Raw genomic sequence first — 256829 nt, forward strand, 5'->3', positions numbered from 1 at the left:
TGCCATGTGCTCTAGGTGACCCTGCTTGAGCACGGGGATTGGGCTAGATGATCTCTAGAGGTCTTTTCCAACCTCAGCCATTCTGTAATTCTGTGATACTTTCATTGGATGTGCATTTGACAATGAAATACAGGTTCATGGATCATCTTTGAACTTCCTTGTTCCAGCAAGCATGGAGAATGCTGAAGCCATAGCACTCTGGATAGCACTCTGAACGTCTGGATGGACAATGGGAGAGCTGTGAATGTTGTCTACCTTGATTTCAGCAAGGCTTTCCACACAGTCTCCCATAACATCCTCATAGGGAAGCTCAGGAAGTATGGACTGGACGAGTGGACAGTGAGGTGGATTAAGGACTGGCTGGATGGCAGAGCCCAGAGGCTGGTGATAAATAGGGCCAAGTCCGGTTGGAGGCGGGTGGCCAGTAGTGTCCTGCAAAGGTCAATACTGGGCCCAGTGCTCTTCAACTTGTTCATCAGTGACTTGGAGGAGGGCACAGAGTGCAGCTCAGCAAGTTTGCAGATGAAACCAAACTGAGTGGAGTGGCTGACACTCCAGGGAGCTGTGCTGCCATTCAGAGAGACCTAGACAGGATGGAGAGTTGGGCAGAGAGGAACCTTATGAGGTTCAACAAGGACAAATGCAGGGTCCTCCACCTGGGGAGGAATAACCCCAGGCACCAGTACTGATTAGGGGTTGACCTGCTGGAAAGCAGCTCCACGGAGAGGGATTTGGGAGTCCTGGTTGACAAGTTAACCCTGAGTCAGCAATGTGCCCTCGTGGCCAAGAAGGCCAATGGGATCCTGGCCTGCATGAGGAGGAGTGTTGCCAGCAGGTTGAGGAGAGGATCCTGCCCCTCTCCTCAGCTCTGGTGAGGCTGCACCTGGAGTACTGGGTGCAGTTCTGGGCCCCACAGTACAAGAGCAACGTGGAACTTCTAGAGAGGGTCCAGCATAGAGCCACAAGGATGATTAAGGGATTGGAGCATTTGTCGTATGAGGAAAGACTAAGTGAGCTGGGCCTGTTTAGTCTGGAGAAGAGAAGTCTGATAGGAGACTTGATCAACATATTCAAGTACCTGAGAGGTGATGGGGCCAGGCTCTTCTCCGTGGTGGCTGGTGACAGGATGAGGGGTAACGGCTGTAAATTGAAACATAGGAAATTTAATCTCCAGATGAGGAAGAACTTCTTTCCTGTAAGGGTGACAGAGCCCTGAAACAGGTTGCCCAGGGAGGTTGTGGAGTCTCCTTCTCTGGAGATCTTCCAAACCCACCTGGATGCCACCCTGTGCCACGTGCTCTGGGTGTCCCTGCTTATGCAGGGGGGTTGGACTAGATGATCGCTAGAGGTCCCTTCCAACCTTAACCATTCTGTGATTGTGTGATTCTGAAGACTAATGACCTAGGAGTACAGATTCAAAAGGAAAAGTAAAGAAAAAAGAATAGTTTATTTCAACACAAGGCATTCGAACCAATGGCAAGTGCTACACACACACACTCCCACAAAAAAGCCAGCAAATACAAAGAGTCTAAACCATGCACAAAGTCAGATGCTTAGAACAATCTGATGACGCCAGATGAAGAGCCAGGAAGACGTCGATGGCACCTGGAGGCAACATTGTTCAGCTTCAAAAGACCTATGCAGAGCACCAATGCCAGGCAAGCAGCTGTCCCAATAATGAGAAGCATCTTTTGCCATTACAAAGAGGCAGAGTGCACTGTCTCGCATGTGTTCACTGCAGTATCAATCTTGGCATTGTAGACCACATCTAGACCAGTTAAATAAGCTTCAAAAGTAGTGTGGGCCCTAAAGGCGTCCATTTGGTATTGGAGATTTACCAGTGATGACACAGGTCCTTTTCCTTTCTCCCTGTCCCGTTACATTGATGATGTTCTCTGTTACATGGAAAACAGGGAGCACTTTTATTAGATGGTAATTCAGTGAGCCTTTACATAGCCCACAATAGCCAGACTAGCACTTGCTGAATAGTGGTAGTCAGCCTTTTAGCCATAATTTCATCCTGGCTTCAAAACAGAAAGTTGTTGACTTGCACTATTGGTCATATTGATCTTGTTAACATCAGTACACCCAAAGTAATTCTCATGCTTTCATTAAGGGGGGAGGATATGCATCCAGTGCTCATGTGCATCTCTGCTTAAGTTGCTTTGTGTAAAATTTTGTCCTGCTTATTTGGCCCTCAAGCAACCAGTAAATAAAAAAAAAAAAGAGGCAAGGAAACAAACCGAATGCTTCTAATGCACCTTGCATGGGCTTATATACAGAATCTTTCTGTTGTACTAACTTCAATTATTCTCATACCCAGCTGCACGGTTTACAAAGTCCCATTTGTTAGCCCTGTTTTCTCAGCACCCACAGACCACTGAGGCCCAGCTAATTCACACACACTTTTATCTTTGGGCAGACAAGAACACATAGACAATTTCAGGTACACAACTTCACTTGAACTTGTCAACCAATCGGTTCGAGCTGAAATGAAGCTGCAGGGGTGCCCGAGGCTGCTAACTTTTTCTCTGCAGAACACAATTACCCTGCTGATGCCTACAAACTATGCATTTAAACAAATAATCACATTAATATCGTTCAATTCCTAATCTCCCATCACCTAAAATGAAATAATTCAATACCAGAGTGCCTGAGGGAGGAAACGGGAAAAGACTGCCCCCTTCAGTACACAACTGTGTCATTCCCCAAATGCTAGAAAGTAAAATCTTGCTTTCCTTGCACACAATGGAACACTTACCTAATTTGAAAACATTACGGAGGCAGAGCTAGTTAAAGCTATACAAACATCAAGCTGCAAGTTTTCTCTGGTGAAATATATGCCTTTAAATATGGATGATGATGCCTGCTTCTTCACTGGTCGTTCACCTTCCCAACTCTTCTGCGACTGAAGAAGACACACTACTGAGCCTATCCTGGTTGTTTTCTTGATGTGGTTAACTGCCTGCTACCCCTTTGTACACAGGACTATCTCAGAAGTACCCCACTACCTCCCAGGAAACTGCTGAAAACAAGCAGGCATAGCAGGCACATCCTCTTGCTTTACTCCTGCTTTTCCCTATGTTTTATAGAAACCTACTCATTGCCTTGGCATACACCTGCACCTGGGAGGGAACTGAGCTCCCAGTTCACTCTATATCTGACATGAACATACAGCAACAGGAGTACTGACTCGCACAAGCCATCAGAATCATAGAATCATTATGACCGGAAAAGACCGTTAAGATAATCGAGTCCAACCATAAGCCCTTCAACAATATGCTTGCTAAACCATGCCCCCAAGAGCCTCATCTACACATTTCTTGAACACTGCCAGGGATGGTGACTCCACCACTTCCCTGGGCAGCCTGTTCCAATGCTTCACCACTCATTCCATGCAGAAATTCTTCCTGAAGTCTAAGCTGAACCTCCCCTGGCACCACTTGAGGCCATTTCCTCTTTTCCTATCGGCAGTTATTCTGCAGAAGAGATCAATCCCCACCTCACTACAACCTCCTTTCAGGTAGTTGTAGGGAGCAATAAGGTCTCCCCGCGCCTCCTCTTTTCCAGACTAAATAACCCCAGATCCCTCAGATGCTACTTGTAAGGTCTGTGCTCCAGTCCCTTCACCAGCTTTGTTGACCTTCTTTGGACACGCTCCAGCATCTTCAGGTCTTTCTTGTAGTGAGGGGCCCAAAACTGAACACAGGATTCAAAGTGCAGCCTCTCCAGCGCCGAGTACAGGGGGACAATCTCTTCCCTGGTCCTGCTGGCTACACTGTTCCTGATACAGGTCAGGAGGCTGCTGGGCTTCTTGGCCCCCTGGGCACACTGTTGGCTCATGTTCAGCCAGCTGTCAACCAGCACCCCCAGATCCTTTTCTGCCACGCAGCTCTCCAGCCGCTCATCAGGCAAGCACTGCTTTGAAACACAGTTGGGCATTAAGAACACACTAACAGACAATGGTCACCTTCACTTACCATTGTGCCTGCTCTCCAGCCAAACACTAGAGACTATTCCCTCCTCACCACCTTAACTCAGGTGACCTTCACCCCCCCTGGACACTGTAGTGTCCCCCTTGTATGGGGCGCTCTGCACATGTGTGGAATCTCTTGGGTCCTGTAGTGAAGTGGGAGGGGATAGAGCGGTACGCGGGTGGTGGTTGTGTGGCATGACGCCCCGCCCTGCCGGAGCCCATGGGGTCCAGTAAAAACAGCCCCTTCCTTCCCAAAGGGAGCCTTTGGGAATGCTCCCAAGAACTACCTGCAAGCCAAGGCCTTGGGTTGGGCATAGCGGGGGAAAGAAGGGGTGGCAAAAGAGTCATAAATTAGTCCTTACTCTTCAGTGACAGAACTATCAAAGGAAACTGCGTAAGGAAGGAGGGCAGAACATGAAACAACCATGAAACAGGAGCTGGACAGACTTAAAAGGATCAAATAAATTGCTGGGCAACACTATCACTGAGAAGTGTTTTCCAAAGAAGTGTCACTGCCATCATCTCCTAAAGAGTGCTATCCCTTCCCCATGGAAAATAGGCTGGTGCAGGAAATATAGGGATTTAGACTGACAAGCTTACCTGTCTTTTAAAAGTATGACAAAATCAGCATCCGTTGAGAAATGTGTTGATGTCTAGTCTATTTTCCTTTGCTAGTCTATTTTCAGTCTTCAGTGGGGTTTTTTTTAATAACAGAAGTTTATGGCAATAAAAAGCGTGTATGCGCAGCTCTGGTATTTGCATATAGTAGCTTTGATGGCAGTTTTAATTCACGTCTGTCACAGGTGTCCACAAGTTGCCTGGCAGCAAGCTTGTCTTCTTTCTTTGCATCCATTCTTAAGAGTGCTAGCAGATTCCACTCAATACATTCTGCTCAAAGCAGCAGCAGCTCCTACCAAGACAGAGTATGAATACCTGAAATTCTTCTGTTGCACTCTGATGTGGAACATATTGTAGTCTAAAGAACATACATCCTTGAAACACAATGAGGTTACTCTGAACTACTGAAAAATGCAGCATGGTAGAATGATGTCACTGAACTATTTGAAAGTTTGCTTGTTTTTTCCATAAGCACACAGCTAGGATTGTGCAATTTAATTTAGGGCTGATGTATAACAACTGCTTTCTTGCCATTCTCCAATCTGGAGAGCATGTTTCCTTTCTTTCTTATTTCCTGAAACATAATTCCCATATCTAAAATTGTTAAAAAAAAAAAAGACTTCAAATCCAAACAAACAGAGGTCATCATCCACCTGCAAAACACTGCACTTAACTTTTTGTTGTGTTAACAAGCAATTTAATTAGGCTATAGAAAACTATATCACTGCTTTAAAGCTGAAATATTTAAAATAGTGTTTTCTGTCAAAAGAGCTTGAAGCCAAATAAAACAGCAAATTAGTCTTGTTCCTGTATTTTTTTTTCTTTTTTGACAGCTGTGCAGAATGTCAGTGCTGTATATATGAATGATTAATGTATCCCTCTGCACCAAAACCTCTTTAAGTGTAGATGCAAATTGTTGATCAATACATAAGCTTAAGGAAATAATATTCACTGGACAGCCACAATCTTCCAAATGCCTTGTAGACCTTCGTGCCTTCTGTTCAGATGGCAATTTGGCAAAGTGAAACTTAATTACTATAAAGACAGTTGGATAGATACGGCATTCCTCTAGGCACTACTTTACCAAGAGAATGGTAAAGCTGAAGGCTAGCTAGAGCTTACTGCAAGATGGAGAGCAGTTATTCCTGTACGTAGCACTTTATCTGTTGTAATTCTCATCTAAATTTTTATTGCTTTTTTCCAGTAAACTTTTTTATTAAACATGGTGTTTGAGTCACTTCTACTATTTAAGGTTTTTTTTTTTGTATTTTTAAGAAAAAACATTGTAACAGTCAATGCAAAAAAAAAAAAAAAAACTGATCAATCTTTAAACAGCGAAGTTGCTCTGAAGCAATAAAAATGGAGCCAAGGCTTGACCTGGTGCTGTTTCAGAACTAATGCAGATGTTCTTAAATTCAACAACTTTTTTTTCCAGGAGCATATGCCTAGATTTAGGTAGCTGTGCTCTAATAGTGATCTAGTAACTGCTGGCTTATTTTACCAAAGTGTCTTTGAAGCACTTTGCTTCTTTTTCTTGAAATGTGATTACAATACTGATTTTGTGCACTGCATTGCTTTGTATGCCTTTAACACAGCTAAACCATTTTTGGAAGATTTCTCACAAATTATCAACTTCCAGTTGCTGAGTTATCTGCAATCCATAACTGCCTACATCTTGTTGGGAGAATCACAGAAGAGTTGGTTGGAAGGGAAATCTGGAGTTCAGCCTCCTGCTCAGAGCACGCCGCCACCAACACCAAGTCAGGTCAGCCATAGCCTTCTCTAACCAGGTTTTGAAAATCTCTAAGGATGCAGACCCTCTCAGCAGAGCCTGTTCCTCTGCTACATTACTCAATTACTATTTTTTTCCCAATACCCAACCTGAATTTCTCAAGTCATAGCTTCCAGCTGTTGCCTTTGCTTTAACATCTACTGCGAAGGTGAAAAGCTTGCCTGCATCATCTTTGTACCTCTCTTTCAACCAGTTTTTTGCTTTTGTTAGTGGAAAAGTTTTGCTGAGTGCTTGAAAGCCCCTTTCTGTGCCTGGCCAGCCATACCCTCCTTGCCAGCCTGTTTTGTGTACCACTACTAAGCACATTGTGTATTTGGGTGTTTTAGCTTTTAAAACAGCTGGACAATTTCCTATAGCATAAGAGTGAAAAATCCCTTTGGGGAAAAAAAAAAAAAAAGTGGGGAAGGGGCAGTGTATTTATCAGTGAGGAAAGAGAAGACAGTGTGAAAAGCAGGTTGTTTTCGATCATGTTTCTGAGCGCAGCATGCCGCTACCTCCGGAAAGGTACCCGCGGCCTCCCAGCCTGTGGCCACAGAGTGTCTCTTTCTGTGCTCCAGCCCGCTCCCCGTTCCCGGACACCCCTGGGGAAGCCCAGGTGTCCCTCAGCAGGGCACGCGGGAACTGCGGCGCCCAGGCACACGGCTGCCCTCCGCAGCCCAGGCTCCTGGGGGCTGCCTCCTCCGGGGAAGGTGCCTCCCGCTGGATGCGGAGCAGCCCCGGCCGGGGCTGTGCGGCCTGCCCAGCGCTCTCCCGGCGCCCCAGGGCGGCCCCGCCAGCCGCAGCCTCACGGGCATCGCCGCAGGGCTCCGCGCACACGCCCGGGCACAGCCCCCGCACGTGCAGCTCGTCCCTGCGGCTCGCGGCGGCTGCCACCCACTGGGGTCCTCCGGGCACCCCCAAAGGAGCGCGGTGCCAAACGCCCGTGCGTCCCGCCCGCACGGAGCCCTGTCCGGGAGCCCCGCGCGGCTCCGCGGCGCAGCCTCCCGCCCCGCTCCGCGCCGCGCCGCTCCGCTCCGCCCAGGAAGCGCCCTTTGGCCGCGGAGCAGGAAGCTGCCGCCGCGGAGCGGGGCGGGCGCCGGGCAGGTAGGCGCGGGGCGGCGGGGGCGCCCGCAGGCGGCAGCGGCGAGGGCCGAGCCGGGGCGCTGCAGGCACGGAGCGTCCCGGGGACGGGTCTGGGAGGAGGCCGCGGCCGCCGTTGGAGCGCCGGGCTGTGCTGCAGCGCCCGGGGTGCCCGTGCAGAGGGCGCTTCGGCGCCCGCCGCCCCGCAGGAGCGGGCTGGAGGATCCCGAGCAGCAGGGAAATCTGAAAATAGGGGGCTCCACGCTGGGCTAAGGTGCGTAGCCTCTGTGCCTTGGCGCGAGAGGAATGCAGAACTGAGTGGTCCAAATGAGAAGCGAGTAGCTGCTTGTAAACCGCCAAGGTAAAATAAATTGTAGGAGCCAGCTACAAAATCTGTGTATGCCATCGCAGCGCTAATATCAAGGCCGCAGGGAGAACGTGGTGCGTATGGTGCATCCACAGGGGCTACCCGCTTTAGCATTCACAGGTATTTAGAGCAGGCACTCGGGTCACAATTTTTTATGGCTTCTTGCTTTTCCAAAATATATTTTTTTCATCTTCATGGTTCTGCCATTCAAGTTTCCAGCCTCTCACACTCTCTCTCTCCATCAAAATCCTTGCCACCCAAGGTCAAAGAATCCAAGACTGGTGGCCTTTTAATCACTAGGATCTGAGATGCAAACCTGTTTAGGTCATCTGAATTTCCTTGATTCCGACACTGTAAAGGTAATGCCCTGTTCCCTGTTGCCCCGTGTTAAATAGGTGCTGGTGATGGATGAAGTGGTCCAGGACAAGGTAGCCTTCAGTTTGCAGTGTTCACCTGCATCAGAGCCCATCTATCCAGTAAGTTGATTGCAACTGAAGCTGGAGTAGTTATCGAAAGTATAATATTCCCGTGGCTCAGCCATAAATAAACAAAGATTGGTAGCTTGAAGCAGAGGTCCCAGAATATGTTTTTGAAGTGATGCTAACTGGCATTTAGGTAACTAAAGATGAAATTAAAAAAAAATCCACAGTACATTTTTTTAAGCAGTATGCTTTAAAAATATCACCCGGTATGGTCTCAGCTGTAGCTGTGACTCACTTCACACTCCAGGCTTAGATACATCCACTTGCTTTCTTTTCTCTGCCCTCTTTAGTTCTCCCTTAAAAAAGCAAGTGTGACTTTTTTTTCTTCTCATTGTATTTCCACTGTTCTGAATTTTCTCTACAACAACTGCCAGTGCTTGCCCTCGTGATGCTGCCTACTAATGCTTGCTGTTTGGGGCCTTAAAATAGGAAATATTGAGGAGAAAATAATCCTTGTGTTTGATGCTGATGCTAATATTCCTCTGTCCAACAATTGTATTTGTGGTAGTTGTTGGAACTCAGCAGGTATGCGAAGCAGAGACCTGGTAGAGTCCTATCGTAGTAGACAACAAATATTGCCTATCTTATAGGGTTTTTGCTGGTATTTGCCTCAGCAAATACCCTCAGAGAGGGAAAGAGAAAAGGAGAGATGAGGTAGTAGAAAACCTGATTCTGGAGATTAAAAAGATATTTTTCATTTAAAGGAATGATAAATAATTTTAGAAGACTAATTAGCCTTGTGGCTGCCATATTGCAGAAATATCTGCGATTCACCTGTACATACAGATGTGGCTGGGTTTTGATGTTTATTTATATCTATGATTTCTGTCAACCACTGCTGAGTCCTGCACATCTAGCATATGTCTTAATATATATCATTTATATGAAGAGAGGCAACCTAGACTTTCCTCTAAGAAAAAAAAATCTGACATCGGATACCTCATTAGCCCATGGGATATCCATCTCTGTCAGTCATTCATTCTGTTCTTTTATGCAACTACTAGGCTTGTTCTCCATGTTCAGCAGTGGCAGTAGATTTTAAGACATACTGTATGACAAGCTCTTCCCAAATGTTCAGCTAACCAAATTTTTTTTTTTTTTTTGCTTTTGTGAGGAGGGTTCCTGATTGCTTAGCCTAGCCAGGATGGATGAAGAAGAAGAACAAGACCATGAGGTCTTGGAGGAGATGCACACAGGTGAGAAGTTAGATAAGTTCATAAACATGAAGCAAGCAAATGCTATTTGAGCTGTCACAGGGTTATTCAAGCCACTTTCTATCAGTCTTATGTTGTGATCCGCTCTTTGCCCTGTAGGGCAAGCAGGCAGCCTGTCCTTGTCAGTCCACTTTTAATATTCTGTCTTCTCACATATCCTCTAAAGAAGACAAAACACAAAGATTTCCTGGGGGCTAGGAAATGCCTGTACCCTTGTCCTCAGCAGTGCTAAGTGTGACACCTCTGCTCAGCTTTGCATGGTTAGGCTGGGCTCTCATAGCCATACAGCCTCTCTACTGCTGAACTTTTGTCTGTCACCACCCTTCACTTTCCTTTTTTACATGCAGAGAAAAGTGTAGACCAGGCTCCTTGAGAGAGCAGCTTGCCCATTCTGTGCCATGCCACTTTCCAGCATTATTCACAATTAGACTTCTGTATTTTTTTTCAGGTGATGAGGCAGGTCCCTTTCTGGGAGATGATGCAAATGCAGATCAGCCAGACTCGTTGGCAGCAGGGTGCAGGGGAGGAGAGGAGGTCTCGGGGGATAGCTATGCAAGTCAGCACAGTTCCCCAGAGGTGCAGATTGGTGGCAGTGAGAAGGAGGAAGAGGTGACTAAGCCACCTTGCTCTGATGGCAGCCTGGTGAAAAGACAGGAGAAAGGGCAAGCAGCAGCTCCACGACGAGCCCCACGCGCAGAGCGGCCCACCATTTGCTCCGAGTGTGGCAAGGGCTTCAGTCGGAGCATCCACCTCATCCAGCACCAGCGCATGCACACGGGCGAGCGCCCGTTCCTGTGCGGGGAGTGCGGCAAGGGCTTCAGCCAGAGCTCCCACCTCATCCAGCACCGACGGGTCCACACGGGCCAAAAACCCTACACCTGCGCCGAGTGTGGAAAGAGCTTCAGCCAGAGCTCCAACCTCCTCAAGCACCAGCGCATCCACACCGGGCTCAAGCCTTACGTGTGCGGCGAGTGTGGGAAAATCTTCAGTGACAGCTCCACCTGCATCAAACACCAACGCATGCACACAGGGGAGCGGCCCTACAAGTGTCCAGCCTGCGGGAAGAGCTTCAGCCAGCGCTCCCACCTCCTGCAGCACCAGCGGGCGCACGACGGGGTTCGGCCCTACGCGTGTGGGCAGTGCGGCAAACGTTTTGGGCAGAGCTCTGACCTCATCAACCACGCGCGCACCCACACGGGCGAGAAGCCTTACAAATGCAGTCAGTGCGGCCGGGGCTTCAGCGGAAACTCCAACCTCATCAAGCACACCCGCATCCACACCGGTGAGCAGCCGTACCACTGCAGCCAGTGTGGGGAAAGCTTTCGCTTCCAGCCCCAGCTGGTGCGCCACCAGAAGCACCATACAGAGCAGTTGGGGTAGAGGGTAAAGGCTCTGTGGACAGTAGGCAGGTCCCTGGTGCTGAAGCAGCTGCTCCCTGGGGCAGGAACACCCATTGGGGCATGAATGTTGAGGGTGGGAGTCCTCAGAGCCTTCCCCCTTCCCCTCTGGTTAAACCTGGGGGTGAGTGTTGCCCACACGCTCAAGCAGGGAGGGAGGCTGCTGCAGCAGGAACTAGTGCTGTGTGGTGGTAGTTCTGAGCTTCTCTGTAGGGGATGAAGACAAGAAAGGTGCTTATGGTACATTCAAATCCAGAAAGGAGAACATAGAAGTGTTCCAAGGATCAGTGCCTTTACTGTTATTTTCACTGGGAAGTGATTTTTATCCCTGTTAAAAAAAAAAAAAAAAAAGTAGAAAAGCACAGCTAACATCTATTACTGTGTCCTGTACAAGCTGCCTTGGGTTTGCCATTGTGATAAGGCCACAGCTTGGGATGATGGCTCCTGCTTAGAGTCTACATCTCCCGCTCGCCTGTACTGGTTTTAGGTGATGTTAGCATCTATTTATTTTAAAACCTCACAACGATATGTTGGGTGTCTCCACATACCCGTTGTAGACCCACCTGACACTCTGTTGAGGTCATGTCTATGGAACTGTGTTTTGCTGGGTTGTATGTTAGTTCATTTGACAGTTCCACACATCCTGCTGTTATTCGACAACCTAGTCCTCAGCAGCAGTTTTGACAATTAACATCCTAATAGGTATTTCTCTCAAATTCTGGTTAAGATGCTTTTGTGGGTGGCACTTTCTGAATGTTTTTATAAGGCTTTTTAAAGTATTTAGAATGATTTTTTTAATTGTGATCTTATAATTGTCAATTGATGGAGAGAAAGAGGATGTTTGAAAAATAAGCTATGTCAAAATTTGATTTTATATTAAATGTTAAACATTTTTTCTTGTATAAAACTTTTTAACTCAGACAATGTGATTTTGACTTGTTAATGATTACAAGGAGGTGATTATGACATTGATTGGAGATTTTTTTGATTCTTTGAGAGTGGTTTTGAAGTCCTGTTTAACAATGACTTTCTAAGGAATATGGGGGAGGCAGAATTATGAGAAAGTAGAAGGAACTGACCTCTGAAAAGATCTTGCTTTCTTTGAAGAGGAGAATATTACTACTACAGGGAGTCTGTCCTTAAAAGGAATTCTATCTCAGACAACCACTTGGTACGGAGGAGGAGGGAATTGGCAGTTAATAATAAAGATTTTAGTATGTCTAGTGCAGAAAAACTCACTACAATAAATGCAATAGTGTATGCTGGAATGCCTCTTCCACCCACAAAGCCAAACAGGGGAAGAAATCACACTGTGCTGCAGGCAAGAAAATGAAGTGATCAAATCTATTGTGCTGTAGAATTTTAATTTTCATAATTGCATACAGGCCTCACACTTACAATGAGTTTTCACAAAGAGATGAGCACCCTGGTGGGGGAAATGGCTAAGGCCAAAGAGAAGGCCCAGCTTGAACGGCCTAGGATCCTGAGGGAACAAGCAAGCTGTGAACAGAAGCAGTGTGAATGAAAGGGTTGGCTGATTAATCCAGAAATATCCACACCTCCTTTAACTACCCACTCCTAACACAGAGGGCACAGCTTCATACTCTTGGCAGTAGATCCAGTTTAAGTCATTTGGTTTCACTCTACTCATATCTGCCCCCGGAGCCTGAATCAGTGTCACTGTGCTGATTAATTGTTCGTGTGGTTGTGCCCTAAATTAGATCCATAAAATTATGTGCCTTTTTTAAAGGACAGATTTTGGAGGGTTCACCTTAAACTGCATTATTTCTAGACTACAGCCTCACAAGCAGTAGCACGCATATGGCTGAAAGACTTGGTAAATTTTTAACAGAGAAGAATAAATGATGAGGAATAGACAGCCTAAAAAGGAAATAAATACTACAGCCCCTTGGCTGTAGTATTGCTGTTAGTTCCTCAAAAAGATGTTGTTTAAAATGTTAAAATTTTTGAGGCATTCTTAATTATATGAAAGTAGAACTCTGGGTTTTACTCTCTTTACCAGTGAGCAATCATCCCCTTCTGCATGACAAAAAGTTGTCCCTCTTTTGAAGCTTAGTCTACAGATGCATGGGTTTTCTAAGGAGGACTAGATCTTGAAAAGCCTCATACTTTGCCTTTATTGTTTCTACAACTCTCTACCTCCCACCCTGTCAGGAAGATAAATACTTCCATTGCTGCTTTACTGTGGGAAATACACTGCATTTCTATAGTGCTCTCACCACAGAGTGACCAAAATGGTGCCGATTCTGAAAGGGAGCCACCCTTCTCCCCTGTCAGCTAACGGGACTCCGGCCTTTCCGTGGAGTATCAGCCTATCCTGCAGTCATTCAAGGAAGGAGCAAAGCATTGCGATGGACAGCATGGTTACCCATATCCGGACAGTAAGGGAAAGAAGAGTGCCGGGTGTTATCTCTACACAGAGATGCCAAGTGGCAGCCGCCCAGGTGAACTCCCCAGCACTCTCTGGCTCCGCTCCTGTTTCTGATTTATTTTCCACACCAGGCACACAGCCAGCCTACTGAATGGCATTACCCGAAAGTGCTATGCTTGTAGGCAGCTCCCCACACACGCCCCTGTCTCAACTCTTCTCATGCAGGTCTGGCTGCATCGTATCTGGGCACTTCACACTCTCCCTGGTCAGTAGATTTTGGCTGTTTTTTTTTTCTGTGTGTGTGTCTGCGTTGTACATGGGCAGGCAACAACTGCTGAATCATACCTTGCTAATCCATCTTTTGTCTTTGCTTCTCAGGGCCCTCTGTGCTGTTTTGTTTTTGTTTGTTTGTTTTTTTCCTGGTATTTATGCATGTAACATAAGCAACGTTTAAAAAAAAAAAACTTTTCTTTTGATGCTGCAGTTGCACAAGAACTTTGGACACCTTCCACGACAGCACCTTTACCTCTGGTTCATGCTGTTTCTTACTAAATTCCTCATAATTGGTGGGGATGAGCCCCATTTCCAAGTCCACAACATACAATTCAGCTTAACATACAATTCCTTTACCTTTGAAAAGAGGGTGGGGAGTATAAAGAGCAACAACTGAGGACATACTCTGTCCTACATCTTCCACAGTCTCTCCTAATCATGCACATAGGGACAGCAGGAAGGATGAGCAGTGGGCCATTTTGGGAGAACCTTTTTGTCCCAGAAAGACAACCAAGAGTGAGAACATACATGCCTGTATGTCTGCTGCTTGATCTCCTGGAGATCTCGCTTTCATGTTGCAGCTAGATAGGCTATCTAGCTCAACTTGGCCCAGACTAAGTGTTCTTGGTGGACCTGTCTCCAGGTCTCCTAGATATGGAGCTCCTACAGGAGTCTAGTGGACAGCATTGCTCAATTAGTGGTCCTCCAGGAGCAATTATTTACTGCACGTGGACTGTTGCAACTAGTTTTGTTCCAGAATATAGTAGAGCAGGTGACCAGGGAATGAGCGCCGAGGTTCGCTCCTGTGGTTGAATGTGGTTGAATTTTTTACTTACCAGAAGTACTGTTTTCCATTTATTCTCCTCCAGGCTCTTATTACCAGCTGCTTCGCAAGCACCAGGTGTCCTCCCTCATTAGCTTAAACAGTTTGTCCAATATTTTGCCCTTGGTTTCCTTTTTTTTTTTTTTTTTCTTTTCCATTAATTGGAACAAGGTTAATCATGAAATCAGTGTAATTGAGATGTTCAAACAGGAACTCGGCTAAGTTCAGCTACAAAAGCTTAATTGCTTTGCCTGCGAGTAATGTGGAGCTTCTCATGGAAATGCATGGCTATCAGGTCTCCTCAGCAATGCTTGGGGTGCTGCCTGCACTTTTCCTTTCAAAGATGTTTGTAGTAGTGCAAAACTGTGTAAAGACTCTTCAAACATTTTTCAAATGTGTTTTCTGCAGGCTTCATGTTACAGAGTGTCTAGACTTTTAAACTTCCAGTTCAATTGAACTCCTCTAAAACCTTTTGTTGTTAGGAGTTCAGTGCAACTGCAGACTCCTTGATGGGATGAAGGAAGCAGGGGCACTTAAAAATTGTTTCAGCTTTGAAAAGGCATCTTTGCTTAATTACAAAGTTTCTATCGTTGGGATGACAGGCTGTCCATGGAGACCTCTTGATTATAATATTCTGGTGCAATAACTTTTATTTTACAGCTATTTCCAAGACTCAGCCTAAGTTGTCTTACTGAAACTGGGGGTAGGGAATTGAATTTTCTGCTTAGGTATTATGCTGGGCTGACAGCCTAGGATCTCTTTTCAGGAAGTAGAAATAAGACTGACCATACATACACATATACATGCACCCAAATTTCTAGATATAGATATAGACAAACAAGCAAAAAAATTTTTTCACTCCTGTCCTACTTATAGCATACGTTATTTTCACACCTGCTAACCCACATACACTCCGTCACTCTGGTCATTAGGTGAAAGGTCCGTTTGTACATGAGACCAGCTACTGTCCTCCTGGTCTTGACAGCTGGTGTTCGGCAAAGACGCAAAAAAACAAGTTGCATCAGTAGCTTGCGGCTGAAAGGGAACGCACAATGTTGTCTCAGTAAAGAGGCTGCTCTAGGATGCTTGATGACTATGTTTTTGCTAATTTGACTCCCAGGAATTATGCATACTTGATTGTGCTGATGATTTCAGCTCAAGGAGTATGGCTCTGGGTTTAGAAAAAAAAAAAAGCGCACCAGCCCACACATCCTGTCTGCATATGCTTAGCAGTAGAGGCCAAGCATGTGAATAAATATTTGTAAGATCTGCCTTTTAGACATTTATTCCTCAAATTTTAACTGCGCAGGCCTATCTTCCAAGGTCTGAGATTGCCACAGACTTGAAAGAGAAAACCATGAATAGATAAAGTAGTCTTTCTTCTTAGTAACCTCATCCTGTGGCAGAATCCTGCAGGTCTGAAGATGAGACAGGTTTCTATTTCCCTTGTTAGGGAGCAGCAAGAGCAAGGTGCACCCTCAGGAAAGGTGAGCTGGGAGCCAAGGGCAGTCACAAAAGTTCTCTCTGGTCTGACTTACTTCAACCTATCCCTACATCCTCCCATTTGGAATGGATGTCATTTTTGCAGATTACAGGTAGCAGTGTCTTTTCTGTGATTGATTATATATTTAATGATGGCAAATGGATGCAGTAGTCTTTAGGTAAGATAACAGCAATGCATCTGTAAGAAGCAAAGCTGTTGTTAGCATTTTGGGCTAAAGCTCTACCGGAGCACCCACTTTCCTGGGGGCTAACATCCTCAAGAAAAATCGATTTCAATGTGAGCAGGATTAAGGCCTGGAGAAACTGACACAACTTTTATCTTTGCCTGGAAACAGAGAACTTCAGAGAAAAGTTAAATTAAACATTTAGCAGGCTCTTGGGTATTAAATGTATCCAGTTGGAGCTCAACTCCCCCCACTCTGGAGTACCTATTCAGAGATAAGTGTGCTGACTAATCTGTTGCTTACAGAGACGTAATGACTGGGACATGAAGATCACCCGCACCTGCTCTAGAGAGGAGGTAATGTAAACAACTTCGTACATAACCAAAATGTGAAGACTGTCTGAAAGCATCACACCTCCTGTAATAAGTGGTGCTTGGACACTTCAGGCATTTTTCTTTTTTGCAGACTAATTTCTCTGTTTCACAAATGACCTTGAACCACACATTTGTAACCATACAGTCAAGAACTCAGGCCCAAAGTGAGCCCTTAATCTGAATATATACGGCTGTATTTTGTATGAGAGGTAGCCAGGGTCTGCACTGGTTTCTACCTTGCTAGTGTGTGCCTTTCTCCAGCCATCAGTGACCTCCTCAGGAGCAGGGTGAGCTCTTGCCATTTCTGTAGTTTCAGCTGGCTTTGAGGTACAAACACTTGTCCTGCTTATGGGCATGAACATGTCTTTAATTTTGTTGGTCGGTTGATTGGTTGGTTTTATTTGTTTGTTTTCCCTAGCGTAGTAGGAGGTCCAAATAAAGGGGTCCAAAGAAACACTGAACACTTACACAAGCTTAAGAAGGTGTTAACAAGAACCTTTTAATTTGAAAAAGGCAACTTAAGAGCTATGTGCTCATGTAGTCAGCCTTTCACCAAACCTTCTATCCAGCAAAAAGCCTGCTGCTGCAAATGGTAACTGGAGGGCCTTTCCTTCTGACAAGATGGGCAATGAGAAGGGCGCCAGGCGACCCAGAAACGCTGAAGCTACGTGTAACTCCACAGAGCTGGAGCAGAACTGCCTTTTGCCCCCGCTCCGACCAGGCGGTCTCCAGGTGGCGGCAGTTGGCGCACGAATGGCCGTTGGCGCGCGGGCCTGGTGACTCGGCCAGGGGACGCCGTTGGAGGGTTGCTGTCCACCACCCTCGTGTGTGTGTGTGTGTGTGTGTGTGTGTGTGTGAGGCATTTGAAACAAGCGGGAAATGTAGGCGGGAGCAATGGGCTCCTTTGAATAAAGCAGGAGGCGAGTCAAGCTCGCAGTCCAGCAGGGCTGGTTTGGAGGGCTTTGTGATTCGGGCTTCCTTGGATGGTGCCCTGCAGTGATCAGCGCTGACCTGGGGAGCTCCTGCCACATGAGGGCTGCACTGCATGAGATTCCATAGAAAGAGCTGGCTTATATGGTGTTTTAGCCTGGAACCACTGTTGCTAAGAGTATGAACATGAAGACTAGTATCGTAAGATTTGAGCCCTGAATCTGTATTTGTTGAGGGTAAAAGCTGAGATGTTCAGCTCAGGTAGAGCCAGAAAGTTTGGAGTTGAGACGTGACGTACTGCAGCGTTCAGAAGAGATGCTATGGGGGAGTGGGGCTGAAGGCACAGGATTTCACCAGCATTGCCTTAGGAACCAGATGTCTTTGTGTTGTTTCCCATTTTGCAGTGAGGAAGCTAAAGGGTCAAGAATTATGTGCCTTGCATAAGGATAATACAAACCAGAACTGGGAGCTGCATGTGCCCTGTCTGCTCCTGACTGCTGATAATGCCTACCAGGTATGACTCTAACCATGTAAATGCTGCTCTGATTCCATCCACAGTGAGGGAACCCACATCCATTATTTATGATGTGGAGATGGAGGCTGAATAAGGTTGGTTGTTTATGGAAGAGAAAAAAAATCAATCCATAATATTTTGCAGACATAACAACAAAGAGATCAAACAGCCAACGAAAGGTGTACATAGGGAAGAAAGAAAAGAAGAAAGGAAAGAAAGGAAAGAAGGAAAGAAGGAAAGAAAGAAGGAAGGAAAGAAGGAAAGAAGGAAAGAAGGAAAGAGAAAGAAAGAAAGAAAGAAAGAAAGAAAGGAAGAAAGGAAGAAAGGAAGGAAGGAAGGAAGGAAGGAAGGAAGGAAGGAAGGAAGGAAGGAAGGAAGGAAGGAAGGAAGGAAGGAAGGAAGGAAGGAAGGAAGGAAGGAAGGAAGGAAGGAAGGAAGGGAGGAAGGAAGGAAGGAAGGAAGGAAGGAAAGAGAAAGAAAGAAAGAAAGAAAGAAAGAAAGAAAGAAAGAAAGAAAGAAAGAAAGAAAGAAAGAAAGAAAGAAAGAAAGAGAGAGAGAGAGAAAGAAAGAAAGAAAGAAAGAAAGAAAGAAAGAAAGAAAGAAAGAAAGAAAGAAAGAAAGAAAAAGAAAGAAAGAAAGAAAGAGAGAGAGAGAGAGAAAGAAAGAAAGAAAGAAAGAAAGAAAGAAAGAAGAAGAAAGAAAGAAAGAAAGAAAGAAAGAAAGAAAGAAAGAAAAAGAAAGAAAGAAAGAAAGAAAGAAAGAAAGAAAGAAAGAAAGAAAGAAAGAAAGAAAGAAAAGAAAGAAGAAAGAAAGAAAGAAAGAAAGAAAGAAAGAAAGAAAGAAAGAAAGAAAGAAAGAAAGAAGAAAGAAAGAAAGAAGAAAGAAAGAAAGAAAGAAAGAAAGAAAGAAAGAAAGAAAGAAAGAAAGAAAGAAAAAGAAAGAAAGAAAGAAAGAAAGAAAGAAAGAAAGAAAGAAAGAAAGAAAGAAAGAAAGAAAGAAAGAAAGAAAGAAAGAAAGAAAGAAAGAAAGAAAAAGAAAGAAAGAAAGAAAGGAAGGAAGGAAGGAAGGAAGGAGAAAAGAAAGAAAGAACAAAAGACTTTCTTAAGACTTTCTAATAAAGGTTGCATGGAAGAAGCTCCTTGGGCTGAAAAACCAAAAGTTTATCCTTTGTGTGAAGTAATGAAATCCAAAGAGTACATCTATGGATTTATTTTATGCAAGGAGGCAGAGTAAGCTCATAGATGCTATTCAGTGAGCTAGATATTAAATTTTTAAGGGGGTCTGACGCTCCGCTGGAAAATGTTAGTTTTGTTGTCCAGTAATCACCATAAATAAATAAATAAATAAAAATGAGAATAGATTGTATCAGCTGCTCATTTTTTAGCAAAGAGTGGGTAAATTGTTTGTCTGCAGGACAATAAAAACACAGTTCAGTAGCAGCTTTTGCTCTTTCCATTCTCCATGGTGACAACTCAAAAGCAATAATCTGGAAGCTGCAAGCATGGCAAATGAATAATCCTCCGTAATTAGGGATGAGAATATGTCTCTGAAAGCTATGGAAGTACTGCATATTATATAGAGCATTGCTATGTCTTTCCTTTTTCACCCCCATTTATAAAGTAACTTCATTACAGGAGAGAAGGGAAATGTAAGTGGAATAACAAAATCTGTGTACAGCAAAGCAAACCACTCACTGCATAATGAGGAAAAAATCAGCTGGTGTAAGTGAGGAGCAGCAACAGAAAAAGCCCAAGTCACTGAGAAACATCAAGGGGTTTTCAGCAGGGGCTATGAAAGTCAATGACGGCTGGACACCTCTGGCCTGGGCTTCTGATCTGTGTAGCTTGCACAAACAGAACTGGGATATGTGATGTGGGGATACATGACATCAACAGCTGCAGTGTTGGTGCTCCTCAGACTCTATGGGTGTGATGCTGCACAGCCAGCAATGTGCAAGAGACTTGCAAGTTTGATGGGGTTGGTGCTTGGGGCATTCAAGGTACGTGATTCTTAGCGCACAGCTGGCACAGAACTGGAGGCATTTTTTTTTTCTTTCATAAAAAGTGAGCAAGTGTGCTGAAGAGCCACCAAGAGGTATTAGAGGAAAAATCTCTTGCCATTTCCTTGAACTGAGTGTGCTTTTAAAAGAAGCCTGACAACTTTTGGTTCATACTTTTAAACTCAGATACAACTATTAGCACCTTGGGATCCAGTTTGCTTTCTCACTCACTTCCACCACTCATGATGTGCTGCTTCTTTCTGCCACTTCTTTCACAGAGCACAATGGAAACCAAAGGTGTATGCTTCTGTTGTTTGCACTTTAGAGTTCTTAGTGTAGTTGCCCTAATACTGCAAACATTACTTACTTATTTTGAAATTACGTTCAGCTTGAATTTTAAAAATGTTTCAGTAACATCCCTGCTTGGGGTTGAGGGAATATCTGGAGGTCTTGGTGCTTGGTTTTGCTTTCTGCAATTTTTATTTTAAGGGGGCTAAAAAGGTCTTTTTACAAAATGCCACTTTAAGTCCACTTCTAAACTGACTTGGTTCCTTTAGGCACAAAGCTGAAGGTTAACTGAAAATGGTCAAGAAAACAGAGTGCTCAGAGAGGCATTACAAGCGTGACAAAAAATGATAGGCAGAAAGCAACAAAAAGTTAAGTCGCTCCTGGCAAAAGCACCAGTGCAGGTTGGGGTGAATGCCAAAAAGCAATTATAAAGGTCTCAAGGGAATTCATATGGGGATCACATCAGGTACATTTCTTCAGTATTAATTAACCTGATTTTTACAATTGTTGTTTCTGGTAATTCCAGAATGTAAGAGCAAAAAGACAATAGATGTGGAGGAGACATTTCTGGAGATGCCTCTGAATCAAACTATTACTACTATCAAACATTAGCCAACCCATCATATTACTTAAGATACTTCTTTTCTGGTGTCCTGTTTCCTGGGCAATGGGAAAGGGGCCTTAGGAGCTGCAAGGTGAACTGAGGGTGATTTTAACAGCACCAGTGCTGTAAAAAGCACATATGACCCAGCACAACCAGCTGGCGATGATATACTGCAGAGATTTCAGGCAGTCATAGGATGAGCTCTGCAGTGTCCGGCTTATGCCAAAGGTCTCTCTGCTCCCGGGCCATGAAGGAATCAGTTAAAGCCACTTTAGCTTCTGTTTCTGCTTGTCCCAAACTCTGTACTTCTTAGTGGCACAAGGTAAATCTTCACCTACAACTTCTTGTGAAAGATCCAAGCAGGAAAAAAAAAAAAAAAGGGCAGCTCTACAGAGTTTATCAGTAAAATGATCTCCACAACATTAAATTTATTTTCAGAATAGCCCAAGCATAATAAACACTGTGTCCTTATATTACTTTTTAATGCACCAGTAATATTTTTTGTTAATGTTTGACTTCTAAAAGGTTTCATGATTGCTCCTTCTCAAGGATTTGTATTTGTACAGCCTTCGAGCCCTCCTGCATCTCTTCGGAGCCTAAGTTTTGGGAGGGACCTTGGGTCAGAAGAGGCATACTCCTCTCCGAGTATATGGAGACTTAGCTACTTTGCTTAGGACGAACTACAGCTATAGGAACAGTCCAACAGCTTGGCCAAACAAGGGTCCTCTGTGCCATGTCAAATCATTTTGTTACTGGCAGAAGCTAGTCACACCCCAGTGATGGCACCCATGTGTGGTGAACTCTCCTTAAACTCCCGACCAAAAGTTCTCAGAAAATGCTCCCTCCTCCCCTCCCTGCCAAAGGCAAGCATTGCCTGATACTTTATTACTTCCTCCCACAGATTTCTTCTGCCAGCTTTATCTAACTTTGTAGAGGAGATATGCATGAAGAAAGATCAGCTTTCTCTTCAGTGATCACAAAACCAGTTGTCTTATTTTTGTAACATTGTAACAATTGTGTCAAGTATTGCTTACCTAAAGCAGGCTTTTTGGAAGAGGCTGGGAAGGCCCCTGCAGGTATCTGCAGGTAGCAGCTACCCACAGAGATACAAAACACAGTTAAAACCACAGCCTATGGTGCTACTGAAGCACCCACGCGCGAGATGACAAGCTGGGAAGGAAGCCTCAGCACCCACAGCTGTCAGTGCTGGCTACCCAGGAGGTGAGGTGGGCCTGCGGCATGTTCCTTGGGGCCTTCCTTGACTTTTATCATAACAAGTACAAGGTCAAGAATGTTTATTTTACAGTATCAGTTCCCTTCCTCTATTATACGCCAACACAAAGTCTTGGATTCTTTGGGCTCTTTGTCTTGGGTGGTGTATGTTGGAGTTTACCAAAGTTTACGTGTACTCCAAGCACTACATAATTTTCTATTTCAGTGGTCTGAGATCACAGCAAAGACACTGCTTGGAAATTTTACAGTGTACTTCAAAGGAATACAGGGATTATTGAAAAGTCATTAATGTTACTATTTATTTTCCCATTATGTCATTTTTTTCAGCAGCTGAGATCACATTTTTGATAGCGCAACTAGATTTACTGCTGATACTTGATCCCACTATTGCTCTAAGAGCACATATGTTTTTTAGAGGATTCACTCATCGCCTCTTTTGTTTTCTCAGCTAGTCCCTGTTGTGATGCTTTATTTTAAGACTACAAACACATCTGTGCCCTTGATATGACTCAGACATCCATATCCTGTATGAAAAGGATTTTAATTTTATGCCAGCAATAAAAATTGGTCACTGGAAAATTTATAGTTGGAGATGCTGTCACTGTCACATTAAATGCAACAATCAGGCTTGTTATTCACTAGTGCCAGCATTCTGCAAGTGTTCTAAAAGATGGTGCAGATGACGACCTACTGTTACTTCCCATCTGAAACAGGTGAATCTTCAGTCTCTCTATGAACCTCTGTCTCCCTGTGCCTCTCTCTGCTGCTTATCTAAGTCTTGGGTCATCAGGGTGATATAGCTATAAAGGCAGAAGCTCTATCCTAAGTCCCTCATTTTCTGATTTGCTCCACATGGTGCTGCTGCAGAGACATTTCTAATAGGAAAAATAAGGATAACCTGAGGACAGACATCAGTAATCGAAAAACCTTTCAGACTTGTATAGGAAGGTATGGATCTGCTGATAAAATGTGCGGGAAATCTACGATTCTAGACGAAGGACAGGGCAAAGAGATAGGTACTGTCTGCATCCAACTTTAGGGAATTAACGACCTGCTCTTTTCTGGAGGCTGAAATTTTTGTTCATCTGGTAAAATTTGTAGAACCACTAGTCAGTAGGTAATTCTGTCTTCATCAAAAACATTGACACTTTTCCAGGTACTTGGATTCAAGCAATATGTTGGACAATCTTAATGAACAATTAAAATAGGTTTCTTAAAAGAATTAGCTTACAACTACCTTTTTATAAACCAAATAAACAAAATGGCAACTTCCTAAATTTAGTGTCCAAATGCCCTAAAACATCAGCATCAAGCAATCAAAACTGATCCAAATAAATGAGGAGAAGGATTAGATTTTTACAGCTCGTTCCTCAGGGCTTGCTCAAATAAACTCTACAGTGAATGAAATAAGGGATGACACAACTGAGGTAAGAGGCAGGTTTTCAAAGCCCTAGCTTTCAAAATGATTTAAAAGATACAGGTCTCTAGAGACCTTTAAATCACTGTTTTGGCCCTGCTCTGACATAGTCATTGTTGCAGAAGCACTTTCAAATTTCCATGTAAAGTGCTTCCTTGGGTGTGCTGGATGTCTGATGAAAAGGATATGCCAGTTTAAACGCCCTTTAAATTCATGCTCCCAGAGTTTTTCAGACTAACAAAATGCCAAATTTTTTTTTTGTGTGTGTGTGTGCCAATATCCTCATGTCTGGTGTGAAATGTTTAATTTAAAAGAACATGTAAAATAGCTCTGTAGAGTTACCATGGCCTTAGAGACCTCAAATAGAAACCACCCTCTACCCCTTAGTTAACTGTGCTATGATTTCCTGGAAACACACACTGAAGATGAGAAAAGATGAAAATACTTACAGTTTATTATCTCCAGCAATAAAACAGGGCAGACAGACCCAGATACAGTATGCCCTCCAAACTAACCCTTCTCTGGCCAGGGAGACCCCGGACTGGGCTTTACAAAGCTACACTCATCACTAGAGAAGCATGGGGATAGAAGACAGCCTCAGAGCCATTTACTTTCAAGCATGAATACAGTAATGTCATCAATTCCTTGGAGATTTTTCTTCCTCTCCCCCAATCCGCTCATGGTGAACTGATATGGCAAAGCAGTAATACAGAAATGAATCTAATTTTTATGAGAATTGCAGCTATGTTAATAAATCCAGTGTTCCGATCAGTATTGCTAGAGTGAGCACCTAACAAATTTGAGGCCAGTTAGCTCCCAAATTTCCAGAGTAACAAGAGAGATGGCATTTCAGAGGCTGACAGTGTCTGTAACACAACAAGGTGCTAACTTGTTTCTAGGCCTCATGGGACTCAAGACATTGGATATTAAAATGACATTCTGATCATCTTCCTTCACCTAAATTTCATTTTAATTTAGCAGCCAAAAAATAAAGAAATGGCTGTATTATACCCTTGGAAAATCAGAATGTCAGGCTTCCAAATGGTGTGAAGCACTCACTTCTGCATTCAGCTGTTCTTGAGACAACAGCCACTAAAATCAGGTAACAATGGAAGTGAATGAAATGGTTGTAATTGAAAGTAACTTTCAAAGTCTGTGTTCATCCACAGCGTTAATCATATTTCCATTACTCCTCTCTTTCATGTCTTGGAACAATGACCACAAAGGAGTAATCCAATAGCACAGAATGAAGATCTGATGTTTTCTCCTTCTCACCCAAACTTCCTCCATTTTGCTTCTCTAAAACAAAAAGCCCACTATGCAGAGAGGTCTGGTGGCACTGGGAGCAGAACACCAGCAAAGCTAGAGCACTGCTTATGATATGATAGAGTAAAATATTCCAGCTTGAAGCTCTACAGGTCATAGCTCAGCTGCAAGGAAATGCAACTGTACTCAAAACAAATCACAGTTGGGGAAGGGGGGATAAAACACATCATGCTCTCATCACAATAAAAGCTACTTTGATCCACTTTCAAAACAACGCAATCTCACTTGCAACTCTCATCACAGTATGAACAGAACTAAATATATTGAACAAACTAGCCCATACTTGTCTCTTTCTCTCTGTTCAGCCCTTGCCAAAGTAACACCTCATCAGTCCTTTTCTATAGCATCGAAAGGACGTAGATTTTTCTCTCCAGATTTAGGGCCCAATCAACTGGAGGCAGCCTACAGCTGTTAGAATAAGGCCTCCTCACAGTATGGGGATGATACAGAAAAGGCTCTAAGTATGGAGGCAATTTTGATCCAAACAGAGAAGAGACAGTGAGAGTGAGAGGTATGCAGACAGGCCTCTCTCTGTGCATGACACAGGGCAAGAGGCACAAAGACAGCTCAGGGATGTGGGAATAGCATGGACATGGCTGCCTTCCAGCACAGAGTAGCGGGTACTGAGAAGCAGGGTGCCAAAGAGAGCCCTGGCCTCCTTTTCCTGGCAGACTCCCAGAGTCTTTGTGATTGAGTGCTGTTGATAGGAGTCTGTCTCTCACAAAAGCCTCTGCTCCTCTGATGAAACAAACAATTGAAACAAAAGTCTATGGCTGGTGGCTGTGAAGGTTCACAGGGGCCTGTTTTGCTTGTAGATCTGTATCTTTTCCATCGCAGTCACCTCATGGTATGCAGCCCATCAACATATGTCCACAACAACTTCAAACTACAAGGGACATCCTTGTGGGGAAATCGTTCTAAGAAGAAAAGAAGAAAGAAATGTGATCAGAAAAGCTCCTGTGGAACACAGAAAGAGACAGGTGTAGCTTTGACAGAAACCTAACTGAATAGCATCAGCTTTCTCAGCCTTGCATTTCTACTCTCTCTTGTACATGCCACCTAAGCTCAGGACCAGCAACTTAGCTGCTCTAGTGACAGAACAGATTTCAAACAGTTCACCTTTCAGCAACATCAATCCTCAGTACTCCAGGCTCCTGAGGATGTTTTCCATATGCTGAATGAATGCACTCAGCACACACGGTCCACACACATGCATTTGCCCATGGGTATGAACCCATGGGAGTCTGTCATCCCGCTCCATTATGATTCCTCCTGAGCTCTGTCACACAATTCCTTAATACTATGTGTCCTGACTCAGAAGACCTGAACCTCTCAATCCCTCTTAAATAAGGCTCAAAGACTGTTGCAAACCAAAGCAATTCCCTAACTTGTACTTGCTTGTACTTCCCCAGTTCCAGGCACAGGTGAGCTGTTATCCTGGGATGTTAACCTGGTACTGTTATCTCCCCTCCATCATCAAGTCCCATGCAGGAATTATTTCCCCTGCTGGCTTCCTAAATCCACAGTTACTGCCCTCTTCCTAATGCTCTGCTCACATACTCCCCTTATCTGGGGCTCCCCACATTGGGTCTCCAGACTCTACCCTTTGCCTGGAGAGCCACCTTGTTCTTAAACTCTGGTCTATAAGCCCTGCCTGCTGGCTCCCTGCTCAGCCTATTTGGGTCAGGAGAGCCAGACATGGTCTCACTGTTTTCTTGGGGTCCTTCTTCCTCTTCTTGTCGGAGGCATTGAGGTAAGCCTGTTCCCTGGCCCTGTACGAAGGGCCTCGGCTCAGCTCTCTCTCACTGTATGGGGGCAGGGTGTCCTCTTCTTCCTCCTGCTGAGGCGGCGATGCTGACCGCTGCGACTGTTGTTGTGACTGGTCGGATTTGTAGGTAGAGGGTGGTGACCAGGCATAATAGGTTCCCCCTCCTCTCTGGCTGGGTTGCGAGCTCAGCTTTGAGGGGGTTTCACAATGGTCACCGCTCTCATCGTAGCTCCGGGACTTCCTCTCCAAGACACTGCTGAGGTAGGAGTGATCATACTTCTGGCTCCCTCCAGGTGTCCGGCTCACCAGCCTGGGTAGATGCTTTTCCTCATGGGCCCGTCTCCGGGGTGGGCTATATGACCAGCCCCGATCCGAGTCTGTCAATGGCTCTCGGTTCCCTCTGCTACGCTTGGTGTAGTACTCTTCCATGGAGCTGTCCTGGTGGGGCAGCCCTCCGCTCCGGCCGCCGTGTGACTCCGACCGCTCAAAGCGCCGAGTGTCCTGGCTGTCCGCTCGACGGGTCCGCTGGCTGTAGGACTCTGCAAAGGCTGCCAGCTCGTCCATGGAGACGGCAGGCACTCCTACAGAGAAACTCTTACGAGACAACATCTCAGACTTGGATCTCTGCTGGCTGGAGAAGGAAAGAGGTAATGTTAGGCACAGGGCAAGATTAATCTGAGCTCATCCCCCCCGGCCGCCTCCAAAGACAATGAAGGGAAAGAGGCACTCCTGAGGCATGATTCATCTGACCTGTTTTCAACATCTGCTGTAGGAAGAGATGTATAACATCCTAAAAATGCCTGCTTCTTCCCACTGACCGTTAAGGCAGTTTAGTGTGGCTAGGACAGTTCTAGTGTTAGCTGAGATTAATCCCTGTTTGTGCCTCCCTTGTCTCTCCTTGTCCCCAAGCCTGTTTGCATACATCCACCTGGAGAAGCCCAAGAACCTGACTACAGAAGCACACAGTAGGGCAATTCTGAAGCAGGTGTAAAGGGACTTATCTGACACTATAGCCCACCACTGAGGGAAAAAAAAATGTCTGCCATTGCTTTTTGGGAACTGGGCTGCAGGTGTGTAAGGGAAGAAGGAAGTGAAATCTCTGCTCTAGGCAGGGAGTGCAGGTCTTGCTGCAACACAGCACTTGGTTGTGCTTCCTAACAAAGTGTACCAGCACTGAGAGCTGCTGGAAGGAACGGGTACAAATTCTAGGAGTGCACTTTGAAGAGGGTCGTTTGGCTTCCTATTGATCTCACTGCTACATCCCAACTAGACGGGGACTAGCATCTAGCTTGGCCCAACCAGGCAAGCTTCAGCAGACTTGCAGGAATCAGATTGATTCTGTCCTCTCCAGTTTCTATATTGCCATTGTGAACACCTCTATTCTATTAGACAGAACCAGAGCAATAGGAAAGGTGGGAAAACTACAAGTACACTTGACTCGTCTCCTTTCCTTACCTGTGCCGGTAACTGTCCCTCTCATCTCTGTAATCAGGGACAGCCTGTGACCTTGATGTGCTGCCCCCACCAATCACTCCTGCCCAGTATTCAGCATCCCCATCCAGGTCCCCTGAAGGAGGAAGCGGTTTCCTTCGCACTTGACGGTAAGGCTGCCGGAAGTTCAAGTCTTCCTCATGCAAAGAGCTGAGTTCAGAGATGGTGTTGTTATCTGTAGGGGACGTTGCAAGAAAAGAATGAAACATCCTTCACTCAATAGTGTGTGTGAGGGAAAAAGAGAGGACAGGAAGAGCGTGTTGGACTTGGCTGCAGCTTTTTCAGAAAAAAAGCTGAGCAGCCTCCCATTAAAAAGATAAAAATGGAATCCGAAACCCTTCTCCAAACTCTTGCTAAAGACCTCTGGGTCTCAGCTTGGATGTAGAGTTGTCACTGAGCTCACAGGAGACTCCATGCCCTTATGAGCGGGTAGCTGGTGGCCAGGTGATAATATTATACTGGTATATCAAATGGCACCTGGTGCCTCTGCTTAGGCAACTGAGTTCAGTCCTCATGCAGAAGTCCTCAGTGCTGCTTCAGTAACATGTGTGAGCTCTCCTCCCTTGAGAAGTAGGCGCTCTGCTTGGTGGAACTGCACCACAACAGTTGTGCCGCCTCCCCCTTGCTGGTGTGAGACAGGCTGGCTCTGGATTTGGCCTGACTTGCCCAGCTAAAACAAAACCAACCCCCTCAAAAAGAGATTTAAAAAAAAAAAAGAAAGAAAAAGACTGAATGACAGTCAGTCTGTACCCTGTCAAACACACTGACATCTGGAGGCCTGACATACCAATCTGGAGAAGTCTTTTTATAGTAAATCTTGTGGGTGGAGAAGACAGTGTGCTCAGCAATGACTGTTTTAGAAATACATATAATTTGTTAGTTATGCCTAATCTATACAGAGTCTTGATGTAATGCCATTCCCTAAAGCTTCTACCTTCCTAGATTTGCAGCATCTCAGGCGTCTGTTCTCAAAGTGTCTCCACCTGATACGGGTTAGCTCTGCATGAGGCAGATCCTGCCCTGAGGAACTGTGCTGGGCACGTGTCAGCCTCCAGCTTACTGCTGTCACCTGTGTGCACAACAGCTGGAGGACCCAGCCCGTCCCACCGCTGCACCTCCACCTCATTGTGTGGAAAGACCTTCACTTGGATGCAGTAAGTGCACGCTTTGTTTATTGAAAAAAAAAACCTGCAAGACACTGTGGGAACACAGTGAGGAGTTCCACATGGAAGCTCAATTCTGAGTCTGTATTATGCCCCTATCACCACCTTCTTCCCCTTCCCCTGCAGCTGACTGCCAGCCCATGAGTACTGATGCATACACTAGCTCTGATCTTACACTGACCAGTGCTCTAAAACCTCCCAAAAATCCCCTTGGCTCCTCAATGTATCCTGTACTCCTTGCTCCCTTTGCAAGGCAATAGCCAATCCAAACTACCTTTTCCCATCCTTCGAAACCTACTGCAGCCATTGCAGCCTCCAAAAACAAAACAGCTTTAAAAAAAATCACCTCCTCCTATCCCCCTGTTCGGAATTCACCGGCACCACCCTGTAAGACTAGAAGTCATGGGCACAAAATCCCTGTTATTAACACAGCTATTGGCTGGAGAAGGCATGAGTATGAACCTGACTTTTCAGACACTGGTGACCCAAAAGCTACCCAAGTAGCTGATTTTCATGAGCACTTGTCTCCCATACCTTGTTCGTACTAATGAAGGATGACTAGGTAAGCAACAACTCTTCATAATCAGAACATATCCACTGATGCCTAAAATCTAAATTTTATCCATTTCCTCTTGTAAACCCAAGAAGAGGCTTTGAGGCCAAACCAGTGAACTGTCAATTTTAACTATGAGTTTGCAGAGTCTTTCTCAGGTCAAAGAAAAAAAAACTCAAACCGTGCTTGTTCCTCACATCGTTCTCGCATCCTCCTAGCTGGATCAAACTGAGCAAGCTCTTTCTCAACATAGTATAGCACCTTCATGGAGTCCCTTTCCTTGTCAGTCTGGATTCTGTATCCTTTGCGCACTGCTGGGGAGAAAAGAAAAGCATTTTGAAGTGAACACGTCTAAGTCCAACAAGACTTTCAGAAAACATTGCTTCTATAGCTGAGTTCAAGTCTGCAAGTAGGTAGGCTGTACCTTCCAAAACAAAACAAGCCAGCCCTTGCTCCAGAAGACACTTGTCTGTAAAGTGGAATGTAAAGTTGTGAGCAGCTATGTAATTTATAAAGTTTGCAGCAACAGCAAAAAGATGGGTTTGGAAATGCCCAGTCTGGAAGAAAAGATGCACTAAATGGTGCCACTGACACAGTGATTCTCCCTCATTTAGGGGATAGCGAGGAGAAAAGTAGCACTCACGTCCCCTTCCTTAGCACTGCACAGATCTGTCATGGTATGGGAAGTGCAGTCCCAGATCAGGCTTCCTCTGTGCAGAAGGGGCAGCAAGCACCCAGTGTGCAGGCGGAGTGGAGGGCTGAGTATCTGGGCACTGCGGCTCTGCTGCACCACTCCACCCTCCCCGTCCCTGCAAATTATGTTCACACAGGTTGCAGAGCATGTAGTCGGAGAAGCTCCATGGAAATACAGTAGGTCCCATATGGCAAGTCACACCGCTTGGAGATTTACACCAGATCCAGTAATGGGGCCAATCAGGTCACTAGGTGCCTGTGAAACTGCCTGCTCTGGCAGTTTTTATGTGCTGATTACTCCATTTGCACGGGAGGACTGGGCAGCACTTTGGTTTTATCGCCTTCTTCTCGGTGTGCAGAAGAGAGGCCCCTAGAGACTTGGAGCCACAGGAGCTCTGACTCTGGCAGGTTGGCTCCCTGCACACTTGCCCTGTAACCCTGTGAAGAGCCTGGCTACCTCAGGACAGGCAGACATTCAGCGGGCACAGAACTCCAGCCGTCCCAACCTCCGAGAGGCTACAGCTTCCAGAGCAGAAGATTTAACAAAGACCCCAGCCTGGGGCTGTGCGAGCACCAACAGAAACACAGGTCAACCTTCAGAACAGGACTACAAATCTAGCCCTCAAATTCACCCTCACTGGAAAACAGCTACGGAGACTCTCCACTTACCACTATGAAATGAACCCCTGTGCTTTGCACAGGCTTAACATGTTATCTTGTGTGAGTACTGTAGTGTTGCATGAGCACTGCTGTCATGATCCAACCTGTTCCTTGTGCGTTTAGCCTGCATCCTGATACATTAACAACAACGTATGGGTTTGATGGTGCGTGGCACGGTATGCACTGTGTGGGCAGAGCAAGGACTTGGCAGAAGTATTCTTAGGCACCTTCTGTCCTAAACTGCTGTGCCTGTCTCTGTGCACTACTTAATAGCAATGCTCTGCTTCAAGAAATGCCTGTGCTACAGAAATGGGTGGAAGATGCCTGTAATAATCCTGCAGATTCCCTTACTTGTGAAATGGAAAATGCTTTCCTGTGTGTTTTCATTGTGTGTTTGTAAGGTAAATAACCAAATCTTGAAAGGTATCTTGTTAAGATGTTAAGACATAGTATGGGTCTAGCAGGCTTAAGCTTTCGCTGTGTCTCCAGAGGATATCCAGATAGCTCAGCTACCTGCAGTCTGGAGTTTTGCTGCATTTTAATATTACCACCAGTGTGCACAGAATGACTGTAAACGCACACAGTGATTTGCAGAACACAAGAAACTTTGCCGCTGCCTTCTGAAACATAGGACCATCATGCCTGTTTAAGCAAGGTTGCTGGTACAAAGACAGGCTGCCCTGACCGGCCGGAGAAGTGATGACTCCTCCTGTGCTCACAGAGCTGGCACAGCAGCAGCAACAGCCAAGCGAGGTCCACAGTCTGCCTTACCAGAAAGAAAGAGGCCTGTTACTGTTATTTCACCTAACGTGTGTGCTAGGAGTGCAGCTAAATTACCACCTCATTTTTAAACGGGCCAACAGACAACCATCAGCTGGAAATGATTTTGACCTACTAGTAACCTTTGGGGAACCTGAACTGGCAGCTCCCTAGAGGCTGTCTCCCTAGGGCTGCTACTCACTATAGGACTATGCCAGACATTTATTTAGGCAACATCTATAGCTCCTGGAACTGATGGAGAATTAGCTAGGCTTCACGCTAACTTCATGCTCAACTTGCTATTGCAGCAGTGTATCAAAAGGAAAATTAATCTCTTGGTTAGCTCTCTGAGCATTTAGAAATTAACATTGGAATTAAATCTGCAAAAAATGACCAAGCGCAGCTCATAAAAAGTAATTTCCATTATAAATAATGCATATTTTGCATCTAACTTTATCAAATACTTCTTGCAATGATAATGAATGTTCAATGTCTTGATTCTTTTTATTATTCCTTCATCTAAAGAACCCAAATTCTTAGGGCTTCTCCCTTGCACGCTCATCTGTAAAATGCCAAAATATTTCAATAAGGGCTGAATATTTTTAGGCTAATTTTAATTATAAGAAAATGAAGATGAAAAGAGGTTAAGAATCATTCGCTGAAGTCAGTGGAAATGGAACATTCTTCTCCATTAGGCCACATTTTCTCCCCAGGAAGAGCTCATAAATTTCTAGTACTGTATAATTGTGTGTTAATTTGTGTAATGCTAGACACTTAATTCTTCTGTGGGTGGAACCAAGACAGCCAAAACTGCAGATTGTTTCCCTCCCCAGAAAGGTCAGCACTACTATTTTTTTTCAGACAAGTATGGTTAGGAAGTAAGAGAGACCTTAAACACCTTCCACATCAAAGGTCTAGAGTCCAGCTCTCAGATCAAAAGCTTCCCTGTCTGCGTGGTTCAAGGAAACTATGCAATGGTCTCACCTGTAACTACTGCGTTTAAAATATGCAGAGCACACATCTAATTTACATGTTGCCAACACTCCTAAATAAGAAAGACGGAAGGGTCTTTTTTCTTTTTTTTTTTCCCATCTAGTCCTAAGTTTAGGACTCAGTTCCTACACGTCCTTGGGACTTCCTTGCGGTTAAGGGAAGGCAGAGACCTGCTGTTTTGATGGTGACACAGTACTGATTACCAATTACAGTCTAAACTGAGGAAAATCCTTGCCTGGTCACATGGCTTTTACATAACTCTAAGAAAATTTCCAAAATGCCTTTGTTTGCTGACTAGATAACCTCATGGGAGTTGTTTCTAAGCACAGAAGCTATCTAGGGCAGGAGCTGCCATTTTTAGCCTGGAAACCAGGATTACAGAACCTGCAACTTCTATAAGACTCCATTGACCATTTTTAAATAAATTTGGCAGCAGGATTGAGGTCTCAAAGACATCAAGTTTTCACAAGTTTCAGATCAAGCCTACACCGGCTGTGTGGAGGATGCAAAGGCCACAATTAGTGCTCCTTCTGGACAAAAGTGGTCATTATAAGCTAAACCGTTACCTGTTTTACTTAGCTCACTGTCTGGGCAGCTAGCAAGTAAGTAGCTTGGAATAGCCACAGAATGTGTTTTCTCTTCTACAACCTGCAGTTAGGGAATATTCTGGCTTTATGGAGAACCTTAAAAGACAGTGCAGGATATCAATCTTCTTTAGCTCCACAGTTCAAGGAACATCTGTTGTGTACAGTCCCTTAGCCACCAGGAACCTGATCCAGACTGAGGGTTTGTCAGTGTTGCTGCATTAAATACGAATCAGCAAAGGTAAAAAATCTCTATTCTGCTGCCGCAACACTCAAAAGTGTGTAATAATGGTTTTCCTGGAAATATTTAGGACTTCCTGTCAAGTTCTGTGTTGAGGACCCAAGTCCTACCAGTTTGGGCCACACTAAATAATAAATACTTCTGTCTATGTAATAATTATGAGATGTTGTGTGGAAGACACATTCCATTTGTTTTTCAAACATATCCACAGTTTTTTTCATTCTGTACTTGTGCTCTGCTACTAAAGTCAGAAAAGCTGAGTGTTTGGCTGTGATCGGATTCTTAAAACATTTCTAAAGTTCCCAAAGCTAATCCCATGTTCTATATGCAGTCACATTTTACAGAAAGGAAAAAAAAAAAACAAAACACTTCTGACCTTCCTCAATTTCTGACACTGAATATTGCATTGGATATATTCTGTTTTGGGTTAGTGACTGATTGCCTATTTCAAAGGGGTCCATTACAGACCCTGGTTGTCATTTTGGTGGGAAAAAATATATGATTATTGAAGGATTTTTTTTTTTTTGTTAATTCCAAAAAGGTTACTATACTGACTGGGACAGGGGCAGGGGAAAGATGTAGAAAGCTATCCCAAAAGCTTTATTTTTTGAATATGCTACTTCATAGTGCCTTTTTAGGAACGTCTTACCACCACACTGCTATGATCAAAGTTAACACTTGAGAATTAATGAAGTGTCTTGAAATTGTCCATGCAGCTGGATCAATAGCAAACATACTGTGTCAGCAGGACAAGGCCAACACTACGGATGACTCTGTCTTGGTGAGGGTCACTTCTCCCACTGCAGCACATTTGAATTTAGGCAGCACTCTGATCCTGAAGAGTGGCTGGATGTGGTTATATAGCCACATTCCTCTTCTTGGAAGGTGGCTTCCTTTGCAGTTGAGAAGCGACCTTCATCAGGTCATCTGGCTCACCCGGCACATCCGTATTGATCCGTATCTCCCTTCTAGCTGCCAGGCTTGTATTGCCCACACTCTACAAACACAAAGGCTGAACTAGCAAGGCAGCCTACTGGCTGCCATGAGGCTGCAGAGAGGGTCCAGCCCCAACAGCCCTGGGACAGAAGGGCAGAGGAAACATTCCCTGTGTGCCCAAATTGCCACAGGGACAGCAAAACACACTGCAGCAAAAAACACTGCCAGAGGAAGGCAAGCAGTGCCCTACTTGGAGCAGCAAGAGCAGTTTGCGAGGCTCTACAGGGAAAACAGCCACTGCTTCTGCTCCCTCTGCAACCATCTTTATCCTAAAGAAATAAAAGTTTGCTGTAGGGAGGGATCCTACACTTCCAAATCCCATTGGTGTAATTGGGTCCCCTCAAACTGATACTTGTCTGATGACATTGGAAAAGTTGGTCCATGTAGTCCTAAGGGATGGAAATGTTAGTGGCAGCGCAAGGATTAAAATGCAGTTGCTCTAGATTTCTTCTGCTCATACCACTCTTTCAGTGCCATTTGTGCCTCCCCTTCCCAGTCCTGCTCCCAGTCAAGGGTACACACTTCCTAGTGGTGCAAATTACCATTTTGGCTTCCTCCGCTGGTCTCACTCGGGGCCAAGGGAGGGGGGTGCGACTTATCCCTCAGCACAGCAGGAGAGGGTACACCAGCAACAGGAACAGTGGGGATGTAATAGGGACCTGGCATGGAGGAGACCACAGGAGGGTATCCAGCTTTCGCGGCCTTGCCTGCTTCGTACACTAAAAAAGAAAAAAAGCAGCCGTCAGCATCACACCAGTCTCCCCTGATCCCAGGAAAACTGCACACAACCTTAGGGACAACCCAGCAGAAGACAACTCAACAAATCAAAAGACAAAAGGGCCAACCTGAACTTCTCTATATCTCAAAGGGCACAAGGGGGAAGTCTAAAAAATGCTATGGCAGCTTAACTTGTCGGGTGAATGCTCCAAGCTGCCGTGACTGGAAGACATTCGGTGTGTTACAGCCTGCATTACCGCTGTCACAGTTTAGTGGCAGTTCAACTCTAAAAACAACCGATGACTCAAGCTGCAGGGATGAGGCTCATGAAACTTGACAGATCTGCCTGAGTCTAACTGGGAACCTTGACGGGTTGTAAAGATTTTACGCTGGTGTACGGGGCAGCTGCTTTGCAGTGTCAGGAAGACACCTCCCAGGATGTGCTCGGTACTGCCCCCGCAACACTCGCTGACAGGATGGCAACTTTGGTAGGGGATCATGACACTTCTGCAACACGGGCCGGCTGCCGAGGCGGGGAGGGCTTGGCAGATACATTTGTAATTAACTTTGAGCACTCAGCCGTCCAACACCGGGTCAGATGCTTTGCTCCCTGGGAACTCGTTCTGTAGTCAGGCAAAACGCTCAGGGCAAAGGGGGCTGCCTGAGCAGATTGCCTCTCCTGCGCTGGCGGGGAGCAAAGGAGGTGCAGCTGGAGGGCTGCCTCAGGCTCGCGTGGGGTCACTCACGCGCCCGGGGACAGCAGCAGGACTCGGGGCAGCAGGGAAGGCGGACGTAGCAGCAGCAGCTGTGTGGGCAGCACTGGCACCAGCAGATCCCAACCAGGAGGAAGAACAGGAACGCCCCAAGGATCACCAGGCCCACAAAGACCCATTCTGGAAAAGAAAGGGAGAAAAAAGACATACTTGGCAGACTGCACTCCCCTCTAGAAGAGAATGGCAGCATCCTCCTCTCCCCAGACATACAGAGGCAAAGCAGATAAGTGGGGCTTTAAAGGGAGCGGATTCCCTCCTTGCATAGGACTACATCTCATCCTGTGTCAAGGCACAAAGGACACACCACGGTGAGAACCAGTTACTGAAATGTGGTCCTCCCCACTGCCTCTGAGAGGGCAGGAGGGCTGCCCGGGAGGTGAGCGGCACAGAAACCCACGGGCCCCACAGCAGAGCTGTATGAACGCCACAGGACGTGCGCCCCCAACATTTGGCTCCCATCGAAGACACATTCATCCTGGCCATGCTCATGCCTTGATTGTGTGTTTGCTCTCTACCCATATTCTAGTTTTAGTGGGACAAACGACGGTGCAAAGCATGCTATAAATAACTCAGTAAATGAGCCAGGCCTGCCCCTTCACAACTAGGCCCACGCAGGCAATTATTCTTTTGAATGTGCTGAAAGAACATCCTATTCAGGCGTTGCAGCCAGCCAGGAAACCTAACAACCATTTTTTTTCCTTGTGATGATGCCTCAGACAAAATGCTCCAAGCTCCAAAATGGAACGACTGAAAAACGCAAGTGACAACACAGAAGAGCTGGTCCACACAAATCAGGCTGGGGTTTAAATGGGCTCCGTTCACGTTACATGGGAAAGGGAGCCAGAAAATGGTTCAGGCTTTGCTGCCAGGAAATCTGTAGCAGTACCAGTGACGGTGTGAGCGGGTGCTCAACGCAAACCAGGGCAGCTCCCAGTTCTGGGCCACTTCATGCTTTGTAAAGGACTGTGTGCACAGGGGTGCACCTACCACCGCGTGCGATTCCCTGGGTCAAAGGAACAGTCAGTGAACATCTCCTGACCAAGAAACTTCCTGATTTTGTGAGTATAAGAGACCTGAATTGGTTTTAAATCAGAGATGCAGAAACCTATCTAAAATTCATACCCCTGGCAACAAGAAAAATCTGTGGGAAGAGATTGCAGATGCCTAAGGGGGAATAATCGCTCGAAAAGGCACTAAGAAAGAAAATACAGCAGTAGTGGGACTGGTCTGTGGTGTGTTAGGGCAAATACCAAGAGAAAAAAACATGAAAAGAAAGGGAACCAGACCACTCTTCCCAAACTGGAAGGCGTCCTAAGATATTGTTATTTAAGTTGAAGCCTGTTTTACACAAGGATTGCAACGTGGGTACACAATCACAGTGAGAAAATAGTGCACTTTTGAATCTGGTCACTGAGCTGAAAAGACATGGAAAAAATGTTTGTCCTGGAACTACCAAAACAAACATTTTTCTAGTTCTTAATAAAAAGCAAAAATGACAAATTTTCATTTTTGATTCATTATCCATGGCACTTTGCTTGAACAAAGGTAAAATGCTTTGTTTTGTTGGAACTTTCCTTATCTCTTTTACAAATTATTATTTTTTTAATGGCATTTAATTTAAAAGTTACAATTTCCTTAAAAAAAATCAGCAAAAGATCTGGCATTTACAAGTCAAAATATTTCAGAAGTGTGAAGTGAAATGTTTTTATTTTTTGAATATTTATTCCTTTTTTAGCAGAAACAGCTGAATTTCATTTCAACTTGCAACGGATTTTGATCCTTGTGAAATTACTCTTTAAGTTAACTATCTGTTGAGAAAAGAAATCAGCTAATGAATAGAGAAATGCCAGAAGGGACACATTTCTGAAGAGAAAAGTAACAGCTGAAATGAGATTACTAATGCACTCCTCAAGCAATGGTTCTGGGAGCCATCTTATTTAATATTTTCATGAATGACCTTGGAATATATTAATACAACTTGAGTATGAAGGGTTTTAGGAAAACACAGTCAATAAAGATGAGGATTGGACTATCTTATGAAAGGGCCAGCTGTTATTGGGTCTACAATAAGAAGCATGAAATTCAGCAATACTAAATTTCAAGGTCATACATTCAAAGTTTAACAACAACAACTTCCAATTGATAAAACTTGAAACAACTGAAAAAGAGAAGAATGGATAGGGCATACTAGTCCATGTATAATACTATAACTACTTAAATGATAGAGCAACAACAACAAAAAAGCAAATTTAATCCTTTGTGTAGCAGAGGAGGGATTTCTGGTGGCAAGAAGGAAATATTAATGCTATTGTATAAGGTCTCCATGTAACTTCAGAAGAAGTTAACAACGGTATGCAGCTTTGGTCATCTCTATGCAAGAAAAGATGAATGCAAGCTGGAGCAGATGCAGAGCATGGATTTTAGGGTCATCAAGCAACTAGACAGTCTGCCTTGCACAAGGAGGGAAAAAAAATGGCTGCATTAGTCTACTGAAGAGAAAGCAGAGTGTCTACGTAGCTCCTGCCTGTAAATATGCTGTGAGTATGAACAGCAGGAGGAAAAAAGTAGGTATTATAGTTAAAGGTCCCAAATAAATGGGTATTTAACAAACTGTGAATAAGAGCAGATGAAAATTAGAAGAGGCACATCAAAGAAAACCATCCAGTGAGAGAGGGGAAGGCCAAAACCTTACTACTCTTAAACTTGCTAATCTTATGAAAAGGATGAAATTACATGGTGCTTGGGATAGCAAGGAAGATGGTGAGCCAGACTATCCTTTCCAAGCGTGCACCTCCTAATCTCAAGGGAATCTTGAGATTATCACGCTATCCTACCTTGAGCCAGCTAAAGCCCAGTGGCTTTTCCTTTGCCATGTTCTCACTTGTTCTCTTCGACTATCACTTATAAGAGGGGCTGAAATAGTATCGCATGGCACATGTGACCAGCCACAGCTATGCAGTAAAGCTCAGCTGTCAGATCTCTAGAGCTATTGGTGACCTGTTCACCATTACACCATAAAGGATGAAAGCCTGGTGCAGGAACTAAAAACAAAGTCCATTTTAAGGGAATCTGTGGTCTTTCTGTAAGTGTTCCAGGAGCATAAAGATAGGCCCAGGTGTAGTTTGCACATTGTGCATTGCAAGATATTCACTCTGCAGTAGAAGGGGATGTTTGAAACCAGTGTCTCAATCACAGGGATCTATGAATCCGGAAGCATTTTGCTTCATAGAAAGTTAGAGCATTTGCTTCTGTCATGAGATGAAGATTACAGCAAAAGAGCCTGCTGCCTCTTCCTTTAACTACAAAACTGGGAGCGCATGCATTTATGTCTTCAATGCCCTAATCTTTCCTCTTTATGACGACTGTTATCTTCTGTCACATCCTTCCAGATACAAAACTGTGACACTGCGATTCAAAAGATTACTGAGTTGAAATGCTATGGGTCCTCTGGAAGCTACAATTTTGTGCTTGCATGAGTATATCTGATTTTGATTATTCAGGTAAGCAGTAATCTTAACAGATGAAACGTGTTTTGCAATGCCTTTTGCACTTTCTTGTTGTTTATATATATGCAGTGGGGGTACCAGAAAACTACCTCGTCAACATAGCAGAATTTCATATCCATTCAGGAAAAAATGAAAAAAAAAATGGGGGCAACTGAAAATGAATTTCTGTGTAAGCTGAAAAGACCAAAGCTTCTTCTGCCATGCTAAAACTTGCAGGGAGCTTAAGGTGACACTGGAGGTTGGAGGATGTTTGCTTTCTCTCCATTTGCATCTCCGGGACAAATTTACCAAGCTTCACACATTCATGTAGAGTTGCATTTTTACACAAAAGTGTGAAAGAAATGCTCCTTTGGTACTGTCAGGGGATGATCAGATGACTCCAGGGCTAAATGTTCTCACAGCTCTTCCCTTTCAAGGACCATCTGTTGCTGAGCGTCTATTTCCTCTTTAGGTAGGTGTCTAAAATTGGTGGCTGTCCAATTCCTTTGCCTACCTAGGGATTTATCATGAGCAGAGAGCTCATGCCTGGTCCAAAACCACCTGGTCTTACCTAGGTAATGCCCTGGCTGTGCAACACAAGAGCAACTGTGCCTCTGATAGGCTGCTAAGCCCATGCTCTATTCCTAGCACCTCCTGTGCTCCCATCTGTGGTAGCTGTTATAATAGTACCCGCAGCACCAAGTTGGCGGTGGGTGGTGTTAATCACTACCGCACAAGAGCAGTTGACGTCCAAAGCTGCACGGGCACACGAGGCTGCTGAGGTCTTGCAGGTTGGACCGGAGCAACGTTTGCTCTAACAGGGAGAGAGCTCGACGTAAAACCTCCCACAGGCAGTGCTAGCCCTCCTGTCCTCACATTCATCCAGGGACGACTTTAACCATCTCTGTATGTTGTCTCCCGGCATGACCATCCCTCCTCCGCTCCCAGCAGTGTCTCTCAGTTCTCCAGCCAGCACATTTTCCTAATAAGCGAGAGCTTTTTTTTCTTTTCTTCCCCAGATAAGACACATGCAATAGTGAAACACACACCACATAAAAGATGTTGCAGAGGGATAAACAGACAAGATGACAGAGGACTGGATAAAAAGGGGTGAAATGGCTGAATACCTGGCATAATCTCCACAGCAAAACTGGGCAAGAGATCAGCAAGCAGCCCTGTCCTGCCTAGAAAAGATAGAAGGAGGAAAAGAAGGAGAGAGGTTACTGCAGTAAAAACACACTTCCCAGCCCCCTGCCTTAGCCTCCGGGCCCCTTCTCATCAGCCCACTTGCACTCTGTTAAGTGAGCTCCTATCACTTCGAGAGGTCATCCTGCACTTCTGCCATTTCTCTGTCCTTACTTTTGATCTTTATCAGCAGGGCAGGGGAAAGAATTTTTAAGACGTTTTTTTCAATCTAGGCACAAAACGACAAGAGGGAGGTCCCCTCGGCATGGCTGCAAGGCTGTATCTAGAAGAGTTATGCTTTATACATTAAAAAGTCCTGGAAATGCACAGCAGCCCTCAGATATTTGTTTTGCTTTTAAAATGGAATGATGCAGGCAGAGTGAATGTAAAATGCCTTTTACCCATGGCCTTGGTAAGTCAGCCACATGCATTCAATATGGGCAGGTGGTGCTCTCCATGTGGGAGAGGGAGCTTCAGGAGAGGATTCTTGAAGCATGACTAGGGGTATCTGCCACTTACTTCAAGATCCATGCACAGTTTGATGGCATTGTGTGAATGAGGCCAACTTCCAAGTGAAGCAAGCCAACCGCAGAACGATTTGTGTAGAATTTCCTGGGACCACTTTGCAAAAGAATAACAACAACGAAATCCCAAAGCCCTATTTTAATTCTGAATAAAAGAACTGAATACAAACAAAATCTAAGCCCAAAGGCAGTTTGGTTCCTATTTGTTTTGGCTCTGAATGTCTGGGATTCTTCTAACACACAGCAAATACCTATACCGCGTTCAGCTATAATTTACATGCATCTGTGCATCAGCAGAACAGCCAGAACAGCCCTATACGCAGCAGCTGTGCTATGTGCTCTTTCATATAGTATGAGGATCGTGCTAGCTTTTCCAGACATGCATGAAGTATGAGAGCTGCACTATAAAGAGAGGCATATATCATGGATGGACCATAGGAGACAGCCGTGGGTAGGTGAGTGCAAATGTGGGAGCAGGCTACTTTAGCCTCCTCACACGTGCTTCAGGTCCTGCACTAGGCAGTGCACTAGGCAGTGCTCAGACACAATGATGAACTGTATCTCAAGCGCCTTGACCTCTCGTCTGTCCTTGAAAGATATTATAATCAAAGAGATTCTCACTCTCATTTGTCCTCACTGTTTCAGCAGAGCTTCCACAGATCAAAAATCCACGAGGAAGCCTGCTGGAGTCATAATAAAAACACTCTGAATTCAGGCGGTGTTTTGCAACCAGTTGCAACTCATCAAAGCTTTTCTAGTACTCACTGTAACATCATTAGTCATGATATGCATCAGAAGCCTCAGCAAAAGATGTAATGCTGATCCTTCAGACAATTGTTGCTCATTTATTACTTCAAAATAGGGTTTTTGCCACTGTATGGAAACATTTTCATGTACACGTACGCAGATAATTCATGTCATTCTTTGTAGCCCATTTGCTGGAAGAATCAAAGGTGCAAACTGCTTATAGCTGGAATGGTACCTGACAGACTGCTCAGACGACACAGGCAAGATACATGTTCAGGATCAGTCTTAGGTATCACCGGTGGGCTCCAAAGCTTGCACCAAACATAGGCCTCGCATCACAGTATTCTAGATTTATATGTATTCCATATGCATATTAAATACACACCTTGTTTTCACAGCATGCACAACCAAATGCAATCCTTACAGAGGCCATCACGTGCATATAAGGTACATGTGCCCCACATGCCTGGAGAATATAAAGGCAGCAGTGGACACCCAGCTCGCTCCAGCTGTTGTTTTGGTTCTGCACGGGAAGAGCGTGCGCAGTGTGCAGTCCTGGTGGGGCACAGCAGAGGTCGATGGACAAATAGCCAGAGGCAAAGAGCTAATTTAGCACTGCTATTTGTGAGGCCAGAGATAAGGGAGAGACGCTTGTAAAAAGGAAGAATGTTATCTTAAGTGTAAATGGCTGCCTGCTTTGTCTTGAACCTACCTGAAGAGCTTTGATCTCTGCAAGTGCTGGGGCTCACAGCCAGGTGCCCCAGGCCCCCCAGGAGGAACGGGTGCATTCGTGTTAAGTTTAAGGCATAACACCCAAAGAAACATCCTTCAGAAACAACCATGCTGTGAGGCCTTTTTCACTTGTTACAAAGGCGACTAAAGTGGCTCAGCTCTCTCTCACAACCGCTCTCCGCTCTGCTCAGCCTCTGCTTTGGGACAGGAGAGGGAACTTGTTTGCCCTGCCAGTGGGGCACACGCAGCCCAGGAGACCCTCCCAGCGACCTCCCAGCCCTGCACTGCCCCAGGGCCCCTGGCTGGCACAAGGTTCAGCCGCCAAAGGGATGCACAAAGAGCCCAGCGCGGCAAAACTGCACCAGTGGCCACGGCTCATGCCGTGAATAGCCCAGCTGGCTTGCGGCAAACAAAACCCCCGTCTCCGGGCGACCGTGCCCCCAGCAGCTCGCAATGCATGGCGGTCCTTCTCCATGGGCTGGATGAATTCCCTGATAACCCTTCCCCCTACCAAACGCTTTTCCCCCTTTCTCCTCGTTTTTAATGCGAGCTGCTAAGCAGGCTTTAGCGCAAGGCTAGGGTCGACCCGGGCGGGATAGCTCGTCCCCACGTTTCCACAGCAACGGCGGAGGGAGGTGGCACCGCTGCCCGGGTGCCTCCGACCTTCCTCCCACAACTTGTGAGCAACAAGTGAAGCAAAAATGCTGAGAGAGAGCGCGCGAGCAGCGCAGCATGGGGCGGCGGCACCAGGAGGGCTCCCGCCTCGCCTCCCACCTGGCACACACTCCCCTTGCTTTTCTTATTTTTAAGGGAACTTGAAAGGTGGAGGCCCAAGGCTGCAAAGTAATTTAGTAGAAGGTCCTGCTAGGAGCCCATCTGGCTGTGCTGTCCCTCTGTGATGGCTTTGCCCACCGCAGAAAGCGGGCCGAAGGCATTTAGATAAATGGACTGAAACGGCTGTCTCGCTTCAGCATCTCCCCAGAGCTTCCTCCCTGCCTGCAAGCGCTACAAGTCCTTATGCCAGCTCTCACGGCTGAGCTCCAGTCCAAGTGAAAAAGGGAATAGATGGCCCAGTTTACCAGGGTCGTCCTTGCATGGCTTTGTTCAAACTAGAAGTTTGTCCTTGTTCCAGGAAAAATCTGGGACATGTTCCCGCCTCTATTCCCACCACACTGCATGCTGCTTTCTGCACCCATGGCCACCCACAGAGGCCCCTCGCTGGGAGTCCCGCCTGCGCCGGGGCTCTGTGGCAGTGCACTCAACCCGGCCCTTTCACTCCTAACTTTGCTCAAGACCCAACTTCACTTTTTACTCCCCTCATTCACCCCTGCCTGGGCAGTAACCACCAGTGGTGGTTGTGATGGCTGCATCTGGCAAAACTGAAATCTGGGCAGCGAGACAATAGCACAATAGCCAAGGGTTAATTGAGCAACCAAAATACAGCTGGTGAGCAAATATGACTATGAGTCAGTCATCTTACCCCATACAGGGAGAGCAGCCCAAGGGTCTGCTGAGCTCTCCTGCCTGGCAGCGGGCTGCATGCCAGCATCTCCCTTGAGTAGGGAGTCCTCCCAAGGTTACTCCTTGAGGCTGAGGTTACTCCAAGAGGTTGATCCTTCACCCACAACAGATCCTTGGTACGTGACTAATAGCATGCTGAAATGACGTAAACTTTGCTAAGTTGCATCTCTGACTGATTGTGCACATAATTCTGTAGATATAAACCACTGACCAAGTCTGGGACCAAGACTGACTCCAGCCATATCTCTGAGAAAGAGTTTGGAAAGCAAAAGGGTCCACGCTGAACCTTGTGACTCAAAGGAAAGGTCTCTTTGATGATTTTGTCTGACTTTGTCCTCTATGCAGAAAATAACCAAGTGAACCTTGTCATTAAATACTGTTAAGCCACTGTCTTATTTACCACTTATCTCAACAACACATATTGCTGCTTCTGTCTTACAAGTGAAGTGTATCACTGCTCCGTAAGAGGCTCAGCGAGGGTCAGCACTGGCGCAACTGTCATGTCCTGTATCCGCACTGGCAAGGCGCGGTGAGAGGGGGTGGGAGGAGAAATACAAGACGGAAAAGCCGACGGGATGCAGAGCAGAGCTAGAAGGTGCCAACATACAAAAGGAGCAGACTAAGGAGAACTTAATATGCAGGGGAAGGGCAGATGATAAAGCACAGAGAAACTAGAGTCAAGCAGATACTTAGCAGAGATTCTGTAGAGAAAAGACACGAAAATAATTAAGTGCTGCACCTGAAATGAAATGATTGAACACAAGTAAAGTAAGAGAAGCTGCAATCAGGAATGTGGCAATTGGATAAACAGGGAAATACTGGCAATTACACAAATAAGATAAATATTAAGTAAATATGGGGGAAAAAAATGTTGCATATGCTCCCTTGTTGGGGGCTGCTTCCACTGTCCTAGCAGCAGTTGTGAGGAGCATGGGAGGCAGCAGCTACAGAGGAAAGTATTTCTTCCTCAGCAGCAAAAAAATGTGCCAGGTCATGCCATGGCCACAGGCTCCTGGCATCGGACATGGCCCCACAGGGAGGCTGGATAGCACAGAAGAGGAAGTGTGGCCCTTGTAAATCAGGTACTTTTCCAAGGAAGCTGCTGGCGAGATTGATTGAGAGAGCACGTCTCCGCAATGAATTCCTCCGCGCTCTCGGCTAGCAGTAAACTTTATCCTTTCTCCTTATCCTTCTTTCCCCTCTGTCAATGGGAGGGAGGAACAGGAGCAGCCCTTCTTGGGGATCAAAGTTTTAGCAGGCAACAAAGACCTCCAAGGAGGCTGTTTCCATGGCTACCTTAGTAACCGAGGCCTTCTGATCACGCCAGGCTCCTTTGTCAGCAGCGAGCGGCTGTCGCTGGCAGAGGAGGAGGAAAAGCGCGCTAGAAAAGCCTTGGCAACAAGTTGCACTCCTAAATGGCGTGAAATAACGGGCAGCGGCCTGGGCTGGGATGAGCGGGAGAGCAGGGCAGCACCAAGAGTCCCCAAGGAGACCGTGCACTTTGGCGGCATCAGCAGAGGCGGCGTCACGGCTTTGGGGAGTTTTTCAAGTGCAGAGCTCCAACGCCTTCCAGTGCCTCTGGCTGCTGGCACTACCCGCCCTCGGTCACTAACGCACAGCTCAAGGTTGGAGAGCCCTCGTTTTGAAGTCAGTCATGAGCATTGCCCAGGCTAAGCCTTGGCTCTCTAATCAGAGCTGCAGGGCCAACAGCACCGACGTCGCTGCCAACTGCTGTGGCCAAGTACTGGCTCGGACGCTACTGGCGGCTTCTCAGAGAAATAGAGCGGACTCCTAAAACTCTCATCTTTCAAGGAAAATCTTCTGAGGAACTTCTCTACCTCTGAATCTACATAAACTTTTGTCATACCACTTCTCCTGGCACACAAGAGATTCCAAACCTGGCTATTTTTATAGAAGGTATTGAGTCACTTTGCTGAGTAAGAACTGTCTTATTAATATGGAGCAGCATACACACACGTCCCAGTAGAGATTTATCCTCTCCATAAGCCAACGCATGTCTGTGTTAGTGCATTAGTTACTGTGAAATATTCTCTGTGTGTGTGTGTATATACTTTCATTCTACCAATGGCTGTTAGACTTATTAAATTTCATTTTTAGAGCATATGAATATTGACTGGTGAGTTACCAAAGATCTCAGTTAACCAACGTTAAGTGCTTGCTAACTTAAAATCGCAACTGCTAATTGTTACCAATTTAAAACATAATGACAGTAAAAGCTAAAGCTTCTAAAACATTAATTTATAAAACAATACTCCACTGATACATCCTTCACACAGTATTAGCTGCTAAACGGGATGGAGAATTGAAGAAGGTAATAGCTGTCCAACAAAACACATGGATCACTAATCCATCATTCCAGCAACTGCAATTAGTGGATCACCTTCCTGCTCCTTCCAGGAACTTGGCATGTTCTGGGGAATGAAGCAACTCCAGGTATGTCTAAGCTACATCAAATTTTGCAAGGCAAACATTCCCAAGCTTGCATAGGCTTACTGGTTAGGCACTGGTATGGTCAATCATGAGTGTACTACATGTACCAGTATACAGCAGTCTACACTGGTAGATGTAGCAGCTTGGGACAGGAGCAGTAGAGCTGCTTTCATGAGACTGCATCTTACTGGCAAATTCTGGCTCTTGCATGGGCTTACTAGGGAAATATGCAATACCATGCAATTAAGCTAGATGACTTCCTCACGCGAGCTGAGTTGCATGAAGCTCGAGAGGGTATCTGTTGAAATTGCTCTGTACTTCCATTTCAAGGACTGCACCCTGCACCCGCTGCACAGACACACGTGCAGTTTTCCTAAACAAAGGCTGCACTTAACAACTTTACTAAAGCCCACAGACAACCTCATATGAAAAGTAGTGCACAGCGCTATGAATAACAATTTCATTAAGAGCATTGCCTGCGTGTTTAAAGAAGCTAGCCAGCTACTAAAATAGAAATGTGAACCTCCTTAAGTTTAGGAATTCAGCCTTTTTGGTTCAATCATACATTAATTCTAAAACAGTTAAAATATATAAAGTTGCAAATGGGTTCTGTAGCCTAAGCGTAATGTCAGCCAAGAGGTCTAATATTCTACTGAAAAACGTGAGTGCAGAGAACATCACTTGACTCCAGTTGTACAATTGCTAAGCTCTGTGTTATCCTTGATACAGGAGAAGCAGAGTTCATATAGTTTCTAGCAGGTTGGACCTTGTTCAGAGATTTCAAGAACCACCACAGTACAAGTATTTAATAAAAGTATAATAATACTTTTAAATTAGATTCTTCTCATTACTCTGCAGTAGATTCCAGGCAAAGTCTTTCTGAGTAGTAACTGGGGCTACTACTATTCTATTTCACACGCCTGCACTGATTCCCTGAAAGAGGGTTAGTGTTAAGTCCCTGACTAAGCAATACCTAGTTAATGGTCTTTTCAGCAAAGTACCTAAGTACATGCTTAACATCAGGTATGCTTTTTAAATCCTATCAGCTTTGCTGAGCAGAAATGGATGTAAATAAGCGCTTAGACAGTTTTCTGAAACAGGCCTGATACGAAGACAACTCATGGGATTTTCTGATGCTACCTGGAACCATCCAATCTCTTAGTGAGTCAACACAAACATACAGATGACAAATCCCAACATGCAATTCCATCAGGACCTAGGCAGACTCACTACTCAGACTGAACTGGAAAACCTTCAAATAAAGATGGAAATTCCTGTGATTGCTTCTGTAAGAAAACAAAGGAATACCCTAATACTCTCAAGTTTTGGACTTTTCTCAAAGGTGTGCTATACCAGCTTCTGACCAATTTTTAATGTTGCAGTATGCTGGATAAAAGCAGAATTCTGCATTTTTAGCTAAACAAATTTCTATTAATTTACTCATATCATGAGGTATTTAAAATTTGCCTCTCAGATTTTCCAAGATTTCTAAATGAGATTAAGTCGCCCTGTCTAGTATCATCTCTCTCTAAGTGCAATACACCTTAAGTTTTGGTATTAATGTAGAACCACCATAAGGGACATTTTCCTTTTTCCTTTTCTGTACTGACGGGTTTCCTTCCTTAGTCTCATTTTCCCATTTTCTCCTATTCTGAAGATGAAAGAAATTAAAATCTATTCAAAATGTCAATTCATGTATTCAATCTATACGCAATGTAAAATTTGTTTGAAAAAACACTGTCAGTAGGGAGCAAGCAGCAATGTGTTTTGAGAACCACAGCATCTCTCACAGATACCATCTCCCCACTGATCCAGTTGCTCCAACAGGGAAGGAATCTGGGTTCCACCCAAACAGCACCAGCAGTAAACAAAACCCTCTTGCCAAGCAGCCCCTAGGACTGTGGACACTCTCAGATTCACATCAGTAGACACTGTCTTCCTGTAAGTCACTGCAGTATCTAGCAGAGCACTGGGATGGAATAAAAAGTATTCTGTAAGATGCCAGGATGTTAAGAAATGGTATCTTTACTATTTGGTGCCTCCTCCTCCTTCAGACAGTACTAGAGAGACAGAGAGGAGAAGGAAGAAATACAGACAGCGGTGGAAGGAGAAGAGTAAGGTGGGAAGAGGAAAGGAACAAAGTTGGGTAGGTAGCCTAGAATTGCTCTGAAAACTGGAATGCCACCTCAGTACACATTAGCCAGGAGAAGAAAGGAGGCGCTGCACAAGCTCCATCACCAGGCACACAGGCTATACTGAACACAGAAGCAGACATGGTCCAGGTGATGCAGCCTGAGCTACACGTTTCCTCCCAGCGTATCTACAATGAACCGGGGGCACCATCAAGCCAGCCTCAGACAAGGGGATAGTCTATGTTTCTCCCCCACATAATTTTCTGTACACACTGAAAAACAGATTCTTCCTGTTACCATGGCACTGTATCATCACTGGTGTCTGAGCACAGTTATAGACACAGATAGCAGAGATATCAAATCCAGTCAGGAAGGTGAAAAAAGGACAAAATTCAACAGTTCATCATCATGAAGCCACAGACAGCACCTCTGAGAAGGCTGCATAATGGCCACTGCTGCTCCCTGGCAGGGGCAGTAGCGAGCAAAGGGTTACAATGCCTCAGCCAAGCCATTCAGTCTGGGCTTATTTTGTGATGACTACTATAGCTCCAAAATTTAAATGCCAATTAAATTCCAGTCTTAGCCATGAAATCAACGGCTCTCAACAGACCTGTTCTATAATACACCTGCACATATCACCCACACACTACAGACCCATTCTTTTTAGTATTTCCTTCACAGGGTGTGTAAAATCTGTACACCCAAGAACCATAAGCACACTGAATGAGCATTGCTGTCAGGAGATCTTAAAGCTGGAAAAAAATCATTCTGCCCTCCTGAGATACACCTATTCAACAGTTACATCAGTGTAACTAAAGCAGTCTAGGGAAAAAGTATTAGAGTTGCCTTAAGGGAGTCACAACAAAATATCCCTAAAAAGTCTTAGTTCTCCTTAGGCTCAGTTCTACTCTCTCCCAGCTGGGACGGGTGTTTTCTTCACCTGTGCGGTCAGCAGGATTGCAGAAGGTATTGCTGAAAGCGAGCCTTGGGAACAGGAAATAAACTGATCCTGCTGATCACGCTGCACAAGGGGGCTCAACAGAAAGTGATGGGCAAGTAAAGAGTTAACAACCGAAACCACTGAACTGCACAAACTCTGCCAAAGTGGCAGAAACACCATAGGGAAACTTTGAGTACTCTTCCCAACAACAAGACAGAGAAGTGGGAAGTCTTGTGCAGGCAGGGTGGTCTCACCACTAAAATTTGCAAACAATACCAAACTTGCTAAAGAACTGATACACTTGCAAAACACTTGATAAGGGAAACTGGCCTTGTTGACAGTGCAAAGAGCAGATAATCTTATGAAAGGATCACCTAATAAGGATGACCACAGCATAGTCACATACTCCCTCCCCTCAGGGAACAAAGGACAGAGTCCAGCACTGACCGGTTGAATACCTGACTAGCTCCTCCCGCTGCACCCTGAGTATCCCTCCCCTTACCTTCACATTCAGGGTGAAGAAATGCTGTAGCATTTTACTGGGACAATCAGTGTACTCCATTTCGTTGCACTAATTGCTGTTTACTAATTGATACGCCTATCTGTGTAACAATCGCCAGTTAATGGCAGCAGCTAATGGTGCATGTTGTTATCACAAAGATCTCGTGCTGGTGAATAAAATCAAATAAAGCCTGGTGGCTGTTGCCCCTCTGGATTATTTTACTGTCTCCTTCCATGAGCTAGCGCAACAGTAAGAGACAAGAGCGCAGACTCAAGGGAGGATGGCAGCATCAGCTTAAATCTGGGTATGGTGACTGTGAAACTGTACCTCTAAATGTACAACTGTAATTCGCCAAACAGCCCCCCAAAATCTCCCATATTGACATGCCCACACTGTTCAATACAACAGGTCTTGATATCCCAACAGGTTAGAAAGGATGACCAAAGGAATCATAGAATCATAAAGGTTGGAAGGAATGTTAAAAGACTGCAAAAACACATACATTTTAACTGACTTTTAGGAGACTTATTTTTAAAGGATTCATTTTCAGGTGTCCACTTTGTGGTGAGTTTATTGCTTTATGCCTTTAAAGCGGGGATTCTGACTTTCCACAGCCCTGAACTTTCTGTAGTCATTTACACCTGTGAAAGTGTGATCAATGTGGGTGTAAACATTACTATTCTGGTTTGGTAGCATTTGCCACCCACTTTGCCTAGGTGTGAACGAGTGCACAAAGTGCAAGGCAATGGTGAAGGTACTGCAGGGATTCTTTTACATACAGATCTTACACCAGTAGTAAAATGGTGCACAGATATGCAGAGAGACAGAAGGAAAGATACATCAGCTATCTACTGAAGACGGGGCAATCTGCTAACAGAGCTTACCAAGTACAAGTAGTTCCACGGACTCTTCATTCTTGCCCTCCACGTCATCAGGTGTGATAATAAGGCAGTAATAGAGCCCACTGTCTCCCCACATCAGCTTCCCAATCTGAAGGTCTGCATCTGAAAGATAAACAAGAGAAGTCAGTGTTTCCCTGTACCACCACTCAGAGGAGTGAGCAGCTGAAAGCACTGGGTCCAGCTCCCAATCTCAAATCTCTTCAGTTTCCTAACTAGAAGGAAAGGATGAGTTTATTCAGCAGTATGGCACTACTTGAGAAAAAGCTGAACAGGCTCCAGACTCTGGGGCTATAAATGGGAAGCCTGATAATGCCACAAAGGAAGCTCATGCTGCAAATGCAGAGAGCAGGAGGGCTAACTAACATAACCCTCTATCCCCACTGCTGGCTAAGGCCTGGAATCCTGACTGTTCCCAGGCAAGAAAGGCATAGGCTGTGTCTTCTCTGATGCCCTTCAGTCATCTGCCAAAGAGATTACACAGACTGAAGGGAAAACACTGCCCTTGTCCCCACTGAGGGTGAGTGCATGCTCTCCATATCAAACAGCCCAGGACTTGCCTCCTTTTCTGTCTAGGGGGTCTTCTGAATCGAGCGGAGGGCTTATGACAAATTTGAGTGACATGGTTTTGCACAGCCTTCCGTGGCAAACTGCCACCCCTTATCTCCAGCCAATTCAAATGCAACCCACTGAAATCTCTTCCTTTCACACTGCCTAAGGCTGTGTGGCTCTAGGTTTCATGATGGAGTATGCTGTTAAGCTCGGAGTTGAGTGAACGTGAGGCATATGATATTTTTTCAGAAGGAAGGAAACATCAGAGGAGTTTTTAAGGAAGACAGACCTAGCCTGCAGAGACTGAGTTTACAGTTTTCTTCCTGGCACTCCCGTGTTAAGGAAAATCTATATATACAGAACAATATACAGATGCCAAGAATAAAAAGACTTGGAAGCTAGAGCTTCCCCTTTGTCAAAGAAAGAAGACTTCTCTGTTGGGGTTAGAGACCTACATAGTTTGACTGGTTGAATCCTAAATGTCTGACATACAAGAGCTCACTTTCAGCAGACTTTACTAAGGCAAAGAGCCAACTGAAGAACCAGTGCTGGCCCAGAGTACCCCAAATTGGCAATTCCACCCCCCATCAGCATCGCTGGGGCAGGAGTTACCGTGGACAATGCTGACATCTCTTTCCTTGTAGAAGTCCCCTATCGTGACAGCAGATCCTTGTTTGGAAGCCACAACGCGGACTGTCCTCCGGCTGTCCACACAGTCTAGGTATGGATCCCAGTCCAGGTTCCTCTTGCTCATTGTTTGTAAGCCAGAAGTTGCCATACCCAAAGCTTCTCCCACCCTGTCCTGGCAGTAAGATTTAAACCTCCACTGTACCACAGCTGGTTGGGTGGAAGAAGTAGAGAAATGGCAGCGAAGGAGAGCAGGCTGAAACAACATTGCCACCTTCTTCTTCTCAGGCACAGTCACTTGCAATCCCTCCACTTCAGCTGAAAGACAAAATCACGAGCGTCATATGCCTTTGCAGGTCTTGAGGAGGAGGTTAAGTCATTTTATGTGCATAAAATTAAAACGACCATCAGTTTCACATGTTGGAGTACAAAAGTCCTTAGAGTACAGAAGCAGGGACACTGGCAGCAAAAGTTAAGTTTGTGTCTTTTTGATAGAATATAGCCACAATGAAGAATAATGCACCATGGGATTCAAGGCTCATATACGTTCATATTCCTATACTCTGTACAGACCCTACCACAGTGACCTGCGGATTCACAGCTTCTGTGGAAAATTCTTAGGTAAGAAAGAGAGGTTTGAGGACAGCTACCCCCCACCTCTAGAGCAGGTCACACAAGAGGCTAGACCACGAGCTCATACCAGTCAGAACTCCTTCCCCTCCGAATTTCAGTGTCACCCTCCTGCTTAAGGGCAGGGCAGCACGCAGGCCCCGGCCCAGCGCGCTGCTACGCCAGACCCAGGGCGGCAACAAGGGGGGACCCATCGCACAGCTCCTGCCAGCGCTCGCACAAAGCACTGACAGGAGCTGCTCCACGTGGGAGGTGTAGAGAAAAACGGCCTAAACGCTCAAGCTTTTTACATTCCCGGGGAAGAGATGGCTTTCAGCACAGAATGTTTATCCACCAGCTGACAGGAAAGCTGCACCCCAGGCTGACTTACTGTGGCCTCAGAGAAGACACATGGGAATGAACTGCATACAGGACTGCTGCCGCATCCTTGTGCAGTCTCGGGCAAAGCTGAGAGCTGGTGAGTGATGCCAGCCGAGAGCCCTCAGGAGCACAAGGCACTCCATCTATCCACAGGGCAATGCCAAAAGCCTCCCACGCATGCCCCTCATCGCCTCCCTCCCGCACTGCAGGCAGCAGTGACTTAACAAGCACTTACACAGTGCCGGAAACATATGCTGACACCTTCCAAAGCGGTGATGAGCCTGCCCGTGGAGGCACAGGAAGGGCAACAGCGTGCCTAAGGTGGCACGAGGTCTAACCAGGGGCACTGTCTGCAGCCAAGGAGGAGCAGGGCCTGCCCGTGCAGTTCATATGGGAAAAAAGGCAAATCAGTTTGGAAAGTGCTGATGATAGCAGTCCCATACAGGCAGCACACCCCTAAACCCAGAGCAATGCACAGCAGGAAGAAAAGAAGAGGAGGAGACACAAGGAAATACTGAGGAGAAGAAAGCAGGGGGAAATATTCACACCACACAGGGAGAGGAACGGCCGCACTAGTGAGGTTGGAGGAAGCATAGGGAGAAATGAAAGAGTGAGGCAAAAAAGAAAAAAAAAAAAAAAAAAGAGGAGGGTCTTCTGGTGTAGGGAAGCAGTCTGGGAGAAGGACAAACAACCAGAAAGAGAAAAACACAGACAGAGGAAAAAGAAAACTCTGGGGTAGGTATGGGATTCAGAAGGGTAAATGGATGATGACCAGGAAACCGGAAGAGTTATATTTAGCTGGAAGAAGCTAAAGAACGTTTCTCAACCTAGATCAAAATAATTTCAAAGGACTGCAACCAGGTTGCAGGAGATTAGGAAAAGATGTAGTGAAGAGAAGAAAACAAGGCAGCAAAAATAAACCACCTACTCTAAAAACTGGAGATGAAAAGTAGATGGGAACCAGTAAAAGAAACTAAATTGATAGAAGATTCTTCTAGAATTGAGGAAAAGAAAGGTATAGAGACTAGGGCAGATAGCAGGCGAGCAGTGAATGCACCAACAGAAGGGAAACAACAGGCAAGGAGGAACTGGGTCAAGTTAGAGCCAGCTGAAGAGTTGGAAAGCAAAAGTAAGAGAAGAACTCATGATTAGCAGCCAGGACCAAAGGAGAGCGTGGGGCTTGGAGCAACACGAAATATGCATTTTGACAAGTTATCAACATCTACTGTCAATCATGACAAAGCATATAAACACCAGTTAGGGGATAAGAGCACACTTCAGACTAAACACTATTTTACACAAGAGGCAGCCAGTCACTGATACTAACAGTTACTGGTCTGGGCAGGATTTGACTTAGAGACCTACTGAGTGAATGCTTGCAGTGTACAAGGGTGCAGAAATGCGGTACTAGGCATCTAATGAAGGCATGATATTATGCATATAGTTGTTGCTGAGGAGATGTCATTTGCCAGAACCGTCTGTCCCCAAATTCAGATGCTGAAGCACATATATGCTGCAGAATACCACAAAGCACAGCTCAGATTCCTACAGGATACTCCCACAGGAGAGGCCAAGACATGAGACCATCCTGCCACCTTGTTGAGGCTCAGGAAGTGTGGTCACTTGAGCAGTGGCAGCAGGCATGTTTCTGCTGGGCCTGAGAAGAGGGGCAGAAATGTGGAGGGAAGGGCATGCATGGGGAACCATGGGGTGACGGTGTGTTGCTCTCCTCTCTCCAGAGATCCACGCTTCTTGGGTTGCATTTCAGTTCAGAAGACATCACAAACACCTTGAAAAATGAATGGTCCCAGGCCCAACCTGTGTCTGGCAGCTCTGTGCCTGACCCCATGCTGTCCATGGCCAAAGCCAGCATGTGACATGAGCTGATCAAGTGACCCATCACATTACTTCAGCTTCGGGGAAAGAAACAGTGACACAGTGAATATTTAAATCTTTCCCTTGTGAACAAAGTGTGTTGCTTAGTAAACAGAGTGCTTTCAGCTAACCAGGCACTGCAGCCCTCCTTCCCTGTTAATGAGATTAATGAGTTGGGCAACCCAGGGTCTGCTTTAATAAATGATTAACTGAGCTTTAGCAAATTCTCATCTGACTTTCCCTTCCTCACCCCCATGTAAATGTCTATGTTGAGAAAAAGAAACTTGTACGCAACTTCGGGATTTGTTTTTCCTATATCAAAAAATGCTTGGGAGATGTGTATTAAATTATCTGTCATCTTATGTATCCTGTCCTGGGTTCTCTATTATCTTTTTTAATATTCTTTTGAGATCCTTTCCAACAGTAGCATTCAAGAGCAACAAGGTATCCCAGATTGAAAGACCTGAGCAATGGGAGTTCTAGATCTATTAAAGTCAAATTACATATATGTATAATTACATAGAGCTGAACTGGGAAATCATATACCTGTTATTTCCTCTGCCAAAACAAATGAAAAACCAGCCAAGCAAACAAGCAAGTCAGATTCTATGTCACTGCCATTACAGCACCCATTAAGAAGGCTAAAAAGATACCAGGCTGCCTGAGGACGAGATTGTGGCTTTACACCTATCAGTTGTCTGTGTGCACGCAAATTACAGAGGTCTACTTAGGACTTCCTCCTGTCAAAGAGGAAAACAAGCTGCTCAAACATATTCAAAAGATATGAGCCAAGATAGGAAAGGCCTTACGTATATCAGAAGACAAAAATGTTCACTGCTTACATAACAGAGCAAAAAGATATCAAAGATGGAAAGATACCAAAGATGATGAAACTTAGTGACATCAGACTTGGTTTAGTAGCTCTTGCTTTAGTTTAATAAAACCAGGACCGAAACAGAACCGCCCTATGCTCTGCTATGTTTTGACTAACATGGACAGAGTAAGATTGGCCCTCCTTTCAAAACAGTCACAGAAACCTAACCCCCGCACTCCAGAGAGGCAACCTGTTTATTATGAATTTCACGAGGTTGGAACTTTCACAGGAAAAATCGAGTCATATGATTACATGAGAATTTTACCCTCCTTTCTCATTCTCTTAAAGCCCCAGGGAAAGGTCTGCAAATATTAATCAGGTACACCTTAAAAACACAATATCCTTACCCTTAGAAAGCAGAAGAATCCATGTTTGTGTTTGCATTCAAGTGTGTGTTTGTACTCATGCATCTCTGTATACATTCACAAAGAAAGAGCTTAAAAAAGATTGCATTTCAAAAATTACTTTTTTTTGACTGTTTCTTATCAGTAACGTGCATCCCCATCTCCCTTCTCTGATTCTTTCCCTACTAAACTATCCTGAATTATGTATTCAAACTATGTAATCAACATTAGAGACAAGCTATCACTAATACATTTCAGCAGTGATTAAAGAAAATTCCAGGAAGTGATTATAGAAGGGGAGTATTTGTAGCCAGCCTTGTGAGCTTGATCTCTGTTAAGTGCCTCCTATGACTAGAAGGGAGAGGGCAATTCAGAGGTGATAATTTAGGTCCTTGCTTTCAGTTGCCCTCAGAAGGAGCCTGACCGATGGTAGATGGATTCCAGGAAGATTTAGCCTCACTGCATAGCCTTAGGATTGCTTTTATGAACACAGTTGATGCAAAGCACCTATCTCTGTAATGACCCACCAAATACAGTTCCATCTAATAGGTCTCAGGCTGTTTGTACCACTTAAGATAGGAGCTGGGTCCAAGAGAAGGCAGTACATATCTCTCCGTGCTGTGCGAGCCTCACTTCTGTCTTGGCAATCGTTTGCCCCACACCACCATTTGCCTGAGGCAGTGCAGCTGACACTATGAAACTACAAAAAAATGCATTGATTTTAAGCATCTTTATGGACACAAGTGGCAGGGATGCACGTAGGAGAATGAAAGACCTTAGGTCCTGAGCTAAGCAGCTCAGGAGAAACAGTCCAAGACGACACAGAAGGGTTTTGGCTGGAAAGCATACCTCCACTGGTAAGACACTGGGCTCCTAGGATAGTTCACATCACTTCCCAACCAAAACAAACTAGACAGGTGAAATGTTGCACCCGTTTTTGGAGTCTTGGCTAGTACACATGAGTCAGAGGTGTTATTTCTTCCCCTGCTGAACTGAGTCATGCTGTCAACACTTCCAGGTGTGGATTAAGTCTAACTCAGGAAGTGCAAGATCTGGGCTGGAGAGGGGAAAGTCGGAGATGATTAAACAGAGGTGTAAGCAGGTGAATGGAAAGCCAGGGTGATCATTGCGGTGCACAGGTTGCACAGGTGCTTGCCTCTGCAGACAAGGCTGGTCTAAATCCATTCCACGCACTTCACTAGCAAAAGCCATCATCATCTGATTCTTTGAGTGGCTTATAGAAAATTAACTGGGTATCATGGTCTAGCTCTGTCAGACTAGGCTATTAATTTTCTCCAGGGCTATTAATTTTCATTTTTTGCTAGCCACCAAGATAAAAAGGTCTAAAGAGGTCAACCACACCTGAGGCAGACCATAGTATTGATTTATACAGCTCTGGAGGAAAACAGGATTTTGCCCTCAGCTGCTTATGGTGGAAGGGGGCAAAACCAAAGCAGTCAGAGGAAAGCATGGCCTTGCACACACAACTCTCAGGCACAGAGCTTTGCTATGAAAACACTGCCCAAAGGACACGGCCTGGACTCTGCAAAATGACTCTGTGGGACATGTGAGCATTCTTCCCGCTCGCCCATCCTGTGGCGCAGTTGCTGAGATAACCGGTGTTTCTGGCTTCACCAGAGAAGCTAAAGCCCTTGCACAGTCTTTGGCATTATAGAGCTGGGGACAACAGCCCAGACCATATCATGGGCTTTTCTGGGCATCAGTCTCTTACACTAGCTTCCCCGCACTCATTACACTCTCTTGAAACCTGGTATTCTCTATTGCCCATTTTGCACATTCCTCAAAGTCACCCTGGATGTCTTCAGGTGAATTATCAGTTCAGCTTTGGTCACCACATCAAATCCACCTTGTTTTATTACTGTCTGAAGGTGACTACAATTGTCAGGAGGCTCCTGTTTCACAGTCCTGGTTCAACACCACAGAAATCATTCCCAGAGGTATCACTTAGCAGTCAGTCACCAGCAGAAGCCTGAGAACGAACAAAGAAAGTTGGAAGAGTGGGGTTTTTTCACTCCAAGCCATAATGCTTGACCTTGGGGTGGCATTGAGATTTCCACTGGTCCCTTTCCACGGTTTAGTCATAAGAATAAAAAGATGGGGGAAAAAAAGAGTGATTTTCCACCCCCTCAGTTAAAATAAGTTTATGCTGGGTACAGCCAATCAAGACAGTCAGAATAATGTTGTAAGCCAAGGCAGTGAAAAGCAGCCCAGCCATTTCTCAGTCATCCCAGGGAGTCGGCTCAATTGCCCTGGAAAGAGCGAAGCACAACTGTGCTCCAGCAGGTCCCCTCCATCCGCTGCCTGCACTTACAGAGCTCCCAAACGCTGGCTATGAAGGCAGAGGTGGCCAACGTACCCACCCGTGCACCGTTAAACTGCTCCTGCGACTCGTTCTGCACAGAGAGAGTAGGGGGGTACTGGGTATCAAACTATTGATTGTGAAAAGAGACTTAAGGTAGAGAGGACATCATGCCTCCACATGGACAGTCTCCTAGCTGTTGTCTTTCTGGGCCTGGGCTGAATTTTAGGAGAGGGAGAAAAAAAAAAAAAAAAGTCAAACAGAAAAGCTCTGCTCTGCCTGTTCTGTGGGTAAATGTAGAACTCCAGTCTCCAGTGCAGCACTTCTCTCGTGTTTTTCTCTCTTGCACTAGGAATAAAGCACTAAGAATAAGCATGAAGGGAGGCCTTGTTGCAGAACGAAGCAACACTTGGAAGTTTACAAGAACCAGCTGTACAAAAGGGCTCGGAGACACTTGATAAATTGTACCTTCTTTTCCCCGGTACGAGGAGCACACTCCCCCACACATCCCAGTCCACGCCACTTCAGCAGAAGGATAAGGGGCCACTTGCTCCTCACCCTTTTGCAGTTGTTATTAAAAACACTAGCTTTAGGCATGGAGGAGAATAGGGTGGGAAGAAGGGAAGCCTGACCAAGCCCCCTGTACTTCACACAAGATTTTTTTTGCAATTGCAGTGAGAAGTCGCCCTACACAAAAAACAAACAGAAGACAAATGCAAGAGCCAAAAATTAAAGGCAAACAAAGGACAGAGAGGAATTACTGCTGAGAGAAAAGGCACTGTGAGTGCTGATTAGAAATTTCTCAGCCTACCCAAAGGAGGGAGGAGGGGAAAGAAGGGGGGTGAGAAGCTCTCGGCCTTTCTTTCCCCTTTTGTCTCCTTGCTTCCTCCCCATCTTGCACAATCTCTTACCCTGCTCCCTTCACCTTCTGACCCCCACCCTGCCTCTTTTTCAGAGCAGGAGTGTACTGATTGGGCTGGATTAGGGCTCTTTACCTTGATAAGGACCATTCATTCCTTTGCACAGCCACTGGGGAGGAAAAAGCCCCTTGAACGCACGTTTGCACACACACATGCTCGCAGGCACACACACCTTGGCTTCTTCGCCTTCTCGCAGCCGCGAGGAAGGACGGCAGCCCCGGCCCCATCGCAGGCCGGTGGGCAGGAGGGCCGCGTGCCGCCCAGCACGGGCTGCTTCCATCGCCCAGCTCCCCGCTAACCTGTTGCCTGCCGGAAGCCTGTGCCTGCCGGCAACACCGGGGATGGGCAGTCCTGCCTCCAAAGCGCAGGACGAGAGGAGACTGGAAGGTCCTCCTACTGCCGCAGCACCTCTCGCTTTGCACAAACCCTGCACGCTCCGAACCGCAGTCGGGCGCTCTCAGTAACCACGAGCTACCTTGAGCAGGGGGAGAAGGTGTCGACAGCCCGGCCTTTCAGACTGATGGGAAAGTCCTGACCTAGCCAGGCATGCCCACATAATGAAGCTCTTTAGAAGGAGGGAGGAATGTAATGTCAGTTTATGTACACCCTGCCCTCCTCCTCTTCACCAGCCCCTGGAAGCTGCTTATCAGTGTATTGCCACGGCTGGCGGGAGCGCAGCAGCAGGTCTGAGTGCTCGGGCACCCCGGACAGCAGCAGTACTTGCTCAGAGGCAACCAAGCGACAGGCTGGAAGGGAGGGAGGATGAGCTGAAGCTCCAGAGGAGGCCGTGAAACGCTGGAAGGGAGCAGCAGGCAGGCACCAGTGCTGAAGATGACTCAGAGTGAAAAAGCAAAGAAATGGGTGGGTGGGTGGTGGGAGAGAGGTGTTATGGCTAAATGCTGAATTTACTGCCTTTGAATCCTAAACCTGAAAAGGAGGAGAGAAGCGCCCAGTTGTTTTTTTTTTTCTTTTCTTTTCTTTTTTTTTTTTCCCTGGGGGATACACTCGCGGTGGGAAATATTTTCCGCCTAACCCAAGGGCTTCTGTCGCTGCCCTCTGCCTCTTGCCGTCTCCCTGCCCCAGCCCGCCAGCTGCAGCCTCCGCGAGAGCCGCCAGCGCTCGCCCGAGCCCGGCTGCTGCGCGGCTCCCGGGGCAGCCGCTGCCTCTGCCCCGGCCGACTCCTGCCCGCTCTGCTGCTCAGTCCACGGCTGCCGCGACCCTCACCCCGGCTCCGCTTCCAGCGCCCTCCTGCTCTCCGCAGGCAGCGGCCCGAGAGGGGCAGGTGGCAGAGCGGCACCCCCTGCCCCGCACGTGGGGGGCACAGCCCCGCGGCCGCCCCTGCTGCCCCCGCTCTCCTCGCAGCCCTCCGCGCCCCGGGCCCGGCGGGACGGCAGGGCGGGAAGGCGCCGCCCGGGCGGGCAGGGCCGCCGCACCGGGGGCTCCCGCAGCCCGCGCCAGGACCCTGCGCCCCGCGGCTGCCCCCCGCGCCCGCAGCCCCGCTCCGCGCTCCCGCACACGCTACCTGCGAGCCACAGGAGCACCATGCAGCCCAGGACGTGCCCCTCCATGTTGGCCGCGCCGCGGGGCGGGCGCCACCATGCCGCTGGGGCGGCCGAGGGGCGGCGGGGGCCGGCCCGGGCGGCAGCGCCCGCCTCCCCGCGCGCCTCCCCGCGCCACGCGGGAGCGCGCCCGCCCCCTGCCGCGCCGGGACACGCGTGCGGAGGGGTCGCCCTGCGGGGGAGGCACCTCGAGCGCGGGGACGTGCGGGGATCGCTGTGACTCGGGGCGCGGAGAGCGCGTTTGGCGTGAGGAGGAGGGGGCGGCGTTCTGGCTGCTGCCGGTGGAGCCGAGGGGCGTTGGGTGTTCCCGCCAACGGGATGCTGCGAGCAGATGAAAGTCTGTGTGCAGGGGGGGCGGCCAGCTAACTAGAAATGCTGCTGTGGGAGGTCGCGTGCGGCCAGCTGCAGGTTGTAGCTCCGAAATGAAGCCCTGGCCCAAAAGGCTGCACGCAGCGCTCAGAGCTCCTGAACTTTCCCAAGGAGCAAAAGGTGGCCCAAGGCAGCGGGAACCGAACTATCCACGGCTGCGTGACCAGCAGCCTGCTTTGCTGGGCCAGCGCGGAGAGGAGCCCTCGCCATCCGGCACGGTGCTCGTGGCCCGCGCAGCTTCGCTCTCTCCTGGTGTTCATCTGCCCTTGGGGGCCGGGTTGGTGTTTGCGACCAAGGTTTGGGCTCTGCACATGTCCGCGATCCAGCTGGCAGAAGGGAGTAGCCTTCAACTAACTTCTCTCCGGGAATATGCCAAAGAACATAAACAATTCTGATTTTCCCTTACAAAACAGGGCCCCCGAGGGGGACAAGCTCTAGGTGTGTCCGTGTGCGGAAGGCCGGGTGCACACTCATGCCTGCGGCCAGGCTGCAAAAGCGTTTGCATCCAGCAGGCATCTTCCAGCGGCCTCTTGATCCCTCGTAATTCTGCCTTCCAGACTGAACTCCTCTAGAGGCAAGATAAGCCTTTTTTTTTTTTTTTTAAATAGATCAATAATTTCTGAGTGAAAAAGCAAAATGGCATATTCGCTCAGATAAAAGGTGTGTTGAAGCAGTCTTGTTGTCTTTAAATGGCTGTAGTCTCTCTCTTAAGGTAGTTAAAATGGAATTAAGCAAGGAGATGATCCCTAGGCAGCGCCCAGCTGTTTTTCAGTGTTTCACTCAGCACTATTCAATGTTATTTAAAAACACATTTCACGTAGAAGTTTATTTTTATTCAGCGCTGCTTTACAAAATACACACCCACTCCAAACCATCCCCTGATGTTCCTCTGGCCCGGTACATGACTAGTTTAATTGTTTTGCAGCACTAGCTAAAAGGCAGGATTAGGTTTAAGGATTAGGACCCTGCTATGCTAAATAATGCGCACATGTGCTTCCACGCAGCAGCGCGGTGCTGCTCCAGCGCGCACGCAGCCGTCCAACATCCTATTGCCTCTGTGCGTGCGGGCAGAGGAAGGGCCGAGCAGAAACTGCCATTAGGGCCACAGCTCCAGGAAACACATGTTGTTCCAGAAAACTCCCATGGAGATGTGATACTTTGCGTCAGCTGAGAGTCCGCTGCCCGGTGGGTAGGTATCTACAGGATAGGATCCAGCAAGGTTCGCGTGCGCTGAATTAGGGCTCCTCAGAGATGAACACAGGGGTCTCTCTATCCCCCTCCCTTAACTATTTTCCCTAAAACCCTCAAAACCTGGGGTGAAATCCTGATGCCATGCCTTTTGTTAACTTAACTGGATGGGAGCCTGATCGAGAGCCTCCTGGGACTAAGCTGATGTCGATATTATCTCACATTTTAAACAGGGGGTAGTCCAGTCCCCTATGCGTCACTATCATTATTTACTCCTTGTTTTTTTTTTTTTTTTTAAGATCTCCTGCAGCTTTTCCAAATGAGTTTGGCATATACAAGTTTTGCTTAACTTTTGACTCATGACAAAGGAAGGAAAGATTTTCAATACAAGGAAGCACCATTGTTTAACATGTAACCGCAGATTTATACTGGTTTGGAAATTTTCATACACTCATAAACTGACAAGACTTCTCCTTTGCACTTGATGTAAGCAGCTGTTTGTATTCATGGACATACGCATGACGGATGGCTGAATCTTGGATAGCATTCCAGATCCCTGTGGACCTTTGATCTGATGGTCTTAGGACACTGGGGCTGGTTTAACAGTTAATGTTAGGATGTTGTCTTTCATTTTAGCCAGCTCTTGGAAGCAGAGAGCTGCACGACGGCAGTTAGTCCCATTTCAGCTTCCATCGGTAGCTAAATTCCTAAGCAGTCAGGCAGAGCACTCCTAACCACAACCCAGCAGGGATGCTCCGATGCTAAGGAACAAGGTGCCTTAGAGTTCAGCCTCCATTTCCCTCCATCCCTGTGACGACACTGATACTGGATGAGCAAAGTCGCGGTGCCTGTCCTGCCTAATTTGGCCCCAGACTGAATGGGAAGAACACCATGCTGTGAAACTCCCTGTCTGATCCAAGCCATAGGGCAAACTGTCTGGGCCAGTTAAGCAATCAGTTAATGAAAAGAAATCAGTGGAACAATACGGCAACACACAAGCTCACTTTTTACTCATGCTATAGCAACCGATAGCTTTTTCTTTTCTTTCCTCCCTCCCTCCATCCTTTTTGATCATCTAGTACCTTGCATGGTACTAGGTGACCCATCTCAGCAAAATCCCTGGAAAACCTGTTGTGCTGCATTAAAGTCCTTCTCTTCATGAGCACTTTCACATGTTCATTCAGTCCCTACCAAAATTTCCATAGAAACGGTGATTTCAACAGCTTTCTGTTTCTAGATTCAGCCATTAGACGCTGCTCTCTTGATTTAGTACAGGCACCAGCGAGTCACAGAAGGTACCAAGTGATGCACCCTCAGATCACAGTGTTTAGTGAGCCTCTTCAGAGTAGTTACAGAGTAAAACTTCTCCTTATTCATCTTATACTGGAATCTCTTATTAATCATCAATGGTTTCACAGCAAAACATTGGTGAAGTATACATACTCTTTCTGTATATATTGCTGTCTCTGGGCTCCCTGGCTACGTTTGACAGCTGAAAAATACAGAGCTTTTACTTCATATCAATGTCAGGAGTGGGTGACATGGATATACAAGCTGTTTTTGTTCTTAAGCCTGCCTTTTATATCAACAAATATTTATACTTAAATAGTAATTAAAGGAGAAACTTGACTTCTCATTCCAATAGGAGGTCTGTAATATAAAAGAGAGAGAGATAACATCTTTCTACAGTATTTACTTTTCTGTAAAATTTACTATGCTTCTTTTGATTCTTTATGGATGCCAAAAATCTTAGGGTACTTTGCTACAATTTAAGAGGAAACTTGAAAGTGGTGTAAGTGCATATCAGCAGTATTATTTTGTGAAGTTTTTATACAGATATACAACCATAAGAGTACCCACCTCATAATCTGTGTCACTATACTCACAAGAAAACACCCTACAGAAACTCTACTTGCTTATCCACAGATAAGCCAGGAAATCAAGAGGTTAAATCACTTATGATTGCAAGCTGCAGAGGAGCTGTGGGCAGCACAGGTACCTTCAGAGATGGAATTCACAAAGTGGGCTTTCATAATGGTCTAATTCAGCTTTCTTAATAAAACAGGCCACATCACTCTGCCACACATCCTGCTTGAATTACAACTTTTTTTTTTTTCTTTTAGGAAACAATCACTGAATACTTCAGATTTGAAGGGATCTGACTCTGCCTCTGATTTCATCTAATTTCAACTCTGTTTCTGTCACTCTAGAAAGAAGGACCTTCTTAAGTGATTTCTGTATGGAGGAAATGACTATTATCAAAGCACCCTTTAACATTCTCCTTGGGAGTTAGTGGAGTCAGTTATTTTGCTGCATTCTTGAGCTAACAACGGGTCTGGAGAGCATCCCAGTCAGCTCCTAATGGTATAAAATACAGAAGCAGTACGGCATCCCAACTCCTGCTTGATACTCCTTCATTTAGCCTTCGGGGATCATGCTGTTAACCTTTTGACATAGCATCACATGTGCAGCACTTATTTGGTGGATATGCGCACTCCATCACCTTCCATATTAAGTACTCTCGCAATTTCTGTATCATTTGCAAGTATCCCTGATGACTGAATGTTTCCTTCAAAGGTACCAATAAACATTTAGTGGCATGCAGCCAAGAACTGACCTAAGAGGGACCTTGCTGAAAATGATCTCACCAACTATCTAACTATTCGTCACTTAAAATAACATTTTGAGGCACCCAAATGGGTTTTTTTAACCCATTTGCTGGCAAAGAGATTTTATCATTCTGATTTCTTGATTTAGTGTTATGTGGTCAAATCATGTGCAGTGGATGTGTCTGTGTATTGCATTAAGTGCATTAGCTTTAGTAACCACATTTCATATCTTTTTTGATGCAATTACAAGCTAATGTGGCAGAATCTATCTTCTGCCAAACCAGGTTGATTGGCATTAATTACATTGGCTGTCTTCGATTCATTCTTGAAGCAACTCCTGTATGAGTGATTCTGTTCTTCTGCCAGGGAGGGATGCTTGTCAGATTGACAGGTCTCTAATCATCCAGGTCATCCCATTTAGGGCCAGATCCAAAAGAAGACTTAGAGGAGTTTTCAGTACCTAACTCTTGAACTGCAATCTAAAAAAAACTCACTCAGCAGCTGCTTGAGGCTGAAAGCACAAATTTAACCTCAAAGTTCATAACACACTTAACAGTTTTGCTTCTCTCAGTGCCCAGACCGCCCTGGCTGCAGCAGATAGAGGCCTAATGAGGCCTCACGCTAAGACTTACATAAGCCCATGATGTAAGTCTGTGATGCACAGCCAAGTTCTTGTTTTCCACCTGAAAATGTAGCCTTACGAGATTCTAAGGATTTCTATTTTTTTTTTTAACATGATACTGTAACAACGGGGTGGTTTCACCAGAGCCACTGCATTAAAGATATTTGGAATTCACGGACATGGCGGGGATGCAGCTGAACCACACACAGGCACGGTAACAATTTTGATGCTTCCAGGATGCGCGGGGTCAGTAGGGTTGCAGACAGCGCTTGCCCAGCAAGCCCCGTGCAGCCTCCTGCTGTGCAGCAGCTCCCAGCACAGGCGCAAATATTGCTGGAGAGCAGGCAGAAACAGAGCAGCTCGCAGCTGAGGCTCCCCAGAAACCTGGCAGAAGGTGCCTGTATCACCTGTCAGGCTTGAGCCAGTGCCTTCAGATCACATCTAGCTCACTCCGGCAGGCAGAGGGACGGGGAGGAGGCTGATCTTTTATTAAACAGCCTCCTGACTCCCAGGCATTCGAAGCCACATCCTTCATCACAGAGCTGAGGCAGCAGGCACCCTTCATTCACGTTGCAGTTGTGACACCGTCCAGCAAGAAGCACGAGGTTCATTAAGGCAGAAAGAGCGAGACCATGAGAAAGGCGAGCGCTGCAGCTGACAGGCTCAATCACCCACCTGGCAAAGGGGAGGCTGCTGGTTCCAATTCTGGAGGTGCGTATGCGCTATACACCACCTGGTAATTACCAGAATGGAAAGCCAAAGCTCCCTCTCTACGGCAGTCTCCAGGGAAACTGTCTAAACCCTCCCGAGGCTGAGGAGGACACAAGCACCAAATATGCCACTCTGTGGGAAAGTGCTTTAGCCCTGGTGAGGGGCCCCCCCACCAGCTGAGGGGGTGGCAGCAGATCCCTCTCACTGCACCTGAATCCTATTTTAAGATAGATACCTAATAAACTCCATGCACTGATGAGAAAACCTCGGCCTCCAAATCTGGAGCTGGGTTTCCAGGGCCGTGCACCTCAAAGTCAGCTGCTGGCAGATCCCAACTCATGTAACTGTTTTCCACGATTTTTAAAAGTAATACATAAATACTGGCACAACACTAGCATTTATTCAGTCCCCCGGAGTGGCCCTAATGCTGCAGAAGTTATTGGCAAACCAACATAAATGGTTTGGAGAGGCCCTTGTCCAGCTAAGCTGCACAGCAGAGAGAACGGTTAAAGCACGAGCTCGCTCAGAGCGCAGGGCACAGGGCAGGGCTGCTGCTGACACGACAGGGAGCTCTGAGGATGATCTGTTGGCTGCTTTTTGTTCCCCCTTGTGAGACCACGCAGCTCTCTCAGCTGCACAAGAATTGTATTTTCCAGCCACACCTCTGGCCCTAGGAGAGCTATTGCTGGGGCTCTGTCCTTCTTTTTAAACAGTCCAAGCACACATTATCTGAATTTCTTTAGAAGGAGGGGCTGCTAAAAGGGTGGGTCGCAAAGCTGTACACAAAGGGAATGACCATGGTGTGCAGGAAAGTAAAATGCATCTGCATGGATGCAACAACACCTAAAATAACACAACAACAATAATTCTGTGTTTCTGGCTGGAAAAAACAAAAACAAAGATTAAAAAAGACTTCATTTCTATCTCTATATTTAAAACAAAGCAGTTATTTTTTGTGGTCTTGCTTCAGAGACTTAGCATTACTGTGTCAGGAACTAAGCCAGGATATAAGTAACTTTCCACAACAGTGGAACTGATTTTCTAAAATGCTCACCAGTTTTCATTGAGTTTACATCATGATTCTGAAGCATTTTTAAATGCGTTGATTGACTCCCTTTGTAAGTTCAACAGCAAAATCAATGGGATCACAAGCAGCGTAAAAATAGCTGTTTCGTTGGGTTTGAGCAACACAAAATAGTCCCCAGAAGACTCTAAATAATTGCAAGAGCATTTATTAGCCCTGAGAGAAAAAACAAAAACAACAACAACAACAACAACCAAAAAAAAACCACACCAGTTAAATGTAAGAGCAACGTGACTGGACTTTGCCTGCCAGTGGTTCGAATGCTGACAAACTTAATTGCCTGAGCCAGAGATTTAAACCTACATAAAATAGCTACCTTAAACTTAAAAACCTATGCAGAGACCTAAAGAGCTACCTCTTTTGGTGCTAAACAGACTTAGTTAGCCAGTCAAAAGATTTACCCAAAAAAAAAAAAAAAAAAGGACCAGGTGAAGAAGAAGAGTTTTGCTGTGATTTGGAAATGTAAGAGAGCCTTTACCACTGATAATCATCTGCCCATCTACAATTCCAATAAACTCAAGAGGACTTTGGGAAAGGCTACAGCTTCCATTTTATTGAGCTGCTCTGAGTAACTTTGCTGGAATTGGGAGCGGGAAGCCGTGCGTGAGCTCTTGTTCTGTTGCACCACACAGGCTCTGCAGGAACTGCAACCTCATATCCAAGATGATCTCCAAAAGCCAAGGGGAACAGTGAGGAATGTGGGATACGTCACATGTCTAAGGCAAGTGAAACCTGGCCAGAATTTAGTCACTTCGCCTCTGTCACTTCAGTAACCTTGGCTCAGGTCACATATAGTGTCATCTATTGCAGACAACCAGATTATGCAATCCCTCCTGTGAAATGATTTGTTTTTAAAGCAAGTCGTGTTGATTTCCTTTTTTATCGTGACCAGCAAAGAACACTTGACTTTTCAGAGGTATCAGTAGAGAACTTAAGGGGTGAAAAAACTCCTGCTGCCCATCAAAATGATGCAAATGAGATTATTTGCAGTCTTTATTTTAACTGTGGCTTGGTATAAAAGCTTTTGGCGAAGAGAGTGTCAGTTGTGTTGATGAGGTAGCAGAAAGTAGAAAACCCAGTCTGGACAGCACTTTCAATTTTATAAAACAGGAACTCCCAAATCATTTTTAATAAGTGAGTTCACCTTTCCATCCGTATGTGTGCTATTTCACCTTCCCCGCTCTTCTCAACACATCTCAAAACCAAATCCAGCCTCTTATTTGAAGCCTGTCTTCACCTCTCCCACAGCATACCACTCCCTTCTGTATCTCTTAGGCCCTTCTACCTTTATCTGTCATTGCATCACCCTGTATTTTCATCTAAAACCTCAGCTCCTGGGGCCTCCTTGAGCATGGCTAAATGCGTCAGACGAAGCCTATCACCATGATCTTGTTGCGCCACAAAGACCCGCTCTGAGTGAGCTCAGATCCTATGGGAAATTACATCACGAGTTCTTGATCTCTCCAGAAACAGAATTATCTCTGGTAAGCAATGATGGGTGATACTACATCTTGCTTAAAGGCAACAGCTACTGCTCCCCAGTTGCTTAGGGGTTCATGCTGGTGCAACAGGAGCAACAGGTTACACCAAGCTCTCTCAGACATTCAAAACATACGCTCCCTACAGGTGGCAATACACTGATTTTTCAAAATAAAAGAGTCACGCTCCTGTATATCCTCCCACTGTGAGTAGTGATTATAAACAAAATTGGGTGAATGCCTTACAGAGAGCTGCTACATTATGGTTTTTTTGCATGTTCATAGGTTCATAGATCTGAACAGGAAAGGCTGAGAAGGAACCATCTGGAAGCTTGGACGTGCAGCCCATTTCCAAAGGCAGTTGCTGGGCCTCTGGGGCAGGCTGGGGAGCACAGGGGGCCGGCAGTGAGTCCCACCAATTCAGGCCCACAGCACCTGCAAGTTCAATGACTAATTTTATGTACCCTTCCTGGCTCTGTGGCATCCCCCGCTACAGCGATAAGCACCTCTCTCTCCAATTGCCCCTTGCCTGCAATGTCAAGAAGAGCCCACGGCTTTATAGGGGGCCCACGTCCAGCCGAGGACCTCACATTAAGAGCACAGACATGTATTTATAATGTATTTCCGTCTTCACAGATGGCTGGAGACCTATTGAACCTGATGTTTGCCAGGGGCGCGCGCTACCGCGCAGTAGCCTGGATCCTGAACTGCACAGCACTTTGTGAGGTGCGAGCCCAGCCAGGCACTGGGGACAGTGCCCCTGGCGATGAACCGGAGGCGCAAGGGAAAGACGCCTGCACCACCGTCCCGCTCTTCCCACAAAACACCTTCACAGTTAGCTAAGAGCGCAAGCGGGTCCCGCCTGGCGCTCGCACGGCCCCTTTCACCCCCCTGCCCGCCCCGCGGCGCGCCGCGACATGGCGGCGCGCCCGCCCCCAAGGGGCACTACAAGACCCAGCGTGCCCCGCGCGGGCCGGCCGCCGCCACTAGCACCGCCCGGGCGAGGCGCCGCACGGCGCACGCGCAGCTGCGGGGGCGCGAGGCGTGAGGCGAGGCGCGAAGCGCGGCGGCTGGGGCAGCGGCTGGGGCGGCGAGGGCGGCCATGGCGCCGGGCGGGCGCAGCGCCTATTACTTCTTCGTGCGCGAGCGGCTGCCCGAGCTGCAGCGACGGGGGCTGCCGTTGACACGCGTGGCGGACGCCATCCCCTACTGCTCGGAGGAGTGGGCGGTGAGGCACCCGCGCGAGCCCCGGGCGGCGGGGGCCACGTGGCGGGGCGCGGGTCAAAATGGTTCCTCGTGGAGAGGGGCTCCCGCCGCTGCCTGCCGCGGTGAGCGGCGGTGCGGCTGCTTGCCAGCCCCTTGGGGGCAGAGCTTGGAGCTTTGTCGGAGCGAGAGCTACCAAAAATGTGCAAGGTTACGTGTCAGGCGGCGCCAAGCGGCGCTTCTTGGCCAGCGGTGGTAGCTTCTGGTGAACGTGTGCGGTTAATTTCTTGTAATTCCGCAAATCAACATATTCTACACATTTGCCACACGTGCTAGGGGGAAATAATGAAAACTTAAACTAATGATTCGCTTTTCTTCAAGTTGCTGGCAGATGAAGAAAAGATGAAATATGCAGAGATGGCTCGTAAGTGGAAGGAAAATAAATCTCCTCAGAAGTCAATGAGAGAGGTAAATGCTCGGAAAGAAACAGACTTCAGAGTATCTAAGGAAGGAAGGAAACAAGTGTTGTTTGAATTTGCTCAGAAATTGGGCTAAAGAGGAGCGCCCTCGCTAGTGATTTTTTTTTTTTTTTTTAAAGCTGTGAGTAGTTCAGGTGTGCTGTCCTCACTTAAATTTATTTGTTGAACCAGTGTAGACCCATTAAGCCTTTTCAAGCAGTGTAAACTTCCAGGTTTTATTTTATTTTATTTTATTTCAGCCAAACTTACATTGAGAAGTATTTCTTTATGTGCTCTGTTACATTTTTGCCTTTTTATTTTTTTTCCCTGGCAGATCTTGTTTGCTACAGCCTTTGAGATAAAGCTGCCCTCTAATACCAAAATGTTAAACTGTTGTTTTGGTATTGAACTCTGAAAATTATGACTGCTCCTTTATCTCTCTGTGTAGATACTGAAGTTAAACAGAAAATTGTTCCAGTGTGATTGAAGCTGAGAATATTCCATACCATTTTAAATCAGCGCACCTTATTCTCTTGCACTGTATATTATCAAGAAAAACTTATTTCTTTCACTTTCGGCAGCTTAGTTTTAAAGGGGCTCATTTTTTAAATGTACATACATTATTAAAATATGCAATGTATGTACAGTATTAAAAATGTTTTTTAAAAAAACACTTTTAATACGGTAAATTGATGAGACTTCTGGTCACAGTTTCATATTACTTTTGCTTTGTGAATGACCTCAGCTGCAGTTGTTCTTTTCTGATTTCCTGAAACCACACCTTGTAAGCAGCCAATTTGGGATTCTTGAATGGACATATCCTGTAATAGGTCACTGAAATGTTGTGACCTACAAATATGTGAATATACACTCTGCTGTTATTTTTAGGCTGATATGATTGTGGAGAGAATAATAGTGTTATGGCAGAGGATGACATCTCTTAACACAGAAAAAAAGAAGCTATATTAAAGTAAATGTTGCTGAGGTCAGAAATAATGTTAAACAGATCCTTTCCATTATTTGCTGTTATGAAAAATGTTTTTTTCCCCTCTACCAGCACTGCCCTGAAGTGTAGTTTGCTTTGGGATTTGAATTATGTAAAGTGTCAGAAAGCTTATTTTATTATGGTCTTGGTTGTCAGTGTAAAAATCTGTGTGTCAAAACAGGTGCCCGATTCAGTAAATGAACAATACTGCACTTTTTTTTTTTTAATCTGTATTTTTGGATTCTAACTTCCAAATAGTTGGTGAGGATATGTTTTAGGACAGTAAAGGACTTAATTGACACTAGCAAAAATAGTAGAAAGATTCCAGTGTGGAGTAATTAGTTAATCTGTATTAGGTAGTTTGGTCCATCTCAATTAGTAGGGAGCTGTTAGGGCAATATTGCCTCATCTGGGAGAGGCCTGTGAAAGGCTCCAGGAGGAGCTCTTGTATCATCGTTACACTATTTAGCAAGCGATATGTAATATATGAACATTACATGTCACTAGTATGCAGCTACTTGAGAAGACAACTAAATACTACATGGACACTTCTGTATTTCCTTCCTCTAGAGGTGGTATTTTAGAAAGTCGTATTGAGGAAGAGAAATAATTGCTTTTCCAAACTAAAAAACATATTTTTCGTCATCTGTTACTGAGATTGGGGAGTGTATAAGATAATGTATGATTTCAATTCGTTAATCATGCCCTGTACATGGACCAACACAGTTATTTTTGTAGTGAAAGGTCTTCGTCGTCTTTTGCAGATGGAGCTTACTTGCATGGGCTTAATTCCCCGTTTTACAGTAAATAATTAAAAGTAACTGTGATCAGACCTCTTCTAGCCAAGGAGGTCATCCACAGTTAGCACATCTAGGATGCTATTGATCATACAGGCCTTGCATGGTTGAATTCTGCAGGCCTTCAAGGTTTCTAGGTGAATGGCCCAAGTCGTCCTATCCTCTTCAAAGCTTATTGTTCGCACGTAGGTTTACAGTGTTTTGCTTAATGGGCATAGGAGCCCCTTCAACTTGCTTTGCACCAGAGCCACCTGATGTCCATCTTGAATCTCTATCAACTTTCATTAATGCCATTCCTGGTCAAAGACAAATAATTCATAGCATAATTCATATGCCAGTTTTGTTGAATCAAACAAAATCCCATTTGTGTGTGTGTATATACATAAATATATATATAAATATATTTATATATATTTTTATATATATACACACACACATATATATATGTTTACACTTCAGAAATTTAGCTGTTTTTCTTCCCAACTGTACTGATACTGACCTAGATACTAAGAAGTCTCATTTCTTTTTATTAGAAGAGGAAACTTACCTTTCCAATCTGCACATACGTAGGCATTTGTTCATAAACTTGTAATGAATAAAGCTATAACTAGTAATAGAGGTCATATAATTTATCTTAAAGCCTTCTTTAAGATGGGCCTGACTGGGGCTTAGTAGACTGTTTTGATTTTTAACTTTTTCATCTTTTCCAGGTGCCTAATCTAACTCAGCCAGTTCCTGCCGGTTTGACCACAACGACCCCCAGAAGTACTTCTCTTCCAGATGCCTCTGCTCTATGTTGGAAAAATGACCAGGGTACAGTAACCTTAAAGCATTTATTCTGATAGATACAATCTTGTCTTTTATAGGTAGCCTCAATGGTATCTGTACCAAGATGGTGGTTCTACTCTTCAGTGGTTTACAAGGCGTGATCCAAGTTCTGGGTAAAAGAATGCTTGTAGCAAATTTAAAGAATGAGGAGTTGTTAGATGTCAAGCCTCACCCTTGAGAAGTGTAGCTGTTAGACAAAACAATGATGTGGCTGCTTTGGAGAATGAGAGAGGGGTATTTGTTTGGTCAGTGCTTTTGTAATGTACTGCCTAGCTTGCTTATTCAAAGGGCTCCTGAAAACTAATCCTTTCCTATCTCTTCACTGCTTTCAAATGGATGTTTAGACTAGAATGGAGTAATAAACACATCTGTAATTGTTTCTCCAATGAATGTTATTTTATTCTGAGAAGTGAAAACTTTTCAGCACTGAAAGTGTTGGAGTAGTGCTTACAAGCTAAGTCATAGCAGCCTGTTAATGCAGAGCCCAGATATAGTTTGTATTTGGTTAAGTCTGAGTGAGAGGGCTAATGCTTAGGTGGAGCTGAGGTAGGTTTTGTGATGTTGCTCATTTGTATTTCTCAGCAAAGTTCCTATAGGGTTCCCCATGACTTTATCTGTTTTTCGTAAGTATTTAGAGCTTGTGTAGGAAGAATTTCTCTGCTATGGCCTTGAAACCTGTAGAGTTTTCAAGATTTGTATAAGAGCACCAGAATTCAAACTAGGGACGACAGGTAGGGAATGACATAGTCTGGTCTTTGGCATCATTTCTGTGTAGAAATAGATACGCATCTCTGCATCTGCAGTAGGTCCAAGATTTTTCTGATGAGGGGCAGAATTTAAGGGATTAAATAATTTAAACTTCAGTGAGATAATTATGTTATACTTGTGAATAGAAGCATTAGATGTGTTTGAGAGTCAATGTTTTTCAGTATTTCAGTAGCTTAAAATTTATATAAATGTAAAAGTTCTCTTAATGCCTTTGGGTTGCCTTGGGTGTTCCCGCCTTCCTTTTCAGAAGCTCATTTAGCAGAGGTGAAGTGATCCCTTAAAGTACTAGATGACTTCTCATCTCTTCTTACAGCATAAGATTACCAGCTCATTTTATTTCTGTAAGTTATTGAATTGAGCTTGTGAGGCTGCTTTGCAGTTACTGATGTCTTTTCTAGCTTTATTTTCCCAACAGGCAGAGAATACTATTCTAAAAAAGAACAGTAGCTCTTGATGACTTACAGGCCTCTTGTGTGATGTGTGTTTACCTGTTTGTTGGTTTCTTTCGTATCTGCACACGATGCCATCTGGACTTAGCTAAGTGGAAGGAAGCTTGGCATTGGGATCTCCTGTGTGGCTGACCCTTGCACAAGTTTTGGCTGCTCACATGCCTCCCTCCATCTGTGCAGTTGCTCATTGCTCTCCTCTACTAACTTACATGGTTGAGCACACTGAAGCTATTGCTGGGTGAAATGAAGCAGGGTGCCTGACTGTAACCTCTAGCAGCTCTTCTGAACAAAACAAACCTTCTTCTTTCAGCTGTGGTTGCAAGCACCATCTACTTCCTGAACATTTACAGCCATGGCGAGCTGCAGGCTCACTGCGAGCAGCGCTTTCTCCCATGCGAGATTGGCTGTGTCAAGTACTCCCTAAAGGAAGGCATCATGGATGATTTCCATCGCTTCATAGATCCTGGTGAGCTCCAAGAAAGGGAAGAAAAGAAATAATTCAACTTGCTCTGGGGTGAGAGGGAGGCTTTCTAGTATCACTTACTGCTGCCCAGTTCAGACTTCTGGTAGTAAAATAATTTTGTTACTATGCCATAAGTGGTTTGGCTTCTCCTTAAAACATCTCAGTAATGCTTTTTTCTCTTAGTTTTTGAGGAAATGGGCTGAAGTATCAGAACTGTGTGAAAACTTTGAAGAGGGTAGAATAAACCTGGAAAGGACTGTGGCAGCAGTATCAAACACAAACATCTAACATTCATACAAAAATTATACAGGATGCTTTGTTTTTGCAAATCCATATATAACTGAAAATAACTTTTTTGAAGAGTTGTGGCACTTGAGCAAGGCCATAAGTGTAGATACATCTGCTGCTTTCAGCACATTAGACAATAGTGTGCAATATACAGTGTTAAGAATCAACCATTACATATTGTGAGGTTTTACTTATTTTCCCTTGCTCTTCTGCAGAAGTTCCGCCACGTGGTTTTCGGTACCACTGCCAGATTGCAAGTGAGTATCAAGGGGGGAAAAAGAACAGAATGTAAGGGGGGTAAGATTTCTTGGACTGAGCTTTACTCATCTGTATACAAATGTTTTGCAAGTATGTATAGTTTCTCCTCTGGAAACTTCACCTCAAGTTTTGAAGACAAAGCAGTGACAGAGCAACTTGCCAGAGTTGCTTTGAATATTTCCTAAACCTATAAATGTCAGAGGGCTTCACCCAGATTTTTTTTTTGTAAATGACAGAGTTGTTTGTACTCTGCCTTCCTGTTTTAATTTGTAGGTAACTGCAGCATTTTCTTTTTGGATAAGACAAAAATCTTGACTTCAGATGCTTTCAAGCCTAGCTGAACGGAGTGCCTTTTTATTGATGACCAGTCCGTGTGTTTGTGTATTTATAGAGAGAGTACAAAGGTTCTAAAACATAATAGAATAACTGAATAGAATAACTCAAAGACACTAGTTTGTATTTGAAAGTTTGAATCTTGTGCAGCTTTACAGATGACAACAAAGTCGAAGTATTTATATTGCTATTGTGTCTGACTTGGCGTGCCTTTTTCCCATTGTGACTCTTACATGGCATTTATAGATACCAGTTCATTTCTATTAGTAGACTTCCTGCCCTTCTGTTCAGAAGGACTGTACAGAAAGCCCACACTTTCTTCTGTCTCATGTTTTGAGAGTGTCCCTTTAAGAGGAGGCTATGCACGTGTTCAGCCTAGACCCACTAGTGTTTGCTGGTGGAAGCAAGACTCTCATAGCTTAGTCACAAATATTGCCCATAGAGAACAAGAGGGAGACTTCTGTGTGTGTATGTGAATAAGAGAAGATATAATGGAAATGGAATTGTATCTTTTAAGGAAACGGGACTGTTTGTAACTTTTTCTCCCTCTTCTTCCATTAGGTGACAACACTCATAAGATTCCTATATCTGGGTTTGAGCTGTCACGTGCTTGCTACCCAGTTGTCTTACGTGAACTTCTTGCCTTTGTCCAGTCAGATGGAGGTGCTTGGCCGCGTTTCTACTGCAGGGTATGATCAAGGTCAAAGTAAGGAGACTGCTGTAAAGCCTTTTGTTTAAATGAGTGGAAAATAAACATCCTTTTCCAAATTTTCTTTTTTCATAGTTTCAATGCAGAAAGGGAGGAAGGGCCCTATCAGAGTGTATATAAACTTCTTGAAAGTAACTGAAACTTTCTTTTTCTTTAGTGTGATGACAGATACCGAATCAACTGGTGCTTCAGACGAATGGCTAGCATGTCAGGTGATAAATTCATCATTTTTTTTGCATTTCTTTTCCCAAGAAAGAAGTGTTGTGAATTTTGGATAGCTATATGTGTCAGAAAGATTTAGAGGGTTTTGTGATTTTAAAGATTTGTGCAAGCTTCATAAAAGCTGGCAGTGGTGGCTTGAACTGTTTTGTGTGGCTCTCTCTTCCCTTTACCTTTCCTCTTCCTCCAGTAAAAGAATAAATAAATTGGTGACAATACTACTACAGAGCTGAATGTTCAGTAAGCTAATCAGGTAGTGAGTGCATTTACATCTATAGTTTAAGTAGCACACACTGTTTTTTGTTCAGCCAGTTAAAGCAGCATTGGAGGCAGTGAGATTACTGTGAAGTTATGGTAACATAGGGGAAAACTAAAGGCTTCTGATGCAAAATTTGATGCAAGATTTGATGCAAAATTACTGTGGTGGAGAGAATTATGAAGCAATCTCCTAGGAAGACAAGTGTTATGTAGTATTACTGATAGAACAAGGTTTACTGAGGTTTACAAGAGCTTTGAGGCTCCAGTAAGAGGCTGAGCAGTGACTCTACAGTGGCTGAGAAGGAGACATTCTGTTCAGGTGACATTTAGTTCTTCTCCTGACCTTGACTTCCTCCAAAATGTAGGCTTTGAAAGCCATCTGGAGCTTCTTAATGTGGAAGACCTGATAGTGGAACTGTACTGGAAGAAATATCAAAAGGAGCCATCCAAGACTTGGGTGTGTAAAGAACTAGATGTCTTCCTGTGGGATTACTCCAGTAATACCAGGTACATTGGGGTTTTTTTTTTGGTAAAAATGAGCATTAGCCTGGCATCTCTTGGTGTACTACATCAATACAGCTTGTTCCCTGGTAGACAGCTTTCATCAGCAAACCTTCTAAACAGAAATACTTCCTATCAACATGAGAACTGGCAATGCAAAGCACTGTCTTTATCAAAAAGGAATATGAAGATAGATGGCTTTTAATGCTGAGTCTGGAGCCTAATTTAAAGGAGGGGAAGGGGAAAAAAGAATAAAGTACAGGATGGTATTTGACTGGAAAAAATAGAAGGAGATTCAGACTAGAGGGAGACCTTAGCAAGAATGGGAAAATGTGTGTTTAAAAAATTTGCAGAGGAGAATGGCAATGCTTATGGTAAGTAGAGCTACTTAACAAGTTTAAGTCTCACACTAACAATGTAAGCTCCTTTCTCACATAAGATTCTCTTCCCTTTTTGGCCACTGCAGCGTTGTGTTTCTTAGGCAGAGCTCTTATCTCTTCCTGAGTCACCTAGATCCGAGTTATTTGAACACCAGTGAATCTGTGAAATTTTAAAGACATATTACGTGGTCACTGAGCCATGATACCTTTAATGCTTGCTCCTATTTGTTTTTGCTAGTTCAGCTATTCTTGCTGTTTAAAGATGTAGGTGCTTCTGTGATAAACCTGAACTTAATTCCATGTAGGTGCAAGTGGCATGAAGAGAATGATATACTTTTCTGTGCTCTGGCGTCCTGTAAGAAAATTGCGTGAGTATTGCAAGTGAGCTCTCACTGGTACCATGACTTCTTTGCTTTATTTATTTTTTCATTTTTGACTGTGTCTTTGACTTAATTGAGTCATGTAGTTCTGCATCCTGAGTTTTATTTATTCCTTCTACCTCCAGGACTTCATTCGGTTTGTAGCTTTGTAATTTTTGTTTAGCTTAACAGCATGCTGTAAGCAGCAGCAACTAATGTAACGTCGTAATGGTAGTAATGTCCATCTTGGTTTGTAGTCATCCTTTCACAAATTTCACTTGAACCTGGAATGTTGAGGAAAAAAAAATGCTCTTTATGGAAGAATTTCACTGTTTCCTTCAGCAGCTTAGCACACGTGTATGTGGTGGCAAAATCTGTGTATATTCTAACCCATCTTTATTTTGGAAACTTTTATACAGTTTCACATACAGTGTAGATGCATATACTTTTTGTAACCTTTTGGATGGGAGAGAGGGAGGGGAAAATAGTAGTCTTCAGATGGGGAAATGCTATTTAAGATTTGACTCAATTATAATAACACTACTTGAGAGAAATAATAATGAGCACTACTTGAGAGAAATAATAATGAGCAATCTTTCATTCAAAAAGTTCTGCTATACCTTGCTGTTGCTTTCCACACATTTAACTGGTTGCATTTCATAGTTTGGGGAAGCAATGAGCGGATTGCTGCTTTTAGAAGTATGCTGTGAAACTGTCTAGTTGTTAGGATAATGTCCTTCTGCCCTGTCTGCTCCAAGCATTTCAGTCTGCAATTCGTTGTTGTTGTCTGTTGAAGAGCTATCTGCCTCTGTAGATGGTCCATAAAGTATAGTCCTCTTAATAAAACATTTTTCTTGCCTTTTTTCCTTCCTACCCTACTTTGAAGATATTGCATCAGTAAATCTTTGGCTAGTGTGTACGGAGTTTCACTGACAGCAGCTCACCTACCTCTCGAAGACTATGTTTCCCATGACAGCACAAATGCCAAGATAGTAGTGCTGGATGCTGGACGTTTCCAGGTCAGATTCTTTGAAACAGTATACTGGTATTTCTAGCTAACCTAAGCATTTCAAAACAGCTTTTTTTTTTTTTTTTTTAATTTGCAAATTTCAAGTTAGCCATTTTCTCTTTGGATGTTTATTTTCTGAGGTGTGCTAGGTAGATTGGTTATTTTACGCTTGCTTCAGGTCTTGATTCCAGGCTCTTCTGTAACTGTAGAGTCTTGCCTTAGTACTGTCTTTAAAATAAGCAGCGAGGACTAGTTCATATCTAATGCCTTTACAAGAAGTCGGTCAACATTAAATGTGGTTATCTTTGAGTGCAACTCATAGTTATCTTGAGTAGTCTGCTTTGGAAGACCCATCTGTTATTTTTGGTGTTTATTGTTTCGTACAGAAGACGAAGGGTAGGAGCTCTGGACATGACAGCCGCTTCATTTCTCCAAGTCAGGATCAAGGATTCATCCCTTCCGCTTGTGAGTCTGAGACTTTAACATTTAAGAAGGGAAAGAGGATATTTAAACTTTATCCAGTTATTGTATTGATACTTGATATTGATTGTATTGAGATGAAAAGTTTGCTGGATGAATAACTAGAAAAATTCAGAGTTTGCCACTTATTTCCTGCATGAAAATACATGTCACCTGAAACTGTTGCAACTATAAGTCGTGGCATTTTAAATTAATTTGATGTTTATGGAGGTCAAAATTCCTGCCTCTGCTCCATAACTCTAGTATTAGACCTATTGAACAGATTGAGCCTCAAAGCATATGGAAGAGGATTCTATTAATTTATATAGGCTTTAAAGGCTGATTTGATTGCAAAAGGTGTTTAATTTAATAGGTGGTTCTTCCTGTGGTGTGAAGACTTCCCCTTATGGAACAAGTACCACTCGAGGAAGAGGAATTACTCGATTGCTGAAAAGTACATCTCATCTAACCAACTCTTTCGGTAATTGAAGGTCCGCTTTCAATCCAGGAGAGCTGTATGTTCTGTTTTTCCTTCTCTTCAGGATAACCAGTAGTTTCTCCAGATTGTGTTTTTTTTTCATCTTATATGCAACCCTTAACAGTTCAAACCTTTGTTAGAATGATAAAATTATTAATTGGATTTAAATAGGATAAAAATCTTGGTTTCTGCTTACAAGAAGACTTATTCTGAAGGGACCTGACAATTGCGTCCTCTCTCTAAAAAGTAAATACTGTGTTAGTTCACTTTCCTCCTGTGCGGAGCGGAAATGTAAAATCAGATTGTACTAGTGAATTAGAAGAATTGTTTGAAGACACATGAACCACGAAAGAGGTTTATTTCATCTTTAATAATCTTCATTCCATCTTCTGTATTTGGAAGGTAGAATTTCAGTACAAAAGTCCCTCCCTCAAAAATGAATGGGAAGGGGCAGTGGAACTTTAAAAGGCTATGTTAGGAGGATTATAAATCTAGTAGTCTCATAGAATTGCTGATAATATCTTTTCTGCTCATTAAGAACTTGTGTACTCGTTCAAAGCAGAAAAAAGCAGACATAAATAAGATGTCTTGGGAAAATGTGATGGTGGTTTTATCCATCTGTTAATGTTCTTTTGGAGACTATATATCAGGAACAAGCACAGCATGGCTATTTTTTTTCTTTGCATCATTTCTGCAGTTAAATTATGTATATATTAGTATAAAATTAAACTCTTGAGAATCTGATTTTCTTGTTTGTTTGCTTATTTGGTTATCAATCAAATAGAAATAGTAGTCTTCAGGCATGATTTCCACAAGTTTATTAGCATTGAGGTAGATACTAGTTATAATTATTTGTGGGAACATAGAAACTAGGAGACTGTCCGACATATTACTGGAAAGTTAGGTTTTTCATCTTATGGAGATACAAATTCTGGACTGGCTTTCCAGAAAGTTTTCTCCTCATTTTTTTGAGCTGTTTCCTATGTTTTATTCCAGCTGAAGTCCAGTTGTGAGATACTATTTCCAAACTAACTGTGAGGTGAAATTGATTTTCTTTCTGATAAGAAGTAGAACTGCAAATAAAGTGTTATTTTGGATAACAAAAAAAAATCAAAAGGAAAGTCGGTTGTTCATTTGGTTTGAAATCTGTTCATATTTCTGTAAGGACATTTTGAGGTCCTTTTTCCAGTTCAGTGGGGTCACTGAACCATTTTGATGCTACAGTTTCCTTATTTGATAGAATTTTCTTACACGTTTCCATTTTTGGTCCACTCAGGCCATTGTTCTACCTGTTAGGCTTCACTAGATAAGAGACTAAGATTTTGGGACTGAGGTCTCAAATGACGCACATGGAAACATGTTAACAGGGTTAGAGTCACTTAGTGGTGATAAAAGCTTCTCTACGAGTTGAAGAATTTTGCTCTAGTTTTCAGTGTCTTAACTGACAACATTTCACAATGTACAGAATTGTAATCATTGAATTATTTTCAGAAGTCAATGTTGTAATAAATGCTTCATGCTTCAGTTCTTATGTAGAAGAAAATACATTATTCCCTGAATGTTTATTTGATCTCAAAGTACTCCAACCTAAGCATATCTGTTTCTGTGCTTAGATCATGAAATAACTTCAAGAATGAAATTAAATGTGACCAAAAATGGAGAAATAAAGTTCCATGGCGTATCTCTACCTTGTCACCTGGACCTTAAATTAATATGTATGTTTTTCTAAGACCTTGCTAGATGCTGCAAGTAGGTCAGTAACTATCTTGCTGTAATAGCCAACATCCTGAGGTGTTACTGTAATGAAAACTGAAATGAGAACGCTAGTAATATATACATTGGCTAGATGTACATTATATTTAATATTTTATACTATGTACCTTAAGGGGAGCCTTACTAGCTATTGGAGGATGATAGATAGTGATCTCATTTTGGGCCTTTATTTTCCTTGCTGTTGTGGAGTTTGACACTTCAATATAATTTCTTGAAAAGGAAAGAGTTTTGGTAACCGCGGTTCACTGATGCTTCTCATTTAACGCAAAAATAGAAAGGAAGGAAAGCTCTTCCTTGCAGCCTGAGCACACTTTAAGTGCAAGGACTGCTCCTTGTAAGGCACAGACTGTAGGTCAAAATCGGAACAAAGTAATAGATCCCTGGGAATTCTCTCCACTTGCATGACAAAATTCTCGAGAGGAAATAAACGATGCAAGCTAGCTTGGGGGCAGAGTGTGAGTGTTGCAGCCTGGATGCTTTAAGCATATGCTTTGCCATGGTGAAAGTAACAGTAATGCACTGCTTTCTGCATATGGGTGTATAGATGTGGTACCAACTGAACTATCTCCAGAAGAGATTTTTGTAAAGAAGGCATTTGACAGATTCAGGCAGACCTGACTCACTGCCCTCATATTGTGGGGGTTGCACAGCCCAGTGATATTAATGAGTAAAAGTCATCCTGGTTTTGCACACATATTACCAAGTTACAACTTTCTTGTTATACAAGCAACCACACAGATGATTCAGTTGTGTTGCTGCTTTCTAGGATGAACACCTTGGCCAAGCGAACAGTTTTTCAAGGGTTATGAAAACACAATGCAATGTGACAACAGAACTTTGTTTATCTATTCTATGACACTAGTATGATTACCTTTTAATCACATGTGTCTTTTGGATTCTTTTTACAGAGTATATAACATACTGGTGGGGGGTAAGCTGAATTTAATGCCCCTATTTAGGAAAAAAATAAGAATCTGGGTATTATTCAGATGCATTTCTGACTTATTGCAAAAGTATGAAATGGTTTAGTTTGGAAAGGACTTCTGGAGAGGTCCAAGCCCCTGCTCAAGCAAGGTAGAATACAGCACATGTGGGTAGGTTTTGAATATTTCCATGGAAGGAGACTCCACATTCTCTCTGGACAACCTGTGCTAGTGGTTTGTCTCCCCCCGCTTTTAGAAGTTTTTCCTTATATACAAATGGAGACTCCTGTGTTTCAGTTTGTGTCCATGCCTTTTGTCCTGAGTGGACCCATCTTCTTGACATGGTCCCTTAAAATATTTGTACACGCTGATCAGATCACTCTCCAGGTTAGAGAGGCCCAGATTGCTCAACCTGTCTCATAAGACACATGCTTCAGTCACCTAATAGTCTTTTTAAACCTAAGGTAGACTGTATCTAGCTGCTGCATGTCTCTCTTGCCACCTACCCCTTTCAATAAGCTATAGAAATGAGGTATGCAGAAATAGGTCTTAGCCACTTTCTTCCAGCTAAGAAAACTTATCCATACCTTGCATTCTGACTTAACAGAAATTTTCTTTTATCTGTTCTTAATCCAAAACAGTAATATCTGGGTTTGATCTCATGAGTTTGATTAAAAATTTTGGAACACTTGGAAGATACTGAGAAAATTTTAGTGGGAATACTTGTACCAAAAACAAACAAGCAAACAAACAAACAAAAAAAAAAAACAAAAAAACCCACTTTGGAATGTGGAAGTGTGTTAAAGTTTCTGTAGCTGACCAGATGGCTAGCTCATGGTAAACTTCTGCTAGGGCTCCCAGATCCTTTTCCAGAAGATCTTTTTCCAGAACCTGCTCGAGGTAGTTTCTAGCAGGCCTGTGCCCAGCCTGTACCTGGTGCCTGGGGTGATTCCTCCCAGGTACAGCACCCTGCACTTGCCTTTGTTGAACCTAAAGAGCTCCTCACAACCCATTTCTCCAGCCCGCCGGGGTCCCTGTGAACGGAGGCCCAGTATCAGAAGGAGGCAATGTATCAGCCAAATTCTCCCAGTTCTGCTTCAGCAAATGCGCCAGGGGCTGTGCTTGGCCTCATCATGCGGCTCCTTGAGTAAGTTGAACGTGACTGGACCCAATATCAACCTGTGGATGTGCTGCTGGTGCCTGGTCCCCAGCTGTACTTTGTGCTGCTGATCAGATCAGATCACACCCTTCCAAGCTCTGCCATCGAGGTAGCTCTCAGTCCATTTCACTGTCTGCTCATCCAGCCCGTCTCATCAGCTTGCATATAGGATGTTATAGGAGACAGTGTCAAAAGACTTGCTGAAATCAAGGTAGACAGCATGCACTGCCTGTCCCTCATTCACGGAGGCAGCTGACTCAGTACAGAGGGCTATCAGTTTGGTTAAACATGATTTCCCTTTCACAAATCCATGCTGACTACTCCCCATCATCCTCTTGTTCGTATGTTTGGAAATGGTTTCCAGATAAGTTGATCCATCACCTCCCCAGGCATTTATGGAAGGCTGATAGGCCTTCAGTTCCCTGGATCCTCCTCCTGGAAGGGACATGTGCTTTCATCCAGTTCTCTGGTACCTCCCTGATTGCAGTGAATCTAGAGTTTGACCTTCTCATAGTTATTGCAGCTGAGGTTGCCTTCATATCCCTAACTAATTCTTCCTTGTTTTTAAGTATGAGGCCTAGCAGATGATCTTACCTGGTCAGCCCCACAGTGGTTTCTTTCAGGAATTGTCATCAGCGTACTCCAGAAACTCCCTAGATTGCTTGTGCTCTGCTGTGGTGTCCCTCTGTCAGATCATTGAGGGGTTTGAAGTCCTCTGTGAGGACCAAGGTCTGTGAACATGAGGCTTCTAGTTGTCCGAGACACGGCAGCCTCATCTGGTTCGTCCTCACCAGGCAGTCTGCAGCAGACACCCACAAGAGTCTCCCATAGTGCTCTGCCTGCTAATCCCAACCCTTAAAGTCTCATTGTCCATTCCAAGGCAGGGCTCTGTGCATGCTGCTGCTCTCCCCCACTAAGGACGACTCTTCATCCTCACCTTCCAAGTGTCAGAATACAATTGGACAAGGTGATGGCGTGGGAAAGGAGACCTAATGTCTTTATTCTTGCGACCTGTAGCTTCAGGACTTGTGCCGGTTTCAGGACCTGCATTACCTGAAGGGAGAGAGAGCTATGGCTAAGGTATGATTAATCAGTACATTACATCCTTAGCAATATGTCAGTTCTTCAAATCTTACAGGGTAGAAGGAACTCGGGTGGGGGATTTGGGTGGAAAGGCATGTTAAATACTTATTGCTGGATTTTGTTGCTACCCTTGTTCGAGTGGCACCCCACTTGGTATTGGTAGTTGATATTGATAGTATCAACCCCAGTTGATATTCATGAGATCCGTACTGACTCACACTCAAATGGGAGCTTACTTGCATTTCAGGGACTCTAGGCCTTAAGCCATCACTGGATATGGAGCTCTGCTGAAGGTCCTTCTTCTGAAGAGAAATTTTTATGTATATAAATACACTGTATTCAAGAAAGACCTGACTGATTTTCCTTGCAAGATGCCTGTAATTCTCTGCTCCTGGTACCTTTAAACAATGCTCATAATTCCTATTCCACATATTCCTGTGTTTTTTCCCTGCTAGTTGAGTAAGTGCTAATCCTTTCTGCTATAAAAAATTGTAAACATTAACAAAAAGTTAAGTGGCTTGAGTGTGTATGTGAAATAAAGTTATTAATTTCTGATTGATAGAAGTGTATGTAGCTGACTCTAAAGGCTTTAGCCTGTAAAGGCTTTCTGTGTGGCAGGGTAAGTGTGCCATTGCAAGGTAGGGAAATAACAAGTTTATTAGCTAGTTTTTGCCCTCTTGGTGTCTTCTGCAGGATTATCAGACCCTTACCGCTAGAATGTACTGCCGATTATTTATTTTGTTGTTGTTGTTGCAGTGAGTCTGTAAAATGAAGGAATTGTCCAATGCCAGCCTTGTATTATCTCTGTTCCCTCACTTTTCTTTGGTTCTGTCTTAGAAGTTCCCACAAGCTTCTGTAAATACCATTTTCAAATAATCCCCCCCCGACACACACACATACACTAAACAGGTGACAGGCAGGAGAGAGGTTTTTAATTCCCTTGTGTAGGGCTATAATGAAATTACTACTAGTCCCAATGCACACAGAATTAATCTTGACAGTTTACTCATCATACTGTGATCTTCCTTAGATAGAAGACTGTGTCAGTGAATTTCCTGAAGCGGATGGTACAAATGAATAGAAAAGTAGTGCTGTTACTCTAGCAACGCGAATTTTGAAATAATTAACTCTTGTGTATCTGATTGGTTCTGAATCATACTCCACCATGGTTTTAGCGGTCAGCAATGGCAGCCGCCTTTGTCTTGTTTTTCACTAGCAAGTCTCCCAGGCTTCTGTGCTTAAGGGGAGGCTTAAAGGCAGGTCTGTCTATCTGGTAGACTGATGAAGGGGACTTTGCTTCCCTTGTACACTTAGTTGTAGGTGAAATGGTCGCTGAGGTAAGGTCAGAGGGTAAAACGCAATGTTTAAAATTCCTGCTAGTATGCTTGCCAGAAGAAGTCTTGCCTTGTAATGAAGGACAAAGTCTTGCTGTGGCTGCTCTTCGCACTTGAGGCGGCAGATCTTGGCAGCCCAGCAGACGGGAAAATGGCTTGGTGTCAGCTTGAATTTTGATTATTATCTTCTGGTTCTTTGTGTTCATGCACAGATAAAGCATATAGGAACATATTCTTCCATGGAAATTCAAACATAACTAAACAGTAATTTACTAAAAGCTATGAAGCGCACCACGTAGGAAAATAGGTTTTTTGGCCCAGTCAGTACTTTCTGTCTACTTTCATTTCTATGTTGGAATGAGCATTGAAGTTGGGTATAGATGAAGAATTCTGTCTAGTGCGTTAATTAAATATTCATAGCTTTCTTGTCCTTTTCCTTCGCCTTCCTCCCAAACATGTTACTGCTTCTTTAGTTGAGGCTCTTGGAGCTATCCTTACTTGGGTGATCAAAAGACTTTCAAGTCATTAAGAATGGGAGTGTTCAGTCCAGAACAAGCTTGGAGAAAGCTAGGAATTTGAATATGTGTATTTCTAGGTGGCTGAATTTAACAGATTTGTAGTCTGATAAATGCACAACTTCCAAAATGTTAGTATTAGGTATTTTTGTTATGAGATTCAACGAAATACCTAGCCCCTCTGTGTACTATAACTTAGTTGATTTCCCAGTGGAGAGTGTAGCAGATTCTAAGCAGTTCTCCTTTGATATTTGACTCCTAGATTTTTCTTTTCCTGCTAGATTTGTAGGGCATAGCAAATTGAATTTATATTGTTGACTCTTCTTATAATCTCTTCTTGAGAGCTGTATTTTGTGGCTACTCTGTCCAAATAACTTAATGCAGATTAACACATTTTTCTTTTATGTTTAAAATGACCAAAGTGCAAATGTTAGATGAAGATTCAACAAATCCTAAGAGTGTAGAGTGTGGGATAGTTAATGAAGTGTTAAAATGTTTGAGAGGCCAGACCCAATTTATGGCCACAGATGCCATGGATAATCGTCATGTGCTTTTGCTCATCTTTCCAGCTAAGATCTTTGATGAGAGTACATGCTATTATCCCTCAGGAGAAGAGCCCTCCTCAGCTTAAGGAGGTAGATGTTTGTTAGGGAACAGGGAGTGCTGACTAATGTCTGTAACATTTATAAAAAGAAGTAGCTTTTTTTTTTCCACAGTTCAAACCTGTTAGAATACTCATTAGATGATTCATAATCTACTTTCGTGTTGCTAATGAAAATGAAGTACATATCAATGTATTCTATTTATTCCTCTATTTCTGGGGTATGTACCTCCTGCTTTTAATCCATCTATGTAATGAAGGCTGTCATGTATCTGAACAAAGTATAGGAAGAAGTACTCAGAATGTCTCGCTGAGTTGCAAGTTCTTCATTGCCAGGGAGATTTGGTTTTGTGTGTATTTTGGAGAGAACTAGAGTTGGTGTTTACAGGTTTTTTTTTTTTCATAGAATCATAGAGTCATAGAATGCTTAAGGTTATAAAGGACTCTAGAGGTCATCTAGTCCAAGCCCCCGGCACATGCAGGGTCACCTAGAGCATGTGGCACAGGACTGCGTCCAAGAGGTAAAACAAAGCTGAGCCGAAAGTTGTTATTCTGGTAGCCTGTTCTGCACAGTTCAAAATCTAGAAAATGCTGCTCATGTATAGGAGGATTGATGGTTCTTCTGTAAATTGGTTACAGATTAAAAGTAACTACTTAGGGGTAAAAGGTATGTGGGAAGTACTGCAGTAAGATTCCAAAAGCCTCCTGGAAGTCATAGATGCAAAAAAAGTTTTGCAAGAATGAATATTTTAGTGTAAGTCACTTATTAGTCATGTCTTTTAAAAACATCTTTTAATTAATGTAAATAATAATATTAAGAATAATAACATTAACTTTAATAATTGACAGCCTTTTGGACAATCCATTCTCTGGGAAAGATAAGACATTAGTGAGGTAGGTTCCTTTCTGTTTAGCACCTACCCTGTTACAGCATTTATTTTCTAATTAAATACATGAAATTCCTTCATTTCCCCTTTCTTTCCATTGCCTTATAGGAAGTAGCTTCTTGGGGGGGGCGGGGGGGGAACTTTTATTAAAGATGTACCTGTCATGTGCATGTTGCCACACTGTCCTTTTTCAGAAGAAAAATGGACAATTTATGACTTGTCCATACAGCATCGGGAAAGGAATAACATAATGAAAATTAGCGCTAGGAGGTCTCCGAGATGGAATTCAGGAGTTCAACAATCTGACATTTGCAAGCTAATTGAACGTTTCTAGATCTTTCTAGCTCCCCATTATGGGTCAGTCTAACTTCTTGACTCAATGTTTAACTCTGTTACGTTATCCATTCCATTCATACACGTAGTTATTCCAAGCATGAGGCTTTCATTGGTCAGCTGTGATTTTTTTCCAAATTTTTATTTACAAGTACACGTATAATATATACAAAGAACATGTTTAATAAAAATCCTTAAAAAACAGATTGCTTCAGACTTGCATAAAATCATCTTTATATTGGAAGTGTCACTGTGGTAGAACTTAAAGCTGTGATATTACCTAATGCCATAACCACTGTCATCCTTTCTCAATGACATGCAGTTAGTGATCTTGGAACCTATGGATGTAAACTTTGTTCTCCAGATTTTGTTCTCCAAATGATCATGACTAGCATCTTTTACAGAAAGTGGAAAGTCTGGAAGACTGGTTATTGTGGGGTAAATTGGATAATTGGATGAAGCAGTGCTTCCTATGCCTTTTTTTTTTTTTTTTTGGCTTGAGGTTTTATGTTAGTGCCTATTGCGTATTAAGCACTTTTTTTTTTCCCCCCCCAGGGAAAAAAGACATTCTCTCCTGGGAACTTAAAGTCAGAGCTATGAGCTTTGACTTGTTTATTCTAGGGGGAAAAAAAACCCAACAAAACAAACAATCAAAAAAAAACCAACAAAAAACCACCTTCTTCTTGCATCGAGAGCGCTGGATTTGATTCCTTTTCTACCATGATGTCTATGCTTCAGCAGGTTCTGAGGATGGTGTTAGCCTCCTGCTTCTTTCTTCATCTTCAAAATCATCGTCTGCTCTCTGACTCCTTGAAGGTTGTTCCTGGGTGGGTTCATTTCTATCTTCTCTCTCCCTAAAACATTGTTCCGGGATAGAGATGTTAATTAAAACCAGTTAGAAATATTCCTGAAGAGATTTTGCATTAGAATGGATTCAGATTGCTGTGGGTCCTGAACTCCATAAACTGAGTCTTTTTAGTGGTGCAAGGGGTGTGCGCTACTTATTTCTGTAGTGTATGTGTAGGGAAAGGATGACTGGGGTATCTTTGCCCATCCTGTTCTTCCCCCTTCACTGCCTTTGGCTTACAGGTTCAGTTCCAAGGCTTGAAGGCATCTGGGCATATTGTGTGACAAAAGGTGGAAGCCTCTATGGTAGAAACTAAAGGAGAAAGCAGTGCACACGTTCCTTGGTGGTTTTTCTTTCACCTGAGCTTTCCATTTCTTATGCTGATGCCAAAGGGAGAAAGGACACCCTTCATATGTTCCATTCACCATTAGCAAAGGTACTTACGTCATCTCGTAGTCCTTCGGCTTGTCTTCCCGACAGCAGCAGCAGTAGGATAAAACACCAATAACTACAATTGCAGCAAGAACACCTCCAATGATGCCAGCATAAAGGGCAATGTTCATGGATGCTATACAGGAATAAAAAAAGACCTCTTTAGCAGCACTTAAAATCCCAGTACCAGTTGTCAGATCCTACTACCAGATCTAGCCTGAGTGGGAACCACATTTATTGGACTGCAGCAATTGCAATTAACTCTGTACTGGGTTGCTGATATGTCTATAGGAGAATTGCTTAAATAGAGACAGAGAAGAGCCCCTGGCTCTGAACAGCTCTTGTTACTCAAGCTGATATTCAGACTTCAGGTGCTTAGGCCTGTCTCTTGTTACATGCATCTTTTGTCTATGAATTAACTCCATGAAAACTCTATGAGCACCTGAGGCAGAGAATTTGTTTTAATGATGAAAGACTTATTTTTATCCACTTATTTTGACAAAAGAAAAGAAAAGCAGAATTTTATACTTCAGTCTGCCTTGTCTCTGTTCATGCCTTCGCGCTTAAACAGGATGCATCCTCCGGTACTACTCTTCCGTAAGCAACCTGGTCCCTTACGTGGCATAACGCTGAGTGTAATGTTGCAGGATTCCTGTCCTACTCTGTTGCTTGAAGTGCAGATGTAGAAACCAGAGGTATCTGCTGAGACGTTCTTCAGAGTTAGCTGTTCTCCTGTTGCTAAACGCAAACCCAGTGAGGAAAAGAGAAGAATTAGAGCAGGGAAAGAAATGGGGACAGAGGCTCAATTCTAGCCCAGGCTAGTGGGAGTGAAGAGGAGTTATTAAAACTAATGCATTGTTCTGCCCTGCTTGAAAGCTAGGGCAGCTAGCTGCCTGTGGTAGTCTCCAGGTATTACTATGACTTGTGGAAGGATAAACGGAAGTGCACGGTTTTGATTACAGGGAATACAGGGCATTCCTTTCAGAAAGAAAATTGTAGCTTGGGGGGGTAAAGAAGTATGCAACCTTAGTAAAAGTTTGTTTGTAGTGGGTAAATGGCAGTAAAGAGAGCACCTTTCTTTACTGAGAAATGGTAGCTGGCTTTGGGAAGTGACTATTTAATGAACTAACTTGCAATATGGCAAAAAGTTCCTCGGTCCTCTGACTATTAGTATTTAAGATCTTAATTATTTAGTAGTGGGGGAAGTCATCTTCTAGCCTGAGAGAGGCCATTGAAGCTGTGAAAAAGACCAAGGAAAAGAAATGCAGTGACTGGGGAATACTGTGGCATGAGACATTTTCTACCCAACTTGACAGAGCTCAGAGCTTAGCTCTCTGGAAGTCAAAACGAAACACTGAGGTTTTGTTCGCTGCATCTCCTGTTAATATTTATATGTGTAGTCCATGTGTTTTCTTCTGACCTACTGATAAAGGTCCAGATTCCCAGTCTAAGTGCACAAGGTTCTGAATATTTCCAATGGCTTCTAGATTTTATTTTCCCTGTGTGATTTCATTTCTTTCCAGCTTGCTCATGGGACTAGGATTCTGTTCAGTTCTTTGCTGCCGCCTAGTGCCAGACAGCAAAAGAGCATGCAAACCAAATAACAACAGACCCTACATTCTTGTTTATTTTTAAAAATTCTCTCCCTCCATACTCCCCTTCTTCTTCTTTTTTTTTTTTCTTTCCTCCCTCCAATGTGATGTTTACAGTTCTCAGAACTGCAATCCATTACTGGACTGCGAAACCTTGTAAATTAAATCAAAACCAATTGACTGGTGAGTCAAACTGGAAGAATGTGGGTCAGACATCATCAATATTGGAATGGATCTGAATGGAATTCATTACACTCTGTCGCACTGAGACTTGCTTAGCACAAATACCGAGAAACGGCTTGTTCATAGTGACAGTAGAGCCTCCAGCCACTGGGGAGGGGGGAAAAGAGGGAGGCAGTCTCCACACTTACTGGACAACTGCCCCAATGAAAATGAGACTGAATGGAAATGGATCAGAACAAACTTCTGCCCCAGGGAAGAACAGACTGAAGGCAAAAGCTTCTATTGCTTTAGGAAGACAAATCAGTGTGGTCAGGGCTGTGTCTGATGCATTGGCACCACTTAGTGGCCAGTCAAGTGAATAAGGTTTGTGTTTCAACTTGCACTTCTTTTACATAGTTTATGCAAGAGTTATCCAGAGAGCTGAATATCCTACAGAGTAAATTCAAATACATCCCCGTCATGCAGGAATTGAGCAAACCAGGAAGAAATAGCATTGTTTAAAGCAGTAAATATGTCATGTGTCACTACTACACTTCAGAGACTATTACATCCTCATTTCTGTGTGTATACTGCTACAAGAGGTCTTGTCATGGAAATCCAGTTTGTTTTGTCCAGACTCTCAGTTAAAATAAAAGTAGATGAGATACTAGGGCCATATGGTTATGTTGTGGTCCTGAAGAACTGAAGCCCTCTTCATTTTCAAAGCAAGGAAGGAGGTGTTTCTCATACTACCTTCCTCTAGATACGTTGTCATGTTTAGAAGGCAAGTGGCTTCCAGAACTAACTTCTTTGCTTGCCTTCACTGCAGAAATGATCTAGGCATTGTTAACTGAGCTGGGCTATAAGGACAAACCTGTTAGAATCCCACCCTTATCCATGCAATTGTGTAAAAGGAACACCTTTCTAAAATCCTGGTCAGAGTACTTCCTAGAAAAAAAAAAGTGTCTCTTTTTGAACTTGGAATTAAAAGGTGTTTTTTTTTTTTTTTTTTAATACTGATCTATAGAGAGCTCCATGGCTTAGTGATTTTGCACTTCTCATACCTGGTGTTTGCAGTGGACGGAGCTGATTTTGTACATCGTAGCTTTGCCAGGCATACGTGGGTGCTGGGGACCCCTCATGAGAAATGCAGGTCAGATTGATTGTCTGCCCATATTCTGCTGTCCCCACAATCTTACATTCTGGCTTGGATGGTGCAACTGAAGGAAGAAAAATAGAAGAGAAATGTATTAACCAGGTGCAGTTTTTTCTTTCAACCCGTCTTCTACATCTGTGTTGTTTTTTCCTGTGCTAAACAGAAGCTAGCCTTGCACATACCACTTTCTTGTTAAAAGAACCACAATGAACTTCTGTATCTACTGCTGATTTGTTTCTCTCTTCTTGATGCTTGTTAGTCAAAAAATAATCATAAGGTACTTTATGGGATATCTCTGATGGTATTGGGTAACTGATCCCGTGATATATCGAGTATGAGAAGCCACAGAGGGAATGAGGAAGGCCCAAAAATGGGCCTGGAGTTATTAGGAAACTGAACTTTACAACTCTAATGGATGATCTTTCCTCAAGGCAGGTATCTAAGGGAGTTGGGTGCTCTGAGCATATGTCTGTACTTGTAGAGCAGTAGAAAAGATAGAAAATGGAAGTTTGTCTGACTGGCAACAGTTTTTTGTTTTGTTTTTGTTCTTAATAGAAAATCTGTCATCTAAAACCATAAGGACATTACATGATGCACAGTGGGTTATCTAAGGGATCTGGGGCTATCTCCATCATGCTTACCAAGGACTAAAAGATCCATCAGTGCAGTCTGCCTGGGTGGATCGTTCCGGAGACGAACATTGCATGAAAAGGTACCATTGTCTTCCATGATGGCTTCATAGAGGATGATGCTGATGTCTCCTTTCTTTGCATCACCAGAAAACTGTATACGATTCTCATAGCCCTTGCCATACTGTATAAGGCCATCAAAATACCTAGTGACAGCATCATCCTACCAGAGAAGGAGAGAATCTAATCAGTCTTAATTACTGTGTGTGACTCTACAGCCAACTCCATGGATTAGCCCACACTTAAGAACAATCTGGAAAAGAGGACCTCAAACCTGCCCCAGTTTGCCAAAGAGCCCAGAAAATCATAAAAGCTCAGAAGTTTCTCTCTGAATGTCTATCTAGAATCCCCTTACCCTGTATCCCAAATCAGTGAGTTACTCATTTATTTTGATGAGACTTCTTCACTTCTCCTCTCCAAGACAGAAAACAGTAAGATTTGTCTGAGGTCACATCCCCCTATGTCAGTCACATTCCCCTATGACCATACATATTCTCTTGCTTTCCTCCAGTGAAGGTCTTCAGAGAAGACACCCTTGGCAATTATTGAAAGATATCCAAAGGGTGCTTCACTTCTCACTAAATCCCAAGAAGTCAGAGAGAACTTCAGAGGTCTCTTTCATCTTCAAATACACCTTGTGAAGGTGGAAGCCTTCAAGAATCTCTCCCTGTACTACTTTCATCAATTTAAAATGTTTTATATAGTATCTTAAGCAATATATATGTAGTTTTTTATAGCATATCTGCATATTTCACTTATGGTTATAGAGGTAAACCCACAGTACATATAGTAATGTATTCTCAATAGTCAGCTGGAAGACTGAGAGGAAAGAAAAGGTTGGGGGGCTTGCTTACAATTGTGCAATGAAACTGTGATAACTCGAATCTAGAATCAGAATTTCTACTTGCTTAGTTCTGAGTTTAAATAGTCTTTCAGGAATCCTGTCTTCCAACACACATTCACATAGTCCTGCTTCCATCTCTTCTCCCATCCCAGTCTTCGATGACCTATCATATGATTCTTTATGCATCTTGATTTACCACACTGTTGATTTTCCTCCAGACAACAAAGTCTCCATCATTGATCTCAGCCGCAGAGTTAAAAGTACATGAGAGAGAAGCATTTTTTCCTCGTGCCACCTCTACTTTCTTGACAGGTGTTTCCACAGTGAGGGCATGAACTGTTACCAGAACTGGAAGAGAATAAATACTTCTGTCAGCAGAACTAGTGAAATCTGTTTTTCTACGTATTTACATGTTTGGTCCCTTTGGCTTTCTCACACACCACAGCAATTCCACATGCCCTCTGTTCTCCATGGCATTCCCCACTGAACAGGAGGCAATGCGTGCTGTGGCTGATTGGCTATGGGCAGTTGTTGCACAAGGTGGCTAATATCTAAACTGTCCTTTCCTTTTCACACTCAATCCCCTCTTCTTTACCTGGACATAAATTCTCATCGAATTTTTGAGGATGTAATTTTTGAACCTTCCTTCAGTGCAGCTGACATTGTCTGGCAGGTTCAAAGTGTATAGAGGGAAGCAGATGAGCAGGTAATACAAGTGTACCAGCAGTCTTAAGGATGCAGGCTAAACTAAGAAAGGGGTATTTTCAGATTTCTGGGATGAAGGAAATTCTCCATCAGCTAACTTGCATCAAATCAAATCCACAAAGAATTGACATTTTGTGCTCAGGAACCGAAATATGTTCATGTGATACTTTGGACAGGGAAAAACCTAGAAAAGCAGAGAATTTTAGAGAAATAAAGGAACCAATAGCCCTTAGCTTTAAGAAATAAATCAGGCAATAGTCACCTTTCTTTGGGCATTGGAGCTGCTGTCTGTGGAACACAGGAGTAGTTGCGAGCTGCAGAAAACACCAGGGCGCGCATTTCCTGTGTGGCGCTTACCTCAGCGCGCTGAGCTTTACTCCACAGCAATGCTCTGCATGTTTGCAGTGGCAAGCGCTCACTGCTGGAGCTTTAGCTGTGCCCAGCCCTAGATGACCTTTGTGCCTGTGGTAGCCTGTGTTTAAAAGCACGCGATTTTCCCTTACGGTTAGTGCATTTTTTCTATGGAATCGGGCTGAGTCATTCAAGAAACGTAAGCCTGGAACCAGCCCTGCAGAGTGCTGCACACTCCTGTCATTGTATGGGGCACTCCCCTCACAGAGGCTCTCCTGCCATGAGGTGTGGTAAGGAGGGTTGAGGAGGAGGGCAGAGCTGGGCTCCCCTCCCGATGTGGGGGAGGGCAGGCAGTGCTAGCGAGGGCGTCCCTGAAAAATAATACAAATGTCAGAACCAAAAAGGTCTTGTTGTCAGTGCCATACGAATCACATCTCTGTCTTGTGCAAACCTCAAATGTTCCTCATAGCAAATGGCCCTTCAAGCCTTTCCTTAGAAATAGCCTGTGCATTAGAACTGCTGCATATTCCCTCTCCTGATAGGAGTTTGGGCGGAAACATTGATAGCAGGCAAACCTTTCTGTCTTCTCTACACTTCTTGTTGCCTGACAGCCGTGCCTTTCCTCCACGGCTGTCCTTAGAGCCAGCCTGAGACATGCTTAGAGCAAGTGAAGGCAAGCAAAGTGAGGGAAGCCAGTGGGGCAAAGTACTCCTAGCAGTGTTTTATTGCAGCCGCTCCCAGGCCTTCCTCTGCTCCGGAGCACCTAGTGCAAGGGCCATGTTTGCCAGCTCCTGGCTCCATTTTAATGATTCCCTTTGTATGAGAGACACCTGTAAAATCCTTCCAGTTGCTTATTGCAATTGGATAGACAAACTCTTCTGCAATACGGGGAAAACCACTGCGGTCTATAATAAGAGATGAAACAAAACCCGTATCGTGATGCTTTTGTCACTAAGAAACTCGTTCCACTAGGCCAGCATTCCTTGACCGGAGTTACTCACTCAGCCCGGAGGCAGAGAAGAAACTGCTCAACCCTAGACCTCCCCTTTACATATAATTTTCCGTCTTCCAAATGGACAACTAAAATCCTAAAATAAATGAGATTTGGGGTATTACTTTTTTCCCAAACATGTCTTCAGTGCAGTGTTACAAAACTGTTAAACCAAATAGCATCTGCTACAGGAACAGTCCAGAAGCAATGTTGCTAATTCATCTCTTACTCCCATCCTAAAGCCAGTCATCTGATGCTCTCCCACCACTTCCGATTTTCCCCCCACTACTTCTCCTTCTGGCTGTCATGAAAGCTGTGTGGTTCAATTCTGGGAAACCACCTACTGGTCCTGAAATCAGTCCTGATTTCGTTCCTTCTCTCTTCTCAACACTTTTCACAAAGATAGTTACTATTTCAAAGGTGATAGTCAATTCAGTAGCATTTTGTTTTTTTACTATCATCGGTCATTACCTATCTTGCTTTATCAAGTAGAACATTCAGCTACTTATAGGTAGCATACCTACAAATTGAGGTTTGTTTTTCAGTTTGTTTTTTTTTTTTAATGACAAAATATTATTTTATCATCTAAAATGACAAAATTATCTGACAAAAGCTGAAGGGACAGAATTTCAAAGGAGCAGAGAAGTTGAATAGCATGTTTATTAGCAGAGGAATGGCAACATCTAGACTTAAGCCTTAAAATTACCATTTTTATTAGTATTTAGTATTTCTATAGCATTTTAAAGGAAAATTTGAAAAATGTTTTCTCTGTCTTTGCTCACCTTAAACCTTTGTCCTAGTACAAAGGAAGAAGAAAATAAAAATGACTTTACTTTCACATTGCCTATTGAATAGCCACTAATAAATGGTATCAAAACACAGTGAAAAAACTAGAGAGAAATATTTGCTTCCTGAAAAACATAATAAGAGATTCTGATCAAGCAAAACTATTAACATTGTTTTGTCTAAGTTGTTTTGGGAAGTTAAAAGTTAAGTTGTTAAGGGAAAGTTGAAATGAGTTGTTTTGAAAGGAACTTCTAAAAGGAAATGCTTTGATTTTGATTTCTCAATATTTCAGAAAATATCAGTAGCTCCATTCAGGAGTGGGAGAGGGAAAACCTCTTAAATGAGAAATTATTTAGCATTAAAATAAAATATTTAATTCAAAATGGCTGTTCAGGGCTTTTCGTTCATCGAGAAGGCCAAAGTATCAGTCATTCGCACTACTGCAGTGAAGAGCTGTTCAGCCTGTGCAGAGATCTTGACACAATCTGTTCAACATAGCCCAGCATCCCAACACTGCACTGCAATGTGTGGTGCAGCTTCTCCATTCTGATGCAGTGCAGAAACCTCCTGTACCTTCCATTTTTTTTCACAGGCCAGTGGATTATTATCACTCAAGCCCTCCCACACAGTAAAGAAGAGCTTCACAAAACAGATAGATGCATGCTCCGAAGAGTCTACATAGCACTAAATGTGGGAATAATGAAAAAGTAGAATAAATATCAATTCTTTGGTTAAAAAAAAAATAAAAGAGCAATTTCTATATGACTAGCTTAGAACGTATAGGAACATTTTTGTGTGAGAAGACAACAGACAGGTCAAAAAGCAGTGGAATTTTACACCCTGCAAGGCAGGATGAGAAGGGCAGATCAGAGAGAGGATTCAGTGATGAAGGCCAAGGATAAGCTGTCCGATTTATATGTTTTGGTAGGGATTAGTGTGCATCCACTTGCCATGCATAATATAGAGAGATCACAAGTCACATAGGAGTACATATAAAGAATAGGTATAAACTTGGGAAGATATATGCTACATGCAGACTTATGTATAAAGTAGTAAACTCCAGACTTCTCCACTTCCAATTGTAGAAGTTTCTTCTTCAGACACAAAGATTGTGTTTAACAGACACCATTAAAACTATATTCTTAAAAACATTTTACAGCATCATGAAAAATAACATTCTTTCCCTGTTCCGGAAATTGTCTTGTGGCTTTAGGAGATGCCTGTGTGTCTGGACATTGAGTATGGAAATGATAAACACATCTATCTGATCATAAACATGCAGGAACTGTTACTAAACAAAAAAAGAAGCACACAAATTCCACTGGGATATTCTCACTTGCTAGGGCTTTTTTCTTCTACCCAACGCTGGAGGACATAACCATATTAGTACTCACCTACACTGAAAATGAACAACTGAAGTCCTTTCATTTTCTTCCTCCTCATCTCTCCTCAGTTTAACCAGGAAACACTATGATTTTGAGGTAGTTGGTTAGATAAGCAAACGGCTCTAGCTGAAAGCCTGCTTGACAGCTGCACCTCAGGGCCACGTCCTCAGTCTGCTTTAAGAGCTTCTTCACCCATCCGCCACTCCCCCTCTGGCCAGAATGACAAGCCAGATCACCAGTAGACTTCGAAATCGCTTGCTGTTCTCCGCCTAAGGGGAGAGACAATACTTACAAACTCACCCTTCCTCTCCACTTAAACTACATTTCCCAGTTTCTCCCAGCACGCAGGTGTGTAAAGCAAGAAAAAAGGTAAACCAAAGGGCGAAGTGACTGGGTGTGTACACCAGAATGACTGAAATCGTGCATGTGATGACATATAACTAAGGGAAATAAATCTTATTCATCTCAAATATTTGTTAAGGGAGCCTAAGGCTAGACTTACAAAGATACTCAGATGTTTCACAATGCAGAGAGCTGCCTAGGTCCATGCTTTAACGAACTGAGGTGCCTAATTCCACCTATGTTAGATACCTGCCAATAGACAGCAAGAGGTGTCTCCACTGGGGTAGTCACCTATGCTCTATTGCAAGTTATTTGTGAGTTGGAGGCACTTTTACGGCATGAGTGATAATTGTAGGCATCTTAGAAAAGGGGGAAGCAGATTTTTCAGATAAAATATATTATACTCACAATGCATTCATAATATTGATTATTTCTGTATTGATTTTAAATGAAGACTACCTCAAAAGTATATGTCTACAGTGTGGATGTTCCCATTTTATATTTTGCCTTTATCCGAAGAACATAGGAAGTGACAGAAATGGCATCAACGTCTGGTAATTGTCTGGTAATTCTCAGCTCTCTACATAAAACCTTTGAACACTCACTGAAATATGCTGGTTATAATCTCTAACGGATATCATACAATTATCCTCTTTGCAGAAATGCGATTTCTGCTGTCATTTGTATAGCTTCTGTATTCTCCCCAGGAATTCAAAAGCCACTTGCTTGATTTCAGCTGAACTTGGTAGATGGTTAGCAATCTTGAAGATGTGAAGTCTCTTTCAGTCTCATAAAAATCAGCAGCTGGAAGAAGAGAGAAATCTAAATTAATGGTACCTCCTCTTAGGCATTAATCATTCCATCCCAAGAATTTGTGCCTCAGCAGCTAGTGCATACTAACCATGGTCTGTCTCACCTTTTGTTATATGGCATAGAGAAAAGTCACAGGGGCAAAAGCTGATGGCCATGTGAGGAACATTTATTGGACTGAAGGGCCTGGACTTCTGGACATGCATCCACTGGAAAACAGGCTTGCTAATACCACTGCTCATGTAATACTTTGGGTAATTTGGGTTTTCTTAACATTAGCAAATGGCTAATTAGAAAACACAGTAGAAATAAGTTGCAGAATATAGCAGAAAACAATGCCTGTAACAATGCTCTGAGTTTAATAATCCTAATGTCTAAAAGATGGTACGTGTTTGTTGTTAACCCTGAAACAAAAGCATTATTCTCACATAAATTTGTCATTTAAATTGTCGAAGTAATAAGGTGTGTCATCTCCAACCGTATTGGAGTGTATCTTGTTCCATTATGCTGGCAAGGAGGGAGAAAGATTGGCTGTTGTCTAATGGTCTATAACTGGGAAAGGCTGCCTTAATTGGTATCAGTGCTAGCTTCACTGTGGGACCAGTTTTACCCTGCTTCTATCAGCCATTCGGTTGCATTATAAATAAATAAGTTGGTGCTGAGATTGCTAATGCCCCACTGTTTTGGAAATTCAGCTAAATGCAACTGTTTTTTCCAGCATATGCTTCACAAGCCTGATGATTACATAAATCTGACTTTAAGCCAGTTGTTTAGATGAACTTTGTTTATTACTTCTGTTTGTTAGTTATTTAGGCACGGAGTAGAAAGGATGTTTAAGCACTTAAATCCTATCACTCCTTTCTAACAGTACTTTGCTCTGAGCCACAGGAGTTTTTGATAAATGCGAGAGGCAAATGTACAGTTTATCCCTTGGAAGTTTGTAGAACAGCCCTGTCATTGATGATGGCCAGACAGAAAGACTAATCCACTGATGATTTTAAGAGATTTTAATTTCAAGTATGCTTTTGTATTGACTTTCTTTCCTGTTTAGTATGAGCAGCAAAACTCATACCAGAAGTTTACTACACTCATGGACATACACATCACTGGCACTGTTACAAGCTAGGATGCCTTCATTGTCCTGCCAAAAATACATAAACTGGTAAGTTTCACATATGAGGATATGAGGATTAATGCATATGTAGCATATAATTAACACTAGAAAAGACAGTAACTCTTTTTAAAGAAGAGAGAGGAAGAACTTTCTATGAAGATCCCATCTCACTCACCAAGACAATAGCACCTGGCTCTGTTTGGTTGGATGAATCTGTGAACAGGTATATTGATCATCAATGACAGATATCAAAACAATTAAATCATGCTGTTTTGTTTTATGTCTGTATGTTCTATATGCTCTTTAACAAAGATTTCTAGTGTCCTTGCCTTTGTCTTGAATGGTCATCTTGGGCCTATAAAGCAACAACTTGTACGAAGCAGTGAGGATGAGCCACCAGCCTACCCACTGGCTGTGTGTTCAAGTCCCTCCGTCATCTGCTGCTGCAGTTGTATCCTGAAAGACGCAAGAACAAGATTTTCAGAAGCAGCTGAGTGACTTATAAGCTGGATGCCAATGGTGTGTATTCTTGTGCAACATTCAGATGCTTTGAAGTCTCTGTTCTGCTATTGTAATGAGATAGGCAAACTTCCTGGATAGGAGCTGATAGGCAAACTCCTGAAATCACTTCCTGCCTCAAGTAGTAGCAAGTAATAAGCACACATGCTGCATGGCATTGCAGAAGTAACATAGAGCTAATTGCATTGCTCAAAATTTTGACTAAAAATTGCATTGCCCAGCGGAGACACCAGTAGGATCAATAAAAGCCATCCTCCTTTAGTACTTGAAAACATTAGGATGCATCCAAACCTGTAATCTCTAATCTATTGCTTCCTTTGCTGTGACACTCAAGATACAATATACCACTTTCTCCTCTTTCTGCTTGTCCTCCTATCTCAACAACATTCTAAAGACAAGTCTGGGCTATATGTGCTCAGAGACATGAGTGGCTGTTTCTTCCCTGTCCTGATGTGGCATTCCTGCAAATGTGTCCCCATCCCCATGTGGGGATGCAGCATTCAAGTAAGAGGCAAGGAGCAATGCACCCCTCCCCTTAGCACTATGCAGCAGCAAATGTGACTGGGTAATGAGATAGGTCAGTCCTCTTTTCCACTTTCTTTCTTGTTGGTTTGTGTGTTTGTAAAAGAAATCAACAGGTGGATGTCGCTGTGTGGTCAGAACAGGAGCCAGGGGGATAGGGAAATAGAATTTAGGCTTTTGTCTGATTCTGCTGTGGACTAGCTTGGTCTGAGCTTTGCTGGGGAGTCAGCCAATTGGAAGTGAAGGTTTCTTGTTTGAAAACACGTAAGGGCAAGATGCAGTGTCCCTTGGTCTTAACCCAGCTAAAAATGAGAATCAGCTATGGTCGCTTGCTTCCAGGGAGTTTGGAGTGGCTTGTCTCGTACTGTATTTCACAAGCACCTTTGAGGTTGTACTAGCATTTCAGATTTGCTTAGTGGGGTGCCAGTTGCCTGGGGGCTGCCTGCAGGCCGAGGTTCAGTCTCTGTGTTTCTGAACAGTTCTCTGAGTGCCTCCTACAATGAAAATGTCAGAGGATCCAGCACAGTAGGGAAAGAGTTAAATGCTTGGCCAACTGCAGTCTGTGAGGCACGGAATTCTTTCCCCATGCAATCCAGCAGTCAGTGTCAGGACAACACTATATTTAGAAAGCTGATAAAGGTTTGGTGCTGACAGTTGTCCTGCCCCTTGATGGCGAAGCCACAGAAAAAGAGAGAGGGTAGCTGACTTCTCTCTCCCTAGTACTATTTCCTGCCAAATTTCTTGCCCTCTTTACTGGACACCGCCACTGTGCCTTAGACAGGAATCTACCAGTTTTCCAGGGGATACTGACGGTAAGTGCTGTTTCTTTCCTTGCTTCCCTGCTTGCAGGTTGCTGTAAGCAGCAACCGCCGCTCAGCCCCCTTTGGAACATGGCTGCGCTCCTCGTGTGAGAGCAGCTGCTGGGGCACCTCAGAGCCCTGTGGGCTGTCGGGGCACAGCAAGTCAGGACCCTCTGTCTCTGAGGGCAAGTAACTGCTACTACTTGTTCATGTTCCTAACGGAGTAGCAGCCCCCTTCACTGTCCTGTGTGCAGTTTGGTGCACACAGTGGGTATGGTAAGCTCAAAGAGAGGCATTCCAGGGGCTTAAAGCTGGCCGAAGCCAAGGGTTTGGGCTTTACCTTTAGGAGTTTTTCACTTTGTGGAGGTGAGGTCTCATGTTTCTTACCCCTGACGCTCTACCCCAGTGTGCCTTTTCAATCCCCTTCTGGCTGGATATAGGTCCTTCTAGAGAGTACTCATGGGCCGAGCTAGTCAGGGTGGGATAGAGTTTCTCCCCTGCCACCCCTTCCTTCCAGGGCTTGCTGCCTGCTTACTCATGGGCAAGAAGGGCACTGGCACGTCCTGGGAACCGGCCAGGGAGCTGCAGGAGGCCATGGCGCCCTGGCAGACAAGTCAGTATGATTAACTTACTTATAGCAAAGGCTTCGTCCTCTGCCACCACTCACAGCCCCTTCGGTTGTACCAGCCTCCAGCACAAATCTTCCCTGTTACTGCAGAAGCAGAGCCCGGCAGTAGTGACCTGTGTTGTGCCTGTGCTGCTGGGGGATGTTGGACAGCTTTGTGTCCCCTGTATGGACTCCTGTAACGGTCTTCCGCTGTGCTCTGCCCCTGTTTAGGAAATCCTCTCACAGCTGCCATGGCAAGCAGCAGGGATTCGGACGACGAGCAAGTAGTGCCGGATGAAGAGGAAGAGAGATCGGAGGTGAAGGCGGTGCAGGCCCACTACCTCCGCAGCCCTTCCCCCAGCCGGTGAGTACCTTTGCTGCAGCGGCTGCCATCATCTCCCGGCAGCACGTAATAAATTGCTGGGCTTTTCTTCCTATCCACTTGCATTAAATATATACATATATATATATACACACATATATATATGTAGTGTAGGGCTTCCCTTCTCTCCCAGAGTGTGGGGGCTCACGTGCAGCATAGTCCTTGTGGCAGGGAGACACACTTCAGAGACAGGACTCTTACACGGTTTACTCCATGCAGCTGAGACTGCATGTGCACACAGGGATGTCTGCTTATCTTCTCTTCCCCATCACATCCTCTTATGTTGGCTCCCACGTTAAAATTTCAGATCCAGATTTCAACTCTTCTCAACGTCAGCCTGTATTTCAGTCTGTAAGGAGGACCTGTGAAAATTTATGCCAGTATTAGTTCTTAGGTGCCTCAGAAAGGCTGCAGTAGGAATCAAGTTTGACAAGAACCTACCCTGTTGGACCTCAAGAAGTAGGAGGCTGTAAAATGGTTCCCATTAAGACCCTTCTCTGTGGGACACTGCAGCAAAATGAAGATAAAGTGTTGTTTCATTTAAGCAATTTGTTTTAAAAATGTCTGGGAAGTTCAGGGGCTCACATAAATTAGAATTCTGTATTGATCTTCTCTCTCTCCTTGTGATGATCACTCATTCAAAATAAGCAGGTACCCCCCTGCCTTGTGCTGCCTTGCCACCCCCTCCCTTCTCTTCCGTTCCTTCTCCTCCTTTCCTCCTTTTTCTTTCTTCTTTGGCTGTTCACACCACACACAACCATGAAAACTGTAAAGTCCCTACTGTCAAAGTGAGGCTTTGGAAGCATTCAGGCTTGAAAACAGCAGCTCTGCATCTGTGTTCCATGGGTGCCAGGGACAGCTACTGGCAGAATGTGTTGAGGCTGTGGCAGCACCTTATTGCCAACTTCTCTAGCTTTGTTGAGATGTGAGGCAGTACCTGCAGTAGGGGGAACTGAAGGCTGCAAATTTGCTTCAACTTCTGCAAAAACAGCTGAACCTTCCCACACCTCCCTCTTGTTCATCCCATAAACTCCCTGGACAGCTAGAAAAAGATTATTTTTAGTCACTGTTGACAAGTGCTGGAACCCAACCAACTAACCTAGGCAGTCCTGCTGAGCAGACTACAGGTGGCTGTCTTCCATTTTGTGTTTGCAGAATGAAAGCACTTTAGCTAGACAGACATTTTCTGTGCACTGTGACTGCACATAAATCACCCTCCCTCTTCTATTTCAGTTAAACAAAAACAAACAGTGCATTGCAAGTACAGCAGGCCTGCATCTCCAGACAGCTTCTGTGACGGTGAAAAACTTCTACTGATGATATGTATGATCTCTTTGGAGGGAAATGTAGGCAAATTCTCTGTAAAATATTTTGTGAAGATGTGTCTAAATAAGAACAGAAGACTCACTTGGGCTGTACAGGTGGTCTCAGATGGGAATATATTTGTTTTCAGGATTGTGGCCCCTGTTTTTTGCTCAACAGAAACTTCTGTAAATCTCTCTGTGAGCCAAAGAACTATCTGGAAAGCTGTTTGTGGTTTTCATAGTTGTTTCTGACCTCCAGCTGTGTGACACAGCACTATGTGACAGGAGTGACTGATCACAGATTTGTGCTATGAAGTAAATAGTGTTGCAAGTACTTACGGAGAAATTTACAGCCTTTAATACATATATTTGTACTGCAGCCCCTGATAACTCAAAGGATATTTGCAGACAGCTAACAGAAAAAGGGTGCCAATTTTCCAGCATAATTCATTTTGAATTGTTGAAAAACTCTAGTTAGGACCATGTTTATGTCTGTCTTTCTATGTGAAAGCCACTTGCAAGATTATTCCCTATGATCCATCCACCTCCCGGTATCAAACCAGCCACTTTCTTCTCTACCCAAAACCTCCTCCACAAGTCATTTCTCTTGCACTTCTATCCCACTGTCTGCAATTCCTCTTCCATGGGACCTGTCTTGACATCCTGCAAACACACAAGTGTATTTGAAGGTCATTGCACCACCATCCTGGAGATTGCTGTGGGAGGAGCAGGAAGGAGAACTGGGGTTTTCTATCTGTTCATCAGAGGATCCTCTCTGCTCCAATTTCCTCCTGCAGTCTTCTGGAATGGGTGAAGAGGGCTATAGTTCTGGAAGTGGAGGGCATTTGCCTAATACAAATTTTGGTTGGCTGGCAGATTTTCGATGATATCAGACACTGATACAGAGAGCATCTTCATGGAACCAATCCATCTGTCATCTGCTGTGGCTGCCAAACAAATAATCAATGAAGGTAAGAGGAGGAAAGATAACAGAAATATGTAAGTAACAGGGACTTCATTTGTACTTGCCTTTTTCATCTAGAGACCCTAAAATGCCAGATAAGCCTTTACAAGTAAACCACACATGAGCTAGATATGAAAAAAATACAAATAAATGACAACGTACAGATAAGTTTGGTGTCTTTTATTGAAGTTGTGAAGTAAATCTCTTCCAGAGTTATGTACTACTGTGGTGGCTACAGTTTGATTACTAGTTGCTAGTTTTACCAAGCTATCTTCTACTGTTCCTGTGGGCTTAGAACCAATGTGCACTTAGCTCCAAGGTCTTTGGCCAACGTGGGTCTATGAAGTGAGAGGAAAGTGTAATATGCTGTTCCCATTACCAACTACCTTAAGGCTACCTGATAAGTGTGCCCACATTTCAGTTAGAATGGTGTGATGCTGCTGGAGAAATGAATGCCACAAGAGTTGTCCCAGGGACAAAGAAAGCCAGGTCATGTATTTCCTTTGTTTATACATGCTTTTAGTTACAATGTCAGTTTATTCCAGAACTGAAAACAAAGGATGTCAAAGTAGATTCAGTGTGTCCCAGGATGTTAGAGTCTGCGCAACAGTTGATGGTGGAAGACCTTTACAACCGAGTTAAGGAAAAGATTGATGACACCAGCCTGTTCAACACACCATGTGTGATGGACTTGCAGAGGGCACTTGTGAAGGACAGGCTCGAAACCCCCAGGGATGCTGTGGACGAAGTCTGGCCTAACATCTTCATAGCAGAAAAGTAAGTGTCAACTTTTGTCATCGAGTTTCACAAGATTCCTAGTGAAGGGTCAGATGAAACCATGAAAGGCATAACACATATTACATATATCTAATACCTTTCATCCCTAGAGAGCCCAAAGGTGTTTTTCAGAATATGCTCACAAAAATTGCTGTGTGCCGAGAAGCAAGCACTACTGGAATAGGATTCAGCAGCTTTTCTATGCTATTTTAGTGCTTCAGACAATTTAGGAATGAAAAATGGAAGTGAGCTCCAAACAAAACTCTTCTGATTGGAATTTTGCCCTGAAAAAAAAATGGGACTAAAGTCCTTATTATATAAAAGACTGAAAAATAAGTAACAGCAAATATGGAATGGAAGTGGCTAGATATTCTGAACCATGGCTCAGCTGTCTGAGACACTTGTTCATGTGACCAGGAAAGAATTAGGAGAGAATATAATATAAAACAGCAATTATGGGCTGATAAAAAACAGAGAAATAAGTAAATGACCTGAACCTAAGAAGGCAGGATGAGTTTTAAATCAAGCTAACGTGAAACTGAGCATGTAGCTATGCTGGTGAGAGCAAGTTTCTCATTTTCTTTTGTGAATGAATATTGGAGAGAAATATCTATAGAATTCTCGAAGGACCTTAAAGCTGAGAGGAGCAGCATGTTGGATAAGTAACTCAGAATGTGAATTCTGTAGCACTTGCAGCAAACAGCTTTTTTCCTACCCAAAAATAGGAAGACCAATATCTAACATCTCATTTTCTTTCTTGAAGAAGTGTTGCAGTGAACAAAAGCCGTCTGAAGAGGTTGGGGATCACTCATGTCTTGAATGCAGCTCATGGTACAGGTGTATACACAGGACCAGGTTTTTACAATGGTCTGAATATCCAATACCTGGGCATTGAAGTAGATGATTTTCCAGATATAGATATTTCCAAACACTTCCGTCCAGCTGCTGAGTTTGTGGACGAAGCACTGCTAACTTACAGAGGTAAGAGGAAAAGACTATACTGGCTCTAGAATGCTTGGGAATTAATATCTTGAAGTGTCACTGTAATAAACGGTACCACATTTGTAGTTGGGCAGAAGGCATGGTGTTTTGATCTTTACATGCAGGTATGGTGAGCACTTTATGGTGAGACTAACAGAGCCTTGCTTACGTCTGCTTCATACTTACAAGTTTTTCTTTGTAATTGTAATTTCCTGTTACTTTAAAAAAAATCCTTCATGCCAAAGCTTAGTTTTGCCACAAATGCAGTTTCTGTGTAACCATGAAATACTTTGATTCTAGCTCTTGCAGGCAGTGTTTACGGAACTGTGGGTCCCAGTAGCTTGGAGCAGAGAGATTATCAGAGTCAAAATCAGATCTATTCTGCTAGTTGCTTGCTCCTCCTGGTCCTGAGACAATATGACACAATACGACTCTTGCCTCCAGCCAGTCTGCATGTAACTGTTTCAATGACCCTTGCAAAACAGCAAATCTTTGATTTGGCAAAAAATATAATTATATTAATATAAAATTGTGTTTAAGTCCTTTAACATGCCTTATAAAAATTACTTACTTATCAACCCAATACATTCCTGGAGGCTAGTATTAATATCTTTCTCATGTATTGATATCTTTCTCATGTATGGGGAAACCGATTCAGGAGAAGTTTTAATGTGTTACTCTAGGCCACCCAGCAAGAATTCTGTATTTCTTACCTTTCTAATTCCTGCTAATAATCTTTGCGATTATTTGGGGAAGTGACAATATAGGTAAAAATATGAATATTTTGTTGTCTACAGCTCTTGAAACTAACATGCTTTCTATTCATATCTATCCAGATTTTTATTAAGACAAAACAAAACTAGCAAGAATTCTTTAGTATTGGTTTCAGTTACTGAACCATGTAATCTGATTTTTAACAGTATTCAGAAAAAGCTCTTCTGCCACATATCAGAGCAATCTCTCTATGTTATTGGAAATAGCTAATTACTTTTATATTCAACATCTGCAGGCAAAATCCTTGTGAGCAGTGAAATGGGAATCAGTCGCTCAGCTGTGCTGGTGGCTGCTTACTTGATGATCTACCACCATATGACCATCCTGCAAGCTCTCATGACTTTGAGAAAGAAGCGTGCCATTTATCCCAATGATGGCTTTCTGAAACAGTTAAGAGAGCTCAATGAGCAATTACTGGAGGAACGAGAGCTGGAGAATACTGGAGATGATGAACTTACTCCCAGTCAAAGTCCTGTTGTCCATGCAGGGACTTCTTCCCAGCTGTCTGGATTTGGGGACTCAGAAAGCATCATGGGGGCCAAAGCCCACTCTATCCTGGTAGAAGAAGAGGACACCAGCAGCCTGCTGGGTAGTCTTATGAGCTCTCCATCAGTGGGAAAAGCTAGTTGTGTTTCCAAACATTCCACCCTCATCAGTGAGGAGGAAGAGGAACAGCTCTATGAGGAATGGAGGAAGAAACAAGGCCTGCCTGCAAAGGAACCAGCAAGTAACCACGGAAGGAGAACATCTCCAAAGCTTCTGGCTCAGGAAGGGGAACAATCTGAGGAGGATGTGGAACAGATAATCCATGACTGGCAGCGCAGAAATGAGAAATACCAAATGGAGGATGGAGACTTCAGCATGGGAGGAAGACATTATGCATCAGGTGAATTCAGTGATGTTGAGAGTGTGAGTAGTCTTGAGATCCGTGCTCTCAAAGAACAGCTGGAAGCCAGCAGTTGTAATAGGATGAGGAGGAGCCGCACAGGCTCTATTTCTTCTGAGAGCACTTGGGACATGTGGAACCAGAGACTTATGGAGATTGAGAAGGAAGCCACACAGAGGTATCATTCTAAGAATAAAAGTGGTGGGGAGAGCTGGTCCTCCAAAACAGGAAGAAAGGAAAGGGATGTGGATGAGGAGAGCATGTTTTCAGACTGTAGCTCCTTTTACAACTTCTGCCAAAAGAACAAAGACAAGCTTACTCCTCTGGAAAGGTGGAAGGTCAAAAGGATCCAGTTTGGCTTTCACAAGAAGGATTTGGAATCATCGTCATCTTCTGCTCCATCTCCAGCTGAAGATGGCAGCCAGACTGGTGGAGAGGTGACAGAAGGGAAGAGCTTGTCAGATATTAACCTGTCTGCTTACCAGGCTTGGAAAATGAAGCGTCAGAAAAAGCTGGGCCATGAAAGCAAGGATGAATTTGTAGAGCTTGCCAAAAGTGAGGATTCTGCTTCAGCCAAAAAGAAGCAGAGGCGAGCAGAGCTCCTCGAACGTTCAAAGAAAATCTTAGAAGAAAGCCAGTCCATGTGCAGCTGGGAGACAGACAGTACAATGAGTGGGAGTATCCCCCTGTCAGCTTTCTGGCCCTCTGCACCTTCTGCGAGTGGTACTGAAGATGCATCTTCTGCCTTGAGCATGCAGACAAATCACTCATCTGTATCCCAGGCCAGGAGTGCTGCCGGGGCAGTGCGACCTCAGACACCAAGTATACCCCTCCCTAACCTCCCAGTTGGCCCAGGTGACACAATATCCATGGCAAGCATTCAGAACTGGATTGCTAATGTGGTCAGTGAAACCATTGCTCAAAAGCAAAATGAGATCATGATGCTGTCCCGTCCTTCTTCTGCAATGGCCTCCAGCGTAATGTCGGGAGACCTTGGCAGGCATGTAGATGATGATAAAGTTTCCCTTCTCAGTGCTCGGAGTGGCTCGTCCCTTGCTACCTCTCAGTGCCGCCAGCAGGAGATGCAGAGGGCTGAGTCTCAGTCTGTCCTGTCTTGCAATACCTCAGTGAGTGCAAGAACAGAAGGGACTAGTTCAAACCTGAAGGTAACACAGACAAGCAAACCGCTGTATAGCCTCTTTGCCGATGATGTTGACCTGAAGAAACTCAGGAGGAAGGAGAAGGAGATGCAAATGGAAATGAGAGAGAAAATGTCAGATTATCAGATTGAAAAGGTGGTCAGTGACAACAAACGCAGTACTTTATTTAAAAAAAGGGTGGCCAAAGGAGAGGAAAGCGATAATGAAGATGACACAGAGAGCACATCAGGCAGCCATAAACACACCTTCCAAGCAGATCTTGACAGAACTGATAGAGGATTTGCTCTTTCCAGTCAATTTGCAAATGCGAGTGCACTGAAGTCAGAGGTAGAGACTGACATTACCAAGTGGCTGAGTGGTCTGAAAGAAAGAGAACCATCATATAATGATCAAAGTGAGAAGGCTAGAGAGAAATATAGCAGATCATCCAGAGTTAGAGAGATGGATTCTGAAACATCCAGTTACAGATTCTGCAGATCCCAAAGAGAAGAGCTAAACAGCTCATCTTCCTATGAGTCAAAAGGAGATTCACTGAGAACCATGTCAAGATTTTCTTCTGCTTCTGAAAGAGAGGACAAAAAGATGTATAAGTTCACGAGGTCTCGGGTCAGTGAAACAAGTTCAGGAGAAAAGAGCCCGGATCTGTATGATTTCAGACGAACACCTGAACCATCCTTTGCCTCTGAATCCCCTGAACCGTCTACACAGAGTCGAGCTAGATGTCATCATGTGGAGGAGTGTGAAGAGGAGGCCAGGTCAGACATGTCAGAATTTGGAGCTAAAAGAAAGTTCACCCAAAGCTTTTCAAAGTCTGAAGAGGATGGAAAGAAAGAGGCAAAAGTAGAACAAAGTGAAGAGAGATTTGCATCAAGAGAGTTCTCTCAGTACAGGAGACGCATGCGTAAAGAAGAGGAAGAAGAAGAGATGGATGATGATGCTATTATTGCTGCTTGGAGAAGCAGACTAGAAGAAACTACTGCAAAGCTACGTCGGAGAAAGGAAGAGTGACCAAAGATCAGATTATAGGAACACAAACAGAGTCACAGTCCCAGAATCACTCATCATTATATTTCTAACAGTCCTTTGTGGTTTGTAGGACATTTCCTGCAGATATTTCTCTTTTCTTAATCAAAAGCTGTAAAGGGAGGAGGTCAAGTTTTGGAAGTGTTTGTGGTTTGTGAGAAAGATGATGCTACTATTAAATGATCAATGTAGGTAGGATTGCAAAGGTAGAAGCCATTAGGAGCCAGAGGACATTTCAGCAGCAAGAGCAAGTAATGGTGGCACACCTCAATTCAAAAGACCAATCACATCCCATTTTTGGTTATTTCAATTTCCTAGCCTTGTTAAAGACTGGACATATTTTTTTCCTAGGATCCTTTTGATCATAAATGGGAGAAGCCAACAACGTTTTCTAGGAACTCGAAGAATGTTCCTTCCTTAATCAGTTTTACTTTATTCCACTGAGAAGATATTGCCAGGTAGGCTTCATTTTCTATACCAGCTTAGAAATGTCTACAGAACTAAGACAGTTCAGGTAAATACATGCACATGAAACACATGAAATAAGAAAATGCCTCCTTTTTATTACAAGCTCGAAGCAGTAATTTATGTATTCATGTGGTACTATTGTTCTGTATTAGATGGAGTCACCTTCACTTCAGTCTGATTGGTTCATGCTGATAACTTTGCATCAGCAATAGGAAAGGTCCTGTACTACTAACAGACATCTAAAATTATGTTCTAATCACTCTAAAGACACAGAGTTTGCGTTAGGATTACCACTAGGTTAGGGTGGATTTCTGAAGCACTGATTTCAACTTGTTGTATGAATGCAGCTAAGCCTGGGCTTTTATGTCTATGGTCATATTGTCATGCAGTGTTTTCAAGATTCTTGCCTTAACAGAGTAATAAGCAAACTGACTTCTTATAATAAAATGATGTATAGTTAAAGTTTTGGTAGAAGGCACCAGGTAAAGACTTATCTATGTGTCTCAGGATGTCTGATGAATGCAGTACTTTGAAGCTAAATGGGAAATGGTCAGGAAATGGTCAGGTTAGGAAATGGTCAGTTTAATTTGCCTGATAAAGTTAACATGCCCTTTGTCATGTGAGCTCAGAGCCCACTTTTGAGAGTGAGCGAAGGGAACAGTCTGAGGCCTGCACAGGCCCGTGAGCTCTGGCGTGACACAACAGCTCTGTCTCACCATCACTGTGTGGCTGCTGTGGTCTGTGCCTTTAATGCGTCAAAGCACTCAACTCTCTACCACCAGGCAACATCCTCCAGCCCTCTCTTTAACCAGCTAGGCCAGTTTTGCCTAACTGGAATTATCTGTTCCCTCTCCTGTATGGACTGTATTTTGCAACCCTCTGGCACAGCCGACTGTGAAACAAAGAGCAGTGGAGAGACGATGCCTCAGAGCATCATTGCTCTCCCTCAGAAGTTTTGCCTTGCCATTGTGTCGCCGTCTCCTCTGCCTCTCCCTGTGATGTTCAGAGCTCACTATTATTATTATATTAGTACCTCTCGCCATTTTAATTTTGTAATATAGGCTACTGCAGCTCCACAGGGAAAGGACCTGCTCTTTATCCATATCGGTATGGTGTCATGCACATCAGTAGTGCTATCTAAATAATGGTGACTGATAACAAAATGCAGCTGCCAATTTTCCTAAACTTGGAATCATTTCTCTCAACTATAAGTCACTGATTAGACATTATCCCTGCTTCTCTGAAGATAAAGATACCTCTTTCTGACAGCCAGGACTAGCGTAAATGAGAGCTACTTATTGCCAGGTGAATGAAAGGGAGTCTGAAAATCAGATGATTGAACAATAACAGAGGTATAAAAATAAGAAAAAAAAAAGAGAACATATTTTACTTGTGTGGGGATTTTTTTGAGTAAACTCAGAATACATTTTTCAAGTACATAAGGAACATAGTCTTATTAATGTTCCAAGACATGGTGCAAAGCTTATAATGTACTTTTACTGCAATATAATATATAATATAATGTATGCCTTCTGCATATTTCTGTGAGGTTTTTCTGAAAAGCAATGGCATTTCAGGCTTTTATTAACATTATGAGATTTTTATATTGAATTTCTGCAATGTGTCCTAGGACAGGCATTTTCCTCTTTTCTTTATTCTGGTAAAGGTGCTGTGTGCAGAACAATTTTATGCATATGTATAACTGGAGCTTTCTTTATCAAGGTGCTAGATTCAGCCAAGAAATAGTCTTAAGTATAAGCACGTGAATAGTCTTCCCTCTTCAATGGCTCATAACATTAAGCAGTTACTTAAGTCTTGATGGATCAAAGTGTCTACAATACCTTCTGAGATTGAATTTGCTTTTCTTATCAAAGGCTGGTTTCCTCTGAAAATCTCTATTCCGATGCCTGGCTGCTGTTCTCAACAAAGATGTTTGTCCTCTGCAGGTACTGTAGGGGGCATCTTACACTGTAAAAGATGAACATCATATGGTGGTGTAATTGGTTTCATTTTGCACTGTACAGCACAGCCTTTGTTTGGGCAGCATTTTGATTTAAACGGTATTCCAGGTCTGCCGCACAAATAAATTATTCAAGACTGAGGGGCAGCGTACGGTTCTGTAACGAGACTGAGGCAAACCACCCTGATAGCAAGTTTTGACCCTTCTGGGAAAGGGTTAAGTGGGTTCTGCTGACTCACTGAGGTAGGTGGCTTATTAGTTCACTCGTGTAAAAGGGAGATAAAAAGGGCTTGCTGGGGAGAAACCATCTAAGATGCTGGCTGAGCAGTCATAAGGGAAAAGCCTTAGAAACAGCAGAACTTTATTTTCTTATTGCTTATATCTTGGTTAATAAAGCCAAACCCCCAAAGCAAGAAGGGGATGGGGGGGATATTGGACTCCATTCAGTATATGGCCTGCGTTTGAAAGTGCATTGGGAAAGGCTCCAGCTCACAGGTATAAATTACATGAAACAGTGACATAAAGACCTTGCATGGTGAAAATATTAAAGCATTCAGTCATAAGCCCAATAACCAGGAGAGACAGAAATGAAGAGGTTGAAGGCAGGTTTGAAAGTCAGGTTTTAAGATGCGAGTTTAGGAGACAGGGAATCAGTAAGGGGAGATTCTGCACAGATTGTTTCAGGTGACCAGGGCTGCAGAGAGGATGCTCTGTCAGCAACCCAACTAGTCTGACTCTAGATTAAAAGACTAGGTTAGTATCCAAATTTATCTGGGGAGAATTCTTCAACAGAGATGCACTGGGATTTGTATTTTTGCTCAACCTCAGTTATCTGCTGCAGACAGGAGGGTTTTTTTTTTTTTTTTTGGTATTGTGCAGTGGAAAGGTGAAAGTGCAAGGAGCATCCATATAGCCAGTTAAAAATATAAAAACGGGAACATCAGAAAGGTTCTTTGGGGTCAGACCAAAGGTCCCTCTAGCTCAATATCCTGTCTCTGACAGAGACCAACGGCAGATACCTAGGGAAGAATATAAGAGCAGTGATAAAAGTTGTATTTTCCTAGCATGATCTCCCAGCCTCCATTTGCAACCGTAGGCCTTCCTGAGCTAAATGTGATTTTTTGTATTAATAGCCCTTGATAGATTTTCCTTCCATGGAGGTGCCTAGTCATTTTGGAGTTATAGCTCCAAATAATCTTTTACCCATTAGCCTTCATGATCTCCTATGGCAAGAAATTCTACATTGCTACTTGCTACACATTGAATGCTAAAACATTTTCTTTTTGTCTGCCTGAACTTGCCACCTACCAGCCTCCTCTGATGCCACGAGCCAATCTCCATTTAGTATCCATGTGCCCAACAAAATTCTACCAGCCTCTATCATAATGCCCCACTGTTAGCTGTCTGTTTTTCAGCCTGAGTTATTCATACTTCACATGTGAGCTGTTCATATGTGAGCGGTTCCATGTCTTGTTCATTCCTCTGTGAACCCCTTCTACTTTATCTTGAGATGCAGCACCAGATCCTCACACAGCACTAAGCATACAGGTGCAGCATGGATTTATTCAGTAGCATAAGGACCTTCTTTATTCTGTTCTTTTGTTCCTTCCCTATTAATTCATAAGAGTTTACATGCTTTTTTGGGATGTTGCTGAGCACCAAGCTGACATTTTCATGGAACTATTTATTATATCCACAAAATCTTGTTGCTGGATGGCAATGATCAGCTCTGATATTATTTCATATGTTAAGTTTTCTTATGTGTGTTGTTCTACATTTATTAACCTTGAATTTCAACTGCCATTTTATTCCTCAATCTCTCAGTCTCATTAAGTTCTTCTGCAGTTCTTCACAGTGGACCTGTAATTTCTTCTACTGTTTTCTTAATTCCCCTTGAAAGGTGTAGGAACTGAGGGTATGTGGGAAGTAGAGAAGTTAAGGAGGGATACGTGAGAGAGAAAGGTAATTGACGTTGGTCTGAGGGAAGTAAGAAAGTGTATGAAAGCTGGCTAGCTAAAAGTTATGAATTGTTCAAAAAGAACTGAAGACAATAGATTAAGGAGAAGATTTTGAATCTCCAAGTGAATGGGGAAAGTAAAACGTGCATGGAAGCCAAAGAGGCTAATATTCATTTGATACAGGAAATGTTTGTTTGTTTAGAGCTATATAAACTGTGGGCAAAGAGTATGGGGCAACCTCTTTTTGAGCAAAGGAGATAGTGGCATTTAAATAAATCAGAGGTTTGTGAGAAATGCAAAGGGGACTGTGAGAAATGGGAAGGGTGACAGATATTAATGAGTGAGAAAGTGATATCTGTGGTAGACTGTGAATTCAACAATGCAGCATGGCGAGAGGAGCTGAAATGTTGCCAGAAACAATTATTCCCTTTGTAGCAGCTGCGTTCTGCCTGGTAGCATTGATAGGTATAGGCCCATAGCTTTTTTTTTTTTTTTTTTTTTTTTCTCCTTCCTCCTATCTAGAATTTTCAGGACAATTTGCTCCTAGCAATTGCTATTGCATGTCACACTAGCTTAGACTGGATAATTATTAGAGAGGGACTTTTAGCACCATTTCCTTCTTTTACAGCTCCCGGAGAAATGTTTACCCATTAGTTGTAGTGGAGAACTACATGAATTATGAGACAAGCTTTGGCTGAGGACGGTTATGTTGCATTGCCTGTCCTTCCTTAAAGGGTTTACCTAGAATACACTGGGTCTATAAGTTATAACATGAGAAAATAGTATCCATGAACTTCCTAAATTTATGGACATCCAATAGAGATGCAGGAAACACTGGACTAATGTGGTCTAGGGACTAGAAAAATGCTCATATACTCCAGCTCATGCACTCCAGGCTCATACACTCTAGCAAAAATCTCTTTGAGAGCTACTTACCTAATCTCTGGAATTTCACTTGTCATTTAGGGAAAAAAAAAAAATGTTAATGCTGACTGGTTTAGTTGGTAAGGAAACTACTACGAAAATGTGAACAGTGCTCTGGAGAGATGGGAGCATAGCTCTAAATGGTGTATGAACTGCCCCAATCATGTTCGTGAGGTGTTAACATATTTGCCCAAGAGTGCTAATTTAGATGCCAACAAGATTTGTTATTTTGTTCTTCAAGTAAAAAGAGGGGAGAGGTTCATAATAGTTGTGCTTAGGCTACTTTCTCTGCCGATATCAGCATAATCTACTGAAATGAACCATGGCTACCCCTGTGAGCAGAGATTTTTTTAGGACAGGGAAAAATCTTTTTTTTTTTTTTTTCTTGTTCTAAATTGCCTTTTGTTCTTTGGTATATACTCAGGAGTTGATTTCATGTAACTTGCCTTTATGCCTCTGTTGCAAGCATGTAGTAGCCTCTGAGCTCACTGTTTTTTCTGCAACTGCTGTTCCCTTAACCAGAGGGCACATGTGCACATACTCGCTCCCACACATATCAAGAGAAATCTTTCTTTATTTAAAGCCTAGAAAAGGCAGGCAACGATATGGTCTCAATTGCTGCAAGAACCAACATATTAAAGGAAATGTTGGAGCTCTTATGCCAAGCTATATGGTGTAGTGATGAACAATGAGCAAAAACAGGGCAGGAGAAAGGACAGTTTGTATGTGCTTTGAGCCTTCCTCTCTCAGTTGCATTTCAGGGACTTTTATTTGCATCTATCTTTAAAAGACAAATTTAATCCCAACACAAGAATGTAACCACTTACACAGATGATTCATGCCTGGGAAGTTTCAGTTAGATTGGTTTACTTTTAGTTAAGGGATATCCTGGAAGACACAAATGAGTGTAATGGGAAACTAGCTTCACTGTTAACTCTGGAGAGAACAATGTCTCTACATAATCAATCAATCAATCAATCAATCACTTAGTTTTTTTCCAGTGCACCCTTCACGCCAACATGCCTGAATGCTTTACGGTCATTAAATTAAATCAAAGAACACACTACAAAATGGACAAGGCCAGATCAATAAATCTTAAAACCTGATTCAAAATTACCAAGGCCTCTGAACAAGTAACCATGAAGGGAAGAATGAATGTCCCCATTCCTAAGGGCATGCATGGGCACATAAAACTGAACCAAGATGTAGATGCTAGTTAGAAAACTGAAGCATTTAAAGGAACGGATCTTTTTTATAGCACCAACAAACTACCAACAGCATCTACTTGGATCTCTGCAGTTGATTGTTGCAAAGAAAGATGCAGCGCACACCAGCTGGTGTTAAACATGCAGTAACTAATCCATCTTCATGGGCCATCCCAGCAATTTGCACTTTGCAATGACTTTGTATTGAACCTAGAATCCAGTCCAAAGCCTTCGATGAGTTTGGCAAAAGTTTTCCTCTCCTCGTTTGAGAGGAAAGCTTTATGAAACTACAATAGCTTTTATAAAGCCACCAGTTAATGGGGAGCATTGTGCATTCAGATGATAGAAATTTGCCGGAGCTGGCCCAACCTCCAAAGTTCCATTCACAGACGAGGTAAAATGACCACAGTCCTAACTATATGCAAAACCCAGTTCTTCAACTTACGTTTCGCTCAGTAGTTTTGTAAGGCATGTTCTCCTTATTCTGTGAGTTGGATCAAAAGTATTGCCCAGAGGCAAAGGGTTAGAGATTCCACATATGAGAAACAGGAAGCTCTCAAAAGAGTGCGACCTCAGCTGCTGAAGAGACACCACAGACAGGATGGGTAAAAGCTCACGTGAGACTTGGGTCTGTGAGCAAGCAGAAGCTGACAGTTGCCCCTTAGGAATACAGTGTAAGGCTTTCAGTTCTCCAGGAGATGTGATCTGAAAGTCTGCTTCCCATGAGAAGTCAGACCTGAACTGCTGCATGGCGCTGCGATTGCATAATTTAATAGTTGTCATGGTTCATCCCAAAGTGAATGTAGTTGGTGACAGTGTACATGTAAAATTTGTAACTCATTAGGGATAAAAGGGTTTATGCAAGCAAAGGTCAGACATTATCTTCATGACTGGCAGGAGAGGTCCACATTAAAACAAAGGTGTTTGATTTTCTTTTGAACATGGGCAGATGATTCAGACCCACCTGCCCTTCATATGCTCTCAGCCTCTCTCTTTCCCATCTATTCTCTTTTGAAACATTTTTAAGTCCATCTACTTTTATATTTTCAAACAAAACTCATAAAAGGGCTATAAATATCATGACTTGCTAAAATGAAAGCTGTTTTCTTCTCCTCCCAAGAGACTCCTGCCTGAGAGAGAGACAGAAAGAGTTCACTTCTTTGAAGATTTCCTTCTCTGTTGAAGTAAAGCTGGTATCTAAGAGCAGTCTTCAGGGCTTTGTTCTTGTCATCATCCTGACCTGGCTTTGTCAGGCTCCTCTCTGTATTGCTTATGGAAGTGTGAAGGACAGGGCTAGGGGAAGGAATTTTGGCTATCACTGGCAGAGCAGGGAGTCATGATGCTTGGAAAGGGATTGTACTGTGGATTGGGGGAAAAAATATATATATATATGAACTCAGTGTGCCAGGAAAGAATAAAAAATCCCTACTGGATCAGGTCAGTGGACTACCTCTTCTGTCTCTGATGTTGGCCAGAACCAGATGCTTCTTAGAAGGTACAAAGAAAGTTTAAGTGGGCAATTATGGAATAACCTGCCCTGAGTGGTAGACAGAATTTTCTCCCTGCCTGGCCCAAAGCCCCCCTCCATCTCCTTATCTCCTTTCACTGGTTAGATTTCAGGTTTATACCCTGAAGCACAACAGCTTCTCTCTCTTCCAGACTGCTTTCCAACCTGGCTTATCTAATGTAGCTGCCTATGACAGTGTTGTGATGGGATGTACAGGTCGTGTCCATTTAAGAGTCTATGATAGATCGTAGCTGTATTGGAAAGAGAGGCAGAGAGGTGAAGAGAAAGCAAGGGAGAGGAGCATAAACTCAGATGAAACATCTGTCAGGAAGATGGAAAGCAGAACGAGTGGCCGTGTAACTAATTGTTGCCTGCAGACCTGGGCTGAGGAGAGAGCTTGCAAGTGAGCATTTTTGCCTTTCAGAGGTTTCAGTGTGGAGCACACTAGGAAATTCGCCTCTTGGTTGAAACTAGTGTTCACCAATACTTCCCCCGAAATATATTTTAAATGCTGTGGAAGTGTTAGAACAGTCCTGGGCAAACTATTCTTGTGATATTCTTTGCTCCCCTGGCTACTGGAGGCGCTGGAAGTGCAGGGTTTTAGAGCTGACTTGTTCCTATACCAGATATTCTCTTGTGAGCAGATCCTTCAAATAAGGTTTTGCTTGAGCAATCTAACAGGCAATCTGTAACGTGACAGCGCTGTTACCCTTTTAAGCTGCCATTTACAAGCTCAAACAACTAAGTAATTTCTTCTAATCCTACAACACACTGCCACACTTCCTGGTATGAATGGGATGGTAAGAATATTATTGCACTGGACTGATCTCAAACATGTGTCCACAGCTTGGTATGACAGCAGGTACTGTAAAATAATCCCTCTCCTCATCCATAAGATCTCTCCTCTGTCCGCTATTAAGTCCTCTTTGAAACTCTGTTTTTGCCATGTTGACAACAATATTGCTAAGTAAAGCATACCAAAATTGTAAATAACTTGCCTATTAGTGTTCCTAGTCACTTCTCCCCTTGTATCTCCTTCAGCTATTGGAGGAGAGATCATGCTTCTTAGTGCTAGGAAATTCCTTAGCTCTTAAGGGGAGTTACAGTAAACAAAAAATTATTATAGACTCTATTTTCACTTCAGAAAGGACCCACATTGCCACCTGATTTGGTGTGATTATATTGTAAATAGGCTCTAAACAGTCTAAGGGAAAATAACCCACCACTGTATTCGCACCATTGATAGACTGTGTATTAGTAATCGCTTTTCTTCCCTGATGTTCAAAACATTTTCCAGGTGTTCCTGAAATGGCATTGACAGCAGAATGTGGCCCAATTCAAGGACTTTAATGCTACTGCTAAGTGGAAATGATTTTCTCGTAGAATTTCCCAGTGAAATAGTTTCCATTTTATCAAAAAAAAAAAAAAAAAGAAAAAAGCAGTTCCACTACAGAAACATGAGCAAATAAGAGACCTTCAACAATGGTTCTGGCAAATCAGTGTTTTCAAAAAGTTTGTGCAATTCAGTAAGAAGTGCAAGTGTGGAATTTTAATTTTTTTCTATCTGAAGGTATCAAAGAATTTTTCAGAATTGATTATTGAAATTAGCAGGGAACATAACCTCCATTTTATAGGTGGGGAAACTTAAGGCAAAATTACTTTGTCTTATGTAATTCCTTCTTTTCTAAGAACTGTTACATTTTCTTTGCCACACAGAGGACGGGTGTTTTAGCTTCCCCTTAAAACCACACATCACCAAAATCTTGGCCATCTCTGACTCTAGTAATACAATATAAGGCTAGGCCCAACAACCATTTGCTAAACTTGATATGCAAAGACAGTGGACTTTCCCTGTCCTTTTTGGAGAGGGTCATCCTTTTGGCTGTTAGCCGTGCTCAACACTTACAAAATCTTTCCCCATCATGACCTCCTTTTATTTCTCAACATCTTTTTGGACTTTTTAATATAAAAGACTAATAGGTAAGACTCAGTAGTTATGTAGTGGTAATCCATTAGCATCCAGAGATCTTAACTAGCACCAGGACACTGCACGACCCATGCACTAAAATGAAATAATCACTGGTCTGAAGACAGCACGAGCGTGATTCTCAACTAGTGATTAAGGTGTTTGCCTGAGAGGGAGGGACATATGTTCCAGGCTCTTTTTGTTCCAGATAATATGCAATATAAAAAGAGTTGAGCATTCATTAGCACAGGCATTTCCACTTCTAAACAAGTGCTCCTGATTGCTAGCCTAGAAGTTGTGCCTAGTCTTTCTGGTCCAAAGAATACTTAAATAATCATTTTGAAATGAAATCCTTGATGTGAGTTTCCATAGCAGCGCCCACTTTCACTCAAAATAACCAACAGCATGGGAAGAGAGCCTTCCACTTCCACAGATACAGAATCGGACTCTCTAAGGGAATTAAATCACTGTCTCCCATCTTCTGAGATGCCTGAATACTTAGCTACTGAGTTGGAAAAGGCCACTCTGCTTTTTGCTCCCTGTTGCTCACAAGCTATGTCTTGTCTGTGGATAAGGGCTAATAAAAATTCGGGGCTGTGAACCAAGACTGGAAATAGCTGTCTCAACTCAATTTCATTTTTATGATTAATACAGCATAATTGCCAACTGCTATCACAAGTGGTGGTCCTACCTGCCTTACCTTGCCATAGCCAGCCTCCAGGCAGCCCACTGACACCACATTTCTTGTATCAGGTCTAGCAATGCTGTTGGAATTAGGCATGTCAGATCAAGCTCTTGGTTTGACAGAAAGCTAATGGTTTGTTTGCTTGTTTTTCTTAGAGGAGGAGGCAGGGTGTTAGTGGCAACCCTGGGACCTTTGAAATCTCCAAGTCAGTGGAGTCCACAGGAGTCCTCAGTGGCAGTCTTCGAATGAACCAGCGCAAATGATGTGGAGCCTCATCTGAAGTCTGGAGCTGAGATGATGACCCAGGCATTTTTATTTATTATCTTAAGAGATCCCCCAACTTGAGTTCAGGTGTTTACTGCACTGTGTAAGGAGCCCAGCTACCTTGCAGAGAACCACAGATTCAGTGTGCAGGCAAGTCCCCACACATTAGATTGCAATGAGCTCTACCTTGCACTGTCACAGCGCGGGGAGTTGCAAATATACATGCAGGCCATCCCATGGACTATGAGTACATTCCTAGCAAAACTGGCAGCTTTATATATGTGGGTTTTTTTTTTCCTGTTTGAGAAATGTTCATGAACAATCACATTGGTTCTGGCCCTGGGTGGCAGATTGCACTTGAGCATACAGCCACCTTGTAGCAGAAAGCTGGGCTAAATCACCCACCAAAAGCATAAGTCTGCTTCACCATTTAACACTTCCTCAGCTTTTAACACTGAAACTCAGAAAGAATCCAGCTTTTATTTTTGCTTTGTCCTATTCACTCTCCCAAGGCTCAAAAGACTGCTAACTCCTCTAGAATATCAAAGCTCCAAATCCAATGCAAACAGGCTTTTTCTTTTTTTTTTCCCCTTAGCAGTGAACATGGCAGTCACAGAGATGGGAGGAACACTTCCTGTCTAGTTCATTTAAAAACAGAATGTAGTATTAGTTTCGTCACCTTTTTTAATCTGATGCTTAGTGTGGAATGTAGTAGGCTGACAGCACGGGATCATCAGGCTCTGCTGAACTTATGCATGGTACAAGATCATCCTCTAATGTCACAGGGCTGTCTAGAATGGGAGGATCCTCATGATTTTAGGTGAGATTAACCAACTGGCAGAAAAACGTGCTCTGAGGGAAATGTTTTGCCAAGATTTATCTAGGCAGTGACTAGATAGGTTAGAGAAGGCCAGCATGCAGCACATCACAGCGGGCACAGAGGAAGCCTTCCTGTTCCGTTATTCTACTACTTGAGTTACACACTCCAAAAACAAACAAAACAAACAAACAAAAACCCTGTTATTTTGAAAAAAGAAGAGTAAGATACCATTTGGCTTAAACCTAGCCCTGCTTGTGAGTATAAATTAAATCTGGGTTTTTTTTGTTATTATTTGTTTTTCCATAACATGTTTTTGTTTGCCTTTTTTTTTCATATTTCTTTTCGTTCTGTTTCCCTAATCGCTGTGAAAATTTCCTATGGTGACTTTTCAGTCATTGATGGCCCTCCCTTACAGGTATGTATCATAAACTCTTCTAATGTCACAAGATCTCAGAACATGTCGTTGGTCTCTTGGTAACCTCGTTGGGGGCAACATGGAGTTACCCCATAGAGAAGACAGCAATAAAACACAGAGTTTTTCTTGTCCTCTTCTGTGTAAACATGTGGGGCCATCTCTTAATCTAGGCCAGAGGAACAATATTCATAAAATCCCACTATTTGAGCCTCTCAGTCAGGCTCTTGCCTTGCAGTGGAAACTGACATACTGTCAAAGTTGACAGCACTATGCCATTTTATTTCAGCTGAAAACCCATCCTTTTCTTTGCTCCCATCTCCTGAGCTCATCTGCTCCCATTATATGAACCCTGGCTCACTACTGCCCTTAATAAAATCTCCCGGCACCATATGCTCCCTTAGCTTGTCTTTGATTAGCGCTCCCAGAGTCTTCCTCGTGGCTGACGTCAGGTGCATGCACAGCTCTGCAATTTCCCGACAGCCCTTTTCAAATAGTGGCTTTTAATTAGGCTCTCTGTGTTTTACCAGCACTTCCTTCTTTCACTGACTGCCTTTGAAGCGATGTGACTGTTACGGGTGGTCCTTCTCCACTGACCTTTTCTTGTCATTTCCATATGGGATTCTAGGGCAGAATTTCTTAGCTTTTCAGATGCTCTGATTTTTTTTTCCCCCTGTGTTGTGATCCTAATTTCCTTCAGGATTTCTTCTTCCTCTCCAGGGAAATTTGTCTTGATTTCTGGCATCCTTCCTTCCTAACCCTTCCCACTTCTTTTTTTTTTTTTTTCCCCTTCCAAAGACAAGGGAAAAGAATCCATTTAATATTTTTCTGTAGTAACGTGTATCTCATCTGTCAATAAATTAGCCTTTGCCATCTCTGAGAGACCCCTTTGTCTCCCTTCACTGACCTTATTCTGTACCTTGCCTGATTTTTTTTGAGGGAGGATGCAATATCCCTGGGCTGTCATTCCATGAAGAACAGCTGTCATTCCTCCCATAGCGTATGAGTGTGTGTTTGTGGAGGGAGGGGAAAGAGATGGGGGAATTAGGAGAAGCCAGGGAGCTGCCATTGGAAAAGCTGATGGTCCTATTCACACTGGTGACTGCTTTTTCATTCAGGGTCCTCAGCTAGCAAAATCTCTTTCTTCTAGCGGTTTCAGACTATAATTTTTTGATTAACAGTATTCTGATGTCATGTATCTGAAATAAAGCTACAGAGTACTAGAGCTACTAGGTAAAAGAAAATGTGTGGGTTTTTTTTAAAGCATTATGTATATACTTTATACATTCATAATTTCTTCCTAGTCTCTGCAACTGTGAATGTTATCTCACTGTCAGAATTGCAGTCTGATACTACAGAGTAGAATCCAGGAATCAAATCTATATGGCTAAGAAAATATATGACTTTTCTGTATAGATTCAGCGTTAGGAGCTCAGATAGAGCTAAAGAGCTTGGTCTACTGCTGCAAACAACTAGCCAGCTCTGCAGACCAGCATGGGGAAGAGAGACCTGCGACACCAGCAATGCCAACGCTTTCCTCATTCCTTTTTGCAGTGTTGGAATCATCAGGTAGCGTTCCTGTGTATTTTGTGATCCAGGGACTGCCTTATGTTGGCCACACATAGCCACACAGGGGTTACAGTCAACATCTTTCCCTTCTGTCCTTGCTCCCCTGCACAATCTGAACATAAATCAGTACAGTTTGGAAAAGCAAATTCTGGGTTCGATCAGATTTTACCAGTATCTTAAATTAAAAAATGACAGAAATCTACTTAAGATGCCCTCCCTTCTGCAGTGTCTAGTGGTTGCATTTCTCGATGCATTTATTTTCACAATATGCATGTGAAATAAGGAAATACTGTTGCTGTCATTATGCAGATGTGCAGTAGAGACCCAGAAGATGTGCAGTAGAGACCCAGAAGCTGTGTCCAAAGTGCCGTGGAGATGCAAAACAGCACATGGTGGGGTCTCCATCCTTCAATTCTGTGAATCAGAAGCCTGCTAGAGCGCACGATGACTTGTGTTGATCCTCCCTTGTGCTTTCCTTTCCTTGGAAAGCAGGGCCCAGGCACTCCTTGCGTTTCATAGGAATACAGAGGTCAGGACACGGCCTGGCTACCTGTCCAGGTCAGCAAGCTCAAAAGTGTTCCCAAACCCCACATTAGCCAAAGCGAGAGTGAGACTAAAGAACTCATGCTAAACCAGAAGAGATCTAGGCGCGGTGCACCTATCAAACGTGTCATATCCTTGTCCTGTGCTAGTAGCATCAGCAGAATATCTTTTCTCTTGAAAGCACTACACTACCTGTTTTGCAATGGCTTTTTAACTGCTGTGTGCTCTGGCACTTTCTTTCTCATCTTTGGGCTCTGACTCACAGTCTCTGTTGGATTTAGCTGCTGTAACTGAAAAGGGAACCCGTCTCCACAGCTAGAGGCAATAAATTCTTTAACCATCCCAGCTAAATACGTCGATATGATCTTGAATTAAATCGCTCATTTCTGCAGTTCTCAGTCCGGGATATCAGTGTAAATTGGAACCAGTAGTGATTTACATTTGCACATCGGTCAGGGAACTGAAATAGTTCAGCAGTGGACACACCATTCACTCATGGAGGTTTGTCACCTCCAGCACCTTAGTAATGCAGACATCCCAAGACAGTAATGTCTTGAATTTCTCCAGGATGAACCAGGAGGGCTTGCAAACCAGAACCTGCAATTCCGCCGGATGGAAAATCAAGATGCTGGAAACAGCCTCATGCCTTCAGGAACTCAACAGGGGCTAAGGCTCTGCCTGCACACAGAGAGGTTTCCAAATGTTTGCTTCTACTGGTAACACAGGCAGCTGCTCCAGCAGCGCTGAGAGCCTGACAGAGGACAGCACCTGGCTACTGGCATCAGGAATATTCCCTGTAATTATGCAGGTCTCTTGTTTTTTTAAAAAAAAAAAAAACCACCTGTGGCAACTGGCAAAGTGTCTGCACTAACATTCCCAGCCCTCCGGCGGAGAAAATTTTAAATAGCCTTAGTAATATAACACAACATTAAAATCTTGATGATGAGGGAGCGTGGGTGGAATAATTGTCTGTTCAGAAAGAGATGGCTTTTTCTCACTTCTGTTCCTGTAGTTGGATTCTTATCTCTTGAATAAATAAAAACAACATTGGCCCCAGTTGTTATTGTTCTTGTTCACCTTTTGACTCTTGATTAGATTTACCGCAGACACAGCCCCTTGGCACTGGAAGCGGAGCCAACGCAGTGCTGTGTGGTGGCACCGCCTCAGACGGAGCAGAGCGGCTCTGGCTGCTCCTAACTCAGCTCGTCCAGCTCGTCCAGCTCGCGGCTGCGACCTGCCCTGTCCGAGGGAACCCTCGCTGCGGCCACCACGTTCTGCATCCCGCCACCGAGTCTTTATCTGGTTTTTAATCCTCGTTGTTTGGAACAAAGTTGGTTATCTCTCTTAAGAAAGAAACTCATGGTGACTCACTTGGGCTGCTTTTCCTTCTATAATTTCCAGTGTTTTCCCTGATGGGGCCCCAAGGATTATTGCAAACTAGTCCCAAGAAGAAATGCTGCTCAATTAGGCGAAAAGAAACTCGGAGGGAAAAAGGGAGTACAGGCAGCAAATTGCTTGAGATAACAATCTCCCCCCACCCGTGTGTCTCTGTAACTAAGAGGATTAGCTGAACTTTCTGTGTCACACCAAAACTGACAATAAGCAACAGTGACTTCCCCCTGCTGGCACTTGTACCTTCGCATGTTTCATTTTCTTGCCCACACTACGGCCTTGCCCCTTGCTGATTGTATGACAAACTTGGGAGTGAACATGATGGCTCTTTCCTTTCCGTTAAGGTTTATGACTCAAAGCCAAACAAAAAACGGCGCTAGTTATGACATGCTCTGTTGCTTCCTCCCAATAGTTTCTACTTCTAAGAGCGTAAGCTAACCAAGGAAACAGGCAAATAAGGTCTACCTGGACTCACTGGATCTAGCAGCCGTATGCCAGAGATACAAACAGTAGCCTCAGCTCTGCTACCAAAGAAAGGGCAGAAGGACTTCCCTGGGGAGCAGGAGCAGCTCTGCAGGATGTGTAAAGCAGAAGTCCCCTCAAAAGTCAAAGTGACAGAGGCCCTGTGTGGATGCAGCACTACTTTTTGACTTGGGCTGCCCCAAACAATGGATTTCTTTTGGCTAAACTGACTATACATGTACTTTTCAGAAAGGTGAGCAACTTTTCTTCATGCTGCAGAACCTGTGTGGAGAACTTGTTTGAGAAGAAGGATCAAGGGGAGTATTCCCCCACCAAGGGCACCACTGCCATCAAAGCACGTCACCCCGAGTTGCTACAAAAGGCCACAGGAGAAGGTGGTGGGAATCTGAAAAGTGAGCCTTTCAGAGAGCTGAGGGCAGCATGCAGGCGCGCAGAGGGAGCATGCAGCTGCGGCACACTAAGGAAGGCGGTGGAAAGCAAGGGGAGACAGGAGAAACTGCAGTGAGCTGGAACAGCAGAGAGACTTTCACACTGGTGTAAAGTAGACGCCAACACTTAAGACAGCTGAGATGTGGGACTCGACTGGCAATGGGTAGGGCTTGAGGGAAACTGCTGGCAGAGCAAAATCTGCAGGACGTCATCAGATGCATGGCATTTGCTGGTTTCTGGGAAGTGTTTTTTATTGAACTCCTCTACTGCTCACCCGCCCATTGCTCTGCAACTCCTTGAATGTAAATTAAATCACTGTGGCATTTCTGCCACTTTAAATGGTGCAAGTAGGTACTGTCAGGCCACATAAATTCAGCGGAGTATTAATATGAGGGCCCCTGTACGCTTTAGCTGAGATCAAAGGGCATGTGTTGGGGGGGAGAAATACCTACAGACATATTTAGACTTTTACTTCAAAAACCTGTTTGGACTGAGGCGTTGTGCAAAATGCCCAATGTATTGCCAAGGGGGAAAACGGCCTTGTCACTCTATAGCAAACGCTGTCTCGCCTATATGAAGCGGCAGTTTAAGTTCAAAGGGACCCAGGCCCATTCTCTTTCTCCATATACATGAAATGGGACTAGAGTGGAGCGTGGCAGCCTTTTAACAGTGCCCCACAGCACTGCAAGAGTTCAGACTAGAGAGTGAAGGACACCGTGTCCAATTGAAATTACAGAGGAATTTGGGCTAGGCAGAATGTAATTACACAATTGGAATTTAAACTGTGAAATTAAAAGGAAATATTCAAGGATGAAGGGACAGAGAGAATCCCTAATCTCCACCCAGGCTAGGCTGAGTGCCAGAAAAGTCTCTTTCTGAAGAGGGAATAAGCAAAGAGCCTGTCCTGGAAGAAAGGGAGGTAGAGAATAAAGACAGTGTTTTCAAAAGCACCCTAACTCCAGCTGCGTGTTTGTTTCATGGGCTGTGTCTATTCTGCAGAAAACCTTGTGGCTGCTAAAAGGTGTCAAATGTGCGTCCCTCTTGGCCCCTCTTTGCTCAGGTCAAAAACAATTTGGTTCCTCATGTAGGCAGCCCCAGCGCATTCCCAAGGTCTGCAGCGGAAAGTGGGCTAGGTGGCTGATGGGAGCACGGAGCCCAGCGCTGCTTTTCATACAAGTGCAAGACACAGTTTCTAATATGGGGTCTGCCTGGCTGCAGATCTCCTCACTACAACATCTGTAAATGCTAATTAATGACCCTCTGGAACAAAAATACTGTGTACTTCTAAGTGTTCCCGTAAGAGGAGGCAAACACTGGGAACAGTTTGAACGGCAACCTGAATCAGGCAGGTGGAAAACCCACTCTTCAAGGGGTCTGAATCAAGTTGTGGCACGTGGTGGAGACAGGTAGAGATGGAGTCAAACAGGGTCTTCCAGCTTCTTCTCGGGCTGCCCAGCCACACAGATAACTGCAGATAGGTTACCTAACTTCTCTGCCTCGCTTTACCAGAGATGAAAAAGTGCAGTGATACTTCCTGAGCCTTGTGATTTGTAAGACAGAATTGATTAAAATTGGAAGGTGCTCAGATGCCACACTGATGACAACCAGGTACATGTATATAAAAAGAAGAGCTAGAAAAAGTGAGTGAAGTGAAAGGAGCAAAGAGCAAGAAGTAGATTGAAAAACCCTCCTGAAAAGGTAAGTGTCCTCTTAGTGATTACCTGTCCCTCCCCTGAGGATGTGTGAAGGTTCTGAATTACAGAATTACAGTGGATTTTTGTTGTTGTTATTTTAATGTGAAAATGAAAACCATGTTTCTTTTTCTCTATGCTCCATTTCTTTTCTCTGAAAAAACAGTTAGCTAGCTTCTGGGAGGGGTAGTGTTATGAGATGGTTCATGCTTCAACTTTTCTGCTGTAATTTCATTAGCTGGGAGATTCAAGGGATCAAGCCACAACTCCCAGAAATAAGAGATTCTGGGTCATCCTTTCTCCAGTCCCGGAGACAACAAAAGAAGGGCAGGCAGAGCTAGAAAGCAATTTGGCCGAAGAAAGCCAGAGGACGGTGCAGGGAAAAATAGCAACATATGTCTGCAACGGACAGCCCTCGCTGCTGCTCGCAGGCAGCAGCCCCAGCACTCATCGCAGGGAGCTGTGACGAGGGCAGACAGTTTCATATTGGAACGAGGTTCCAAGCTCGGCGTGGGAACGGCCTGTCTTACCGGGCTCGGGAACAGGAGGGGAAAATGAACAACAAAGGAGGGAAGAAGGATCGCGCTGCAGCTGAAGCACTGAGCCGCGCCGCACCAGCACACCTACGCGTGGCCGTAGCTGCACTCGTGTCTCTGCTGTGACCCTGGAAGAACTGAGCGTGATCTTCATCTTGCTTTTCTTCACTTCCCCTTCTTGATCAGGGAGCGCCTCATCCTATCTTCTCCTCATTCTTTGTCTGCCGTCCCTCGAAATTGCAGGCTTTTTTTGAGGCATGTACTGTCCTTTGCTATTTGTGTCGGCAGCATCTAAAAAAATGAGACTGTAACCTCAGTTACAGTCTCTCTGTAAGGGTGCATATTACATGTGAAAAATGGTAAACAGAGAGAAAAAGAAAAAAATAACTGAAGGTGAGACAATCCGAGCAGCCTGGAAGTGAAAGGAAGAGCAAGTTTTTGGGGCACTGGGTAGAGGCAGTAGAGGCATTGCATGAAAAAAAACACCACCACAGTGTCAAGGATGCAAATGTAAGTGGCACAGTGGAACTGGAGCGGAGCACGGAGTTGGTTCTTAATACCTCTGTGCACTACAGCTGTGTGGTGAAAAGGCTAATTTCCTTCCCAATCTGCTGTCTGAAAAATAACATGATTTGTATTTCCTTTGTCCTCTGCCTCCCCACCTTAAAAATATCCTTGTCTCTAACACGCTACTGAATTAATTCTAGCAGGAGATAAAATTCAAGAGGCAATAAAACCAACACACAAAACGTAGGGTTAGAGGCACAAAAAAACGTAGAGCAGACCAAGAGATCTCTGCCGGGTCTAGGAGTTAGGAGATACCTGTATTTAAAACAAACAAACAAAAATCAGACACAGACACATTGCAGAACTTCAAAATATAATTGTACCCTTTACAGGTGTGTTATTTTTTAATATTGTTTTTCAGTGCCAGAAAATGTTCTTAAAGCAAAATCTCTGAGAGAAATGATTCCACGAGGCAGGCAAGTCCAGCCAGAGAACAGAAACACGCCATGTCCTGCAAGGTGCTCTCTGCTTTGGCTGTTTCGGCAAGGCACACAAGCAGGTTCTTAACAGCAAATATGAGAGCAGCCTCGTCGAGTGCAGGTGAACGACTCCTCAAAGCTATGCCCCCAAGTATTTTTGTGAAATGCCCCCAAATATTTTTGTGAAATGAGACTCGAGTGCTCAGCTTCTCTTAGGTTAGGCTTTCCATCATCTTAGTGTCCAATTGGCTCAAATTTCAAATATTCCAAACAAGCTCCTCATGAATAAGACACCAGTCAGGCACTATGTGGCAAGTAACATCAAATCAGAAGTTTGTAGAAATCACAAGCTGTTTGCAGACAATTCAGAACTGAAATAGAGGTAAAATTTATCTGATAAATTATTCATAGCAGATGATTTGCCTGGCTTTCCTGGATATACAGCCACAGGGATGTATGGCACCTTAGGGAAGGCATCAGATAGACACATTCAAACCAAACTAGAGAAGAGGATGCAGATGTAGATCTATGAGGATTTAAAGAGGGAGAGCAGATACGTGCCCAAATAGAATGGCCTTCTCCTCTTTTAGAAAACAGAGTGTAGTTTAGTAACTACTAGTTAGCAGAAAAACTGGTAACTCACAAGTTTTCAGCCGGCTGTTTTGGGGCAGCAGTGGGGTCTAGCTAACCAGGCAGGAGCTGAACGAGAGCAAAGACTAAATCAGGTGCAGAAGTGGGAGCAAATTCTCCCTGCAGAGAACAGGCTACTATCAGCAAGGAGGTTACCAGGAGGAAGTAGCCTGCGGGAGTGAGCAGAGTCTAAGGGCGAGATGGGAAGATACAGAAGAGAATATTCAGCGTAGGCAGGATTAGAGCTGTGCTGAGTCTTAATCTAGCTAGCCCTTTCTCTGTACCTTTATCTGTCATGGTGCAGCCACTGCGTGCAGCAGGGCTGGTATAACCTGGCCATAAAACTGGATTAACTGGCCCGTGAGGATCACGGCTGAACAGAAGAGCAGCAGGACAATATGCCGTCCGTTACCTTTTCACTTCTGTGACTTTAAAAATAGATCTTCTGAAAGACAAAGTGCTTAATTGCTGGCATGAAGTATCATCAAATGAATGCGTGAGTATAAAATTACAGTGTTTAACAAAGGTCTCTGCTGTTTTTTAGCACAGTCCATTTCCAAGAGTGTTTTCTGCATTATCAGGAGGCTATTTTGTGATATGAAAGAATTATGACAGAATTCCTCATTATCAGAGGATTTTTTTTTTAAATAAAAATGTGCAAATCATGCTTCTGATTCAACCCGCACAGAGAAACCCTGACGTCTCCCTCTCTCAGCCTTTCCTTTTTGGCCCTTCTTTACCCATGCAAAACTGTTGCGATTGCCTCTGATACAAGACAGAATTTTCTTCAGCAAAGCAAACAAGGGTGGATTCTTGCCAGTTGCTCTCAATCCACAAGGTTTTGAGCCCCAAAAGAAAATCTGACCCATCAGAGTTAATGAGCCTCGGAAAACACCAGACTGAATCCTTAATGAAGACTATCATACATCTCCTGTTTCTAATATATAAATGTACCACAGATCAAGCATAATATACATTCATGCAAGATAAACCTTACAATTACTAGCATTTTTATTATCTCTCCCTTATTTGTTGAGTATAATATCTTGTTAGTTAGCCTACCTATTTTATTGCTTGTGTTGATTTAAAAGTTTTGAATCTAAAGCTAATTGTATTGATGAGACCCTCCACTCTTAGTATTTGCGCTACTGCCTTTTAATAGGGAAGGCATGAAGCTTGACTCTTTCAGTTTAGTATAATTTGCTGCAGAAGAGGATAAAATACATGTTTGAAACAGACATCCCAGGAGCTTTGTGCTGCCCAGAACTAGCAATGTGTTGGGTTATGAAGGGTTTCTTAAGAGGAGAATCATCTCCTCGTAATTGCTCTTTTTTTTTTTCCTCCTAAGGAGTAGCAGACCACTGCTCGCATGCCCTCCTCCACACAGAACTGAAGACTCTGTTACTTCATTTCTTTGTATTCAATTCCCTTTTATTCATAGGGGATTAATTTCGCCCTGAGCTCGGGGACTACCTGTCTCGCAGCCGCGGCTACGACGGGTTATTTCCACAGAGCGGCTCACAGGCTGCAGCCCTTTTTGAAGGGCCGCCTCAGCCTGACGCTTACACCGGCACACGCTCTCGCCCGCTCGCCCCCTCTTTTACTGCCGCGATTAACTATTTGTGCTACTCCCCCCACGCCCGCGGGCTGCAGCAGTTGATCTATAAGAAGCTACGTGCGGCGAGGGCCCCCCCCCCCGCCCGCGCTGCGCCATTTGCCGCCCGCGCGGCCCCCGGCAGCCCCAGTGCGCAGGCGCCCCCCCCGCGCACAACGGCTGGCGCGGAGGGGGCACTGGCGCGCGCGGCCGTTTACACGTTAACGAGCCCCGGGCCAAAGGTGACGGGAAGGCAGCCGGCGCATGCGCGGTGGCGCGCGGAGCCGCGCCGGGCAGCAAGCGCGGAGCCTGGCGCGGGGCGGGGGGGGGGCACGCGCACGGAGCGGGCGCGCTGCGCGCATGCGCGGCGGCGCGCTTCACACCCGGCGGGAGAGCGGCCGGGGAGGGCGAGCGAGGGCGAGCGGAGCGCGCGCAGGCGCAGTGCGCAGCAGCGCCGCGGCGAGCCGGCGGCTGCGCAGTGGCGGCGCGGGGGGGAGGGGGCGGCCGGGCGGCGCGGCGCGGGGGGGGAGGGAGGGAGGGGGAGGGCGCGGGGGAGGGTTTATCGGGCGGCCGATTTTGGTTAAAATATTCAAAATGGCGGACGGAGGAGCAGCGAGTCAAGATGAGAGTTCGGCGGCGGCGGTGGCGGCAGCGGCAGGTAATCATTACTGCATTTTACATATTCATATTCATACTCGCGCGCGCGGCCCCCCCGCCGCCCGCCCGCCCCGCTTAGCATAATTTATTAGTACTCAGGATTATTATAATTAACGGCACAGGAGGGAGCGGGGGGGGAGCGGGGAGGCAGCCGCCCCGCGCGGGGAGCCTCACGCGCGCACACCCGCGCGCTCACGCGCGCACACCCGCACTCGCAGCCGCGCACACACGAGCGCTGCCTCCCTCCCTCCCCGCACCGGGCACCGGGCCGGGCACCGGCACCGGGGCGGCGGCAACGGCGGCGCCGAGGCGGGCGGGGGGGGCGGGCGGGGTGACGGCGCCGGCAGAGGGAGAGCGGGCGCTCGGGCTCGGGGGGGGCAGCGGGCGCCGCCGCGAGCGGGCGCGGGTGGCCGGCGCGGGGCCCGGCCGCGCGGGGGGAGCGCGGCCGCCGAGCGCGAGCCGCTTTACATGTTCGCGGCGGGGGGGCCGCCCCCCGGCGTGCCCGGGGCTGCGGGCGAGGGGCTCCGCTTCGCAGGCGCCCCCGGCCCCGCGCCCGGGTTATTTCCCCGGGGCCTGAGGCCTGCGGGCAGGGGCTGGGTGCGGATGGCCCTCGAGGAGGGGGGGAGGGCGAGAGCGGGGCTCGCTGTTTATTTGAGCCTCCCCGCCGTAAAGGGCACATGAGGGCGCGGGTGTTTTGGGGGGGGCTTGCGGAGACCCTGCGTGCCCCCCTCGGGCGGGAGAGGCGGCCGCCGGCTGCCGGTGCCCCCGACCCCCCCGGCCCGGGCTGTGTGGCCCGGGCGGGCGCCGGGTGCGGGTCCCGCTGCCCTTTCTCTGCCTCCCTCGCTCGCTCGCTCCGTCTCGTCCTCATTTGAATAATGTCTAATTCGGGGAGGTTTATATTATTGAAATGGCCGCCTGGCTTTCCCCGCCTCTCATGTTTAGTAATTCAGACCTTTAATAACAGCCACTCAGAGCCCAACGCCGTGTTTATATTTTACATTCGCCCCATGTGCTTTTGTGGTTCAATATGATTCTTCTTTCTCGCTCTCTTGCTCTCTCTTTTTTTTTTTTCTTTTTTTTCTAAGTTTTCTTGGCAACCCACAGGGCCCTGAGATCAAACCCAGGCTGTGTGAGGAGAGGAGGGGGGAGAGCCAGGCCCTGGCTCCTCTGGCAGGCGCCTAGGCCTCGCTCTCTGCCGCTTGATTTATTTACTAATAACCAAAATGACCCCCCTCATCCCCACTCCACCCCTGCCAGCAAAAACAAAACCCTCCTGGGGCTTGAGCAGCATCAGATCTGCTCATAGATTCTCAAACACTCATGTCTTTTAAATAAGAAGCTTATTTTTAATTTATAGCAACTCAAGACTGTAAAGCTGTGCCTTTCATATCTGTTCTTCAGAGGCTTGGGCATTTTTGGTCCCTTTGTCCTTGATTCTTTTCCTTAAAGGAGAGTTGTTTCTCATTTACGTTTCCTGGTGCTGAGAGCTGTAGAAGACACCCTCAAAATCTAAACAGCTTTTCTCCTGCCTCAGAACACCAGCAGCCTTGAATACATTGAAGATAATCTTATTCACCTTCTTTTTTCTTAGTGTGGATGCAGCCTAACAGTGCTGTGTGTCAGATGCTTTTGTCAGTGCTTGTATCTTTGACCATTCTGAGGGGTTTCTTTTTTCCATTTAGATTTGACTTTCAAGACAGAGGATGCTACATAGGCAGTGCAGGGTCTAGAAAGCGCGATAAGTTTGTGTTTTTTTTTTTTTTTTTTTTTTTTTTTCTTTCCCTTCATGTTTGCATCACAAGTTCACCAGGTGAAAATTGAAATTAATCCCTTTAAATTGTCTCAAGTGATTCTGTTTTAAACCAGATATGGCTACTTAGAAAGAAGATAAATGGACTACTCTGTTAGATAGAGGCGGTATTTTTCTTTAAATCATTTATGCAGGCATGGCTTTCAGATAAAACTGTACATTTTCATTAATGACCATTGTTTTTACCCTGTGGAGAAAAAGGACCTCACAGCAGGGTACTTTTAAAGTAGCTGTGCCAGATTAGCATGTAAACATCTTTGAAGCGTGGCTAGGAAGAGAGTTCGTATACACATGCAGCCAGCATATTTTGTAGCTTGGTTCTAAATTTAATTTGTCGCAAAATACTAGACTGCAGCTGCTGAAAAGCTTTTTGATTTCAGAAATAACAACTTGGATTATTTATCCTTTTTCTTCACCCTTGGTGAAGACAGGCCTTGAATACTGTAAGGAAAGATCTGTAGAAGCGGTAATGAGACTGTTCAGGTGACTGACTGTTTCACAGACCGGCAGCACAAGGCTGGCTGGACAAAAAGCAGTAATATGATTTCATGCCTTAAATAGCATATGTTTTTGCACTCGCTTCACAAGATGTGGTCAAGCCGATGATGTCATTGGCCAGAGGACAAGGTGCAGTTAATTTGATTTATTGACCTGGGGTGAGGTGTAGCACTGAAACCTTCTCATAGGGAAACCATTTATCTGAGGACAATTTCCTTTATAGCAGCAATTTAACCACTGCTGAGACTGTAGATATTTTATCCAGCATGATAAAAATGTACATTGCATCTTGCAAACAAAATTTCACTCTCACTGAACGTTTTAGTAATTTTATAGAATGGATTAGTGGGCAGTGACCTTCTGCAATCATATGGCTGAATTGGGGTTTGCGACCCTGAGTTCAGTTATTTACATGACAAAATAAAAATGTATGTCCCTCCAACAGATATTTGTGTGCCTGTGTTGTAGCTTAAAATTTTCCTGGGGTATCCCACTTGATCCAGATAGAAGAAATGTGTTTTCACCAATGAAGTCCATTGGTGATGTGAGAGAGGCTTCTTTTCGCAAATCCCAGCCTCATTTTCTGGCTAGTACTAGTGCCAGGGTGTTACTCTGCAGTCTTGAGTAAGGACTTCTGTGTCAGTTTCTCACTGGTGGGTGTTTGGTGAATTTTAATCTGTTCTTGGGCCTTCCCTATCAATGTTGGGAGAATAAAATAAATATTTTTGACTCCTGTGGACTTCCTGACTGTGATGAAGAGGGAGGCTCTGTGCTACTGTTCCCCTAGTGCTGTTTAATCGTTACAAGGGGAATATGGTCTGCTATTTTGACTGTTCTTTTGAGTTTTTTCTTTTTATTAGCAAAAAGCAAAAAGCCTTGTCCTCCATATGAAATAGTTCCCCTGCCTGACTGCCTCTGCTGAGTTATCAAGGTGGCTCTGCTGTCTGCTTCCCTCAACTCACTAAAACCTATTTTCCAACCAACAGTTAAATTAATAGGTTAAACTGTCAGTGGTCAGGCTGCTGCATGTAGAGCAGAATGGACATGGTGTGCATCATCGTGGTATCTTCATCACTACAGGAGCTGGAGCCAATTCCGCACTCCCCTGAAGGAAAGAGAAAAGATTTCAGCTTCCCACTCTGTCATTTTAAGAAGAAAAATCTCAGTTTTGCTGTCACGAACATTTTCTTTAAGATTAGACGGCAGTAGTAATTCAAACAAATAAGTGTTATAGTGACTTTCCAATATAGAACATACATAGCTTCCAAATGTTTGATTTACCAATAGTTATGCTGTCTAGAGTTGCCTCAGTTGAGGGAATCAGTGGGGTAAGCTTCAGTTCAGTCTGTCATTAAACCTCTGTAGCACGCATGTATTCCGTGTTAGGAGTCTTTCTGCTGTCTGAAGAGCAGCGTCGTTTCAGCTTCTGCTCTGTCTCTTAATAATGTAAAACTTATGTTCCCTGGAAAATGAGGTTTTGAACAGCATTGTTACTTAAGACATTTTAGGCAAATTCAAGTAGACAATCTTGAATTTAAAGTAGCACATCTTTGCTGATTTTGTTATGTTCCAATTTGCAAGGATGCAAAGAAGCTGGGGGTAAATGTTTTGGCAGTTTTGTCCAGAATGCTTTTTTGGTTGATCTGTCAGCCAATTTTTTTTTTCTGTTAAATAGTGTTAATCTCTTCCGTAGACATGTTGGTTTTCTTGCCTGATTTTCTAGGCAATTTACAACAGTTACTAATTGTCTGTAGCATGCAGTAAGTTTTCATTTGCTTTCCTCAAATTTTGGCTCCTGCTGTGTTAAAGACTTCAAAAATGATTACAGTAGTTCAATATGCACATTTAGCCTGTTAATTCTTGTACTTTTTTGTTTCTCCCTAGCAGTATTTTCTACTCCCCTCAAATTGTTGTGTCCCACAAAACGATCATCTTGCTATTTTATACACTGGCAATTAGGCATCTCAGTTACTTGCACTTGTGGTTTTATTATTTTTATCTTGAGAGAATCAGTGACAGCTCTGGTAAATGACTGTCTTTTATCACATACATATTTTCAATCTCTCTAATAAAGGTGTTGTCAAAAGAGGGGTTTGAACACAATTAAGTATTACATTAATGCCCCAAATTTGATATGGTTGATTTGAGTGCTTAGTATCATGTGCATGAGAGACTGTCTCATGTTGCTGGATAGACTTACAGTGCTGACTGTTTACTACTGCAGAGATTCGCTTCTGCGCTGACAAATTTTCCCTCCCATTTTCCTATTGTGCTGCATTGCAATACAGGACAAGCTAAGTAGGATTTGTTGGGCTATATGACAGACGTGAAGGGAGAACTGGTACATTTAAGGAAAAATGCTGATCTTGGTTAGTGTATATTAAGTAATTACTTGCATTTCACTTGAATCTACATCAAACAATTACCAACCAAGAAAACCATGTTCATATTTTTTTTACTATGCTCCTTTGCTTTAAACTCTTTCAAGTGGGTGAATAAATCCTTATGCTGCTTTGTGCATGCTTATTTTTATTCCTAGAAACAAAACCGATTACTTAAGGTCTCAGTATTATTCCTTTCCCAAGGTTCTGATTTCACAACTGGCTAGCAAATATTTACAACTGTTAATGTTATAATGCTATAATGTTACAGTTATACTACTGAGGTATTATAAATTCTGTACCTCTATAGTGCATTACAAAGCCTCTGCAAAAGGAGTTTCTATAGACTTCTAGCGGCTAATTGAATTAGTTTAAGGTTAATAGACTGCGCAGTTGAGTGATGAAGTGTTACTTTGGTTTGGAGGATTTGCAGGGTTCTAGGCCTGGGTTTGTCACCACTTCTGCCCACGTTGCTGTCTTGGGCTCCATCCATGCAATGGGAACGATAGGGTACGTTTTCTCAGGGGTGCTGCCAGGGTATCATTAGTTCCTATTCCACAGCATTTTGCAAAACGAAAATATTGTGATTCTCCTGCTTTTGCCTATAGTTTTACAAGCTTGTGTTTAGACTTTGCTTAGGATGTTTCGCCGCTGATACTGTTTGTGCTCCCTCGTCAGTGATGGGGGGCCTCATGTTGTAAGGGCTCAGGTTACTGTCAGTTCTAACTACAGTGTGATGTAGGTCTGCTGTAGGGTATGCAGTTCAGTGACAGTTTAAATCAGCCTGAGTCTGCCCTCCTCTCCCTGTGTGTTCCTGCCTCCTGCCCTGGTGCAGATGCTTCCCTGATTCTTTGCTGAACTAGTTCAGGGAATTAAATTGGCAGAAAACAAGCCTCGTCAAAAATAATGAATAGTTTTTGTTGGTGATTTAGCCCTCTATAGTGGCTCACAATGAGATTAGACAAACAGCAGTACCAATCAAGGAAGGTGGCAAGAAGCACACCTGTTGACTCAAGTCTCCTCATAGTTTCCTTCTATCTTGATGGCTTTCCTGTTGCCAGAAACAGAGTCATGCTCTCAGCCATGTGATCCTACCACTTAACTTGGCACCAGGCCTGGCACTCATTGATTTCCTGTATGCTCTAGTTTAACTCACTAATCTGGTGGAAAACTAGTCCTAGATCTTTTTAGATCGTCTGCTTGTGAGTTGAAATTGCCTTGACAGAGGCTTTGACAAGTAGTGCAGCCAACCCTAGAGAGGGGGGAACTGTGTGAGTGAAAGTGGAGGAAGAAGAAAGGAGGAAGAGGATTGAAGCTTCCTCTTCTCAGAAGCAGCAGCAACTATTTTGGTTAGCTTAGTAGTATCATTTCGCTTCGCTTCTGGATGAGCACAAACCACCGCAAAACCACAGTCGGTTGAGCTCGGGGACTCGAGCTGATCAAAAATGGTTCTGGCACAAGGAAAGTGATGGGAATGTGTAGCCATAGGCAAGATGCAGGCCTCCCATCCTAGTAGCAGCTTGGGCAGAGACCACTGACGCTAGTGCCGAAACTGCACTTTGACGGAAGAGCAGTTTACAAACCAACAGGCACTAAAAGTGTGCCTTGGTTTCTGCTGCCACAGGTGTGATTGCATTGATGGCAACCATGGCAGAAATTCTTAACTGCAATTTGTATGTGGACCTTTATTTGGCTCCAGTATTTTGGTTATGTATTGGCCAAAGTACTTAGGAGAGGTTACAGATACTGTTACCTCAGCTAAATTTCTCGGTGATACCTCTGCAAAGCAAACTTCAAAAATAGCGTAAGTGTAGTTGCTACATACCTATAACCATTTAACACGATCAGTCTGAGGGAGATTTACTTTTTCTATAAATTGTGACAGCGTGGCGGAAACCTTTTGCTCATCATTCCCTTTTCCACTTAGAAATCAGATTTCGCTAGTTAAGAGATGAAGTAGCATATAGATACCTTCTTAAGAGGACCATATTTGACACCACAGTGTAGGGTATCATAGAATCATAAAATGCTTAAGGTTGGAAGGGACCTCTAGAGATCATCTAGTCCAACCCCCCTGCCCATGCAGGGTCACCTAGAGCACGTGGCACAGGACTGCGTCCAAGCGGGTTTGGAAGATCTCCAGAGAAGGAGACTCCACAACCTCTCTGGGCAGCCTGTTCCAGGGCTCTGTCACCCTCACTGTTTAAAAAAAAAAAAAAAAAAAAAATCCCAAAGTTCCACAGGAACTTTTGGTGCTTCAGTTTGTGGCCATTACCTCTAGTTCTGAAGGTATGAAGTTTTAGAAAAGAAGATAGCAGCTGAGATACTAAAATAGCAAATACAATCAAAGACTTAACATAAAGGTACAAAAACTTGTTTAATAAAGCTGGAGGATGTTTTCTTTTTTCTTTCTCTCTCTTTTTTTTTTTTTTTTCCCCCCTCTTCAAGACTTCAAGGTGGTTAAGAGGCCATATTTCTTTTTTTCCTTCTTCAGTGAGCTCCTTCCCTATGTGGTCTCTGTCTTTCTGATGATTCAATTTTGTTTGAAAATACCATGAGACTTAGTAATTTGTGCCTGGCCATGCCAGTGTAAAGGAGCAGCTTTATACTACTTGAATATAGCCAAGGGGGTGGAGTATACAGTGAATGAAGGTAAAAATGACTCAGACATTTGATGTCTGTATTTTCTGTATTGCTAGTCATTTCTGTATTGCTAGTTAATATGGTCTATTGAATGAGAAATGTGATATAAATGTCTTCCAGGAATCCCATTGCAAAGATGTCTTTCTGATTGCATTTATTCATAATTCTTTTTTCTTACCTGATGAGCTTTCGTACCTGCAGAGAGATCAGTTACAGTTGAATTTTCAAATGTAGGCTTAAATAGTTGGTTGCATTTCATTATTTTTAAGGCTGCAGAGGTAAGGAATTGCTGGGCGATGCTCCCTCCCTTTTTCTCTGCTTTCCGAGCCCTTGCAGGGATGTTTCCTCCATTGCACCCTCCAGACTGTTCATCTGCACCCATGTACTTTGGGAAGAGGAGCAGGAAGCTCAATCTGGGACAGCATCTCCTGGCTCTGGCTATGCAAGTCAAAGGCCTTTTGCTTCTGACTGTCGTTATGCTTCTGTTAGTTTCCCGTTCCCTGTCTATTTGTACCCATGTGGGCAGACCTACTATCTCATTTCAGTTAAAATTAGCTGGGTACGCAAAGACTGACCTAAACTGCCTGGACTAGCCCAGATAATTTTGACTGAAACGTATGAGTGAGGGTTTGTCTGAGTTGCTTTGTCATCATACCTGAGGGTACGGTTCATGTTACACATAATCCAATTTAAGGGTGGGCTGCTGCCAAAAAGGAGTGGGAACATGTGCAGGAAGAGCATTAGGCTGTCACTTTCTGTGCTTTGTCTGTTTGAATGGAGCCTATGTAAAACTGTGCTAGCTACTGGAAATGATGTGGGATCTGCTGGAAAAAAGGGAGACAGGAGAGGAAGCAGTAACCTTTTATTTGTAACTGTTTCTGAATCAAGGTGTATGGTCTCAGTGTCAGAAGTAGGTGGCTTTCTCCTGATGTGTCTTGTTTGTTTATTGATCTGTGTTGATCTTGCAGTGCACGATGCAAATGACAGTATTTCCAATATCTAAAGTGAAACATGGGATTTACTGATCATTTCTCTTAACCAGACCCAGACCATCATAAGATTATCTTGCTGTGCTGTTTCAGTTGGAATATAGTTACTTTAGACAGCACGTGGCAAGAGAGCTAGCTAAACTTAGGAGCTTGGAAGTGTTTTTCAAGACAGTTGAGAGCTTGCGCTTCTGTGCACCCTCTCCAAGCTCTAGTAGCTTCTGCCTCAGAATCAGTCCCGCTGTCTCACAGGGGAGCTGATCCGAATTGGCTGTTATTCAACTCGTCACTGCAGGTGCAGCATCTCTTGGCTCAGAGCGAGGGTGCCAACGTAAGGAAGATTCCTTTAGCTGCTGGCCTGCACCGCTGGCTTATCGAATTCAGCCAGGCTCTGCTCTAAAAGGCAGCGCTAGGGGAAGCAGCAGTTGTAGGGCTGGTCGGTTTTCATTCAGAGCTCTCAGAAGAGGCATCAAAGGGACAAGTGTAAATTAGAAATTTAAATAGTTTTCAAAGTTGATTGTTGATTTTTTTGCTCAGTTTCACAAAAAGTGTAGATATGTTTCATATATCTGTTTTTAAACTAACCTCTGCTGCTTATATTCTCCACGCTTATACTGTGAATGAAAGACGAAACAGTCTGTTGCGTGTTGTTCTGTACCTCTGGTTCTGGAGTGCACCAAGATGCAGATTTTTGGTATTTGGAAATATAATCAAAGGAACTATAACTGTACTGGCCCTAATTTTACAGTCTTTCCTAGGTGTTTGCTCTTGACTGCTGTTGGAGGGTGGTCAGGTAGATCTTTGCTATGAGCCAGTATGGAGAATTTTTTATTTTCTTCCATCTTTCAGGCAAAAACAAAAACCCATTCTCAGTTATTTCTCAGTCTGTATTGATTTTTACTAGGTCTTGTAGGTCTTTTCCTATTTTCTATCCTTTGGTGCTTATGAGCCCTGTAAAAGTGTTCAAGAAGGATTTTTTTTGTATGCTTTGCCCATTTTCAGCTCTGTGGAAGAATCTGGGGATGTTTGTACCCTTTCCAACTAATTGCTTGTACCCTAAAAGGCAGCTAGAGATATGGAAGCTGCTTTTGCAGCCTTGCCTTGTGAAGGTGAGGGATAGATGAGTGGGTAGTAGTGGGTCAGCCTCTTTTACCCCTTCATGGAAGGGATCTGCAGTTCACTTCCCCAACTCTGTAAAGGTCGCAGAGACTTTCTTACATGCTATAAAACTTTCTATTCTTAGCAGCCATGGAAGTCTGCATAAGCCCGGGGTTTATTTACTATCAAAGCTATTCCTTTTTGTTTTACAATGGGAGCCAATGACATTGTGAAGAATGTAACCTCTTAAGTTATGAGAAGTAAAAATGCCCCATTTCATGGTGATGTGATTTAATTTGTTGTGGCACTTGGTTGCGACATGGTTGTGCCTTATATGGCTCAGTTCTGTGGTGCAGAAAGGACTTGTTCCAAATGTACTAAGGTCTGGCGAAAGCCCAGTGCTGTGAAACTCCCTGTGAATGTGATTTAGGCGTGCCTGGCTTGAGAAACCACTTTGTGATTATTGTTCTGAGTGTGGTAGTTAAAATTAAAGATGGATCCGGGCATGTCTGGTAGCACATTTTAATAGTATCTATAGTAAATGTAACAATTTGTAAACCAGTGATGAAGTTTAAAGGAAACAGCATTGTATTTAAGTACTTATGAACTTGAGTTTTCTGTAATTGTGGATGATGCTCTCTGCAACAGTAGATAGAATTTGGTGTGCATTATGTAAGGTAAGCATAGAGAGCTGGAATAGTTGTGCTGAGTCTTTCATCACCCGGCCTTGGTTTGCTGGGGCAAAGAGGAGGAGTAACAGCTACAGTTTCCCCAGGTTGTGGTGCCTCTAGTCAGATTTGCCACTGTTGTGGGTACTTGGAAATTTTGTACTGGAATCTGCAGATATGCAATGGTTGTTTCTGTTGTAATATTGTAAATGAATTCAAAAGAAAATAGTATGCACAAAAATGTGCCAGCAGTTCTGTCTTTTCATTCCTCATATCTGCAGTTAACATAAACAGAGGTTAGATTTAACAGAAGGACTGTTGGGAAAAACCTATTCCAACAAGTTCATTTTAAACTTGAATAAAGAGCTCACCAAACTGTGGAGACAATCTGTAATTTTCTGTGTGTGTTGGGAGAAGACACATTAGTTTTTAGTTGCTTAAGGCATTGGTTAATCTGTCAGTCTTTCAAAAACAAAATTAACTGCTGGCATAGTTGTATCTTTTCATTATTTATCGAAGGGATGATTTCATATTGTGTGGGCTTGAGCCAAAAGTGCTGTTCTTCCTAATGAGAAAGGGACTGTCATTGACATTTCTGTTGTATGCTTACATTGCACATAGATCTATAAATTGCATAATAGATACCCTTTTAGAAATTTATACACAAATGTAGAGAAATTGAGAAATCTGGGTGCATTTCTGATACATAGCTTGAGTGATTTTTTTTATCATGGAGTGCCTAATATTCTGAGCTTTTATCAACTTGTTTCAGTTTTCTCAGTTTATGATAATTGCTAAATTTGCTATATTTAAATATATATTTGCGTATGCAAGTTATTATCACAACGTGCATCATCTGTTCCCAAGGCGTGTTCATTTGGAAGACACATTCATCTCTACCTTTTAGTGGTGAGAAATTTTTTATCATACTCAACAGCTTTCTTAGAATATGTAGTAAATCATAGTATATTATTTCCTGAGTACGCCTCATGTTATGGAGAGTTAGTTAAAGTAGGGATTTTCATAACACCATCATCCAAGTAGGGGCTATCCTTCTGGGTTATATGAAGTAGTGTTAGGAGAACATTGAAGAGAAGCATACGGGATACAGCTGTCTGGCTGTTATCTCTATCTGAAACTCCTTGTTTTATCATTTGTTTATACTCTATAAGATTTTCTCAACAAGTTAGTGTTAGACAAAGCGAGTGGGGACTCAAGGGGTGGATTAATACTTATGCCCTTTGGTTTTGGGATAATCGGCGCACTTGGTGGCAATTGAGAAAGCCCCAAACAAAGGCATGGGGCCAATGCAGGTCCGTGGTGTTGCCGTTGAATTGGTAGCTAGAACAGTTTCCTTCCTTGGAAGCCTGAAGGAAGCCTCAGGACATCCTGCAAGGGTTTAGGCAGAGAGGCCGATTGCCTGTGGGTGCATGTAAGTCATCATTAGTCCAGCAGTGGTTTATGGATTGTTCTATATGGAACACTGCGGTATCAAATAAATATACTTTACTGTGCCCTGTTTGATAAAATTTGCTCTAGAATAGCTGTTTACATCTGTCTTTTAAGAACGAACATATCTTATGTTCAACATGAAACACCATAGTTGGTATTACTTTTTTTTTATTCAGCAAGTTAGTATGAAGAAGCTAATTTGGGGATGTTACTACTTTTGTGTGTCAATATTAAGTGATTTAGGTTAATAAATAGTTAAGATGGCAACATCAAATGTAGCCTTTGTGCATTTAATGCTTGACCATTAGTCAGGAGCCTAATTTTGAGCTAATAAATGTGTTGTAGTCACTTGCTTAGCTTTTCCTGAGATTTTATTTTTCTCTCATCTGGGGTACAGGCTTGGTAGGTGTTCCTCATGTAAAAGAGGGCCTTCAGAAGAAAAGGGATGAAGCTTTTATTTACAAGGAGACTACTCGTACGCTGTTAGAGCCCTGCAGATTTGATGCATTACACTTAGAGCATGAAAAACAAATGACTGGTGTGTGAAGGCCTTGCTGGGGGAAATCCTTAAACAAAAGGAGTTACAGGCACTAAATGGGGGATATGTTCTGTATCAATTAGTTCTGCTGTGTGAAAGGGCCAGTTTGATACGCATTTTGCTAGCTTATTGAAACAGGAACTGGAAGATGGGGTTTTTTTGTTGGGTTTTTTTGGGGGGGAGTTTTTGCCCTACGTTTCATCGCTAAAGAGGTTGGTTGTATATGACTGCAGTCATACGCGTAGGAGAGGGAGGCATAAATATAAGAATTATTCTGTACTGGAAAAAAAGATGAACACTGCAGAAGAAAAATACCAGTTTTTCAATTAGACCCTTTTTTTATCACATGTCTGTGCTTTGTCAAGCCTCTTTTTATGTGTCTGTGCGTTAAAAAGTCTCACACTGGGGAGAACAAAATGAGAGGTATTGAAAAGGCAATTTACCTAGAGTAATATCTTATTTCCTGTGTGGTTGAAGAGATTTGTGTCTGAATAAGAACATTTCTTTTGTGGCAGCCCAGGTGCTCCCTGATTCTGCAACCGAGGCAGGATTCTGTGCCGAGGCAGACCCGCTCGTCGCCCTGGCAACAGTGATGATGTCATGAAGTCAGGACAGTGACTTCACTGCAGTGGTTTTATTTTTATTTTTATTCTCAGTTGTCCTCAGAGCTTGCTAGCAGGCCAGTGAGCATCTAGGTATGCTCTGCGGACTCTCTTAGTAAATGTAAGAACTGGTTAGTGCTGTTCTCGCTCTGAAATTGCGCCAAATTGCTGCTGACCTTTAAATCCGTGCCTCAAATCTGGGAAACAAATCTTGCGTTTTATCTTGACTGGTGTCATCCATATTCACCTCCAAAGTTTGCTCATCTGTTAGGAGTGAAATGCTTTTTCTCATAAATCTTCTGCTGGTGAAAATCCATGTACTTTAAAACTGATAATGTGAGAGTAGCAGTGGCCTGCAATGCCTTTTCTCCCAGAAGAATTTCTCCAGTTCTCACTTGTCTTTTTCTGACTGCTCCTTTCCTCAAGTAGGTGAAATGTTAGTTCTTAGTCTCACTCCAAAGGTTTGTTGACCTGAAAATTTTACAGGAAGCCTCCTGCTGATCAGGCTGTGGAAATGGTCTGCTCTTTCTTGTTCTCTGAACACTTCCATTTATTACTGAGCAGTGTTCCTCCATTTCACAGGTAGTGGAGCTGGCTGTGTTCAGCTCATACTGCACTGTCCTCTCTTCCCAGCTTCTAAAAGTCAAATGGAAAGCATTTTTTTTTTCCCCAACTTTTTTTTTTTTTTTTTTAAACACATACATCCCCAATAAAAATGTTACTAAAAAAAATCTAGTTCAGCTGTTGTGCATTTCTTTTTCTGACATAATTCACAATTGTGTATCTGTTTAGAGTGGTCTTACTGGCTTAACTTGAAGGTTACCTGAGACTTCTAGATCATCTGACTTTTCACATCATTGGTGACTAATGCTAACTGTGGTAATGTGGTATGCCAGGTATTTTTGTAAGGCCTCAGCAAGGAGAAGGTTGTCTACCCTTGGCTTAGTTTGACAAAAGGTAGTTTCTGTGTACAGATAAGGCCTCATAAATATGCTGAAAGCCTCTACAATAAAAGTAGAAAATGTAGGCTGTGGTGCTTCAGTGTCTTATAGTTCAGTGATCATTTGCATTAAATGATACCAGGCAAACATATATCCACATAGGTGAGATTAGAATTGAACAACCTCTTCACACTTCTCCCTTTCTGAAGGAAGATGGGAATTTTAGAAGTACTTGCTAGCAAAAGGAAGAATGTCATGGAAACCCTGCAAGGAAGATAAAAACATAAAAGAAAAATTAAAGTGGCAGCTCTCCTTCTGCAGAGAAGGAAAAATATGCTTCGTATCCTGTCTTCAGTAGTAAGTATACCATGAAAAATCGAGTTTTGGCATGCTGGAACTGGAATTAAAAATACACAATTGAGACATTTTTGCAATGAACTACCCATGGGGAACAAACTGCAAAACACTCTTGCAAGCACTGTTGCTGACTTATGCTAGCAAAGGCAGTGCTTAGGATTACTATTTTATCTTTAAACAGTGTAAATATGCTATTGCTAGGGTAGCTTATATTAGGGCCTCTAAATGCTCCCTCAACTAACACCCTCCAAGCGCATGGGTGTTGCAAGCTTTTCTGTTTTGCTGTATTACCATTTCGACAGTACCAGCATGATGTGATTGCTGAAGCTTTCAATGTGTAGACTAGGTTTATACGATCCTTGGAATAGCCTTCTGTAAGGCAGGCATTTTCTTTGTTTTGCTTTTCTTTTCCAAACATTAAGCTAGTGGAAGGAATATGTGAAAAAAGTGTTAACTCCGACTCTTAACTTTTCAGTCCCATGCAGATTATATCGTGAGGTTTCCCAGCAGTGTTTGTGTGAATTAGTGTTGAATTCAGAAGTCGTGTTATGGCAGTTGATATCAAGCTGAATGTATATGGAATTGAAAGCTCTGGACTGCAGGTGTCTTGGCAATGAAAGCCTTCTGAAGAATTGAAAGGGAAGTTTTTCAGGATGCTTGGGAAAAATCATTACCACTACAAAATCTCAGTGTGTTTTAAAAAAAAAAAAAAACGCGGGGGGGGGAAACATGGAGGAAAAAAAAACTCACAGAAAGACAGAATATTGAGTTTTAACGTATGAGTCTCTTTTTCTGTCTTTTATTAATAGATGAGCTCTATGGCCTACCTGTAGTATAGATCAGAAAAGAATATGCTGTTTCTTCAAACATATTGGAAAGAATGGGATGAGAGGAACCATAAGCAAAAAAAAAAAGGGGGGGGGGCACAAAAAAGCTATTCTTTTAGAATTATTTCATGAAACAACTCAGTGCTCTTCTAATTCCACTGCTGATGCTCTTAACGAGGATTGATTATGTTCTTGCTCACCAGGACCAAGAAAATAAGCTAATCAGAATTGCAGAATTTTCATTCAACACTGTTGCTTCTACTTCAAAACACAGAAAAAACTAGTACACCAGAAGTCTCTAGTGCCAGTTCAGCACTACACATTTTCCTGATGGACTACAGCTTACCTGGTAAGTTACTACCAGTGCTGCTCTTGCATGAAGAGTGGCTGTCCTAGTGGAATTGTGGTGAAGGAATTTACTCGTGTTTCATTATGTGATGGTAAATAGAGGCCTGAGGTGGTTTGCTAGGAAGACTCATGGTGTTTTGGTACTTGGGCTGCAGCTTTGAAGACTTTTTCTGCAGGTCTTCAGACCTGAAAGGATTTGGGTGAAAAGAGCTAAAACAGTTAAGGAGGTCGCTTTGCAGTGCCGGCTTCACAGCTCAGGGACAAATTTGGTTGCTGTTCAAGACAATTCAGTGTATTTTCTCCAAGATCTGATTGACCCATGTGTATTACTTCTTGGTTGTCCTTCTAGTAATAAATGTAGGATAAGTAACTGGAACAGGTCTTAGGGAGATGCAGTTGCAATGTTTTTTAGCTATCAGAATGTGTGAAAGATGACTTAAGTGAAGAAAGAGAAGACTTGAAGAGCTGCCTGCTACTTAGGAAGGGTTGGAAGCTGGGAGCCTCAAGAAGTTTCAGAGACAGTGCTTGGCAAAAAGCTGAGCTTCTAGCTTTTAAACTTCAACTTGCTCTGATCTGTTGATCTATCGACAGGTTCATCTGTCAAAATTGTGAATATCAAGTGACCTAATGCATCAATTCTTTGCCACTTCTAGTCTGCCTGGAACAGCATCACAGGTAGAGAGACAGGTTTTTATTTGCTTCCTCAACTCCTGTGTATCCTACAATGACCAAAAAAGTAATTTCTCCACATAGTGTGCAAAAGTAACATGGATTTAAAATTTAATATCTTGATATGAGGATTTTTGGAGAATATTCTTTGGCATTAAAAGGCCAAGCTTCCTAAGCATATATTTAAATCCTTGTAGGTGAGTTTTGGAGGACAGATACTGCATTCAAGTCATGAGCAAAACTCCAGGCCCAGGTGCGAATGCCGACGGGCCTGCCTGCCCCGTGCCACGGTGTCAGCCTGGAGCACTACGGGGTGCCAGGCTGAGGTGGCTGCCTCGGCCGGCTGCTGCGCCGCGATTCACATTACCCAGCAGTCTCTCCGCTTGGCTCCCGATTAAATCGGACCCAACTCACGGAAAAAATGCGCTCCTTGAATCTCCATGTGGCTCTCGTAGCCAACTCGATCTATACAATAGGAAATAGGAAAGCCTTCTTTATCTGATTAAACAGCTGACTTCGGCATGAAATCTCCTTTTTTCATATCCACTTGCTGAAAGTGGTGTGACAATAAAAATGATTTTTTTGTTGTTGGGAAAGTAAAAATAAATGGGAAGTTCCTCATTTAATGCATTGCAGCTAAAGTAATCTCTGATGACTAAACTCAAGGAATGTCGATGTGATGCTCCTGATTGTACTTTAGCATGCAGATTTTCAACTCTAATTGCCAGTTTTCATGCTACCTGAGGGCACTTTCATGGTGATCTCAACTATTTTTTTCAGATTGTATTGTTAAATGAATTGAAGATAGTGAAACATGTTTCAGTAGTAATCATAAAACACAGACTTAGAATGATCAGCTTAGAAAATTGCTGTCTATGCTTTAACAATGAAACATTCCTGTTTCTCGCTTTGTGTAAATTTCTGTATATTTTTTTTGAGAGATTGGGGATTCTTTTCCCCCAGTGCCCTGATACTGAGCTTTTCTGCTCTTCTGTTGGCACCCAATTGCTGTTCTATCAAAACAGAAACGCACCATTTGCAAATGAAATGTTGTGTTATGATGCCTATTACTGTGCTGCAGAGCACAATACTTTGTATTGTGCTTAGCACACAAGCTTGCAGGAGCAAAGCTATCCAAATAGCTTGAAGAGAAAGAGAAGGTGAAGGCCTGCTGTAACCCTTAGCCCTTTTGGGATTTTGAAGGCCATTGTGTAAATGGGCTATGAATTAAACTTCTCTTTAAAAACCATCATGCATCTTAAATGCTTTTGCTATTGATATACATGAATGAAATTATATGACTCAAATACATGTATGGCTATCAAGGAAAGAGTTATGATAACACTGAATAGATATGAAAAAAGGATGCCTTTAGCTTGCTTGTGTTTATTTTTTTTGAGTTTTAGGAATGTATTCCTGACTAATTTGAACCTACTGAGATTCTCTGTGTAGTCAGTGTAAGTGACGACTCTTTCATAAGGTCAAATTTGACTCTACCCTGAATAGTGGGTCAGAAGCGCAGCGTTCCTTATGGACTCAGATTCCCATACGTCGTAAGCAGAGGATGCTTAACACTCAAAGTCAACCTATGATTTATATTATTGTAAATGAAAATCAATGGTGATAGCCTTGCATAAGATAGCCCCGTTTAGTCAGGAGAGACGATCCAAATTTTTAAAACAGAGAAACTTCCTGTCTCTGACTGTAGCATTTTAGACAGACACTTTCCTGCTTGTAATTGCAAAGAATAGTTGGAGTGACCACTTATTTAGAGAAAAGCCACGAGCAGGCAAAGAGAAATCATGAGATAAGTGAATGACAAAGCAGTAAGTCCATTTATCTATTAATGCCTCTAAGTAGAAAAGAGCAATTTAAAAAGTACATTGTTCAGGTAGTGTAACCTCTAGATTTTAGGCAGAGATTGTTGTTTCATTTCGCTTCGCAAGTTTGTGATGCTAGTGTTGGCTTCTGCTCCTCAGATGGTATTGATTGAGTAAAAATGAATAGAAAAAGCAAGTTTACAATCATAGACTATACGTATGTAAACTGCAACAATAAGAGGGTGGAGGTAATAAAAGGTAGTGCTGATATGTAGTCAGACTGAAGAGTATCCTTGAAATATTGTCAAAGTAGTTGTCAATAGCCCTTATGTCAGAGATAACATACTTTAGGAAAATGTTTCTGGGCTCTGAGTTGTGGCTTTCACTGAAACCATTTGTAGGGATGGTTTCAGTTCTGAGAGTGTGCAGAGCATCATACTTGTGACAGATGTCTCTATCAAAGAGAAAGGAATTCCCTTTCTTTTCATGTTTTACTAAATGCACAGATGTTGCAATAGTTCTGTTCCTTAATCTAGAGGGGAATTAAAATCTAGAGAGTATTCAACTCAGCTGATGTTTCCATATTTTAATTTGTGTAGTATCCAAAACAGGGAGGCAAGATATTTTAGGAAGAATACGGATTTCTGAAACTTTCAGTTTGGAAGTGCTTGAGAAGCCACGTAAGATTTGCTTTCCTCTTGCATATAAGGAAGAAATCCTGAACACCTCACTGCTTAGTATGTTGTGCCACTAAAGATGCATTTTTCTTTCCTATTGCTTTTATTGAATAGGATGCGCATTTTCTTCTCTATAAATGAACTCAGCAGCGCAATTGAAGAATTGTCATCCTCTTTTCTATTGGCCGTGATGCTGGCAAGCAGTTCCGTACATCTAGCTATCAGTGCTTTTACCTAATCGTAATAGTGATCAGAATTTTCTAATGAAGGGCATCACTTAAGTGATTTGAATTCAATTTTCAAGTTTGAAAAGAAGAAGAAACCAAATGCATCTTCAAATTAATAGCTGGAATAGTTTTTTTCATGTTTGGAATTAAGAACTTGAAAAGATTCACACAGTGTTAGATCAGATAGCCTAGGTAAACTGGTTGCTTGCAATGCCTTGTTTAAAAAGCAGGAAAGGCATCTTCCAGCTATAGGGTTCTTACAGCTGCATCACTTTGGAATTATTCTTTTTTTGTAGGTTTTAATGAGGTCTGCTTGGACAAAACTGGTATATAGGGCTTTTAGACTGCTCTCATTGTTACGTAGTGAGTCACTGAGTGCTTAAGGTAGATGATGATATATATCTTTCCCTCCAGATTGGCATTTTTTGACTTGAGCAGCAGCGCTGGTGTGTGTTCTACTTACAACTCAATAGAAAAAGTAGAAAGACTTTTGACATGGGAATTGGGACAGGAAGCTGTGTGATGCCTTCGGGCAGTCGCTACTAGAAATGCAAAAGATTTGGGGACACAAGTTGAGGTAAGGGGTGGGGGTACATGGTGCTGCTGCGGAGGCTCAAAGACAGAAGAAAAACCTGCTGACTAAACCACTTGTGGCATTGATACTTGCAGTGAGCAGCAACAAGTGTATAGTGTGTTTTGACTGTTTGACTTGAAAAGGTAGTTTAAATTTATGGTATGAAAAAGCTTATTTTCTATTTACAGTGTTCTGGGAACAAAATTTTAGAAGTTGCCCTTCCAAAATCTGTATGCATAGAAGGTCTGTAAGTAGGGACTGTGAACTGGTTGCCCAGTACAAAGCTGCAGTTGAGTGTCAAAACTTAAATTTATAGTAGAAACAGATTCTCATGTACTTTGGCTGTGAAACGGGGGCATTCTGAAATCCAGAATAATAGTTTGGAAAGCCCTTTCCCTGGATTTGCAGATGAAGGCACTGTTATGTTCTGATTGAATAACACTCAAACAGCCGAGGCTGTCCTCATTGATAATGTTCATGTGCAAAGGAGGGAAAATGAGTCTATTTTTTTCTGAGCTCTTTTTCATTTGGATGGAGTGTCAGCTGTTTGGAAAGACTGATTGACCTTATATGATAAATATAGTATTTAATGTGCTGTTTAACAGCAGTGAGGGGAAATCGCATCACAAGGTGAAGAACTGTGCTCTTAGAAAGTTGACATAGTTCCAATAACTTTGTTTCTTTTTAGAATGGGGAGCCTGTCAACATAAACCTTAAGGGCTGCCTGAGCTTCCTTCGGTACCCTGAAATACAAGTCTAATCCAGCAATGCTCAAGAATGAGGTTGCTTTTCATGCGAAAGAAGGAGAATGCGTTTGTAGCTGTCATCTTTCAGGTTAATTTAGTGACATCATGGAAGCAGTGGAGAATCTAGGAATGCTGTTTCAGTTCATTCTTAGCTAAAACTTAGGTCTGTGTGTAGATCTTCGAGAGCAGCGTGTTAATTCATGAGGATTTTGATGAATTTTGAAGATATGTGCGTATGGAAGCTGCTGCTCAGGTGAGTAGGGAGAGTATGGAGGTTCCTTGTAGCACTGTGAAAAAGTAGCCGCTGTGAGAAGAGGCTAGATATTATCTTTTCCAATTTCGAAGTTGGCTATGCTTGTAAAAAATTGCTGAGAGCTAAAGATTCAGCCTTTCAAAGAGGCAGAATAAACCAGCAGCCTTGGCGTTGTCTTTCTGCTGCGTAAGTGAGAGGCTTCCAGGTCTCTGAGCTTTGATCTTGGAGCCAGTAACTGGGAGCCACTGCCTCTTGCAGGAGCACTGCAACCCTTGGCACCCAGCCAGCATCGCCAAATTTTAATTTTATTGTTGTTGAGAAATACTTTTGTCTCAACTGAAATTCCTGGAGGGGGTTTGTTTCATAAGTGCTAGCAAGATTTTTCCCCTTTTCCCTTGAACAAAATTACACCCTGAGGTGTTCCTATTTCTTGGCCGCATTAAGGTTGTGTGCGTTTACTTAGTCTGCACATATTCAGCGAAGAGTGTTTCATATACATAACAGTTACTATGTAGTGCTTTGAATATTGTAGGTTAAGAGCTAGGGAAAGAGAAAGCTAGTTCCTAATGGTAAATACTAGGCTGTTAAAGGGGAACAAAGAAATGAGATACTGAATATGTATTAAATTAAATTGTTTGCAGTGTTGATTTGGCAACAAATTTGTGTTTTGACAAGTACTTTCAGCACGGGAAACTTGGAGGTAGTAGGTTCCATTACAAAGCAAAATGTGAAATTAATTAAAACCCTCAATAGAAAAGTTGGTTACAAAATAAAGCATTAATATTCTGCTTTTGACTGTGATAGTATGAATGTATTCAGAGAACTGGGATTAGGGCATCAGAGATTTTCATCAGTTTACACTGCCTCCAAATGGTACCTTAAGCAACTTTCCTAGTTAACGTGTTCCTCAGTTTCTCAAGCTGTAGAGTTTTGTTATTTTGTTTGATAGTAGTTTCAAGTAAAAAACAACCAATGAAGAAAGTCAATCAAACAAAATGCCTTTCCTGTACTGTAGGATGTTTGGGATTTTAATGTTTGGCATGTATTTTAAATCATTAGATAAAATATGCTAAATAAGCTTGCCCTGATAGAAAGGTAATTCAATTCTTCCCTTCTCCTAATGTTTCAAATAACTTCAAATACTGCTTGACTAATACTTAATGTTGTTCAGCTGATGAGAGATATTTCTAACTGGATATGGTATGGTGTATAAAGCTGAGCTGCGGTACTTTTCCTGTCCAAGATAAAGCATGTGTCTTGAATGCAATTTTTAGATTCTGATTATTTTTTTCAAACTCTTCTCTCTGCTTTGTATAATATTCAGTGTTTTACTTTTAACAGTGAGTTATGCAAACTACAGTAGCCCTTTGCAGCACTTGCTTTTATTGCACTGACTGGACTTCAGTGTACAGATTGCTTTTATTGCACTGACTGGACTTCAGTGTACAGATTGCTGTGCATCACATCTCTGCATCGTGCGTGATGTTTGGTTACCTTCGAGTAATTCTTTAGGATATGTGGGATATCACTAGTGCTTGAAGATCACAGATATTCTAACCTGGCACTCATGACAGGATCTTTTGTTTCCAATTCTCCAAAATAAGGATGATAACGGAGGAACAGCGTAGCCACGAGGAAGGCACCAACTCTGTATTGCATAAGCTTTCTGTTTGCACATCCTTCCTTTTTCAGGAGAAGCTACTGTACCAGTGTGCTTTTTGACTGAATTAATGGTGAGTGTGGGGAGTCACTAACAGTGCGTTGCAAAAGGTAATCAGTTGTCAAAAGGACTGAAGCAGAGCTCTTCCTAGGTGGCATTTGTTGACTGCTGGTATGAACTGCTCCTTTTGTGAAGCAATATTCATGTATGTATGACATCTTAATCAGTTACCATTGAACTGAAGGTTCAAAATGTTCAAAATTGCTCTTTCAAGATTCTAAAATAACATTGAATAGATTGAGAGGAAATGAGACAGTCTTTGTTTAAACAACCACTAGTGAATGATGCCTAAAACCGTGTCTTGAGGGAGGTTTTTCGCTCTACTCTAGATTCTTTCGTGTCTCCTGCCTTCTCTAAAATAAGCACAAAGGCCTTTTTTTTTTTTTTTTTTTTTAATTGCCATGAAATTGTCATGTCAAGAAAAAAAGGAGACTCTTCTTGTAGAGTAATTTTAGATGAGGTATTGCAGGGGGAAGAGAGTTCTCGGTACAAAAAAATAGTGTATTTTGTTATCCACATATGCTGAAGCGATAAATAGTTTTCACAGTACCATTTAACTGGAGCTTCTGGATTACACTGAAGTCATAGGTCTCAAGGCTACTGTTTTTGTAAGCCTGCGTGGACTTGTGTTTATGTTGAAGGGCATCATTCTCTGTTTTTTATGCTTTATCAGACTGGGGAAGCTTAAGTCCTGAGCAGAGTATGAGGCTACTTGACAAGCTGTTCTCTATGAACCAGGCCAAGCAAGTACTATCTAATCTTGCGTTTGCATAAGCGGTAGCAGGCCCATCTCTGTCACTCACTTTTCCTGCAGCAGCAGCAGCTGCCATGAGAAGAGAAGGGTGAGGCTGAAAAAAAAGGAGGACTCCAGCCCACGGGCCTGAAGGGGGTGGCCCTGTTGGCATAGGGACAGCCAACATAGTGACTGCCCCATACGTTTCTACTCCTTCCTCAGTGTCAGCGGGAAAGCTGTGTCTGTACAAGGTTGTGGTTTGTGATGTGCCGAGCTGCCTGGGCGGTTTTCTGCTCTAACAGCCATTCCTGCCTTCTGGAAAAGGTCCCAGGCTGGGAATGGCTTGTGGGCTCGATCCTGCTGTTGGGCGCTTGTTGGACCACGCTGTTCTTTGACTTTTGAACGGACAAGTCTTAGAAGAAATAAAGACGGCTTAATTCTGCTGCAGGATCTTTTGATCATTTAGGGCTTACTGATCAATGAAATGCCACCAAATGGGAAGCAGGTAGAGCAAAAAACAAATGCAAAAATCCTTACAAATGTCTTCATGTTAATAAACCATAAAAATACTCTTCTAAAAACAAGAACAGATTATATTCCCAAAATCTGCCTCCATGGGTACACTATTCTATAAAAGCCTAGTGACAATGGGGAAAAGACATGCATATATGCTATAAAAGCTCATTTAGACATATGCCTATATATATATGTATAAATGACTGAGGTAGAATCTAGAAGAAAACTAGGGATATTAATAGTATAGCAAAGATAACTTTTTTTTTTTCTTTTTATAAGGGCTTGATTCCAAGCAAACCGAGCATTTTGTATTTTGGAAAGTAAAGACAATGATGCTTCATTTTTCATCTTTTGTTTTTTGGGGACGTGTATATGAATGGATGTTGTGAATTTTACAGCTTGTCTGCTCTCTGGCCACTTTTGAAGTGGGTCTGCTTGCCTTTGGCCATTAATTCTTACTCTCCCTGAGTGTTTTGCTTTGCAACTGAGCAATCAAAACACAGCTGGTTTAATTGACTGGTGGAACCAAAAGGTGTTCTTCCTTTTCAGGGTTGGCTTTCCTCAGCTTCAGCTGGCAAAACCAATTTTCCTGAGGTCACACAGTCACCCTCTGACTTTACAGCAGTGTGGGAGCACATGCTCTGTGGGGAAACCTTGTCCCTTCTTGTGGCCTTCTGATTGAGCAAACTTGCAGCCTGGCTCAGCAGTCCTGGTTCGCTGGAGTCACAGCGCCACTTTGAGGCCCTTTAGTTCTGTAAATCTTCAACTGGAACAGGTGTGGGCCACTGCTGACTAGGGAGGATCCCATATTCCCATGCCTTTCCAGCATTACTCTAACGTGTTTTGCAGTATTGACACTTGTTTTTGTCCTGCCCTTCTCCTCTACAAGCTTCTACTGGATTGAGGCTGCCATTTGCTAGGCAGGTGCAATGGTTGCTCGAAAGCAGAGGAAGGAACAGACAACAGGAGAGGAGGGACCCGCAAGAACTTTAGATAACCTGCTGGAATTTACTTTTGTTCATAAGGGTGCCATTTTGATCTGTTTAATGTTCCTTTTTAAGAGACTATCTGGCATAGTAAGGTATCTTTCAAGTATCTTTGGAGTAAAGAAACATTTTGCCTGGCTGCTTCCTATTTTGGTTTGATTTTTGTAGTTACACTTTTTTGTGGGCAACAATTGGAAGCCTGGGATTTGTTCTTGCTCATTGGTTTGGGGGGCTGTGCTTTGATTGGGAAAGAATCTCGGGAAAGTAAAAAGATGATAAAAATGTGGAGGCCTTTCTAGTTTATTTACTCTGCTTTTGAAATGTAAAAACAACATTGCACTTTTCTGTTCCCTCTAAGTCTAGTACAGCCCTAAAATCCGATTTAACTTTAAAAAAAAAAAAAAAAAAAAAAAAAACCTATTTTTGGTAGCATAGCAACATTTATAGAGATACCCTCCAAAGTGTTCCCGGTGCACAATTAAGTGAAGTAAGGAGTTTGAGATAGAGCAGGTAATCTACATAGTGAATAAAAGCCTCCAAGTAGAAAGGTGGTTGCTGTGCGCATCACAGGAGGAGGAGGACTATGTATGAAAGCTATTTATACAATATATGTATTCCCTGTCTGAATGAAAGCTAAGTAAGCATATGCCTGGAAGCAGCTCTAACAAAATAAATAAATGAGATTTCTTTTTAACTTCAAAATAATACAACTGGTGCCTGCAGTCAGTGTCATGATGAATGACTTTATGATCTGTATGCTAGGAATGACTTTATGATCTGTGTGCTAGATTAATGCAATATATTTTGTTTGGGTTTCTTTATAAACCATTTCTTGATGGCTGGAGCAGATGCGGTGTTGCCCTAAACATTAAGTTGATGACTGCACTTTCAAAATGCCTTTTCTGCAGCTGCTATGGTTAACAACTTCGCTTTTGACTGTGCACATGTTAATGCTGTAGGACCTGTGGTTTTGGATTTGTGTTTGACTGTTGTGTCACTCAATGTTGTTGTGATAGGAGTTGTCTAACATCCAGTGTTTTCTATCTGTGTGTTTGAGATGTTCTTTTTTGTAAAGCTACTGTCGCCACCCAAGCCCGAAGAAATGTTTTATACAAAGCGAATCTTGTACTGCATGAAAGAATTAACTTTTACCTTAGCTCCTTAAGTACCGTTGTGTCTTTGTTTCCAGCCACTTCATTGACTTTCTGATCTTTTGGTTAATTTTGATCAAATCTGACAGAAAGGCAGATGTATTTAGGAAATTTTCTGCAAGTTCCATGCTAGTGAGTAAGAGGAGGTGGAGAGGGATCCTAGAAATACTCTGAGAGGAAGGCAATAATATTGACTAATATTACAGGCATTTGAGAGTTAGAATAAATAAAGCTGTGCTTAAAAATGCTCTGAACATTAGAAGAGCTTCAGTCAACAATAAGATATGAAAGCTTGGGACACAAGCCTTAACCATGTCACAGAACAGCATGTTTAAGGTTGTCAAGACTTTGGGTTTGGGCAGAATAAAAAGGACGTCTGTGTGTTTACATGTTGCTTTTTAAGACACTTAAAGATCTTCAGAAGCAAACAGAAATCTGTGTTCATTAATGTATTTGCTTTGCCCACTGTAGGAGCTTGAATGCTGTCCAGCATCGTCAGATGCTTGTGACTATATTTCTGTTCTTCAGAGCTGTGTGAGATTTTTGGGTGGCAAAAGTGAACTTGCTTTTGCAAAGAAACAAGTCACCCCAACTCTGGGTAGTTTAACTTCGTAGTATGTTTGTATTGAGGAAAAGAAGAGAGAAAGAAGACTGTATATGGTTTGGTTAGTCTTAACGAGCAGTTCAGTTGGTTGTTTTCTGCATGTGGAAATTAAAAGTAGCTGTAGTAAAATGTTGCTTTCTAGATAATATTCTTCTGAGGTTGTGGTGGTAGGGCAAACCAGTTCTAATAAGGGCAGCTGAATATTTGGATTTAACTCCTCTCTTTTTACCAAAGATCGTTTAGCAGTGTTCCTGAATATCTTTGCATTTCTATGATTAGTATACCCCATAAGTATTCTAGTGCTGTCTACTTCATATAACTGCCAGTATTCAAAGTGTTCTATATATGTAATTAATGCTCCAGACACTCAAAGTGCTCAAAACAGACTTTTTTTTTTTTAAACCTTAAGTTGCTTGAATTGCTCTAAATTCTCCACTTCTATCTTTTTTACTTCCACTTAGTTCAAAATATGTTCAGTTATGCTTGTAAAGTTGACATAACAGAGAGGGGTTCTGTAATTCTCTGGTGGAAGTCCCCAAGATACATTTTTTTGGAGAAAGCAGAATGATTTCAGAAAATGTCTGGTTGTCAGTCATAGATACTAAGTCTGTGATAAAGAAACATTTCTACCAGTTTTTATTGCTCGATGTTTTTCCAGGTTATCAAATACCTGCAACTTCAGTTATCTTTATATATGGAATAGGGACAAATCAAAGGGTATGGAATAGGGGCAAATGCTAATTTAAAAAAACAATAGGGACATTGGAGTAATGTGCCTAAGTTTGGCATTAATAGTGACTTAATTCTCAGTTTTGACCTGAAGACTCTTTGTCTTTCCTGCTGTACATAAACCATTTTGGAGATGGATGCCTGAAGTCGTGAGGAATTAGCACAGGTACTCTTTCCTGCATTTTAAAAATAAGCACTGTAGTCTTTTGAGAAGAAAAGCTCTCCCTGCAGCAGGATGGCAACCAAACCCCATGGTATCAAGGGCTGTGCTGGCAGTCTTGAGGCTGGAATCTTTATTTGCTTCTCAATTAGCATATAAGTTTGCATGTTTGTGTAATTTGCATAGTCTAATTGTGCCTTGGGGTTTTTAAATAAAATTAACCTTCTGCAGGCTCATTAAGGCACGTATCTTTAAAAAATGGTGTGCTTTATAGTCCTATCTAAAAAAGAGAGGGACCTTGTAAGTTATATGGGGAATTTAAAAATCTTTAGTGTCTTTTTGTGAAGCTATAGATAAGATCTGCCCTCATACTGGACTAGTAATGAAATGATCACTAGACAGCCAGTAGGAAAGTTGAATTATGGATTTGTTGTTTCTTGCTGTACCCAGGAAATAGTGTAGTGCAGGTAGACATTGTTCTGTCAGAATATGTAAATCAGAAGGAGATGGGATAATTGTCAGTAAGCGACGACGTGAGATCTTTGCGCATTAAAAATCTCATATAGAATTAGCTTAGAACATGATCCGCTATCAATAATTTATTACCGTATTGGCGCATAAATCTACATGCCAGGTCTCGCAGTCCCGTTTTTATATGCAAATGCTATTAGCGACCACTTTGGCTGCCCCCATCGCGCTGAAGAAGCCCCACAAAGGAGCACATACATTTAACACACAAGTGGTTGGCGCACGCTGTTGAGGGAGGGGGTGGGTGGCGAACAAACAAGATGCTTGAGAAAAGTGCAGTCTGCAGATATGAATTATTTCATATAAATGTTGCCTAGGGCATGGATATTTAAAGAGGGCGAAAAGCCGAATACATTACGGGAGCTCATATTAGCTGCCGTCCGTGAACTCCCGTGGCGCATGCCGCGAATCCAGCGGGGCCGCCACCAAACTTGGGAGCCCCTTCCCGCACCCGGCCGTCGCCTCTTGTCCCCTCGCCCGCCAACCTGGAGCCCCTTCGCCCTCCGCAGAGCCAATGGGCGTCCGTTCGCGCCGTAAGTAGCGCCGCGAGCCGCTCCCGGGCGCCGCGGCTGGGCCGGGCCGGGCCGCGCCGGGCCGCGCCGGAGGGCGGCGTTCGCGGGCGCCCCGCAGGGGGCGCTGCGGGCGCGGGGCCGCGCGGGGGTCCCGCCCGGGCGGCGGGAGCTGCGGCCGCTCCCGGGCCCTGCGGGATGGCGGTTTAAGGCCCAAATAAATAAATGTGTTGAAAACAAAATAGCAAAAGCCAGCAGAAGAATTCTATTGTGGCTGTATATCTCTTAGTTCAAATAGTTTGGTATCTTTTTTTCTTGTTCTGTCCCTTCTACCTGCCTTAATAAGGGGCTTGGACAATTTATCCCCACCGTGAAATTATCCGAAATGTTTTCTGACCTTTTTTGAATCCCAAACCTTCAGCAATGCATACAGCACAGCCGAATTTTTCAAAGGGAAACTCTTTGAAGTCCTTTTTTCTTTTTTCTTTCTTTGTGTCTCTGTCTCCCCCTTTTTCCATCTCTCCCCCCTCCCTCTCTGTCTGTCAAGTTCAAGAGCAGCTCAGATGCCATGAATTAAGTGAAGCACAAAAGGGGAAAAGGAGACCCTTTTGAAGAACAAAGGCCTCCCATTAGGCTGCCGTGTTCTTTCTCTGACCAAAATTGCTCCCTACATGGTTTTTATTGCTGTCCACATGCATGGCACATAAGGTAAATACAGTAGGACCCTCGTTACCTCACACTCTCTCTTCCTCTTCCCTCTTCAATAAATGTTTTGTGTCTTTGATGTCCGTAGTAATTCTTATCCTGATTGTTCCCACCCTCATAAAAGCCCCAGGGGTAGTCATGGTGGTGGATAGCATTAGATACTGTGTAAATGCTTCCAGAAAAGAAGACAAACTGCAGCCAAAGAATGTATTTCAGGTGGAAGAGAATGGGAAGGAAATACAGATGTTTCCTTTTCTTATGTCTTGTCTCTCTGTCCCTGCTACCCTTGTCTGTCTTGGTGAAGTTGATAATTTCTTCCTGTTTATTTTAAAAAGAAACAAGCAATTAAGAATTAGAGCTGTGAGGAAATACATGCCACAAGATTTTAAAAGCTTTAGAAGTCTGCTTCTGTCTCTTGTTTTTCCTTTATGCTTTGCACATCTCCTTGTTTCAGAGCTTTGGTGAAAATTACTAGCTAAGGTTCAGACCTAGATAGCTTTCAAATGTGAACTTTGACATAGCACCTTTTAAAAAAAGATGTCAGGCCCTTCTTATTGAAGCGACACTTGAAAATAGTATTGAAATGTATACATGCATATATAAAAACTTTAAAGCAGTGTAAAAAATCTGTATCTAAAACCTAATATTACAGCTAAACTTCTTGCAGCTTGTTTGGCAGAGGTCATTAGTAATTTAAAAAGCTTCTTTGGGGAAGCTATTTTATGCCTTAGTTTTGGAAGACAAAAATAATTTACATGGGATAATATGGGAATCCATCCCTGACTCGTATTGTTTCTTGCAATATGTCCTCCAAGCTTCTACTTGTTAAAGGGGTAATTTTCAAAGATGTCTGTTTGGTTTGCTTTCATCTCTTAATTCTGCTGTTTTACTGACATATACAATGTTTTTGTTAGCTTATAAAATACACCTGAACAAACACACACTTGAACGTATAAGCAATTAAAACAAAATTTCTCAGCATTTCGATTGGGGTTGGGAAGGGCAGTGCTACCACTTTAATGCATGGAGTATATCCTTTTAGGAGCATATGCTGTTATGGCTGTGGTAATCCCAGAGAAAATGTTCATAGGGCTCCATAAAGAAGTTATGAAAAGTGTATAGAATCATAGAATTACAGAATCATTATGCTTGGAAAAGACCTTCAAGATCATTTATACCTGTAAAGTCATCACCACCATGCCTGTTAAACCATATCCCTAAGTGTCTCATCTACATGTTTCTTGATGAACGCTGCCAAGGATGGTGATTCCACTCCTTCCCTGGGCAGTCTGTTCCAATGCTTCACCACTCCTTCCATGTAGAAATTCTTCCTGAAGTCTAAGCTGAACCTTCCCTGGTGCAACTTGAGGCCATTTCCTCTTGTCCTCTTGGTAGTTATTCTGTACAAGAGATCAACCCCTACCTCACTGCAACCTCCTTTCAGGTAGTTGTAGAGAGCAATGAGGTCTCTATCCTGAACCTCTTCTTCTCCAGACTAATTAATCCTACATCCCTTAGCCACTCCTCATAAGGTCTGTGTTCCAGACCCTTCACCACCTTTGCTGACCTTCTTTGGACATGCTCCAGCACCTCCAGGTCTTTCTTGTAGTGAGGGGCCCAAAACTGAACCCAGTTTTTGAGATGTGGCCTCACCAGGGCCAAGCACAGGGATATGATCTCTTCCCTGGTCCTGCTGGCTACACTGTTCCCGATACAGGCCAGGAGGCTGCTGGCCTTCTCAGCCCCCTGGGCACACTGCTGGCTCATGTTCAGCTGGCTGTCGACCAGCACCCCCAGATCCTTTTCTGTTGCACAGTTCTCCAGCCCCTCTGCCCCAAGCCTCTAGCACTGCGTGGGGTTATTGTGACTGAAGTGCAGGACGCGGCACTTGGCCCTGTTGAACTTCATGTGGTTGGTCTCAGCCCATTGATCCAGCCTGTCCAGATCCCTCTGCAGAGCCTTCCTACCCTCATGCAGATCAACTCTTCCTCCTATCTTGATGTTGCCTGCAAATTTGCTGCGAGTGCACTCAGTCTCCTCATCCAGATCGTGGATAAAGATAATAAAGAGGAGCAGCCCCAACACTGACCCCTGGGGAACAACTGCTCATGACCAGGCACCAGCTGGGTTTTGCTCCATTCACCACCACCCTCGGGGCCCAGCCACCCAGGCAGTTTTTCATGCAGCAAAGAGTTCATCTGCCTAAGCAATGAGTTGCTGGCTTCCGCAGGAGAAGCTAGCGGGAGACTGTGTCAAAGGCCTTACTGAAGTCTAAGTAGACCATGTCCACAGACTCTCCCTCATCTTCTAGGCGGATCATAGAAGGAGATCAGGTTGGTCAGGCAGGACCTGCCTTTCATGAATCCATGTTTGCTGGGTCTGATCCCCTGGTTGTCCATGACATGCTATGTGATCGCACTCAAGATGATCTGCTCCATAACTTTCTTGATATGGAGGTCAGGCTGACAGGCACATAGTTCCCCAGGCCCTCGTTCCGACCCTTCTTGTAGATGGGTGTCACATCGGCCAGTCTCCAGGTGTCTGTGGCCTCCCCTGTTGACCAGGACCACTGATAGATGATGGAGAGCAGCTTGGCAAGCACTTCTCCCAGCTCCCTCACAACCCTCTGGTGGATCCCCTCTGGTTCTGTAGACTTGTGGGTGGCCATGTGGAGGAGCAGGTCACTGACTATTTCCTCCTGAATTATGGGGCGTTTATTCTGCTCTCCAGATGTCCTCTAGCTCAGGGGGCCAAATGCCTTGAGGATAACTGATCTGGGTCTTAAAGACTGAGGCAAAGAACGCATTAACTACTTCAGCCTTATGCACATCCTTGGTGACCATAAAGGTTGTATCCAGTAAAGGATGCGGATTCTCCTTGGCCCTCCTTTTCTTGTTAATGTATTTGTAGAAACATTTTTTGTTGTCTTTTACAGTGGGGGTCAGAATGAGTTCCATCTGAGCTTTCACCTTTCTAATTTCCTCCCTATAAAAGCTAGCGACTTCCTTGTACTCCTGCCCCTTCTTCCAAAGGTGGTAAACTCTTTTTTTTTTTTTTTTTTCCCCTGAGTCTCAGTCTATTCTGTAGGTTACGAGGAAAATATTTTGAAATCTGTCTTTTCGTGATAAGTTTGTCCTTTTATTTTTTTTCCTGTTGATCATGTTGCATAGGAAATTTTGCTATAAATTATATTGACTTCAATCAGCAAAGTTTTTTGACTTTCTGCATTCTGCTCAGGAGCAAGGTTTTCCTTTCCTACTTCTTTCTTGCAAAGGAATTAAATTCACTCCCCCCATCCACTTGTACCTGGCCTAGTTAGCTTTCTCTAGCACGTAGGGGAGCTAGTGCTGGCATTTAATGAACTTTCACTATGTAACCGGCTTATTTTGATCCATATTTTATTCAAGAATGGATTGTCTAAAACGGATTCTGTAGCTTCCAGCACTCTTGCAAAGGCTGCGTAGGTAGTGGCACGTTGGTTGTGCAGTAGATGCGCCTGCTGTGATGACTGGAGTTGGCTAAAGCCGCCCATGTGTCCCACGCAAACCTGTGTTCCCTCCTCCTGGTGTGCTGCTTCTCACCCAGCCTCCCTTGTTGTTGCTTAAGCTCTGTCCCCTGCTCCGTGGCGGAGCTGCACCTGCAGCCACCTTCCTCAGCCTCACAAGCGTGAGGCAGACCTGGCCTCGCTGCCTGCTTCCTGGGTTCTTGTGTGTCCTGCCTTGGGCTGCCACCAGAAGCTGGTTTTCCCCTCGCTCTCACACACGAACTACAGGTCCTGGGAGGGAAGGGATCTTTGCAGTGGGGCTGGGAGTAGAGCAGTGGGCAAGAAGATGCTCCCGCCACACGCAGCGTTTAGCTTCGGCAGCTGTTGATCAGTGTTGACTACCAGTTGGTGGAGCACAGAGATGCTCTGCTGGGAGTTGTCACTGCGCACTGGGTGTGATTTGGGTACCATGACTGACAACACATGAGCTAGTAACCTACAGGCCTTCAGGTTGGCTAGAATAAGATCAGAAAGGTTTTAGATAGGTAGAAGTGTGCGATTTAGTTAATGTGATTTAAAGTCCCTTATGAAGGTTGGAAAGCGACTTGCATATCAGTGTATTTTACCAGCACAATTAATCTTGAATGCTTGGTGTCTTCTGGCTGTTGTTCCTTCTTGCACTAAGGTAAGAATGAGTTTCCCAGTAACATTTTGTAGATAATCTGGGTTTTAAACTTCCATTGTTAAGATTGATTATTACTCACTTTTTTTTTTTTTTCCCCTTTCTGAGCACATAATATACATGCTACAAGGTAACCAAACTGTTTTGACAGAACTCAGCTTCTGTACATTCAGCACCTGAACTTTAGGAGAGACCACTGTAGATGTTTGATTGTGTCCGCAGAAAGCGAGGTTGTGACCTGAATTTCAAGTTTTTTTTGATAATTTTCATATAAGGCCAAGTGACACACAATTGTAGAGACTTCATTTCCATTGACAAATTCTTGAAGTAAATGATGAAGAATATATTGGTAAAAGGCTAAGTTACTCAAAACCTTATTGCTTATTTGCAGTTGAACAGTGCAAACTTTCAGCCATATTATCTAGGGTCTTGTAGTAGAGTCCCCATGGGAAAGATTTCTAATGCCAGTCTTCAAACTGGATATTGTTATGAAGTGGTGGTATCTTCAGAATGATTTTGCACTGCCACGTTGTCACAGATAGATACCCTTGAAATCCATGCCATAGCTCCAAAAACCACAGAATATGATAGATAGGAGGTTTGAATCTTCAGATCAGTAGAACTACAACTATGTCTGCTATTGTGAGAGGGGTATGGGCAGAACTGGTGGAAGTGCAGTTCTTTAGATGGAAAAAAAAATAGGATGCTGTCACCCAAGACTATGCTGCAGGAGGGACCCTGCTCTTCTCTGCGTCAATTACATACGTCCCACAGATGACCAGCATCACAGTTGGCAGCTGATATGACTGAAACCTAATTGTGCAAGAAAAGAAGAATCCTATCCAGTTAGAGGGGCAAGATGATCTTGCTGTCCTCATGACAGCAGCCTAAAATGGACAGGGAAATGTCAGGATGGAGGAGGGAAAGGGTTGGCCTCAGGTCCTGAGCCCGTGCCGAGACCATCAGCAGGAAGCTATCGTATCATCAGACGCCTCCCTATCCATAAGTGTTGTTTCTTTTTTAAACTTAAACTGCTGTAACTCCTTAGGAAGAGATTCCTTTAAGAGTGGGATTTTTTTGTTTGTTCATTTTTTTGAGGGTTGTTTAATTTGCACATGGTTCTTGTAAACACTGCTGCTTTGCCACTACACTCAAGATCTCAGGTTTCTGGTATGTCCCTGGCATCCTGAATACGGTTAGTACTAGTGCCCAGCTGCTATATGTGACTGCTCTCCAGATTAAATCATTGATACTGAGCTTAAAAGGCTTTCCTATACCTACACCTTTGTCTATAGTGTAATAACTGGGTTTTTTTTTTTTCCTTTCACACTGATGCTGCCAGAAGCTTCTCTACTTTTCTTTGTTCTGACTTCCAGTTATTTGGAAAGGGCTCACCTGGCCAAATGCGACGCTGATGGTTCTAGTCACTGCACCTCTCCCTGGGTCAGTCCAGGATAAATGGTGCATTACATCATCATCTTCCCAAAGGGCTAATATTGCTTATTAGATTCTTAGTAGAGCTTTGAAACCCTGTAACTGCTCTCTTCTTCATCACACAAAATGTAAAATTTATTGAGTTAAAACAAATAGAATTTCCTGCTTTTTATTTGCAATTTGCAGATGACAGTAAGCAAGACCGCATGTGCTCTATGCACTGTAAGAAGCTTTCTGAATTCTCTGCCACTTTAATGGACTGGATTTTTACTAGTCTCCTTTAAGTTATAATATGGAGATTATTCTTTTCATATTCGACTTTTGTTTCTTATATTTAGTGTGTGTTGCCTTCACCCCTTCTGTAGCAGTAACAGAAAACAGAAGCTTTTAAGAAAAGTTGCATGGTTGCACTGAGTAAAACTTGCCAAGTTTATTACCATTCTCCTGTGTGACATAGCCTTTAAATCAATCTCTTATTAGGCTTGTAAAGAGAAGGTTGTGCCTACTCACACTTGATGTTTTCCTTGCTAAGGGCAAAACAAAATGTTAAATTAATTAGGAATAGATTTAGTGACACCCGTTCAGCCATATTCAGTAAAGAGTTCCTTTTGGTGCGAGATTTTTTCAGGCTGTAAGGGCTTAGCGAAGGACTGCCTGTCAGTTTTGCCACCGCAGTCTGGCTTTCCTGAGCGGGTCTGAACGTTGCATGTAAAGAACTTACCTTGCAGTAGCCACTTATTCTGAATGACCTGTAGTAAGTGTCCATGTATTTAGTCCACCCCTTAGTGGCCATAATCTTCTGTTATTGAGGGCAAAGCAAATTTGAATTTGCAGTAAGCACATGGTTATTTAGCATAGATGATTGGCGTGCAAAACTTTTGGCACTGGAGACTTGATTCCTTGTGCTTGCCATGCTCTCAACTCAGAGCAAAGGAATCAGTGTGTCTTGCGTTCCCTTGTGTTTCTGGACACGTTAGGGGTTGCCCTGACTGTTAATGGGAGCACTGGGTTCTTTCCCAAGCTCTGCTTTTTTCCTCTGTGACCCTGGTCAAGCTATTTCACTATTGTGTTGTCTTTCCTTTCCATTCAGTGTTCATATTTTTATTATTTGAGCTAGACACAGTGACATCCAGTTCTGGAGCTTTTGCCTCTCACTATTATAGTTAGAGCAATTTCAACTTACCGGTTTTGGTTCTTCTCTCTCCAGTCACTTGTCTTTCAGATCTTGGTGATACTTAGTCATGTTTTTCAGATTTAAGGAGTCTCTGAAATTATAGCAATGTACCATTAGCCCTGCTAATTCAGACTGCTGATGTTGAATGCAGTGAGTTATTCTGAAGAATTGCATACTTTGTTTATGAAATTTACATTTACATTACGAAATGTATTATCACTTTCTTTAGAAAAAAATCATCTTTATTTTCCATATCAATTCTCATTGACAGAGTCCAGTTAATTATTAAGACCAATTTGATTTCCTTATTGAATCACTGTCCTTTCAGTGTGGTGTTTTGTTTATTTATTTTTTGGTGCTGCATATGTGAATGTAGACATTTGTCAAGGTGTATCTTACATTCAAAGCTATTTCTAGCTGACCTCAGGTCTGGGATTGGAATTGAGCCAGGTATTTGTATTTGAGCTCCCTGTCACGGCAGTATTTGGGAGCCTTATGTTCTTTCCTCACAATACCCTGTGAACAGGAAGGATTACAAATGTCTATTGTACAGATAATAAACTGAGGCACTAAGGGCAAGGCCACTAAGATATTTAGATCCAGTACTTCTCTCTTGTGCTGGAATTGCTGTGTTGAAGGTACCGTTAAGGTGGAATTGGTGCATGACTATTGCCTGTAGATTTGCTCCTGACTCGTTCATGTTAGAAATGGGAAGGTCTTCAACCAGGTTTCCTGTGTCCAAAGTTAATATATAGAATGCTTCTAATAGTTCAAGTTAGAAGCAACAGTGGTAGTAAAGAAGGCCATGAAATGCTCACATTCTGGTCAGATTCTGCTCCTTTTTCCCGCTTTTTCTGTTGTAAAAGTCTTACCAGGGAAGGTGGGACAGCTGCCATGTTCTGAATTCCTCTGTGTTGGATCCTTCCTGCTTCTGCCCATGTGCGTGTCTGCCTGCCTGAAGTGCCTCTGAGTAGCAGAAAAGTCTATTGCATTGATTTTCTGGGTACTTATGAAGTGTTAGAAATCAGGAACATCTGTTTCCAATTGACGTTTTTCGATGTAAAGATGTTAAAATTTAATCGTCAGCTATTAACTAGAGAAAAGATGCAAGCTGTCTGCATTTACCTGTTCTCTATGAGTTACATTGAGGGAACACTTTTTTTCTTCTGCCTCTTCTTTTCCTTCCTTCCATGGAATTTCTTCCAGTTTATTAACATACTTGTAAGGGGATAGGTTGTCAGCTTACAGAAATGGCCGCATTGAGCCTTCCAGCGTTCTTGGTGAGGCCGCAAACGCGACTTGTGCTCGTGCCGCCGGCTGCGCTTCGGCGCTTACCTCCTGCAGGGGCTCCGGGGCACAGCGCTCCGCAGGAAGGCGCTGCTCCTGCGCTCCGCTGCTTCGCTCTGGATTCTTGCAGAGATCTTGGATGACCGTAGTTGGAGAGATTAATTAACAGACCTAACTACTGCCCCGCAGAGGTCCAGGTTTCCTGACGTGCTTCAACGCCCAGCCTAAAAAAGTGAGAGGGAGATGGAGCTGTCATGTTTGTGGCTGCTTATCAGCTGTTGTGTCTGCAAGCTCAGCTCTCCAAGGGAGTTATGGGCATGGCCCGAGCACTTCTTTTTCCCAGAAGGCATAATTTTCTCTGCTGAGAGAACACAGGTTTCCTAAACTGAGAATCGCTGCTGACAATCCACTTGCAAAAATTACAGTTAGTGAGTAAAACCCCTGCCTTTCACCTTGAAAGCACTGAGCACTTCGGTGATGCGAGGCTACGGAGCTCATAGCATGCAGTTGTGCTTGCTGTTAGGTGGAGCACGGATGCTTTCTTCACGTAACCCTCTCCAAGGGGGCATTCAGCTTTTGCTTTTGCTAGTCTCGGAGCTGTGGCGCCTCTCGCTTTGTCTCCGTTTGGGAAATTGCTGCCGCTGTCGGCTCTGCGGGCTTGTTGTGGGAGTGCGGGCTCCAAGTCTCGGGAGGAGAGCGGGGCTCGCGGGGCTCATCTCTCTGCGCCGCGCCGCTGGTGAGGCGGCGGGCTGTTCTGCTGGGCTCGTTCCTCCGGGTGGCATCTGTCTGCAGGAGAAGCCTCCTCGCAGCAGAGTGCAGCCCGCTAGCTGCGGCGCTCTCACCATCACTGGCTCTGCCTGCTAGGCTGCAGAAATTGTGGCAGCGGGTGGGTGTCCGAAACGTCTGCGGCCGTCGGAGATGGAAGGGCTGCTCTTAAAAAACAAACAAAAAGCTATAGAGGAGGGGAAAGAAATTCATTTAACTCCCTCCTGAATAATGAGATGTTCATTTTTGTATTTCAAATATACATATATTTATATATACATATTATATATATATATAAATATTTTTGTGCCACTTGGTATGTATTTTGTATCTGCTAATGTCTTCTGTGGTTGTCAACAATAGAAGTGTTTCAAGTGCCTATGCAGCATTTCACCCGAGCCTTTAAAGCTTTGCCTCACCTGGACTTGCAGGTTCTGTATTTTTGTTTAATATTAATCAACTGTTCCATTGTCGAGCAAAATAATCTAAGTCTGTATAACTGATCAGGTATTGCTTGACGGGCTTGGATTAAAATTTCCAATTTAAAGGCCCGAAAGCCAGGGTTGTTTAAAAGTTAAAATTACTTGATGTACAAAATAAAAATATGTGGAGAATGTGGATATGCACAGCAAGATGTTGCAAGATCATCATGAGCTTGCCAGGGCCCATAAGCGATCCTGTTGCTGCTAGACAAAGCTTTGGACAAATAGATGGGAATTGCAGTGTTCCCTGAAGGCAAAGAGAAATCAGTTGGAGAGCAATTTCTCTGGAGAAGTTTGCTAAGCAGAGAGCACCTTTCTAGCAGCTCCTGGGACTTTAAACCATAAAAAGTCTTCGGTGCAAACTGCAGTTTGCGCAGGACAAGGAGGAGCAAAAGTGGATGCAGTGAAGGCAATGTGTTGAGCAGGGGTGTTGGTGAGAGGAGCTGTGTGTGGAGGGGCTGTGTTCTGGGCTAGCTGAGCTGGAGCCCTCGCTGGGGTTGTAAGGGAAGAGCTTGACTTGTTTGCTCACCGAGTTTCATTTTTAAGAATGGAGGTTTTTCTGGGCAGGAAGACTGACCTATGCCTTTCACACATGTAAATTTTAAGTTTTTCTTAATAATACAAAAAAAAAAAACCCACATAATTACAAATGCAATCTTCCAAGTACAATGCAGTGTCACAAGTCTGTGTTGCATAGTGTGTGTATGGCCTAGCCTGCAGGAAGCTACGCAAGTGCCTCTGCTGCTGCTGAGCAGCTTTACCAGGGAGTGCAGGGTGATGTTACTATGGCTTGCAGGTAGTCAGAAACTTTAGGGATATTAAACAAAAAAGGATAATAATTTTTGCGCTCCCTTTTTTTTTTTTTTTTTTTTTCCCCCCCTCGCAGGAAGCCACCACTAAGCACACTACATGCAAGCGAGTTAAAGGCTGTTCAAATAAAGGAAGCATTTCTCATTATTTTCTGGTGTGCAAAATATGTGGGGTGATATGTCATCTGCGTTTGCTTAATAGGTAACAGCGATATTTTTTCAGGTGGAGAGAACTTAATACAAGTAAACTCATGCAGCAAATACTTAAAGCGTTACTGGGGAAACTTTGCCTTTTCTCCTCCTGCTAAATTTATTTATGCAAACTATACTGAAATCTAGATTTTGGAAATGGACGTGCTGAAGCTTCAGATGTTTCTTCACAGGTGTTTTGACCTTGTCTGATATGCTTAGAAATTCCAAGTGCCAGTGCTGCTTTAAGAGTAAGATGATATATATTTTTTTTCTTTTCAGCATGTGTTATTTAAAAAGGTGTTTTGCTCCAAACAGCAAATGGGAAGTGGAGCCCTCTTGTTCCATTTGAGAGAATCCAATTTCTTGAGGACTAGGAGGAACCTGGATAAAAGTTAATGGCAAAAATTTCCTCCTCTTTATGGTTCATGGGCAAGTTGGAGAGGCAGGGAGAGGGATGCCCTATGGAAGCTAACATGGAAATCGGGTATTTCCCCATAACTAATGAAATTGCTCGTTGGGCCACCAGGGCTGCAGAGCTGGCCACTGTGTGCAGTGCATTTTGGACAAAACTTTCTTTTCAGCTTTGTCCGTAGCCGGATCTCGGAGGTGCTCTCCCAGAGCACACCGCTTCAGGCCTTATTTCGACCACTTCCGTTCTCTGTTCCGTTCTCTACTTGGAGCTCCAGGAGTTTTTTCCTTGTACCTTGACCTTGCTTTACTGTACATCTGTGAAGCTAACAAGGTAGTTTAAGAGACTCTGGCCTGTCCTTGAATTTGAGGGTGAGAAGCTGTGAAATACATGCCCAGTATATTAGGGAATGAGAAAGAAAAGATGGATTTGAGAGGAGGGTAGTTATACCTTTAAATAGTTCCCAAACAGCTAGGAAAGAGAAGACAAAATGTTGACAAATGGTGGTTATTTCAGTTTGGGGAGAATGAATTTTATTTGTTTGTTAATGTGTTTACAGACACAAAATTAGGTAGTGTAATAAAACTGAGATTTCTAAACCTCAAAGGTTGGTAAGCTTTTTTTTTGGGGGGCGGGGCAGGAAGATGTTTAAGCCTGTTTTTTTTTTTTAAAAAAAGAAAATTAAGGTTATTTGATCATGCTGTCTGTTAATCCCATCCCTTATAATACTGTCCTTTCATTCTCCAGTTTGCCATGTTTGTCGGGGACACAGCAGCTTCAAGGACACTAGGTTCTTGTGCATGAGATAGTTTCTTCTAGTGATTCTCCTATACTACCACTTCCACAAAAGGAAAAGAATTCAGTGAGAATTTAAATCTTACAAATTACCCAAAAATTAATGACAGAAAGAGACCTTTAAGAACACGCTTATTATAGGGAAAGTCAATAGATCACCTTAATATATAGCATATATAATGTACCCTTCATATATAGACTCTTTTTGTGCATGAGCTGTGCATTTTTCACGTGGATTGATCATCTCAGTCCAGTTCCTGAGAGACTGTACAATGGAGGGGAACTATTGCAGGTGTGACAACAAATGCAGGCATAGGAATTTGTTTCAAAAAGTCTGATTTGTGTCCCCTCCCATGGCTTCCCTGCTGCACAGATTCTTGCAGTGTCCCATACTTCATGCTGTAGTGTGGCCACTGCAGTGGCCCGCATTTTAAGCTTCTCTGGAAATTAGAACGGCAGCACATTTTTTTGTTTGTTTTTGTTTGTTTGTTTGTTCTGTAGGTGGACTCTGATGTATTACAAGGAGCAAAGTTTTACTTATACTGCATGTTAATTATAAAGCAACTGGAAGATACCAATACTTTGAGAAAGAAACTTTGTTGCTTTGGCTGACTGTGTGTTAAATAATACTTCCATCTTTCTCTTTTAATTTGACATAGAAATCTTGGATAATTCTTTTTCCAAAGTATGGGAAATGGCATTTGACCACTTATTCTTTCTTGAAAGCTCTCTTTCTGATAAAGTGCATAGTATGTAAACACATGCAGAGACTAAGGAGAACTTTTCAGCCTGGAGAAGAGAAGGCTGAGAGGAGATCTAATCAGTGTATATAAATACCTCAAGGGAGGGAGTGCAGAGGATGGTGCTGGTCTCTTTTCAGTGGTGGCCACTGACAGAACTAGAGGTAATGGCCACAAACTGAAGCACCAAAAGTTCCACAGGAACTTAAGGAAAAATTTCTTAACAGTGAGGGTGACAGAGCACTGGAACAGGCTGCCCAGAGAGGTTGTGGAGTCTCCTTCTCTGGAGATCTTCAAAAGCCGCTTGGATGCCACCCTGTGCCACGTGCTCTAGGTGACCCTGCGTGTGCAGGGGGGTTGGACTAGATGATCTCTAGAGGTCCCTTCCAACCTTAAGCGTTCTATGATTCTATGATTCTATGATACCTGCTTTATTCTGTCAATGCCATCCATTAGAGTATTGTGCCTAGTGAATATGACATTCATGTGCTAACAGTTGGTGAACTCTGCCTTCTTGTTCTGTACTGTCGTGGTAGAAAGTATAACCATCCCAAAGAAAATAAGAAGTTCATGGATCTCTTCTCCCTCTCCATTGGTAGAAAGACTATTGGTAAACTCAACCACCTCTTCCTTTTGGCAATCAGAATAATGTATCGACTGTTTTTCTTTTTTAATGTGTTTGTTTTCAGCTGTTAGTCAATAAAATAAGTAGTAATTATAAGAGATAAGCATTGCTTTAACTCTCTGGACTTTGTTGTTGACTTTGGCGATATCTGCTCCGATTTCCTTTTGACATGGCTTGATGCATTGGATTTTGCACATCGTCTCACATCTGTAGGAAGCTGAGAAGACGAGCACAAGTGCCTCTTGCAGCGTGAGGCTTCTGGGGGGGCACAGGCCATGGCTTCACTTCCAAGGAAAGCCAGCTTTGTCGTGGGCGTTCTTTGCTGAGACTCTGTTTCTGGGCTAGCAGCGAAGGCGGCGGTAACAGGCTGCCAGCAGCAGGTGCTCTGAGCCCTGTACGTGGCAGTGAATGCAGGGACCTCGCGCATGTGTTTGTCTGATTGTTGGCCTCATGTGTTAGGCACTTCAACAGCAGAGCAACGCAGGGTTTTGCAGAAAGAAGAATGCTTAACTTGTGGTTGCACGTAGCTAGCATAACAGCTCTGTGAGGCTGGAAAGAGGGATCATGCCCCCTTCATCATTGCTTCTAGCCTCCACATAATGCCCTTCCTCCTCTGCCCAGGAGAAGACTTCTGCCATTCCCCTGAGTTAAAAATGCTCTGGAAGGGCCTGGATACTGAAAAGGCCAGCACAGCATGGCCTGTGAGCAGGAAATGCTAGCAGCGAGAGGGACTGCGTTTCTCAATGGGAAGCCATCATGGCAGTGGTGCCTTGTCCCTTCACTGTCACACAGGAGCTGAAACATAAGCCGTTCTAGGATTGATATCACAGAGAGGACAGACCACTCCTTTTCTTTTCCCATTCCTTCATGGTTCCATCTCTGGCCTGGGGTCTGTTTTCAGGGTTTGGCTTCCACACTTTTAACATAAGTGCTGACAGAAATTTGGTTTTCTTTCATCAAGTTGATCTTTCGCGCTAGCGAGCTGCATCAGCTCTCCATCTGGTCAGCTGGGCGCCAGGGTGAGGGAAGAGACAGAGCCAAGTGGTTATGACTGAGGGAAGGAAAGTTGGTGAAGACTTACTTTATGTCAGTGATAGACAGTGTTAGGTAGCATTAGTTATAAAATCTGAATATCCCTAACTGGAAGGTGTGATAGTGCAGTAGTTTGAACTGGGCTGATGCTGAATGGAGCACCTGCTCCATTGCTCTCGCCCGATTTCATAGCAATGCAGGTTATGGAGCCGAGCAGGCAGAAACTGTTTCTCAGAAGGATTTTTTACTGTTATCCAACTCTCTGAACTGGGTGACTGCAGAGTCAGTTGAGACCTGGTGTGACCCAAAGGGAGAGAATTGGAAAGGGTGGCTGGGAAAAGGAAGGGAACGTGCATGAGACTACAAATTATGCAGACTGTCACACTAACAAAACGTGTCAACTACTACAGCTGTAGAGATTACATAGATGTGCTAATCAATGAACATCAAGATATTGAGGAATTTGGGGTGTTTCTTTTTTTTTCTTCAATAATTGGGACTTTGTGGAAAATATATATCAAAACAGAGCAGGTTTTAATGGGTAGAAGGTGCCTAAATGGAGCTTCTGGGAGTCAATATGAAATGTTGTTCTTGGTATTTTCCTGGCAATCATGTTCCCATGGTGACAGGAAAGCACTTGGTATCTGCCTCTTGTGCTGGGCTTGTATTGGGCAGATGGAGATCAAAATACAGATCTTATACTTCGTGCATAAATAACATTTGCATCTCACTGCTGTGAGATGTTACTGAGGCCAAAAGATTAACAGGATCAGGAGAAAAAAGGATTATTCATTTACAGTACATTATGTTGGGTTAAATGAGACCTTTGTAAAGCCTTTGCAAAGAATTGAAAAACCCTTATACAACAGGGAACAAATAAAGTGCTAACTAAAGGGATTAGGAGGAAACTTCTCTGATAAGTAGGTTATTCCACGAGTGTCCACTGCGAGGTTCCTTGTAGCTAGTGCTAATCCGTCAAGCAAGTTTTAGGTCAGGTGAATCATTTCTTCACAGCAGTTGTTATGACTGCGAAATCATCCGTTATCTGTTGATTTGAATATGGATGTGTGGACGGAAATATTCCTTAGAGAAGGAGAATCTTAAATTTAGTTACATACAAAATTTTTTTCCAGAAGAGAGGGTCTCTGGAAGGAGATGGTTTCTACTGTGATCAAAGTAGCACCCCAGACCTAGCAAAGAAATAGCAAGGATGATTATTTGCTGTAAGAGTGTACAGGGGAGATTAATATGTGAGGAGGAACATCTGGAAGACAAAATCCATGTTAGGGAGCTCAGTGGTGTTAATAGCTACAGCAACACTGGAGGATGCATGATATAGAATGGAATGTATCTGTGATTTCTAAGTGTGGTATCCTCATTAAAGACTTCTAACAAAAATATGCATAGTAGTATGAAGAACTTAAAAACAAACAAGATGAACCAACCAGAAAGGAAAGAGGCTCTTTACATGGCATATGTTTCCGTCATTAGGTAGGATAACAAACTAGGAAATTTTAGTAGTCAAAGTGTTTGTTTATTGTACAGGGTAGGGTAGGGGTAGGACAGGTTAACTATAGACAGAAGCCATGCTCTTAGATTCCAGCTTGAACAGTGAGGTAAAATTTGAGTTGTAGAGGAATTGTGAAGGACGCTCTTTGTAGGGATTTTCAAACTGCGAAGTCCAGTTGTTGACTACTGCAGCCTAATAACCTCCAAGAGGTCCCCATTTCACACTGCAGTATACAAATGCTGATGCCTCATTTTGTTAAGAAAATAAAATTGAGGGAAATTGAAGAATAAATTTGATGATGATGGCTCATTTGGGTTGTACCTCTTCTACCTAGTATCTATTCTTCAATCAACAAAAACTGGTTGATGGTCAAATAGCTGCCCTTAGTGATGCTAATGGAAATGATGCTACAGATGTTTAAAACTAGACCTAGTAAACTCTTTGCATCAATTGCTCTTGGATGAGGCCGAGGGGAGCCCCACTGGGGGTCTTGTCTTGAGTGTCTATTGCCAGCTTGGGAGACGAGGAGTCCTGGCTAGCTCGTGGTCAGGGTGTTTACGCTGTACTGAACCAACAACATGGGGCTGGAAGTTGCTCCTCAATGCGCAGTTTTGGATGACTCGGACTTATGATGACTGTTCCTCAGCCCTCCTCATGGCTTGCTGTCCTCTCCTCCTGAGAGTCTGTTCCTCACCAAGGGAAGAACAACAGAGACAGGCAGTAGTAAGATTTGGGAAGCATCATTTGATACTCTGAAGTGGAATTGCAGCATTTATCTTTCTCAGGCTGTTGGACTGCAAATAGGCAAGGAATCATTTGGAATAATGCTTTATCTAATTTTCCTTCTTGTATTTAGCAAGCTGGTAAAGCTCAAAGCAAGCTGGTTAGTACCTCTGCTGTAAAATGTATGTGCAACTGCCTGTCAGGTGCCACTGATAAAGCGAGAGCATTTCTGCAGGTATGATTTCATGAGGCGAAATGAACCATCACAGCAGCTTACTGTGGAAAGAAGCACCACCTCCACCTCTGGCATCATCTCAGGCAAGTCTAGGAGGAAATAAAGCAGATTTGTGTGCACCTCCCTGTGTTTGGTGGCAGTGAGCTACGAGGTTGCCCAAGTGCAAAGTGGACCGGCAGGTTCTTCTGAAACACGCAAGGGAGAACCCGCATTATAACATAGATAGCTAACACATTTTCAGAATTTTTAATCTGTTGTAAACAGCTATTGGTGTTTCTTTCCTCTTGTTAAAGCTTACTGAGTTGAGGTGGCATGACTGAAGATCACCTTTTTGCCCACCAGAGCAAAGGAGTAATAGGAGTTTTTAATTCTTTAATATCCAGACACGAGTGAGAATGCCTCTTTGAAACCAGTTGGATACTCACCTGCCTTTGAGTGGCCTTAGGTGTTTCCCCCCAAACAGATAAAACACTGCTGTTCCCCCAGTAAACTGCTCTCTGGTACCTCCTCAGAGAGGGAGAGGTACCCCTGAGATCATATATTAGCTGGATTTATAAAATCTGCAGGACCAGATAATCCTCATTCAGCAATTGAAAGGCATCTCTCAGTTGTTGGGAGGCTTCAGTATATCTACAGTGGCTAAGGAAGCTGCAGAGAAGTGGACAGGGAAATGACTGAAAAAATGAGCAGGTTTATCTCAAAAGCTACAGGCTGACTGTGCTTTCTTGAGTGACTAGATAACTGTAGGCACTGATGGACAACTTGTTTAATAAAAATAATTAAATGTTGATTTGCATGTTCTTTATGGGTAGGGCAGAAGGTCTCCAGATGAATTTGATGTAAGCTCTTTTATTTCTTGTTAAGACTGAAGGTATTGTTGTAATGTTATTGAAATACTCTTTTTTAATAAGGTATTTGCCTTAGAATGGTGTGCTTCATTGATTGACAAATTAAAGTTGTACAAAATAAATAACAATCAATACTAAAGGGGCTAAGGGAAAAAAAGAGAAAGAAGAGAGGAAATATTGGGATTTTTTTCCCCCACTCCTGTGTGGTTGTTAACGGAGAGTCAAAATCTGCTGGGCATGTTTTTTTCCTGGACAATTTTGTGTCTGCCAGTGGTCGGGAAGAGCTATGAAAATTTTGTTGAGAATATTTGCAGAGAATGCAAAAAAAAAAGTTTGAGTTGTAAGTACCAAGATAGGGATCTAAGATTCATCATTTTTTTCTGGGAAAGGAAACAGGGTTAGCCAAACACAACGTCTGCTCAACATCTAGCAAAGGAGATTTTGAGCCCGCTTTGAGGAGAGCTTGTGTTCTAAAAAGGACTTGAGTAACAGTAAATTACAATCTTAAAATTATTCTTAGAGTGGGGCTGTACCTATGTCAGTCCTTGGTCCAGTCCCATTCAGTGACCTGGATGAAGGCACAGAGTGCTCCCTCAGCAACTTTGCTGATTATACGAATCTGGGAGGAGCAGCTGATACCCCAGAGGGCTGCGCTGCCATCCAGAGGGACCTGGACAGACTGGACAACTGGGCGGTGAAAAACCTCATGCAATTCAACAAGGCCAAGTGCAAGGTCCTGCACCTGGGGAGGAATAACCCCAGACACCAGTACAGGCTGGGGACTGACCTTCTGCAGAGCAGCTCTGCAGAGAAAGACCTGGGTGTCATGGTGGACGACAAGTTGACCATGAGGCAGCAGTGTGCCCTCGTGGCCAAGAAGGCCAATGGGATCCTGGGGTGCATTAAGAAGAGCATCTCCAGCAGGTCGAGGGAGGTGATCCTGCCCCTCTACTCAGCCCTGGTGAGGCCCCATCTGGACTATTGTGTCCAGTTCTGGGCTCCACAGTACAAGAGGGATGTGGAGCTGCTGGAGAGAGTCCAGCGCAGGGCTACAAGGATGATCAGGGGCCTGAAACATCTGCCCTATGAGGAGAGGCTGAGGGAGCTGGGCCTGTTGAGCCTGGAGAAGAGAAGGCTGAGAGGGGACCTGATCAGGGTATATAAATACCTCAAGGGAGGCAGTGAGGAGGATGCTGCTGGCCTCTTTTCAGTGGTGGCCACCAACAGAACTAGAGGAAAGAGCCACAAACTGAAGCACCAAAAGTTCCACAGGAACTTAGGGAAAAATTTCTTAACAGTGAGGGTGACAGAGCCCTGGAACAGGCTGCCCAGAGAGGTTGTGGAGTCTCCTTCTCTGGAGATCTTCAAAACCGGCTTGGACGCAGTCCTGTGCCACATGCTCTAGGTGACCCTGCGTGTGCAGGGGGGTTGGACTGGATGATCTCTAGAGGTCCCTTCCAACCTTATGCATTCTATGGTAACTATTATAATACTTGAATTTTGGATACAACTGAACCTGCTCATAATACTAAGGCATTTGTAACATCAGAAAAGTTACTAGGAAAAATAAAGATGTTTCTAAGAAGAGTCATGATGGATTTGGGATTTGAGAAGTCTGTAGGGCTGAGTCTGAAATTCAGGCTTTTTGATGAACCAAGTTAGTCACAAGGCATAAGGGCACTTGTGTTCTAGGTGAATTCATTTTAAAACTTGTCTTTTATTTTTAAAACAGGACTTTACCATTTTGTTAATTTGAGGAGTTAGGTATGCATCCCTCACAGTGGTTTAATAAGGATGCCATATTTTTCATAAGCTCTATCAACTAGAAGTCGAGGCGTGAGTTACATGGGCGAACTTAATGGTCCCCTTGTTCCCCAGAAATATGGAGGGGAAAAAGATTCCTAAGTAATATACTGATGATTTCAATAGAAATACCCACACATTGTTCTTATCTCTAAGTCTCTTCAGAAATCAAAGTTTTCCCACCTTTGTGTCACCTTTTTCTCTCTGTTCCCCCTCCACAACTGTTTATAAGCAAATACCACGTGTAGGCTCAGTGCTGGCGTGACCGAATGGCCTTCAAATTACATATGGGCAATTTCGCTGCAAGTTTCTTCTTAGCATTCATCAGGCATCATAAATGGAAACCACAGTAGAAAGAATAGCTGTAGGGGACAGAATCAATATTTAGTTAAGCCTTCTGTATTAAGATTTCCAAAAGTTGCCTAGTTGTTGATATAGAAAATACATATGAGCGAGGTGGCATGTGCACACGTATATTTGCAACATCATTCAGAGTGTCCCCTCCTTAACACCTGACACTTAAATATTTAGTCATTATATCAGTATTTGCTGGTACTGTACTCGAAATTCTTTCAAAAAGACACATTTGCTTTGGGTGCAAAGTCTCTTGATTTATTTTTCAGCGTTTCAGCAATTTTTTTTCAGAGACTCCAGGCTCCGCTGTACGTGTCCACCGCAGCTCTTTGTGTAAGCTGGGTGCATCTGTGGTCTGCTGTGGAAGTCGCTGCAGACCAAGAGACTCGAATTTTTAATTCCTTGGCTTTCACCAGTTCAAGATGAACTGTTTATGGTATGGCTCTAAAATTATGCCAGGTGTTTAGGGGGTAGCCATCTGTTTTTTTTTTTTTTTTTTTTTTTTTCTAGAGGATTGTGCGATTTTTTTTCCCAGTGGAGTGTGTTTACCGTCATCATTTCTAACAATAAATGACATGTTTGACTTTCCACAGGCTGTACCCTGTTAAAGCTGTGTGCGTTTTCCTGGTCATTTTAATGTCACCAGCTCAGCTGTTTCTTTGAAGTGCTGCTGATTAGCCCAAAAAGAAATTTGGAAGGGTATGCAGAAAGGGTAGAGAAGGAAATGAAACCTAAAACTACTTAAGCAAATGAGCAGCTTTCAAGTTGGTGATAGATTAAAGATAGTTTTCACAGGTGGAGTAATAGATAAAACTCACTGGTTTGCCATGTCTTACATATCTTGATGAGTGGATAAAATTTGTAGCTAACTTCTAGTGTATGCATTGGCCTGCTCCAGCTTGCTTACATTTCCTGTCTTTATAAATGTCCCTTCTCATATGAGAGTGCTGCCATAGGGGTGGCCTCCTTCGTGGCCTTGCAGTCTTCACGAGCGTGCCTGGGCCGCCCGCCCTGTGCTCCTTGCAAACCAAGGTTCGGCAGGCAGGTGAACCATGCACAAGGACAGGCAGTTTGGAAAGTCAGCATGAAGGCAACTGAGTGTAGAAAAAAGGCATCAGGGATCATATAAAGTGAAGGGGAAGCAGAACAGATCCAGAGGAGGGAAAAATCCACTGGGAACTATTTAATATATTTTTAAAATCCTCTCCCATGGGAAGTCGTGGAGTTGTTATTTGTAGGAGGAAGGGGAATTGAGGCAGTATTTTATGTACCTGCTGTGCTATTTCCTCCTTCCCCAGGCAACAACTTTTGGTCGCTGCTTTCTGACTAGCCCCAGGTATTGGGTAGGGCACGTGGGCCCTTTTGTCTAAGCCCGTAGGGCTGCGCTCTCTCGAACGCGCGGTCTTGAGTGCACGTCCTGTTTGTCCTCCTGATAAAGGAGAAGAAGGAAAGGTGCAGTCTGACGTTGCCTACCTGGTTGGATGGCCCACAAGTGTGTACGTGTGGCCAGTCCATGCACCTGCGCTTCTGCATGAGCCCTGGTGCCTTCCACCTGCCCCTCAGCCCGCGGATAGGGAAGGGGTGCGGGAAGAGCCTGGGATGGGATGGGAGCTTGGATGAGGGTGAAAGCAGAGAGTCGCATGGACAGGATGCCGGAGTGGACACAAATGGAAGGTGGGTTGTGTGTTTGAAGGTCAGGAACACAGAGTAGGACTCATAAGTAATGAACTGTCTCCCATTTGGCCACGCACTGGGTAAGTGTATTTTTAGAATGAGATTTAGAAAGCTGATACAGAAAGAAGGTAATTAAATGAAGAAATACTGAAAGCACTTGCAAGAGGTGCTGCCTGGTGGAAGTCTTACAGCTTGGCCAGAAGGATTTATATTTTGACTTTTTTCCTGCTGTGTATTCTTGGTTACAGTTTACAGATTGCCAGGCATTTCCTAAATGGTATAGTGTTTTTAAACTTCAGTATCTTACAATAGAAGTGAAAAGCTATTTCCTTAGCAGCCATTGCCTCCTGTTCTGTAAATAACATATCCATTTTACGCACTGTGCAACTGCTGAACTAGCAGTATATCCTGAGTTTTATTTTGCCCTATTAGTCAAGGGAAAATGGATGTGCTTTTTAGTAGATATTTCTTTTAAAAGATGCCATAATTGGTGTTTTACTCACCAGTGTTTAAACTCTGTAGCCAATATGAAGCAGATACAACCTCTTTCTCGGGGCCAGCTGTGCAAGTTGCTATGGGAACTCGGTGGGGACTATCTGCAGATTATGGCTCTGGGGACCACACCTGGCTTATTTGCATTCAATTTAAGTTGGGGAAAATTCAAAAGAGAAGAGGAGCGTAGACTAGCCAGTAGGCAGTCAAAAAGGGCTTGTCGTTCTGAGACTGTCACGTTGGACAGAAAAGCTGCTCCTATTCAAGGTTCTTGCAGGCTCTTACAGGGTTCTGAATGTTGTAGCCTTCTCCATGCGTTTTGCTGGTGTTGTGAGGCTGGCTGGGCCTGCCATGTGACAGTTTCTGTCGCATTATTGCCTCTCCTCTAGTAATCCCAGCAAAGTTGCTAACTTTCTTTGCTTTTTTAATAGGCTAATTCTCAGTGGTGGTGAGGGATTGGCGAGGCAGCCAGGAATACAGATCATTATTTTAAAAAGGCATGTTTGTGCAACTCGGTGCAATATTAAAATGCCCATTTTACGTTGCTGGAGAGCTTAGGCTGCGTTTTTCTAACTCCTGAATCTCTCCTCTTTGAGCGATGACCGTGGTGGCTGCTCCCGCGGCGGCCGTGGGGCGGGTTGCATCGGGCAGGCAGCCGCGGCTGCAGGCAGCGCTCGGGCTCTCGGGGCGGCCGCGGTGCTGGCGGCTCCGGCGTCCCCACACCTGAGCGCTTTGCTTCCTTCCTGCCCCTTCGTTCTTGCTCGTCAGTTTGCCTGTGACTAAGGCTGGGCCACGCTGAGCGAGAGCCCTGCCTGCTGTTTTGTCCCTGGTGCTATTTTCTCCTCTGGTTTCACTTTTCACCTGCTGCTTTCATACCACAGAGCTGACGAACCTCCTTGCTACCTTTCTGCAGGAGTGTTTTCCTGGAAGTTTTAAAATATTTTCTGAATAATCGGCTAAGAGGTTTGAGAAATCCGAGATAACTGCAGTATTTTTAAAACTCAACTGGTTGATGGGTGACTATGTAGCTGTAACCCTTCTGTGCTGCTCTGGTGTTGCCAGCTCTAAGAGGGTTTCCTTCTCCTACAGACTTTTCAGCTTTAGAGCCTTGGGGGAACAACATGAGGAGGTCTTTTGTGCATGTGTCAGACATTTAGAAGGTGCATTTTTTCTGATTAATTTCTATAGTTTAATCTGCTAAATTACTGTAGAGTTATTAGTACTTATCTTGACCTCCTGCTCTAAAGAATTCCTTGAATTTTGGGGATAGTACTCTGTAAAACAGGACCTGGTGCTACAATACAGCTGTTGCTCTATTTCTTTGCCTAATAGTTTATTTTCTATACTCCTCATTTTCTGTTTTCAAAAACTTTTGGTTCTTATCTCCTTTTCAATGCAGCTGACGAAAAATAAGTGGTTTAACAGTTAAGTCTTGCAGTGTAGGAATTAAGTTTTCCATTTTCAAGCATGGACTTGGTATATGGGAAGGAACTAGGAATCAAAAAGAGTACACGCAGAAGTGGAACTGGAGGGCTGTGTGCAAGCATAATAGCTGATAAGAGTTGTCAGCATTTGGACAGAGAGTCAGCGTCCCAAACAACAAACAGTAGCTGTCAGATTTTGAAGTTTTTCCAGTTGAAAAAAAGAAAAAAGAAAGCGATTTGCTTAAATTTTGTTTTGTGTTAAGAGAGTTTTGTGTTAAAAGAATTTATAAACTGGAGAGTTTCTAATTTAAAGGGAATATTTACTTTCCAGATTTGGAATATGTGCCCCTCGTCACCTAAATCGCGTGCCAGAGGGTGCGAGGCGGCCGCATGGCATGGGCAGGAGTGAGCTTGGCTGCCGGTCAGCAGAAGGGCTAAAATGCTGCGGGGCAGTCTCGTCTGGCCCCCATTGCACGTTCTTGCCTGCCTGCTCCAACAGCACCAGCGATTCTTCCCGTGGATTAAGGAACTGATTGGGATTAAGATTTTCCTCTTCCATTGACTGGTTTTAACCCGATTGATTCTGCTGCGTGGTTCTCTCGGTGGAGGCCGAGAGCAGGAGTTGGGGCGATGAGGCCGGGCAGGGCTGCAGCAGCCTGAGCCGCTGGGTTTTGCTGGCTGAGCGTTTGTGACCTGTGGTCATTCCCGTGGGGATAAATGTCTTGCTCCGACTTGCCATTTGCCCTGTGGAAACATGATATGCATGCATGCAGCTTGGGTCTCACTGCAGGCATTGTTGACTAAGAATTAAAATATTTGTGGACAGTTTTTTTTTTCCTTCCTTTTTTCTATTTTAACTTTTTGATAGCCTTTCTGACTTAATATTTTCAGCTAGTTTCTCCTCCCTGCCCCTGCAATGTGGGCCTAGCTCGTGACTTTATTTGGAGACAATTCTGTACCTGTCACAGCAGCGCTCCGGTCAAGCTAGGCCCAGGAAGGAGGGCAGCGCGGAGTTTCCCTCGCTCTGGCTCGTTTGGGAAGCCCGCGTGGCGCGGCTCTCTGCAGAGGCGTACGTCTGCGCGCGCGGAAGGGAGGCGTGCGCGCAACGTCCCCGCGGGCCCGCGGCAAAAGCGGCCGCAGGTGGTGGCGCCGCTGCCCGCCCCGGGCCGCGCAGCGAGGAGGATCGGAGGATCGCCCGTGCGGGTAGTTCCTGGGAGGAGCAGATCCCCCCTTACCTGCTCTGGCGGCGGCAGGGCCGCTCAGATGGGCAATCTGTGTGGCCAGCATTTCCTGGAAAAGCTACTGTGGATGACACCCTATATGTGTAGGCACGCTGAGGTTTTCAGCCTGATGCTTGTTACGTTTTCTAAATTAAAGACCCAAGTGCCCAGCATTTCTTTTTTTCTTTTTTAAGCTGACTGATAGCAATGCAATCTTATGTTAGCTGTGGCCATCCAAAATGATAGATATTTGGATAGTTTTCTTGATGGGTAGAATCAGTGTCTGCAGTGTGAATAACTCGGTTTCTTTCTTCAGATCTTGCATCTAGCAATTTTTTGTTCAATTTATAACATACAAAGCAGCTTGTCTAGAATTTGGCCTTTTTCCTTTTTTGAGATCAAATAATTTAAGCTTCAGAAAGCAGCATTCTCATGACAGATCTTGTAGTTCCTACAGGTGTTAATAGTGTCTGGATCAGTGTGCTGAGGGCATTAAAGCAATATCCTCCTTCAGTTGTGAGATAGCTATTAAGGAAGAGAGAGGAAAAGCAGTTTCTGCAAACAATGACTTTAACAGCAAGGCAACTCTGCAGTTCACACCCTAATCTATAGTTTTGCATGTGTGTTTTTTCATTAATTTGTTTGTTAAGCGCTTGGTATTTAGCTCTAGTTGTCATTCTGTCTCTGCTGCAGTTCTTGAGGGCTTCTGCAGAAAGCATAATAAACTTGCACTGGTGACTTTGATTTATGTATTTTGAGAGTGAACTGTAGTATGTTTAATGGCAAGTAGTGTGGAGACTCTGGGATTTGAATTGAGTCGAATTGCACGGTTGTTAAGTCATATACTGAAATAGTCCACTCTTTGTAGAGACCCTATTCATCAAGCTAGGCTGGTAATTACCACTTTATCAAAGTAGAGGGAGGGGGAACGGCATGTTTATATAATGTATTATATTTTCATTTACAGGTAAGCTTAAAAATAATGTTTTTAAGTTCTGGGAAGTTGTCCTCATTATAAGACTGGACACAGGGCGGGAAGATGACTGCTTTCTGGAACGCCCCTACAGGGATGTTTCATAAACGCAGTAGATCATACAGATGCTAAGACAAGTGCTGCAGTTACTGAGCTGGGCATCAGTAATGCTCCTCTGTGCTCAGGTGACTGTATGTCCCTTACTTGACTCCAGAGCAGTCCTTGGTATTTTTAATGTGTTTTGCAATACCAACCCAAAATGGACACTGTTTATGCCATCTTTCATGTTTGGGGCGTGCAGGCAGAATAGTGAAGGATGCCCTGGGCTCGACGCCACAAATTGTACCTAGTTTCCAAAATTCACATGCGAGCCTCACGCTCCCAGCAGCCACCTCGTGTGTGAAAGGAGCGTTCCCAGAAATGTGGCCACAGCAAGAGGCAACCGCTCCGGCATGCGGGCAAGGGAGCTGGTGGGGTCCGAGAGCAGGGCCCGGCTTCGCCCGCACCAAGGACTTGGGCTTTGGCCCCTGCCCGCTCTCCTGAGGCGGCTGGTGCCCCAGAGCTCTCCGGCTCCTCCACGGCAGCCCCTTTGCGTGTTCCTGGAGCCCCGGCAGCGCCCTTGCACTGCCTGTGAGTCCTCGAAGGCTCTTGAGCCGTTTCCTTTTTTCCTGTCAAATCTTCAGAGTGGTGCAGACGCAGTTCCTCAGCCCTCCCCTGCTTTTTGTTGGTGTAATTTCACATCAATCTTCATTTCACAGTCCTTCTCCACTACCTTGTCTCCTGCAACACTTCCCTGAGAAGCAGCGTGCTGCTTACAAGTCTTGTAAAAGTAATCAAATATTAAAGCGTGTGTTGGCTAAGCCACACGCATGTGTTCCAGATGTTTAATATTTGTTAGTGTAAAATATTTCAGCTTTGACAAATGAATAGCTTGAAAGTGAGACCCAAATAAATGTGTGTGATTAAAAGCTCAAAAGCTTTTGTTTTTCCCTTCAAATTTTTACATTTAAAAAATAGTTTTTGTGATTTAGAAAGTTTGGTGCACAACCTTGTGACACTTTTTATATGCAAGTTTACTAGGAGGTGAATATGTGTTCTAACGAATCCGCGCCTCGAATGTAGTGGAATCAAAGCATGACTTGCTCCACTTTTATATTAACTTCCAGTTAAACTAAAAGTAGGTGAGTGTCTTCTTGCATCTATGGAAAAATATTGCTTTATGGTAGATGCAGTGTGCTAGTTAAATAACCCCAATCTGCTGTTCTCAAATACTATGATTTTTTGATTTTTTTTTCCCCCCTGAATCAAGTTCCTGGAGTCAGTCCTTATGACACACTTGGCATTTAGTGTAAAAAATAAAAGCATCTCAAGCCATTATGTGGTAGTGATGAAAACCCTGAAAATATAATGAGTGAAACCTGAGCTCTTAAATCAGAAGATGTAAAGAGCCAATGTTTGTTACTCTTCAAAAATATTCCATGATTTCTAAGCAAATGTTATGACTGTTTCATGGATCAAAGTTGTGTTTTTGAACACAAAGGGTTTGCTGTGTGGTAAGCTTATTAAACTTGCACTGAATTCGTCTCCTTTGCTTCTGAAAATACACTATTCAACAAAATGGAAAAAAAAAACCACCAAAAACTTTTATGTGGATCTAAGTCTGATACTTTCTTACATGCTCTAACTTGTAGGCAGTGAGGGGACAGCCAGGCTGTCGAGCTGATGGGCCAGGATGACAGCGTTAGGTGTTTTAAATAAGGCCCAGTTTGTGACACTGTAACTTTGGTTAAAATTGTTGCTGTCTTTTCTTTTCCTTTCGTTCCCCTCCCTGGCACTCATAGTCTTTCTTTCCCCCTCTCCCTATGGTTGCACTCTGCTGTAATTTTGACATGATCACAGTTTTCTTACTACCATGGTGATTTTATTAGACTGTAGTTGCTGTGCTCTGTAGATGAAAAATAACTGTCAGATTTAAACGAACGAAGAAACACTGCAACAAAACTCTGTGCTGGTCCATGAGCTACTTGAGCGTGTCTGTTGTCCTCTTCTGATGAGATATTTAGTGCTCCTGTTTAGTCATCCCCATGCTTGATTCTGTTCAACTAAAGAATGAAAGAATTTTGAAGATGATTTATGTAATGGAAAGTTTGAAAGAACAGTCATGTTTTGAGTTTGTGAGAGAAGTAAAATTAGATATAGACCAAAATTTCAATTCGTAGTAATTCTGTGGTGACCTGTAATTCTAAACCAGGCCAATTTTATTTGACTTTTCCAGAAAACTGCCCTTTGGGTTTCAACACAAACTTAGCAATTTCCAGATAAAATCAATTTTGTTAGACAAGACAAAAGCTGTAGTTAAATTAGAGCTTAGCTGCAGTTTTAACTGCTGTTTGTCCATAATTACTCTAAGAAGATTGTGCCACCTTCAGTAAGTTTACTTTATTGAAGTATGTGGTGTTTTCTATAACTCATTGGAGTTCTGTTTGATGAATTTTTTATTAGGTTTCATTTACCTTGTGTGATGAGACTTGGAAATGTCTTGAGTTAAAATGTAGGCGCTCTGTGTCGTGTAAGTTAGGGCTAGGGCCTGTCTGCTGTTCTTGGCCGACGTGCCGTAGGGAAAGCCGTCTTGCCCTGGGTATTTCCAGGGGTCATTGACACAGTGCCAGGCCGTGCGCTATCTCAGAGCTTCCATCACCCATCTTTTCCAGGGGTTCTTCAGGACAAAGTGAAGCAAAGGCAGGATGGTGATACGGCGAATAGCACTTGTCGTTTCCTTGCATCAGTCCAACCGTACCTCTTGGAAGTAAAGCGTTGCATTGGGGGCGCGTTGGGCAGTCTTGCCGCGAGTGTGAGAACGTTTGTAAAGGTCACGCTTGTCAAGCACAGCTACCTAGCGGCAGAAATGGCCGAGCTGTCATCGAGGGCATGAAGTAAATGACACTTTTCTTATAATATGGAAGCATACCTCTATAAGGATGAAGGCTTTTTCCCCTATAAAGGTGTTTGAGTGGAAGAATGTTGGTAATAATTTCGTCTTTAATTCTGCCTTATTTGTAATTGCAAAGAAACAGGTGGATACCATCAAAGACAAGGTTTTAAAATTTTTTCCCCATAGTTGGTAATAATGGCTGCTATTTATATCATTTACTTTTATATAAATATATATATGTGTGTGTGTGTGCATAAGTATGTGTGACAATGGATAATAATTTTGCTTTGAGGACATCATACAGATTATTTTCTAACCAATTTGCAGTCTGTGACTTGGGCATAATAAATGGCAGGGAAAAAAAATAGAGGAGAAAACAGAGAAGCCGCAAAAGCAGGTCTAGCCAAGGACTGTGTAACCTGAAGGGGGAACCAAAATGTAAGAAACTTTATCAAGTGTAGACATTAGAACCGAATAAATAGTGGCACATTGGTGGGAGAAACAGCAAGGCAAAAATGTTCATTTGAAGTGAGAATATATGGAGGATAACGTAACTTAGGTATTTAGTGAAAAACTTTGCACTTAGACAATAGGGAAGATAAAGTTGTCAAGACTGCCCTGTTCATGGAAGAAAAGTTTTTTTTTTTTTTTTTTTTTTTTTTTTTTTTTGCCAAGTTTAGTTTTGGTAGTCAGTGTATAAGGATTTATTTTGATAAGCATAGGTTAATATGAGGTTGCATTTCAAATGTATCTTTGTGTGGGAGTTGGTATTTGTACGAAAAAAAGCCGATTGACGCAATCGGGACTAGTAAGTAAACGTCTCTTTCCTTGTTAGCTGTCAAGCTGGTGTTATGGATGACGACCAGCACCGTGGTGCCATCAGAACATTTGCTAATGCTGCTTCAGGGACATCCTTCCCTGGCCTTTATTTACTGTTTGCTTATTCTGGTATTTGGTAAAGTCATCCGTCACTACACGTGCCTGCTTATAACGGTCACTTCCTGCGTTCATCTGCTTCTGACACTGCACCTGTGTTCAGCCGGCTCGACACGGACCCTCGGTTGTGCAGGACCCCAACGATGACACTGCTGTCATCCTGCCCTGCTGCTGGCTGCCCAGAGCTCAGCCGATCATGACACCAGCGCTGGCTTGGGAAGCGCTTGCCTTACCGTGCCGCGTGTGTCCACACTCTGCTGGTGGAGCAAATGGCTCAGCTCACAGCGCAGAGGCACGTGCAGAAGAGTGCAGCTGCCTGAAGGGCTCTGCGCCATGGCCGTGGACCTCAGGGGTCTTTAATAGGACACCCAGACGATTAGAAAACCAAGGGGAAAACACGGTGTTAGGGCAGCCTCTTCAGCATATAGCTGCGTTCCTGCAGTTAGCAACACCTTGCCTTCTTATCATCTTTTTCAAGTGTAGATCATTCATGTTAAATATATAGTGGGGAACATCTTGTGTTAAGCAGAGATATGAACCTGAACAGAGGAAGAGGTCAAGCATGGAAATAAATTTCAGTCAGTACCAGGTGACGGAGAAGTCCCTTCTGTCTTGCTCCCTCTCTTGTTTGGAGAGATGGTGCCTGAATTCACTTCAGGAGGAGAGAGGTACAGCTATCTTAAATGCTATTTTGTTAAATTCCCATTAAAATCTGCAAGTGGGTGGCCCAAAGCCTGTAGTCCTCAGCATTAATAATCACATTTTCTGTCCATGATAATGTTAAACGTTGTGGTGTGCGTCTTACAGTTAATCATGTATCAATGCCCCTGCTGCTTTGGGAGCTGGAATTTGAATGGTAAACAAAGCATTTAAAATGATTTATTCTAGGGCTGTAGTTCTTCAGTATGTTTAATTCTATGCACTGCTTTAAGAAAGGGGCATTAATGCTGCCCTAGGCGAAAACCAAAGCCTCTTTCTTGTCCTCCAGTTTGTTGCATGGTCCAGTAGCAAGTGTGCTGGTTCTCAGAGGTGGTTCAAGGATGCAACCTGGGTATAAAAATGTCGCTTTAAAAATTCCCAGCTCCATAGTAAGCCTCATTCATCTGTTTTGTGTGCAATTGTGGAAGGGGCTGAGAGTGGGCAAGGTTTTGTGTATGTGGTGCTTTCCACCTGGGAAGTTTAAAACTAAATCCATCCTGATCAGTGAGTGTCAAATGCTACACAGTACTTGACATAGGCACTGCTACTAACTTGGCCACTGCAAAGGGATTAGCAGGTGATGAACGGCCAGGCTCTTTTGCCATTCAAGGAGACTTGTGCCCTTTCCTTGCCCGAACGTTACCCTTCTCACTGACCAGCACCATCCTGTGACAGTTCATGTTCAGATGTGGAAAAGTCCACCCAGATGTGCGAGCACCGGTCTGACAGCTCCCCATTCAGCATCTACCTTGCTAATTGTTTTCTTGGACTTATTTGGATTGTGTAGAAAGCTTTTTTTTTCTTTTTTCTTCCAAATCCCCTTTATTACTGAAGTTATTGTTGCCAGCAGGAATAAGATTAAAGGTGCTTAAGTCTGTAGAGTTGTTTCTAATTTGTACGTGTCATTTTGGTGGCATTTGAACAGAACTCTGTCTCCTTCCCCTCGCTGCTCCCCTGTGGTACTGTGCTCGAGTTAGGGCTGGGAAGCCAAGCTATTGGAAGAAATTTCATTTTGTTCCCTAATTATTATGCTGGCACTTGGGAGATAATTTTTCCCTTCATGCACTGCCAATTAATATGCAAATGAGCTGATAAATATTTATACCACAATTTAAATTATGCAGGGAGCGCTTTCAGTGTACTCTGCAAATGAATTGTTCATGGACTTCAAAGTGCTGGCTGCTGTGCTAACGAGGGGAGATTTGCATAAGGCCCTAATCAGGCGCATACTGATTAAGCTTCATTATGGAAACTGCCAGCTGCAATCTTTGTTTCTATTTTATTACAAAAAGGGGAACTTTTCACGCTTCAGTCGCCTTGACAATGTCAGACACAGCTAGTAGGAGAGACTAAAACTCCACCGAGCAACTGAAGTTTCCCTCTTCAGTTGAAGATTGCTATGGTGTAACTGAAGTTGTGTTTCTTTCCCCACCTCCCCACTCCCTGGCTCGTTTGCTTGAGAGTGGTAGTGTAGGTTTGATAGGGATTGCCATCTTCCCTTTCCTTGGACTACCTGAACCTGTAGAGGATCCCACAGCAATGCTGGACTGCAGCGACTACGTTCTAGGTGGGTACCAGCTCAGCTCTTTCTTGTAAGCGTTTAATATGGAAATAGAGGGTGTGAGGCTGACTATGCATCGACGCGTAATCACATATGCAGAGGCTGGAGAGGGCACGGGGAAGGCTCAAGCTCACCGCCGAATCGGCAGCAATACCCCCCATGCGGATATAGCTAATAAGGGAAATGCATGTGTTCTCCCTTCATTTCCGAGCCAGGAGAATTCTTGTCCTTTGCACAGGAAAAGATATTTGCTCTTAGGCTCGGGTGGTGTTAATACAGACCTCTCACGTTTAGGATTTTAATCAGAGAAGCTTTAGCCTTGTAACAAACACTGAGACTGAGGACTTGCCTCACATGTCCATGCCTTCTGAATATTAAAACATAAAAAAAAAAAAGAGAGCGAGTCCCAGTCTCAAAGAATTTACTAGCTGTATTGAGCCATTCCCCAACAGAACGGACATTATGTCGTTGTATTTTTAAGGTAATAGCAAGGTTCTTCATGCGTAATAGAAAATCAGGTGGAGTCCACAGTGGTTGCCATTGATACTGTTGCAAGCTATGCCTAAGGTTACTGGGATAAGGTGTTTGCAGGGCTGCGATGCCATTAGGACTGCAGGACAGACGAGCTTTAATTTCTTCTTTGTGTAATTTTTATTTATAATAATTGATTGTCCCAATTTGGCAGAAGTGGTTATTTTCAAAGCTCTTTCCCCAAAGCTCACCATAAAGAACTCTTTTCTTTCTTCTGATTCCATTATAAAAGGTCACAGATGATTGAAGACAGTGCGCTTTAGAGCAGACATCCAAAATTATTTTCTAAACTTGAAGTGGTTCTCTGAAAATGAATTCCTACTGTAAACTTCCAAGTGATTTACTGAGTGTTTAGTATCTTTTCACTCATGCTGAATTTTTGCTCATCCAAGTGGAATCCACTGGTTCTGATGGAAATAAGGCAATTTCACAGTAATGGGTGAAAGGAAACAGTTAATGAAATTCTGCATTTAGATTTTGCTGTGTTTTACTAGATAGGCGCAATTTCTAATAGTAAAGGTTCATCCAGGATCTGCTTTTTATTTCTTCTGAATGCCTTTTGAGCCGTTACTGGGGGACTGTGAAAGCCTGGCACAGGGCTGCCTCGTGTCATGCCGCTCCGCTAGCAGAGTAGCGGCACTGAATGTATTTGCTCCCGAGAGTTTGATTTCAATCATGCACCTGCTGCTTTCGATCCTTCCTTCTGTGAAGTTTGTTTTTAGATAATGTTGGCAGAAACTTGTAGCCCAGGGCCTTTATTTAAAAACCCAGAAAGGTCTAAAAGGGGGGAGGGGGTGGTGGAAAGAGGTGAGGGCATTAAGACTTTCTTTAGCCCACTTCATTTGTTTTTTCTTTTAATGTATTCATTATTCAGGTTATTCTTTTATTCTAATCAGAAAGCTTAGGAGCTTTGTGGCCATGAGCTTTAAACCAAATCATCTTTGTTTTATTAGCTGTACAATGAAATCTGTGGGTCCTACATCCTGCAGGTATGTGTGCATTTTGCCAGTAGCAGTTTTGTGCTTCAGATGTATGTCATAGTATTTGCCGGGGAAGTAGCAGCATTGGTCTTGATGCTTTCCATGCAGAAATCCCACAGACTGAACAAGAAATAGTGAGCTGGGGAAGTAATGGATGCCTGCCTTAGTTTGGACCTCAGCAGTGCTAGAATGATGCTTCTGCATCAGACTTGCTGCTTTTTTTCTAGTTTTGTCTGCGTCAAGGATGAATCCTTGTAATAAAACATGATTTAGCCATGCTTCTTCTATTTGAGTAAATTTTGTGTGTGTATCTTATACTAGCAAACACTGAAAACCTTGTAAAAAGGGTTTGCTTTGCAATATAGCTTGAGAGAAAACCATCTCTGGGTCGCATTATGGAAAGGAGTCTGCGCAACCGTAACTTTGTCCCGAGCGAACTTGCTGTTCATGCAAAAGGTCCCTTCTAACCACTCACCCTGTGAGCCCCCTGGTGCGTAGGGAAGATTCGCTGCATGTCCTGGAGCGCTGAGCATGGGACACTCATGTCCCCTGCAGGGCTGCCTGCTGCAGCTACGACCAGCAGTGTCCTACACGGTGGCTCCAGGGCTTCGGTTTCCGCCACAAGCGAGCACAGGAGGCCCAGCCTCGTTTTTCCTTTGCGAGAGCTTCCAAAGGTTGGTCAGCGAGTGGCTCCTGATGGGTGATGCTGGGAACCGGTGCTCTCCCCTCGTGTCGTCAGCCCTGTCAGGAGCTCTCCTTGTTGGGCTATAGGGCAGAGGATGTATTTGAGAGCAAAAGTTAGCTGTTTTCCACCAAATACATACATATATTTATGTATGGTTTCTTTTATATATATATATATATATATATATATATATATATATATATATATATGAAGTTACTTTTAGGCTCTTCTTGCTCTTTTTTGCTGGATGAACACTGTTCATTTAGGGCCCAAAGAGGAGTCTGCCCATTAACTTTTCTCTGAACCCAACCTAATTTCAGTAGCCAGCTGTGCGTCAAGGAACAAATTAATGCTGTCTGTCAAATGAATGTTGCCTACAATCAATTTAAATAAATGTGCTGTGCCCTTACCACAACAATGAGGAATGCACAACTGCTACATAAAAATATAGTTTAAATTTGTTTTACATACAGATGCAACAGCAAGGAGTAGCTGTGTGTTGTGTAGCCAGTATCCCCATATTCTCTCCTTTTAGAGCTTTTATCATACAAACCAAACATGAAAAAATGATAATAATAAGGAGAATAGCGGGTTAGGAGGCTGCAGTCCTAAGAGAGCTGCCCGACGAGGCAGTGAACACTCACCTGGAATCCACTAAGCAGATCTCCCAAGGAACAGGGCAAAACTGCCGGCCCTCTGCTGAATGTGGGTCAGGAGCACTGCTTGTCTCCTCCTGTTCCCTGCTTGAAAAAGCAGTGTAGCACATCTGCCTTTGTGGAGAGAGCAACACTGCTGGAGACGTGTTGCAAGCTCATTCAGATATCTTTTAGATGTGGCTGACATTCAGAAGTTTGCTCAGAGAAACTTCTTGAGACTTGTAGAGACTCTGAAGAAGCCAATTAAGTTCTTAGGGAAAGGTTCTCATTTGTCCTCTGGATTTTCCAGGTCTCTATTTGGTTCAGCTCAGTATTTGTTTAAAAATATTGGTACATCTTAAATTGATTTTCCTTAGAGCATGATGAAGTTCTTCTGAATTTAATGTACTTTATATTTTTTTCTACTTCTTGCTCCCAGACGAAGTTCAATGTGACTCGCTTGTCATTTGGGCATTAACTGCTTCATTCCTTGCATTTTGTTCATGCCTGTGTTACCTTTCCCTGGTTCTGATGTCCTGTGCATGGCACCAGTTTCCACTGGGCAAGAGCAGTGCTAAATGCAGCTATGGACCACCTGCTCTTTTTTAGCTCTTCTGTACTCTGCCAAGCAGTGAAGGATCTGGGAATCCTTGGAAGTACTTGGGGAAAAGATACAGCAATTAACACTATTACTGTATTCTTTTTCCACCCTCTGGGATTTTGGGCATTACTGCCTTGCTGGAAGCAGGTGATGTCAGTGACATTAAATATACCTGGCAAGAGAATATCCTGCACTGAAAGGTTTGCTCTTAGGCCATTGAGCTTCCCTTTAACTAGTTATGGGAATGGAAGAATGGCTGCAGGGATTTGCTTATACCTCATTTTATCAACTGGTCTGTCTTCAGATTCTTCTTCTAGTTGTGGTTTGTGATAATGTGCTATACTGCGGTTGGTATAAAAGAAAGAGGAGGTAATAAGCTGGAGAGCTGACGCTGTGCAGGGAACAGCTGTATAGATTCCTGTGTAAGGAAACCATATTCTCTGTCTGCCATCTGGAGAGGCCCTCTGCACTGCACTGTATTCAGCTGACAAGCTTTGAAACTGAGGGCAGACTTTTCAATAGATTCCTTCAGAGGGAGTAGGAAGAGAAAACGTGCAAAACCTTAGATTTTAAAAATAGGTAGGAAATACCGAATGACTTAACATCAGTGACATTCTTGTAAAATAAAAATTTAGAATTAGATAATGGCATCTTAAATTAAAACAACTGGATTTCCTTTTCTTGTGGAAAAATAATGTAGGCCATGGTGGTCTGATGTACTGTTTTGGAATCTTTATCGTTTCTTTTCTTCTATGACTGTTTAACTGTGCTGAAAATTAGTAAATTCTACTTATCTTTGCCCTGCACCATTCTGACTTTTAATGCCTTAGCACCATGTTTTCACATATGTGGACAATAGCATACATATTTGGTAACAGCATTTAACTGGAAAATTCAGCGTTTCATTCTGCTTCTGGGACATACTTTTTCTTGTGCAGTAAGATGAGTTAGGGTAAAGTAGGTATCAGATTTTTGGTGTCAGATTTTGCTCTGTTCTTTCTGAACAAGAAGATATCAATAGGTGTGGGGTTTTTTTCGCATGTTTTGTTTTCTCTGTTACTTTATATCTTTCACTTCTGTTTTAATGCAGACTCAAGAATGAACAATCCGTCAGAAACCAGTAAACCATCAATGGAGAGTGGGGATGGGAACACAGGTAAGAAATGATGTCCTGGAGCGCGGATATTTCCTAGTGAAATTGAATGGGTGTGAAAAGCAAAATTTCTTCACAGTTTGCAGGGTTTTGTTTTGCTTGTTTGATTACTACTCTTTAAGACTTGAATTCCGCTTGTCACAATATGCTGAAAACAAGTCATTAACCCTAGTGTATGCAGAACACTCCTCACGCATCATCATCACTATGTACATGCCAGTCCCCATCCGTCCGTCCTCTCTCTGAAATGTTTCTGACAGTGTGGAAAGCCGGGTGGGCACAGCTCTCCATAAAGCTGTCTCGTCCTTTCCTTGCAGAACCCACCTTCAGCTGCCTCTAACGTCGGCACTTTCTTTTGGGGGTGAAATTTTCCATGGTGGATGTGGGCCATTGGCTGATCTTGTTTCCATTTTAGACTTCATTCAAGCTGTCGCAACAGTTCTCAAGAACCGAGGCAAAGGGGGAAAGCACCATTTCTCAACGCTAAAAAATGTTAGTGACCTTTTCTGTAACGTCTTCATGTGTTAGAACAGAACCTTGAAATTTGGCAGAGGAACTTAGTGTTGCACCTTTTGGCTCATCCTTAAGATGTGGCTAAGCTTTATAAACCCTTGAGAAGCTTTCAAAGCCAGCGTCATCACGGTGGGTCAACCACATGACTTCATTCATTTCTGGAGGTCGTTTAAGGTTCATTTTGAAAACAAGAGAAATGACAACTCCAAAAAGCCAGCAGAATCTCCTCAGAGCTCAGGATACTCTTTGGGCAGAGGAACTTGTTCTTGTTGCTTTGAGAGAGTCCTAGCTTCCTTCCATGAGAAAATTATTTTTGTCTCCTCTTGCTCAATAATAAGAGTTTTCTGTTATTTTTCACTCGGGAAAGTATGATGAAATTAACAATTTATTGCATTTTGTGCTGTTACCTCCTCATTCTGTTTGCAAGGCTCTGCAGCTAACAGTAACTGACTGTTTCCAATACTGGTCCAAGAGGCTGAATGTTTTTGCCAATAGAAGGGGTCGGTCAAAAGGAATTCAGCTCACTTATCAATATGCTTTTTATTATTGGCATCCCAGTTTTTCTAATTTCAGTTGTGTTGGTAATATGGGGCCATCACTCCTTTCTTGTACAAAATATTTTCTAATGAATTTAATGCTCTTTTAGGATGATACAAAACTGTTATTTTCAAAAATCTGCATGCTATAAATATTTCATAGTAGTAGATAGCATCAAGAGACCAATGGCTTTAAATTTCCCTTTTCTATAAAGTCATTGTGACTGGAGGCATGCTATGAGGAAAAAATGTAGTTCCTACTTAGTTTGAGTTCCCTGCATATGCTTTCTCAGAGGAGTGCATCCCCAATGGATGTCCTCAAATGCAACTTTAGCTAGCAGTTTTGCCTAAATTAAACTCCTAACGAGAAAGACTTAGTTTATTTTTAGGTAGCTCATTATTACATAAGTATTCCCTCTGCTTTCGTAGCTGTGCTGTCCTGAGGCATATAGATCACCAGCATAAAGACAGTGGTAACAGTATAAAGAAATTGTGGGATTATAAAGCTGCACATAGGTGCTTTTGTCACAACAGGGGACACGGTGTCTGCGGTTTTTATATTCTAATATTAAGGCTGCTTTATTACATGCATTTGATTACTCTCTTAATGGCATTTGTTTGGAGCTTTTGCAAGTGTTGCTCCTGTAATTTAATTGTTCTCAGTCATTCATTTGAGACTTTATTGAATTTTTACATGATACAGGCTAAAAGAATCTAGAATGTTTAAGGTCTCTTGGTTCTGCAGTCTTTATTTTGCTTTTACACCTAGCGCTCATAAATTGTTGCAGGTAGTGATTAATATTACTTTTGATGTTCTTTGGAAGCTCAAACATCGATTACCTGAGTAAACTGGTAGATTTTTAAACCCTGAAAGGAATATTCATAAAGTGTAATTTTACTTTTTAGGTGACCAGGGTACCTAAATTAGGGTTCTAGGCTCTGTGTATACTTAGTAAAAAGAACTGTGCTTTGCTTAAATGCTCTGGGAGAAAGTGCTATTGATTGATTAGGAGGTTAAATGCATGCAGATAAATTTGGTAACTCTGAGTTCCTATTTTCATAACTTTTGATAACCTCACCAATTTCCCAGTGATGTTTGTATCAAGTCATTTGAGTCTCATGTTTAAGTACTGCTAGTCTATCTATTAATCCTCAGTGGATGTTTGTTTGAGTCATTGCTGTTTCAAACCTCTAGTGAGCTGATGAAACTTGACAATTTCAGGAGAAATTACTATCGTGCATGAAATTTGCATCTGGCAGAGCTAGTGTCTTCAGGAAAAATCTGATTGCTACTGGTAAAGATGACTTAAATCAAAAGTTCTGTGAGTTAATAGCTGATTTTCATGGAAATTAGCAAATCAGGTTTATATGCTTCTAACACTGCCTATTTAGAGAACATGAATAGATTAGTTGCAATGAAATGCCTGAAACAAATTTTTACCTTTTTTTTTTTTTTTGCTAATTTTATTCTCCTTTAGGCATCAGAAAAAGTAACCTGTGTTTCAGATTTAAAAAAGAAAAAAAAAGCCTTATTCTGGCTAACCATTTCAATAAGAACATAGTTTGAGGGACCAGTATCTCAGAACTGCATAAATCTTTTCAATCTTTGGTTTTGTTTAGTCAGTCTACCTAGTACCTACTGCAAAAGGGAAGGAAAAGCAAGACCGAGTGTCCTACTCAGTAGTAAACTGATAGCCTTTCTTTTTTCTTACTGAGCTTAGAGCATTTTCAAAACTTGTTCAACCTTTTGTTCTTTTCTGTTTAATGACTATTACTTCTTTGATGACGTTCAGATGCGCTACTCTAAAGTATCTGACTTTGTACTGTCGGCTGCTTGTCCTCGGGCCCTGAGCTAAATAAGTTAATTCATCCGACTTATCTGGCAAAGTCCTAACTTGCCCCAGACCAAGAGGGAGCAGTAGTCCTCTCTTCAGTTAGCAAGCTGATTTAGCTTACTGCAGGATCTATAAAGTATCAGAGGAGGAGGAACAGGGGCAACACACCTGGGAGCAAGAAGAGAGGAAAGATGAGAGCCCACTCTCACTTCTTTTGGGTGCTGATGAGCTGTTAGATCTGCTCTAGCAGTTCTGTGGGAGCTGGAATTACAATGGAAAAAATATAAATACCTGTGACTGTTAAGGAGGCACTTGCCTTAGCTTTAATCTTCATGTCTGTGTATTTAACTCTTAACCTGAGCAGAAATGGCACCGTCCTCATTTTGTCCCTGAGTGTGCTGACCTGCTTCTGGGAGCTCCCTCCTCCGTGGCCTTCTCTAAGATGTTGGCCTCCACGGAAGGAGTGCCATGTCCTTCCGAGTTTTCCCCACTCTTCTTCAAGAGATAGATGTAGGTATAGACACAAGGACGTGTGGTAGAGTTCTTTCTAAAACTAAGGCTGCGTGTGAAGGAGAGGGACACACTGCTTTCGGATACCAAAAAACTTAAGATGCAAAACAGAGAGTGAACAGGAGGTGTGGAGGGCTTTTTGCTTTGCTTGAGGGTATTCTAAAGCGATGGTTGGGGAGAGAGTGTTGATGCTTCAAGAATCAATTTGAAGGGCATGTTACTTTCTCTCAGCACTTGTCCAGGCTGGTCTTTGTGCCTGTGGAGATGTTAGCTAAGTCTTGGAACTCAGATTGTTCGAAACTGTTAGCCCCAACAGACTTGTCACGTTTGCGCCTGAAGAGTCAAGTGAAGTGCCAACCGGGCTATTCCTGTATGTGGGCACAGCAATGCTCTTCTCATATGGTGTCGCGATTTGGTGCTGTTTGGAAGACAGCTAGCTAGACTGGCTCCACCTAGTTACTTAAGGTTATGTTTCCAGCTAGTTTTCCCAGAAAAGAAAAATTTGGCTTACTAGCTTCAGTAGGGAGGTGGAGCGAAAAAGCTCCTACAAAGCATTCGCATAAATGAGCAGGGGTAGATTGTTTTCTTTTTAATTACAGTAGCTATTTCTCACGAATTACTTTTATATCCTTAGCCAACCATCTTCTCTTTGTACTTCTGCATGGTCAGGGTTCTGGACTTTGCTGGAAAAAAAATGGAAGTAGGTGAGACCTTCCAGCTCTTTCCAGCAGACCTTCTCTCTTGCTTATTTTTGAGAAATGCATTCAGATTGCATTTTTATTATTCAGGCCAGTGATAGTCATTCCATTCAATTTGGAGAAGGTGGTGAAAAATTGAAGAATGATTCCCCACCACCACCGCTATCCAAAACAAAGGACGGTCAAATACATCAAAGGATTATCTTCAATACATCTCATGTAGGTGCTGGAAAGCTTGACTGTATCTGCATCTAATTGAATGGTGACACCATCTTTGAAATATGGTATCTCTGTAAGCTGTAGATAAACCAACTGTGTAAAATATTGGTGGATCCTATATCTTACTAGTAAAGTTTTATGCCTTCTTGGTTTTGCAGAGGTTTTTAAGGAAGTGGATAACCTAGATAACCTTTTGTGGAAGTGATAACCTTTTGGCTCAGAAAAATGTAGATGATGTAGTGAATGTTGAAGTAGGACCTAGTTGAACGTTCGTCCGTAGGCATTGAACAAAAATCTGATTGTCATTAGGGAATAAACATGCAAGCATAAACCTACCTTTACTTCTTATTTTAATCACCCCTTTTTAAGATGGCCTAATTTGTTCTAGGAATTCCACGTTGCTTTATAAATTGGAAATCTCCCATGCTATTGTTAGCCTCTATAGGTAGTAATAATACCCAACTTACAAGACAGTTGTCACTAATATTGATTTTTATTATCTCCACACGGAGTGATTCTTAAAAGCTTATGGTTATAGCTTCCCGTGGCAGAAGAGAATTCTGTGATAGTTTCTTGTGAAAAAATATTCCAATCTTTTTTCATAACCAGACGATTTGGGGTAGTTTGGGTGCTTTCATGTCTGTCGAGCCCTTTAGGGCTTCCTATAGGAGGAAGAAAAAAAAATGTAATAAAATAATCTCTTTGTAGTTATTTCAAAGTGGATGAGAACAAAAGCAAGAACAGTCACTTATTTTATATAATAAGAGCTCTGCACAAATGTTCATGAAAATGCTGAGGTGGCTTATCAAGATAGCAGAATTTTGGCCTGTAACCGTTACATACATACGGTACTTTGTCTTGCTCGAGTATTCTTTTCCCTGTCCTTAAAAGTAGTCCTGTTGACTACTTTTGAACTTAATTTTTTCAATTTCTGAGCTTCAAAATGGTCTTCAGCTCTTGGATAGAGAGTGCACAAAACAGATAGTGCATGCAGCATTTAAGTGTAATTTAAGCAACAGGCAGTCATTCTGTTCTCAAACCATGGCAGAGCATGATATGTAATGGTGTGCATAGGGTTAGTAGGATAATAGAAATGAAGGAGACTGAGGTTGACACTGTTCAGCTGACAAATGCTGTATTATCAAAGTCTGAAAGTGACAGGACTTCCTTTCAATAAAACCACCTCTAATTCTTGTGCCTCTTGGTGGGCTTTTCTACCCTATTCTAGTGGGCAAAGAGCAGGAGACTTAGGAATATTAAATCTCGTTCTGTTTATGTAAAAGGTGTAACTAATAGTTCATGTTGTCTCTGTTTTTTCCAGGCACGCAAACAAATGGCCTGGACTTTCAAAAGCAGCCTGTGCCTGTCGGAGGAGCAATCTCTACAGCTCAGGCCCAGGCCTTCCTTGGGCACCTTCATCAGGTAAGAGAAAGACCCATTTCAAAATGGGAGAGATTCAGGCAGGTAGAAACATACCTTTTTTTTTTTTTTTTGTATGTTCTTTCTTTATATGAATAATGGGGAGGCATGTCAAAGCACGTATGTTTAGGCCACATGCCTAACTGCCTTAGGTGGGAAAAGGTCTTGTTTGTGGGAGGCAGTATTCATTAGGCTATGACCGTGTGCCAAGTTGCGTGAGACCTATCTTGGGCAAATAGCCCCCTTTTGGGGACTTTTGAATAAAAAGATTTTTTTTGAAGGACGTTTGCCGTATGATATTCAGGTTTCTACCTACTACCTTTCCTCCATTCTGCTGCTGCTCTAGGGAATCAGAGCTGATATTTAGATACAGGCTGATGGGAAGCAGGGCGTCCATAGGCAGAGAAGTGTAAGAAGTATTTTAGGGCTTTTTTTTTTCTGTAGTTTCTTTTGGTAGTTTTCTGCCTGATCACTCTTGATGTATGAAAACAAATGTCCTGCTTTCTTTCCCTTCCTTGGCACCAAGTTTAAATAAAATACTGCAGCTAATTGGATGACCTTGAATGCTTGAGGTCTGGGGTTGCACAGTTATTGTGTTATAATTGAGATATTGAAGCTTTTATACCCTCTTTAAGAGCTCGGAATTGCCATTTCACTGTGTGGAACATTCAATACTTTTTGTCACATAATTGTAATTTTCGCAGAGGATGCAGCTATGTAGGATGTAGGGGGTGCCAGTGTTTGAATTTGCTAAATCTATAGTCTGTTGTAGGGATGCCTTTATGCGGAGAGAAGCTGACTAGTTTTCATGGGTTGTTGGTATGTGTTTAACATGGAGACAGATGCAGATATTCTGAAGAGTTTTGTGTGTTTGGTAGTTTGCTTTAGTTTTTGTTTTTGTTTTATAGGTGGATCCAGGATGCTAATTGTATTTGGCAAAGTATTTTATCTTGCTTTGACAATGTATTTATTTAAACAGCTGTCAGGTTCTTTATAACTTCATGTTTGACACAGCTTTGCTCTTTTTTTGAACGCTGGTTGAAAGAAAAATCTCAACTTCTTTATGCACCTGGGGGGGAATCTATGGTAAAACTGGCTGTCCTCTTCTAGGATGGCTGCTGTTAATGGGATGTGATTCAGTCTTAACATGCAGAGCTTTCCTGCAGGCTAATACAAAACATTGCCTACTAGGCAGCGTTCAGGCCCGGTTTAGTTTAGTGTTCTGATTAGAAAATGTTTGTGTGGTAGAAAAGGGATTCAGATTGCATTCAAAGGGACTTTCAGGCATATCCTGAGTGTACCTAGGAGAGGCATGTTTAGTCTTTTTGTTTGTTTGTTCTTTAATACTGTAACTGATAAAACATTATTTTTGACTATTTTTCTGCTTTTAGTGGGAGGCAACTGATTTACTTATTGTTTAGCCTGTGCTCTGTTCTGATTAGTCTCTGCTCAGATTGTATCAACTCTGGCAAACAAGACTTGGATTGTGGTGAGGGGGAGCTCTTCTGGGAGAGTTTTCTAGATAGAGCATATACTTAGCAAGTCTGATAGAACTTCTTCAGAAAGGGTGGGAAGTATTTCTAAAGTGACCCTTAGGGGTTGCCTATATAAATATTCAGCTGTTAATTTCATAGTGAATTTGAATTAAAACTCACCCTTCTATGCTTGTAGATATGTTGCTGCTGTTTTTAATGATGAGTATTATGTGAGGAGGGCTTTTTGTAGAGCACACAATGCCACCTTTTGATTTGGTTTTCTTATCCTTGTGTTGCCTGGCTTTTAATCCTGGTTAGAGAAGGAATTCACTACAGCTTGTAATTTAGACCTTTGAAAGTTATTACATAACATTGCTTTGTTATAGTAGAAGTGTTGGTGGAAAAAAAACAAAACAGGAGAACTTGATTAAAGTGATCTTCAGTGAGTGAACATTTATAACTTAAGTTTACAGCCGTTATTAGTGATAAAATAATACTGAATAAAAATCTCACTTACTGATTAAAAATCTCACTTTCTGAAGCATCAGTTTCTTTTCACTGTTGGCCCTCAAGAACTTCTTGGTCTTTTAATCACAAACACCGAGTTTAAGTTTTGAGCATACCTGTATCAGTACAGCCTTTGCTGAGTGTCTCCAGTTCTCAGTATCAAGATCATCTCCTCAGTGCCTGAGGACAGCAGATCCTTGGACGGGTCAATTTAGGGAAGAGTTTCTGTGCTGTGGGCTACAGCACAGGCTACGTAGTTGGTTGCTCCTTTGTCTTGTAAGGAAGCGGGTGAAGGCGATGTGCGTTTGGGGGGTAAAAGCATCAGAAGAGTCTTTTAACACACTCCTCCTGCCTCCCAAAACTTAGATATTTATATAGGAATAGTCAACATGTCCGCCTCCAAACGCTCCATTGCCACTCATTTTTGCCCTGAAGTCTAGGTCCCTAGGAAGGAAGAAATACCTCATCAAGAAGTAGACAGATGACACTGTGCTAGGTTCATGCTCATTTTCTCAATGCTGAGAATAACTCCTGTTTCAGTCATTCAGGTGTTACAGGGGTGTATGTGTGCAGTTGTGGGGGGAGTTATCTGTTGGTTGGGAAAGAGAGGGTTGTTCTTTTTACCTCTTTAAAGCTTTTCGTGGCTCCTATGTTATTTCCTTCCTGCATTTGCACTATGCTGTAGGTCCAGCTTGCTGGAACAAGTTTACAGGCTGCTGCTCAGTCCTTAAATGTACAGGTAAGGACTGTTTCCTTCTGCTGCTGCTCCTTTCCTCATTTTCCTTCCCAAACAGGTTGTTCGTCCTGTTAGAGAGAGTTTTTAACCTGTGATATGTCACTTTGTATTTTCATTTTTATTGGGCTTTCAGGAGGTAGGCTTGGAAGGATAATGCTGCATACATACTATATATACTGCATATATACAGTATATGTGCAGGTTTAAAGGAGGTTCAGAAACCGGAGGTGCTTAAAACAACCAAAGAACATAATTTTATGCTGAATTTTAGTCAACTGCTGTAATATAACATGTAAGTTAACTATAAACCTCCTGAAATATTTCATGCTCTTCCATTTTCCCCCTTATTTTGATCATTGCAAGGATTACTTTGCCAGAATTACTTCACAAATTGTCCTTACTTCTGGTAGCCGAGCACAGGACTCTTATCCCACGTTAAGTACGTAATGTGGCTAGCGTGGATTGCTTGTGTGAATAAAACACAATAATTTCAATCTATGGCAGAGTACTTGCTGCTTATAATGTACAAGAGACAACAAAGCCTTCAAACTTTTTATATGGTCCCAGATGCTTCACAGTGTATCAGTTAACATGCCGTTTCCTCTCGATAACTACACTGAGGAGCAAGGGATGCAGTTTTATTGAAATCTGGTTGCAGTATTGCTTGTTATTTAAGAACGCGTGTAGCACATTACATAGAACGCACTAGAATGTGGACCCACTTATCCATAATACCAATTTGGAAAGAGGAGGAGGTGTAGTGACCTTCCTTCCTAAGAGGAAGGAGGCAGAAAATTGCCTTGGTTGCCATGGTAAACTTCCATCCCTGAGAGAGATGTTGGCAAACAGGCTGTATCTCCAGTGCAGAATGTTTACAGTCCTGCGCTGTAATTATCGCTCAATGACTGGCAGAATTAATCAGAGCCTTTATGTTAATTAGCCTGCTCTGCAGTCCCCAAAACAGGTGGTGGAAAATATGCAAATCTATGCAGAATTTTAATGTTCTGCATAACCAGTTTTAATTATCATAAAACTCTCTCCCTCTCTTCATGCACTTGCAATTCCTCCCTCATGTCTTCCCAATTTTTTCTTCTGAAAAAATAAAGAGCCTTTAAAGTGAAGCAGCATTCAATTACATAAATGCTAAACTTTGATTATTTAAAAGCACTATATTTATTGTGTGCTTTGCTGTAGGTAGATAAACGTATGAGGATTTCTCTAACCAGTTCCCTGTAAATCCATGACACAGTGACTTAGAAGTGCACGATGTGGATACAGAAAATGGAAACACAATCTCCTTTCCCCTGTTCCATTGTTCAGGATTTTAGGCAGTGAATAATTTTAACAACCTTTTCTTTCTTTATGGTAAAAGGTAGTGTCCGCTTCAGTTGCATTGCGTAAAATGAAATAGGATCTGAAAACAATGTCAAAGACTTACAAAAGACCTGAGAGTCTTTTTGTTTTGTTCAAGCTGCATTTCCTACAGACATGTTAGAGCATCCATAGCTGAGATGGTGGGCACATAGAGCCATTGCTTAAACCCACTCTTAAAATAAACCCAAGGGCTTTTTGTATGTAGATGAAAAAGATTTTTGTTGTACAGTGTTGAGATAGCAGTGTATGCATTAACATCTGTTTTACACTATAAAGACTTGTATATCTTTTTCCCTAGTCTAAATCTAATGAAGAATCTGGGGACTCTAAGCAGCCAAGCCAGCCTTCCCAGCAGCCGTCAGTGCAGGCGGCCATTCCCCAGACCCAGCTCATGCTGGCCGGAGGACAGATCACCGGGGTAAGGCTCTCCCACGAGCGCTGCGGCGAGCCCCTCGCTGCGCAGCCACGGCCCTTTGCTGGCCCCTGCGAGTCCACAGGGAAGGGGATGGTCGTTCCTTTCAGTATAGGGAGAAACTGGAGCGAAAGAGAGATCAGAAAATACTTTCTTATAAAAAAGCAGCTTTTCAGTACTTTTTATTTCCTGATTTTAATTGCGAAGCTTCAGGGGGAAAAAAAGAGGTATTTCTGTTCTCAGTAGCCTCCTTGACTCTGCAATGAAATGAAGACCTGGTGTGCACAAATAAGGAAGTCACTGGTATAAAGTCTTTTTTTCTTTTTTAAAGAATTTTTATTTCTTTGCAAGATTAAAATGAGACGTGAGCATGAGTCTAAATCTTATCAGATACCTGAGCTGTGATGAAAAACAAAAATGAGGGAAACTGCTGCCACTAATTCTTTCTCTTTTCAAACACATTTCCCTAAGTAACTAGCTTGCTAGTCCGTGCCTCAGCCTATCTTAATTCAACTCTTCCACTTTAACCTGTCAGTGTTGAGGGCCTTTTTTTAACCACAGAGTTTTAGGAGGGATTATGGGATATAGCTGTTGTTTAAGAGTTATTGGGGTTTCTAAATTGTAAATGCCTTCAGTTATTTAAAGAAAAAGCAGGTTTTGTGAATAGGCTGTTTTCGTGTAATCAGCCTTGCAGTTTTAAGACTTTGCAAGTTAAATAAGGATTTTTATGGCTATCTGTTCCAACAACATATTTACAATTCGAAGTGTGAAGTTAGATCTTCTCTGCACTTGTATGAAGTGATAAACTAATGTCATGGTCTATTCTTAAGCTTTATATAGTAAGTTACTTTCTAAATAGACATCCATATTTGATTAATTGTACTTTAAATATTTAGAAGTGAGACTTTTTAAATAATAAGACATGTTGGGTTTTAGTAGCTTGTTTTCTCATTTTCAAAAAGTATTAATTTGCTCTATGAAGGTCTGCAGTAGTACAGCATTCAAGACTTCAGGTCTGTGCAGACATTGACTGTAGTAAATATGGGCATCAAGACTCATTTACATGTAAAGGAGAGACTGCTGCCACCTGTTTCATAGAGATAATGCATGCTTGGGAAAGGGAAGGGATGTAAAGTTGCCAACTCTATTCTATTTTAAAAATATATTTAAAAAAAGCAGATGGGGAGACTTGGAGAGAAACAAATGGAGCTCATGTTCTTTACTTATGTCTTAGGGCATAATGGAAATGATGGAATATGGCAGGGATTCATGCTAATGTGAAGCAGCTGGGGTGTTATCAGTTTGTTCAGTAGCCATAGCCAGCATTCCTGCTTCTCATTCATCTGGCTAATCACTTGCTGTTCTGTTGGGTGTAAATTTCCTTTCAAATCCTGGCAGTTCTGGTTCTTTTCTTTTGCTTGCTACTTAATTACCTTTTTTCCTGAAGCCCCTAGTCGAGCCGTGGAGAAAACTTTAAGGCATAAATGTCAGTTCTGTAGGTTCCAGTGTAAGTACAAATGGGTCTGCTCGTACCATTTGGTTTGCATCAGTTTTGTGACAGGTTGATTCCTTTGCCGTACCGAGTGGTCAGCTGTGCTTATTTAAGGCCAAAATCACCGGCTAGTTAATGGCTGAACTGTCATAATAGTTTTAGGAATGTCTGGTTAATATAACTAGGAATGGGCTAGTTAATGACTTTGCAGCTAAATGGCTCTTCCCTTTATTAATGGCTGTGTTTTCTAATTATTTATAGCTCACGTTGACGCCAGCCCAGCAACAGTTATTACTACAGCAGGCGCAGGCACAGTTGCTGGCGGCTGCCGTGCAGCATTCGGCCAGTCAGCAGCACAGCGCTGCAGGTGCCACCATCTCGGCCTCTGCTGCAACGCCGATGACGCAGATCCCTCTATCTCAGCCAATACAGATTGCACAGGTGAGCCTTGAGGCTTGAGAGGGCGGAAAATGAAGGTGTTTGACTAACTGCATCATTCCAGTAAAGTTTTTCTTCCATGCTCAGTAAGTTTCTAGAATCCTTGAGCACTGTCAGTGTTTCCCCGCTGGTCCTGAGCAGCAGGTTGGTCACTGGGTGCTCATCAGTTCCACTGGGCTTCTGAATTTGTTCCAGAATCTAACCAGAAGCTGCTTTCTCAGAATTTCCCTCCCTATAGTTAGCTTAAGAAAGGAGAAAACAGAGTATAGAAGGATGCCTATAGAAATAATGACACTTGCTGAGACCTGTAGGAAAGGCAGACATGTTTTGACTCAGCACTTCATGCTCAGAGTTCAGTGACAAAGAACGAGCACTCTTGTGTGTCTAGACAGGATCTTTCCAGAATGAGGCTAGTTTATGAGCTTGTTCAGGTTTTGGTTCACTGCTCAATACCTGTTAATTCCAAAGACCTATTTGCCAAGGAAATAGGCAATTTAAGAGCAGTAAAAAATCCCCGTGAATCTTTCAGGGTTAGCTTAAATCAGTGTGGAGAATGTGGCACCACTGACTATGGTTAGCATATGCTGTTCAGAGACTTTATGAACTTCTGAAGATGGGTAGCCGAACCTATAGCACAGGCTTTTTGAGTGCTATATATAGGCGTCTGTGTCACCAACCCTGAACTCCATATCTCCACAGTTTAAGGTTCTCGGTACATAGTATTTCAGTTAGTCCAGCCACAAAGTATTTTGAGTCCTGAAATCTCCAAGGTTGCTGCTTCTAACAGGGAACAACTTCCTTAAGATTGTCTGACACTCTATTCAGCCTGTTTTTGCTGGCGTTCAACTGAGATGAAGTGTCAAAGAAGTGAAATGGGGACTGATTAAGTAAAAGAATGGAAATGTTACAAATGTCTGTGAAGCCCACTGCAAGGTGCGCTGTTCCTTCATGGTGCTAGTTCATTTGCAGAAAAACAGCTTGATTATGCTGTCAGTTATTTTGTCCCCCTGAAGTGGCCAAGCTTGGTCTGAAAGTTCTGACCTGTCTGCCTGCCACACCAAAAAATACATTGAAAGGATGGTATTGATGTTGCCTATGCAGCCCTGGCTGTCTCTTACGCCTGGTGACATTTGTGAGTCATGTGGCTAGGTACTTCCTCTTCTTCTAGCAAGGGATCCCAATTCACTGTCATGATCTAGCGATGACTCAATTATATTCTATTGAAGGAAACTCTTAGTTCTTAAGGCTTGCTCTTCTGTTTGTTTGTTTGTTTGTTTGTTTTGTTTCATTTTAACCTTAGCCTATACCCAGTAGGACTGGTAGATTTCAAAAAAAGAGCGGGAAATGTTCTGGCCACGGGCATTGATAGCATCTAAAATTTCTCCATGTGTCTGTTGCAGAGGTGCCATTTGCTAGCATGCAATTAACTTCATCTGAGCTTAAGGGGTCCACTGTTGTGTGCCTCTTGTCTTCTAGGTGCCCAGCTTATAAGACAGCAATGCCTGTTTTACGCATGTTTTGCTCAGTGTTAATATTTTATATTAATAGGAGCTGTACCTACCCAGACCTTTGTCAAATACAGTACGAGAATTAGCGGATGCTTTTTTATATGTTGTTGTGCAGCTGTGAGATTTTAGTAATCCAAGTGTTTTACTCCAGTGGGGTGCTATGAAAATTTGTGAAGTATTTACAATTATTGATTTACAATTGGATTTGTCTGTGTTACTTACAAAATCTTCAGAGGAGGAGTGTGTAGCATTGAAGATAAAAGGGGATATGCCATCAAATAGGAGCTTCTGGAGTGAGCATTGTCTGCTTGTGTGTTTCAATGAGCTAAATGCTTCTATGGAAGAATAGCGTGTCATCAGGTCATTGCCAGCATGCAGTATGTCCTTGTAGGGCAAGGGGAACAAGCTAAGGTTTCACTTCTTTCTGGGTTTCCTAACTTTTTGATTTTATTATTATTAAAAAATAATTTCTACTAGTATAGGCTATTTGATATGTATGTATAGCTTGGTTGAGTTCTGTTAACCTCATCTGATGAGGAAAGCACAGGATATAATTAATCTGGATGTTTGACATAATTTGAGGTGTGTTAAGGAAAACCTCTATTATCTAGTTTTGTACATGGCTAGCACCATGCATTTTCATCCATCTTGACACTGATTTATAAACAGGGCTCAGCTTTGCTTGTTTGTGTGCTATTGTAAACATGTAGCTGATTACACAAATAGCTGAATGTTTGTTTTAATTGATGATTCCTGAATAATTGATTAACTGGCAGGTCTCTGCAGCAGGGGGATTACCATATTTATTTCAATTAACTAATTGCGCAAGCATGACTTCTTTAATGTGTTCTCTACTTAATGTAGGGTATCTTCTGCAGAAATCTGGTAAAATGTTAGTGCTGCTGCTGGGTTGATGCTAAATTGTTGCTAACAAGTTTTGGAGTTCTGTGCAACCTTCTCTTGCTTGTTTTCAGGGTCTATCATCAATGATGTGATACAAATCTCCGAAAGGCAGAGATGCTTTTAAATTTTTAAATTTGTGCTGAAGTTGTAACTACAGATAATGATATGGAATTTAGAACTTCCCATGATTTCTCAAAAAAAAAAAATCCTCCTAGAAATATGCTCCAAATATTGTGATGAGATAGAAGTTGGGTTGCTTTCATCTTTCTAAACTGATAGGAAGCACCACAAAAGATTATTCTGGGCCATTCTTTCCATTTCTTCCTGCGTGCTAGTATTCCGATTTTTACTACAGAGGAAGAACAAGTTCAGCATAGAAAAAACTGAGTCAGAAGCTGTTTGCATGTTTCCTATTCAGGGATTTATTGTAGCGCTACAATTAACTAAATAACAAAGCTTTCCCAAGGTAGAGATAAAGTTGGATTTCAGATGAATCTGAGGGGCTAATAGGAGTCTTTAAAGAGTAATATGCCTTGGAGGTATCATTTCCATTTTGCAGTAGAGTTATATTTCTGTATTTAAACAGGACTCGGCCAAGATAGCTTTTGCCAAGACCGATGCAGAGCATTAGACTGCTGGTACCAGTTACACCGAGGCCATGATTCAAAACCAGTTTTATCATATTGAAGTGCAAGGATTGCAGCAACAAGAGCTGCTGTGTCCTAGCTGGATACCTTGCCTTTTGAACGTTAGTGTCTTGAACCATCCTCAAAAACCATTGTCTGCTCTATCGCATGTCTTTATACTCTTTGTACATTACTCAATCTGCTGCAGTTCTTCCCAAGTCATTCATGGTGGAGGGGTTCTCATTTGTTAGCTGTTGGTGAGGGAGGCCTTTTTCTTTCTTCAGAAATGTCTTCCTAACTCTACTTTTGGGATTCTGCTTTATCTCTTATCCATCCATATTTTCATAAGTCAGCCTTTCTCCCTTTCTTTTTTTTCTTCTCAGTATTCTCAGCCCTAGCTGCCTTCCCCTAATCTTCTTCTATTGCGTCTAATCCAATCACATCCTAATCACATCCAATTCATTATGAGCCTCTCTGTGATAGAGGTCCGCTCAGTCTGTGATGATAGTGTTCGCAAGCCAATAAGTGAGTTGGAGGTCCCTGTCTCACTGAGGGGTTCAAGAAATAAGACTAGCTTTTACTATTAGTTTTGGCCATTCTAACTTTTTTACGTGAAGTCAGAAAAAAAATATCTACTGCCTGGAGGCCTGTGGCCAGTGGTGTCCCACAGGGGTCAGTACTGGGCCCTGTACTGTTCAGCTTGTTCATCAATGACTTGGAGGCGGGCACAGAGTGCATCCTCAGCAAGTTTGCAAATTGGGAGCAGTGGCCAACACTCCTAAGGGCTGTGCTTCCATTCAGAGAGACTTAGACAGGTTGGAGAGTTGGGCAGAGAAGAACCTCATGAGGTTCAGCAAGGGTAAGTGCAGGGTCCTGCACCTGGGGAGGAATAACCCCAGGCACCAGTACAGATTAGGGGTTGACCTGCTGGAAAGCAGCTCCATCGAGAGGGATTTGGGGGTCCTGGCTGACAAGTTAACCATGAGTCAGCACCGTGCCCTTGTGGCCAAGAAGGCCAATGGGATCATGCCCTGCATCAGGAGGAGCGTTGCCAGCAGATCAAGGGAGGGGATCCTGCCCCTCTACTCAGCTCTGGTGAGGCCACACCTGGACTATTGGGTGCAGTTCTGGGCTCCCCAGTACAAGAGGGGCATGGAGCTTCTAGAGAGGTCCAGCGCAGAGCCATGAAGATGATTAAAGGACTGGAGCATCTATCGTATGAGGAAAGACTAAGTGAGCGGGGCCTGTTTAGCCTGGAAAAGAGAAGATTGAGAGGGATCTGTTCAATATGTGTCAATAGCTGAGTGGAGAATGTAAAGAAGTAGAGGCCACACTCTTCTCAGTGATGGACAGTGACAGGACAAGAGGTAATGGATATAAATTAAAACACAGGAAGTTCCACCTCCATGTGAGGAAGAACTTCTTTACTGTGAGAGTGACAGAGCCCTGGAACAGGCTGTCCAGAGAAGTTGTGGAGCCTCCTTCGCAGGAGATCTTCCAAACCCACCTGGATGCCACCCTGTGCCACGTGCTCTAGGTGTCCCTGCTGGAGCAGGGGGGTTGGACTAGATCATCTCTGGAGGTCCCTTCCAACCTCAACCATTCTGGGATTCTGTGAAAAAAGCATGGAACTCCCTGAAATAACTGGAACAAGAATATCTCTTGTTTTGGGAGGAAAATTGGCCTAAATTTTGTAGGAATGGCTGCAGTGCTTCTGCATGATGATAATATCAATTTTTAAAGTACTCTTTTGTATTAGGGAGTATTTTGGAGCTATTTTACCATTGTTTCATAAAAATGAAAGTTTCCATTTCTAAAAGGGCATTGCTTGGTCAATGCCATCTGGTGTCTGTCTACCGTTTTATTACACTGTGTGCTTTTGAAGTAACATGACCAAGTTGACTAAGTGATTGATGGCCAGTGCCTTTGTAATGCAGGTTAAGTATTCATTTTCTTATAATGTATCTTTATGGTTTCATAAATCAAAGAACTCATGTATTTCCCCTTCATTGTTCTCCCTCTGGCACCCGCTGCTCCTCCCAGAAAAATAGTGTTGATGCAACTGTTAGTCCGTACTTTTAACAATTTTCAAGTAATGTAAGAGTATAGGCAGATTTATTTGGAGAATGGCTGTACTGCTTAAATAAAATGCTATCCCTGTCAGTCTGTCTTGACTATTCATCACCATCTCCATTGCTGGCAGTTAATGGCCTTTCACATCTGCTGGTCGAGCAGCTTGTGTGAGTGCTCGGTACCCCGCATCAGTCAAAATGAGCAGGGGTTAGTTTACTGGCCTGAAGTAGCAAGTCTTTGTTAATCTGCCTCTCTTGAATTGAAATATGTTCGGAAGCAGGCTACCGAGAGCAGCTGCTTTCAAGCAGGCCGCCTGAGGCCTGGCGCAGGAGCGGCCTGGCGCTGTCAGCGGCGCCTTCTGACACGGTCGAACCCGAAAGAGAATATCTGTCTGCAAACAGTCCTTCGTGTTTCAGGCAGGGATTAAAGTTTTCTGGGGTTGGCGGTTGGTTTGTTTCTGTTTAATAGGAGGTTGTAGCTGTGGGAAATGCTAGGAGTTTTATCCACCTGCTTAAGGGCAGGTATTTTGCAGTGCTGTCTTCTCCAGAAGATGCTGCATGTGCATGTGCGTAAACACAGCTTTCACAGATTACCACTGGTAAATGGTCTGAGCTTTACCCTGAGCTTCAGTTTTCAAATTTCATTTCCTCTTGTTATTGTCCTGTTGGGATAAGAGAGGAAAAAAGAAAGGCAAGGTTTGGGGGAGTTTCCTAAGTCAGCTCTTTGTGTTTTCATTCTCCAACTAAGCAGCAAGTTAAATCATTTTTCATGGTGATTCGGTTCCTGAAAGATTAGCATTTATGTAGAGACCAATCATTTTATTATAGGAAATTAGTAGTTCTGAATGGTTTAAATAGGTAAAAGTAGGGCACTATAATAGCTCAGTGTTGGATGTTTTTTTTCTTTTAATCTTAATTAGAACCACACTTATTATGCTTATTGCAATTTATTTCAAAAGTATTCAAATATATTTGTTTACCTTTTGAGGTAACTGCTTCCAAAATTTGACCTGAACAGCTGGAGTGCAAAATCCTAGGAATACACTTGATTTATGAACAATGAATTCTTGTAGCACAGTTACATCCTCAGATAATAATTTAGTGAAATGAAAGTGCTGATAAGTCTAAAGCATTTGACAATTTCAGGGTAGAGTTATTGGGAAGGTTCAGGGTTGTAGGTATTTTTGCTGTGTTTTTTGAGGGAGGAGGTGTGTGTTAGTAGTTAAAGGACCGTTTATTTTTAGAAGAAATACTTTGCTGGGATACTTATTAAGGAATGCATATTTGGTTTTATGAAGAAAAGTGAAATTCATATTACCAGCATATATTCACTAGCAGAAGTGCTGTATTTGAGATCCGCTTCTGTCTCTCAATATGCCTCTCAATGCTAGAATGCAGCTGGTGGATCAAAAATCTAGTTATGCTAGGAATGAACCATGGCTGAGTTAAATGTCTAACACACACACTTTCTTTTTTTTTATTCTTTTCTCCATTTAAGGATTTGCAGCACTTGCAGCAGCTTCAGCAGCAGAATCTCAACCTGCAACAGTTTGTGTTGGTGCATCCAACAACCAACTTGCAGCCAGCACAGTTCATCATCTCACAAACACCGCAGGGGCAGCAGGGTAAGTGTACTTTGCCAGAGGAAAAAAAAAAGTCAGATGTAGCGGGGTAGAGGAAATGGAGTTGAGCTGGTTTTTGTGCCTTCTCTAACTGTTCATCTTCCATAGGATAAGCAGCACTATTGCAATTAGGGAACTCTTAACAGGTGAGGCTGGCTCATTCTGGCTGTTAGGCCTCAGCCTTGTCAAAGCATAAGTGTAGCTCACTCCTCCAGAGACTGCAGCAGCCATATTTCTGAACAGGGGCTCTCTGGGTGTAAGCCTACCAGAAAGAGGGCTTGGAGAAGACAGCTCTCCAGAACTCGCAGGCAGAGGCCCATGATGGGGAGGCTTGGAGGGAGTATAGGCATTCTGGTTTAGGTCTGTGCTAAAAGGGCTATAAAATTATAGCACTGGAAGGATTACAAAACCAGAGCCCCTGTGAGAGATAAGAAAAGTCTTTAAGTCTAAAGAGCATACAGTGAATGTTGTTATGCACTGAAGTTGTAAGTGCATCTTGGGAGAAGGGTTAGATTTTGTACGCTACCACTTGGAAAGATTATTTTTGCTGTATACTAAGTAAGGCAAATCAAGGCAGTATTAGGGCATAGTGCTAGATCAGTTAAAATTATGTACAGGAGCTTTGCTTTAAGAACTAATGCATTCAGGTTGCTGTATATCACACTACTGGTTGCACCCCATTTTTTTGATGCCCTGGCCATCTGCGTTTGGCTATGGGCTCTTATGCCAATACACTCCAGTGGCATGATTTTCCCTTCTCTTCTCCGTGAGCTCTCCTGCATCGTTCAGGTCTGGTAGTCTAAAAGTGGTTGCTGAAGAGGTGCCTCCTGTTGTGCTTGAGGAAACTTCCAGAGCCTGGCTGCCCTATAAAGCAGCTCTTTGCACCTCATTTTCTTTTCTAACTTTTAGCTTTGTCTTACACTATTTCTTCTCATATGCTAGTGTGGCTGGAACTGACTTTCCAGTGGCCTGCAGCACTCTCACTATCTGATGGACTGTTCTCTTTAATTACTTTTAATTGCTGTGTGTCTCTTGAAGAAAAGCAGAATTTATAAGTTTTACTTCTCCCTTTTGCTTTCCCTTTCACTCTTTTTCTCTCTCCCTCTCTCTCCTTCCATCTCTCCCTCTCTCACCAATATTTTTGAGGAAATGGCAAGCACAAAATCATTGTTTTAGAAAATTCTCACCATTTGAGATTCATGTCTGCCTACCATATTCAGAGAACTTTTGCTGTTTTTCTAAAACATCTCTACAGTTGTTTCACAGAAGAAGGAAACTACCTAAAACTGATTTTATTCACCCCTCAAAATGAGTTGTTTGCTATATAAAAAGGAATAAAATTGGAAAGGAAGGGTTTATTTTAAAATCTTCCCAAGTAGAATAGCTATCAGAAGATATTTTCCTAGTACCTTTTTCAGGAGCCTGCTCTGAAAATGATTTCTTGACTGCAGTTTAATCTTGGCCACATATTGCTGTCATCAGTGACACAGTGTATGTGGAAACACCATGTTTTACTGGCAGTGTGCAGCCTGGACAATTAAATAGTTCAAAAATGCAGAAAGATTTATATTCTGTATTCTGACAATCAGCCATTAGTGTGTGACAGCCTTCCAAACTGAAATGCTTGAATGGATCTAATTTTCTTCATGAGCACTCAATGATAAAGCAACATGTATGTCATAATACTCCTTATCTCACTTTCTAGTGTGGCTTTCTGCAGTATTTCATGGTTATTATTAGAAGATCTTGAACAGTATGTTATCAGTTACGAGAGAGAAAGCTTGAGAGTGAGTGCGTTTTTTCTTTGTCATTGCTCTTCGGCTGAATTTTCCCCATTGTTCTTGTGCTGTTGCTCCACTAGTCAACTTCATAAAAGAAAAAATGTTCTGAAGAAACTGACAATGAGCTTTCTTTAAAGCTAAAGACATTGACCTGCTGGATGCCTCATCAGTACTCATATAGCTTTATATATGCACCCAATTAGTAATTAAACTGAAATATCAGATTTACATATATGCTTTTTATTCTTAAAGAAATCTATTGCTTTAGAGACCATGCTACATATTTTGTACATATCATGTGGTCACATACACGAAGAACTCTTGTGTCAAAAAAAAAATTTTAAAGGAAATGAGAGCAAGGAATGATTTCTCTAAGCGAGGTCATCAGCAACCACATTTAGATTTATGGAAGGGATTGAACCTCTTGGCTTAAGTCTTTTTAAAATCCAACATTTGAAAAAATGTTACAAAAAATTAATACCTAAAATACATGATTGATTAAAAAAAATCCATTATTTTTTCCTAATATCTTTGTTCAATATATACCGATCACAGCAGATGTGAAATTCTCTCCATAGATTCACTGCCATATGTCTAATGGTAACCAGAAATCACGTGGAAAAGATGACTACAAGTCACATAAGCATGAAATAAATACATAAATCATGAAATTTCTGTTTTTCATGGCTCGTAATAGGTAGCATCGTAACTGAAGTGATTGTTTCAAGTCTCAGCAGACAAATAGAAGAGTGAATGGAAATAGAAATCTTGAATACTTTCCCATCCATAGCAGTTGTTTTCCCTATATAATACTAAGTCACCAAGCAAGAAGGTGGCAACTTACACTTTGTATGTCTTGTATGTGCTCTGTGAAGTAATATGTGTGTCTCTGGAATCATCAGTGCAACATCCTTTACTGTAACCATAGGTATTTTATAAAAAATATTACACTCATCTAATGACCTTTAGTCTTTTTATTTAGAAGGTACTGCCGATTAAAAAAATGTTGATAAAAGGCTGAGTGGGGAAGAGAAATGATGCTGTATTTCATTTAAATTACTTGTGTAAGCGGAAGTTGTTGTTGCAAGCGGAAAGGAGGAAAAAAACTGCATCACAGTAAAGAAAGCAAGCTATGTTTGTAAAGCATGACCTATGTATTCAGAAAGACAAATGTGGAAGCCAGGCTACTGATTAGCTTTAAACCTTGTGTCTGGGCCTATTCTCAAAGTATTGATGTTTATTATTAACGGTCTTGTTTGTGACTTCCTTTTCTCATGTAAAAGGCCCAGTTGAGTCCAGTTCTCTTCTTAGAACGTTTCTAGTTGTATTACAGACTTTAAGACTTGTGTCATTTGAACAACAACAAGCAAAATTTAAAAACAAATACTTTGAGACATTGTTGCCAGTACTTATGGCTTCACACAGTGTGAGGATGAAGGAAGGTGCTTGAAGTTGCCTCAATTTCTTCCCAGATGCATTAAATTTATAATGGACAACTGCGTGGCAGCAGGTTAGTATCTCAGTGGAGCAGATTTGCAGGAATGCATCTGATTTGTACTTTCTTTCCTTTGGCTCCCAATCTAATTTCAGCTCTCAATCTTTGTTTTGGAATTAGAGAAAAAAAGGTACTCTGAAATGCTCGGTGGTTTCTTTGCATCAACAGCAATCAAAAAGGTCAATCAAATGACATTATATGTAGTAGGTGACATACTCTATATAGTATGTAGTATGCTCTGTACTGTACTCGGCATGTGGTACTCTTCCTGCTTCTTTCTCCTTATTTTCCAGTTAATCAAATTGCAACACTGTAATGGTTTTGCCTTGGAAGCTAGCTTCCAGGATATGACTGTGAGAAGATGAACATCTTTGGCAGAGAAAGCAGTCAAGTTCTTTTTAGATGAAAAATGTCACTCTTTTGGGAGATCAGTTAGGGATGAATTATGTATTGTGCTTCTGGGCCAACTTTTGAAAAGTTATGCTGAAAAAATCTACACTTGAATGTTTGTTTTATCCTTTGTTTAATTTTAGACAGTAACAACTGAATCCCCAGATCATTCACTGGGGACTCTTGGCTGGTAGGAAGAGTTTTTGCCTTGGGCCATTAATTCATACGAGGTTTAGATATCGCAGGAAAACTGCTGGGCTGTGGTAATTCATTTACTTTAACTATTAAAAATAATATTTAATACCTCTAAAACATCACTTTTTTTGCATAGATCGTTATCTACCTCAGCAGTGGTAGTATCATTCTTCTGGAGCTTTGTACATATGCTCTGTTTGCTGTTATTACTATTGAAGCAGTGATACCATAGGGCTCCTAGTACCCAAAGCAGCAGGTCAGAAGTACTACCTTTATAAATTTAAGTATGCAAGTACAATATTAATTTTTATAGAGTGAAAGAATCATGTAGGGTAGAATAGAGTTCTAGAGGTTATAACAATCTTCCTCAAAGCAAGTTCAGTAACAGCAGTGTGCTGTGTGTTTGGAGCATCTCCAAGGATGTAGGCTCTGCAGCCTCTCTGGGTACCTGCTCCAATTTTTACCCCCCTGGTAACAAATTGGTTTCTCTATAACTACTTGGAGTTTTCTAATCTAATTGTTGCACACACTCAAGAAGAGTCCATATATGTCTTTTTTCAGTCTCTTACCAGGTAGTTGAAGGCAGCGCTAAGATCTCTGCTTACCCTACTCTCTTAAGGCTGAACAAACCCAGCCCTGTTACCCTTTTCTTTTATGTGTGTGCCAGCCCACCACCCATCTTGAGGTCTTTCACTGTACTTATTCAAGGATGTCAGTGCGTGTCTTGTGCTCTGAAGCCCAACGCTTGTCTCACAAGCGCTAAATAGCGAGGAGGGATCGTTTCTGCCAACCTGCTGCCTGCATTCTTGCTTACACAGCCCGAGATGTGCTCGTCCTTCTTCAGTGTAAGGTCACGCTGCTGACTGATGTTCAGCTTGTCCTCTAGAACTCCAATGTCCTTTTCTGCAGAGCTCTTTTGCAGCTGCCCAGGGCCCAGCTGCTTCAGCTGCCCAGGGGCCAGACTGTTTTCCCCTGACTTTTGTGTCCGGGCCCTGACCTCCAGCCTGTTGACCACTGCCCGCTGTTTAGTAGTGAGCGTAGACTTGCTGAGAGGGCATTCTGTCCCATCACCCGTAACGCAAAAATAGCCTAGACAGTATTGGCATCAAAACCAATCCCTGAGGGCACAGGAAAGTTTGGATCACTCATAACAGTTCCCTAAAGGTCTGGGTTTGGATTTTCATTGTGTTTAAAAGGTTGCACTACCCACCCTATAATTTGATTCATTGAAGTTATCCCAGACTGAAATAGGAAGCTGTTGTCTGACCTTGGAAGAACAAAGCTGAAGTTAATGCTAGTACGAGTCGTCTCTGAAAAAGGCAAAACTGCAGCTGCCCATCCAAGGAATTCACAAGATCTACATACTGTATGTCTGAAAAGCATCTGAAGAGACTCTTAAAGGACATGTGCTTTGCCAGACAGTTCAATTGCTTTCCCCATTGCCTGATTATTATTTCCATCATTCTCAGGTTGAACTTCAACTAACTTTTCTTTCTCCAGTTTCTGCCTGAGAGACCTTGTAACAGCATTTCAGAGGTAGGATAAAATGATTAAAAAACTGAGTATATGAAGCATGTTCAGAATATTTCATGTTGTCCTTCTGTACTAATTACTTCAGAATGTACACGTAAGAACAAAATGAGGAAGAATGTAGTCATCTCATGCACTTCAGCGGAAATGTTATTGCCAGAAAATCATCCTCTGGGATTTCTCTGAGGACAAGAAGTCACAAAAAGACAGCCCTAATTACTCTGGTTATAGTCATAAGATGAGGCAGTAGCTTGTGATCAATGCTGTTACAGGTGGATTAGAGGTCACCGTAAGCTACCTGTTTCTTGTTTCATTACTGGGCAGCCACTCTATAGCACTATGACATTTAGACCTTTCTATTTCAGGCTGTCAGAATTCGCTGCCACTAAATAAAGGTCAAAAGCTGTTCACTTAGAGGTGGCTATTCATTAATTAACAGATGAATTAGGGCACCTGAAGTCATCTTTCTAGTGAACAAACATATGCCCTGCACTATGCAACTGGTAGTATGTAGCTGTCTGAGAAGCTCCTTCAGCCGATCCATTCTCTCGCTGTGACTTTTCAGAAACACTGAACTGAACTGTGTTGATTATGTAGTACAAAGCCAATTTACATAGCTGCTGTTTGTGCTATACTATTGTTTTGTATAAGCAGCTGTCTTTATTCTGTAGGTCTTAAGTATTTTGTTAGCAATATATTATATTCTGAAATACATATTCAACATGTATTTGAAAAAGAAAGAAAAATGTAACAGAAATATTAGTAAAGTCTATTCTTTTCTGGTTGCGTATCTCTCATCAAGGATATGAGTTTGTCCTCCCTACCCTATGGTAATTCCAGTTTTTATGTCACCTTAACCTCATTAAATATTCTTTAATATTCAAAAAAAATTCAAAAGTTTCTCTTTTGATAGTCAGGTCCCAAACTCTTGGGTCTCCTGACTGTGTTGTGGTAAGGAGGTAGTTCTGATCATAAGTAGCTTGCACTGACTGATCTTGTTGATGGGCCAGAACAGAGTTTTCCTTATGTGGATGTTCAGGTGTGTTCTGTCTGCTGAATGGACGTAGTTTTCTCGGAAGGTTGTAGGATCTTGTGATCTGGAAGACACCTTTTAAATGTAATTTTAATTAGTGTCTTAAATTAGTATCACAGAAGTTGATAGGCTTAGTCAAAATTGGCATAAAGAATAACAGTAACGCTATGTACAGTCAAATTCAGGGAGGTGATAGCTGTAAGTTTATTTTTGTCAAGGTTCTTATCCCTTAAAAGTACATTTTTTATTATTAAACATGCAAAAAAACTATTCAGAGAAATAAATATACCTGCATGTTTCTCAGTGTCTTGAGCAATTTAATAAACCATATGAGTGGTAGACTGTTAGAAAAAATATTTTTAGAATGACAACATATTGTGTATATGCATGGAGTCTGACTGATAGACGCAATAGGTTCCTTATTTAATGTTTTTAATTTGGAATCTGTATTGGTTGCACTACCCACAGTTGTTCTCTAATGCTGTCGTTCTTTTCCTGATAGTGGGTTTTTCATGTATTCGTTGTAACGCTCATCTTCTTTGTGTAATTTTAGCAGTGTTTGGCACTTACGTAAAATTTAAGATCTAATTACGCTTCCATAAGGCTCCTGCCTTACTTCAGCCAGGAGGAGGTTATCTGGGCTTCCTTTGTCTTCTGGTTTACTAGAGAAAGTTGTCTTCAACAGGAGAACAAATGTGCAGTAACGAGTTGTAAGGCAGCTGGCCTGGGGTGCTGCAGAGAGGCACAAGAGTGCACAAGGAGCCCAATCTGAAGGTTTGGTTGGTGTTCAGTTGTCACAGACCCGATCACTTTTGTATGGCTCCCTAATTCTTGGCCAGCCGTCGATTACTGAAAGAAGCATCCCCCAAGTCTATGAGCAGAAAAGAGCAATAAATGATTCCTGTGCACAAAATGAGCATAGTCATTGCAAACTCTATCTACAGACTAGTGCAGGCTTTTCTCTTTCCCCTTTCTGTTCTCCTCCATGCTTTATGAAAATGCAGAGGAATTTTGGACTGAAAAGTCCAAAGTCTGGCAGTATCTATGCAGGGATAAAATAAAAGCTTGCCTCTCAAATGTCTTGTAATTCTCTTATTTGGCAAGAGCCTTCTTTCACCTCATTTCATGTTCTAGTGTTTTTAAATGACAAACCGAACGCCCTCTCTTCTCTTTCCAGGTCTCCTGCAAGCGCAGAATCTCTTAACGCAACTACCTCAGCAAAGCCAAGCCAACCTCCTGCAGTCTCAGCCAAGCATCACCCTTGCCTCGCAGGTCAGGCTTATTCCTACAGTTTATTTGCTTTTTTGGGGGGATTTGAGTTATTAGAAGCGAAGGGGCCTTTTGTGTTAGTCACAGAAATAGATTTAACGTGTATGTTAGTGAGTTTGTCTTTTTAGATTCAGTGTAAAACTGAACCAATCGGAACTTTTTAATTTAAGTTTCCATTCTCAAGTGCTTTTTTTGCACTTAACTTCCTAAACTTTATTCTTAGCTGGAAATTTTCATGTGATTTCGTGAGTTAGTGGGACTAGAGGAGCATTTGCTTTCTTGTAAGGTTTTCTTATACAATCTATAAACTTGTGATTTTCAGAGGAGCAAAAAGTTCAAAAGACAATTGTTGAACAGTTGTTTTTGCTGTTTGACAGGGAGGGTTAGAGTGCAGTGGCAATCAGTCTGTATTTTAGCCTGGTGATTTTAATGTTTTGCTAAGTCATTGCCAGTCTTATTAGTTATTTCTTTGTGAATGAGAAGATTATTAGAAATGCATTAAAATATTCTGTTAGGGAACTGTTAAAATACTAAAGCTCTATTATTAAGCTTTCACACTGTAAGAAAAGCAATTTTAAGGTTGCACCTGTAAAATTCATTTTGCTTTGCTGTATGTTTTATTGTATGGTTTAGCTACATGACTGCATGCTGTTTCTCAAATACCATGTAGTATTTTCCTGCCAAATTGGTTACATATAAGCAATTTTTAATCTGTGATAAGAAGCTTTAGTCTATAGCCTTAGAAAACTGCATTTTCTGTTTTACTTGCATTTTCTGTTTTACCACATATAGTATTTTTCCTGTACCATGTGGAAAATGGAATTTGTCTCAGTTGTATAGTTCATACCTCAGTTAGCAGCCGAGCTCCCTACTAAAGGTTATGTTTGGATTTAAAATGTATCAAAGCAACCAAAAGAAAATAAATTATATAAAAGGGGTGAAGTCCGTAAAGACATATGGTAGTAATCGTCCACTCTTTTTAATGTAAATTTTAAAATATTAAAAACCTTTATAGTGTGACATACATATTTGCAATCCTAGAAAGATCATATATGATTGCATTATTTCTCAAATAATGGAGTTATAGATCCTGACCTGCCTTTACCATCTGCTGTGCACTGCAAAATACTGCTGTGCTAAGCCAGGAGAAAACCAACTTAAGGAGCTACATAAAAACTCAGCTACGTATAAGGCATTTGTTTTAGAACAGCTATTTGTGTAGCGTTGCAAGCTACTGCAGTGTTGTGTAGACTTGAGGCTGTTCTTTCTTATTTTCTTATTTTGCGCTGAAGGAGTATATAGTTTCAGAATTGGGCATGGTACATAAAACTATGAAGTTACCTTTGCTTTAGCCCCTCAGCTGAACTGAAGAAAATTTAGCTAGAGAGAAAGATTTGTCTCTGCATCTCAATTCATGTGTTGTGCCTAATTCCAAACATGCTTCCAGTATTCCCATTGTGCATAAAACCTGGACTGGTTAATGCCAGATCTTAGTGTATTTTGTTTGTCTATGGGTATTTTTCATGATGTTCAGATTTTCTCAGAATTTAATTGTTGCTGCCGCACAATGTTCAGGGAGAATAAGCTTTGTGCTGAGTTCCTTGAAAATCAACTGTTCATGATGGGGGGAAGACCTGAAGGGAATAAACTTTCTGCAGGTTGCCTTTGCTTAATTTTTCATCTCATGATTACAGTCACCCTTTCTGCTGTACGTATCAGCAGAGTTAGAGTGTGATCTATATTTCTCTCCGGAAGAGTGGAGTCAGTCACAAGAGGTAGCATTAGGGGAAACCTGTCGTGCTTGATGTTTCTGTATGTGCTTACTGTGCCAAGATTAAATAGAGAACTTGAGTTTTTTAAGCTGATGACAATCTGCCACCTCACGCAAGCAGTAAATTCCATTTTAAAATGATTAAAAGGGAATGAAGGCCAAACTATCTATATAAATGATAGAATTATACCAAGTAGGAATGCTCAGCCTTTTCTTGAGCAGCTTCTGCATCAAGTGCAAGTCATTGGCAACCTGCTGCACAGAACATCTCTTGCTTTTCTTTAATTGGTTCTGACAGTCTTTAAAGGGCTGTCATACTAATACAGTCCCCTGGATTGTGATAGCTCATTCTTGAGAGGAATGTAAATAAATCAGAGAAATGTTTAGATTGCTGCAAGTGTTGAATTCATTGATCTTTCTCACACAAGCCTGACATATCAGTTCTAAGTTTTATCTCTGCTGATTATTATTCTTTTAAGCCTGATTTTCATCTTCTCCTTGGTCTTTATCTCAATAGCCAGCAACCCCAACACGCACAATAGCAGCGACCCCCATTCAGCCACTTCCACAGAGCCAGTCAACACCAAAGCGAATCGACACTCCCAGCTTGGAGGAGCCCAGTGACCTTGAGGAGCTTGAGCAGTTTGCCAAGACTTTCAAACAAAGACGGATCAAACTTGGATTCACTCAGGTGAGACTGAGTACCCGAGTGCCTGCCAGTGTGGAACTGGAGGCTTCATCTTTCAAGTCTGGAGGGAGACTCCAATTCTGTCTTTTCCTGGGAGTACCTTCTTAAATAGGGTTATGCTCTGGCCTTTATGTAGGGGATTTCTGAGACATGACAGAAAAGGCTGTACATCCGATATCTTACTTCCCTGTTGGTTTTAAAAGGATAGCCATTTTCCCAGCAGGTACATGCATTTACCAGCTCAAAATGTCATTGCATGTGCACTGTCATTCTATAGGATTTAAAATGAATGGGACTAAACATTTGAAAACTGCTTTCAGGAGTGCCATGTTCCAAAAACCACACAGCACAATTAACTGTTTAAAAATTATGTCACAACTGGGCAGTTGTTTTGGATGTCGAAGGAATTTTCTCACTCAAGTGTATTTTCCTATTAAAAATCGATGATTTCTGTGTTTAATGATTTTGCTAAGAATACTGAACAAAAGCTGAAAGAACTGTCACCTTGAAGTTTGCTCCTGGCAAAAATGGTTGAATGAGAAATGCAATTAGAAGTACAAATTAGTTGTATGTTCTGTGATTCTGTTGAAAGCAGCTCCTGTTGGATCCAAGAGCCCTTTCTTATTAATATCAAAATAAAATGCTTTTTTCCCCCATCAAAATTAAAAAAAATCTGTCCAGATAAAGAATTAATTTTGGCAACAGCCTGTGTTAAGCATAAATGTGTTTTGGTGGAAGAAATAGCAAGCAGAAATCAAAGCAGATACTTAAAAGTCTGAGCTCAGAGCAGTCAATCCAACATATGTGATTTTTTTTTTTTTTTTCCTCCTTGGAATAAGTAAACCTACTGTAGCTGAAAGTATGTGCTGAAGTCGGATTTATTTTTCTGGCAAGGTTCTACGTGCTTGAAAAATCAGGATTCATAATGAAAGTTCCTGGCAGCATCTTAATTATAACTCAAGAACAGAACGTTCTTAGTAAAATGAAGTGCCTTTTGCTGGCTTGTGTGCCTCCTTCCCTCCCTCCTTTCCACTAGATGGAGGTACACAAATGCAACAGTGATGGACATGCACAAAAGCTAGAATAGAGCAGAACAGAACAAAGCAAAATACAATAGCTTCCCTATAGCCTGACTGAGGAAGTTCATAGAGCGCTTTAGTTATTAGGTTTGATCTGCCCTACTGTGAGACGATTATAATAGAGCAAATAGACTTTTTAAGCTTTGTGTTAAACCTCCTTTATTGACCCTGTTGTGAATTTTTATGGTCAAGAAAAATAAATAGAGTTGCTCAGGCTTTCATTTCAGCATTTGATTTTTTTTTGAGTTTAAAAAAGGGGAATTTTGAGAAAGTGCTCAAATGGCATTTGATCAGTGCTTCCTTATTCTGAGCACATACGTGTATAATTAGGCAGTTCCAGTAACTTTTACCTTGTTGCATAATTGTGGCAACTAAAGATCCCTCTACTTAGGTTTCCTATAGTTGCGTAACTTGAGTGCCTTTTAGAGGATAACAAAAATTTATTGTTAGTGGTACCGTAAGCTTTTTCAGATCCACCAGATTTATCTTACCCTACCCCTGCCTTTCAAGAATGATTGTGAGATCTAGTTTCTATTGCAAACAAATCACTTAGCTGCATTCCCTCTTGTATGGGATATAACAGACAAGTTTTGAATCTCAGCTGCTCTGTCTTCTACCCCAAAAAGTCTCCAGAGGAGACAGACTTTAGGCCTTTTTTCTTTTAAAATATCACAATGCTCAACATGCAGAAACACATGAACATGCTGCATCATAATGATAGTGCTGATATGTGACTAGTTGTATAATAGAAATTCAGGTTATGTGAAGAAACATTTTAGGCTGTTATTTTTACTCAGTATAAAAACTGTATCTCCTAGTCCTTCTGAATTCCTGACAGACCTATACAAAAACTGTGATGTACCTTAAACCCAGCTACGTTCATTTCCATGTTCAGTGGCCATTGCATTACCTTTCTTATCCCAATATATAAATTGCTTTGCCTGTGACTTAAGTGCTGCCACCTTTTGGCATAGTTAACTATTGGCTGTTGACAAAGAAGTGGTCTGCTATTCATCGTAAATCACATGGCAAATGTTAGTGAGAACAAGATAAATATCACAATTAGATTTAGTTAGGGGATTGGAGTAAATGTCATAATTCTGTCCTGCCAAAGCATAAATCACCTTAACTCTATAATGGTTTGAATAGTTGGGTTTTCATGGTCATAAACCCACTAGACCATCCCTGTTATTTCTCTTAGTATCGTTTGTGAGTTTTGAAATACGCAGAATCCAGAGATGTGGGTAGAGATATAAATGTGAGCTCCCCTCTGGTTCCTCTTCTGAATGAGCGGCTTAGAAAGATGTCGCTCTGGCCCTTGCCTAGCAAGGAGGATGTTTTCTTCATTTAAGCTGCACAAATTGCTAAACTTAAAGAAGTTTTTCTTCTTACTTGCTTGGATGCCACTCTGCATGCTGTTAAGTTACCTGTATCAAATTGTGGTTGTGGGTGTGACCTGAAAGGAAAGCAAGCGAGCTTTATGCACAGTCCCGCTAACCCGTTTGCGATTAAACTCAACTAACTTTGCTCAAGCTCCTCAGTCTGTTCTTCTGGACTTTTCATCTTTTTTTGTGTGTGTGTGTGTGTTAAAGAATAAAATCTAAATTAAAATACGTGAGAGAAAATAGTATGCTTGAAAGATTGTTCATTTTTTTCCAAGGAAGGATCTTTGGGTGTTAATTCAAAACCAGAAAACATCATCATGTATTTAACAACTGATTTTTTTTTCCCCTTCTCCAAATGAGATTTAACTGTGGTACTTCCTTAGGTATATGGAGGTATATGTATAAATATTAGGATAAACAGAATGTCTGATAACTAGCTAAAATTTAGAAAAACAGCAAGAGATATTAAAAAAAAAAACCTGTAAACTGGCAGATGGGTAATTACAATAAAGACAACAGTTAATCATTATTTGAAATGATTCCATTTGTTGTCTCCTTTGAAATGGATGTCTCTGTTAAGGAAGAAGTTTTATTTGAACTCCAGAAGGTACTAAAAGTTCAAATAAGAATACCTTTGGATTTATTTAAATGTGATATGTGTTTGCAGAGAAACATAATTCATGTTTTCAAGAGTGGTTTTCTACTGATATGAGGGCATGAATACACTTCATTTGTTACTTATTTGAACTTTTCTTCTTTGATATGTGTAAATACTTAAATCTGCTCCTAAAATGAGCTCGGCCCATACTTATTTTAAAGAACTAAGAAAAAAAAATACTAGCTGTAATATTCAGTGGAGTGTCATGCTTAGTGATAATGCTAGGAAGACAAAGCATCAGGGATTTCCTGGAAAGAGTTATTTGGTTAAACTGCCTGAGACTTGAAAAGATGACATTTCTGTGTGATTATTTGCGTTAGCATGAATCCTCTTAGCACTGAGCAAATTTTTGCAAAACTGAGAAGCTATTAACACCAATAGAGTCACTAAGAGAGCACATGAATGTGACAAGATTCCTTGCTTTGGAAGTACCTATGTTAGTGAATCCCTTTTTTTCTCTTTCTTTGTCCAGGGTGATGTTGGGCTCGCTATGGGCAAACTCTATGGAAATGACTTCAGCCAAACTACCATCTCTCGCTTTGAAGCCTTGAACCTCAGCTTTAAGAACATGTGCAAGTTAAAGCCACTTCTGGAAAAGTGGCTCAATGATGCAGGTGAACAAGTCTGTGTATTTCTTCACCAGCCTACCAAAATCTGTAGAATTCTGAAAAACTCTTAAGCGCTTCATATGTGCCCTTATGGTTTTATGAAGCCACTGATCTCTGCAACTGTCCATGAGACAAGTAAAGGTGTAGGTGCTTCCCTGTTCAGTTGTCCCTGTTCGTCTGAGATAGTTTCAATGCAAACTTTTAAAACTGTGTTCTGCAGTCGGCTGAATCACTGCATGGGGTGAGGGACAATGTATGTCAACGTTTTCCTCCTTCATATATGTTAATGCATATAACTTCTAATCCTCTTCCAGCTTACTTTTTCAGATGTGTAGCTGAGGAAGGGTTGCATGGTTGTTTCAGTAAGCAGAGCTTATTGCATTCATCTCCTCCCACATCCCCTGTGTGTGTGCTTTTCATCTTTCTCCAAGAATGCTTGTAAACACTCTTTCTCCCCATAGCAAGAGTTCAGTTTGTGGTGGATTTTTTTATTTTTTCCAAAATTATGTTTTTTCTTCTGTGAGATAAGTCATTCATGATGCCAGTGTTTTAGTGTTTTGTTTTGTTTTTTGTTTTGCATCAGCAAAAGGAGCTTGGATGGTGGTACTGAGTATCAGGATAGAAAGTATTTAATGAGTGTTTGGACAGTTTTTTTCTTATCTTTCCTTTTTTATTATTATTTATTTATTTATTTTCTCCTAAATGTACAATTCTGCATAGTATAAACCTGATGAATCTGCTAAACAGATGGCAGGGACAGTGCATGAATTTCTGTTTTTACCTAAAATGAATAGAGCTCTACACTGACTGCCTACAGTATTCCCTGAAATTTTGAAAGTAATTGAACATAGTGTTGAAAGTAGGAAGTGCCATTCTGTTCTGCTGACAGGGTAATCTTAGGTAATCTGGACCTGCGATAGCAAATGTCAATATCTTCTCACTGAGTGATCTAATCCGTGGGAAAGAGGTCCTCAAACCTTACAGCAGCACTAGGCCAGTACAGTGCTGCAAGGGGCCGTGATTTGCTTTTCCAGCTATCTTGATGAAGTATTTGTATCTGGAAAGTGATGATGAGGACCACAGGCAGCATCATGGTTCCTCCCAGTTTGGGGGTTAAGAACTGTTGTGTTCAAGTCTGATTCACTGTCCTGAAAGTCTTTGGAAGAAAGATTCATGATGTCGTAATTTCCATTCAACAACTTCTAGGTAAAAGCAGGCAGGAAAGACAGACCAGTGACCCCTTTCATTACACTACACTGTAGTGTTGCAGTCCTGTTTGCTGTTATGGAACACAACTTGTGTGCAGGGTTTTGGGGACAGAGAAGAGATCCAGCAAGATCATGGGTGCCATTGTTGAAAGAATATGTAATCTAGAAGACAAAGTTGAATATTTGCTTGAGTGAGCCTGTGAGAATGGTCCTGAGCACTGTCAGCTGTGACACCTGAGAATTACCCCAGAATCCCCATGCTCTGAAGGGTCTGCAGTGTTCTGCACCCATAATTAATCATTTTGTTTTCTAAAAGTTTATTAAAATTAGTCCTCTCTTTGCTCTTCTGTGAAGCCAGGAAAGATAGAATTAGGGGGTCATTCTATCCTGCAACTAAGGAGGAGCTGCAAGCTGTACAGGTGGTTCAGCAGAAATGACTAGAACTGAGTATTCACCAGGAATTCTGGAGCAGAGGGGTCGAATATTGTGAGGCTGGCCATAAGCTACCTCTTCTGCCAGGGCAAGTAAAAGAAATTTCAGGCTGCTCAGACTTTTTATAATTGCCTATGGCTTGTAGCTGTGCCTTGTGGATATCAGGCACTACTTTATTATTATTTAAACTATGTTTTCTAATAAATGAAGGTGAGGTGGCATGAGGTAAGAAGGAAAGAAATTTTATTATAAGTTTTATAGAAGTGATACTGTGGCAGAATTCAGAAGCAGAGAGTGCCCTCTGGGCTTCCTTAGAGCCTTTAAGTGTGAAGTTTCAGTTACAACACGGATTAATACCTGTGGGCTTCATAATTTTGTATCTATCTGGAAGAGATAAGAGAGTGTGTTTTAACATCCCTTGCAGAGGTGAACACTTGCATTACGCTTCACTGCATTCAAATAAAGTCTTCTGATGGGTGCTATTTTACTCTTTCAGAAAACCTCTCATCTGATTCAACTCTCTCCAGCCCAAGTGCCCTGAATTCTCCAGGGCAAGGGATTGAAGGCTTGAACCGTAGGAGGAAGAAACGCACCAGCATAGAGACCAACATACGTGTGGCCTTAGAGAAGAGTTTCCTGGAGGTCAGTGATCCTCTTGCTCTGCTCAACTGTAAAGAAACAAAGCTTTGTTTAACATCATATCTCCTAGAATAAAACTGTTGCTATGCTATTTAGGAAAATGCTTGTAGTAAAGGTGAATACAAAGACCGTGCTAAGCAGCATACAATCAGTCTGTTCATTTTAATAAAAACAACACCTTCCCTCCCCTCCTCTTCCCCTTTGCCCCAAACCACCCATTGGTTCTTGCAATTCATTGTCTCTGTGGTTTTGTGTTCCAAGTTACTGAGTAATAGGTCAAAGTTTGACGTTATGGACATCAAAAAGAAGAAAAACAGTACCCTTTCTGAGGATGGATAAACAGGGTGGCAGTTGAAACATACAAAATGTGAGGTTCATAGCTGGCCTTCTGTTGCTCTTATCAGGCACTTTTTGCTGCTGTATGTGCAGGTAGCCTCTCTAAGTAGCCCCCTCAACCTACCTGTCCTGTAAACTTGAAGTTTATTTGGCTGCTAGTATTGTTAATGTCTTTTCCTTCTGCTTTTAACAAGACACTAAAAGAAAGATATCCTTGTCAAGGTCTAGAATTACCTGAGGGATTAACTCAAAAGTCAGATCCCTTCTCTCAAAAACAACCATGTGAGCTCAGTCTTCATCACGTGTCTACAGTGAAAGCAGCTCGTTTTTGGTAGTAATGTTCTTGTAACTAGGAAAAGAGAGCAAAATTGTCTGTTATGATTTATCTCTGGCATAACACTGACCAGATTCTAGGTATAAATTCCCCATCAAGATTTCTGCCTAGGGCGGTAGACCCTTTGCTGGCCTGAAGATATAACCCGCACTTCAGTCTACATACAGAGTAGAGCTTACATTAATGACAAGTCTTAGAAATTACTGAAATTTCTAGTATCTCAAATTTACATGAGCTGGTCGAAGTTCATCTAAAGAACATGGTCATCTTAACTGGCTTTGACACCTGGCTCACCAAATGAATCGGAGCTTCAGTACAGAAAGGTTATTTCCCTAGGAAACCCTGGGGAAGCCATCCATATTCAGTAGCACTTATGTTGGGAAAGTCTAAGGCAAATCGCAAGAAGGTATTGGAAAGAAAAGGCTTATTTCCTGTTAAGTGAAAGAGTTTGGAGAAGAGACTTAATTGGGAAAGATTGTAAGTTTTTCAGTTTAATAATCTTAAATTTTCAACAAAATTGACAAAAATGTGCCTTGTCTGTGAGCTGCCAGACATCTTGAAACCTGGAACTTCACCCAGGAAGGGGAGAGTTTATCTGCAATGAAGGAATTGTTTGAATGGCTTTTGAAATCCCTAAGGCATCAAGCGCACCAAATCCTGCTTATCTTTGCAGTCCATCTTCTTTGATAAAGGCTCTTTGCAACCATGTGCTATAAAATAAATCTTCAGAAGGTAATTTCACAACTTTCAAGTACCGTCTCTTTCTCTCAGAACCAAAAGCCTACCTCGGAGGAGATCACCATGATAGCTGACCAGCTAAACATGGAGAAGGAGGTGATCCGCGTTTGGTTCTGTAACCGGCGCCAGAAGGAGAAAAGGATCAACCCACCCAGCAGTGGTGGAACCAGCAGCTCGCCCATCAAAGCAATTTTCCCTTGCCCAACCTCACTGGTAGAATCAAGACTCTGGTTGCCCAGCTCACTGGAAAAGGTAGTTGCACTTTGCTCTTTGCAGAAGTTGTACATGCGACTTTGTTGTACAGCAGACTTGTACTCACAAGTTTTCTTTCTATTGCATTGGTATTTAAATATCCTGCTTGGGTACTATAAAAGAGATATTGCTTACCAATTGGGCACTGATTTGGCTTTCAGTTGAGATGCCTTATTTAGCCATCTCTTGAGTAAATATTCTGGCTTGCAAAATTGTAGTTGGGGTTACTATTTGGAAATATACCATAAGAGCTTAACTCCTCTTTATGTCTGGATTGCCTCTTCACCCAAACTTTTCTTCATAAAATAACAATAATAATAATAAAAAGCTCAACTGCTCTACCCCTCCCACCTTGCTCTTAGCCAACATTGATAATCTCTTATCAGCAGTAAAAAATATAATTTGGAGTTTAAGTCACATAAATCCAGTAATACTGTTGCCATCACTTTTAGCCAGCCACTTTCAAAAAGGAAAGGAACAAAGGAACAATTTAGCTAATACTCATGTCATTAATTTCCCAAACTTGTATTTGCCTCAGGTAAACACAAGCTTAATGAAAATAAGAGTAACAAAACACATGCATCAAGGTTTCTTCAGTTCCTTTGCTACCAATGTCCATGGAGGTCTGTTTTCATAAATAGAAACAGTAGCTATTAGATTTCATGGTAGCTATGCTAATAGGAGCGTGGCAGAATTTATGTAGCCTGTAGCTGTCCTTTTGTAGTATTTATTTCACTCTCATCACTCGAGTAGCTAAAGCCTTCAAGTCCTTCGTTAAATCATTAATTTTGGTGACATGTCCTTCTTTTGCTTCATCCTTGTCTCAGGAAGTATGCATGCAAGTTTTTGTTTCAGGGTTTAGGGATGTCTTAAAAGTACCTAGGCTTTCTTAATTAGAAAGCAAGGTTGCATGCCTTGCTACCAAAGCAGAGCATAGTGAGATATGCAATAGCTTTACTTACTGTGCAAGTTTACTCAGATTGCAACTTAAGAAAACTTCTCCTGCCTAAAAGGACTTTTTTATTATGAACTACCATTGTGTGTGAAGAAATGAGGATGTTAACTACAAGCATGCGTTCTTTCAATGATGTTTCACTAAAACATTTTCACTGTTAGCTTCTCTAAGTTGACGCTACCAGCGGAACAGGTGTTCCAGCCCCTTCCCCATGTTCACTGGCAACGTGCATCTCTGATTCCTTGTGGCAGCTTGGGAGATGGTGTGTCCCTCGGATAACGGGGCTTTAGTTTACTCATGTGACTGAAACTTAAGCAGCCAGCAAACACTAATTACTTGTCCCCTGGCTGCACAAACACTAGAGCCCTAGGAGCTCTGTTAGCGTGGGAGGCTTCTTAGGTGGCAGCCCGCTGCTGGCTTGGCTTGAGTGAGTCATCGGAACCACACGGTTAGCTGTAGCGATCCCAGGTTGTTCCCTGCTCTGGAGTATGGGCTGTGCCGTTGGCCTGAACTCTTGTATGGACAGATGACAGATGTGATGTGTTTGCAGTAGGCTGCATTAGTGGAAGATGTGCTAAGTGTCTAGCTCTTCTTTATTTCATAGACTGTTTGAGATGGACAGAAAGCTTTTAGATCTATCCCAGTTGCCTCAGCCTTGTTAAAATGTGTGAGGCGGTCCTCTTCCTGTAAGAGAATAAGCAGCATGAGAGAGATTGCTGTGATAATAAACTTAAGGTAAGAGAGGGGAATGGGAGGAAGGTTTTAGCCTATAGTTTTAGATATGTTCTCTTGGGCAATCCTAAAGACTTCTTTTCTCTCATTGATGTATAATGGCCTTCAAATATTCTGGTTGGACACCATTTCTGGTCCAGGGGAAAAAAAAAAATCTCTGCTCGTATTTGTTTTTCTTTCATAACCCTGTTCCTCCAGCCTTAAGGCAGTACAAGGCTGTCCAAAAATAAAATTAACTAATGGCATATGAATATTTTTAACCTCAGAGATCTTTCCTCTGACACAAGGAAACTTGTCAAATCGAACATCATAGTTCAGTTGAGTAAAAGTGAAATAATATAAAATACCCTGAATACATTTGGATAGACTGTGGTAGAAAGAGATCTAGAGCTAGAAAGATGCTTGCACAAGAGAAAAGCCTACGGAAATAATACATATTATAACTTTTTTCTATAAGGGTAGTCGTTAAGAGGCTGATTTTGGCAGGAGGGAAAGCAGGGGGCAGCTTGCAGTTATGACACGGTGTGGCTGCGATAGATGTGCTTCCCTTCAAGTGCTGAATATCAAAAAGAGAGTTGTTGCTCATAATTAGAGAAGGTACTGTGCTTGGTCCAATAACCTAATGGAGTTATTAAATAAAAAATGCAGTATTTTCCCCAACATCATCTTCAGTTGAGAATGGGAAGGAAGAAATTGAAGTCTAGTAGCTAACTCTTTTTCTGTTTGACAGTTATATTCTGTTTTGGCCTCCAGGTGGCAACCACACCAAGCCTTGTGACTAGCAGTGCAGCTACTACCTTGACTGTCAACCCTGTGCTCCCTCTGACCAGTGCTGCTGTAACTAGTCTATCAGTCACAGGTAAGATACAAGCCATGAAAGTGGCTTCAGGTTCTTTACAATTCACTTTTCCTTAGTTTGCGAGTAAATTGCTACATCAAACAAGTAACAAAAAAATTATGGCAATCAAGATTTTGTTGGATTTCTGTTGGTCTTTGTCACAAGTTATTATTAAAGATAAATCTAGGATTCTTTGGGTTTTACTGCATAAATAAAGTGGGCATTTCATTTTGCTATATGCTGTGTATGATGAGATGTGAAGATACTTTTAGACAGGTGTCTGTAATCTGCATGGCTGAAGATGGAAAATAGGGAAGAAAAGTGTTTTAACAATCACCAAGGAATCCTTGAGTTTTTGTGACTGTTGCTTTTGTATATAAGTTCCAAGCATTTTCTTCTCTCAACTATTGCAAAGATTCTGGGCTGTTTTTTTTTTTTTTTCTCCTCACCCCATGTTAATCTCTCCTATTTCACCTTTTAGAGGTCTAAAACAGGAATTGAGTAATAGTCACACTAATGTCCCAGTACATCTTTCTTATTGTTCCTTGTTACTTCGCCATGGAACTTCAATCTTTGTGATAATTCACCTGAATTTTCTGGGGATAATATCGCAGGTGGTGCTGAAGTGAAGATGCCCCCTTCCACTGCTCACTTCTAAAGCTGCTCAGTCATTTAATTGTAGCCTGAGAGCCAAACTCAGCGTTCCTTCTTATTTAAGCTCATGATGCTTCTTGGTCCCACAGACATGCATGTTTGTCTTCCTTTCTGTTGGATGTGCAGTTCAGTTTAGGTGGGTAGTGGTTTCTGTTCAGTCATGTCTGTGTTTTGTACTGGTCTAACCAGAATCGATCTTGTAGGCACAACAGAAACCACCTCCAACAACACAGCAACAGTGATTTCAACAGCACCTCCAGCTTCTTCAGCAGTGACATCACCTTCCCCGAGTCCTTCCCCTTCTGCCTCAGCCTCTGCTTCAGAGGCCTCCAGTGCCAGTGAGACCAGCACAACACAGACAACCTCCACTCCCTTGTCCTCCCCTCTTGGGACCAGCCAGGTGATGGTAACGGCATCAGGGTTGCAAACAGCGGCAGCAGCCGCGTTACAAGGAGCTGCACAGTTGCCTGCAAATGCAAGTCTTGCTGCCATGGCTGCTGCAGCAGGACTGAACCCAAGCTTGATGGCATCCTCGCAGTTTGCAGCTGGGTAAGGATGAATTTTTCATATCCTTGCAGGTTCAGTGATAGTGAAGAAGGGAAGACAGGTCTAGGGTAAATTAGCATGGGCTTTTCCTTACCACGCTTTCCTGTTAGCTCACTTGGCAATCCTAGCATCTTTCATCTCCTATTCTGAGGGTTTACTTGTGGGTGGCCAGCTTTTCCATTCCTGTCAAAGGAAACAAATAATATTTTCATTTTACAGATGAGAAGGCTGTGCTGCAGCAGTGTTGTGATTTGATAAGTCATCCATCCCATTACAGAGCTTGACTTAAGAGCTACAACTTGCCAGTGAACCATAGAATCAATTGTTCTACTAATAAAAATTGATAGCTAGCATAGACTAACTTCCCAGCTTGTATTTATTTCACCGTTGATCTCTCCATCATGATCCAGAAGCTGTAAAAGATGCATGACTATGTATTATTGGGATTTTAGTTTTAAAAATGTTGCTCTTAAAGATGACTTATTGCTTGTTTAGTTCCTCTTGATTTACTTCTTTCTTTTCGGAATTCAGGTAGCTCTAATAAGTGGCAGTTTCTCCAAAATGCATTGCTAGAATATTTTACAGCAACAATCAATACAATTCCTGCAGTTTGAGTGCCTGTACTTCAGGCATCTTGCTAGCCCCAGCTGGAAGACAGCTGTGAAAGGGTCTGCTCAAGATGTCATGCAGAAAAGAGTAGAATAAACTAAAATAGGTATCAGGTCCTACTCTCTGATTATTTATCTGTTTGTTTATTTATTTATATGACTGTATACTTCTGAATAGTGACCACCTAAAAAAGTAACCCACTTCCATGTCTTTGCTTCTTCTCCCACTGTCTTGCCACTGCAGAGGTGCCTTACTTAGTCTCAATCCAGGAACATTAGGTGGTGCTCTCAGCCCGGCCCTGATGAGCAACAGTACGCTGGCAACTATACAAGGTCAGTAGTGTTCCTTTTAATGCATCTCCGTCGTATAACTGCAATTTGTGCGTTTCATCTTTCTGTACCAAAAAAGAACACTGACTTCTCAGTGCTGGACATAAGTGTTTTAAGAGTAAAGGTTTTACAAAATGTAAATACACAAATATGTTTTATGTATCAGAGTTGAGAGCATGTACAAATTTAGAAAGATGATTAGAACTGTGTGTGATGTCACAGAAATGTACAGGAGGCCTATAAGATATGTAATGTGATCTGGCATTAGTTTTGTTGTTCTCCTTCCATAGGTATAGAGACACATATACCTCCAACAGATCAGAGATCTGCTTTTTACAGCTCTTGCAGCATAAACTTGAGCAGAGTTGCATAGTTTCAAGGCCTGTAACAGAAAAGTTCAGAGTAAGACTTGATCCTGGATCTTTCTATTAATGTGTCTTAAAAATAAAAAAATGCACTCTTAAAGACCTTATATAGAACTTTTATATCCGTAAATCCTTACACAGAGGTCTGAAGATCTACTTTGGAAGCGCCATGCACCCAGAAGTTTCCCCTGACTTTAGCAGGTTTTGTTTTGAGTTCGTAGTTTGGCACCTTTGCAAACTAGATAGGAAACATCTAGCTAGCCTTATGTGTTCAAACATAGTCACAAATAGCTTAACAGATCTTGTTTCCAGGATATAAGGAGGAGGCATTTTGGAAAGTGTCACAGAAAAACTCAGGAGATGATAACCCATGGCAGACTGAACCCTGTACACTTGTGAGAGAAAATTGTAACAACGATCACATGCCAACAGGCAAAATGTTTGCTCAAGGTTACGTGACCTTCTGCATCCTTTGACAGTGATCAGTTCGTGTGAACGCTCCCGCTGTCCCTCTCCAGCGCAGGTTACCTGAGCGTGCAGGTTTTGTGGCAGAAAACACAGGCCTTTGTTACTCTTAAGGTGTTGAAGAAAACCATGTTGAACTTGCTTCAGAAACAGACCACAGAGATGTTTTAGTATCTGCAGTGTCTTGTCCGCTTGTAGAAAGAATTGTTGCTTAAAAAATATTTATTATATAGATATGCAGCATCCTATTATGGAGTGGCAGATAAGTGGAGGACATTTTAAAAAGAAAGTTTAGATGCAAGTCTGTATGCTTTCATCCATGGTGATGGGAAAAGGCTCATTATGGGTTTTAAGCTTTGAAAACATCCAACACTTGTACTTGTAATTCAATTCTTGACTAGAATCATTAGAATTTTCTTAACTTCACAGAGTTGGTGCCCTGACTGTGCTTCACTATATATGGTGATCTTTTGCCAGCTGCTTGTTTTGGATAGTAGATAGTATCACATCATGGGCCTGAGTTCCCGAATAGTCAAGTTAATGCTCTGCCCTCGTGGTGCCCTTACTGAGTTGTGTCCTTGGTCGACAGCACGTAGTTACTGTAGAGCTGTGTTTTTCAAGATGCCATGGCAGTCTCTTTGCCACTGCATAAAAGAGAGTCAGGGTTCTGCATAAAACAGTCATTCCTGTCTGTGATTGCCTAGAATTCATTAAAATATTATTTCACAATCTCTAGATAGACACCATCTTTCTTATGAAACTGCAGGGACTTTATGAGTATGGAAGTTTGCTGGAGAGAGGTAAAATTGCACTGCAGAAAAAACTTTCCTAGTTGTTGAGATACAAAAGGGTACCTTCGCTATGGGCAGCAGCTCTGATGAGCGAAAGACAGCAAGTTAAGCTGCTTTTTAATCTTTTTACCCATGCTTGAAGTAAGAGGAATTATCAATAGTGGTGTAGAAAGTGCTTCCACGAGAGGAGGAAACCTCAGAGACCTGTTGCATTTAGGCGCATTTTTGCATTGTTGCTTACTGCTAATGTTATCTCCGTCCTACTTAATTTTCCCTTTTTTTAGCTCTTGCATCTGGTGGCTCTCTTCCAATAACATCACTGGATGCAACTGGGAACTTGGTGTTTGCCAATGCTGGAGGTACTCCTAACATCGTAACCGCCCCCCTGTTCCTGAACCCTCAGAACCTTTCTCTGCTCACCAGCAACCCAGTTAGCTTGGTCTCTGCAGCTGCAGCCTCCGCAGGGGCCTCCGGACCAGTCGCCAGCCTTCACGCCACCTCCACCTCAGCCGAGTCCATGCAGAACTCTCTCCTCACGGTGGCCTCCGCGAGCGGGGCCGCATCCACCACCACTACTGCCTCCAAGGCACAGTGAGCCGGGCCGGGCTGGGCTGCCAGGGCCTGCTTCACTGTGCGCTGGGATTGGCTGCCAGCGGCGTTGAGAAACTGAAAAATGGCATTGGCATCCTCTTGCCGTGTTGCTGGGGACAAAGGAGAGAAGGAAAAACATACAAAACAAGAGCAAAACAGGAAGGATTTAAAGCTGGGACAGACATTTGCCTAATTTTATAATAAACACTGTCTTTTCAGGATCGCTTCATGGATCGGAGAACTTTCTAACCAAAAATGTAAAAAAAAAAAAACAAAAAAAAACAAAAAAAAAACACAAAAAAACACAAAAAAGTGAAAGGACTACTTATCATTTCCAGCAGTCACAATGACAAGTTAAGGTGGGTTATCAACTCAAACAGAGGAAGGGGATTTCCTGTTTCTTTTTGGTCTAAATATCTTTCTTTTTTAATTATCATTTTATAGGTCTGTTGTACAGGCCACTATGTCATACAAGGTGTTTATAATCGTATCAATTGTGTTGGGGGTTCCTTTCTTAACTGGTACAATTTAGGCAGGCCTGTATTACTGGTGTATCTCTATTATTATTATGATTATTATTATTATTATTTTTATATATATAGTTTGGACGCGTTTGTCTTTTGCTCCTGGATTATTTTCAGCGAGCTCCCATGCCATGGGGGGAGGGTGGGAGGGTGGAGAGGAAGAATGGAGCACAAATAGACTTTCTGTCCTCATCTTCTGGGAATGTTCTGAACAGTTTCCTCATCCTTGAATTTGTCCGATGGTTACGCAGGGGGCTCAGAAGAACCCTTGGCCATCACTTGGCGCAGGAAGCTCAGCACAGCAGTAGAGATCACGGTGTGCAAACTTCCAGGATGACTTAGGCTTTCTAAGCAGAAGTAGGAATCCTTGCTGAACTGCAGTTCTTCTCCACCCAGTTACTTAGGTTCACTGGCCAAATTCTGCTCTTAGCTTGGTGTGCATAGGTCCTTCGTTCTTCGGAGAGTGGGATTTGGCCTCCTGAGTCTAGATTGTGCAACATACTGATGCGCCTTTTGTTCTGCTGATTTGGCTTTTGCAGTTAAAAATGTACACAAATGTTTAGAAAACGTTAGGTCACCCAAGCTGATCGGCAGTAGATAAAACAGCATTTACAGTCCTTTATTGCTGTCTGGTGAATTAGTACAGGATTTCCAAATGTAAGACCCTCCCAAACCACAGAAATATTCAGTTGTTTCTGGTGTGTCCAACACTGTGTTTGGAATAACTTCCCCCTAAAAAAGTGCTTCTGCTAGCAAAACGCAGAAACCCAAACTTTCAGAACAGAGGCTGCCATCCTTTATGCTGCCACGATCTAGTTGACTCTGGGGCTTTGCACATACCTGAGTGATCTCGTGTGGCTGTGATGTTGCTAGCTATGTAAAAATGGCAATAAGCGCCTCTGACTTAAAGATTCGGGGCTCGCCTGCCGCTGTAACTATCTTTCCAAGGTTGATTCTGATCCATGTAGCAAAGAATATTTATGTGAATGAGGAAGAATAATGGACTGTACAGAAGTTAGATCTGTATATTCTTAAATATACAATCTAGTGTCTGAACCAAAAAAAGATTTTTTAAAAAAGAGAAGACTGGATCACTGCAATGCAGTTCACTTTGAGCTTTCCATTCCTGATGGATTTAAAGGTTTCTGCCATGTGTATAAAACTAAACTACTTTTAGTTAGCAAGGGTATTAGAAGAGTCCCTTCTCCCCACCTTTTTGTCACCAGAGTGCTCTCAAATAATGAGCTAATGCAGCTATGTTCGTTTTGTGAATGATTCAGGGGGATCTTGGGTTTCTCATCCAAGATCCAGAAGGCAGCAACTTTAAACTCTGCATATGCTTTGGTTTGTGATCAGAGCATGTGGGATTTACGTTTGCACTCAAGTGGCAGAATCTCTTACCTCTTTTTTTTCCCCCTTTCCCATGTTTTTGCTCTGTTCATCTCTAACTCTCCACCTTCCTGTTTTACTGAATACTTAAACCAGTTATCCCTAAAACTTCAAAACTAGTGAACTGCAAGCAGGGAAACTAACAAATGTCCGTCCACCGTTTCTAATGTGTTTTTGATTTTTTTATGTTTTATTTTTTTAAAACTAAGCTTGAACCAAAGTCAATTTCTAGCAAGCTGCTGTACTAATGGACTAGTTTGTGTAAGTGCAGTTCAGATGCAGAGAGGCGATAGATGCTACTGACAATTTCTTTTTCATTTGTCTTTTGTTTTTATTAATTTTATATAAAAGTTGCTGCTTGTTTTTAACCTTTTTTTTTTTGGTTGGTTGGTAATTTGTATTATCCTTGGGGCAGACTCTTAACTTGATTTTAATTTGTTTTCTTTTGTTTGATGTGTAAATAGAATGGCAATGTCAGGGGATTAGTAATCCAACAGGTCCCGCCCTCATCCCACCAGTATGGATAAATCTAGATATTTTTTGGTGTGCCTGATGTCTGTATGACCTCAGGCTGCCAAAAAGATCTTTAGGGCTATGAATAGTACTGCACACATGTAAATTACCTACAGTAACAGCTTCAGAGCAGTAAAAGATATAGCTGGGTGAGCTTCAGGGAGGTAGGGAAGAAGTGAAAGAGGAAATGCTGGCACCCACTATGTTCATCTGGAGACCATCACATGGTCTGCAGTTTCTACCAAAGGGATGCAAGCCCCATGGGACTTGCATTCAGTGAAGTAAGAGAATGGGGAAAATTGCAGCTATAACGTTTGTTCTTGAGTCCAAATTTCCTACTTACTTTCACACTTGTGCAAAAATACAATTTATCAGGAAGCTTTTTGATAAACAGGGAATACTGCTGGTCTTTTCTCCAGTGTATCCTCTAATCCCTAATGGATTTGTGGTAGGGTGGGGGGGAAAGAGGGCTTGACCCTTGCATATCTAGGAAACACAAAGAAAAAGGTGGGCCTTAAGTCAGCATAAAATCCTCTGTCCAGAGTTCATAGAGACTGTGCCATTAGCTGTCTGAAAGAGTTTTCATGTCCCATTCTTGCTGGTTTGTGGTTGGGAGAGGGTCTTGTTGAGTACATATCTGGAACACTAATGCAGCTTGGATGGTTTATTTATTATAAAAATCTGCTTTTTTTCCTGACTACCTTTGCATTGGTCACATGGCTTTGGTGTGAGCACCTTATACCCCCTTTCCCTCCTCCTCTCTACCCTGTCACCCTCTCTGGGGCCCAGATTCCAGAGAATTTCTTAGCATACCTTTCCCGGAGAGAAACTGGAAACTCAGAATAGCCACATATCTGGAAAGGGCTTGATTTTGTCTTGCAAAACCCAAACAGCACACATCCCATGGCTTCAGTCACCAGCGTGCTTTGTTGCAACCCCAGTGTGCTCTCCTTTGGTGTCCTGAAACATCCCAATGATCAGCCACAGCTTCTGGGGCCTACTGGTATCTGCATCCATGATGCAGATGGCAGCCCCCAGAGCTGAGGCAGAAGGCAGAAATGAGGCTGGCAGCAGGCACACTTCTGCATAGCTACAGCGCCTACATTATTGCCCAGCGTGAAAGGAGTACACGATCACAGACTAGAATTTAGCAGAGATTTCTGTTTTAAATCATAGTTGTGCTGACTGCGGAAATCGAAGCATCTGAAAGAGACAATGGCAAATATGGAGCTAGTCAGTACAGACCTTTACCGTTGCTCCTGAGCATTTAAGACCAGAGAGTTGCTATCCCAGTAGAGGTCACAAACTTGCTGACAGACCCGGTGCATTATTTTGTCAGCACATTTTCCTTGTTTCTTCCCAAGAGACTAAGTTACCTCTCTGACTCCAGTCTTAGAGGGTTTATATATTTGAATGAAGGTGATCTTCTATTACACACTCAAAGTCCTCATTTGTAATATTCTTTTTAGGGGAAGGTTTTCTCTGAGGAGATTAATTTCCAGACAGACTTCTAGGTGTGCACTGATACATTCACTCCTGTATCGATCATGCTTTGTCAGCCAGGACCAAAAGAAATTTCCTAGCGCATTAGTGAAGGATAATAGAATCTCTTTTCAGAGCACCAACTCTCATTATTTACAGATGCGTGGGTTACATTTCATAGTTGCAAACATGCCAAGGGGCATATGCAGAAAAAGAGAAAGACAGAAACTCTCATTGTTGCTAAGAACAATTAAAATTTATATATATATATAAAAGACCCAAATAAATATATCCCCTAACAGTCTAGAGAAACAATTTAGAAAATGCCTTCAGGTTGAGACATTGTAGACTGGTCATGAAATTTTTTGTGGTAGTAGAAACATTTATTCCTATTTAGTTTTAGGACAGCTGAACCCCAGAGAGTTCACTTTGTAGTCACAGGATTCATGAGCTGATCGTAAAAGGTACACACAGATATGGCTGCTTCCAAGAGTTGCATTTGTCTATGTAAATCTCCTTTGGAAATTTCTGAAATATTGTGCAGTATGTATTAATATAAGTACATTTTATCATGTACCTAAGGAATACTGCATATGTGCATACGCTCAAAAAATCGTGGCCAACAAAACATGTTTGTTTCATGCTGAAGTACTTGATTTTAGAGAAATTTTTGTCCAGCTCTTCACTTCACAGTTTTCCTTTGGTTAACTTGTGAAGATGCATTATTGCTGCACTGCTTCTTAAAATGCTCTACATCAATAAGTAGATGCTGAAACCCAAGTTAAATTGGATTGAAAAAGTGCAAAAGTTCCTTGAATTTGAAAATCTGATGAACCATCAAGGAGCACATGCCCAAAAGTTAGTGGACCTTCATGTAGGAATGTGCTGGTGCTGCTGCTCAGTAGCTTTGAGTGTTAGTGAAAACGAAAAGGTCAGACCATCGAGAGGAAGACATATATTCTTTTGATTTGATTTATATACCTTTTAGAAGATCAAAACCTGCCAGTCTTAATTCTATCATGAAATGAGCTGGCTTGACAAAAGAGGTTTTTGCTGAAAACAGTATAGATTCGGATGTATTTGAAGTTACAGCTTGTGAATGGTTGCACCTTTTAGATTAATAATGAGGTGCTGGCACTGAGCAGAGGTAGCTCAGTGCAGAAGTATCTACTGACCTTAGTGCTCAAGAACACATGCTGGCTTGTAGTAGGGTGGCTTGGGCAAGAGCAAGTCATTGCCTCTATTGTTACCCCATTCTTATTTTAATCTCGTATACTTTGCAGAAATCATCAGGTGCAAACACAATTCTGTACTTCTCTCCTTTGGTATCCTTCCAACATCTTTTGGGACAAATTATTACATTTTATTTAAAAAAAGCATAGAAATAAACAATTTTAGTCAGGTAGGCAGCAAGAGAATTGCTATAAGCAAGACATGTTTGAGAACCTTCTCTGCACACATCCATGCCAAAATTTGAGTGAGTAGTAGAAAATTTCTTCTTTCTCATGAAACCATAACCTAATGTTTTGGTTTGTTCTAATGTTTAAGTATCCTCTTGTAGTATAATTTGGCTCATTCCACCTTTCTCCAGTTCAGTTACTGAAGGAGGCAGGAGTGTTAATTATTTAACTCTGTGATGACCATTTGAGTGTGGCAACATAGACTGAAACAGAAGACCACTCTTTCTCTGTTACAAATGGAGCAGAGCCAATGTTACAGCTGGAACCATACTACAGACACACAACATCTGATTTACTTTAGTAATCAATTGGTATTTTCTTAAATCAAAATTTACTTTTTGAAATTCTTAAGAGAGACAAGTAGCATTTCATGGTCACTAGGTTATTTTGGGACAGGCAAAATACTCTGTCTAGTCCAAACATACTTAGTTTTAAACATTGATTTAAAATGTAGGTCAAGTTAACTCTATAAAAGTCAATATTCCTTTTCTCCCTCCAACAGTTAAATTATGCTTATTCACAGTGCGTGGGCACATCTGTTGGATGTTCACATGAATATTGAATAGAGTGAAATGTTACCAGGAGAATAACAAACCTGCTGACCCCCACACTGGATTTATGGTTATCAGTCTTCATGTAGCCTACTTAAATATTTTATATTTCTGTAACAATACCTCTTCCTGCTTCTCCCTCCCTTTCCAAATGCTAAAGCAATACAGCTTTCAAGATAACCTAATTGCAAAGGTTCTGCTCTCTTCAGTTGTTAAATCTTACTGCTGTTGCTGACCATAATTCTTTCTCATCCTTCCAGTGGGAACACCCTTGGAATAGTTTAAAGATTTTTTTTTTGAGAGAGGAGCCTTTCCTGTGAAGAGCACTGCAACCTCTACCTTTCTTTTGTGTGTATGTAGTTCATACAGAGAGATTTTTTTAGGACTATAGAATTGTAGACACTGTAAAACAATGCAGATCTGTTAACTTGACTTGTGGTGTGCAATTTCTTAAAATATTCATATCTTTCACTCCCGATTCAGAGCAGGATTGGTTCCCTCTATGTCACTGAAAGGGCTTTCAGCCCTTCAGAGCAAGGAAAAGAGGAAAATCCTGTACTTACATATCTTTGCAAACATACTAATGCATGAAAAAGGACTTAAATCTTTTTTCGGTGTAGGTATCATCATTCAGTCTGCCTCCCACTTCCCCAGTACCCTCTGGGTGGGTAAGTGCTCTGAGCCTTCACCCCCATGGGATGCTGTTAGAAGGGTGTTACGAAGATTGCACTGGAACTACCAATAATTTTACCACGGGAGAAGGGAGAAGATGCCTTTTAGTTGAGCAGGATAAATAAGGTCAGGAAGTACAATGTATCAGCTACTTCTTTCCTGACCATTTTCCTATTACCAAAGCAACTAGCAGGCTTTGCCTTGGTCAGCTTTTAGTTGCACCCGTGCTACACTGCTAAGAACGAAGTCCGTAACTGGAGGGATCTGGGCCTCCCCTTCTCCTGCCCCCTCGCTCCTTTCCCCTCCCCGTCTGTCCTCAGTGAAAGGTAGCACCGAACAGCTCTGAGAACAATACTCGTGGGTAGCAGCTGGCTTCTGGCACCTTCATAAAATACCTCAGCATAGCTTAGCATTGTCGCAGAACTGGTTTTAAACTGAAAAAAATCAGAAGAGAAAAGCAAACTTTATAAATAGTGGAGATAATTCTAGCTGTAGAGTTTAGTTGAACCGATGTTTATTATGATTGATAAACATGATTATGCTGTATGTATTTGAGATCCTGTTTATAGGTTACAACTTTATAGGGTCGGGTGGGGGTGGGTGGATGTTGAGGGGCAGAGAAAGGGGGTTGACTGTGTTAGAAGGAAAATGTTTGCTCATGAATTTTTTTCCTTGTATCTGTCTTGCCAAAGGAAACATTTTGTCGCTCCTGGGTTTGGGATTGTTGTTTGGTTGGTTTATCTGTGGTCTAATCTGCAGCACAGCACGTGGTGGCATGCAGGTTACTGATTGGGTTGCTGTTCAGGGTCCTTTCGAGTGTGCGCACACTTCCCTCCCTCTTGGCCTTTCCTTATCCTTCACTGGGATGTAAAGATTAGGCAATGTGTATATGGGAAGCTTGGGGGAAAGAAGATGGCTATATTGGGTTAGAATCAACCTAGGTGTAATTCCGTGTCAGTCAGCCGAGTTGCACCAGAGCTGAACTGGGTCCGTTGCGTTTAACTCTGGGGGGGAGGGGGAAGAATGGTTGTCGCATCTTAATCTATCTGGGAGAGCAAAAGTGAAACAGGTTCCTTTTATCCCCCTTGTCTTGTTACTGAATGTAGGGCTTGTAGTGCTTGATAATAGGTAGAAAACTTTTTAAACACTTCCTTTTCTAATAGCAATGCTAATCCTGTCTAGACCAAAAACTATGAAAGAAAAACCAAACAGAGAATCGAAAGCTCACCTGCTCCTAACACCTGGCTGGTATGCCTGGAAGGGTTGAAATGCTGTGAGACAGTCATGGGAGAGGGGAGCTTTGAAGGGTTGTTTGGAGAGGGAGAGTGCTGTTCTCCTGGCGGATGTCTTGGCGTTGGCGTGGGAGTAGCAGGAGAAAGAGCGAATGTTACCCCGGGCGGACGCTGCAGCCCCTGCGCCTGGACCTGGGCTCCCTCCTCATTTCCCTTCGAGGCTCGTGGGACGGGGGCAGAGGGATGTGTGTGTGCGTGGGCGCGCGGGTGTGCGAGCGGGTGTGCGTGTGCGGTGATCCAGAGAGGTGGGTGTCTAAAGGAGCTCGATTCCATTGGGATGGGAGAATTCCCAGTGGCCTCGTAAGGAACCAAAGGCACTGATAAGTTGTCAGCTCTGCTGTTTTCAGAGCGGGTAAGAGGAAAAACTGGGTTGTTTTTTTGAGCTTTGGGTCAGTGTCCCTTTCTGTAAGGACCTCATCTCTTGTGGGTACCCCCACCTTTTCTGCACAGAGCGCTTTGGCTCTGTGCAGATGAACTGTGTGCGGGGCTTGCCCAGTGCTGCAGGTCTTGGCCTGATGTTGGGATACAGTCAGGGAAAACTGTTTCTTTCCTTCGAATGTGGAAGCAGTGTAGTCCAAGGTCAGAGTCCGTTCAACAGCTTTGCATATGGTCTTTCTCCTAAAGGTGAGGGACCTTGAAGACTCCTTTCTTTACTCCCCAAAGTAGCCTTGTACATTTTCATGTATCGTGCTATTGGGCTGAGTTGTTTTATCGGTGAACTTGGTGAGCTCTTGTGAAGAAAGGGAGGGAGGAAGGGGAATAGACGGATCATCCAGCTCCTCTTCCTCCAGACGCCGATCGGGTTGCAGAACTTCACTGAAAGCTTTACTAATAGAATTGTTGTTCTGACATTATGTAAAAGTGGTATTAATATTGTGTGACTTTTCAAAGAGCTAGTTAGATTTATAGGTAGGTAATAGGGATATTGAAGAAATGACTTCTCAAAGAAAAGAGCACTTGGAACAAAAGAAGTGGAAAACAAGGTGTGCTTTAAGGAAAACAAATCTGAGGAAGGAAATGAAACAGCTTGTGGGAGGCGAGGAAAGATGAGACCCTTTGGCGTTCCTTAGTGCTGCTGAGGCTCAGCCCCAGAACTGGAGCACACCCCCTCTGCCTTACTTCACCTCTCTACCAAACAGGACATTGTCAAGTAGCTCAGACCAAAACGTTGATCTGTCTTAAAACTGTTTCAGTCTGCTGGTGAATGTTTTCCTGCAGAGCTTTGCATACAACTGTAAAATGTTTAATTTACCAAGTTAGCTTCCCCTTTCCTCCCAAAACTGTCCGTTGTGGGCCGGCTTCAGGATTCATACTGCCTTTGCAGGATTCCGTGGCAGGAGCTACTTGAGCCCTGTTCCCTGAGTGTGGTAGCACTGTGTGTGGGTAAAGCTGGCGTGCTGCGGTGCTATAGAAATGTGGGATTATCTAACAGAAGGGGTGCTAAGACATTGGAAACTGCACGCCAGCAGTTCAGTCCCAGAGGTGACACCACCCCTTGTAGAACAATTTGAGAATGAGAGCACGTGTGACAGTGTCCTGAGAGCAAGGCAGTTAAGACAAAACCTTGTAGCTCTTTCCTCATTCGCTCTCTATGTGTTGGCCTCTGATCCCGGTGCTCCCTGCGCCCGAGTGAGTCGGAGGGGGAATACGCGATGCGAGAGAGCCCAAGGTCAGCCCTGCTCCCTGTGGCTGCACGGGGCGCCGGGCTGGGCCTGCCTCAGAGCAGGGAGAGGACGGGATCGCTGCAGAGCTGCCCGGAGGTGGTTGGAAGGGGCCCGGAGCGGCGCCGGTGCCCGCAGCCCGCAGGAGGGATGCGCGCGGCAGCGTCCTCGTCCCCGCCAGTGCTCTTGTTCCATTTCCTTCCTCTGTGGTAGTGTCTAAGGCTAGGTGTGAGTAGGTGTGGGGTGTTTATCCGCCACAGGTACAGGAGCTGTCGTATACCTCATTTCTAACTCGTAACTGAGTGACTTGCTTTAACTTTCTCCAAACCCTACAGAGTTGCCAAGTCTGCCCTCCCTCCTTTGATGAACATTGAACTCTGGCCTATAGCACCCCGTGACCTGCAACCTGGGGAGTGACCCCCTAACGCCTCTGAATGTCGCTGCTTAAAAGCTACTGCAAAGTGAGGGCAAATTGCAATCTTCTCTTATTTCCTTTGGTTACAAGGGGTCCTCTTGAGTAGTCTGTGAATATCTGCCCCCCTCCCCTCCGCACTACCTTTCCCACCCGTGGGGGGCTACGCCGACCCCCCGGGCCTGGAGGCTCCCTCAGCCCAGTGCTGCATACTACACGCTACTCGCTTTCATTAACATGACCAAAAAAAAAAGAAAAAAAAAGAAAAACCTCCAAATATTTAATTTTATTCTTTATTATTTGACAATCCTGTATCCCTTCCCCGCTCCCCAGCCTGGCCAGAAGCTGCGCCCTTAACCCGTTCCATCTTTACGTTGAATGTAGTTCCCCCCACCCCATGGGAAAGAAAAGCTGTCAGGTCACGGTGGCTGCTATAAGTCGGGAGGGGGAGGTTTCTTTGTTTTGTTTTGTTTTTTTAAAATTTCCAGCCAAAACCAAAGATTTCCTAATGATTGTATAAACTCAAAACAAACAAACAAACCAAAGACAAAGGGCGTCTTCAACACCAAGCCCACCTGTGAGGCCGCACGGCGCCGCGCGCGCCGAGAGGGCCCGGTGGGGAGGCCGCGGCGGCGGCGCCGTCCTCACCTCACCTCACGTCACCTCGCCGGGGCCTGGAGGGCCAAGGCCGGGGTGCGGGCGCTGGGCGGGGGCTTCGCAGGCGGGTTGAGGAGCTGAAGAGCCGGGTGCAGGATTGGCTGCTCTGCTGGGTGCTTTAACCCTCTGGGGCTGGGTGATGTTGATTAATACACGCTGAGGTGCACTTCTGAGCTTCCCCCCTCCCCGCCGCTGCTTGGAAGAGGCTGTCCTGTCGTGAGGGATCCCTGAGAGACGAAGAAGCTTTTCATTTCTCCTCTAGCTCCTTTTTTTCTATATTTTGTTTCTTTTTGCAGCACCACTGTGCAACTATGCATTGTATTTCTCAACCTTTTATGCTAGGTAGATGCCTGTGACTTTTTAACTTTTGGGGGGGGATTGCAAATGGAGGAACTTTTTACATGGATCTTTTTAATCTCAGTTGATTGGGGGGTGTTTGGTTCTAGGGTCATACAAGCTCTATCCCAAAGCAAAATCCAAATGTTAATATTATTAGCCTGATGCAGATACCAAAGATAATTTCTTTCCTGCAGAACCTTAGACTTGTGTATTAAGTACGATTACCCAGCACTTGCATTAGTCTAACCTCAGTAATTCCAAAGCTTAGATGTATATTTTGGTATATTTCTGGGATATTAAAAAATTGTCGTTTAAATTCTTGTTTGTTTCAGTGTAATGCTCTTAAAGTCATAGCATGGAGATAACTGAACTTGTCCTATTCTTAGTAGTTTGAAATAATAGTATTTTTGTATGTTTTGGGTGTGTCTATGTATGTATTAACATAACAGTTTTCACTGCCTAGGTGTTCATAAATAAAACAACTAAGGGTTTTTAAAATGTACATAATATTCCATGAAGAATTTCCACCAGACCGCCAATTCGAATCGCATTTTCACTGACAGCCGCTCCCAACTGGGATTCTTTCTTTCTTTTCTTTTAAAGAGACAGCATATTTTTTTTCTTTTTCTTCTTCGTTTTTTTTTTTTTTTTTTTCCTCATTGACCTGAAGTCTTTCTCAGAGTAGAAGGGTTTTCACTAATTTGAAGGATGGGCCAGAGGAAAAATAACTTAAATTTCGTTAATAAATAAAAATAAGCAACATGTTAGTTTTCAAACTCTCTGTGAAGAATTGAGACTTGAAAAACCAGCCCTTTTTTCTAAATCTGGCAGTAATTTTCAGAGAGATGATGATTTGTGGCTGTGCCAGTGTGTTTTCTTTCCTAAACATGACAATTTTTCCATTTAACCGCCCTCTGCAACTGCCTCGTAGCACTGGCTTGGAGTTGTGCTTTTCTCTTGCCCTTCCTCACATCCTGCATTCACGCACTTCAGGTCAGCAGAACACTTGAAACCAAGGGCCATATGGGAGTAGCTGTACCCAAAGGAAACACAAGCTCTTCTTGGGACTGAAATGTGAACGTCCTGCACATTTCAAAGCCTCGCTGTTCACATTGGGGGCGAGGAGGAAGGCAGAATGCTGTCTCTTTAAAGATACTCTTTATTCTTATTTTCCCAGTGGTTGCCTACAGATAGCTGTAGGCATTGAGAGATTGTGTAGATTACAGTAAATCAGGATGAAAAGGTAGATTTTGTGTAGATGCATTTGTCTGCTGTAATTTTTTATATATATTAAACTTACTGTAATTGTACAGTTCATTTCTGTTGTAAACATCATTAAACCATTTTCCAAGTGTTTTAACATGTATGCACTTGTTTGTGATTTTTTAAAATGTGTCAGGGATGTCAAGGATAATTCTTCTTCCCACTGATCAGACTGGGCCATAAACTCTGTTCTTTCATGCTCCTTGTCATGTCAAAGGAGTCCAGGCTTTCTGCACTCCACTAGAATCTTCGTTGTTCCCCTATTTCTGTATTTTCAACTTCTTTTCTAAAAGAAAATGAACAGCCTGGTTGCTTCCTGCAGGTAAAGTGAAGACTTGTTCTGCATTGGTACAGCTGTGTTGGGCGCTTTTGGAGATCAGTATTCACATGCATCTTAAGAGATTCTTTTTTCCCCTAAAAATTTCTTCCTCCACAGTTTTATAGTTGATGTATTTTGGAAGACGGGTGGTCAGTGACAGGGGTAATGGGTATAAATTAAAACACAGGAAGTTCCGTCTCCACGTGAGGAAGAACTTCTTTCCTGTGAGGGTGACAGAGCCCTGGAACAGGCTGCCCAGAGAGGTTGTGGAGTCTCCTTCTCTGGAGATCTTCCACCCTGTGCCAGGTGCTCTAGGTGACCCTGCGTGTGCAGGGGGGTTGGACTAGATGATCTCTAGAGGTCCCTTCCAACCTCAACCATTCTCTGAGTCTGAGTCATTGAAACTTTTGACTTCAACATCTTGCAAACAGGATATTGTGACTTAAAATAAAAATCATTATATTTTCAGTAGCTTACTGTTTTGTTCTTGAATCAAGAACAAGAGTGTTTTGCAGCTGCAAATTTACCTTTTTAGCCTTGCAGCTTAGTTATTTTAGGTGTCACTCAATTCATTTGCATTTTGCTTGTGTTATTACTGAGGAACAGTATGGGAACCAGGAAATTCTTGGCAAGGCATTTATTGCCATGCTTTGGTTGTCTCCATCTACTTTTTTTGCACTAATTTGCTGTCCTTGAAATACTCAAGAGAGACAAACACCTACTGCAGATACAGTTTTACTGCTTAAGAAATTAGGCACAGCCTGGTAATTTACATAACAGCAATTTCAGCAAGTTTCTCTGCTTCTAACACAGGCTCTTAAAAAACAAACATGAAACTTTATCTTGGCCATGTCAGCAGGAGCAGCTCTTGTTCCCACAGCAGTGTCACAGCTCTGCTCTCTCTGTCGGGACCAATGAAACAAACGGGTCAGATCCTGACCAAAGCTAAAATAACCCATATTTTTCTGGGTTATTTTTACCCCTGGTGAGTTGCCTGTAGGACTTTGTGACATTGCCTTGTAAGTCATGGGCACAACCGCGCACGCGGCGGGAGCCGAGCGCGGCCTTTACGGTCCCTCTGAGGAGGCTTTTCCAGCGTCTCCTTCCCACGGGCCTGCGGCGCCGGCTCCCGGGAGCGGCCGCACGGGCTCCGGCTGCGACACGGAGCGCACGGCCGTGCTCGGAGGCGACGCTGCTCGCGGCCGCGGGCGGCTGCTCCGCGCACAAACACCAACACACACGGAGCGCTGCTGCTACCTTTATTCACCCGTCAGAAATGCAGTACAGGGTTGGCCGCCAGCACTTTGGAAAGACGCCTCTGTCGTCGCTTAGTGTACCTTGATGGTAGACTGGGTTTGAAACTGTATTTCCATTAGCTTGAATACAAAGCCGTTTTTGCCAGCAAATGATTATTTTGGTTTGGTTTTCAGAATTACCACCAACATTTTTATACAGGGAAACAACTGTGCAGTGACATTTGTAGATGTTGCAAATGAGAGGGGCAGAAGCGAAGCAAGGACATCCTTTAGCCAAATTCCCCAGTATGAGGTTTTGTGGATTCTTCAATATGATCCATATTTAGACTCTATGCTCCTTATT

The 256829-nt window shown here is 42.9% G+C and overlaps 7 protein-coding genes across 14 annotated transcripts in view; 4 read left to right on the forward strand and 3 right to left on the reverse strand.

Annotated features, from left to right (window-relative positions):
• Positions 1-3843, reverse strand: part of LOC148595988 (uncharacterized) — a 16626-nt gene extending 12783 nt beyond the window's left edge. Inside the window, exon 1 of the mRNA XM_088534170.1 lies at positions 3657-3843. Coding sequence (XP_088390296.1) covers positions 3657-3843 — 187 coding nt within the window. The remainder of the gene's footprint in view (positions 1-3656) is intronic.
• Positions 3844-9398: 5555 nt separating this feature from the next.
• On the forward strand, positions 9399-10927 carry LOC104571187 (uncharacterized). Its single transcript, XM_010218267.2, has 2 exons — positions 9399-9490; positions 9957-10927. The coding sequence occupies exons 1-2, from the start codon at positions 9439-9441 to the stop codon at positions 10886-10888; spliced, it is 984 nt and encodes a 327-aa protein (XP_010216569.2). The 5' UTR covers positions 9399-9438; the 3' UTR covers positions 10889-10927.
• A 12928-nt stretch (positions 10928-23855) lies between these two features.
• On the reverse strand, positions 23856-61377 carry ILDR2 (immunoglobulin like domain containing receptor 2). 2 transcript variants are annotated; one of them, XM_088533201.1, is made up of 10 exons: positions 61279-61377; positions 52419-52751; positions 51240-51359; positions 40749-40805; positions 36110-36256; positions 35189-35365; positions 29918-30034; positions 27969-28179; positions 26454-27144; positions 23856-25662 (listed from the first exon to the last, which is right to left on the reverse strand). In XM_088533201.1, the coding sequence occupies exons 1-10, from the start codon at positions 61322-61324 to the stop codon at positions 25627-25629; spliced, it is 1935 nt and encodes a 644-aa protein (XP_088389327.1). In that variant the 5' UTR covers positions 61325-61377; the 3' UTR covers positions 23856-25626. The 2 variants fall into 2 exon arrangements, with proteins under 2 accessions (XP_088389327.1, XP_088389334.1); XM_088533208.1 differs by lacking the exon at positions 40749-40805.
• Positions 61378-70477: 9100 nt separating this feature from the next.
• Positions 70478-80651, forward strand: MAEL (maelstrom spermatogenic transposon silencer). The gene is made up of 12 exons (XM_088532855.1): positions 70478-70604; positions 70961-71047; positions 73530-73632; positions 75175-75330; positions 75831-75872; positions 76768-76895; positions 77073-77127; positions 77758-77899; positions 78579-78641; positions 79519-79651; positions 80028-80106; positions 80474-80651. The coding sequence occupies exons 1-12, from the start codon at positions 70479-70481 to the stop codon at positions 80587-80589; spliced, it is 1230 nt and encodes a 409-aa protein (XP_088388981.1). The 5' UTR covers position 70478; the 3' UTR covers positions 80590-80651.
• A 9254-nt stretch (positions 80652-89905) lies between these two features.
• On the reverse strand, positions 89906-99228 carry GPA33 (glycoprotein A33). 3 transcript variants are annotated; one of them, XM_088532866.1, is made up of 7 exons: positions 99136-99228; positions 95105-95256; positions 94017-94227; positions 93275-93439; positions 91084-91197; positions 90478-90601; positions 89906-90040 (listed from the first exon to the last, which is right to left on the reverse strand). In XM_088532866.1, exons 1-7 carry the CDS (start codon positions 99182-99184, stop codon positions 89914-89916), a joined length of 942 nt encoding a protein of 313 aa, XP_088388992.1. In that variant the 5' UTR covers positions 99185-99228; the 3' UTR covers positions 89906-89913. The 3 variants fall into 3 exon arrangements, with proteins under 3 accessions (XP_088388992.1, XP_088388994.1, XP_088388999.1); XM_088532868.1 differs by having other exon boundaries at positions 95210-95256; positions 99136-99202; XM_088532873.1 differs by lacking the exon at positions 89906-90040 and having other exon boundaries at positions 90541-90601; positions 90994-91197.
• Positions 99229-103827: 4599 nt separating this feature from the next.
• STYXL2 (serine/threonine/tyrosine interacting like 2) lies at positions 103828-112084 on the forward strand. The gene is made up of 6 exons (XM_010218256.2): positions 103828-103846; positions 104072-104204; positions 106403-106497; positions 107036-107267; positions 108031-108248; positions 109258-112084. Exons 1-6 carry the CDS (start codon positions 103828-103830, stop codon positions 112074-112076), a joined length of 3516 nt encoding a protein of 1171 aa, XP_010216558.2. The 3' UTR covers positions 112077-112084.
• A 22605-nt stretch (positions 112085-134689) lies between these two features.
• Positions 134690-243441, forward strand: POU2F1 (POU class 2 homeobox 1). 5 transcript variants are annotated; one of them, XM_088533245.1, is made up of 16 exons: positions 134690-134771; positions 199043-199108; positions 204738-204838; positions 207503-207556; positions 209226-209345; positions 211093-211272; positions 217877-218003; positions 225602-225696; positions 227982-228155; positions 231747-231888; positions 234019-234164; positions 235603-235782; positions 238262-238367; positions 239204-239549; positions 240399-240487; positions 242390-243441. In XM_088533245.1, exons 1-16 carry the CDS (start codon positions 134708-134710, stop codon positions 242698-242700), a joined length of 2301 nt encoding a protein of 766 aa, XP_088389371.1. In that variant the 5' UTR covers positions 134690-134707; the 3' UTR covers positions 242701-243441. The 5 variants fall into 5 exon arrangements, with proteins under 5 accessions (XP_088389371.1, XP_088389381.1, XP_088389386.1 ...); XM_010218254.2 differs by lacking the exon at positions 134690-134771 and adding an exon at positions 194417-194526; XM_088533255.1 differs by lacking the exon at positions 207503-207556.
• The last annotated feature ends 13388 nt before the right edge of the window (positions 243442-256829 follow it).

This window comes from Tinamus guttatus, unplaced genomic scaffold (assembly GCF_059628265.1).
Source record: "Tinamus guttatus ecotype Peru unplaced genomic scaffold, ASM5962826v1 Tinamus_guttatus_pri_ptg000035l, whole genome shotgun sequence".
NCBI classification, from domain to species: domain Eukaryota; kingdom Metazoa; phylum Chordata; class Aves; order Tinamiformes; family Tinamidae; genus Tinamus; species Tinamus guttatus.

Coding starts and splice junctions, on each gene's coding strand:
- ILDR2 (XM_088533201.1), bottom strand. CDS start 61,324: ATGGAGGGGCACGTCCTGGGCTGCATGGTGCTCCTGTGGCTCGCAG. Junction 52,752..61,278: donor GGTGCTCCTGTGGCTCGCAG/GTAGCGTGTGCG, acceptor TTTGTCTTTCAG/CTGAAGTGGAGGGATTGCAA. Junction 30,035..35,188: donor CAGCGGAGGAAGCCAAAATG/GTAATTTGCACC, acceptor TTTTCTCCCCAG/CAGTGCGCAAAGGATACAGA.
- LOC104571187 (XM_010218267.2), top strand. CDS start 9,439: ATGGATGAAGAAGAAGAACAAGACCATGAGGTCTTGGAGGAGATGCAC. Junction 9,491..9,956: donor CTTGGAGGAGATGCACACAG/GTGAGAAGTTAG, acceptor ATTTTTTTTCAG/GTGATGAGGCAGGTCCCTTT.
- GPA33 (XM_088532866.1), bottom strand. CDS start 99,184: ATGAGGAGGAAGAAAATGAAAGGACTTCAGTTGTTCATTTTCAGTGTA. Junction 95,257..99,135: donor GTTGTTCATTTTCAGTGTAG/GTGAGTACTAAT, acceptor ATTCTCTTCCAG/TTCTGGTAACAGTTCATGCC. Junction 90,041..90,477: donor CCGAAGGACTACGAGATGAC/GTAAGTACCTTT, acceptor ACAATGTTTTAG/GGAGAGAGAAGATAGAAATG.
- POU2F1 (XM_088533245.1), top strand. CDS start 134,708: ATGGCGGACGGAGGAGCAGCGAGTCAAGATGAGAGTTCGGCGGCGGCG. Junction 209,346..211,092: donor CCGGAGGACAGATCACCGGG/GTAAGGCTCTCC, acceptor AATTATTTATAG/CTCACGTTGACGCCAGCCCA. Junction 218,004..225,601: donor AACACCGCAGGGGCAGCAGG/GTAAGTGTACTT, acceptor TTCTCTTTCCAG/GTCTCCTGCAAGCGCAGAAT.
- MAEL (XM_088532855.1), top strand. CDS start 70,479: ATGGCGCCGGGCGGGCGCAGCGCCTATTACTTCTTCGTGCGCGAGCGG. Junction 75,331..75,830: donor CCATCGCTTCATAGATCCTG/GTGAGCTCCAAG, acceptor GCTCTTCTGCAG/AAGTTCCGCCACGTGGTTTT. Junction 77,128..77,757: donor ACGAATGGCTAGCATGTCAG/GTGATAAATTCA, acceptor TCCAAAATGTAG/GCTTTGAAAGCCATCTGGAG.
- STYXL2 (XM_010218256.2), top strand. Junction 104,205..106,402: donor CGCAGCCCTTCCCCCAGCCG/GTGAGTACCTTT, acceptor GTTGGCTGGCAG/ATTTTCGATGATATCAGACA. Junction 107,268..108,030: donor AACATCTTCATAGCAGAAAA/GTAAGTGTCAAC, acceptor TCTTTCTTGAAG/AAGTGTTGCAGTGAACAAAA.